Genomic DNA, 204112 nt, shown 5'->3' on the forward strand with positions numbered 1-204112 from the left:
GATGCATATGCAGAGTGGGGTAAGCTCGAGCCAGGGATTCTTAATAGCAGCATCCTAACTAGGAGTGCTTCATAGTCTAGAGGGGCCTTGGGAGCTGAGGGTGTTCGCGGAGGTAGTTACCTCACTACAATGCTGCCCAAACGTGCTAAGCAATCGGTGTGGCAAAAGCTGCTTTTCTGTCAGGGCGTGGCAACCATGGACAGCCACCGCAAGCTTAAGAGGGAAATTCGGGAGAATGCTAAGAGGCAGGAGAGGATTGATCACAAGTTGGATTATGTGCTGAGGAGGCAAGAGGGGTCTACCAGTGAGCCGTATTTGCCACCACCCGTTGAGGAAGCCGAGGATAGTGATGACTTTGTTGGCGAGGAGCCAGAGTCAGGCGATGAGGAGTAGTCGTTTGGGCGAGTCTCGGGGTAATCATTCCCAAGGGCTTAGGTGTTTATTCGGTTCTCGAACTTTTGGGCTTAAAAGCATGATTTTCGGAATAGGGCTTAACTTGCACTTTTGGTCTAAACAAGGGGTGTTAACTCCTTGGTAAGTCACTTAGTCAAGTGGTCTTGGCAAGCGGCTTACCAAGGGCTCGTGGTCTCCTATGTGTTCAAATAATTTGTCAAACAAGTTGGTTCGCCTCTGATAAATCACATCTTTTTATAAACGTAGTCTTTAAAGTTAAATCTTCCGAGCGTAAGCACGCGGTCGTGACTCTCGCTTGAGTTACAATTGAGAACCTGTAACGACCGTCATCAAGGGACAGAAGATCCCTAGACTTGCCTCTTTTAGTTTATAAAACTCATTTCTAGTCTTTTCTATTATTACTTCCACCATTAAAAGAAAAATCAAGTTGGCTGACATAAACGCCAAAAATCCATCACTTTCAAACCTTCAAACTGATTAAGCTATCTTCGAATCCCTGTGGTACAATCCCGGTCTTACCGGTTTATTATGCTACCGACAATCTAGCCATACGCTTGGGGTTTTCTCAACCTTATATTCGAAGGCAAGGTTCCGGAGTTGAGCAATCGTCGGAGCCACTAAATGCATAGAAGTGGTCCGACGCTCCCACCAAATGCAACTGGAAAAGCCGAATGCAGAGAAGAAGCTCTGTCCATATAACTAGACCTATCACAACTCATGTTCTCCTTTTGACTTTCAAAAAACAAACTCGCATCTCCCTCTTTTTATTCTATTTGTTGCCGACTAAGGTCTCAATTTGTTGTGGTGGCACTGATCCAAGTCACTAAAAGAATTATTTTTGTGATTGCATTTCACCAACTTTTAGTACTTTCAAAATCCTCACTATCAATATACAATAGGTCTTTGTCCAATTAAAAATGAGGGAGAAGCGAGTTTTTTATCGAAATAATTTACTTTTCAACTCTTTGAGGGTAAATTGGTCATATTTTTTAATGTACAAATAGTTTAAGATTTAAACTAATTGGGTTAGAAATTACACTCAACAAGCTTTAGAATGGTTCCAACCGTGCGAAAACAAGAGTTCAAGAGTATGCGGAATAAACCGGCGAACTTTGAAAAATTTCCGAGTTTCAATGCTCCTAAGGCGCAAATGCATGCGCCCCAGGTGCATCCTATTGCGCCCAGGCGCGACCTTAAAATATTTAAAACCAACCCAACTTTGCAGTCTTGTCTCGGGCGCTCCCGTACTCCAATTTCCACGCGGTTTGAACCGTCGGAAAGATTGTCTATCCTACTTTCTAATTAACCAAATTCGCTTGACTCCAAATTGCTTATACGTCAAAAGATATGATTATTTTACCCTCAACTAGTCGAAAAAAAACCGATATTGGGAAAATCCTTAAATCACACCAACAATAAACCGGAATGAAGCCTTCTTTATATTGATATAAAGGGTATACGAAAAGCTAAAAGATTACGGGCTTGAATCGCATAAATAATATATTTAGATTTCTTAAAAATTGGTCGATATCATACCAACTCAAAGATCGTCGAAGCCACTAAATGCATAGAAGTGGTCCGACCCTCCCACCAAATGCAATTGGAAAAGCCGAATGCAGAGAAGAAGCTCTATCCATATAACTAGACCTATCACAACTCATCTTCTCCTTTTGACTTTCCAAAAAAAAACTCGCATGAACTTCATTTTAATCGATTTGTTGCCGACTAAGGTCTCAATTTGTTGTGGTGGGACTGATCCAAGTCACAAAAAGAATTATTATTTTTGATTGGATTTCACCAACATTTAGTACTTTCAAAATCCTCGCTATCGATATACAATAGGTCTTTGTCCAATTAAGAATGAGGGAGATGCGAGTTTTTTACCGAAATAATTTACATTTCAGCTCTATGAGGGTAAATTGGTCATATTTTTTAATGCACAAATAGTTTATGTTTTAAACCACTTGGGTTAGAAATTACACTCAACAAGCTTTACAACAATTCCAACCTTACGAAAATAAGAGTTCGTGACCATGTAGAATAAACCGGCAAAGTTTGAACGATTTCCGAGTTTCAATGCGCCCCAGGCGCATTCAATTGCGCCCAGGCGTGAAGTTGAAATTTTGAGAACTAACCCAAATTTGTGGTCTTGTCTCGAGCGCTCCCGAACTCTGATTTGCACGTGGTTTGAACCGTTGAAAAGCTTGTCTATCCTACTTTCTAGTTAACCAAATTTGCTTGACTCCAAAATTGCTTACACGTCAAAAGATATGATTATTTTACCCTCAACTAGTCGAAAAATAACCGATATTGGGAAAATACTTGAATCATTCCAACATTAAACTGGAATAAAGCCTACTTCATATGGATATAAAGGGTACAACAAAAGCCAAAAGATTGTGGGATTGAATCACATAAATAATATATTTAGATTTCAAAGCAATTGGCCGATATTATACCAACACAAAGATTGTCGTAGCCACTAAATGCATAGAAGTAGTCCGACGCTCCCACCAAATGCAACTGGAAAAGCCAAATGTAGAGAATAAGCTCTATCCATATAATATCCCTATCACTACTCATGTTCTCCTTTTGACTTTCCTGTAAAAAAACTCGCATCTCCCTCATTTTATTCGATTTGTTGGCGACTCAGGTCTCAATTTGTTGTGGTGGCATTGATCAAAGTCACAAAAAGAATTATTTTTTTGATTGGATTTCAACAACTTTTAGTAATTTCAAATCCTCGCTATCAATATACAATAGGTATTTGTCCAATTAAAAATGTGGGAGATGCAAGTTTTTTACCGAAATAATTTACTTTTCAACTCTCTAAGGGTAAATTCGTCATATTTATTAATGTACAAATAGTTTAAGATTTAAACTACATGGGTTAGGAATTACGCTCAACAAACTTTACAATGGTTCCAACCCTGCTAAAATCAGAGTTCAAGAGTATCCTAAATAAACCAGCGAAGTTTGAACAATTTTTGAGTTTCAATGCGCCTAAGGCGCAAATGCATGCGCCCAAGCGCGACCTTGAAATTTTTAAAACTAACCCAACTTCGTGGCCTCGTCTCATGGGCGCTCCCGAACTCCAATTTGCATGTAGTTTGAACCATTGGAAAGCTTGTCTATCCTACTTTCTGATTAACCAAATTCGCTTGACTCAAAAATTGCTTATACGTCAAAAGATATGATTATTTTAACCTCAACTAGTCGAAAAATAACCGATATTCGAAAAATCATTAAATCACACCAACATTAATCCGGAATGAACCTTTCTTTATATAGATATTAAGGGTATAAAAAATGCTAAAAGATTACGGGATTGAATGGCATAAATAATATATTTAAATTTCTGAAAAATTGGTTGATATCATACCAGCTCAAAGATCGTCAGAGCCATTAAATGCATAGATGTGATCCGACGGTCCCCCCAATTGCAACTGGAAAAGCCGAATGCAGAGAAGAAGCTATATCCATATAATTAACCCTATCATTACTCTTGTTCTCCTTTTGACTTTCCTGTAAAAAAAACTCGCATCTACCTCTTTTTATTCGATTTGTTGCCGACTAAGGTCTCAATTTATTGTGGTGGCACTGATAAAAGTCACAAAAACAATTATTTTTATGATTGGATTTTACCAACTTTTGGTACTTTCAAAAACCTCGCTATCGATATACAATAGGTCTTTGTCCAATTAAAAATGAGGGAGATGCGAGTTTTTTACAGAAATAATTTACTTTTCGACTCTATGAGCATAAATTGGTCGAATTTTTTAATGTACAAATAGTTTATGATTTAAACTACTTGGGTTAGAAATTACACTCAACAAGCTTTACAGTGGTTCCAACCTTGCGAAAAGAAGAGTTTAAGAGTACGCAGAATACTCCGGCGAAGTTTGAACAATTTCCGAGTTTCAAAGCGCCCCAGGCGCATTCTATTGCGCCCAGGTGAGACCTTGAAATTGTTAAAACTAACCCAACTTTGTAGCCTTGTCTCAGGCGCTTCCGAACTCCGATTTGCACGTGATTTGAACCGTTGGAAAGCTTGTCTATCCTACTTTCTAATTTACCAAATTCGCTTGACTCCAAATTGCTTATACGTCAAAAGATATGATTATTTTACTCTCAACTAGTCGAAAAATAACCGATATTGGGAAAATCATTGAATCACACCAACATTAAACCACAATAAAGCCTTCTTTATATTGATATAAACGGTACACGAAATGCTAAAAGATTACGGAATTGAATCGCATAAATAATATATTAAGATTTCTGAAAAATTGGTCGATATCATACCAACTCAAAGATCGTCGGAGCCACTAAATGCATAGAAGTGGTTCGACGCTCCCACCAAATGCAACTGGAAAAGCCGAATGCAGAGAAGAAGCTCTATCCCTATAACTAACTCTGTCACAACTCTTGTTCTCCTTATGACTTTCCTGTAAAAAAACTCGCATCTCCCTCATTTTATTCGATTTTTTGCCGGCTAACGTCTCAATTTGTTGTAGTGGCACTGATCAAAGTCACAAAAATAATTATTTTTATGATTGGATTTCACCAACTTTTAGTACTTTCAAAATCCTCGCTATCGATATACAAAAGGTCTTTGTCCAATAAAAAATGAGGGAGAAGCGAGTTTTTTACTGAAATAATTTACTTTTCAACTCTATGAGGGTAAATTGGTCATATTTTTTAATGTACAAATAGTTTAAGACTTCAACTACTTGGGTTAGAAATTACACTCAACAAGCTTTACAACAGTTCCAACAGGCAGCGAAGTTTGAACAATTTCCGAGTTTCAATGCGCCTAAGGCGCAAATGCGTGCCCCCCAGGCGCAACCTTGAAATTTTTAAAACTAACCCAACTTTGCATCCTTCTCTCAAGCGCTTCCAAACTCCAATTTGCATGTGATTTGAACCGTTCGAATTGAAAGCTTGTCTATCCTACTTTCTAATTAATCAAATTCGCTTGGCTAGAAAATTGCTCATACGTCAAAAGATATGATTATTTTACCCTCAACTAATAAAAAAAAAACCGATATTGGGAAAATCCTTTAATCACACCAACATTAAACCAGAATGAAGCCTACTTCATATTGATACAAAGGGTACACGAAATGCGAAAATATTGTGGGATTGAATCACATAAATAATATATCTAGATTTCTAAAAAATTGGTCGATATTATACCAACACAAAGATCGTCGGGGCCGTAGAAGTGGTCCGACGCTCCCACCAAATGCAACCGGAAAAGCCGAATCCAGAGAAGAAGCTCTATCCATATAACTAAACCTATCACTACTCATGTTCTCCTTTTTACTTTCCTGTAAAAAAACTAGCATCTCCCTCATTTTATTAGATTTGTTGCCAACTAAGGTCTCAATTTGTCGTGGTGGCACTGATCAAAGTCGCAAAAAGAATTATTTTTATGATTAGATTTCACCAACTTTTAGTACTTTCAAAATCCTCGCTATCGATATACAATAGGTCTTTGTCCAATTAAAAATGAGGGAGATGCAAGTTTTTTACCGAAATAATTTACTTTTCAACTCTATGAGGGTAAATTGGTCCTATTTTTTTATGTTAAATTAGTTTAAGATTTAAACTACTTGGGTTAGAAATTACACTCAACAAACTTTACAACGATTCAAACCTGGCAAAAATAAGAGTTCGGGAGTATCCGGAATAAACCCGCGAAGTTTGAACATTTTTCAAGTTTCAATGCATCTCAGGCGCAAATGCATGCGCCCAGGCGCGGCCTTGAAAATTTTAAAACTAACCCAACATTGCGGCCTTATCTCGGGCGCTCCCAAACTCTGATTTTGACGTGGTTTGAACCGTTGGAAAGCTTGTCTATCCTGCTTTCTAATTAACCAAATTTGCTTGACTCCAAAATTGCTTAGACGTCAAATGATATGATTATTTTACCCTCAACTCATCTAAAAATAACCTATATTGGAAAAATGCTTGAATCACACCAACATTAAGCCGGAATGAAGCCTTCTTTATATTGATATAAAGGGTATACGGAATGCTAAAAGATTATGGGATTGAATCGCATAAATACTATATTTAGATTTCTTAAAAATTGGTCGATATCATACCAACTCAAAGATCGTCAGAGCCACTAAATGCATAGAAGTGGTCCGACGCTCCCACAAAATGCAACTTGAAAAGCCGAATGCCGAGAAGAAGCTCCATCCGTATAACTAAACCTATCACTACTCATGTTCTCCTTTTGACTTTCCTGTCCCATCTCCCTCATTTTATTCAATTTCTTGCCGACTAAGGTCTCAATTTGTCGGGGTTGCACTGATCAAAGTCGCAAAAAAAATTATTTTTATGATTAGATTTCACAAACTTTTAGTACTTTCAAAATCCTCGCTATCGATATACAATAGGTCTTTGTCAAATTAAAAATGAGGGGGATGCGAGTTTTTTACCAAAATAATTTACTTTTCAACTCTATGATGGTAAATTGGTTGTATTTTTTAATGTTCAAATCGTTTAATATTTAAACTACTTGGGTTAGAAATTACACTAAACAAGTTTTACAACGGTTCAAACCTTGCAAAAATCAGAGTTTGGGAGTATCCAGAATAAATTCGCGAAGTTCGAACATTTTTCGAGTTTCAATGCGCCTCAGGCGCGAATGCATGCGCCCAGGCGCGGCCTTGAAATTTTTAAAACTAACCCAACATTGCGGCCTTGTCTCAGGCGCTCTTGAACTCCGATTTGCACGTGGTTTGAACCGTTGGAAAGCTTGTGTATCCTACTTTCTAATTAACCAAATTTGCTTGACTCCAAAATTGCTTAGACGTCAAATGAAATGATTATTTTACCCCCAACTCGTCAAAAAATAACCTATATTGGGAAAATGCTTGAATCACACCAACATTAAGCCGGAATGAAGCCTTCTTTATATTGATATAAAGGGTATACGAAATGCTAAAAGATTATGGGATTGAATCGCATAAATACTATATTTAGATTTCTAAAAAATTGGTCGATATCATACCAACTCAAAGATCGTCAGAGCCACTAAATGCATAGAAGTGGTCCGACGCTCCCACCAAATGCAACTGGAAAAGCCGGATGAAAAGATGAAGCTCTATCCATATAACTAACCCTATCACTACTCTTGTTCTCCTTTTGACTTTCCTATAAAAAAAACTCACATCTCCCTCATTTCATTCGATTTGTTTCCGACTAAGGTCTCAATTTGTTGTGGTGGCCTTGGTCATAGTCACAACAAGAATTATTTTTATGATTGGATTTCACCAAACTTTAGTGTTTTTAAAATCCTCGTTATCGATATGCAATAGGTCTTTATCTAATTAAAAATGTGGGAGATGTGAGTTTTTTACCAAAATAATTTACTTTTCAACTCTCTGAGGGTCAGTTGGTCATATTTTTTAATGTACGAATAGTTTAAGAGTTAAACTACTTGGGTTAGAAATTACACTCAATAATCTTTACAACGGTTTCAACCTTGCAAAAATCAGAGTTTGGGAGTATCCGGAATAAACCCGCGAAGTTTGAACAATATTCGAGTTTCAAAGCGCCTCTGGCGCGACCTTGAAATTTCAAAACTAACCAAACTTTGCGGCCTTGGCACGGGCACTCCCGAACTTCAATTTGCACGTGGTTTGAACCGTTGGAAAGCTTTTCTATTCTACTTTCTAATTAACCGAATTCACTTGACTCCAAAATTGCTTATACGTCAAAAGGTATGATTATTTTACCCTCAACTAGTCGAAAAATAGCCGATATTGGGAAAATCCTTGAATCACACCAACATTAAACCGGAATGAAGCCTACTTCATATTGATATAAAGGTTGTACGAAATGCTAAAAGATTGCGGGATTGAACCAAATAAATAATATATTTAGATTTCTAAAAAATTGGTCGATATTATACCTACTCAAAGATCGTCGGAGCCACTAAATGCATTGAAGTGATCCGACGCTCCCACCAAATGCAACTGGAAAAGCTGAATGCAGAGAAGAAGCTCTGTCCATATAACTAACGCTATCACTACTCTTGTTTTCCTTTTGACTTTCCTATAAAAACATTCGCATCTCCCTCATTATATTCGATTTGTTTCCGACTAAGGTCTCAATTTGTTGTGGTGGCACCGATCAAAGTTACACGTTAAACGTGGTGGCTATAGTTTGAAAACATCTAAAATATTCTCAATCGATATTCTCAATTTTCATTGAATTGGTAATGTCGGTAAAATAATTAATGCCAATTGCAGTGATGATGTAAATAACGGTTCCGATGGTGGAGTGGAGGCCTGTGGTTTTGTATTCCTAAAATGATGATGATGTGGAAGTTTCGTAGTCGTGGTGCTGTTGCATGGGGTGGTGTGATCGTCATAGTAGTGAAGTCGTGGCCGCACGTGTTTGTGATAGTGGTTAATTAAATGAAAACGGTGGTGGTAGGATTGAGATGCAACACCAATGGTGGTAGCAGAGTGGAAGTGCGGTGGTAGTTATGGTGAAGTGATCATTTGTTAATCATAATCTACTCTATCCTAGGGACTTGGAGAGGAGAATGGATACTTACAAGAATCGAACTCTGCCAATGTGCATGGGAGTATAATGGAGGCAACAACTGGATGCACTCCCCTCCACTTGCTCATTCCGGGAATCTATCAGCCCGAGCAAGCACATTTTTTTTGGAATGGCGGCCCAAGCAAGCACAATGCAAACAATATCATTAATATGAAGTCCTCGGTTTTACCATTGGCCAAATGGCTACACTCCCGGTTGCCATCATATCTCAAATTCGTCTAACTCAACATTTTGAATGGTCTAGTTTAAATAGATCTATTGCAATAGCCCCTACAAAACCAATCTCCCTTGTTAAAATGTTCAGGTGTGGTAGTTCTAATAATACATGTGGTTTGTGGTTTGTACTTGTATCAAAGCTAAAAATCAACTGCATGGCTTTAAAATTGGCATGATTGAATTCTACTCTATAAATTAAATTCTTACCCGTATAGAAATGGTAGCCTTTGATATTGATATTGTTGTTTTCATAGTAGATTCCCACTAAAATCAAATCGGTTCTGAATAACATAATTGGAGAAGTCTTGCCTACAAGAAAACAAAAACAGAATCAATTAGATGAAAAGGGGTTTTTGAAGTAAGTGCGTCATTGCAAGCAAGAAAAAGGATTGTGTGCACTTATATGCATCAAATATAACATATAACACAAATAGAATAACGTAACAAAAATAAACACGTTCTACTGCCAATATTTCACGAATCTAGCCAAATAAGTCTAGGTTAACATGCAAACACTACAAATGACTCATGCCAACTGATCAAATTAAAAAAACTGAAAAAGAATGATCTTAACATCCTAGTGTGGCGTTAATGTATTCAAAAAGTGCCTCAAATGTAACTTAGAGCATCCACAATGTATCCGGCTTAATAAATAAAACACAAAAATCGGACACATATTTAGGTGTGTCTCACAAGTGTGCCAAAGAGTGCCCCATGTTGCGTGTCCGACACATGTCATATTTCAATACTTCAGACCGTTGGACGTTTCTGCGGTTCTTAAACAGCCCCTAAAGCTAACTTTCATTCATCATATTCTTATGCAAAAAGTTGTTGATATGAGCATTAATCGCCATTTTTGCCAAAAATTCGGTGGCGCTAGATTTTGGTTATTTCTATGTGGTTTTTAAACAGCCACTAAAGCTAACTTTCGTTCATCACATTGTTATGCAAAAAGTTGTTGATATGAGCATTAATCACTATTTTCGCCAAAAATTCGGTGGCACTAGATTTTGGTTATTTCCATTTGTTATCTCTTAGAGAACCTAATTTCGGCAATCATTTGGATAGTTAAATTCACTGTCTGTGAACAAATGTATACCATGTTTTGGAACATTTGTTCCAGTTCATATATCCACTAGGATTAAATTTAGTAAATCAATATTCAAGGTACAAAAATCAACAGATGCATAGAAAATTCTGTTTGAAAGGAAACAAGACAAGCCCCTGTGTCTCGTTTCCTTTCAAAAAAAAGATACAGGGGCATTTAGAAAGGAGAAATACATACTCCAGCGTCCTTGTCTTTTCACGTCACTCATACTAAAATGCATCTTCAAACCTTTTACATGCATTGATATGAGTTTTTTTTACACACATATGCTTTTCACGTCCCTAATATAGACCTGTCCATGATTGAAGCCAATGCCCAATTCATTTCTACCAATGCAAAGATCCAATCTTAACTTCAAAGACTGGGGTACGCCGCCTTTTTGTTCACATGCAAGCTCATAAACTCATGTTCATAAGGTGGCAGGTAAACACGCTTGGTGCAAAAGAAACCCATGTTGCACAAGGAAGAAGTAGAAGGTGGCCCAATGGACATAACTACTAAATCTAAAAGTCTTCACTCTAGTATCCATTTACTTACTTCTTAGCTACTATCCAAATATAAGCTTTCTCTCTCTAGTGACCTTGCATCCTTAAGGGCTACTATACCTGTTTTTTGAATGCAAGAACCTAATTCACCAACCTTATCGACGTGCAGGGCCCACCCACAATTCATAAAGGATTAAAAAAATTGAAATGTAAGGACTCTATTGGGGGGAGACTCTACTCAGTACTGGTGGATAGCACAAAATACTATTGCTTAAAGGAAAATAATTTCTTTTTTAATTTCCTCCCTTTTCTGTTGGAAGTGGGAGTTAGGAAGAAGATCTACATTTGGCCATAAGTTGTCAAAATTGCCACTCATTGGATATGTAGGACGTGCGTAAATAATTGTCAACACCAACAAAAGGATATGTAACAATAATTAAGGAAATAGATCTCCAAAGAGAAAATTTGAATAGAGAAACAAAAGGGAGCAATTGAAAACACCAAAAAGCATTAGGGAGAAGAAACGGCAAATCAACATGGTCAATGTTAAAGTCAACTATAACATGGCAAAGATGAACAATTACCTTTTGTTGTCGGAAGAAACTTCTATGAGCCGGAAGGTACTTAGGCGCTGAGAGAGAGAGAGAGAGAGAGAGAGAGGGAGGGTTGCCCACTTAATATCCCATGAAAGGGAGTATCCAATATCCGGACTGGGATATTTCCCTCTTCATCTAAGTAATTTTAGAGTCAAACTAATTTGGTTAATTACAAAGTAGGATAGCAAGCTTTCCAATGGTTCAAACAACATGCAAATCGGAGTTTGGGGGTTCCCGTGACGAGGCCGCAAATTTTGGTTGGTTATGAAAATTCAAGGTCACGCCTGGGCGCAATAGAATGCGCCTGAGGCGCATGCATTTGCACCTGAGGTGTATTGAAACTCGAAAATTATTCAAACTTCACGGGATTTTTTCGGATACTCTCGAACTCCGATTTTCGCAAGGTTGGAACCATTCTAAAGCTTGTTGAGTGTAATTTCTAACCCAAGTAGTTTAAATCTTAAACTATTTGTACATTACAAAATATGACCAACTAACCCTCAGAGAGTTGAAAAGTAAATTATTTCGGTAAAAAATTCGCATCTCCCTCCTTTTTAATTGGACAAATACCTATTGTATATCGATAATGAGGATTTTGAAAGTATTAAAAGCTGGTGAAATCCAATCACAAAGATAATTCTTTTAGTTTTACGAAAACTGGGTAGTAAGAAGACTACAAACCTCATCGAAATACTACTACGACTCCACCACCAACATTGTCACCATAATAATGCGGAGAAGAAGCTCGGTCCATATTACCAAACCTATCACTACTCTTGTTCTCCTTTTGACTTTCCTGTTAAAAAACTCATATCTCTCTAATTTTACTTGATTTGTTTCCTACTAAGGTCTTAATATGTTGGGGTGGCACTGATCAAAGTCACACCTAAAATGTGGTGTCTATAGATGGAAAACATCAACAATATTCTCAATTTTCGTGGAATTGGTAATGTCGGTAAAATAATTAATGCCAATTGCAGTGGTGGTGAAGTAAGTAAGGGTTCCGATGGTGGAGTAGAGGCCTGTGGTTTTGTACTCCTGAAATGATGATCATATGGAAGTGTAGTAGTCGTGGTGGTGTTACATGGGGTGGTTTGATCGTCGTAGCAATGAAGTCGTGGCCGCACGGGTTTGTGATAGTGGTTAAATGAAAACGGAGGTGGTAGGATTGAGATGCAGTGCAAATGCTGGTAGCAGAGTGGAAGTGTGGTGGTAGTGATGGTGAAGTTATTTCTATGTAGGTGGAGAAGGGATGGAGGTGGAGGAGTCTTATTATGGTGACAACGTTGGTGGTGAGTAGTGGTAGTACTTCGATGAGGTTTCTAGTCTTCTTACTATCCAATTTTCATCAAACAAAAAGAATTATTTTCATGATTGGATTTCACCAACTTTTCGTACGTTCAAAGTCATCGATATCGATATACAATAGGTCTTTATCCAATTAAAAATGAGGGAGATGCGAGTTTTTTTCCTAAATAATTTACTTGGGTTAGAAATTACACTCAACAAGCTTTACAACGATTCCAACCTTGCGAAAATCGGAGTTCGGGAGTATACGGAATAAACACACAAAGTTTGAAAAAATTTCAAGTTTTAATGCGCCTCAGGAGCAAATGCTTGCGCCCCAGGAGCATTGTATTGCGCCCAAGCGCGAACTTGAAATTTCAAAAACTAAACAAAATTTGCAGCCTTGTCACGTGCACTCCCGAACTCCGATTTGCACGTGGTTCGAGCCGTTGAAAAGCTTGTCTATCCTACTTACTAATTAACCAAATTAGTTTGTCTCCAAAATTGCTTATACATCAAAAGACATGATAGATTTACCCACAACTTGTCGAAAAAAATAACCTATATTAGAAAAATCATTGAATCACCCCAACATTTAACCTGAACGAAACCTATTATACATTGATAGAAAGGGTATTCAAAGTAGTAAAACATGGTGTGATCGTATCAAAAAAATAATTATTTTTTGTTTTTGAAAAGTTTGTCGAAATTAGACAAACTCACAAATCGTCGGAGCCACTAAATGCATAGAAAGGGTTGGATGCTCCCACAAAATGCAAGATGCAAATGGGAAAATCGAAAGTAGAGAAGAAGCTTTGTCGATATATCTAACCCTATGACTACTCTTGTTATCCTTTTGAATTTCTGGGAAAAACTCGCATCTCCGTCATTATAATTATTCGATTCGTTTTCTACTAAGGTCACAATTTGTTGTGGTGGCACTGATCAAAGTCACACTTGAAATGTGGTTGCCATAGATTGAAAATATCAAGAATATTCTCAATTGTTATTCTCAACTTTTGTTGAATTGGTAAAGCCGGTAAAATAATTATTGTCAATAGTAGTGGCCGGTGAAGTAAATAAGCGTTCCGATGGTGGAGTGATGGCCTGTGGTTATGTAGTCCTAAAATGACGATGATGTGGAAGTGTCCTAGTCCGGGTGGTGTTGAATGGGATGGTGTGATCATAGTAATAGTGAAGTCCTGGCTGCGCGTGTTTGTGACAGTGGTTAAATGATAACAGAGGGGGTAGGGTTGAGATACAGCGCCAATGGTAGTAGCGGAGTGGAAGTGTGGTTGTAGTGATGGTGAAGTTATTTTTGTATAGGTGGTGAAGCAATGGAGGTGGAGGGGTGGTATTATGGTGACAACGTTGCTAGTGGAGTAGTGGTAGTACTTCGATGAGGGTTGTAGACTTCTTACTACAGAATTTTCGTAAAACAAAAAGAATTATTTTGGTGATTGGATTTAACCAACTTTTAGTAATTTCCAAATCCACATTATCGATATACAATAGGTCTTTATCCAATTAAAAAGGAAGGAGATGGGAATTTTTTACCAAAATAATTTACTTTTCAACTATCTGAGGGTTAACTGGTCATAATTTTTAAATGTACGAATAGTTTAAGATTTAAACTACTAGGGTTAGAAATTACACACAACAAGCTTTACAACAGTTCCAACCTTGCAAAAATTGCAGTTCGGGAGTTTACGGAATAAACCCACAAATTTGAACAATTTTCGAGTTCCAATGCACCCCAGGCGCAAATGCATGCGCCCAGGCGCGACTTTCAAAAGTAACCAAAATTTGCGGCCTTGTCACGGGCACACCCGAAATCCGATTTTCACGTGATTTGAACAGTTGAAAAGCTTGTCTATCCTACTTTCTAATTAAACAAATTAGTTTGACTCCAAAATTGCTCATACCTCAAAGGATATGACAGATTTACCGTCAACTTGTCGAAAAACAACCTGTAATGGAAAAATCATTGAATCAGCCCAACATTTAACCCGAACGGAACCTATTATACATTGATAGAAAAGATATTCAAAGTAGTAAAACATGGTGTGATCGTATCAAAAAAATAATTTTTTTTTTTTTTGAAAAATTAGTTGAGATTATACAAACTCAAAAATCGTCGAAGCGACTAAATGCATAGAATTGGTCGAATGCTCCCACAAAATGCATGATGAAAATGGGAAAATCGAAAGTAGAGAACAAGCTTTGTCCATATAACGAACCCTATCACTACTCTTGTTATCCTTTTGAATTTCCTGTAAAAAACTCGCATCTCCCTCATTATAATTTTTCGATTTGTTTTCTACTAAGGTCTCAATTTGTTGTGGTGGCACTGATCAAAGTCACACTTGAAATGTGGTTGCTAAAGATTGAAAACCGCAAGAATATTCTCAATTTTTGTTGAATTGGTAATGCTGGTAAAATAATTATTGTCAATAGTAGTGTCCGATGAAGTAAATAAGGGTTCCGATGGTAAAGTGGAGGCCTGTGGTTATGTAGTCCTAAAATGATGATGATGTGGAAGTATCTTAGTCGTGGTGGTGTTGAATGGGATGGTGTGATCATAGTAATAGTGAAGTCTTGGCGGCGCTTGTTTGTGACAGTGGTTAAATGATAACAGAGGTGGTAGGGTTGAGATACAGCGCCAATGGTAGTAGTGGACTGAAAGTGCAGTGGTAGTGATAGTGAAGTTATTTTTGTGTAGGTGGTGAAGCGATGGAGGTGGAGGGGTTGTATTTTGGTGACAATGTTGCAGGTGGAGTAGTGGTATTACTTCGATGAGGGTTGTAGTCTTCTTACTACACAATTTTCGTAAAACAAAAATAATTATTTTTGTGATTGGATTTCACCAACTTTTAGTAATTTCAAAATTGTCATTATCGATATACAGTAGGTCTTTATCCAATTAAAAAGGAGGAAGATGCTAATTTTTTACCGAAATAATTTACTTTTCAACTATCTGAGGGTTAATTGGTTATATTTTTTAATGCACGAATAGTTTAAGATTTAAACTACTAGGGTTTGAAATTACACTCAACAAGCTTTACAACAGTTCCAACCATGCAAAAATTGGAGTTCGGGAGTTTACGGAATAAACCGCAAATTGGAACAATTTTCGAGTTCCAATGTGCCTCAAGGGCAAATGCATGCGCCCAGTCGCATTATATTGAGCCCTGGCGCGACTTTCAAAAGTAACCAAAATTTGCGGCCTTGTCACGGGCACTCCCGAAATCCGATTTTCACGTGATTTGAACAGTTAAAAAGCTTGTCAATCCTACTTTCTAATTAACCAAATTAGTTTGACTCCAAAATTGCTTATACGTCAAAGGATGTGACAGATTTACCCTCAACTTGTCGAAAAACAGCCTGTAATGGAAAAATCATTGAATCACCCCAACATTTAACCCGAACGGAACCTATTATACATTGATAGAAATTGTATTCAGAGTAGTAAAACATGGTGTGATCGTATCAAAAAAATAACTATTTTTTGTTTATGAAAAATTAGTTGAGATTAGACAAACTCAAAAATCGTCGAAGCGACTAAATGCATAGAATTGGTCGGATGCTCCCACAAAATGCACGATAAAATTGGGAAAATTGAAAGTACAGAACAAGCTTTGTCCATATAACGAACCCTATCACTACTCTTGTTATACTTTTGAATTTCCTGTAAAAAACTCGCATCTCCCTCATTATAATTTTTCGATTTGTTCTGTACTAAGGTCTGAATTTGTTGTGGTGGCACTGATCGAAGTCACACTTGAAATGTGGTTGCTAAAGATTGAAAACCGCAAGAATATTCTCAATTTTTGTTGAATTGGTAATGCTGGTAAAATAATTATTGTCAATAGTAGTGGCTGGTGAAGTAAATAAGGGTTCCGATGGTCAAGTGGAGGCTTGTGGTTATGTAGTCCTAAAATGATGATGATGTGGTGATAAGTGCCAAAATATACATATTTTGGCCCTTCAATCTACATTTATTAGTCCTTTATTTTTGTTAACTGTTTTTTATTATGTGTTTTTATGTTTATAGGTTGCTCGAGTCCGTTATCTAAGACTTTGGCTAAAAAGAAGATTTTAAAGAAGTTTGGGGTTCAAATGCGAAGTGATTCAAAACTGAATGGTTCATATGTTATTTTATGAAATCCAAAGGACCTTTGTGTGATTTAAATCCTCAATCCCTATATAAGCAATTGACCTACTGCTTCAGTAGGTAGCAGCCCGTGGAGAAAAAAAGGAAAAAAAGCGGTCTTCTGGCAGAAAAGAAAAGCTGCGCATGAAGCAGTAGCGGTACGACAGCAGTTTCGGTTTTTACTTGACAGCTTTAGATTTCTGTTCTTCTTTTCAGAGCTTTTTTTTTACCTTAAGTCTTGAAGCTTTATTCAAATTACTCGCACTTTGGTAATTAATTTTAATTTTCGTTCTTCATTAAAGTTATTCGATTGTTTTTGTTTGGTTTGGATCTCCTGTTTATTTTTCATTTCGAGTAATTGAAGCATGTCTCAAATTAGGGTTTCTTTTGTTTCTTTTTTTAATAATGAGTGAGTAGACGTATGGGTAGGGTTGCGGGGTGATTAGCACACCATAGCCAGTTCGGACACTGCTTCTATTTTCAAACAATGTAAAAATGATTTAACATAGGAGAAATACTTCCCGCGGACGAATTCGGGCATTGTCGGAGCCTATGTGAACGGGAGAATGGGGGTCCAAAACTCATTCTCCGTTGCGCATGGATAAACGGCGACCATAGGGTTTCGCATCTTGCGGGGTATCTTTTCTAATCTTAAATTGAACATTTTTAAGAACATCGAATGGAGCAGGTTATTCTGGACTGGTTGCGAGTGCTATGAACCCTACAACCGTACCTTTCTTTTAATTATTTGAAAAGTACAATCAATTTTTAGATTTTTGTAATCTCAATCAAATCAACAAGGGGTGGCTACCTGAGAGCCTATTTAAATTATAACAACCCGAATTTTTAGTCAGCACACATCACCGTCTTTGTGGATTCGACTCCGGACTTACCGGATATTATGCTGCATCGGTCTCCGCCCTACGCTTGGGGCAACCCATTATTTTAGGACTAGGAAATCGGTCAAGCATGTGGAAATATCTTAGTCGTGGTTGTGTTGAATGGGATGGTGTGATCATAGTAATAGTGAAGTCCTGGCTGCGCGTGTTTGTGATAGTGGTTAAATGATAACAGAGGTGGTAGGGTTGACATACAGCGCCAATGGTAGTAGCGGAGTGGAAGTGCGGTGGTAGTGATAGTGAAGTTATTTTTGTGTAGGTGGTGAAGCGATGGAGGTGGAGGGGTTGTATTATGGTGACAATGTTGCTGGTGGAGTAGTGGTAGTACTTCGATGAGGATTGTAGTCTTCTTACTACACAATTTTCGTAAAACAAAAAGAATTATTTTTGTGATTTGATTTCACCAACTTTTTGCAATTTCAAAATTTTCATTATCAATATACAATAGGTCTTTATCCAATTACAAAGGAGGGATATGCCAATTTTTTTACCGAAATAATTTACTTTTCAACTATCTGAGGGTTAATTGGTCATATTTTTTAATGTACGAATAGTTTAAGATTTAAACTACTAGGGTTAGAAATTACACTCAACAAGATTTACAACCGTTCCAACCATGCAAAAATTGGAGTTCGGGAGTTTACAGAATAAACCCGCAAATTGGAACAATTTTCGAGTTCCAATGCTCCTCAGGCGCAAATGCATGCGCCCAGTCGCATATTATTGAGCCCAGGCGCGACTTTCAAAAGTAACCAAAATTTGCGGCCTTGCCACGGGCACTCCCGAAATCCGACTTTCACTTGATTTGAACAGTTGAAAACCTTGTCTATCCTACTTTCTAAATAACCAAATTAGTTTGACTCAAAAATTGCTTATACGTCAAAAGATATGACAAATTTACCCTCAACTTGTCGAAAAATAACCTGTAATGGAAAAATCGTTGAATCACCGCAACATTTAACCCGATCGAAACCTATTATATATTGATTGAAAGGGTATTAAAAGTAGTAAAACATGGTGTGATCGTATCAAAAAAATTATTATTTTTTGTTTATGAAAAATTAGTTGAGATTAGACCAACTCAAAAATCGTCGAAGCGACTAAATGCATAGAAATGGTCGGATGCTCCTACAAAATGCACGATGCAAATGGGAAAATCAAAAGTAGAAAACAAGCTTTCTCCATATAACGAACCCTATCACTACTCTTGCTATCCTTTTGAATTTCCTGTAAAAAACTCGCATCTCCAATCCCTCATTATAATTTTTCGATTTGTTTTCTACTAAGGTCTCAATTTGTTGTGGTGGCACTGATCAAAGTCACACTCGAAATGTGGTTGCTAAAGATTGAAAACCGCAAGAATATTCACAATTTTTGTTGAATTGGTAATGCTGGTAAAATAATTATTGTCAATAGTAGTGGCCGGTGAAGTAAATAATGGTTCCGATGGTCGAGTGGAGGCCGGTGGTTATGTAGTCCTAAAGTGATGATGATGTGGAAGTTTAGTCGTAGTGGTGTTGAATGCGATGGAGTGATCATAGTAATAGTGTAGTCCTGGCTGCGCGTGTTTGTGACAGTGGTTAAATGATAACAGACGTGGTAGGATTGAGATATAGCGCCAATGGTAATAGCGGAGTGGAAGTGCGGTGGTAGTGATGGTGAGGCTATTTTTGTGTAGGTGGTGAAGCGATGGAGGTGGAGGGGTTGTATTATGGTGACAATGTTGCTGGTGGAGTAGTTGTAGTACTTCAATGAGGGTTGTAGTCTTCTTACTACACAATTTTCGAAAAACAAAAAGAATTATTTCTGTGATTGGATTTCACCAACTTTTAGTAATGTCAAAATCCTCATTATCGATATACAATAGGTCTTTATCCAAATAAAAAGGAGGGAGATGCGAATTTTTTACCGAAATAATTTACTTTTCAAATAGCTGAGGGTTAATTGGTCATATTTTTTAATGTACGAATAGTTTAAAATTTAAACTACTAGGGTTACAAATTACACTCGACAAGCTTGGCAACGGTTCCAACCTTGCAAAAATTGGAGTTCGGGAGTTTACGGAATAAACCCGCAAATTTGAACAATTTTCGAGTTCCCATGCACCTCAGGCGCAAATGCATGCGCCCAGGCGCGACTTTCAAAAGTAACCAAAATTTGCGGCCTTGTCACGGGCGCACCCGAAATCCGATTTTCACGTGATTTGAACAGTTGAAAAGCTTGTCTATCCTACTTTCTAATTAACCAAATTAGTTTGACTCCAAAATTGCTCATACCTCAAAGGATATGACAGATTTACCGTCAACTTGTCGAAAAACAGCCTGTAATGGAAAAATCATTGAATCACCCCAACATTTAAGCCGAACGCAACCTATTATACATTGATAGAAAGGATATTCAAAGTAGTAAAACATGGTGTGATCGTATCAAAAAATAATTTTTTTTTTCTGAAAAATTAGTTGAGATTAGACAAACTCAAAAATCGTCGAAGCGACTAAATGCATAGAAATGGTCGAATGCTCCCACAAAATGCACGATGAAAATGGGAAAATCGAAAGTAGAGAACAAGCTTTGTCCATATAACGAACCCTATCACTACTCTTGTTATCCTTTTGAATTTCCTGTAAAAAACTCGCATCTCCCTCATTATAATTTTTCGATTTGTTCTCTACTAAGGTCTCAATTTGTTGTGGTAGCACTGATCAAAGTCACACTTGAAATGTGGTTGCTAAAGATTGAAAACCGCAAGAATTATCTCAATTTTTGTTGAATTGGTAATGCTGGTAAAATAATTATTGTCAATAGTAGTGTCCGATGAAGTAAATAAGGGTTCCGATGGTCAAGTGGAGGCCTGTGGTTATGTAGTCCTAAAATGATGATGATGTGGAAGTATCTTAGTCGTGGTGGTGTTGAATGGGATGGTGTGATCATAGTAATAGTGAAGTCCTGGCGGCGCGTTTTTGTGACAGTGGTTAAATGATAACAGAGGTGGTAGGGTTGAGATACAACGCCAATGGTATTAGCGGAGTGGAAGTGCGGTGGTAGTGACAGTGAAGTTATTTTTGTGTAGGTGGTGAAGCGATGGAGGTGGAGTGGTTGTATTATGGTGACAACGTTGCAGGTGGAGTAGTAGTATTGCTTCGATGAGGGTTGTAGTCTTCTTACTACACAATTTTCGTAAAAAATAATTATTTTTGTGATTGGATTTCACCAACTTTTAGTAATTTCAAAATTGTCATTATTGATATACAGTAGATCTTTATCCAATTAAAAAGGAGGGAGATGCTAATTTTTTACCGAAATAATTTACTTTTCAACTATCTGAGGGTTAATTGGTCATATTTTTTAATGCACGAATAGTTAAATATTTAAACTACTAGGGTTAGAAATTACACTCAACAAGCTTTACAACGGTTTCAACATTGCGAAAATCGGAGTTCGGGAGTATACGGAATAAACCTGCAAATTTGAAATATTTTTGAATTCCCATGCGCCTCAGGCGCAAATGCATGCGCCTAGTCGCATCATATTGCGCCCAGGCGCGACTTTCAAAAGTAACCAAAATTTGTGGCTTGTCACGGGCACTCCCAAAATCCGATTTTCACGTGATTTGAACAGTTGAAAAGCTTGTCTATCCTACTTTCTAATTAACCAAATTGGTTTGACTCCAAAATTGCTTATACGTCAAAAGATATGACAGATTTACCCTCAACTTGTCGAAAAATAACCTGTAATGCAAAAATCATTGAATCACCCCAACATTTTACCCGAACGAAACCTATTATACATTAATAGAAAGGGTATTCAAAGTAGTAAAACATGGTGTGATCGTATCAAAAAAATAATTATTTTTCGTTTATGAAAAATTAGTTAAGATTAGACCAACTCAAAAAGCGTCGAAGCGACTAAATGCATAGAAATGGTCGGATGCTCCCACAAAATGCACGTTGCAAATGGGAAAATCGAAAGTAGATAACAAGCTTTGTCCATATAGCTAAACCTATCACTACTCTTTTTATCCTTTTGAATTTCCTGTAAAAAAGTAGCGTCTCCCTCATTCTAATTTTTCGATTTGTTTTCTACTAAGGTCTCAATTTGTTTTTTTATTTTTTTGCTCGGCAAACGGAACTTTTTGTTAAATTCGACGGGGTACATCGATCAAAAACAGTAACTATTACATGAAACTACAGAGCTATATCCAACCAAGATTGGATAGGAACACCTCATTGACTACCCTCCTTGTCTACCTCACCCTACATTTTCACTTTTCGGATCCCATCCAAATATCCTTTGAAGTCCTCTACCGTGTAGAGCTTGATGTCAAATTTGGCCTTCATCCACATGGCTACCTTAGTTTTAATTAGGTCCGCCACCTCCAGAGCCTCAGTTGTTATCCCGTTAAAGATATACCCATTCCTCGTTAACCAAATTGACCATAACGTTGCAAAAAAACACACTTCCCAAATATTTTTCTCCAAGTTTCGGAATCTATTCCCAAACCACCAACTTGCTAACTCTTCCAATGAGGCTGGACAAACCCACTGGATGTGCCACCAATTTAGAATTTCAGACCATACCACCCACGAAAATCGACAATGTAATAGCAAGTGTTGAGGAGTTTCCACATGAAGGGCACACAAGGGGCATGTAGCCAAGTGAACCTCGGGGATTAGATTCCTATCAAGAAGAATCGACCGTGTTGCAATTCTATTCTGAATGGCCATCCATGAGAAGATTTCCACTTTAGGAGGGCTCAAATTTCTCCACACCGATCCCAGAGTAGTATGGCGTGATTGCAACTGCATTTCCCACCTCTGATAGACCGACTTAACAGAGAAAATTTTGTTTGCCGTCCAGTTCCACTGCATCAAGTCAGATTTTGAAGGATCTAAGGTCACCCCATTCAATCTTTGTTTCAACTCCTCAAATTGGTGATGCTCCCGTACACGCAAAGATCCCCTAAACAACAGATTCCAGTCACCCTGACTCCCTCCTCCACAAATATTACTTAGTACCTCATTCTGTTGGGTAGAACGTCCATATAGTCTTGGGAATTCATCCTTAATCGCAGTATTGCCCAACCACATATGCTCCCAGAATAATGTATCGCAGCCAGAGTTTACTTGCACTTTGAACCCCTCCCGAATAGAAAACCCAAGAACCGAGTCATTTTCCCCAACTGAGCATATGTCCTTCCATATATTAGAAATTGATCCAGAGAGTGGAGTATATGGGAGCCAACTCCTCCGATCCAGATTATATTTCCCACGAACAACCTTTACCTACAAGGAATTTTTATCGTTACTAAATCGCCACCACCACTTAGCAAGTAGAGCCAAGTTCTGTTGAAGCAATCTCTTAATGCCTAATCCCCCATTTTCCTTCTTCACAGTAATCCTCTCCCAATGGACCAGGTGCATTTTCTTTTTATCCGGTGTATCTCCCCAAAAAAATTGCCTTTGTAACTTCTCCAGCATTTTTGCAACTGCCACTGGCATTTTGAAGAGGGACATGAAATAAATAGGCAGAGTGCTAGAGTTGTGGTTGATAAGCGTAAGCCTGCCCCCGGTAGAGATGGTTCTCGTTCTCCAAATACTTAGCCGCTTTTGAGTTCGTTCTAGGACAGGTTCCCACGTTTTGATTCTCCTCGGATTAGCACCCAACGGAAGCCCAAGGTATTTAATTGGCAAAGATTCCACCCTACACCCCATCACTTGTGCAAGTGCTTGAACATCCTCCCGCTGAATCTTTACACCACAAACGGAGCTTTTAGAATAGTTGATCTTCAAACCGGACATTAACTGAAAGCACCTGAGAATTCTCTTAATGTTCCCCATCTCCTCCAAATCATTGTTGCAAAAAAGGATTGTGTCATCGGCAAACAGAAGGTGAGAAATAGTCACTCCATTACTCCCTAGCTTGACGCTTTTAATTATGTTTTTCTCTTGAGCTCTTTCCAACAAAATATTGAGTGCTTCAGCTACTACGTTAAACAAAAAAGGAGATAAGGGGTCCCCCTGCCTCAATCCTTTCTGAGTTTGGAACTCCTGTGTAGCTGACCCATTAATCAAAACAGACATAGAAACTGTGGAACAACACTCTCTGATCCACCCACACCACTTATCCCCAAAACCTGCCTTCTTAAGCATATAAAGTAGAAAACCCCAATTTACACAGTCATACGCTTTTTCAAAATCCAATTTAAGAATGAGACCTCCTTGAACAGAGTGTTTCCAACTATGAATAGCTTCATTGGCAATCAGGAACCCATCCAATATTTGTTTACCCCCAACAAACGCAGCTTGAGCCTCACCAATGATAGTAGATAGCGATTCTTTAAGCATATTAGCTAACACTTTGGATAGGATCTTGTAAATGCTTCCCACCTTACTTATAGGCCTAAAATCCTTAAAGGTAGTGGGACAATCAATCTTAGGAATCAAAGCTACAAAAGTAGAGTTAATACCTTTCGTGAGCTTTCCATTCCGATGGAATTTTGAGAAGAATTGAGTTATGATGTCCTTCATGAATTCCCACCCTTTCTTGATAAACGAGAAGTTGAAACTATCCGGACCTGGAGCCTTTAGACTGTTACACCCTTTTAGAGCCGCCACAATTTCCCCTTCCTCAAACGGTCTTTCCAATTGTAATGATACATCACCGGGCAAATGTCTCTGAAACTGTCCCCCTAGCGTTGGTCTCACCTTCCTTGCTTCTCCGAAGTTATTTTGGAAATGGACTACAGCAGCTTTCTGAATCATTATGGAGGCAGAAATCACGAGTTAGGTGGCTCAAATTGGGAGATAAGGTCTCAATTTGTTGTGGTGGCACTGATCAAAGTCACACTTGAAATGTGGTTTCTAAAGATTGAAAACCGCAAGAATATTCTCAAGTTTTGTTGAATTGGTAATGCTGGTAAAATAATTATTGTCAATAGTAGTGGCCGGTGAAGTAAATAAGGGTTCCGATGGTCGAGTGGAGGCCTGTGGTTATGTAGTCCTAAAATGATGATGATGTGGAAATGTCATAGTCGTGGTGGTGTTGAATGGGATGGTGTGATCATACTAATAGTGAAGTCCTAGCTGCGCGTGTTTGTGACAGTGGTTAAATGATAACAGAGGTGGTAGGATTGAGATGCAGCGCCAATGCTAGTAGTGGAGTGGAAATGCGGTGGTAGTGATGGTGAAGTTATTTTTGTGTAGGTGGTGAAGCAATGGAGGTGGAGGGGTTGTATTATGGTGACAATGTTGCCAGTGGAGTAGTGGTTGTACATCGATGAGGGTTGTAGTCTTCTTACTACACAATTTTCATAAAACGAAAAAAATTATTTTTGTGATTGGATTTCACCAACTTTAAGTAATTTCAAAATCCTCATTATCGATATACAATAGGTCTTTATCCAATTAAAAAGGAGGGATATGCGAATTTTTTACCGAAATAATTTACTTTTCAACTATCTGAGAGTTAATTGGTCATATTTTTTAATGTACAAATAGTTTAAGATTTAAACTACTAGGTTTAGAAATTACACTCAAGAAGCTTTACAACGGTTCCAACCTTGCAAAAATTGGAGTTCGGGAGTTTACGGAATAAACCCGCAAATTTGAACAATTTTCGAGTACCAATGCGCCTCAGGCGCAAATGCATGCGCCCAGTCGCATTATATTGCTCCCAGGCGCGACTTTCAAAAGTAACCAAAATTTGCGGCCTTGTCACGGGCACTTCCGAAATCCGATTTTCACGTGATTTGAACAGTTGAAAAGCTTGTCTATCCTACTTTCTAATTAACCAAATTAGTTTGACTCCAAAATTGCTTATACGTCAAAAGATATGACAGATTTACCCTCAACATGTCGAAAAATAACCTGTAATGCAAAAATCATTGAATCACCCCAACATTTAACCCGAACGAAACCTATTATACATTGATAGAAAGGGTATTCAAAGTAGTAAAACATGGTGTGATCGTATCAAAAAAATAATTATTTTTCGTTTATGAAAAATTAGTTAAGATTAGACCAACTCAAAAAGGGTCGAAGCGACTAAATGCATAGAAATGGTCGGATGCTCCCCCAAAATGCACGTTGCAAATGGGAAAATCGAAAGTAGATAACAAGCTTTGTCCATATAGCTAAACCTATCACTACTCTTGTTATCCTTTTGAATTTCCTGTAAAAAAGTCGCATCTCCCTCATTATAATTTTTCGATTTGTTTTCTACTAAGGTCTCAATTTGTTGTGGTGGCACTGATCAAAGTCACACTTGAAATGTGGTTGCTAAAGATTGAAAACCGCAAGAATACTCAATTTTTGTTGAATTGGTAATGCTGGTAAAATAATTATTGTCAATAGTAGTGGCCGGTGAAGTAAATAACGGTTCCGATGGTCGAGTGGAGGCCTGTGGTTATGTAGTCCTAAAATGATGATGATGTGAAAGTGTCTTAGTCGTGGTGGTGTTGAATGGGATGGTGTGATCATAGTAATAGTGAAGTCCTGGCTGCGCGTGTTTGTGACAGTGGTTAAATGATAACAGAGGTGATAGGGTTGAGATACAGCGCCAATGGTAGTAGCAGAGTGGAAGTGCGGTGGCAGTGATGGTGAAGTTATTTTTGTGTAGGTGGTGAAGCGATGGAGGTGGAGGGGTTGTATTATGGTGACAATGTTGCCGGTGGAGTACTGGTAGTACTTCGATGAGGGTTGTAGTCTTCTTACTACACAATTTTCGTAAAACAAAAAGAATAATTTTTCTAATTGGATTTAACCGACTTTTAGTAATTTCAAAATCCTCATTATCGATATACAATTGGTCTTTATCCAATTAAAAAGGAGGGAGATGCGAATTTTTTACCAAAATAATTTACTTTCAACTATCTGAGGGTTAATTGGTCATATTTTTTAATGTACGAATAGTTAAAGATTTAAACTACTAGGGTTAGAAATTACACTCAACAAGCTTTACAACGGTTTCAACCTTGCGAAATCGGAGTTCGGGAGTATACGGAATAAACCTGCAAATTTGAAATATTTTTGAGTTCCAATGGGCCTCAGGCGCAAATGCGTGCGCCCAGTCGCATTATATTGCGTCCAGGCGCGACTTTCAAAAGTAACCAAAATTTGCGGCTTGTCACGGGCACTCCCAAAATCCGATTTTCACGTGATTCGAACAGTTGAAAAGCTTGTCAATCGTACTTTCTAATTATCCAAATTGGTTTTACTCCAAAATTGCTTATACGTCAAAAGATATGACAGATTTACCCTCAACTTGTCGAAAAATAACCTATAATGCAAAAACCATTGAATCACCCCAACATTTAACCCGAACGAAACCTATTATACATTGATAGAAAGGATATTCAAAGTAGTAAAACATGGTGTGATCATATCAAAAAAAATAATTATTTTTTGTTTATGAAAAATTAGTTGAGATTAGACCAACTCAAAAATCGTCGAAGCGACTAAATGCATAGAAATGGTCGGATGCTCCCACAAAATGCACGATACAAATGGGAAAATCGAAAGTAGAGATCAAGCTTTGTCCATATAACTAACCCTTATCACTACTCTTGTTATCCTTTTGAATTTCCTGTAAAAAACTCGCATCTCCCTCATTATAACTTTTCGATTTGTTTTCTACTAAGTTCTCAATTTGTTGTGGTGGCTATATATTGAAAGCATCAATAATATTCTCCATCGGTATTCTCAATTTTTGTTGTATTGGTAATACCGGTAAAATAATTAATGTGAATAGTAGTGGTGAAGTAAATACGTGTTCTGATGGTGGAGTGGAGGCCTGTGGTTATGTAGTCCAAAAATGATGATGATGTGGAAGTGTCGTAGTCGTGGTGGTGTTGCATGAGGTGGTGTGATCGTCGTAGCAGTGAAGTCGTGGCTGCGTGTGTTTGTGATAGTGTTTGTAACAATGTTGGTGGTGGAGCAGTTGTAGTACTTCGATGAGGTTTGTAGTCTTCTTACTACCCAAATTTCATAAAACAAAAAGAATTATTTTTAAGATTGGATTTCACCAACTTTTAGTACTTTCAAAATCCTTGTTATCGATATACAATAGGTCTTTATCCAATTAAAAATGAGGGAGATGCGAGTTTTTTACCGAAATAATTTATTTTTCAACTCTCTGAGAGTAAATTGGTCATACTTTTTGATGTACAAATATTTTAAGATTTAAACTACTTGAGTTAGAAATTACACTCAACAAGCTTTACAACGGTTCCAACCTTGCGAAAATCAAAGTTCGGGAGTATCCGGGATTAACCCGCAAAGTTTCAAATCTTACCAAACTTTGCGGCCTTGTCTCGGGCACTCCTAGACTCCGATTTGCACGTGGTTTGAACCGTTGGAAAACTTGTCAATCCTACTTTTTAATTAACCAAATTAGCTTGACTCCAAAATTGCTTATACTTCAAAAGATATGATAATTTTATCCTCCATTTGTCAAAAAATAACCTATATTGGGAAAATCTTTGAATCACACCAACATTAATCCGGAACGAAGTCTACTTTATATTGATTTAAAGGATATACAAAATGCTACTCCCTCCGTCCCTTTTTAAATGTCCTGCTTCGTAACTTCAACTTATTAAAAAGATATCATCATTATACCTTTCACATCAATTTTTTCCTCTATTTTCCCTACTTACCCATCATCATTACACTTTTACTCACTAACTTTTCAAAATGGAATCTACTTTTAGGGGCAAAATGGAAAATTCACCAACTTTTACCCACTAACTTTACAAAATGGACACTTATTAATGGACAGCCCAAAATGGAATAGTGGACTATAAAATAGGGACGGAGGGAGTAAAAGATTGTGGAATTGAATCACATAAATAATACGTTTAGATTTTCAAAGAAATTGTCGATATTATACCAACTCAAAGATTGTCGAAGCCACTAAATGCATAGAAGTGGTCTAATGCCCCCACCATATGCAACTGGAAAAGCTGAATGTAGAGAAGAAGCTATATCCATATAACTAACCCCATCACTACTCTTGTTCTCCTTTCGACTTTCCTGTAAAAAAAACTTGCATCTCTCTCGTTTTATTCAATTTATTTCCAACCAAGGTCTCAATTTGTTGTGGTGGCACTGATCAAAGTCACACCTTAAATGTCGTGGCTATAGATTGAAAACGTCAAGATTATTCTCAATCGATAATCTCAATTTTCGTTGAATTGGTAATGTTGGAAAGATAATTAATGCCAATTGCAGTGGTTGAGTAAATAAGGGTTCCGATGGTGGAGTGGAGGCCTGTAGTTATGTAATCCTAAAATAATGATGATGTGGAAGTGTCGTAGTTGTGGCGGTGTTGCATGGGGTGGTATGATCATCGTAGCAGTGAAGTCGTGGCCGTGCGTGTTTGTGATAGTGGTTAAATGAAAACGGAGGTGGTAAGGTTGAGATGTAGCGCCAACGGCAGTAGCAGAGTGGAAGTGCGATGGTAGAGATGGTGAAGTTATTTTGGTGTAGGTGGTGAAGGAATGGAGTTGAAGTGGTTGTATTATGGTGACAATGTCGGTGATGGAGTAGCTGTAGTACTTCGATGAGGTTTGTAGTCTTCTTACTACTCAATTTTCATAAAACAAAAAGAATTATTTTTATGATTAGATTTCACCAACTTTTAGTACTTTCAAAATCTTCCTTAGCAATATACAATAGGTCTTTGCTTTTCAACTCTCCGACGGTAAATTGGTCATATTTTTCAATGTACAAATACTTCAAGATTTAAACTACTTTGGTTAGAAATTATACTCTACAAGCTTTGCAAAGGTTCCAACTTTGCAAAAATCGGAGTTCGGGAGTATCCAGAATAAATCCGCAAAGTTTGAACAATTTTTGAGTTTCAATGCGCCTCAGGTGCAAATGCATGCGCCCCAGGCGCATTCTATTTCGCCCAGCCGCAAACTTGAAATTTCAAAACTAAACAAACTTTGCAGCTTTGTCACGGGCACTCACAAACTCCGATTTGCAAGTGGTTGGAAAGCTTGTCTATCCTACTATCTAATTAACCAAATTAGTTGGACCCCAAAATTGCTTATCCGTCAAAAGATATGATAATTTTACCCTCAACTTGTCAAAAAATAACTTATATCTGGAAAATCCTTGAATCAAACCAACATTAAACCCGAACCAAGCCAACTTTATATTGATATAAAGGGTATTCAAAATTCTAATAGATTGTGGGATTGAATCGCATAAATAATGTATTTTGATATCTAAAAAATTGGTCGATATTATACCAAGTCAAAGATCGTCAGAGCCACTAAATGCATAGAAGTGGTCCGACGCTCCCACCAAATGCAACTGGAAAAGCCGAATGCGGAGAAGTAGCTCTGTCCATATAACCAACCCTAACCCTACATACATTTCATAAAATAAAGGCATTTGTATGCATGGATAACGAATGACATTTTGGCTTTGGAAAACCACTCTGTATGTTAACAAAAAAAACACTCATCTGGTCAAAAACAACTTTTGTTGGAAAAATCATTGAATCACACTAGCATTAATACAGAACGAAACCAACTTTACAATGACATGCAGGAAGGGTATTCAAAGTAGTAACACATGGTGTGATTGTGTCATAAAAAAAATTTTTTTGTTTTTGAAAAATTAGCCGAGATTAGACCAACTCAAAAATCGTCGAAGCCACTAAATGCTTAGAAATGGTCTGATGCTCCGACTAAATGCACAAAGCAACTGGAAAAATTGAATGCAAAGAAGAAGCTTTGTCCGTATAACTAACCCTCACACCACACTTGTTCTCCTTTTGACTTTTCGGTAAAAAACTCGCATCTATCTCATTTTATTCAATTTGTTTCCTACTAAGGTCTCAATTCGTTGCGGCGGCACTGATCAAAGTCACTTGAAATGTGGTGTCTATAGATTGAAAACATCAAGGATATTCTCTATCGTTATTCTCAATTTTGTTGAATTGGTAATGCCGGTAGAATAATTAATGTCAATAGTAGTGGTGAAGTAAATACGTGTCCCGATGGTGGAGTGGAGGCCAGTGGTTATGGAGTCCTAAAATGATGATGATGTGGAAGTGTGATAGTCGTGGTGGTGTTGAATGGGGTGGTGTGATCGTCGTAACAGTGAAGTCCTGACCGCGCGTATTTGTGACGGTGGTTAAATGAAAACGGAGGTGGTAGGATTGAGATGCAAATGGTGGTAGTAGAGTGGAAGTGCGCTGGTAGTGATGGTGAAGTTATTTTGGTGAAGTTGCTGAAGGGATGGGGGTGGAGGGGTTGTATTATGGTGACAATGTTGGTGGTGGAGAAGTGGTACTGCTTCGATGAGGTTTGCAGTCTTCTTACTACCCAATTTTCATAAAACAAAAAGAATTATTTTTATGATTGGATTTCACCAACTTTTAGTACTTTCAAAATGTTTCTTATCGATATAAAATAGGTCTTTATCCAATTAAAAATGAGGGAGAGGCGAGTTTTTTACCGAAATAATTTACTTTTCAACTCTATGAAGGTAAATTGGTCATATTTTTAATGTACAAATAGCTTAAGATTTAAACTACTTGGGTTAGAAAGTACACTCAACAAGCTTTACAATGGTCCCAACCTTGCGAAAATCGGAGTTCAGAAGTATCCGAAATAAACCCACAAAGTTTTTTACAATTTTCGAGTTTCTATGCGCCTCAGGCGCAAATGCATGCGCCCCAGGCGCATTCTATTGCGCCCAGGCGCGACCTTGAAATTTCAAAACTAACCAAATTTTGCGGCCTTGTCACGGACACTCCCGAACTCCGATGTGCACATGATTTGAACCGTTGGAAAGCTTGTCTATCCTACTTTCTAATTAACCAAATTAGTTTGACTTTCCAAATTGCTTATACGTCAAAAGACAAGATAATCTTACCCTCAACTTGTCAAAAAATAACCTCTATTGGGAAAATTCTTGAACACACCAACATTAAACCAGAACGAAACCTACTTTTTATTAATATAAATGGTATTCAAAATGCTAAAAGATTGTGGGATTGAATCATAAAAATAATATATTTTGTTTAATGAAAAATTAGTCAAGATTAGACCAACTCAAAGATCGTTGGAGCTACTAAATGCATAGAAGTGGTCCGACGCTCCCACCAAATGCACGACGGAATTCGGAAAACCGAATGCCTCCCCTGTAATGTATCCCTCAACTGATGTTTATATTTCAAAATTTTTTTCCTCGCTAAGAATGAAAGAACTAATTGCAGGGGGATTGTGGGGAAGATCGGTGACGTAATTTACGAAATCTTCTGGGGGGCATTATTCTCAAGGGGGGCTTGGCCGGGTCTGGAGGAATGAATCAGCCAATATCATATCGAGTTGAACCTCTGCTCGAGTGGTTAGGTGCAGGTTGTCCGGTTCCAGCTCCAATCCCTGGGCATCAACACATTTCACATTTTCAAGGTCTAATCCCAACTGGGCTCCTCTCACTTGCTTAAGAAAAGGGCCTTGTGCCAATGCAACCAACCAACAAAGATCATAAGATTGTTATGGATCATATACATTTTCAACTGGGCTCCTCTCACTTGCTCTTTGCTCCTAGTTTTAATTTTTTTAATGGCATGACGTCTCTTGAGTTCCTTGACTTTTGAAGGTTTTTTAGGCCGCTATTTTAGTGGTGAACTTTTAAGAGAACGGCCATTTTGTGCATTTGTTACAAGGGTCAAATTTGTCTCCAGTCATGTCCCGCCCAGAGCCCCGTCAAGATTCTTGTAGCTATGCTTGATCCCGGTTTGGTCCAGGTCCTTTTATTTAATACTTCCTTAATACCGAATGACCAACACCTACAACTGGTAATCTTGTATGCTCTTTCTTGTGGTGAGTTGGTAAACCATATTACAAAAGCTTCAACAACAAGCTGGACTTAGCTCCATCTACTCGAATCTGAAACCTCTCCATGCCGCTGAGCCAAAGGCCCATTTGCACGGAGGGGGCCTAAGTGAGAACATCCATGTTGGTATTTATGAAGCTCAGCAATTTCTTACCAAAAGTCTATTGTCAATTCTGTTATGTACCGAGATTTATTTGAGTTTGTAGGATCGACTAACCAAACCAAACCGAGTCTTGTGTCTCAATCAATTGGGGTCGGCTACATGGGTGTGTAGGATTGGCTAATCCAAATGAATCAATACTAAGATGTGAATTCTGGAAAGTAGCCCAATCAGTGTACCTGTATTATTAGTAGTGAAGGAAACTAGAGATTGCATCTTAGATCATGAAAGAAATTTGCGGCCTTGTCATGAGCACTCCCAAACTCCGATTTGCACGTGGTTTGAACCGTTGGAAAGCTTGTCGATTCTACTTTCTAATTAACCAAATTAGTTTGATTCCCAAATAGCTTATACATCAAAAGACAAGATAATTTTACCCTCAACTTGTCGAAAAATAACCTATATTGGGAAAATTCTTGAATCACACCAACATTAAACCGGAACGAAGCCTACTTTATATTGATATAAAGGGTATTCAAAATGCTAAAACCAGGAACCTGTAGTGCAAAGACCTTTGCCATGAAATCAATGGCTCATAAGGTTGAACATCTGTTTTTTTTTTTTTTCGTTTCAAGAAAGATGTTTTCTGATTATGAAACTATCAATATCTGAGCAATCTAATATTTTGCTTGGATGATTTGCTCAGCTAGTAGAAAAAGAGAGGTGGTCCGACGCTACCACCAAATGCACAACGCAACTAAGAAAACCGAATGCAAAGAAAAGGCTCTATCTATATATATACCTAACCCTATTATTGGATTTCACTAACTTTCGGTACTTTGAAAAATTTTACCCTCAACTTGTCGAAAAATAACCTATATTGGGAAAATTCTTGAATCACACCAACATTAAACCGGAACGAAGCCTACTTTATATTGATATAAAGGGTATTCAAAATGCTAAAACCAGGAACCTGTAGTGCAAAGACCTTTGCCATGAAATCAATGGCTCATAAGGTTGAACATCTGTTTTTTTTTTTTTTCGTTTCAAGAAAGATGTTTTCTGATTATGAAACTATCAATATCTGAGCAATCTAATATTTTGCTTGGATGATTTGCTCAGCTAGTAGAAAAAGAGAGGTGGTCCGACGCTACCACCAAATGCACAACGCAACTAAGAAAACCGAATGCAAAGAAAAGGCTCTATCTATATATATTCCTAACCCTATTATTGGATTTCACTAACTTTCGGTACTTTGAAAAATTTTACCCTCAACTTGTCGAAAAATAACCTATATTGGGAAAATTCTTGAATCACACCAACATTAAACCGGAACGAAGCCTACTTTATATTGATATAAAGGGTATTCAAAATGCTAAAACCAGGAACCTGTAGTGCAAAGACCTTTGCCATGAAATCAATGGCTCATAAGGTTGAACATCTGTTTTTTTTTTTTTTCGTTTCAAGAAAGATGTTTTCTGATTATGAAACTATCAATATCTGAGCAATCTAATATTTTGCTTGGATGATTTGCTCAGCTAGTAGAAAAAGAGAGGTGGTCCGACGCTACCACCAAATGCACAACGCAACTAAGAAAACCGAATGCAAAGAAAAGGCTCTATCTATATATATACCTAACCCTATTATTGGATTTCACTAACTTTCGGTACTTTGAAAAAATTTTCTTTATCGATATATAATAGGTTTTTATCCGATTTAAAATGAGGGAGATGCGAGTTTTTTACTGAAATATTTTCTTTTCAACTCTCTGAGTGTAAATTGATCATATCTTTCAATGTACAAATAATTTTAGATTTAGACTACTAGGGTTAGAAATTAGACTAAACAAGCTTTTTAACGGTTTCAACCTTGCGAAAATCGAAATTCAGAAATGTCTGGGATAAACACACAAAGTTTGAACAATTTTTGAGTTTCAATGCGCCTCAGGCGCAAATCCATGAGCCCCAGGCGCATTCTATTGCGCCCAGACGCAACCTTGAAATTTCAAAACTAACCAAATTTGCGGCCTTGTCACAGGCTCTCCCAAACTCCAATTTGCACGTGGTTTGAACCATAGGAAAGCTTGTCTAGTCTACTTTCTAACCAAATTAGTTTGACTCCCAAATTGATTATGCATCAGAAGATTTGATAATATTACACCCAAACAGGTCAAAAAAATAACTTATATTTGGAAAATCATAGAATCACACCCACATTAAACTAGAGCGAAACCTAATTTATATTGATAAACAGGGTATTCATAGTACAAAAACATGGTGTGATCAAATCATAAAAATATATATTTTTGGTTTATGAAAAAATTATCGAGATTAGACCCACTCAAAAATCGTTGGAGCCACAAAATGTATAGAAATAGTCCAATGCTCCCACCAAATGCACGACGCAATTGGGAAAACCAAATGCGTCCCTGTAAGATATCTCTCAACTGATGTTTATATTTCAATTTTTTTTGTTTACTATAACAATCAAAGAACTAATTACAGGCGGATATTGGGGAAGGTCACCGACGTAATTACGACCCAGTTTATGTTCCATTCAAAACTTAATTAACTTTTCCTCAAAACTTTTTGACAACTAGCTCAAGAAGGGTGAAACTGCAAGTAATATAAACAACTGCTAGTATTAGCCCGCGCCTAAAGACACAGCGCAATGCTTTCTAAAAGTAGTCTAAAAATGAAGTATCAAACCTCACTTTTCCAAAATTTTGTGTGTGGATACAACGGTTCTTTTTAATGGTATCTCACAAGCGATGAGTTTCAGATATGCGTATGGTCCCACCTTATGTGAGAGGAGCATTATAAATTACTCTTAGCCGCATCGAATTGCACTTGGCCGCCTCGAATTGCACTTGGCTGTATCGAATTACTATTGGCCGCGTAGAATTGCTCTTGGCCGCGAGGAATTGCACTAGGCCGTAAGGAATTTCACTTGGCCGCTTGTAATTGCACTTGGCCGCGAAGAATTTTGAGACCATGAAGTAATTAGTGGCGGCCAAGAGTAATTCGATACGGTCAGGTGCAATTTGATGCGGCCAAGAGTAATTAGTGGTGGCCAAGTGCAGTTTCATGCGGCCAAGTGCAATTCGAAGCGGCCAAAATTATGAAACATTAATTTTAGTTTTTCATTCATCCTTCTTCCAAATATTCACTATTTCCAAGTATATTTCTAGTCTTATACCCATAAATCTCAGCAATAGAATAAATATGTACAAATTTGATGGTCCAAAATATAGAGAATTAAAAAAATGTTGCTCCATATTATATAGATTGCACTTTAGAATTAAGGAGAAAGACCATATTGTCTGCCCTGACTTCATCGAAGAAATATTCTCTGGTGACGCCCTCTATCAACTGTGTTTGGTCCAATCCGCGATCGATAAATTCTACTGCTTAACGAATTAGGTGGATGGAGATTTGCAGGTGGACCACCGAAAGGAATCCAGGAACAATTGTAGTGCAAAGACCTTTGCCAAGAAATTATCAATGGCTCATAAGGTTAAACATCTTCTCTTTTTTTTTCCTTTGAAGAAAGATGTTTTCTGATTGTGAAACTATCAATATCTAAGCAATCTAATATTTTGCACGGATGATTTGCACAACTAGTAGAAAAATAGAGGTGGTCCGACGCTACCACCAAATGCACAACACAACTGAGAAAACCGAATGCAGAGAAAAAGCTCTATCCATATACCTAACCCTATGATCGGATTTCACTAACTTTTGGTACTTTGAAAATCTATTTTCTCGATATATAATAGGGTTTTATCCGATTTAAAATGAGAGAGATGCGAGTTTTTTACTGAAATATTTTCTTTTCAACTCTCTGAGTGTAAATTGATCATATCTTTCATTGTACACATAATTTTAGATTTAGACTACTTGGGTTAAAAATTATCTAGCAAAAGTAAATAAATACCCCCTCAACTATCGTTTTTTTCCAAGAAAACCCCCTCACATTTAAAAGCACCCATACAAACCCCTTCAACTAATCTCTGTTACCCAAGTAACACTCTTCCGTCTCAAAATCGTTTGTGATGAACCCCCTCATCCATAAATCGGACAAAAATACCCTTGTTTCATTACATACATACACCCCCTCTAACCCTTCTCTTTCTCCCATCTACAAATAGCCTCCAATCAAAACCCAAAACCAGCAAACAGATCTGAAACTTTGGTTCATATATATATATATATATATATATACACAAACAGATCTGAAACTTTGGTTCATATATATATATATATATATATATATATACACAAACAGATCTGAAACTTTGGTTCATATATATATATATATATATATATATATATATATATATATATATATATATATATAAATTTTGACACTCCATCTCAACCATTAAAATCAATGGTTGGATTAAACTTAAAAGGACTATACTCTCCTCCCCCCCTCTTAATCATAGGTAATCTCTCCCTCTCCATCTAAGCTATTCTCTCTATATACCCTCACCGACTAAGCACTGGTTTCACCCCACTTTAGTGACCTTCTTTTCTTGATCCTCCAATACATACTCTCTCTCTCTCTCTCTCTCTCTCTCTCTCTCTCTCTCTCTCTCTCTCTCTCTAAAGAACCTAAACAAGTTACAAAAAAAAAGGAGATGGGTAAAGCAACACAGCAGTCGCCATGGCCGCTGCCGGCTGCCACCACCATTCTCCTCCACTCCTCTTCTCCCATGCATGCCTCTCTCCTAATATTTTGCACGGATGATTTGCTCAGCTAGTTGAAAAATAGAGGTGGTTCGACGTTACCACTAAATGCACGACGCAACTGGGAAAACCGAATGCAGAGAAGAAGCTCTATCCATAAACCTAAACCTATGATTGGATTTAACTAACTGTTGGTACTTTGAAAATATTCTTTTTCGATATATAATAGGTTGTTACCCGATTTAAAATGAGGGAGATGCGAGCTGTTTACTAAAATATTTTCTTTTAAACTCTCTGAGTGTAAATTGATCATATCTTTCAATGTACAAATAATTTTAGATTTAAACTTGGGTTAAAAATTAGACTCAACAAGCTTTTTAATGGTTCCAACCTTGTGAAAATCAGTGTTCTAAAATGTATGGGACAAACCTACAAACTTTGAGCAATTTTAAAGTTTTCAAATGCCCAGGTGCAACCTTGAAATTTCAAACTATCCAAATTTTAGGCCTTGTCACGGGCTCTCCCGAACTCTGATTTGCACGTGGTTTGAACCGTTGGAAAGCTTGTCTAGTCTACTTTCTAACCAAATTAGTTTGACTCACAAATTGCTCATACATCAGAAGATATGGTAATCTTACACCCAAAAAGGTTAAAAAAATAACTTATATTTGGAAAATCATTAAATCACACCAACATTAAATTGGAGCAAAACCTAATTTATATTGATAAAAAGGGTATTCATAGTACTAAAACATGGTGTGATCAAATCATAAAAATATTTTTTTTTTGTTTATGAAAAAATTGTCAAGATTAGAACAACTCGAAAATCATCGGAGGCATTAAATGTATAGAAGTAGTCCGATGCCCCCACCAAATGCACGACGTAATTGGGAAAACCGAATGCCTCCCTGTAAGATATCCCTCAACTGATATTTATATTTCAATTTTTTTGTTTACTGTAACAATCTAAGAACTAATTACAGGGGGATTGTGAGGAAGGTCACCGACGTAATTACGAACCCAATTTATGTTCCATTCAAAACTCAATTAGCTTTTCCTCAATCAAAACTTTTTGACAACTAGCTCAAAGAAGGGTAAAACTGCAAGTAATATAAAACACCTATTAGTAATTGTCCGCGCCTAAAGGCATGGTGCAATGCTTTTTAAAAATTGTCTAAATGAAGTATGAAACCCTATTTTCCCAAAAAAAAATTGTGTGGATACAACGGTTCTTTTTAATGCCATCTCACATTATGTGAGTCCCAGATATGCGTATGGTCTCACCTCATGCGAGAGGAGCATTACAAATTACTCTTGGCCGCATCTAATTGCACGTAGATGCATTGAATTGCACTTGGCCGCGTCGACATTTGGCCGCGTCGAGTTACTCTTGTCCACATCGCCTTGCTCTTTGCCGCAAGGAATTGCACTTGGCCGCTTTTAATTGCCCTTGGCCGCTAAGAATTGTGAGACCATAAAGAAATTAGTGGCGGCCAAGTGCAGTTTCATGCGGGAAAGTGCAATTCAATGCGGCCAAATGTAATTCAATGCGGCCAAGAGTAATTTGATGCGGCCAAGTGCAATTCGATGCGTCCAAGAGCCATTTGATGCGTCCAAGAGTAATACAAAGCGGCCAAGTGCAATTCAAAGTGGCCAAAATTATGAAACATTAATTTTAGTTTTTTTTTTCATCCTTGTTCCAAATATTCATTATTTCCAAGTATATTTCTAGTCTTATACCCGTAAATCTCAGCTATAGAATAAATATGTACAAATTCGATGGTCCAAAATATAGAGAATTAAAAAACAGCTACTCCATATTATATAGATTGCTCTTTGGAAATCAGGAGAAAGACCACATAGTCTGCCCTGACTTCATCGGAGAAATATTCTCGATTGACGCCCTCTATCAACTGTGTTCGTTCCAATCCGCGATCAATAATTCCGCTGTTTAACAAATTAGGTGGATATAGATTTGCAGACGGATCACCAAAAGGAATCCAAGAACCCTGTAGTGCAGAGACCTTTACCATGAAAGAATCAATGGCACATAAGGTTGAACATCTGTTTTTTTTTCTTTGAAGAAAGAAGTTTTCTTATTATGAAACTATCAATATCCAAGCAATCTAATATTTTGCACGGATGATTTTGCTCAGCTAACAGAAAAATAGAGGTTGTCCGATGCTACCACCAAATGAATGATGCAACTGGAAAAATCGAATGCAGAGAAGAAGCTCTATCCATATACCTAACCCTATGATTGGATTTCACTAACTTTTTGTGGTTTGAAAATCTTCTTTATCGATATATAATAGTTTCTTATCCGATTTAAAATGAGGGAGATGCGAGTTTTTTACTGAAATATTTTCTTTTCAACTCTCTGAGTGTAAATTGATCATATCTTTCAATGTACAAATTATTTTAGATTTGAACTACTTCGGTTAGAAATTAGACTCAACAAGCTTTTTAACGGTTCCGACCTTGCGAAAATCGGAGTTCAAGAATGTCCGAGATAAACCCGCAAAGTTTGAGCAATTTTAAAGTTTCCATGCGCCTCAGGCGCAATTCCATGCGCCCCGGCACATCCTTGAAATTTTAAAACCGACCAAATTTTACGATCTTGTCACAGGCACTCCTGAACTTCGTTTTGCACATGATTTGAACTGTTGAAAATCCTTTTAGCCTACTTTCTAACCATATTAGTTTGACTCCCAAATTGCTTATACAATAAGAGATAAGATAATTTTACTCTCAACAAGATGATTTATTTTGGGAAAATCCTTGAGTCACACCAACATTAAACCGGAACAAAACCTACTTTACATTAATAAAAAGGGTATTCAAAGTAGTAAAACATAGTGTGATCGAATCATAAGAATAATATATTTTGGTTTATAAAACTTTGGTCAAGATTAGATCAACTCAAAGATCGTCGTAGCCACTAAATGCATAGAACTACAGCCCAACGCTCCCACCAAATGCACGATGCAATTAGAAAAACCGAATGTGTCCCTGTAAGATATCCCTCAACTGATGTTTATATTTAATTTTTTTGTTTAATGTAACAACCAAAGAACTAATTACAGGGGATAGTGGGGAAGGTCACCAACATAATTGCGAAATCTTCTGAGGGTATTATTCTTAAGGGGGGCTCGACTGGGTCTGGAGGAATGAACCTGCCAGCATCAATCTTCCCGAGTTGAACCTCTGCTCGGGTGGTTAGGTGCAAGTTTTCCGGTTCCAGCTCCAATCCCTGGGCATACTAACATTTCACATTTTCAAGGTCCAATCCCAATTGAGCTTCTCTCACTTGGTCAAGAATTAGAAGGGCCTTGTGATAAGCCCTCAATAGTGTAAATAAATGGGCTTATCTATCTCAATTTTGTCACACTCACGCGCACAATTTGTGTTAGTTGAATGATATTGCGCGGAGTTGGTGTTTTTAACCTTTACAAATTGAACATGGAAATAAGGCGTGTTTTGATGCCATGGATAGCTTCCAAGAGTGTCCAAGGTCCCCAGGCCTCATGGTACCCGATAGCCATGCTTGAAAAGTCAAGGAACGAAGCCTCGAAACATGCTCGGGGAACCCAAGGGTCAACACAAGGAAGGGCAAAGAATAGAAGAAAATTGCCCTGGTGCTACTAGTAGCATTAAAACATGGCTACCAGTAGCAAAAGAGGATCCAATTGAATTCCAAAAACTTGGCTACTAGTAGCAGCAAAACAGGGCTACCAGTAGCAGTCGGCCTTCAGTCAGCAAACAGAAACTTTGCTACTGGTACCAATAAAATGGTGCTACCAGTAGCCGCCTGGAAAATCTGCAGATTTTTGTGGCGTAATTGGTTTTGACTTAGGGGCATTTAAGACTTTTTGTATCACGTTTTTAGGGGCTATAAAAGCCAGAGACCTCATTTCATTAGGATATCTTTCATTTTCAGCCCTAGCACCTTCTCTCTCTATCTCCCTCTCTTCTTATATCTTTCATATTCTTATGTCTCTTCCTCTCTCTTCAAAGTCCCTCCTCTGTTTTTTTCTAGTTTGTTTTCTTTTTACCATTTGGTCTCTTGCGCCATATGTTGGGGCGGGACATAAGTGGCCTCCCTTCTCGATGTACCCTTGTCGAGTTCAATAAAATTTCCCTTTTGCCGAGAGAAAAAAAAAAGGAGATTGAAGAGTTGGATTTTGGGGCTGTTCATCTTCATTAATGTTGTAGGTACGGTTAAGATCTTTCATATTCTAAAGTTTATTTTCATTTTTATTTAGGAATCGTATTTCTCTCTTTATGCTTGTTCTTTGTTCTTGTTCTCTGGTTGAGTAATGATCAAGGCTTGGTTATGGGGTGATTTCTACCCCGTGACTTAGGTAGTTTAATGCTTCTCTCATTTATTGTGCTTAATGTGGTTTGTGAATAGATTAAGTTCATTTTTATGTAACAAAACCTGGGGTTGTTAACCTCTTTGATTATGTGTAGGCAATGACTTGATCTCTTGCAAAATATAATGCTTGGAGCTATGTCACTCTAAGTGTTTGCCTGCCTTAAAGAACTCGTTAAACTCTAATATTTGGTCCAAACCTAGAGATGTTAACTTCTTTAATTGGGTGTAGACAAGTCTCTTGGCACACCCAATACTTGGAACCATAGCTCTCTTTGTGTTCAATAAAATGCCTAAATGAGTTTTCATCCATTTTCAGACCCCTTTGTATGAGTTAAACTTGATTCTCATAGTTAAATCTTCCGAGTGAGATCAACTGACTTTGAATCTCACTTGAGTAATTAAAGAGAAATATTGAACGGCCTAAGTTATGGGCGGAATGAACCCCTAGACCTTGCCGCTTTAATTTCTAGTCAAATTTCATTTTCAATCTAGTTAGGAGGTAGAGAGAAATTCAATCACTCAAAAGTTGGCCGTCTCAACGCCAAATCCAAAGGTTGGCGGTCCTAATGCTAAAAACCCTTCGTAAATCAAACCACCAGTCTAGCTCCATTGGCTCCCTGTGGATTCGACCTCTGACTTTCGAGTTTATTATGCTACAATCGATCTAACCCTACGCTTGAGGCAAACTCTTATTTAGGAACACAATTAGGTAGCAAGCACTTTGTGCTGATGCTAATGCAACCTACCAACAAAAATTACTATAAAATTGCACTACCAAAAAAATTGCATTTATGGGCGCTTTTTTAAAATGCTTGCTAAAAAAAGCGTCGGCGAAACCAATTTTTCTTGTAGTGTTATCATATTTTTTAGTAATTTTATTAAGAGAAAAGGGAGTTGTGGCTTTGAAATTATATTGATTTTGGAATGCTTGCATCAATTAATTTTGGAGTGTCAATATCATTTTTCAAAGTTAATTATGGCAAACAACATACCAGGCCCCACCAAGACTGTTACATTCACATTGATATCCTTGTGGAGCGGCTCGGACACGGAAACAAACATGGGGTATGCGGCTAGGCGGGATATCGACGGGTTGGGTCCACATTCGGGTGGGATGACGCCAACCCCAGGTCCCGTTGATTATGCCTACCAGCCGGACATGTTGCTTTGCCCGGCGAATAGGAATATGCTCTTGTCTTGTGATGTGGCAGGAGATACGGCGTGTGCCAGAAGAATAGCCACAGTATAGAGAACATTTGCATCGGTCTGTGGCTTAGTGGCACTAATGCGACAGGGACGGATCCAGAAATATAGTTTAGTGGGGGCATCTATATGTGTAAGTGTGTATGCTTATATATTAGCACACTTTCATAATTATTAAGCTAAGTTTATACAAAAAATATTTTAATTTGGAACGGGGGCACACGTTCGAGTGGGGGCACGTACCCCCGCTTTGGTCCGTCCCTGAATGCAAGGATAGTGGAATGAGAGAAGTTTATCTACGCTAGTAGTAAACAGCATACGTTAAGTGCAATGCAAGAATAATCGATTATATATGTTTATTCGATTTGTTTTCTACTAAGGTCTCAATTCGTTATGGTGGCACTAATCAAAGTCAATTAAAATGTGGTGGCTATAGATTGAAAACATGAAGAATATTCTCAATCATTATTCTGAATTTTCGTTGAATTGGTAATGGTGGTAAAATAATTAATGTCAATAGTAGTGGTAAAGTAAATAAGGGTTCCGATGGTGGAGAGGAGGCCTGTGGTTATGTGGTCCTAAAATGATGATGATGTGGAAGTGTAGTAGTTGTGGTGGTGTTGCATGGGGTGGTGTGATCGTTGTAGCAGTGAAGTCGTGGCCACGCATGTTTGTGACAGTGGTTAAATGAAAACGAAGGTGGTAGGGTTGAGATGTAGTGCCAATGGCGGTATGGAAGAGTGGAAGTGTGGTGGTAGTGATGGTGAAGTGATGTTGGTGTAGGTGGTGAAGGGATGGAAGTGGAAGGGTTGTATTATGGTGACAATGTTGGTGGTGGAGTAGTGATAGTACTCCGATGAGGTTTCTAGTCTTCGTACTACCAAATTTTCATAAAACAAAAAGAATTATTTTTACAATTGGATTTCACCAACTTTTAGTACTTTCAAAATCCTCGTTATCGATATACAATAGGTCTTTATCCAATTAAAAATGAGGGAGGTGCAAGTTTTTCACCGAAATAATTTACTTTTCAACTCTTTGTAGGTAAATTGGTCATATTTTTTAATATACAAATAATTTAAGATTTAAACTACTTGGGTTAGAAATAACACTCAACGAGCTTTACAACGGTTCCAACCTTGCGAAAATCGAAGTTCGGGAGTATCCGGAATAAACCCGCAAAGTTTGAACAATTTTCAAGTTTTGATGCGCCTTACACGCAAATGCATGCGCCCCAAGCGCATTCTATTGCGCCCAGGCGCGACCTTCAAATTTCAAAACTAACCAAACTTTGCAGCCTTCTCACGGGCACTCCCGAACTCCGATTTGCACGTGGTTTGAACCATTGGAAAGCTTTTCTATCCTACTTTCTAATTAACCAAATTAGTTTGAATCCCAAATTGCTTATACGTCAAAAGATATGATAATTTTATCCTCAACTTGTCGAAAAATAACCTATATTGGGAAAATCCTTGAATCACACCAACATTAAACCAGAACGAAGCCTACTTTATATTGATATAAAGGGTACTCAAAATGCTAAAAGATTGTGGGATTGAATCATAAAAATAATGTATTTTGGTTTATGAAAAATTAGTCGAGATTAGAGTAACTCAAAGATCGTTGGAGCCACTAAATGCGTAGAAGTGGTCCGACACTCCCACCAAATGCACGACGCAATTCGGAAAACCGAATGCCTTCCCTGTAATGTATCCCTCGACTGATGTTTATATTTCAAAAAAAATTTCCTCGCTAAGAATCAAAGAACTAATTACAGGGGGATTGTGGGAAAGGTCGCCAACGTAATTTACGAAATCTTCTGGGGGCATTATTCTCAAGGGGGGCTTGACCGGGTATGGAGGAATGAATCGGCCAACATCATACCGAGTTGAACCTTTGCTCGAGAGGTTAGGTGCAAGTCGTCGGGTTCCAGCTCCAATCCCTGGGTATTAACACACTTCACATTTTCAAGGTCTAATCTCAACTGGGCTCCTCTCACTTGCTCAAGAAAAGGGCCTTGTGCTGATGCCAATGCAACCAACCAACAAAAATCATAAGATTGTTATGGATCATGTACATTTTCAACTGGGCTCCTCTCACTTGCTCTTTGCTCGTAGTTTTCATTTTTTTCATGCCATGACGTCTCTTGAGTTCCTTGACTTTTGAAGGTGTTTTGAACCGCTATTTTAGTGATAAACTTTTTAGAGAATGGCCACTTCGTGCATATGTTACAAGGGTCAAATTTGTCTCCAGTCATGTCCCGCCCAGAGACCCGTCAGGATTCTTGTAGCTATGCTTGATCCCAGCTTGGTCCAGGTCCTTTTGTTTTAATACTTCCTTAATACCGAATGACCAACTCCTCCAACTGGTAATCTTGTATGCTCTTTCTTGTGGCCAAGGTAGCGTTGGTGAGTTGGTAAACCATATTACAAAAGCTTCAACAGCTAGCAAACCATATTACTTAGCTCCATCTACTCGAATCTAAGACCTCCCTATGCCGCTGAGCCAAAGGCCCATTGGCACGGAGGGGGCCTAAGTGAGAACATCCTTGTTGGTATTTACGAAGCTAGGCAATTTTTTACCAGAAAGTCTGTTGTCAATTATGTTGTGTACCGAGATTTATTTGAGTTTGTAGGATTGACTAACCAAACCAAACCGAGTCTTGTGTCTCAATCAATTGGGGTCGGCTACATGGGTGTGTAGGGTCGACTCGTCCAAATGAATCAATACTAAGATGTGAATTCTGGAAAGTAGCCCAATCAGTGTACCTGTATTATTAGTAGTGAAGGAGACTCGAGATCGCAGCTTAGATCCTGAAAGAACTTCACTAGTTGCCCCATGTACAACTCCGCGTCGTCTTGTAATTCCGTATCACTCTCCCCCTGATACCATAGCATCGCCTGGATCTTCCCTCCGCCTTGCATGGCAGCTCTAGCCCTGCTCACTAACCGATCATATAAAGAACTCCCCTGACCCCAACTACTTATTTTGGACCCGCCTAATGCACAGGGCACCAATCCCACCATGCCGACGCTCGGGTCTTTGGCCAGTACCGAATTGGCAAACAACATCCCGGGGCCCACCCCGAACGTGATGTTCACGTTGATGTCCCCAAAGACGGAATCAGGATTTTACCCTAGCAGTGGCGAAATGTATACTAAAAAAATCTAGTAGTGGCGAGACTATATAAGCTGGGCATAATTTTGTTTTTTACATATAATAATTGCATTTTCTAAAATTCTTGTCGTGGCGGTTGCCACCACTAAACCCCCCCTGATCCCATCCTTGGATGTCCCTGTGGAGTGGCTCGACCGCGGGAACCCACGTGAGGTTTGGGGCCAGGCTGAGGATCGACGGGTTGGGGGCGCATTTGGGTGGGACGACGCCGTCCCAGGTGCCATTGGTTGTGCCGCCGTGGCCAGACATGTTGCTTTGTATGGCCAACAGGAATACGTTCATGTTTTGTGATGAGGAAGGGAACACTGCGTTTGCCCGAAGAATTAACCGAAGGATAGGGAGCATTGCTTTGGTTTGTGACACTGTAGTCAATGTTAGTAAGGAAGAGTGATTGCACAACGTTATAAATACATCCACGTCTCATAGTGACTATATTTATTTGGTCGTGAACACGTCCAAAATAATTATTTTAAAGTTAATGAACTACTCAAATCATTTGTGTGGGATCGATCCTGTTGGAACCACTGATCCGCTAATAGATATTGGATGGGGTTGGAGGAAAATGTATCTGCATCTTGGAGCTAAACATCCCTTTGTCCAACTGCAGTTGTCGCAGCTATGCGTCACCACCACTGCTGCTAGAGGACTCAAAGATCCGTTGCCAAGGATGGTCAAATCCAAGAACCAAAAATCCAAAACGGCCAGGGCCCCCAAGTCCAAATATGATGGGGAGATCATCTTCCCTCCCTAAGTGGAAGGCTCAATATTCTCACAACTAAGAAGATAGGAGAGCAAATGAGAGGAAAGACAACATCTAGAGCATAAGGGAGGAACAAGACAACATCTAGAGCATAAGGGAGGAACAAGAGAAAGGGATGCAGAGGAAAAGGACAGGAGGGAAAGGACAGGAGGGGGCAATAGGGAAAGAAGGAAAGTGGAAAAGTGAAAAAACTCTAAGGCTCTGTTAGTAGTCAGGAATGTTATACAGGAAAGATATTTTCTGATTATGAAACTATTAATATCCAAGCAATCTAATGTTTTGCACGGATGATTTGCTTTGCTTGTCGAAAAACAGAGGTGGTCCGATGCCACCACCAAATGCACAATGCAACTGGGAAAATCGAAAGAAGAGAAGCAACTCTGTCCATATATCTAACCCTATCCATAAACTTGACTTTATTATTTTTATGATTGGATTTCACTAACTTTTAGTGCTTTGAACATCTTCTTTATCGATATATAATAGGTCTTTATCCGATTTAAAACGATGGAGATGCGAGATTTTACCGAAATAATTTACTTTTTGACTCTCTAAGGGTAAATTGGTCATATCATTTAATGTACAAATACTTTTAGATTTAAACTACATGGGTTACAAATTAGACTCAAGAAGCTTTTAAATGGTTCCAGTCTTATGAAAATTGGAGTTGGGAGTGTTCGGGATAAACCCGCTAAGTTTTAGCAATTTTCGAGTTTCAATGCGCAGTTCTATGCACCCCAGGCGACCTTAAAATTTCAAAACCAACCAAAATTTGTGGTCATGTCATTGATACATGATGCAGTGGCCATAGAAGAGTGCTACTTTAGGCATTTTTAAGCCTAGAATGGCAAAACCAATGAATATTCACTAATTTCCTTCCCTATTGGCAAAATTAGTGAATATTCACTGATTTCTCTCTCAAAAGGAAACTAGTGAATATTTACTGATACTTGGTCTTTTTTTGTTATTATTCGGAGTTTTTCTGTTTTTGGTAATTTTTACCTTTAATTGATTTGGCTTCCATTTTGGACGAATCAATTAGGTATTTTTTTCCGGTTTTGGTATTTTTACTTTTGATTGATTCGGCTTCTGTTTTGGACGAATCAACTAGGATTAGGGTTTTTTCCGCACTATTTAATAAGTTGTAACCCTTCAGGGCAGGGCAGTTGTTGATTATTATCGAATAAAATCAGAGTCAGAGAATGTTTTCTCTAACTTATATGTTTGTGTAAATCTTTGTTGCACGTTCTTTTCTGTGGTTCATACACGCGCTGCATCAGTTGGTATCAGAGCCCAAGTTTCGATCTCGACTATGGCTACGAGACGTGCTGGAAGTCGAGGGGGACAGAGCAATCGTACGGCTTTTGTGGAGGACGTTTATGAAAGAGGTGACGTTGCATAGGAAGCACGAACAGAGGCACGATTTCAACAGCTTGAGCAGCGGATGGCGGACGAGATTGGCGCCCTAGCCGACCAAATCACTGCCTTGTCTGTTGGGGGAAATCCACCTCGCCATCACCCGTATGATTGGCGGCCTCAGGAAGAGGACGAGAATTCGGATGGTGAAGAGGCTGACAACCCTTTTGCGGTAGGGGCAACCAGTGTCGGGAAAACTGGCGGTAGGGGCTACTATCAACCAAGGGGAAGAAGCCTGGGTTACAGGGAGTTCATGGTTGACTGCTTCGTTTGCTCCGATGTAATGGAATAACGCCCCAAGCGTAGGGCCTAAAACGTCTGTTGAAGCATAATAAACCGGAAATCCGGGATCGTACCCAAGGGAATAATTATATGGCTTGCTCGGATTTGTAGATGCAAGTAGGGGCTTTCGGCTTTAAGACAGCCAACTTTGTTTTACTTTAACGGTGGAAATAAAAGACTAAATTAAAAACGAATTAACTAAAAAAAAGATAGGCTAGGTCTAGGAATTATTAACACCCAAGACCCGAGCTAAATCACACTTTTCACCCAACTACACAATTTAAGATACTTGGTTAAAGTTCTCAAATTGGTAAATAAAATGTTTTGAGAATCAAGCTAGCTCTAGAATTCATTTGGCAAATACCTCGTGCGAAAGAGCTCTAAGCATCATGTGTGGTGAGTAGGCGAAGCTCCCACCTACACATGATCAAAGAGGTTAACACCTCGGTGATTTGACAAACAAACCCGAACCCCACATCAATTTTCAAATCAAAGTTTAAAGCTTTATTGGGTGCAAAATGGAATTTTCGCCCGAGCCATGAGGTGCTAATCACCCCATGACCTAACCCTTGAAACTACTCACCCATATCTAGAGAGATAGGAGCAAGAGAAAGTCTACTTAACATAATGAAATAACAAGACTAGAAGAAAATTAGAGATTAAGATAGATCGGGAGAAGATAAACAACTTTAATAAAGACAATAACAACAAAAAGTAACAACTAAAAGCAGAAAATTAAAAGATAAGTGCTGAAAAAATGAAGAACAACAAGAACACTCAAGAACAATTTGAATCTAGATCTAGATCTAAAATTAGGTAAGCAAATCTAAGTCTACACACTTGTACAAAACAATGAAATAAGCTTTTATACTTCCAAGCTCCGCGCCTGGAATTTTCTCCAAATGCTCTGAAAATTCAACTTTTAGTCCTTCGGTATCGATCGCGAATTTCTCAACTTGCTGTGCTAATGACCTCGGTATTGATAGATGCCTAAAGGTGGTATCAATACCGAAATGGTTAAGGGCTGCCACTGTGCCACTCGGTATTGATAGACTATTTCACTTGGTATCAATACCGAAGCTATTAGGGGCTGCTGCATGATGATCTCGGTATTGATAGGAGAAATCTCAGGGTACCAATACCGAACCAGTTAGGGCTGTTTTGAAGCTCGGTACCGATTGATGCTATTCCTCCCAATCAATGCCGATCGATCTAAGCCCAGCCCTTAGTCTCTTGCTTTGTCTTGCCAACCTGCCTCTTGCTCGGGCAAATATGGTGCTACTCGGGCAATGATAACTTCTGCTCGGGCAATGACAGGCTCTGCTCGGGCGATGAACCTCTGCCTTGGCCATGACAGGTTCTGCTCGGGCAAAGACGTGACTTATGCAACGAACACTCCCTTTTGTGGCAATTTACCTACAAAATAGAACTAGGACACTATACGAGCAAACACGTTAATAATAACTAATAAGTAATTAAATTCGCCTAAAACTAGATACTAGCGCACCCTATATTACATTCTCGGGTGCTTATCATTGACCACCGTGATAACTGACAATGAGAAGCCGGCTTGAAGATCGATCTACTTGAGTTTCAAAGGGGTTCGACGCCGGAGGAATTCCTTGATTGGGTCACTGCCATTGAAGAGATTTTGGAGTTCAAACAGGTTCCGGATGACAGGCGGGTGTTGCTAGTCGCTACCAGATTCAGGGGTAGGGCGGCGGCGTGGTGGCAACAACTCAAACTATCTCGGATGAGGCAAGGTAAAGACAAGATTAGTTCGTGGGAAAAATTGAAGAAGAAGATGCGGGTGGCATTTCTTCCTCACAACTATTCCCGTCTAATGTATCAAAGGTTGCAAAACCTCCGTCAGAATATGCGTTCTGTGGATGACTATACCACAGAGTTCCATCAATTGGTTGCTCGGAATGACCTGGCTGAAATAGAGGGGCAGTTGGTTACGAGGTATGTGGGAGGATTGCGTGAGCAATTTCAGTTTACTTTGAATATGTTCGACTTGTGCTCTGTTTTAGATGCCCATCAAAGGGCATTACAGTTGGAGCGGCAGGCTAACCGCAGGCCCACGGCGGTTCCTTGGGGTGTTGTTACACGGCCCACGGCCAGCCCTACCCTACGACCACCAGTCCCACCGGCAAATAAGGTGAGCGTTTCAAGGACAAAATGCTTTAAGTGTGGAGAGTCTGGTCATCGAGCCTTTGAGTGTAAGAAGGGCAATCGACCAAGCAAAGCTTTGTTTGTGGACACTGACGAAGTTGTCAGTGACCACTGTGAATCATATGAGCAAGAGGCAGTGTTTGACGAACCACATCACTCAGTCCACCCGGACGTCGATGTGGAGGAGGTTGTGGGGGATACTGGGCCTTTACTAGTGGTTCAGAGGTTATGTTATGCACCTCGTGACGCTAGGGGTGATTCATGGCTCCGCAGCAATGTGTTCCAATCCACTTGCACCATCGGGGGCAAGGTGTGTCGATTCGTGATCGACTTAGGGAGCTGTGAGAATGTGGTGGCAGAGGAGGCAGTCCAGAAGTTAGGATTAAAGACAGAGGCTCATCCTAACCCCTACAAGCTGTCATGGTTGAAGAAAGGTAGCGAAGTTAAAGTTTCTAAGAGATGTTTAGTAGCCTTTTTAGTTGGTACAAAATATAGGGATGAGATTTGGTGTGATGTGGTGGCAATGGATGCATGTCACCTTCTGTTGGGGCGACCCTGGCAGTTTGACCGCTAGGTTACACATGATGGTGGTGCCAACATGTACTCTCCGTCATTTAATGGTATGAAGATTGTATTATTGCCTTCCAAGGAGGTTGTACCCAAACCACACAAAAGGGAGGGTACCACTCCTCTAACGAAAGCAAAATTCGAAGAGGAGTTTACAACTAGCAAAGTGATGTTTGTGTTGATTGTCAAGGAGGGTTCACAAGTCCAGACAGATCAGGAAGTTTCAGCAGTCATTGAGCCCCTTCTGGAGAAATTCCGAGATGTGTTCCCGGCTGAGCTACTTGATGATCTGCCACCGTTGCAGGACATTCAGGACGAGATTGACTTGGTGCCCAGTTGCAGCTTACCAAATCGACCTCATTATTGGATGAGTCCGAAAGAGCATGAAGAGTTGAGGCATCAAGTGGAGGAATTACTCGCTAAGGGCTTTATTCAAGAAAGCCTTAGTCCTTGTGTTGTCCCTGCGCTGTTAACCCCAAAAAAATATGGCACTTGGAGGATGTGCGTTGACAGTAAAGCCATCAACAAGATTACAGTGAAGTACTGCTTTCCGATACCAAGGCTAGATGACCTACTGGATCAGCTGGGGGGAGCATAGATTTTTACTAAGCTGGATCTGAAGAGCGCTAACCATCAGCTTAGGATCAGGCTAGGAGATAAGTGGAAGACAGCCTTCAAAACTACAGAGGGGTTGTACGAATGGTTGGTGACGCCATTCGGCCTGTCCAATGCACCAAGCACTTTCATGCGAGTCATGAACCAAGCCCTTCGTCCATTCATTGGTAAATTTGTCGAAGTTTATTTTGATGATATCTTGGTATATAGTGCCACTCCTGACTTGCACTTGCAGCATCTACGGGAAGTTCTCACTGTATTAAGAGCGGAGAAGTTATTTAGGGCTATCAAGAAGTGTGTTTTCATGACAAATTCCGTACTTTTCCTTGGATATGTTGTATCCAGGGATGGAATTTCTATGGACGAGTCCAAGGTTGAGGCAATTCAGTTGTGGCCCCATCCGCGGACCTTGTTTGATATTCGGAGTTTCCATGGCCTAGCAGCTTTCTATCGCCGTTTCATACCTAATTTCAGTACTATCATGGCTCATATAACAGATTGTATGAAAGGTGGCAGGTTTACATGGAGTGATGAAGCCTCTCGGTCATTCCAACTAATCAAGCAGAAGTTGACTACCGCTCCGGTTCTAGTCTTACCGGACTTTTCGCAGCCCTTCGAGTTATATTGTAATGCGTCAAAGATAGGGATTGGGGCTGTCCTTAGTCAGAATTCCAAGCCCATGGCCTATTTTAGTGAGAAGTTGAATGGGGCAAAACTAAATTATAGCACCTATGACGTGGAGTTCTGCTTCGTTTGCTCCGATAAATGGAATAACGCCCCAAGCGTAGGGCTTAATACGTCAGTTGAAGCATGATAATCCGGAAATCTGGGATCGTACCCAAGGGAATAATTAATACGGCTTTGCTGGATTTGTAGATGCAAGCAAGGGCTTTCGGCTTTTAGACAGCCAACTTGGTTTTACGTGTGTAGTGGAAATTAAAAGGAGCTAAATTGAAAAGCGAATAAACTAGATAAAAGGCAGGTTAGGTCTAGGAATTACTAACACTCACGACTCAAGTTAAACAGCATTTCTCACCCAATTACGCGGTTCAAGATACACAATTAAGGTTCCCAAATCGGAAAATAGAATGGTTCGATTGCCAAGCTGGCTCTAGAATTTATTTAGCAAATGCCTCGTGCGTTAGAGCTCCAAGCATCATGTGTGGTAAGTAGGCGATGCTCCTACCTACACATGATCAAGGAGATTAACACCTTAGCGATTTGACAAATAAGCCCGAACCCCACACCGATGATCGAACCAAAGGTTTAAACTTTATGGTGAAAAACGCAATTCTTCTTGAGCCATGAGGTGCTAATCACTCCATGACCTAACCTTGGAAAACTACTCACACATATCTATTGAGATAGGAGCAAGTGAAAATCTACTTAACATAATTGAATTAACAACAATAGAAGAAAATTGGATTAAACGATAAATCAAAAGATTTACTACAACTTTAATGAAGATGACAATATCAAAAACTAATTAATAAAGACAGAAAAGTAAAGATTCAAAGCTGGAAATTGAAGAACATTCAAGAACAATTCAAATCTAGATCTAGATCTAAAAAAATGCCATCAAAATCTATCCTACTTGATTGTACAATGACATCACGAGCTTTTATACTCCAAGGTACGCACACGGAATATTCTTCAGGAGATCCAAAAATCCATCTCTGAGGCCTTCGGTATCAATAGCAATCAGCTTAAGCTACGGTCGCTAAGCCATTCGGTACCGATAGGAGAATAGAAATGCTACTGATACCGAGATGCTTAACTACTGTAGCTAAAGTCCTGCTAATGCCCTCGGTACCGATAGGAAATTTCAAGCTCTACCGATACCGAGCTTCTTATCTTCAACATTCCAGCTTCCACAGCACCCAACAGCTTCCACAGCACCCAACAGCTTTCACAGCATCTTATTTTCATTCTCTAAACTTAAGTAAAGATTACATTTTAAATATTTCTTTTACCTTTTCTTTACTTTAATTTATTTAATGAAAAAAAAGAAGTACCCCCCATTTGGAAACAATGGCATTACCAGAATTTTGAGATTTCAATCCAATCAAAATGTTGACCCCCAGCTTTTAGTGTAAAACAGAAAACAGCACAATTTTCTACAGAAGAAATGGCTCAAAACATGACATTGCTCTTCGAATAAAATCTTGCAAATTTGAAGTTACTCTTAGAAAAATTCAAAGATCAATTACCGCCATTTTTTATCTCGAAAATCGATAATTTTTCGAAAAGTCATTTTTTCATACTTAGACACATTTTCAGGGGCAGACAGGATCTTCATTGGTTCCTCGGGTACTTGGACACACTCGTGCCATCCATGACGTCAAAACACGCCTTATTCACACGATTTACCTGAAAACACTAAAAATAAACTTTACGTGCAATATCAAAGAAAACACTAATTTTATAAACATAAATACGATAAAACTAAGGGCTTAGCACACCCATAATGGTATTTTTGGGTGCTTATCAAGTTCTATCCATTGGTCCAAGCGCTGAAGCACTGGTATCACTATCTCATTCATAGTGATTTTGTCTTGTACTTTGATCACGAGGCATTGAAGCACCTTAATTCACAAGATAAGCTATCCAGTAAGCATGCCAAGTGGGCCGCGTACGTCCAGCAGTTCTCATTCTCCATCAAGTATAAGTTGGGGGCTTTGAATAGGGTCGCTGACGCCCTCAGTCACCATGCCAACTTCCTTACTCTTATGCGGGCCAAGGTAATCAGTTTTGATGCGTTTCGAGAATTGTTAGCAGTTGATCCGTATTTCTCTATTGTGCTTAAGGAGATCACAGGTGGCGATCAATCTGAGTTTCATGTGCAGAAGGGGTTTCTGTTCAAAGGAAACTTGCTGTGTGTTTCGGACTCTAGCCTCCGTTTGAAAATTATTCAGGAATTGCACAATGAGGGGCATGTGGGCCGTGATAAGACACTTACACTGGTGTCTGGGTCTATTTCTGGCCGACTCTGCGGCGGGATGTTTACAGATTTGTAGAGAGGTGTCACATTTGTCAAGTGTCCAAGGGATCAGCCACTAATACGGGTTTGTACATGCCATTGCCCATTCCTTCTCAGACTGGGGCCAATGTTAGTATGGATTTTGTGGTGGGGTTACCACGTACGCAACATGGTCATGATGCTATTTTCGACATAGTCGACTGGTTCTCCAAGATGGCCCATTTTATTGCTTGCAAGACGACCACAGATGCTGTCAAAGTAGCCCAATTATACTTCACAAAGGTTTATCGCTAACACGGGCTGCCTTCTTCCATCGTTTCTGATCATGACACTCGGTTCCTAAGTCACTTTTGGAGGACTTTGTGGAGGTTGGCCTGCACAGCTCTGAATTTCAGTACGGCTTACCACCCTCAAACCGATGGCCACACTGAGGTGGTGAACCATTCCTTGGGCAATCTACTTCGCAGCTTAGTGGAAGACCAACTCAAGAGTTGGGACCAGAAGTTGTGTCAAGCTGAGTTTGCTTTTAACCACTCCGTTAACTGTAGCACTGGACTTTCCCCTTTCCAGGTTGTCTATGGCTTTAACCCGCTTGACCTAGCTCCTATTCCTGACCCAAAGTTAGTGCATGGGAAGGCTGAAGAGTTCATGACAAGTTTGCAGCAGGTTCATAAGGATACTGAGCAGCGCCTGCAACGGGTCACCGCAAAGTATAAGGAGGCCGGGGATAAGACGCGGCGCCTGGTGGAGTTCGAGGTTGGGGACTTTGTGTATGCCATCCTCACTAAAGATCGGTATACTGCCCATGAGTACAACAAGCTTGCTGCCCAAATGCGTACCGTCTGAAGCTTCCTAGTTGTGTTCGCACTGTTGATGTGTTTAATGTCAAGCACTTGATCCCATTCCGAGGGGATAGTTCTGATGATGAAGCAAATTCGAGGGCGAATTTCTTTTTTTCCGTTTTTGGTATTTTTACTTTTGATTGATTTGGCTTCTGTTTTGGACAAATCAACTAGGATTAGGGTTTTTCGCACTATTTAATAAATTGTAACCCTTCAGGGCACGGCAGTTGTTGATTATTATCGAATAAAATCAGAGTCAGAGAACGTTTTCTCTAACTTATATGTTTGTGTAAATCTTTGTTGCACGTTCTTTTCTGTGGTTCATACATGCGCTGCATCAATACACCTGTATTCTGATTTGCACGTGATTTGAACCATTGGGAAGTCGTGAAAAAAAAAAAAAAAAAGGGAACCATTGGGAAGTTTGTGTAGCCTACTTTCTAACCAAATTATACGTTACAAGAAATGATAATTTTACACTCAACAAGACAAAAAACAACTTGTACTGGGAAAATCATTTTTTATCTTTATTTTTAATTATTATTACTCTCATTTCTCTCTCTCTCTCTCTCTCTCTCTCTCTCTCTCTCTCTCTCTCTCTCTCTCTCTCTCTCTCTCTCTCCAATCATTACTCATGTTTCCAATTATTATTCTTTTCTCTCTACACTCATTACCTACAAATCCAAATCCAAAATCCCAAAACGAACAGGCCGTGAATCACACCAACATTAAACCAGAATGAAACCCAATTTATATTGATATAAAGGGTATTCAAATTACTAAAACATGATGTGATCAAATCAAAAAAATAATTTTTTTTGGTTTATGAAAAATTAGTCGAGATTACACCAACTCAAAGATCGTCGGAGCCACTAAATGCATTGAAGTGGTCGACGCTACCACCAAACACATGACACAACTGGGAAAACCGAGTGCAGAGAAGAAGCTGTCCACTTATGAAATCTCTATCGTGGACCTATCACCAAATCTCCCTTTTGATCCCTGTCCCTATCCCTACATTTGATATAATGGAGGCATATGTATGCAACAATATCTAACGGCATTGATCAATTGGCTGTGGAAAACAACTCTGTATGTTGACCAAAAAAAAACCAAACGGAACTAACTCCCTGTGACCTGGTCGGACAAAATCTTCTCATGGTTCCCTTCATCAATTTTGTTCCTTCCCATCAATAACTCATCCCTCAACTGAAGATATATTTCAATTTTTTTTTAACTATAACAATCAAAGAACTAATTACAGGGGAATCGTGGAATTTTCCCGAAATAATTTACTTCTCAACTCTCTGACGATAAGTTGGCCATATCTATTGATGTACAAATAATTTTAGATTCAAACTACTTGAGTTAGAAAGTAGACTCGAAAAGAATTTTAACGGTTCCAACCTTGCGAAAATCAGAGTTCTGGAGTGTCCGGGATAAATTGGCAAATTTTGAGCAACTATGGAGTTTTAATGCGCTCAGGCGCAAATTCCAGGCGCCCCAGGCACCTTCCATTGCTCCCCTGGCGGATTCTAGAAATTTCAAAATCAACCAAACTTTGTGGTCTTGCCACAGGCAGTCTGGATTCTGAATTGAACCGTTGGAAAGCTTGTCTAGCCTACTTTCTTACCAAAATTAGTTTGAGCCAAAATTACTTATACATCAGAAGATAATGACAATTTTCCCCTCAACAAGTCGAAAAATATATTATTCTTGAAAAAAATCTTTGAATCACACTAATTTTAAACCGAATCGAAACATATGTTATATAGATAATATGAAGAGCGTATTTAAAGTCCTAAAACGTATGTGGTGGGATGACACCAAAAACATAATAGATTTTAATTAATAAAAATTTGGTCAAATTTAGACCAACTCAAAGATCGTCAAAAAAGTAAGAGTTGTGATGGTGGAGTGGAGGGCTAGTGGTTATGTGGTGCAAAAATGATGGTGACGAGGAAGTGTAGTAATCATGGTGGAGTTGCATGTGGAGTTGTGATCTTCATGCTAGTGAAGTCGTGGCCATGTTTGTGGCAGTGGTAAAATGAATACGAATGTGGTAGGGTTGAGATGCAGTTCCTATGGTGGTAGCATAGTGGAAGTGCGGTGGTAGTAGTTGTGAAGCGATGTTTGTGTAGGTGGTGACTGGATGGTGGTGGAGGGGTTGTATTATGGTGACAATGTTGGTGGTAGAGTGGTGGTAGTACTCCAACGAGTTTTGTAGTCAGCTTAATATCCAATTCTCATGAATAAATTTTAATATTTTAATGATTGGATTTCGCCATCTTTTAGTACTTTGAAAATCCTTTTTATTCTTATATAGTAGGTCTTTATTCAATTTAAAATGAGGGAGATGTGAGTTTTTTACCTAAATAATTTACTACTTTCCAACTTTCTAAAGGTATATTGGTCATCCTTTAATGTACAAATAATTTTAGATTTTAAACTACTTGAGTTAGAAATTAGACTCAACAAGCTTTTAAATGATTCCATCCTTACGAAAATCGGAATTCGGGAGTGTCCAGGATAAACCCATAAGTTTGAACAATTTTCGAGTTTCGATGCGCCCCAGGCACAATAGGGGCGCATTCTATTGCGCCTAGGCGCAACCTTGAATTTCAAAACTAACCAAACTTTGAGGCACTGTCAAAAGCACTCCCGAGCTCCGATTTGTACGTGGTTTGGACTGTTGGAAAGTTTGTCTAGCCTACTTTTTAACCAAATTAGTTTGACTTATGGAGAAATCAAAGAATTCAAGAAACAGAGAGAGAAATTTGTTTTTCTATTTCATTCTTGCTTTTTAATCAATACAAAGAGAAGACCCGTGCTTATATCTTGCACCTCTGGCTTACATCACTAGCTCCAACTGGCACCATTACAAACTAATCACACTAACTAACCCAGTTTAACTAACAAAAAACTAATGAGCCTTCTTGACAGCCCCCTGCAAACTCATGGGAGTATCCACAACCATGAGTTTGGCCTTTAAGAGAAGAAACGTATCCACTGATAGACTTTTAGTAAAGATATCCACAACCTGTGCCAATGTACCAATGTGTTGAACAACAATCTGTTTACTGAGGACTTTCTCGCGAATAAAATGGTAGTCAATCTCCACATGTTTGGTCCTGGCATGGAATGTTGGATTTGAAGCCAAAGCTATTGCAGATTGATTATCACACCAGATTAAATGAGGCAAAGAGGGCAAAATATGAACATCAAGAAGTAACTGTTGAACCCAGGAAACATCAGCGGTAGTCTGTGCTAAGGCACGATATTCGGCCTCTGTTGATGAGCGAGCAACGGTATGTTGTTTCTTGGCACACCACGAAATCAAGTTAGAGCCTAAAAACAAGCAGAAACTTGTTGTGGAGCGTCAGTCCACCTTATCACCAGCCCAATCAGCATCACTAAAACCAATTAAAATTAACGGACCAGGCACAAATGAAAGACCTTGATTTAAACTACCCTTGAGGTATCTTAAAATGCGTTTGACTGCAGTATAATGGCTTTGCCTTGGAGCATACATATTCTGACAAACGAGAGTAACAGCAAAAGAAATCTCTGGCTTTGTGAGAGTAAGATGCTGGAGTGAACAAACAACAGTCCTATACCAATGAGAATCCACAAAGTAGGGATCTGGGTCCAATAATGCAGATTTAGAGGAAGAGGGAGATAGACTAGATTTGCATTCATACATACCAGATTTAATAAGAAGATCTGTAGCATATTTTCTCTGAGATAAAATGATATTTGGGCCATCTTTGACAACTTCTATACCCAAGAAAAAGCTCAGATTACCCAGATCTTTCATCACAAACCTGCTACTTAGAGTCTTGATCAACTTAGTAATATAGGTTGCATTGCTTCCAGTTAGTATGATATCATCAACATAGACAAGAATCAATGTGGTATCCTGATCAATCTTGAGAGAAAAGAGGGAGGGATCAGCTTTGCTATTGACAAACCCTTGTTGAACCAAAAAACTAGAGAATAAAGAGAACCACGCTCTTGGAGCTTGTCTTAAGCCATACAAGGCTTTGTTTAGTTTGCACACATAATGAGGATGTGTCACACTTTTATAACCCAATGGTTGCTTCATATAAACTTCTTCTTCAACAACTCCATGTAGAAAAGCATTAGATACATCTAGTTGTCTTAGAGACCATCCAAAATGCACAGCTAAACTTAGCACAACTCTAATGGTTGGTTGCTTGATGACTGGACTGAATGTTTCTATAAAGTCTAAACCCTCTGCTTGTTGGTTACCATTAGCCACCAATCAAGCTTTACACCTGGCTATACTTCCATCAGAGTGTATTTTTATCTTGTATATCCACTGACATCCTATAACATTGGCTCTAGGTGGTAGTGATACAAGAGACCAAGTGCCTTGATTTACCAGTGCTTGATATTCCTCTGCCATGGCAGATTGCCAAACATAATGTTTTCCAGTCTCACTAAAGTGAGTGGGTTCAGTGTTAGGAGGTGCAGGAACAACAGCTACAGCAGTCAAACTAACAATGGTTTTAAGTTTCACTATCCCATGTTTAGACCTAGTAGTCATTGTATGTGTATTGACAGGCAGAGTAGAAGAAGATTGGGGTAAAGGTTCAAATTCAGAAGAAGAGATGGGAGAAGAAGAAGCAGTAGGTGAAAGTATAAGAGAAATAGGAGGATCAGACACAGAATAAGGTGTAAAAGAGGGAAGGTCAGGAGCATTAAGAGAAGATGAAGGTGCTAAAAAAGGAAGAGATGCAGTGATAGGAACAGACTCAACATTAACCCCATTGATTGATGGAGAAATAGATGATGGAGACTCAGAAAGAGAAGGAGAAACAGAAAATACAAGATCATCAAAAAAAGTTAAGGAAACAGAAAAAGATGAAGAAATGGAAGTAGAATCAGAAGAAGGAGTGAGAAAAGTAGGATAAGGAAAAACGTGTTCAAGAAATCTAACATGTCTAGATGTGTACACTTTGGTAGTTTGTGGATCATAGCATCTAAAACCTTTGGTATTTTCGCAATAACCTAAGAACACACAAGGTGTAGATTTAGGAAGCAATTTATGCTTCATGTATGGTTTTAGCCAAGGATAACAACAACAACCAAAAGGTTTGAGATTTAAGTAATTTGGTGTGGTTTTGAACAAAAGAACATAAGAAACTTGAAACTGTAAGGAAGTATGAGGTAAACCATTAGCCAAAAACACTGCAGTTGTTAGAGCTTCTAGCCAAAAGAGACAGGTAAACTGGCTTGTAATAAAAGTGTGATTGTTGTTTCAATTAAACGTCTATGTTTTCTTTCAACAACACCATTCTGCTCTGGTGTATGAGGACAAATAGTTTGATGAACAATACCACTGGAAAGAAACAAATGAAGAAGAAAATGATTGAGAAATTCTCCTCCATTATCACTCCTAACTGTTTGAATAGGAACACCAAACTGAGTTTGAACATAGGCTTTAAAGTTAGAAATCTTGTACTTAACTTCTGATTTATAATGCATAGGAAACAACCAAGAATACCTAGAGTAATCACCTATAACCAAAAGATAATACTTGTACCCTTTATTAGAGGGAAAATGACGGCCCCGGACATATTTTGATAATTAATACCCGCCAAGGACAAGCTACGAACATTTTTTTTATGCTGAAAAAGTCCTTGGCGGGTATTAATTATCAAAACACGTCCTTAGCCGTCATTTTTCCTTTATTAGAAGCAACTGGGGAGGGTCCCCAAACATCCATATGAACTAATTGAAAAGGAGCAGTAGCATGAGTTTCAGATATAGAAAAGGGAAGTTTGTGACTCTTGGCCATATGACAACAAGTACAATCAACCAAAACAGATTTATCTACAGGCAAGCTGAACTGTTTTATTAAAAAGACAAACAAAGGAGTGCTAGGGTGTCCCAGTTTTTTGTGCCAAAGTTCAGCAAAAGACAGATTACTAATAAGAGCAGTGGTGGAAGTAGCACCTGAAACAGATGACACAGAGCTAGAATGGCTCAGAATGGGATATAATCCCTTCTGGCATGGGCCTTTGTAGAGGGCCTGAAGAGTGTACTTGTCCTGAATGACAAGACCAGTAGAATCAAATGTAAGTGAACAATGATTGTCTTTCGAAAATTGATGACCAGAAATAAGATTGTGAGTAATTTGAGGTGTATGAAGAATATGAGAAAGCTGAAAATTAGCATGAGGAGTGGGAAGTAATCCATTACCACTGTGTGTGACCTGTAGAGTGTTCCCATTTCCAACTAAAACACCTTCATTCATAGCTGTAGGCTGAGGATGTTCCAAGTTAAGGTTCTGCATATTGTTGGTGATGTGGTTTGTTGCTCCACTATCAAAGTACCACGGTTGTGTGGCTGAACTATTGTAGCTATCACCATTATATGCACAATGAAATGCAGATCCTGTTCCATTGAATCCAGAAGATGACTGTGGCAAAGCATAGCTACTAGAACAACCAAAAGAGTTGAGAGGCATCCCATAACTGTTAGCAAAGCTCGCAAAGGCAGAAGAAGGTTGAGAATTCAGCATGGAAGGAACAGATGATCTAAATCCTCCAGCATGCCTAGGTTGTCCAGAAAAGAGAGAAGGAAACCTTGGTGCTTATGAAGAAAAGGTAGGATAAACTGGTACATTTTGAGGATAGGAACCAGAACGCATTGGACCCATCCAAGGTGTAGACTGAGGGAAGTCTGGATACCCTCTCCATTGAGAACTTGAAGCACCAGAAAACATATTGGGTGGTCTATAATAACAGTAGTTAGTAGAATGATTATATCTCCCACAGATATCACAGGGTCCCCTTGGATAACCTCTACTCCCTCTGCCTGTATTAAAAGGTCTAAACTGTTGTGGAAAATACTGAGGTTGTTGTGGAGGTGGATTAAAGTAAGCCGACTGATTAAAACCAACTCCTTGTGGTTGAGTAAATCTAACGCCTTGTGATTGAGATGTTCCAATATGAGACTGAGAGGCAGGGTTAACAGAAGAACTAGAGCCAGAAAAATCATTATTATGAGACTGATTTCCATGGGTAGCCACTAGAACAGTGTTAGAAACATCTAAGTCAGGAGTATCTCTACTTAGCTGCTTGTCTTCACTCTTCATCATGGTAACAAGTTCATCAAAACTTACACTATGGCCTCTAGCATGCTCAGCAGTTCGTAGGCAATCCATGTAAAGCACGAAAAACAAGTTCATCATCCTCAATTGGACTACCAGCCGCAGCAAGTTTTTGTGCTATGTCCTTAATTGTGTCAATATAGACATCAATAGTTGATGTTTTGGACAGATTATACAACTGGTCTTGAAGTTCTTGTGCATGAGTTTCTGACAAAGAATTATATCTATTTGATAATGATTCCCAGACTTGATATGACGTTCGTAACCCTAGAACGTAGGGCAGTGTGGTTTGAGAAAGAGAGGCAGTCAAACACGATCGAATGTGAATCTATCAATCGCCACAAAGAAAATGTAGGATTCAGAGTAAGATCACCTTGAGCATCTTGAATCTGTGTAGGTGGAGACGTAATAGATCCGTCAAGGTATCCATAAAAGCCATTAGCGTCAACAACATTTTCGACTTGAATTCGCCAAAGCAAGTAATTTGTGCCGTCGAGCTTGATGTTGACAAGAGAGTGGAAATTCGACACGAGAAATGCCAGAGAATGAGGCAACGTAACCACCGTTGATGTTGATGTTGATGTTGATGTTGATGTAGATGTAGATGAACTGGTTGAATTTGTCGCCATGAAAGTAACCTAATTTCTGAAAGAGGAAAGAGATTGAATTTGACCTAATGTATGACGCAACTAAATGCAAAGAATTGGCCCGATGCTCCCACCAAATGTATGACGAAACCAGGAAAATCGAATGCAGAGAAGAAGCTCTGTCCATGTAACTAACCCTATCACTACTCTTGTTCTCCTTTTGACTTTTCGATAAAAAACTCGCATCTGCCTCATTTTATTCAATTTGTTTCCTACTAAAGTCTCAATTCTTTGTGGTGGCACTATTCAAAGTCACACTTGAAATGTGGTGGCTATAGATTGAAAACATCAAGAATATTCTCAATCGTTATTCTCAATTTTCGTTGAATTGTTAATGCCAGTAAAATAATTAATGTCAATAGTAGTGGTGAAGTAAGTAAGGATTCCGATGGTGGAGTGGAGGCCTGTCATTATGTAGTCCTAAAATGATGATGATGTGGAAGTGTAGTAGTCGTGGTGGAGTTGCATGGGGTGGTGTGATCGTCATAGCAGTGAAGTCGTGGCCGCGCGGGTTTGTGACAGTGGTTAAATGAAAACGGATGTGGTAGGGTTGAGATGCAGCGCCAGTGGTGGTAGCAGAGTGGAAGTGAGGTGGTAATGATGGTGAAGTGATGTTGGTGTAGGTGGTGAAGGGATGGAGGTGGAGGGGTTGTATTATGGTGACAATGTTGGTGCTGGAGTATTGGTAGTACTCCGATGAGGTTTGTAGTCTTCTTATATACTACCAAATTTTCATAAAACAAAAGGAATTGTTTTTATGATTGGATTTCACCAAATTTTAGTACTTTCAAAATTCTCGTTATCGATATACAATAGGTTTTTATCCAATTAAAAATGAGGGAGATGCGAGTTTCTTACTGAAATAATTTACTTTTCAACTCTCTGAGGGTAAATTGGTCATATTTTTTAATGTACAAATAGTTTAAGATTCAAAGTACTTGGTTTAGAAATTACACTCAACAATCTTTACAATGGTTCCATCCTTGCGAAAATCGGAGTTCAGGGGTATCCGGAATAAACCCGCAAAGTTTGAACAATTTTCGAGTTTCAATGCGCCTCAGGCGCAAATGCATGCGCCCCAGGCGCATTCTATTATGCCCAGGCGCGACGTTGAAATTTCAATACTAACCAAACTTTGCGGCCTTGTCATGGGCACTCCCGAACTCCGATTTGCACGTGGTTTGAACTGTTGGAAAGCTTGTCTAACCTACTTTCTAATTAACCAAATTAGTTTGACTCCCAAATTGCTTATACGTCAAAAGATATGATAATTTTACACTCAACTTGTCAAAAAATAACCTATATTGGAAAAATCCTTGATAAATTATCATCAATATCGAATTAACTGGTGATTTTGATAAACTATCATCAATTTCGAAACTGGTGGTTGAAGTCCATAATTGTTTCCATCTTGTCGATGAGACAGTAGTTGATACTGCGTATTTTGTGGGAAGACGGGAGAGGATTTGAGCAATAAGACTGTTGGGTGAGTTGCTGATCCTATCTTTATACTGCTCCTCTGAAAGCTTCTGCCTTTTTAAGATTGAAGCCATGATTTCTCTCAGGGTGTCTGCCTACAAATTTTGAATAGCAAAAGAGGTTTTTTCTCTCAGAGATTGGAGGAAATCAGGAAGAAAAAGGAAACCCAAAAAAACGTTTGGGAAAAGCCAAAAAAAGAAAATGGAGCAACAATGAAAATGACGAGCAGAAGAGAGGGGAAGAAAAGAAAAGGAGAGGAGTTTATTACCCTTAAATGTGTGGGCACACGCCCCTGAAACTTTATCTATGTATAAAATCGGGTGCGCCCTTTTTTGGAAAAGTGCGGCAAAACGCTACAATTCAAAGTCGCCACTCAGGTTTTAGCAGTAAAATACCCAAGGAACCGAACCTGAAACGTTTGCTACGTTGTTTGATTTGAAAAAGGCTTGTAGACTGGACCGTGGTCACCTTCGATATCTGAGGTTCGGGAGCCAGGTTACGAGAAGAGAAGGGTTTTATGGCACCCCTCTCACCCAATCCAGAGACCGGTCTCTACTCGGACATTTTCTTAAACATTTGCATTTTTCTCTCTTAATTATTTTTAGCCAATTAGGTCGAAGGAAAAGTTAAAGGGGATTGAAACTGTAACAAGTTGCATTTATGTGGCAAAATGTGATGAATGATTTATCTACATATTAGATTGAGAACAAGCACCTATGAGCATTTTAAACAAACTGGAACACGTTGATCTGGGATGATGCACGCAGGAATGTACTCGTATGCACTGGCCATGCCACTGCATACAGAGATGACCTACGTACACCAAACCCGGATTGGCGTGCACCGGTGAGCCTAAACCCACAGCTTCTACTCTCAACCCCTCTGGGCTCTGGAAAGGACCAGTGCACACCCAGGACAAACCACGCAGTTTATAAAGCAAATATTAAACAGTTACAGACAGCAGAAATAGATTTAGAGACATAAAATGAATGGAACACCCCATAAACAATGTGAGGAAGTAAACAGAGGCCAAAGCCTAGTTGCCATGCAAGAGCCAACCACTGGGCTAGATCCTACTGTCGTACTGTAACGACCCTGAATTTTGGTCTATAAAAATTTCGGTAAATATTTGAATTTTATTTAATTTACTTGTTTTCTTTTGAGTGGCTATATGTTTTCTTGTAAATTTCGTTGTAGTTAGATTTTGGTCTCGACTAGAAACCCTACGTGACCAATTTAGTTAGATTCCAACCGACTACTTGGAGGAACCAAGCAACCGACTTACCTAGTTACTAGTTGGACCTTTTGAACCCTTTGGACCTTTTGAACCTTTTGCTTTTACCCATTGGTCCATAATGGTTAGGGTAATTTTTATCCATTGGACAACAGGCTTTCCTTTAAAATATTTTGATAAGTACAAAGATATAATATTTTAATGGTTTATAAAAACATGTGCTAGTACTTATATGCATTGTTTATTGGGGATTCTCCCACCCCTCCATTATCCATTGGATAATAACCACAAGGGTAATTTTTGTCCATTGGATAATAAACTTTTTATAAAAGTACATGTAGTCTTTCAAAATCTTATTTTAAAATAAATGGTACTTGTACTCTTTTGTCCAATGGTTATTAACCGCAAGGGAAATTATTATCCATTGGGTAATAACCGTTAGGGAAGTTAGTGACCATTGGATAATAGAGACTTTTGACCAAATAAAGTACCGATGTGACTAGGGAATCTTCCAATAAAGTTGATGTGACTAGTCAACCTTTTTCAAACCTAGAAATTATTTATTTATTTCTTTTCATTAATTTGGTTTTACTCTTGGTCCATTGGACAATAAAAGTTAGGGGAACTATTATCCATTGGATAATAGAAACCCAATTCTTTATATTAAAGGGGTTTTGAGCAAAGTACTTGAATAGACTTTTATAATTATTTTGAAAAGTACTTTTGATTATTTTTTCTAATAAAAATACCCTAGTAACTATTGTCCATTGGACAATGATTGTTAGGGTAATCTTTACCCATTGGACAAAAGCTTTTCCTTTATTATATTTGGCTAAGTACATATATATAAACACATGGGTAAATTTCAAAAAGGACATGTAGTCTTTTAAAAGACTTAAATTATAATTTAAAGTACTCGTACCTTATTATCCATTGGACGATAACCGTTAGGGTATTTATTATCCATTGGGTAATAGAGTTATTCTTTCACCAAGTACATGGGTTTATTAAATTAGTCTTTTCTTCTTAAAACCCCATGTGATGAAGTACCAAAATTTTATTTTGAAAGTACTTAGTAGCCTTGTAGCCTTTAAGGCCTAAGTCTTCCTTAGTACCCTTTTATTATTTTGTATTGGGGTTTTGTACCCAATTGGATTTATTTATTGGGGACTTGATCTTTCTAGATTACAAAGTACCCTAGTTTATTTTATTTAAAGGGGCATGTGCCTAAATTGGATTTCTTTATTGGGTATTTGATTTTGTGAATCTTGTACCTTTCTTATTCTTTCTTATGTGTATATATATATATATATATATGTATGTGTGTGTATGTGTACTAGAGAGAGAGAGAGAGAGAGAGAGAGAAACCCGAGAGAGAGAGAGAGAGAGACCCGAGGGAGAGAGAGAGAGAGAGGAAGAAAGAAGGAGATGGGATTGTACTACCTTGATCTTCCATATCCTTTCAAATCCTTGGGTAATATTCTTCCTAACCAAACATAACTCCCATTTGTACTTCTAGGATTTGTTCAAGACAAATCTTGTACCTTTGTCTCCAAATCTTCCAACCAAATCTCCCATAATCCCATCCAAGGACAATCTTAGCCATGCAAGCCTAGGTTTAGACTTTAACCTTCCATAAGTGCATGCCATGTGTCAAAATTTGAGGTAAAGAGAGAGAGAGGGGGGGCCGGCCATGAGAGGGAGGAGAGGGCCAAGGTTTTGCCTATAAATAGCAAGCCATCCCATGCCATTGAACTCACACCTTCACCTAGCAACTTCTCTCTCTAGAAAAATTGTATTCTTTCTTTGTTCTTTCTTTTGTTCTTCATGTTCTTGAGTTCTTCTTGAGTTCTTCAAGAAACTCATCCTAAGCCGCCACTAGACCGCCACTCGACCACCCTCTCGATCCAAAAGTAGTAGTAGTGTTAGTCAAGTAGAAGTTTCGAGAGAAACCTTTCTCTTTCGAAGCTACCGGAAACCACCGTAGGAAGTTACTCCGCCCGACCACCGACGTACTTTCCGTAACCGACTACCGCCAAGAAGTAATGTAGAACCCCTTGACCCTAACTCAACGTATAACGTAGAACTGTATGTTGGAAAGTATAATGTAGAATCCCTTGTCCACCATCTCAACGTATATGTAAGGAAATCCTTACTTACTTCCCATTTACTTATTTACTTACTCAAGTATAAAGTAGGTTATCTTTATTTCCGTACTTATCGTTTGATTAGAAGTATTCGTATTTTGATCTTTAAGATAGTCATGAGTATGCGTATATGAATTGCTTGTATTACTTGTGGTATGTGATAAAGCATAAGTGATTTCACTCCAAAGACGTCCGTACATGTGGCGTTGTGCTTTGAATAAAGCATAAGTGATACACTCCAAAGGCGTCCGTATATGTGGCGTTATGCTATAAGTAGTGATTGAGCGCGTTAAAGTAATATAGAATTGGACGATCTTGTTAGAAAGATACGTGTCCTACCGCGGAGTCTTGAATGTAAACGAGACACGAGAACCGAGAATGTAGAAACATGACACCTAGGGTGTGATTAATGAAAGGAAACGTTTTCCGAGGAAGGAAATATTTTTGAAACAATATAATGACCGGTTTTGGGTGGCATTATGTGAGTTGTGTGCGTGTGTAACAGAAACATTTGAAAAGGTTGAAATGTTTTGGAAACCGCGATGTGGCCGGACGTGGTAGCCCATCGTGTGGATTTTAAAAACCGCAACGTGGTCGGACTTGGTAGCCCGTTGTGTGTATGAAAACTCGTAATGTGGCCGGACTTGGTAGCCCATTGCGTGGATTGTGAAAACCACAATGTGGCCGGACGTGGTAGCCCATTGTGTGGTGTGTGTTTTGTGTGCGTTCCAATGGGAATCCGGGAAAAGCGGAACCATTGTGAGGTTGTGTGTGTTCCAATGGAGATCCGGAATAGCGGAACCATTGTGAGGTTGTGTGCATTCCAATGGGAATCCGGGAAAAGCGGAACCATTGTGAGGTTGTGTGTGTTCCAATGGAGATCCGGAATAGCGGAACCATTGTGAGGTTGTGTGCGTTCCAATGGGAATCCGGGAAAAGTGGAACCATTGTGAGGTTGTGTGTGTTCCAATGGAGATCCGGAATAGCGGAACCATTGTGAGGTTGTGTGTGTTCCAATGGGATCCGGGAAAAGCGGAACCATTGTGAGGTTGTGTGTGTTCCAATGGAGATCCGGAATAGCGGAACCATTGTGAGGTTGTGTGTGTTCCAATGGAGATCCGGAATAGCGGAACCATTGTGAGGTTGTGTGCGTTCCCATGGGAACCCGGACCGGCGGAACCATGGTGAGGTATGGCTTGGTTATCCGCGGAGAGGAGCCAATGCAATTGTGTGCCAATGGGAACCCGGCGCGGCGGAACCATTGTGAGGATACTCGGGAGACCGGCGCGGCGGAACCGAGGTTGGGTGTGTTAAAAACTAATTTTTGGTTTGAAAGGAAATGTTTTGGAAACCGCAATGTGGCCGGACGTGGTAGCCCATTGTGTGGAGTGTGTTTTGTGTGTGTTCCAATGGGATCCGGGAAAAACGGAACCATTGTGAGGTTAGGTGTGTAGCTTGGTTATCCGCGGTACGGAGCCAATGCAAATATTTTTGTGTGCCAATGGGAACCCGGCGCGGCGGAACCATTGTGAGGATACTTGGGAACCCGGCGCGGCGGAACCAAGGTTGGGTGTGTAGCTTGGTTATCCGCGGTACGGAGCCAATGCAAATGATTTTAAAAGATTGGGTGTGTAAACAAATGTTTTTTGAAAAGGTGAATTGATATGTGAAATTGTTGACACAGTCTACGATGAGTCACGTAGGAGAAATACGAACGATAGTTGATTAATGAATGTGGATATGTCATTGATTAAACTGTGTTTATACTTATCATGTGGAAATTGATGTTGTATTATAGCCTTGTTTATAAGTTATGGGTTAGCGGGTATGGGTTTGTCCTGCTGAGCTTTGTAGCTCACGGTGTTGCCTTTTGGTGACCCTGACATATTATATCGGTGGCGACGCTGGTATAATGTGTCAGATTTTGTAGATGATCAGGGTAAGCAAATCACCATGGAGGCTTTGGAGCTGAGGAGCTGGCAAGAATGGAGGAGCTGAGGAGTTGTAGTTAGGAACCGTAGGACCCCCCTTCATTGTGTAAATATTGAACTCTTGAGAGAGTTTTGTTGTAATAACGAGCCAGACTCCATTTGATGTTATCAATAAAATGTCCTTTTAACGTACCCAAAATTCAGGGCGTTATAGATTTTATCAATAAATTGTCTTCTTAACGTACCCAAAATTCGGGGCGTTACACGTACGCCAATCATTGGTAACCGTACGCCAGTTAGATGCTCATGTCCATTGCTTGGCTTTGCATCTTCTGGGTTCTGGAACATGACCAGAAGAATCCCAAAGGCATTCCAAAGCAAAAGAAATAAATAGACGACCACATAATTCTAGATACAAAAAATAGTAAATTGATTTTAACATGCAATAAGGTGATAAAATGGAAAGAAAAGCATAAAATAGCTCATCAGTGATCCCCACGCCAGTGCTGCACGTACAGCCATGACTGGCGTACTGCTTAACTCTACTGGCATGGCCACTGATTGCTGTGCACGATCTTTGAAACCTTACCAGCTTTAGGGCCAGGACTGGTATTGATTACCAGTCTTGACCCTGCCAGCCCCCCTCTGGAGTTAGAACAGAAAGGTCACAAAAGGTGATATACCTTTGTTTTTTAGGTTGATGGAATGTTGGAGCTTTGAACTTGAGGTGTGAGAGATGGATGATGAATGTAAGGAGAGTGAAGAGTGAATGGAAAGGTTTTTTGCTTACTCTTTCAATGAATGAGAGAAGAGGAAGCAAAGAACCAAAGAAAACAAAGATAGAGAGAGAGAAAGAGACTTGAAGCTTTTTATGGTGGTTAACCCCTTGCATATAAATGCAAAGGGGTATTTATAGGCCATGAATGGCTGAAGGGGGAGTGTAACTAGCTGGGTTAAGGGCTGGTTGGGTTAGGGAGATAAGTCTCCAAGCATTAAATGTATGGGACTTGCATGAAAGGGTTTGTAGGAGAAGGGGGAACATCCCTGCACGTTCACAATCATCAGAAGACTATTCATCGTACTAGGGTGGCCACAAAAGTCTTGTGCACATGGTTTAATAGTGACATTTGACTGGTTTTGACTGGCGTACACTAGCCTTATCCCTGCGTGCGCCAGTGGCAACTGAGTCAACAGTCGATGACTGACGTGGTAATTTACCAGCGCACACCAGAACAGTACCATCGTATGCAAGTAGGGTTTTGTTGATGCCATTCGGTTCTGGCTTGAAGGATTTGAAAAGGGGTTTGAATGAGGTTCGGAATGCTCAAAGCTCAAACACAATAACAATCTCGGGATGTTCTTGACCTTAATCATCATTGGGAAATCAAAGACCGTACGTAAACTAATCTAGACAGTCCAGAATAGGGTGTCTACAAAATGAAATAAAGAAACCATTAGCCACTTAAATCAATCCCCAAATGCCCTTCGCCTCGCCTAATGCAGGACATAATTAAACAACCGGAGTGCTGGGAAAGTAAAGACTAGGGGGCTGTTTTGGAGCCGTGAACAGTGCTCGTGAATACTAATAGGGAAGAAGAAGAGTCCAGATGTCAAACCAAGGAGGCCCTAAATCCAAGAAGCGTAAAGCAATCAGAGTTTTTATATTCTCGTTCGTCATTCATAATACGGAAGTTTCATCTGTTTATATGCTTCACAACACTTGTTGAACACATAAGACTACTCCCATTCCATAAAGTCAAGGAAGAATGAATATACCGTATGATAAATGAACTTCATAAATAACTACTGGGGTGTATACGTGGTTTGTGTATGTAAATGTATGTTCAGGTGGCCCATGGGCTACCCCTAGAGCTCATGACTAGAGAGTAGCGAAACTACCAAAGTACCCTCGGCCTATCATGGTGGTTTGCATCATCGCCTAAGTGGATTTGAAGTGCAGGAGGAGCCTCAATGCACCCCAGGCGCTTAAGCTTGGTTTTTGACAACTAATTTGGACAAGAGCAATGTGAAGGGGAAAATTTTATTTGAGAGGTAACATCTTCAATATGGTTCATGACCTTCAAATACATAATTTTGCAATTTTTATCGGCGAAAAATAACACGCGAATACAATTCCAGGGACGGCATCATAATTTTTGTTCACAAATTTTCCAAAGCATAACTCAAATTCATGGTCCACCTCAACCAAATACCAATTAATCCGTCGCATATTTAGGCAATGAGCTCTAAAAAAACTTATCGCGCATCATCAGCATGTAAACATCTCCACATGCTCTCTGTTAAAGATGCAGTCCACAAGGAAAACTAAAGTCATGTAAGCAGCTAGAATCGGAAGTCCACATCCTTGAGATTACTTTTACTGCTCTTGTCAACTACATCACTTCAATTTTTCTGCGAATTGGCAAGTACAATAAATTTGTTGAAGGCTAGCAAATGATTCAAATTCAACCTGTTAAAGCTTTTACTATAAATAAATACCTTTTCAACAAAATCTATAGCTATATATCTGGATGAGTATGGTGTGGTACACGATCTTTCGTTCGGTTTTGGGGGAAGGTAAGCAAGCATGTATGCAAAAGAAAGAAGCCAGAAGGGACACAACCTTTACAAAAACAGTGCCTACCAAAAGAGCACAATAAGAAGGAAAGATGTTTACCTAATCTATTGTCTCCGTTAGCCAGCAAAAATAAAAAATAGAAAGCAAAAGTAGAAAAAGAGAGTGAAAAAGAAAATGTGAATGCAAGAGAGATCAGTTGAGTTGAGCATTTGGCTATAGAAAACAAAGCAACAATGAAAAAGAAAGAGGAGTAGAAGTTGATGAGCCTGCACCTTGATTAAAATAAACAAGAAATCAGATACTTAAATCAAGCCCCAAAAGCCCAGCGCCTCGCCTCGTATCCGCTTCATTGAAGGTGTCTCACCTTGGTGGGTTTGAAGTGCAGAAGTTGAACCTCGGTGCGCCTTGTTTCTCAGGGGCACTTTTTGATAACCACGATTGCTACGTTTGTGAAACTCACAGTGCATATTGTGATAAGAGCAATGTCCAATGCGCAAATTTTATTTGAGGCATTACATCTTCAACATGGTTCATGAACTTAATACTTCATATAAAGATTCTTACAATTTTCACCAAAGGAAAATAAAAGCCAAATACTATTTGAGGGACAGCATCATAATTACTCATAAAATTTCCAAATTCACAAATGAGACACTCATACCCATACGGGTTCGAAGACGTACATCAAATTTCCAGTCCACAGCAACCAACCCGAACAATTAAGTACGCAATGAGCTCTAAATTTTTTTTTGTTGTGCACCATATCATGTAAACGTCTCCGTGTTTCTTTACAGAAATTCTATACATCTTAGTAATGAAAAGTCCACAGAAGACCAAAGGAAAACTAGAGTAAAGTAAGAAGCTAGAGTCCGAAGTCCACATACTTAATGGCTCTGCCATGGGTGTCTTGGCCACCCCAGCCCCTTAATGGCTCTGCCGTTGGTGTCTTGGTAGTGGATAGCGTGATCGATCTCTCCAATTCTCTCATTGGACTGCATACCAAGTTATAAACCAAAAGACATTGACACCCAAATGTGAGGTTAACCTGAGGAAAGTTTTCTGACACTCAAAAAATAAACAAAAATTACTACTAGCACTGAGTGTCAGAAAATTTGAACCCCTGCTTCCATTGATCTCTTATACCCTGGCCGACCATCCATGGAAGTTGGGGTTCAAATTTTCAATTCTTCTATTTCTATTCTGAGGGTGCCACTTAGGGCTTCACTAGCATGCCACCACATCTTGTGATTCAGAATAGAAAGGAAATCTAGATGGAGAAATCACAATCTTCCAACAATAAATCCCCAAAATAAAACCAAAAACCTTTGGTCTGGTGGGCATAATCAGAAAGCAACTAAAGGGCTTTCATCCAAGAAGTCGGAAATTTGAATATCATGAACGCTAGACATTCCAAACCTTGGATTACTGGAGGTTTGTTTGACCGTTAAACTTTAGGGCTCTAGAATTAGTCGAGGTGCGTGCATGTTATCATGTACATCCGATTTTTAAGAAAACGATGAATCTCTACAATAGAAGAAATAGGTGGTCTTGATAGGAATTAACGTACACGTTTCCAAATTATTGGGTTTCCTGTGTTCCAGGGTCTTCCACAATCATATAGTACCATTCCATTTTAGCTTTGGAAACTCGTATACACCAGATACCACATGCATCACAAAAGATGGAATTTTCAAACTTATGTTTGGACCTTTGAACTTATGGGGAAGACTGAAAAGTGGAGGAGAAATGTAATAGGAAAAAAGGGTAAACGTGAAGTTGTATCCCATCTCAGTTGGTAGAGCAGATAATGGATACTTAATTTGGTGAGAGTTCAAACCCCACCCTAACATTCCTTTCTCCTAGTAGGATTTTCTTAAATTGAAAATAGATGTATTCACTTCGAACAAAGAAGGATTGTTTTTTTTTTCCATAATAAATACATGTACGTGAAGTTAACTACTTGAAATTTTTCGCTCAATATTTGAGTTTCAAGTCTCCATAGTCTGTTGGGGAGAGTTAAACATTTGTTTTAATGCTCATATCAAGTGGTAATATCTTAGCTTCAGACTTGAATAGATGCATTGCAATTTTCTACAAATAGCTATGCAACGTTGAGAAGTCTGCAAATTTAGTTTATAAAGAAAACTGCTTGTGATGTAATAGGGGTGGGTTTTTTTTTTGTCGTTCATTATTCCTAATCTACTATATTCTAGGGAACTTGAGGAGAGGGATGGGTGCTTATCATAGGAACCGCAGGAATTGAATCCTACCCATGTGCGTCAAAGTATAAGGGAGACATCAATTGCACTTCACTCCACTTGCAATGGGTGTCATCTTATTTTTCTTCTCCTTAATTAACAACCAATCTTTTAACATATTACAAGCCAAGGTTTGAATATGTTTTGAAACTCATTTCGAGTCATGTTTGAGTTAATTAAATTCAACTTCCATTCGATTCAATTGTAAGTACCTTAAGACTAGCCCCGTTTGCTAAGTTTTCTTTAAAAAAATAAGTAATTATTTATAATTTTCAAACTTAAAAATAATGTATTTGCTGAAACAATTTGTCAAAAAGAAAAAGAAAAAAGAAAAGGAGCAGTGTACCAAGGATGGAATTAAATATGCATTATTTACAAACAAAAGTATTCGGTTATTCGAGAAAAGTCATTATACTCTTGGCCGCATCGAATTTTCTTTGACTGCTACGAATTACTCTTGGACGCGTTAAATTGCACTTGCCCGCATCGAATTGCTCTTGGCCGAATCGAATTGCACTTGGCCGCATCGAATCGCACTTTGCTGCTACGAATTACTCATGTCCACCTCGAATTGCACTTGGCCGCATTAAATTGCACGTGGCCGCATCGAATTGTACTAGATCGCTTTGAATTGCACTTGGCCACATCGAATTGCACTTAGCCATGTCAAATTGCACTTGACTGCTTGGAATTGCACTTGGCTGCGTTTAATTGCACTTGGCCGTATCAAATTGCACGGCTAAGTGCAATTCGAGGCGGCCAAGTGCAATTCAAAGTGGTCAAGAGTAATTCAACGCGGCCAAGTGCAATTCGACGCAGCCAAGAGTAATTCATAGCGGTCAAGTGCAATTCGATGAGGCCAAGTGCAATTCGATGCGGCCAAAAGTAATTCGTAGCGGCCAAGTGTAATTCAATGCGGCCAAAACTAATTTATCTATACCTTATCTCATTTGTTGTAATGACTTGGATGCCCTCAACCATAAATCTCCCTCTAATTTAGTGTTTGGATTAGGTTATTCTAGTTGTTTGTTGGCAAAAGGTCAAGTAGTGGTGCCCATACCTATATAGAAGTGCAATTCGATATAGCCAAGTGCAATTCGATACGGCCAAGAGTAATTCGTAGCGGGGAAGTGCAATTCGATGCAGCCAAGAGCAATTCGAAGCGGCCAGTGCAATTCAATGTGGCCAAGAATTATTCTTCGCGGCCAAAAGTAATTCTTCCCAGCCAAGATTTACTTTGCGGTCAAGAATAATTCTTTGTGGCCAAAAGTAATTCTTCGTGACCATGAGGCATGTAAAACACATGAGCATTGTGCATAGTATTCACAGTTTCAAAACTTTGCGGAGAAGGCTTATTGGAACAGGACCTAAAAAAAAAGGATAAAAGTGATAATCATGTTCCTCAAACTTGGATTGTGCGATTAACTTGTCAAAAGTTGAAGCAAGGTGTGTAAGTTGGGGGTGAGATTAGGCCCTCTGTCAAATCCATTTATCTATCACTATTTACATATTGTAGTAAGAAAATACGTTGTTGAGATATCTTTCATTTCATTTTTTTTTTCCTTTCAATTCCCATGCATATATAGCACGCGTTCATGCTAGTTTAGTGTTTTTAGAAATCATTCTTCTCTAGCAATTGTTTTCTTTGGTAATATCTGCTTCAATGACCGAAGCCAAGACCATATGTAGTTGCAGAACCACTACAGGATTATTGGACAGCAACCAATGCATGTGGTGGTTGGTCGACCAATTGAAGTTACGAAAAATCCACAACGCTCCATGGCAGAGGTATTCAAGCCAATTACACCCTCCTATATGTATGTATTGCATTACGTATTGATTATCTGTCCGAGTTGACGCCTTCAAACCGACCCATTTCTATGGGTGATTCCAATGTGGGAGAGGTGTTTAGCTCCCTATTTGAAGGGAAATGTCAAAACGGACCCCCCCCCCCCCCCCCCCCCCCCCCCCCCCCTCTCCAAGTAGGAATGTCAATGTGATGTGTGCCTTACTTTGCCCACAGAAATATATACAGTAAATCATCCACCAAAATGTTACTTTGCTAGCTAAAACCAATTCTCTTTACTCGAAGTTCTGAATCTGCCTCTATTTTTTTTGGTAATTCCTTTTTTTTTATTCATTATGGGACTAATGGTGGTGAAGGAATATATTACATGGGTTGTTTATTTGCCTCATGATCTTCTTTGGAAGGTGAATGAAGTGCACAGCCAGTTTGTCGAAGTGCTTGTATCATACCTTGACTGAATTTGGTCCACCCGTTTACATGGGTTGTTTATACTGCAGTTTGTGTCATACCTCAACAGAATTTGGTCCACCCGTTTTACTTTCGAGTAAAATTCTCAGTACTTTGAATATGTAGCAAACCCGAGGACATTATTAGAGAAAGTGGGTTTGTCCCACATCGTCTATCTTATATATGTGTAACTCTCCAGAGTAATATAAATAAAAGTATATGTGTAAGGGTTCATTAACACCCTATACACTTTTCCTCATCTCTAATAACATGGTATCAGAGCCTAACCTTAACCCTAATCCTAAACCACCACAATCCTAATACACCACCATCTTAACCTTAATCCTAAACCATACCCTAGCCTCTGCCTTAACCCTAACCCTAATCCTAGTTCACGATTAACCCTAACCCTAATCCTAGTTCACGATTACTGTTCATCGCGTACTGTTCACGATTACTGTTCATCGCATACTGTTCACCGGCGTTACTGTTCATCGCCTTTACAGTTACTGTTCATCGCATTTACAGTTACTGTTCATCCCTGTTTCGGCGACCGTCTTCATGCACTGGCATGCATCACCAGGCCCTGTTTTCTCATCTTTGCAATTTCCGTTGATGTTTCTCTCATTCTGGTAACTATTTTCTATACTGTTCTTGTCAAGTATCTCTGTCATGTGGTGGACTAGTGGTTGTGAAGAATATGTTATGTTGGGGTTGTTGATATTGGGTATCTATCCAGCCTGGTGACTGGTTCGATGTTAGTATATTAGTTGATTTTGTTGATCAATAGTTATTGGTATTTTACTTTGGTTGCGTACTAGTTATTTGCTAGTTATTAGTTGTTACCCCTCCATTGTTCGGTAGAATGTCTGAGAAGAAGGATTCTGATTCTGGTACTATTTCTAGCCCTAATTCTACTCTTGTTGGTAGCGTATCAAATGGTTCTTGGTCTCGCGAGAGGCGCCCTATTACCTCCACACCATTAAATGGGGGCAATTATGTTCTTTGGGCTAAAGTTGTTGAGGTGTATTATATGGGTCAGTCTGAGGACTCTTTTTTGACTGATGAGCCTCCTGCTACTGCTGAACCTACATATAGGGCATGGAAAGCTGTTGATGCCCGTGTTCGTTTAGAATTATGGAATAGTATGACGGAACTGGTTGCTAGTACGCTGATGTTTTGTGATATAGCTAGAGAGGTGTGGACACAGGCACAGGAGTTGTATTCAGGTGTCGACAATCTCCGTCGCACATATGATCTTCATCAGTCTTTCTTTAATATATCTCAGGGTGATGATTCTTTTGAGGATTATTATGGTAAGTTTCGGCGCATTTTAATGAATTGGATATATGTGAACCACTTACTGCTGATATTCAGGTTATACGGCGCCAACGTGAACGTATGAGGGTTACTCGTTTTTTATCCAGTGCATCATCCACTTTTGGCCTTGTGGGTAATCAAATTTTGGAAAATCGTAACTTACCTCCACTCAGCGAGGTATTCAGTCGTCTCCGACAGTCATCGTCTATTTCTACACCGACTTCTGGTCGTTCTGCTTTGTCTTCCGCTATTTCTGACAGCTCTGCTTTGTCTGTCAGCCATGGTCGCGGTCGCAGTCGTGATTCTGGATTTAGTAGTCGTGGCCGCGATTATGGGGTGAGTGGTCGTGGCTTTGGCGGCCGTGATTCTGAGTTTGGAGGTCGTGGTCGTGATTCTGGAGGCCGTAGTTTTGGTCGTGGTCGTGGCTTTGGTGGCCGTGACTCTGGTTTTGATAATCGTGGGGGTCGTATATCAGGGGGAGGTGGCCGCAGTCGCGGCCGTGATTCAAGATTTTGCACTCATTGTTGGGGAACAAGTCATACGGTGGAATTCTGTTATAATCTTCATGGTTTTCCCCAGGCTTATCAGGCTACTATCTCTCAGGATACTGAACAGTTTACTCAATCCTCTGCCGATATGGCTATTTCAGCCGAGGAGTACCAACGTTTTTTGTCATTTCAGGCTGCGACAGGATCCTCTACTGCTACGCTCGCTCAGACCGGTTCATCAGTTGCTTGTGTTGCCTCCTCTTCTTCCTCTCCTTGGGTTATTGACTCAGGAGCCACAGATCATATGACTGGTACATCTGTTTTCTTTGATCACCAACCGGTTGGTAAAACATCTCATGTCACCTTAGCCGATGGCTCTACCACTGTTGTTATTGGCTTCGGTTCAGTTCCTGTCACTTCCTCTTTTACTTTATCATCTGTATTACATGTTCCTCGTTTCCCGTTTAATCTTATGTCTGTGAGCCGTCTTACAAAATCTTTAAATTGTTCCATCACATTTCTTCCTCATGGCTGTGTTTTTCAGGATCTCAAGACGGGGAGGAAGATTGGTGGGGGCATTGAGCGAGGTGGCTTATATTACTTGACTGTTTCTCAGCCTATAGCTCTTCAGACATCAGAGTCTCCATACCAACAGCACTGTCGTCTTGGTCATCCATCTCTTCAGAGTTTGAAGCACCTTGTGCCCTCCTGTCGTTCCTTTAATAAGTTGGTTTGTGAGGTCTGTGAGTTTAGTAAACACCGTAGAGTCACTTTTTTGCCTAGGGTTGAGCGTCGTGCGTCGCGTCCTTTACAGTTAGTTCATTCAAACATTTGGGGGCCTATTCATGTGCTTAGTGTTTCTGATTTTCAGTATTATGTTATTTTTGTGGATGACTTTTCTCGTCTTACATATCTTTATCTAATGAAAGGGCGGTCTGAATTGAAATCTGTTTTTAAAACTTTTTACATGGAAGTCAAAAATCAGTTTGATACTTGTGTTAAGATATTTCATTCCGACAATGCCCGTGAATATTTTCACCATCTTCTTTCTCATTTTTTCGATGATCATGTCATTATTCACCAATCGTCGTGGTCTCGGACTCCACAACAAAATGGAGTTGCTGAGCGCAAGATTCGGCACTTGTCCGAGGTTATGCGTGCCTTATTATTTCAAATGCAGGTTCCTAAGTCGTATTGGAGTGACGCCGTTCTCACTGCATGTTATCTAATCAACCGTATGCCCTCTACGGTCTTAGGTGGTCAGGTTCCTCATATGGTCTTGTTTCCCGGTCGGCCTCTCCACTCTTTACCCCCTCGAGTTTTTGGGTACACCAGTTATGTTCATGCTCTTGATCCTGATAGGAGTAAACTTGATCCTCGGTCTTTTAGGTGTATCTTTCTGGGATACTCACACACCCAGAAAGGCTATCGATGTTACTCTCCTACTTTACGTCGTCACTTTGTTTGTGCTGATGTCATGTTCAATGAGTCCTTGCCATATTATTCGGACCCTGTTGCTATCAATGATCTTCTTACACTCGAGTCTGTGTTACCTATGGCTGTTCCTACTGGCACTGTTTCACCCCAACCTTTGCAGGTATATGTTCGTCGTTTCCCAGCATCAGCACCGCCACCGCCTCAGGCACCACCTCCGCCTATAGAACCATTCCAATCTGGCGAACTCTTAGTGCCCACATCTCTGTCTTCTCCCCCGTCGCCGGATCCACCTGCTCCTCGATATCCGACTCGTGAGAATCGTCGTCCCCCGGCAAAATATTATTTTTCTAATCTCTCTAGCACTTCTCATCCTATTTCTCGGTTTCTCTCTTATACTCATCTCTGTCCATCCCTTCGTGCTTTCACTACTACTGTTTCCTCCGTTTTTGTTCCTAAAACTGTTCAGGAGGCATTATCTCGGTCTGAGTGACGGACAGCTATGGCGGATGAAATGTCTGCTCTTCATACTAATGGCACATGGGAGTTGGTTACTCTTCCTGCTGGGAAATTTACTGTTGGCTGTCGTTGGGTCTATACTGTCAAGTATCTACCTGATGGCACTATTGAGCGTCACAAAGCTCGCCTGGTTGCTAAAGGCTACACCCAAACTTATGGTGTTGATTATTCCGAAATGTTCTCTCCTGTTGCCAAGCTTGGCTTTGTGCGAATTCTTATTTCTCTTGCCGCCACTCTTGGCTGGCCGTTGTATTAGCTTGATGTCAAAAATGCCTTTCTGCATGGCGATCTCCAGGAGGAAGTCTATATGGAGCGACCACCTGGGTTTGTTGCTCAGGAGGAGCATCATAAAGTATGTCGTCTTCGCAAGGCACTTTATGGACTTAAGCAATCTCCTCGAGCGTGGTTTGGCAAGTTTAGTGAGGCTATTTTGAGATTTGGCATGCATTGAAGTCAATCAGATCATTTTGTGTTTTCCCTTATGTCGGCTCGAGGGAAAGTATTGCTCATTGTCTATGTAGATGACATTATTATTACTGGAGATGATCAGAAAATGATTGGTGAGTTGAAACAGTTCTTACATAGTCAGTTTCATACTAAAGACTTGGGTAAGCTACGATATTTCTTGGGTATTGAGGTAGCAAGGTCAAAGGATGGGATAGTTTGTCCCAGAGGAAATACGTGTTGGATATTCTAGAGGAGACAAGTTTGCTAGGAGCCAAACCCGTGGAGACTCCAATGGATCCTAATGTCAAACTTTGCGTTGATCAGGGGGAGGAATTTCCTCATCCAGACCAATATCGTCGCTTGGTTGGTAAGTTAAATTATCTTACCAATACACATCCTGATATCTCATTTGCTGTTAGTATGGTGAGTCAGTTTATGTTTGCTCCTCGTCTTCCACATTGGGAAGCTTGTATTCGTATTGTGAAGTATCTTAAGGCTCATCCTGGACGTGGTTTATTTTACCGTTCCAATGGTCATTTGCGTGTTGAGGCATTTACTGATGCAGATTGGGCAGGGTCACCTTCTGATAGACGTTCAACAACTGGTTACTGTACATTTGTTGGTGGCAACTTAGTTACCTGGAAAAGTAAGAAACAGACTGTTGTTGTAAGGTCTAGTACAGAAGCAAAGTATCGTGCCATGGCTCATACTACATGTGAAGTTGTTTGGTTGAGATCATTTCTTGAGGAGCTGAAATTTCGGGTGCAGTTACCCATTCTTATGTATTGTGACAATCAGACGGCAATACATATCGCTTCGAACCCTGTGTTTCATGAGAGAACCAAACATATTGAGGTAGATTGTCATATCGTTCGAGAGAAGGTTGATGCTGGTGTGTTGGCTATGCCTTTTGTGTCCACAGGTGCTCAGATAGCAGATGTTTTTACCAAATCACTGTTTAAACCTCGTTTAGAATTTTTATGTAACAAGCTGGGAATTTGTGATATCTATTCTCCAGCTTGAGGGGGAGTGTTAGAAGTGTTTATTAGAGAAAGTGAGTTTGTCCCACATCGTCTATCTTATGTATGTGTAACTCTCCAGAGTAATATAAATAAAGGTATATGTGTAATGGTTCATTAACACCCTATACACTTTTCCTCATCTCTAATAACAAGGAAAACCAAATTAATGCGACTTGTATTCGCATTCAATTAATTAGAGAGAAGAGCGGACGTATTGGAGGAAGAAAATAAAATAGTAGAAACCAGTGTGTCACCCAAAGCACCTGTCGCAAAACACGTGTCAAAACATACAAACGAGGTTTCACAAATAATGTGGACAAAACTCCACAAAGAGTATACAGCAATTCACCTGCTTCACCAGAGGCTAGCCTATTAACAAAGTCCATTACCAGAGATACGAAACTGAAGTACCAAAACAAAGAGGATCAGGACCACTAATACAGAACTTTATCTCCACTGTCACGACTCAAAAACCCGCTTCCAGCATCATGATGGCAAATTGATTTTCGCAAGCTAATTTGACAAAGTGAGACTACCACGAAAATATCCAAAACAAGTCTGGTATTGTGTTGCGACATGAAGAAGTCCTAGAGACCTTTGATCACAAGTTTCGTTACAAACTTCAAGCTCGTGCTTAATGTCGCTGTGTGATCTGGATTGTGCAGTCTCTTTCATCGCTGTAATGCATGTGCACCTTCTCCAAAACCTTAGCATTGCACAGAAAATACTGGACCATCTCCCACTCTTCTCTCTCCCCCTCAAAGAATCTAATTTCAATTACCTTGAGGTGAGAGAGCAAACAAGAAGGCACATTCTGTGGTGGATTCCAATCCAATGGATAATACCAATTTTCATCTCGAAGTCCCTGATTACAGAAGAAATTGAAATGGTCAAGCTCAACCCTTGATTCAATACGACATTGGTAATGGAAATGACACATGCTTATGGCTGGATAATTGACACCACTTAGGGCCTTATTCCTGAAGTTCGGGGAAAGAGCTGCTAGAATTGTAGGTAAATCTTTGTTGACCAAAGTATTTTCCATTATTTTAAATGTAGGATGGAGATGGCCTAGACAAAGAAGCTCTACTATTACATACATGATACATCATTGAGCATACTCATAGTACTCTTTTGCCTCATATTGATATTGAAGATTCTGTTTTTTTGGTTGCCTTCTTCAGATGGGAATTTTTGTTAATTCCGCCTGGAATGCAATTAGGTATGGGGAATGCAGGTACCATGGTTCTATTTGGTTTGGTATAGCCATTGTGTGCCTAGACAGGCATTTAATCTTTGGCTTTGCTGCCTTAACAGATTGAGTAATGTTGAGTTGGGGATCCGTTTGGATTCTACATGTGTACTATGCAATCAGTTGGAAGAGTCGCACAACCATTTGTTTTTTCAGTGCTCCTTTTCTCCTCAAGTCTGGGGAGCAGTTCTCAACAAGCTTAATATTAGAAGGAATCCAACTAACTGGGACATTGAGGTGAATTGGGCCTTGCAGCATGTTAAGGGAAAGAGTTTTCCTTCTGTGGCTTTTAAGTTGGCAATAGCAGGAGCCCTGTATCACTTGTGGATTGAAAGAAACTCTAGGGATTTCAAGCTCGGCTACTGGCCGTGATGCTATCATTCAGCTGCTTGAGAATGATTTGAGAGATAAAGCTTAGCTCTTGGAGGAAAGTGATTCAAACTCAGAGGAACTATACAGTCTGCAGTACTTGGAATATTACTACTGGAATTTCCAGCTGAGATTTTTTGTTTCCTTTCCTTAGTTGGGTTAGGATGGTGGTGTTTCTTTGGAGTTCTTCACAATTTTGTTTTGCTTCTTGGGATACTCTGTATCATTTGAAGCCTTTGGGCTGTGTTTCTTGAATGAAATTTCATTTACCAAAAAAAGGCTACTTAGCTCGTGTTTTTTTCTTTTATTTTCTTGATGATCTACTTTGCTTGTGTTTGGCGCTCCTTTCTTTTCCCTCCACAAACCAGGCACTAGACAATTCCAGAATCCAAATATAGTCTAAACTCTAAACCAAATAAGAAATGACTACCTGTTGACTCACCTTTTCAAAAACAAGTGTCCCCAGATATGGGGAGTTCTCCAGCAACTCTGGCAGCAATTTCCATCCATCATTAGGCATTGCACCAAGCTCCAAGTAAGTCATATTATGAAACTTTGGCAGCAGAGAGTTACTAGAGGAAATAACCTTTATACAAGAACACTTTAATGAGTCAAGTGCTAGAGAATGACATGCAAATTAACTAGCAAACCATGCATACAACCATGGGTGGTCAGTCAATGGGGATTGGGTAAGCAGTTAACTACATAAAGAGATCAGATATAAGCAGCCATACCTCCATAGAGTAATTAGATAAGTGTAGAGACTGAACACCAGATATCCCTCGGAGAAGATTAGTTATGCCTTCAGAGACAGTTGAATCATTACACCCTTCAACAAAATCAATATCAGCTCCGATGAGGTGACACAAGTTCTCTACAAAATAACCTCCCGCAGGAGATCACTGATCATGAGGTATAGAAGTGCCGGGGTGTCTAGCACAATCTTGGACTCCAAACTGTGGGTATACTCTGCCAAACATTCGGATATAATCAAGCTTGTAAGAACAGGTGCAACAACATTAATCACACCCACATCTTCCCTTACACATCTAGTCATACTCAGCTCTTCAAGCACAGGGCAGCCAAAGAGGAACCTATTGATTGAGTCATCATCTACAAAGCCGATACCAACAAGATGCAGAATTTTAAGGTTAGGGAGGGAAACCGAAGTAGGTACATCCATGACCGTAACATCGTAAATATCATTCAGTTTTAACACCACCAGAGTTCTGCAAGTAAAGAGCTTCCGAGGAAGCAAAATAGAGTGTTCCACATGGACGGACAGATCAAGTTCTCGAACATCACGCAGTACCATATCAGCAATCCACCCATTAACATGTGAAACATCACAAGTGTGAGTGCATTTGAGACGGAACTTTTGCACACATTTTCCCCTATGCAGTGACAACACTCGGCATACAAAACTTGTGAAAATCCTGTGCAGCATTGGATTACTAGTTTGATTATGAGGAAGTAACAGCAACTCATCATCAAAATCCAAACTGGTGATTGATGTCCATAATTGCTTCCACCTAGTCGATAAGACACTAGTTGCCACCGCGTATTTTGTGGGAAGACAGGAGAGGATTTGGGCAATAAGGCTGTCTGGTAAGTTGCTGATCCTATCTTCATACTGCTTCTCCTCACAAAGCATCTGCCTTCGTGAGTTTGAACCCATGACTTCTCTCATGGTATTTGCCTACAAATTTTGAATCGCAAAAGCGGTTTGTTCAAGAACTGAGAAAATGGAACTGAGCCAATAATATACAAAAGGTAGTTACCAAAAAAAACATACTCCCTCCATCCCAAATTGGATGACAATTTTTGATATCTGTGCCAATTTCAATTCTTTATATCTTTCAATATGAATCTCAAAAAATATACAATATAGATCTTGTTTGATAGTTCTCGATTAGTTCTATTATACAAAGTTTTCAAAACTTATGAAAAACATTATATATTGAAAGATATAAGCAATGAAAAATGACACAAATTTTAAAAATTGTCATCCAATTTGGGACGGAGGGAGTACAAAAGGTTATATTAAACATAAGTCTATGGAGTTCCACAACAGAATGGTGTGGAAGGCACAACAGATTGGTGTGGAAGGCAATGGATTCTGGTTTACTTGACTTCTGGATTTAATTTGAAGCTTTGAGTCAAAGAAGTGGAATCCCATCAGAGTCAGTTTCCATCTTCCATCAAAGTAGTTTTCAAAACTCAATCCCCAATAGCATCCATATATTTTTGTGTTTGCCAACTTTTGTAGAAAGGAGTAATGAAATTTTGGGTAACTATGAAGTAGGAACACATATACAAAGACATATTGTACATCTGCACACAAACATATGTATGAGCTAGGTACATTCATGTCATGATTGCAACATTTGTGAGACGGCAAGACTCACTACTAGCAAATGTTACACCCACTAATAGGCAAATGTCAAGCCCTTTCACGGGTAATGTTACGACCTTAGTAGAAAATGTTAGATCGGAGTGGAACCCACGAGGGATACCATAAGTGAAGTTTCGAAATGTTACGCCCTTTATTGGGTGCTGTTATGCCTATGGTGCTCCAGACACTTCGGAATCCCCCACTAAGCAAACACTAAGGCAATGCGCTTTGGTAAACTCTTAGTGCTGCTGGTGGATATGCTACTAGTGATGCTGCTGGATATCTATATATGTAGCTATCTTTATCTGTAACTGGACGGCAGCCACCATTTTCACATACACATCTCCACTCAAAATCAGCCATCACGGCTCGAAAGTCACATTAAATTCCAAAATCAACTTTGCCGAAAGTACAGATAGAGAACTAAGGGAAGCAGTCCACAGGAAGACCCAGGGGATCTAAAGTTCACCACATCTCGACTTGCGTTTACTTGAGAGAGGAAGCCATAAATATAAAAATCGGAAAACCACAAGAAGAGCAAGGGAAAACATAATGTAAGCAGCTGGAATCGGAAAGTCCAATATAATTTCCCTTGATCTTGCACGCCATCACTTAAATTCTTCCAATAAACTTGTTCACCGAGCTTAGAGTCTTTTATCTTTCTAAAGCCGGTCTCAAGCCCAGATAAAGCCCAGATAAAGGAGGAAGGTCGTGTGATAGGTAGCTGACAGCTGGCACGTAAAAGCACCGTTAGATCTTTACGACATAAATCCTAATATCCCCAATAGAAAAAAGGACACAAGGCTCGGTTTGATTTGGGTTGGTTTGATTTGGGTTGGTCTGCAAGCTTGTTCGCCGAGCAAACGATCGGAATACGAAGCAACAATGGCTTAGCTATCGAGGATTCATCCAATAAAAGAGGCACAGCTAGCTATTGGGATTCAGTTGAGCACTAATAAATCGAAAGCACAGAGATAATAAGAGAGCATGAGACGGATGAGGGAACTAACCAGAAGAGAAGATTGTGAAACCCTAGTGGCCTTTACGACTGCAGCGGCAACAAAGATCGCCGGCCGGTGGACTGACCGTTGGTAACCGGAGAGAGAAGGGCGGGGACGCCTGTCGCGGCTGATGTTGGTGACTAGAGATACTTGACCGGTGGCTGTAGTAAGTGTTCGTGAGGGACACGTGTGTGCTGTAGTAAGTGTTCGGGAGGGACACGTGTGTTCTGTACTTTGAGTTGACAGAGATGAGAAAACATTAATATAGGTCTAGGTACCCTTTTATTACTTACGATTTTCCGATCACTCCTCTTTCATCTATGTGTGAGGTTCATTTTATAATTAAACTAGCGAATATTCGTGTCTGAAGACACGGCGCAACACATTTTGAAGATAAAAGCTACAGGTCGAACATTGAGCAAATGGTGGACAAAAAATGGATAAGAATAAAGTAAAATATATGCTGTATATGTGCATGTCAAATTGAGGTGCAAAAAATATTCAAGCAAATTAAAAATATCCCAAATCCATAAATCACCCAACACGCGTAATAGAATTGAATATATATATTTGTCAAACTCAACCTAACAAATAAAAATTCCTCATGAAATTCCCAATCTATTAACAAAGCTCTTATCATGACGATCCCATTGTTCGTTTGCCAGTCCTCGATATTCTTACATAAATAAGATTAAGAATTATTAAATTCATCACAGAATATGGACTGGTTTATGTATAATCTAAGTATGACAATGAAGAAAAAAGGACAACTTATCCCCATACAATCTTTGTAATCATTTATTACCTTTGGAAAGGTGCCAACACTCTTATGACCAATCAACTTTTAAAACAAAAATCACCACAGAGGCACCATGGTCAAGACTCCCAGTTGTTGGAGCTGGAATAATTAACACATATGAGCTCTCATAATATTTAGAAATATAGTCTTTGAGCATTGGCACTCCCATTATCCTGACAAAACAATAAGCAAATAAAGGTACTGCAATATTATTTTAATTTTATACAGTGTAATTTATACAATAAGCAAATAAAGGTAGTGCATATTCGTGCCTGAAGGCACGGCTCGAACGATCAACATACGTAAATAAGTTTTGGACTCCCGATTTTATTTTTTCCTCAAATTCAGATCGTCGCACAAATCATAGAGTGAAAACTTTCAATGAATCATCACAATTTCCTTAATGTAGTTTCTCAATACAGTATTGAAAATTCAAATGAGATTTGGAAGGTTTTGATATTGCCTGTGCCTGAAGGCGCGCGAAACATGTGTTGAAACAAAAACTGAATTGCTCTTTTTACCAATGAACACAAAATCTCCCATAAGACATGTTTCGTCGCGCCTTCAGGCTGTGTCTCAAATAAACTTCAAACAGGGTCCATTTATTTGAATTATGTACATAAAGGACTACTCTTGCCTTTCCCAAAAAAAAAAAAAGGACTACTATTCTCTACTAATAACCACGTTCTTCATTTAACCTGACTTCTCATAAAAAAAACACAACTTGAATCGCAGCCAAATAAGCAGCAATGCTATAGCTGGAGTAGAGTGAATCTAATATTCAAAGCTGACAAATATCCAGACATGTAAATGTAGAAAACAACAAATAATGCTACCTGAAGTTTATTTTTGAATGGTTCTTCGAAACTGGCCATTCTGGGGCAACAAAAATATCAATGTCGGCTAAAAAGTCTTTTGTTAAAAAAAACCCCTTTATATTACCAAGTCTTACTGCCTGCCAATCACCACCACGAACACCAACATGTCTCTTTACCAAGTCTCAAATACTATAAGAATTGGAAAGAAAAAAGAAGTTTGGTATCAATCAACACTTATCAATGTCAAAATATAGGATTAAGTAGCTTAAAAACTTAATCTAGTGAAGCCATCTAAAAAAAGAAACTGATAACACACATTAGTACATTCTCGATACCGAGATTATCTCTATAATTATGTTAGAATCCATTATCTTCTTCGGTTTACCCTTCCAAAAAAATGGAAAAAGGATGATTATATTCAAAAAATGACAGTGGGATATTGTCTTGTTTCTTAGGTCAAGCTTTCCTTAAACAAATAAACCTCCATGATAAAAGAACGCCACCTTTTTCTCTCATTGCCATTAACTACTGGAAAAGAAATAGTGCTTTATGTAATTCTCCACGGTTTTCCCATAGCAAAGTGAATGAACATGCTTACAACAAAGAAAATAAAGCTCTCATCCTGCATTCAACTATCTGATCCAACTATCTCCACGGTTTTCCTCTTTCGTTATAAAGTTTTACTATTTCAACAATTTTTGTTCCTAGGATCATGATAGACACTGTGAACATGGTAATAGCACCGTAAAAGCTAATACACATAAGTTGTTCTTTGAACTACTCAGTTGTCTTTTGGCAAGAATTTATGATTTGTATGCTAATCAGTGATCACCTAAGCTGGTTTACTTAATGACAAATAAAAAAGAGGCTTAGTTTCACAAACATCGTTTGTGGTCCTTTGTTCCAAACAAAGGCACTGGATTAAAAAGTATCATGCTATTTTAGGCCAAGTTGTCCCGTATCTTATTATCAACTTCCAAATCAAACCTAAGATTCATCATCCCCTTGTTCTTAACTTCCAAATCAAACCTAGGATTCATTCGTCTTTGGTTTATTTGACTGACACCTGGGAGTGGAGACTGGGTGAGGTTGGAGGCTCCCAATGTTATTGGGTCCCAACATCATTGGGTGTAGTTGGCTCGTTAGAGCTTCTAGCCCGTAGAAGCTTAATCTCCAAATATACCATCTGCAAAAGAGAACACCCACACACTGAGCTTCAATCAAATAGTCTAATGGATTCGATCCCCTAACTGTCTTTCACTATAATGTAGTTGCGAGACCTGCCAAAAAATATGAAAGAGCAATCTTGATAAGCACGGATAAGAAGCAGTTAGGGTCCAGTCCGGATTAGGAACTTCTAATCCACTAAAAAAATTCCTATGAAATACAAAAAATAAATAACTTCATTCTCTTTCTCACGAATATGTCAAATACCCCAAATGGGACATGATTACACATCTAGTCATCTAATATTTAAAACTATTCACGATGCAACTCTGGCTTGCCACGGTGTACCAAACAGTTCATTGGCAGAACTCTTACAAACAAAACAAAAAAAAGCTCAAACACGTATATGTACCTAATTTTTCCGGTAAACCCATATGCTAATTTGGAAATTGATGTAGAAAAACTCCCACACATGAAAAACAGTTTCTAAATTTCACCTTTGACGCTTGTTTCATGATCGACAACCACAATCCATTATTCGATCAGTGAGAGAATGGCAATTGCTCTTTAATTCTTCAGTTTGGCCAATACCCAAACATAAAATCAAGTTCTTTATCGGTCTTTGTGAAATAGCTAGGATTGAGATGGCTTACATGAAGAAAGAAGTGGTGACGATGCGGCCGATCGCGAGCATGAAGATGGCTAGGGTTGGGTACCACTCGTCGGGGACCGAGCTGGATATGGGTTTCACTGATTGACCCTGTTTTCCGTTCCAAAAGGAAAACACAGAATGCAAAAATTAGAAAACAGAAACAAAAAAGAAACGAAATAAAAGAGAGGGGGGAGAAATTTGATACTGCCATATTCAGATTTGCGATCGGCTTTTCTGTTTGTCTGAAAGACTCTAAACACTCAATGATTATACTCCCGGAGGAGTTGATGAGACTTGTAGAGAAGATGCGGGGAGAGAGAGAGAGAGAGGTTTTTGTAATCAGAAAACATAAACAAAAAAGAAACGAAATAGAAGAGAGAGGGCAGAGCGGCGGCGGCGCCGTCTGTCTTTGGTTGTTGAGGGAGGGGCGGTGGCTAAGCTGCGTGAGGGCCGACCGTATTCGTAGAGAGAGAGAGAGAGAGAGAGAGAGAGAGGAGGGTTTGAAATCTTTGGATTTTGGAAATCGGATTTCCATATTGAACGGGAAATGTGTGATTAGAAAATAATCAAAAAATGTGAAGTATTTACGAGCCTGCCATTGTATAATGGAGGGTGGAGATTTATGTAGGCATGAGGATAAATCTGGAGCGTTGGTTGTCTTTTAGATTCAAACACAGCTCTGTTTTATTATATAACTCCTAGAGGAGTTGATGAGGCTTGTAGAGAAGATGCGGGGAGAGAGAGAGAGAGAGGTTTTTGTAATCAGAAAACAGAAACAAAAAAGAAACGAAATAGAAGAGAGAGGGCAGAGCGGCGGCGGCGCCGTCTGTCTTTGGTTGTTGAGGGAGGGGCGGTGGCTAAGCTGCGTGAGGGCCGACCGTATTCGTAGAGAGAGAGAGAGAGAGAGAGAGAGAGAGAGAGAAGAGGGTTTGAAATCTTTGGATTTTGGAAATCGGATTTCCATATTGAACGGGGAATGTGTGATTAGAAAATAATCAAAAAATGTGAAGTATTTACGGGCTTGTCATTGTATAATGGAGGGTGGAGATTTATGTAAGCATGAGGATAAATCTGGAGCGTTGGTTGTCTTTTAGATTCAAACACAGCTCTGTTTTATTATATAGATGTGTGAGGTTAACACATATACGAGAGAAGTGGTCAGTAGAATTGCACGTTCATGTTCAATCAAACTAACTTTTTCATGTATGATTACTCTACAAGAATTACAATATGAATAGTTCTGATTATAGTTGAAACACCCGAGGCAGGTTTACCTTAAACCAAACTTATGACTATAAGGCTCCGTTCCGGAATTGTAAAATAAGTATTTATTTTTTAAGAAGGTAATTTCAAACTCAAAAATAATATATTTATGCAAATAATTTTCCTACCAATATAGATCTTGTTTGATAGATCTCATCAAGATCTTTAATACAGTGCAAAAAAAATTAAAAATATATTTTTCATTTACATTATTTTTGAGTTTGAAAATATGAAATAAGCTGCTTATTTTTTAAGAAGACTTCTGGAACGGAGCCTAAGGATTACAAGATGAATAGTTTTGATTACAGTTGTTGTTAGACCGAGGTAGGGTTACCCCAAGCCAAACTTATGACTAGAAGTAACTACTTCGTCCGTTCTAATTTGTTTGTTTAATTTCAAAATTTTACTCCCTTCGTCCCTTTTTAAGTGTCCTGCTTCGTAACTCCAACTTATTAAAAAGACATCATCATTACACCTTTCACATCAACTTTTTCCTCCATTTTCCCTACTTACCCATCATCATTACACTTTTACTCACTAACTTTTTAAAATAAAATCTACTTTTAGGGACAAAATAGACAATACACCAACTTTTACCCCCATAACTTTACAAAATAGACACTTATTAAGGGACAGCCCAAAATGAAATACTGGACACAAAAAAAAGGACGGAGGGAGTAACTTTTTTAGAGAATACAATGATTACATCTAAAAAGATGCAACTTCCACATCTACCTTCGAACTTCTTTACAAAAGTTACTTTATTCCACTAAAGAAACGGCAAAAAGGGAAAATTAATTCTATTAGAAGTTAAATGGACAAATATTTTGGAACATTCAAACGTTAAAAAGTAGACAAAAAAATCGGGACGAAGGGGGTAGGATATAGTCAAAACATTGTTCTCGCAACACAAACTCAATAACGGAAAAAATACTTATAGCACATCAATCAATGAGCAACATATGCACAGGTAAACAAGGGGCATAGTTAAAACGTTATGAGACATTTTGAAAACCCGAAAACATGAGAGAGAGAGAGAGAGAGAGAGAGAAGAGTAAAGAGGTACAAGGGGATCTGATCTCCTTTATTCTGAAAACCCCTATGCCTTTGTACCGAGGAATTTTCCGACCGCCGGATTGTGTGATTTGTTTTTGTAGGATCAAGCGCTTACCATCTTACCAAAACCCACCGCAGGTAGTGGTAAAAGCGTAACTCGACCTTGACTCTAATACCACCTAAAAAATCAGGTTTCCTAACAATCCGTTAAAACTCTAACAATATGAAAGCGAATCACTAATTAATACTATCAATAAAAAACTACGCAAGCAATCAATCACATAACGCAGAGATAGACGTGGAAACCCCTAGAATGGGTAAAAACCACAGAAATGAATCAAATTACTATAATTATTGTGCAGTTACAGATATACTACACCCAATGATCTTGATCTCCAACAACCTTGAATCTACAAGCCTTCCAAAACCTAAAAGAAAATCTCCTATCCGTTAAAACCCTAACAGTATGAAAGCGAATCACTAATTAATACTATCAATAAAAAACTATGCAAGCAATCAATAACATAATCCAGAGATATACGTGAAAACCTCCAAGATGGATAAAAACCACAAGAATGAATCAAATTACTATAATTATTGTGCAGTTACAGATATACCACATCCAATGATCTTGATCTCCAATAGCATTGAATCTACTAGCCTTCCAAAATCTAAAAGAATCTCGTTTAAGGATAGCTCCCACATGCCTTTTCAAAAAAGAAAAAGGATAGCTCCCACAGAAACCTGTTGTTTTGATTACCTCACGTACTGCCGCACACCTTTCTTTCTCTTATTACAGTATATTATGAGAAATGATTTTGCCATTCATTTTTTTTGTTAACGTCGCTCCCTTGACAAGTATATTTTTGTACAAAAAATATACTTGCAGAAGAGTGACATTAACAAAAATGGAGTAGCAAAATCAACGGCCTATATTATATGTGCCTTTCCCCAATTTCTTTGGCTGCACCCTTTTCTTTTTATATAGGTGTAGTCAAACACTAGGAGGAAAATAACAAGTCTAAATAACACTTTTCCTTTTCCACGTTGCTTTCTCATTTAAATGACAGAAGGTACCGATTGAGAAACCCAATTGATCTGTCTTCGCCAAAATTCGTCTCATTGTAGTCGACTTCCTTCTTTAACCAAAACACTCACTCTTGAATATAAATATAAATAATAATGATTTCTTCCACTCTAATTCTATACAGACTCACTAGCATATAAAAAATAATAAAATTACAACTCGATCTAAAATATGTGTTTTGTGGTACGGAATTGTCAGTACAATTAAGACTACGGAATTTGGTCCTTACAATCTCTCCCTTTGGCACTTTCATGACAAAACATACTACAATGAAAATCTAACGAACTGAGATCGAGTTGTAGAGAAGCTGCAAACAAAACTCCACATTCAAACACATTAGAATAATAAGCAACCTACGCCTCCTTTCATCATTCTCCCCCTTCTTGACATGAAAAGACCAAGGGTTAATAGGATAAAGCAATAAATGCGAATAGAAGAGAATTAAGCAATTAGTGATCAATAGAAGCAGCCAAATAAGAAATTTAAGCGAAGCGCAAATAATAGCATAAATAGCTTGATAGTTAAATTCAATAGCAGCAAAGAACTATAGAAAAACATAAACGCAATGCCTCATCGTACCAATCACAGGTTTGAAGCCAATTAGACAAACCCTGGCTATCAAAACTTCATACAGAACAAATGCCAAGTCACCTACTTCACCAGAGGCCGGGGTAACATGAAATATACAAAATATGTGCTGTTTCTGATTGTAATAATTTGACAAAATGATACTCATTTCACAAGCCAATTTGACGAATTTGACAATGTGAGAATAATGCACAGCGACCAAAAGAAATCTGCTATTAGAGAGCTGCAACATCTTAAGTCCTTGAGGCATGTATTGTCCATTTTGAACCCCCACAACCATAATCAATGTTCAACTTCTCCAAAACCTTTGCATTCTGTAGAAAATAGTCCACAATCTCCCACTCTTCTTTCGACCCATTGAAGTCGGTAATTTCCATTACCTTGAGGTGAAAGAGCAAACAAGAAGGCACAACATTCTGAGCTAGATTCCAACTTGATTGTGGAAACATTCCATATTCATATCCAAGACCCTGGATAGAAAAAAATTGGATAAGGTGACAAGTGCATGCTACTTAGATATAAGAAAGACAATACCTCTCAACTCACCTCTTTGAAAACAAGGGTTTCTAGACGTGGGGAGTTCTCCAGCAACTCCGGCAGAAATTTCCATCGAACACCGCGAACATCACCAAGCTCCAAGTAAGTCATATTAGGGAACTTTGGTAGTTGACAATCACACATATAAATATCCTTTACACAAGAACACTTAAGTGAGTCAAATGTTAGAGATTGATAGGCAAATTTTACTAGCAAGCAATAAATACAACCATGGATTGTCACTGAAGATTAGATCAGCAGTTAACTAGCAAGCAATAAATACAACCATGGATTGTCACTGAAGATTAGATCAGCAGTTAACTATACCAAGGGATAAGCTATCAACAATTATACCTCCATCATGACATTTAAGTGTAGAAATTGTACGTTGGCCATCCCCTTGAAAAGATCAGTAAGAGCTTTAGAGATAGCTGAAGCGTCAGTCTCAATAGACCCCATTTCCATATCCCAAGCATATAAACAAATATCAGCTCTAATGAGATGATGTAAGTTTTCAATTGAATAACTACCATCTGCTGCAGAATCACTGATCGTGAGGTATAAAAGTGCTGGGGTGTCAAGCACAATCTTGCGCTCAAAACCATGAGGTGGCCTTACATAACCAAACAAACAATCATGCATAAACAAGCTCGTGAGCATAGGCGCAACAATGTTAATCAGACTAACATTTTCCCCCACACATTGATACATACGCAGCTCTTCAAGCAAGGGGCAGCCGAATAGGAACCTGTTGATTGAGTCACCATCTACAAATTCTATACCAAAAAGATGTAGAATCCGGAGACTTGGTAGAGAAACCGAAGTAGGTACAGTATTCATATCACCATAAGTTTTCAGTTTTAATACCACCAGAGTGCTACAAGTAAAGAGGTCCTGAGGCAGCATAGTAGAATGTTCCATCCGGAAGGACAAATCAAGATCAAGTTCTCGAACATTTCGCAATAATGTATCAGCAATCCATCCATTAACAAGTGAAGCATCATAACTTTGACTGCACTTGAGACGGAACCTCTGTACACATGAAACATGATGCAACAATACTCGACACACAAAACTCGTAAAACTCCTCTGCAGCAATGGATCGGTACTTTTGTTTTGAGGACATAACAATAACTGATCATCAATATCGAAACTGGTGATTGAAGTCCATAATTGTTTCCATCTTGTCGATAGGACACTAGTTGACACTGCGTATTTTGTGGGAAGACGGGAAAGGATTTGAGCAATAAGACTGTTTGGTAAGTTGCTGATCCTATCTTCATACTGCTCCTCTGAAAGCTTCTGCCTTTTTAAGATTGAACCCATGATATCTCTTAGGGTATCTGCCTACAAATTGTGAACAGCAAAAGAGGTTTTTCTCTCAGAGATTAAAAGAAATCAGGAAGAAACAGGAAACCCAAAAAAACGTTTGGGAAAAGCCAAGAAAAGAAAATGGAGCAACAATGAAAATAACAAGAGCAGAAGAGAAGAGAAGAAAAGAAAAGAAAAGGAGAGGAGTTATTACCCTTAATTGAAATAAATAAACCATTAGCCACTTAAATCAAGCCCCAAAAGCCCTTCGCCTCGCCTAATGTAGGAAAGAATTGAACAGCTGGAGTGCTGGGAAAGTAAAAGACTAGGGGGGTGTTTTGGAGCTGTGAACAGTGCTAGTGAATACTAATAGGGAAAGAAGACCCTAGACGTCAAACCAAGAATTTTTATATTCTCAGTCGTCATTCATAATACGGAAGTTTCATCAGTTTATATGCTTCACAACACTGTTGAACACATAAGACTATTCCCAGGGAAGAACTAATATGCCATATGATGAATGAACCTCATAAATAACTACTAGGGTGTATATGTGGTTCGTGTATGTTCATGTGGCCCATGGGCTACCCCTAGAGCTCATGACAACTGCAAAACTACCAAAATACTCTTGGCCTATCATGGTGGACTCATCATCGCCTAAGTGGGTTTGAAGTGCACAAGGAGCCTCACTGCACCCCAGGCGCTTAAGCTTGCTTTTCGACAACTAATTTGTGACAACTGCAATGTGAAGGGGAAAATTTTATTTGAGGTGTAACATCTTCAATATGGTTCATGACCTTCATATACATACGTTTACAATTTTCATCGATGAAAGATAACACGGGAATACAATTCAACGGACAACATCGTAATTTTTATTCACAAATTTTCCAAATTTCAAGACAACAAAAATATACACCCATATCCAGAGCAATTCAAATGCATACCTCCAACTCATGGTCCACCTCAACCAAATACCATTTAATCCATCACATATTTAGGCAATGCGCTCTAAAAAAATTTGTCGTGCATCATCATCATGTAAAAGTTATTTGAAAAAGCGCTAGTGCCACAGCATACAGCTGTGTGGCACAGGGGCTTGCGCCACTTAGCGTGTAGAGCCAATCTAAGTGGCGCTACTTGGGTAGAGCCATTTGAAGTGGCTCTACTAAGTAGGTTTAAAAATAGTTTGAAAACTAGAGTATTCTAGCCAATTGTTTTAAAAAAGAGATTACTTTGATAAAAAAAACTCTCTCTATGTTTGTGATGCAGTCCACAAGAAGACCAAGGAATCAAATAAGAAGCTAGAATCAGAAGTCCACATCCTTGAGATTACTTTTACTGCGCTTGTCAACTACATCACTTCAATTTTTTTGCGAATTGGCAAGTACAATACATTTGTTGAGGGCTAGCAAATGATGCAAATTCAACCTGTTAAAGCTTTTACTAAAAAAAATACCTTTTCTACAAAATCTATATCTATATATCTGGATGAGTATGGTGTGGTACCCGATCTTTTATTTTGTTTTGGGGAAGGTAAGCAAGCATGTTTGCAAAAGAAAAGAGCCAGAAGGGGCACAACCTTTACAAAAACAGTGCCTACCAAAAGAGCTCAATAAGAAGGAAAGATGTTTACCTGATCTGTCTCCGGCAGTCAGCGAAAATAAAAAATAGAAAGCAAATGTGGAGAGAGAGAGAGAGAATGCGAACGCAAGAAAGACCAATTGAGCAGAACATTTGACTATAGGGTTAAATACCTAAACACCCTTCGAAGTATACCTCTTTATCTCGCTCACCCCTTCTAAGAATTTCGCATACGGACAGATCCCTTCATTAAAGTTTTCGCTGAGAGGACCCAACTCCGTTGGACAGAATGAATAAAAAGACCATTATGTCCTTACCTATTTATACTCACAAGAGACCCACACCAGTTTCCACACTTCTCTCTCTCCCACCCTCTCTCCGTCCAATCTCCACTCTCCCAACAGACCCACACCTGTTCCGGCGAAGTCCCAACCACTCCACAACTTCTCCTTACCTCTATTGAAATGGCCCAAGACCCACACCAACAACCACTACCACCACCGCCTCGCGGGCTTCTTCCCAACGCCCGACTTCTCCTCCTTGCACCGCCACTCCCCGGCGTGGCGCCAGTCCTTGTTCCTCAATTCGGCGTTGTGGAGGCGATCTCACATACGCGGCGACTCCGCTTCGGAGTCGGAATCCAGCCACACCGCATGAACAAATCACGTAGAACAGTTTTAGAACAACCAATCCATTCAAAAACTGCACAAGGAGTATGGATTCTGGAAAGATCATCAACGAGGCTATCTAAATGGACGAATGTGGCCAATAAAAAGAATAGATGCTGCTACAGTCGAATCACCATTCCTGAAACCCCAGAAAACGAGAAAGAATAGAGAAAGATGCTGCTACAGTAGTATCATCATTTCTGAAACCCTAAGAAAGAGAGAGAGAGAGAGAGAGAGAGAGAGAGAGAGAGAAGAGAGCCAGAAATTCTGACCTTAACGACGGCAGCAGCAGCAGCGATCGTCAGCAACCGGGAGAGAGAATGTGGGGGAAGCAGAAGCAGATGTATAACAGTTACACACCTCTCGAGCACACCATCAAATCGGATTAAAAAAAACACACAAGTTTTTTTTTTTTTTTAAATGGGGAGGGGCATCAACTATCAGACAAAACATTTTTACTTCCGGCGAGAATTGAACGCTCACTTTAAATTTAACCACGCAAACTCTTTCATTTTGTGGCGAGAATCGAACTCTCACCTTAAATTGAACAACACAAAAAAAATTCATTTTGTGGCAGGAACATTATCCGTGCTAAAAATTCGAACTAGTGCAGTTGGTTCTTACTCTTCTTCCAAGAGAGATGTCTTGAGTTTGAGTCTTTGTGGAAGAGGTGTTCAACTTTTTTTTAATTACTAATAACTAATCTCTAAGGCCTGCTTGGATGGAGTCAAAAGAGGAGTGAAAATAAAGGAGGGGGTAAAAGGGGTGGGCCCAATGGTTTTGCCGCTGTTTGGATTCTCCATTCGTTCCCCTTATTTGTTTTCCTCTGTTCTTCGTTTTCACTCGTTCGAGGGATTCACCCGTGAAACTTTTAGGCTGGTCTAGGGTTCCCCAAAATTTATCCGGGTGTAGAGGGGTGAAATTTGGACGAAATCACCCCTGGTTATCCCCCTTTCCCCAACCCCAGGCCTCCACTGCTTCCTCATTTCTGTCACCGACCCATTGTTGTCTGTGGAGCAGAGAAAAAAGGGTTTTGGTGGCGATTTGGAGTGCAGTGCATATTTGCTTTGTGAACTCAGGTATGGCCTCCATTTTAGCAGATCTCTGTGTGCATGTGTGTGTAATGGCTCCTCGTCTGTTGATTTATTATTTTGTATGGCTCAAAAATGGAACAGCCATGTGTGTGTGCGCAAAAAAATGTGTATTCTTCTGTCTCTTCCATTTTTAGATCCATGTGTGTGTGTGTGTGCGCGCGCGTATGGGTCCTGTTCTGTTGATTTTGTGTTTGGTATGCCTGAAAAATAAAAAACGCCTCTGTACGTGGATGAACTGTGTTTAGGGTTTCGAAATGTGCAAGGGTTTAGGGTTTCTGACTGGGTTTCGAGTACAAGAAGGGTTTGAACTGTGTTTTGTGTGTGTTTTTGTGTATTTTGGATCTAGGGTTTTGATTAGTGCAACGGTTTCTGTCTAGGTTTCAAGTAAAACAAGGGTTTGAACAATGAAGCACGAATTTTTATTTTTATTTTGCAATACTGCTGCAGTTTAAATTGGGTTTTGATTATTGGAAGTGGTTTGTATTCTTATTATAGCATCATATATGTGGCTGCAATATGTTGTTTTTAAGTTATTGTTTCATGCCTGCAAGAGTTTGAATGATTAAGATGAAACCCCAAAAGAAAAACCTAAAAAAACAGCCCGACCTTTATGTATTGTGTGTGTATGAATAGGGTTAGAAGACAATAGTTTGGTTTAAGAAAATGAAATTGTAATTTAGTGTTTGTAGTTTGTAATTAAGAAAATGACTTGTGTTTTATTCATGAAGCCCTTTTTTAGGTTTTTTTACAATGCCGAGATTAAACAGAACAGAATTAAGGAGAAGAGAAGAGGAAGAGGCATTCATCGCAATAAACATGTACATTCGGGTTGCAATGAGTGTGTTTCGGCTTTATTGCTTCATTGTGTCCACGGCACAATATCCTCGTCCTGAGTTGTCCCCATATCCAAACTACTACCAAACCCAAGTAGATGCTGTGAATAGGCTTGTCAATGGTAATGAAGTAGATTGCCACGAGCAATTGAGGGTAAATAGGCGTACCTTTTTTAGATTGTGTTGTCTACTTCGAGGTGTTGGGTTAGGAGACTCAGGAAATGTTTGTCTCGAGGAGAGGGTAGCCATTTTCTTGTGGATCTTAGCTCACCATACAAAACAGAGGCGTACGAAATTGCACTTTTGGAGATCAACTGAAACTGTAAGTAGACATTTCAATGTCGTACTCCTAGGTGTGTTGCGCCTTTTTGACATGCTCCTAGTAAGGCCCGAGCCTGTGCCTCCTAACTACGATGACAGTAGATGGAGTTGGTTTCAGGTAAACTTCATTTCAATTATTGTAAAATCTTCCATTTCGTTTCCTCAACTCCACCATATTGACTTAGTTACACTAATGTACTGATTATGTCGTAGAATTGTCTCAGGGCATTGGATGGGACGTACGTGCCAGTGTATCCCCCGGCAGTTGACAGGCCACGCTATAGATCAAGGAAGGGTGAGATTGCCACAAACGTTTTAGGTGTATGTAGTTGAGACCTAAAGTTTGTCTTTGTATTGTCTGGTTGGGAAGGGTCGGCCACTGACTCTAGGATCCTGAGGGACGCCATTTCAAGACCTAATGGTTTGATAGTCCCCCATGGTATGTTCTAAATCCTAAAATTCACCTTCACCTTCTTTTCACTCCATTCCTATTATCAACCCTTCCTTTAAACCATTTGTAGTGAATGTCGTAACTTCCATTTGGTACAGGACATTACTACCTTGTGGATGCCGGATACCAAAATGCCGAGGGTTTTCTAGCACCGTACCGCGGGCAACGTAACATTTGGAGGCAAGGTCACATGCCGACTAGCAGAGAGGAGTACTTCAACATGAAGCACTCAGCTGCTAGGAATGTAATTGAGAGAAGCTTTGATGTGTTAAAGATGCGCTTTGCAATATTGAGGTCTCCTTCGTATTACCCCATTAGGACTCAAACACGTATCGTCACAGCATGTTGCCTCCTCCATAACCTCATCAAAAGAGAGATGCCCAACGATCCCATTGAGAACGAGTACACGGCATGGGAACGTGATCACATACACGATGCGGAGGTAGATGATCACATCACTACCATTGAGACTTCCAATCAATGGAGCGGGGAAAGGGATGCGTTGGCTACAGCCATGTACAATCATTGGCTAGGAAATGGTGGGGGACAAGAGGTTTTTCCACCATGAGGAACTTTGTTTAGTGTATTTGTATTAATAAGTGTTTGAATAACTTTTATGATGTAGACATTCTATTTCAAGAAGTTTGTATGAACTTTTTATGATTGTAATTGAACTCCGGTTTGTAGTTTTTATTAGACTTCTTAAATAATCATTGTTGTCGAACTTAAAATGCTTTTGCAGTAATGGATACCCAACAAGGTAATGTCCCTAACAAAAAGGCTTCAAGGAGCCATAGGGTGTGGAGGAAATCCGAAGAGGATGCCCTCATGAAATGCATGGTAGCCGAAATAAGTGACAAATGGAGCGCGGATAATGGGTTTAAACCCGGGTTCTTCACGTTACTTGAGAAAGAGATGGCGAAGATCATGCCGGAGAGCAATATTAAGGCCTACCCCCACATTAACTCCAAAGTCAAGTATTGGAGACGAACATATGCCAAAATATGTGACATTGTGGGACTTAGTGGGTTTGGGTGGGACCATGTCAACAAAAGGATTGACGTGGATGATGATGTCTGGAAAATCTACGAAGAGGTAACTTCCAATGCTTTAATTGATATGTTATGGCATGGGATCATGTACTTAAACTTGAAATGTTTATGTAGGCCAACCCTAAGAAGGCCAAAGAGGTGGGTGGGAAGCGTTTCCCTTATTTTGATGATTGGGAAATCATCTTTGGAAAGGATAGAGCTAATGGGTGTGGAGCGGAGGCTCCTGCACAAATGGGGCGACTACATCAAAATGTGGTGCATAATGAAGATATAGAGGAGGAGAATGACGGTCTCTACCATCCATTCTTCGGTGAAGAATTTCATCCCACCGACACAAGTGGACCCTCAGGGGTTGCCAATGAAATTCCTTTGGACTCGTCACCTCTGGACTCGACACCTCCAGTCTCCACACCTCCGGTCTCCACACCTCCGGTCTCCACAAGTTTGAACTCCGCACGTCATGCGTCACTCCCGACATCCACTCCCCGGACCTCCACACCTCCGGCCAATGCCGGAACTCAAAAGGGGAAGAAGAGGACACGGATGGGTGATGTGGAATCCCTTGCTGTAAGCATGGAGGCATGGCTAGAAAAGAGTGATGTCCATATGGAAAAAATGACCAATGCAATGGGGTATTCCAAAGACGTATCCACTCGCCGCACACAAGTGCCAAAAGAGCTTGAAAAGCTTGACCTTACTGATACCCAACGATTTAGGTTAGGTGCCGTCATTTGTTCGGCTGAAGATAGGCTAGACCTATTCTATGGCACTCGCGAGGATTTGAAACAAGCTTGGGCTGAGGCCGTAATCTTTGGTCCCGTTTAGCTATGAGGGAGAAGTAGTAGAAGTTTTTTGAAGTGGCCGACCTTTCACTCTTACACATATGGCCCATTTTTTGAAGCGGCCGATCGATCACGCGTAGATATGTGGTCCCTAGTTGTTAATATTTTGATACATTGAGGCTGTTTGAACAATCTTTTGCAGCCTAGTGTATTGTAATATTGTGTTTATGTTCTCTTTCATCGTCAAACAATATTCTACTTATGCTATGTTATGGTAAAACAATGGTGTATTCATGGCCTACGTTTGATTATGTTTATGGGTTACAAATGCAGGTCTTGGATGGGTTACTTATGCATTGTACTTATGTTTATGGGCAATGATGATAGAATTGGATTATTCATTAAGATAGATACCTTGGCGGGGTAACATTAGTTGCAGCCATGAGTACCCTATTGATCTGTATGTATTGTTTGAGCCCATTCCACTATTGAACTGTGGTAAAAAATATAGCAGGTGTGTGTGTGTGTGTGGCAATGGCTGCAGGTTTTGGTTTAGGTTTTGTGCCTCTATGTGTGGGTTAAAATTGCAGGTTTTGACCACTATTGGTGGGTTAAAACTGCTGGTTTTGGCCACTGTTGGCTCTGCTTATCTACTGCAGGTTTTGCTTGTGTGTTTAAACTGTTGGGTTGGTTCTGTTATAGTGCTGCAGGTTATTGGTGGCTATGATGAAAGCTTTCTGAGCCAAATCGATACATTAGATAAAACTGTGTCAGTATTTGTGGCCTATGATTATGTGTTAAAACTGGAGCAAATTGGTTCATCTTTTGTGCATGGTTTGGTTTAGTTTTCTGCCTACAATTTGGTTCAGTTTTGTGGGATAAGAATTGCATGATTTGGTTTAAACATGAGGTTATGGTTATGATTTGGTTCAGTTTTGTGAGTGAGTGTGTGAAACTGCAGGGGTTGGTTATGTTTTGTGGCTGCATTTTTGGGCTGTTTCCTGCACACAGATTTTGGTTCACTAAAACCTGCAAGTTTTGGTTCAGTTTGTGCTTTAAAACTGCAGTGCTTGGTTCAGTTTGCTTGCATTTTTGAGTTAAAGCTGGAGGTTTTTGCCACTATTGGTGGGCTAAAGCTGCAGGTTTTGGTCACCGTTAGTGGGTTAAAGCTGCTGGTTTATGGCCTACATTTATATGTCAAAACTGCAGGTTTGTGACCTCTGTTAATGTGTTAAAACTGCAGGGGTTTGGTCCTATTTTATGCTTCCATTTGTGAGTTTATATTGTAGATTTTGGTTCATGTGTTGGCTATGATGAAAGCTTTCTGAGCCACAAACTGAGTCAAAATCTCCTTCATAACCTCACCAAAATGCAGCCACAAACTGGTGCTAAAACCTGCAGTTTTAACCCATAACCAGAGGCCAAAACCTGGGTTTTTTTTGGCTGTGATAAAAATTGAACACGAAATGAGGACTTAGGCGGGGTAATATGAGAGGGTCGTTTGGCAACTCATGTTGCAGCCTAGTTCTCTCAAAAAGTGGTCAACTGTACTCTGAGCCAAATGCCTTAATTATGTTCATGTGTTATAACTGCAGCATTTTGGTTCTATTTTTGTAAAGGTTTTGGTGTGGTTTTGTGCCTGCAAGTGTTGGTTTCTGTATCATTTGGTTTCTGTGCTCTGGTTTTGGCCTGTGTTTCATTTGGTTTAAAACTGCAAGTGTTGGTTTTTGTTTATTCCATTCAAAACTGCAGGTTTTGTACTGTATTTGTGGGTTACAGCTGCAGGTTTTGGCCACTGTTGGTGGGTTAGAACTGCTGCTTTTGGCTTAAAGCTGTGTTGGTTCAGCTTTTCTGCATGATTTTGTTCAGTTTGTGATTTAAAACTGTAGTACTTGGTTCAGTTTTCTGGTTCAATTTGTGGTTTAAAACTGCAGTGATTGGTTCAGTTTTGTGGTTCAGTTTATGAGTAAAACCTGCAGGTTTGTGGCCTCTGTTTTATGAGTCAATGAGTGTGTGTATGGTGGTACAGTTTTTGGCTACCATTTGGTTCTGTTCTGGGGATGAAACTGCAGGGTTTGCTTATGTTTTGTGGCTGTATTTTTTAGCTGTTTTAACCTACACAGATTCTGATTTAGTAACACCTACAGGTTTTGGTTTAGTTTTGTGGTTTAAAACTGCAGTACTTGGATCAGTTTTGTGGTTCAGTTTATGGGTAAAACCTGCACGTTTATGGCCTCTGTGTATGTGTGAAAACTGTTGGGGTTTGGTTATGTTTGGTGCTTGCATTTCTGAGGTAAAATTGGGGGGTTTTGTTTTAGATGTTTTGTTGGCTATGATGAAAGTTTTGTGAGTCACGAACTGAAGCAAAACTGAACTGTATGTATTAAACGAAAATGCAACCACAAACTGAGCCAAAACCTACAGTTTTAACCCACAAAAAGAGGCCAAAACCTTTGTGTGTGTGGCTATGATGAAAAATTAACAAGACACGTTAGGGACTTAGGCTGGGCAACGTTTGAGAGGGTCATTTGGCAACTCATGTTGCAGCCTGGTGCCTTGCAAAAGTTGTCTACAAATCTGAGCCACATGTTTCCAGCTATTTGACTGCAAAAGTCCTCCTATTTATGGTACCATTGTTACTTGTGTCATAGTCTGTGTCCTAAATGTGTCAATTGGCGATGATGAAATTTGAGCCAAATGCGTTAATTTTGGTTTTCAACTATTTATTTGCGATTAAGAGGCATTTTGATTCATGCGTTTGTCATGACTTATAATGTTGTTTTCGAATAGATTACTCAATGACAGGTGAAGAAAAAGACTATTATTGGGTGGTTTTCGTTGGGCATAAGCCGGGCATCTATACAACTTGGAGAGAAGCTCAACTCCAAGTTAATGGATACTCAGGAAGCATGGCGAAAAGGTACAGGACATTCGATGCAGCCGAAGAAGCATTGCTCAAATTTCACGAGGAGAGATACAACTTGAAAAAGTTGCAAAACAAAAATTCCACATCCGCAAGTGTGTTGGGAGTTGAACATCAATTCAATGGGTGCAAGACATTTGTTGTATTTTTTTTGTTAGGTTTCGTAGGTTGTATTTTCTTGGCACTTGTTCTCGATTCCGAATGAACTTGAACGTTCTAAGTTTCTGTAGAATATCACGTTATGAACAGAGACAAGTTCTAAGATTATTTTAAATTGAAGACGTTCAAACATTACGTTTCAACATCATGAACATAGCCACCAAATGACACATCCATGGGTAATACAATTTATTCTTCCGCGATCTACACCTATTCCTCCGGCTCTTCGGGAGGGGGAATGAAGCAAACACGCCAGTCATCAAACAATGAAAATTGAACATCTCTTGCCACCAGAGCTTGTCGATTAACCTAAGCCAAAATGAATTAATTAAGAACAAGAAATATTTGATCTTAACAAATTTATAACACTATATTAAAACTTACTTGGAGGATTGCAGTCCAAACATCGTCTTCAGCTACCACCATGGTTTGACTTGCGTCCCATTCAAATCCGGGACGATCAATTAGGTCCACAATGATGAAGCAAGTACGACGCCACTGCTTTACCTTCGCTTCAATATGCCATTCCTCAATGCCAGCGTCAGGAAAATCACTGTCCATGATACGTTTCAAATAGCTCAAGTAACTTGGACGAAAGTGTCCACTCCCGGTGGTCCACAATCGAGACTCCACCATTGATTTCAGAACCGAAATCAACAGAATCTCCTCAACTTGAACCCAATTGTGACGAGGAGGCGGACGACCAGCTATACAACCAAAAAAAATCTGAGACTTGTTTTGTAATTGAGATTTTTGAATGAGTTTGACAATGCATTTACTTGCTATTTATAAGCAAATTTTACCAACTATTCTACCACATATCCACCATTCAATAATATATCCACAATTCAACATTCAAGTAACTTCTACTCTCCATTCTACCAAAAAAATCATACTTTTCATTCAAACCTACCCTAATTTGTCTTTTCTTTGTAAAAAAAAATCACTTTCCAAAATAATTGAAAAATAAATACTTACCATTCATTAAAAAAAACGTTTTTTAATATAAATTTTTTAGAATATACATTTTTAAATTCATTTAGCTTTTTATACTTTCAATTTTCCAAAATTTATTTAATATATTGATTTTTGAATTTATATACTTATTTTCATACATAATCAAATTTAACACTGCACATGGGCAAAATAGTCATTTGACAGCTTTTCCCATCATCCACCCCTTCTTATCTCCCCCATTCTATAAACCATCCAAACAAAGTCAAATTTTATCCCTCTATTTAATAACCCATCCAAACCACATTCTATTTTTTTTCCCCTCCATAAACATCAAATCGATGTGGGCCAACCCATCAAAATTAATACCCCCTACTATCTTATTCCCCCTTCTTATTTTTTACCCCTGATTTTTTTCCCGCATCCAAGCGGGCCCTAACATACTATTGTTTGGCAAAAAAAAAACCTCCGTAGCAATGTTAAATCTTTACATTTTCCTTGCGATAAATGGATCTTAAATTTCTTTCTGTTATTCAATTGATTTGAATAAAACATTTCTCGATGTTTGATCAATTTAATTTTTTTCGTTAGTGATTTAAACGTCTAAAATTACAACATAAATGACTCGGTGATCTAAACATCTAAAATTACAAAATAAACCACTCAGATTGTAAAATAATATTGTAGAACCTCACATTTATTGAGTGGTCTGTTTAAAAGATGTGTTCGAAAAGGATATCCAAAGAGACTTCCGTGAGATTTACAATTTGCAAGAACCTCTCTATTGTTTTGAAATTCACAAAGCACTCCCCTACTTTTCCAACAGTTGACGTAATTAGAATGATAAGCGAGTGGAACAAATTGAGCCGTGATTTGATCGATCCTTATTTATAAACTTAACTATCTTTCAAAAAAAAAAAAAATTTATAAACTTAACTAGCATTCATTTAGAATGATAAGCGAGTGAAACGAACCTCAAAATATTTTCAATGCACTTATTGCTTGTCTGATCATGTTTCTAAAAAAAGTTGAATTTTTCGAAATGAACAATTAAAAAGGGACAAATAAAGTATTAAATAAATGCTTGTTGGATAATTAAAAAACAAAAACTCGTAATTTGTTTTCTGTGAGGAAGCTCATAAAACTTTCAAAACTAAAGAGTTTTTTTCGAGTAAAAATCGCTTCCTACGAAAAGTCGTGCAATTTTTGGATCGGAAAATAAAGTACTCCCGAGCATCATTTTTCTAAGTACATCATGAGTTCTTTAATGCAGTGCAAAAATTTAAAAATTTATGTTCGAAAAAATTTGATTTTTTAATCTCAAAATTCAAAATTGTACGTCTTTTTGTAAAAGTCCAGTAATTTGGGACACTTGGTATTTTTGACATCTAAAACTTTCGAGCCTTGTCTAATTTCGTGTTTTTGCATTTCCCTTCTCAAAAGCTAACAATCATTTCCCATAAAGAACCCGGCTAACCACACATACATTTGTGCACAGATTGTGCACAAATTTTGTTGTGGGGCTTATCATGGGTTCCATACAAATGATTCGAGCCGTTCATTAGATGTAAAATATTTTTTCAAGGGTCCCGTAAAAAATAAGCTCAATCTAATACCTATAGGTACTCAATCCAATCATCTAAATTTTCATTCAGATTTTTGGGTAATAAAAAATTAGATAGTTAGATCAAGCACTTAAAGGTATTGGATTGAGCTGATTTTTTGCGAAAACCCTTGAAAAAATGTTTTACATTTAATGAACTACTCGAATCGTTTGTATAAAACCCGTAATGGGCCCCACAATAAAATCTGTGCACAGATTATCTGTGTGGACAAATTTACCGTCCCAGAAATGATAGGATCCATGAAACTATTCATGATGGATTGTACCTAGCCTCTTCATTTCCACTTCTTCCTGGCACCAAAGCATTCGCATACATTTCCCGCCATAGCATTTTGCACTGATTTCCCGCCATAAGATGGCCTGGTTCCCTCTCTATAATTCTGACCACCAAAAATCTGAGTATTTTGCCACCTCTCTTTTCATGATTCTACTTGGAGCCTCCTATTGGGGACTAACTGGCTTTTTTTAAAGTTTGGTCCAACTGCAATCCGGTAACTCTCTCTCTCTCTCTCTCTCTCTCTCTCTCTCTCTCTCTCTCTCTCTCTCTCTCTCTCTCTCTCTCTCCATACATGCTTATTCATATACAAGCAGTGAACCGGTGCTATGCATGGGCAGTTAATGATTAAGAAAGTGTTGATGTGTTATAAATTTTTGAAGAAATCTACAAATTCCGCTGTGCTGCATATCTTACTTTGCTAACATGGTTAAAAAGAAAGAAAATGAAGCTTTAACGGTAAGAAAAATTTTAGGATTTTGCATATGCCTCATGATTCTCTATGCACTGTATTTTATGTGTCTGCTGAGTTCGATATATCTATTAGAACTAAATTTCAGTAATAGTGTACAGCAGTTGGCTAAGACTCTCTAGAAAGAGGCTGCTCATATGCAGATGTGTATGTAAGCCTTGGCGTAGCCTAATCTCGGACCCAGAATTTGCAAGGCTGCACTTTGAGCAAGCAGAGGCGTTTCCTTTGATTCGGTCCTCATCTCGAACCCACATTTCAAGAAACCTTTACTTGGTTGAGCCACCTGAAGACAACCCTGGTTTTGAGAGCCATTTTCAAATGAAGCTTGAAACCAAGTTGAAGGTCCCACTTCGCAATGCAGAATTGGTGATGAATGGTGAAGGTGATGCCAATGTGGGTTGTAGTTCTAAAGGTGGTGTTAAACGAAAGTGGTGCATCAAGTTGTTGCCCAAAGAACACAAGCTCAATGTAGTGAATTCTTGCAACGGATTGCTTTGTTTGTCTGAGCCATCACTTAACGATCCCTTTATGGTGTGTAATCCGATCACAGGGGAGTTTATAAACCTTCCGATTCCTACACAAGCTGATGAGAGTTCCAAAAAGTTTATTGATTCTGGTTTGGGTTTCAGTCCAAAGACAAATGAGTATAAAGTGATCAGGAGGTTTGATCAACAGGAACGAATCCGTGAACCCATTACGAGCAGAGAATTGTTTAGCGGAAGGGGGGCTGAGATACATACTCTTGGCACAAGGTCATGGAAAAGGATTGGTTGTGCACCTTGCTCATTCCTTGGCTATAACCTAGGATTCCCAACGTATCTAAGTGGTTCTCTTCATTGGCTTCTTATCGACATCAACATCTCGGATTACATAATTTCATTCAATTTTGATATGGAGAGGTTCAAATCAGTTCCACAACCTCCACTTAACTATGGGAAGATGAGCTTGGATGTGTCGCGGAGTATGTCCTTGGGGACGTTGAGAGGCAGGCTTTGCCTGTGTGATTGTTCGAATTATGGACATATAGACTTATGGATGATGGAAGAATACGGTGTTCAAGAATCTTAGAAGAAAGCATTCTGTATTGGTACAAAAACTGATCATGAGAGGTGGCTTCGTGGTTTATATGAACCAATGAGTTACTTGAGAAGCGGAGCCATAATGTTTTTCCATCGTTTGAGCAAAGCTGTGTTCTTTTTTAACGCCAAAGAACAGTTCAGCTCTCTGAAGTTTCTAAAGGTTCGTGGGATTAAGTCAAAATTCGAAGCCATTGCTCACATTCCAAGCTTCACTTCACTCAAAGATAGGGTGACGGATGATGATCTGGAAGTGTTGAACACATCAAGGTAATGGTATACTAGTTCATTGTTGGATTGTTCTTACCAGATTTGTAATTGCATGCTTGTGTTCGATGCGCTTTAAGTTTTCCCAGTAGTTCAGCTGCTACATTCTGCAGTTACTACAAACATAAATGCCCTTCTAATGGCGACTTTTGCAAAAACTGCTATGGAGATTGAGAAATTCTTTGTGGATAAATGTGCAGCTTTATATCTTCTTTCAGACAGAAATAGACTTAATTTCTGCAGAGTAATACTCTCAGGATAACGTTCTCATTTTATTCTTTAGATGTCTGTGCACGAAAACTTCATATTTTAGTCTGTTTAGTGTGCTTTTGTTACAATACTTTCTTTTGGTATCTAGGTGATATGTCTTCCTAGAGTGGAAGTAAAATTGATATAGGGCTTATTAATGGTTGTAGATTAACTTTGGCTATTACCAGATAATGTCACATGCTCTATTTTTTTAAGGAGATGAGATGTGCCCCATATTTGCTTAGCAAGCATGTACCTTTATTCTGCTCCTGTGCCTTTGCATTGGACGATGAGTACTTAAATGGCAGGAATGGAATGTGTCAAACGAGCCTAATTAGATATCCCTAGCAAAGCATGTCGTAACTCCTCTTTTTCGTTACTTCAATACGCTCAATGTTGCTTGAGAAGAATATTTTTACCTTAGGAAACAAAACATTGCTAAACAAGAATTTTTAGTTGTATCCTGGTGTTCTTGATGTTGAGAATCAGATGAATCCAACACACTACATAAAGCATAAAAGCCATACAATCCTATAAAGCCTTGTAAGTGCGCAAAACTGTGATATTTTCTTTTTGTTGAGGCAGGCTTATTTGAGTAAGACATTGTCAGGATCAAGAGCATCTTATAGAACTGCAAGACAATGTTATGATGAAGAGATTCACCACGTAGAACTGTTGTGATGAAGAGATTCATCACATAGGTTGCGTTCGACGACTACAAGAAGTGAACTTGTCGATAAAGTGTCCGACACTATGCACTAATTTTTGCTTTATACAAGTTGAATAAGTGTCGAACATGCTTTTAGAAGTGTCCAAAAAAAGCATGTCCAAGGAGCTTCAGTGTCCGAGATTATTATTTTTAATTACTTGTTTGAAATTACACACTTGACATTATGACTGTTGATATAGGTGTGCAGGGTTCAAATTACCGGGGGAGACTAGGGCTCTTTTCTTGAAGGAGGAAAATGAATATTTCGATTCAGATTTTGGTTTGTTATCCTATCTCGAATACAGGGATATGCATTGCGAAAGCGACTACGCCAACTAGCAAGTGCTGGTGGCAAACTTGACGAAAGGAGCGAGTGATGGAGGCAAATTTTATGCAGCCAAAAAGAGGGTTGACGAGTTTTGGCAATTCAAGCTTATGTCCAGAATCATTTCCGTTTGTCCTCTCTAAACTTCCTGTTTTGATTACATGTACTGTAAGCTTTTGTGGGTTTGAACTTGTTTAATATCTTAGTTCAACTCTGTTAAGAAGCTAGAGTCGCAAGTACCTAATCTTGCATGACTTCTAAGAAACTCTTTCGATATTTTTGTTGTGTTGATCTTGAAGTTCTGTCTCAAGCATATGGTCTTGCCCTTGGGCACTAGTTCCTCTTCTAGCCAAGAGTGGTCGGTATTCGAAGAATGCATTCTGAAGAAGATTTGCCAGATGTCGCCATGCTGACTCTAGCGGTGTCACTGCTTTCCTTTTACTAAAAAGGGGGGGGATAGAATAAGCTCTTTGTGGAGTACCAAAAGTTCCAATAGAAAGAGAAAGAAGAGCGGCATCTCAACCAGCCACAGCCGCATTAGCAGTTCGCGTGGAATCAGACTAAACCAAGGTCAAGGAAGGCGACCGAACGGCCGCCCCCTAATTACTAGACCGACCTGCTATAATAATTCCATAAACACCTAGCGAATATATGGCAAACAAATAAAGTGGCTTCTAGGCAGGGGAGTCAAATAGCACGAACTGCGTTTGGCAACTATACAGGGACAAATTTGTCATTTTAGTGAGGTCTTTAGTATATAAATTTCAATGTCTGATATTTTGAAAAGGAAAATTCTAAAATCAGTTCAATAGGCTGACAATACTAAGTGTGTGAATATGTATTAAATGATGTAAAAGGTATACAAAAATATGTGTTTTCCTTGTCTTTTTTTTTATAACCAAATGTTCAGGCCAACTTATGTGCAATCATGTTAGTATATTGTATATTGTTGTTGCATATTCACTTTTTGAAGTCTAATTCTGTTGCTCGCGTGCAAGGCTCTTACTTACGGTAAATTACCAAGAGAAAACAACAAACACAGTGAAAAATAAAACAATAAACGAGATTGATGAACATAATACATCGGCAACAACAACTAATCCCCTTCTAACTAGTTCATTCCACACAAATACTGAAACCAGCACACCAAGGAGATTGAAAAGCCAAGATAGTCAAAATGAAAAATAAACGCAATGCCTATCTAACCGATCACAGGTTTGAAGCCAATTAAACAAACCATGGCCATCAAAACTTCATACAGAACAAATGCCAAGTCACGGTAGTCACCTACTTCACCAGAGGGGTAACACCAAATACACAGAATAGATGCTGTTTCTGATTGTAATAATTTGACAAAATGATACTCATTTCACAAGCCAATTTGATGAAGTGAGAATAACGCACAGCGCCCAAAAGAAATCTCCTATTACAAAGCTGCAACATCTTAAGTCCTTGAGGCATGTATTGTCCATTTTGAACCCCCACAACCATAATCAATGTTCACCGTCTCCAAAACCTCTGCATTCTGTAGAAAATAGTCCACTATCTCCCACTCTTCTTTCTCCCCTCTGAAGTTACTAATTCCAATTACCTTGAGGTGAGAAAGCAAACAAGAAGGCACATTCCGAGCTGGATTCTGAAGCAATTGTGTAAACACTTCATTATCATCTCCAATCCCCTGCATAGAGCAAATTGGATAGGGTGACGAGTGCATGCTACGTAGATACTTTCATAAGAAAAGATTTCTTCTCAACTCACCTCTTTGAAAACAAGGGTTCCCAGATGCGGGGAGTTCTCCAGCAACTCCAGCAGAAATTCCCATTGAGCATCACAATTTTCACCAAGCTCCAAGCAAGTCATATTAGGGAACTTCATTCCCATTGCGCATCACAATTTTCACCAAGCTCCAAGCAAGTCATATTAGGGAACTTCTTGTTGACAATCACGCACCTATATACAAGAACACCTAAGTGAGTCAAATGCTAGGCAAATTTAACTTGCAAACAATACATACAAGTTATACAACCATGGGTGGTCACTGAAGATTAGGTCAGCAGTTAACTATACCAAGAGATCAGATATAAGCAATTATACCTCCCTCGACAAACCTAAGTGTATAAATTGTACGTTGGATATCCCCTTGAGAAGACCGGTTAGAGCTTTAGAGAGAGCTGAACCATCAGCATCATAAAAATAAGTATTATATAAATAAACTTCAGCTCTAATGAGATGATGTAAGTTTACAACTAAATAGCAACCGTCCTCTGTAGAATCGTTTATCTCAAGGTATAAAAGTGTCGGGGTGTCAAGCACAATCTTGCGCTCAAAACCATGAGGTGGCCTTCTGTAAGGAAACAAACAATCATGCATAAACAAGCTCTTGAGCATAGGCGCAACAATGTTAATCACACTAACATTTTTACCCACACATTCAATCATACTCGGCTCTTCAAGCACGGGGCAACCAAAGAGGAACCTGTTGATTGAGTCATCATCTAATCTGATACAATTAAGATGTTGAATTCTGAGACTTGGTAGAGAAACCAAAGTAGGTACAGAATTCATATCACCATAAGCTTTCAGTTTTAATACCACCAGAGTTCTACAAGTATAGAGGTCCTGAGGCAGCATAGTACAATGTTCCATCCGGATGGAAAAATCAAGATCAAGTTCTCGAACGTTTCGCAATAATGTATCAGCAATCCATCCATTAACAAGTAAAGGATCATAACTTTGACAGCATTTGAGACTAAACCTCTGTACGCATGAAACATGATGCAACAATACTCGACCCACAAAACTCGTAAAACTCCTCTGCAGCGACGGATCGGAGCTTTTGTTATGAGGACATAACAATAACCTATCATCAATATCGAAACTGGTGATTGAAGTCCATAATTGTTTCCATCTTGTCGATAGGACACTAGTTGCAACTGCGTATTTTGTGGGAAGACGGGATAGGATTTGAGCAATAAGACTGTTGGGTAATTTGCTGATCCTATCATCATACTGCCCCTCTGAAAGCTTCTGCCTTTTCAAGATTGAACCCATGATTTCTCTCTGGTTATCTGCCTACAAATTTTGAATAGCAAAAGGGGTTTTTTCACTCAGAGAATGGAGGAAATGAGGAAGAAACTGGAAACCCAAAAATCGTTTGGGAAAAGCCATTGATAATACGGAAGTTTCATCTCTCCAGTTTATATGCTTCACAACCCATAAGAGTCTAAGACTATTCCCATTCCCTAGAAGTCAAGGAAGAATGAATATGCCATATGGATAAATGGACCTCATAAATAACTACTAGGGTGTAAATGTGGTTCGTGTATGTAGATGTATGTTCATGTGGCCCATGGGCTACACCTAGAGCTCATGACCAGAGAGTTGCGAAACTACCAAAATACTCCTTGGCCTATCATGGTGGACTGCATCATCACCTAAGTGAGATAAATGGAGGTTAAAATTCTCTCTGTTATTCAATTGATTTGAATAAAACACTTCCCGATGTTTGATCAATTTGATTTTCGCCATTAGTGATCTAAACGTCTAAAACTACAAAATAAACGACTCGGATTGTAAAAATATATTGTAGGACCTCACATTATTGAATGGTATGTTTATAAAAATGTGTTCGAGAAGGAAACTCAGCAAAAGTTAAATAATCAAGAATGGCATACGTAGATCCAGTAATGCGGAACTTGAATGACTTGGTAATTAATTGAAGCAACCATTATTTTCTAAGAGCATTAAGCCCTTGGTGGAAGACGAGTTTCTCTCCCTTAGTCGTTTAGTATATCGTGTACGTGTATTAATAGAACCTAGACGCTCTTTTATAGGCATAGAGAACCAGTTTCCTTAGTGAAACAATTATACTTACTTCCCCATTAAAGTCAAGCCTATTTAGTGTAAACACCAAACTTTGCCCCCCTACGTGAGATTTACAATTTCGAAGAACCTATCTATTGTTTTGAAATTCACAAAGCACTCCCTAGTTTTCCAACAGTAGCACGTAGTTAGAAAGATAAGCACGAACCGAGCCGTGATTTGATCAATCATTACTTGAAAACTTAACAAGCATTTATTTAGAATGACAAGTGAGTGAAACTAACCTGAAATTTTGATTTCCAATACACTTATTGCATATCCCATAATGTTTCCTAAAAAGAATTGAATTTTCCGGAACAAAAAGTCTACGGTTCCCGACCCCAAAATCCCGATCGGATCCCGACACCCTTCCGGGCACACTCTGGCCACCAGAAGGCCGATCATAGCCGTCCAAAAATTCTATAAAAAAAAACGTGTGAGATTTCGCGGGAATCAATGGCATCCGATGTGTGTAGGTGCTCGATCCAAACACTCCATGTTTTGTAACAAATATATACAAAAACATGGAGTGTTTGGATCGAGCACTTACACCATTGGATGCCGTTGATTCTTGCATAGGCCCACTCGGTTTTTGTTTAGAATTTTTGGACGGCTCGGATCGGCCGTCTGGTGGCCAGAATGTGCCCGGCGGGGCATCGGGGTCCGATCAGGATCCCATTTGGTTGGGACTGTAGCACCACTGTTTCCGGAATGGACAATTAAAAAGGAATGAAGTATTAAATAAATGCTTGTTAGATAATTAGAAAACAGAAACGGAAAATTATTCAATACTCCCGGAGTACCACGTGGGCCGTTGCATGTCGTCCTATGTGGTACTCCCGGCCAATAATTTATCGCTACCCACGCTAAGTGGGTCAACCCCTGTCCCCCAATCACCCAACAAGAGAGGATAACTGTGTACCCCCTTAAAATTTTTCGCTAAATGATTGATTGAGAGCACCACGTGGACAAGCCACATGGTAGTCCGGGACTATTGAATAATTACTCAATAGAAACTCGTAAATTGTTTTTTTGTGAGGAAGCTCGTAAGACTTTCAAATTAGAAAACTTTTTGGAGTACAAATAACAAACGTACTACTATTTTGAATATTTGAAACTTACGGGCCTTAGGCTCCGTTCCATTAACTAAAATAAGTATTTAATTTTTAAATAAATATTTAATTTTTGAATTACGGACCTTAAGCCCCGCATCGGTTTGATTTGATTTGGTTTGCAAGCTTGTTTGCCGAGCAAATGATCGGACTAACTTTTTAAAATGTCCGACTGAGTTTGCAATCAAGCATGTATGTTGTGCAAGGCTTTTATTTCCAGTAAATAAATTACCAAGAGAAAACAACAAACACATAGTTAAAGAAGAAATTAAATTGACATCTTATTTGGAGGACTTATTTAGGTGTCCATCCTAGTGGTTTTGAATATTTAATTATATTCTCATCCTCAAAATGCTTTATTGCCCTATTATACCCCTAGTTATATATTAATATAAATATTGTATTTATAATATTTTGATTATCCCTAATTAGTTAAGCAACAATACTATTCACACAACGATCTAAACACAACAACTTACACAACCTCTCACATACATGTGGGGCCCACACATAGCAGTGTATGTGGAGCTCATATATATGTGAGAGGTTGTATTTTGTGTTGTGTTTGAATTATTGTGTGAGTATCATTTTTGTTATTTAAGTTCCCCTTTTGAAAGAGTCAAATGGACTCCAAAAAATTCTCACCATGCTTCCCACCCAGCCTTCCCTCCCCGCCGTCAAAAACCTCGACCAAAACCATTGCCCCTTGATTTATTACCATGAAAATTGATGACAACTATTCCATAATATTTCGGAACATGGTGTGGTATCAACCATGTTTTTCATGATTATTTCCGCAAAATCACCATGAAAAACATATCAATACAAAGAGCATGTTAAAACCTACCACACTTTTAATATTTATTTCACCAAATTCACCATAAAAGTATAAAAAAAAAAAAAATCTTTCAACTATATTTTTATGCCAGTTTACAATAGATATATGCCCGTTCTAGATAACCATGATTTTCATAATTTTTGTAAATCGAAGAGTGATTGCAAGTAGGTGTGATGTCAGATGGATAATTTTTCGGGAATTCGTCATGAACACAGATGGTTAATTCGCCCGAACGAAATCACTGTAAACCGATATCATGATAAAGTTGAGAAATCCAAACAAGCATACCAGAATCATGACAATTGAGAATCAAAGTACGACAATTGTTTCATGACAATTTTCTGCAAATTCACCATGTTTTTATCCTGACACATTTCGCCACAAAATTACTAAATGCACGCATTAAAATCAAATCGACAATACTTATCATGAAAATGTTTACATGTTACCATGAAATTGAAGCTAATATTATTATACACAAGATAAATAATTTGCAACAAACATGGCAAAATAAGTTTAAAATGTGATAAAATGGGTCACAAATTTGCACAACACGATAGTACAAATGCAAAGAGCGCAGAAGATGAGTGAAAGGAACAACGTGGACATGAGAACATGCACCAAATACTAGTAAAGTGAAACATTTTTCAAGAAAAAAAAACATGATAAATTGCCAAATGGGTTCAGATCTGGAAAAACCCATTGAGGACAAGATCCAATAGAGTCAAACTTCACCGTTCATCAACTCAACGTTCGACACCCATTTACCAGGAGGAAAAAAATGTACGCCACGCACGGTTCAGATCTAGAAAAAACCCCCAAGTGCCAACCACCTCTTGAATCTTGTCCACCACCTCAACCCGCCGTCTGCTGCCTTTGAAGCTGATCACTTGGATTTGGAGGTCAGCGTTGGTTTCCTTCTGGATTTTTTCGTCGCGGAAACAGAACTTGCCGTTTCGATTGCCTTCTTTATTTTTTCGTTTCAAACGGTTAAGGATGGGAAAAGTGGACCAACTAGGCTCGCCGAACTGGAGTGCCGACTGCCGTCCTTTTTTCCGTTTTCCTTTCTTCCGGTTTTTTTTTTTTCCCCTTCGTTTTCCCCTGTTTTGAAGGATGAGGCTGGGGAAAGTGAGAGTAAATGGGGATGGTGGGACTATGCAAACAAAATAAACGTGTATAAAGGGATAATAATTACCTACAACCAATCCTAATGAAAATAGGACCTCTACCAAACAATTTTTTTCTGGTAGTTATGGGATATTATCCATTCAATTTTGTTTAAAGGAAAATCGGTGGTAAACCAAATATTTAGGGTAAGAGGGGTATTATTTAAATTCCAGGATGACAACATAAGTTTTCAAACTCCTAAGGATTAGGGCATAAGTATCTATATAGGAAAGGACTCCTATTTAAGTTCCCCAAAAAGGAAACAATAAAAGAGATTTATCAACATAATATATAGGCAACAACAACTAATCCCCTTCAAACCAGAACATTCCACAAAAATACTGAAACCAACACCAAGGAGGTTGAGAAGACAATATGGTAAAAAAAAATAATAATAATAATAATAATAACGCAATGCCATCTCGTTCTGACCGCAGGTTTGAAGCCAACTAGCAAAACCATGGCTATCAAAACTTCATACAGAACAAATACCAAATCACCTACTTCACCATAGGGGTAACATGAAATATAGAATATATGTTGTTTCTGATAGTAATAATTTGTCAAAATGACACTCATTTCACAACCCAATTCGACGAAGTGAGAATAACGCAAAACACCCAAAAAAAATCTGCTGTTATAGAGCGGCAACATCACAAGTCCTAGAGGCATGTATCGTCCATTTTGAACCCCCATAACCATAATCAATGTTCACCTTCTCCAAAACCTTTGCATTCTGTAGAAAATAGTCCACCATCTGCCACTCTTCTTTCCCCGATCCGAAGTCACTAATTCCAATTACCTTGAGGTGAGAGAGCAAACAAGAAGGCACATTCCGAGCTGGATTCCAAAGCAATTGTGTAAACACTTCACAATCATATCCAAGACCCTATAATAGAGAAAATTGGATAAGGTGACAAGTGCATGCTACTTAGATACTTTCATAACAAAAGAATACTTCTCAACTCACCTCTTTGAAAACAAGGGTTTCCAGACGCGGGGAGTTCTCCAGCAACTCCAGCAGAAATTCCCATTTAACATTAAAAATTTCACCAAGCTCCAAGCAAGTCATATTAGGGAACTTTGGCAGTTGAAAATCACACATACAAGTCACCTTTACCCAAGAACAAGTGAGTCACATGCTAGAGGGTAGAGAATGATAGGCAAATTTAGCTAGCAAACACTAGATACAACCGTGAGTGGTCACTGAAGATTAGGTCAGCAGTTAACTATACCAAAAGATCAGATATAAACAATTATACCTCGGTCGAGAAATCTAATTTTAGAAATTGTGCGTTGGACATCCCCTTGAGAAGTTCACATAGAGCTTTAGAGATAGCTGAACCATCGTCAGCATATAAAGAAATATCAGCTCTAATGAGATGATGTAAGTTTTCAACTAAATAACAACCGTCCTCTGCATGATCCCTTATCTCAAGGTATAAAAGTGCCGGGGTGTCGAGCACAATCTTGTGCTCAAAACCAGGCCTTATGTCACCAAACGAACAATCATGTATAAACAAGCTAGTGAGCATAGGCGCAACAATGTTAATCACACTAACATTTCCCCCCACACGTCCGCTCATACTCAGCTCTTCAAGCACGGGGCAGCCAAAGAGGAACCTGTTGATTGAGTCATCATCTACAAATCTGTAACAACCAAGATGTAGAATTCTGAGACTTGGTAGAGAAACCGAAGTAGGTACAATATTCATATCACCATCCGCATTCAGTTTTAATACCACCAGAGTTCTACAAGTAAAGAGGTCCTGAGGCAGCATAGTAGAATGATCCAAGATGGAAAAAGCAAGATCAAGTTCTCGAACATTTCGCAATAATGTATCAGCAATCCATCCATTCACAAGTGAAGCATCATAACTTTGACTGCACTTGAGCCGGAACCTCTGTACACATGAAACATGATGCAACAATACTCGACGCACAAAACTCGTAAAACTCCTCTGCAGCGATGGATCGGTACTTTTGTTTTGAGGACATAACAACAACTTATCATCAATATCAAAACTGGTGATTGAAGTCCATAATTGTTTCCATCTTGTCGATAGGACACTAGTTGCCACTGCATGCTTTGTGGGAAGACAGGAAAGGATTTGAGCAATAAGACTGTTCGGTAAGTTGCTGATCCTATCTTCATACGGCTGCTCTGAAAGCTTCTGCCCTTTTAAGATTGAACCCATGATTTCTCTCTAGGTATCTGCCTACAAATTTTGAATAGCAAGAGAGGTTTTTCTCTCAGAGATTGGAGGAAATCAGGAAGAAATGGGAAACACCAAAAAAAAGTTTGGGAAAAGCCAAGAAAAGAAAATGGAGCAACAATGAAAATAACAAGAGCAGAAGAGAAGATAAGAAGAAAAAAGTGGAGAGGAGTTATTACCCTTAATTGAAATAAATAAACCATTAGCCACTTAAATCAAGCCCCAAAAGCCCTTTGCCTCGTCTAATGTAGGACATAAATGAACAACTGGAGTGCTGGGAAAGTAAAGACTAGGGGGCTGTTTTGGAGCCGTGAACAGTGCTCGTGAATCTAATAGGGAAGAAGAAGAGTCTAGACGTCAAACCAATGAGGCCCTAAATCCAGTAAGCGTAAAGCAATCAAAATTTTAATATTCTCATTCGTCATTCATAATACGGAAGTTTCATCAGTTTAGATCCTTCACAACATGTGTTGAACACATAAGACTATTCCCATTCCATAGAAGTCAAGGAAGAATGAATATGCCATATGACAAATGAACTTCGTAAATAACTACTAGGGTGTATATGTGGTTCGTTTATGTAAATGTACGTTCCCATGGCAGAGGGGGCTCCACTAAGGTTTCAGGGGGGTCAAGCAAACCCCTTGGATTCGGAAAAATGTACTAAAATTTTGTATTTTTTTTTGCATATAATTTGATATTTCTTCCATACTGTCGGCACTAAATGGTTGGGAACAACATGGGTTCTATTGTTGTACTGTCAGCACTAAATTAGTCGTGCAAAGCCAGAAAAACAAAAATTTACCGAAATTTGTGAGTAAATAAATCATATAGCTCAACAAATCAGAGAAAATGAAAATTTACTCAAATTTGTGAGTAGATACATCATATAGCTCAACATAATTAAATAAATTAGGCCTAATTAGTTTTCGAGCTAAGTAAATATCATTATCTTGTATAGTGTTTGGTATGTAAAAAATTTAGTACACAGTTTTGTCACCGCTGAGATAAAATCCTATAGCGGCCCTTGGCCCATGGGTTACCCCTAGAGGTCATGACCAGAGTAACGAAACTACCAAAATACCCTTGGCCTATCATGGTGGACTGCATCATTGCCTAAGTGGGTTTGAAGTGCAGAAGGTTCACTGCACCCCAGGCGCTTAAGCTTGCTTTTTGACAACTAATTTGTGACAAGAGCAATGTGAAGGGGAAAATTTTATTTGAGGCGTAACATCTTCAATATAATTCATGACCTTCACATACATACTTTTACAATTTTCGTCAATGGAAAATAACATGGGAATACAATTCGAGGGATGGCATGGTAATTTTTATTCACAAATTTTCCAAATCTCAAGATAGCAAAAATATACACCCATATCCAAAGCGATTCAAAATCATACCTCAAATTCATGATCGACCTCAACCAAATACCAATATATCCGTAGCAGTTTCGCCCCTACGAATCTAGTAATAATACTTACCGATATTCACTGGACCTGATTTTTTACAGAGCCCTATAAAATAATATTTTAAAATTTATAGGTATTTTTTTGGATTTTTGTGGGACCCAGAGTGGGCTCCACACAAAATGTAGTGTAACTATGTAGTGTAAAAGGGTAGTGTACCAAGCATTTTGGTATTTGAGAAGTGCTAGTCGCATAGGCAATGAGCTCTTAAAATTTTGTCGCACGTCATCATCATGTAAACATCTCTACATTCTCTATGTTAATGATGCATTCCACAAGAAGACCAAGGAAAACTAAAGCCAAGTAAGCAGCTAGAATCGGAAGTCCACATCCTTGAGATTACTTTTACTGCTCTTGTCAACTAATCACTTCCCTTTTTTCGCGAATTGGCAAGTACAATACATTTCTTGACGGCTAGCAAATGATGCAAATTCAACCTGCTAAAGCTTTTACTAAAAATAAATACCTTTTCAACAAAATCTATATCTATATATCTGGATGAGTATGGTGTGGTACCTGATCTTTCTTTTTGTTTTGGGGGAAGGTAAGAAAGCATGTATGCAAAAGAAAAGAGCCAGAAGGGGCACAACCTATACGAAAACAGTGCCTACCAAAAGAGCTCAATAAGAAAGAAAGATGTTTACCTGATCCATTGTCTCTGGTAGTCAGTGAAAATCAAAAATAGAAAGCAAAGTAGAGAGAGAGAGAGAGAGAATGTGAATGCAAGAAAGACCAATTGAGCAAAGCATTTGGCTATAACAAGAAAAGAAAACAAAGCAACAATGAAAAAGAAAGAGAAGAGTAGAAAAGAAGAAGAGTCTGTATTTTAACCAACAAAATACACTAGTAAAATAGGTATAGTGAAGAACATATACAGATTAAAAGAATAAAAAAGAGAAAGAAAAAAACTTTTCGGTACAACATGGAAGATAGGTTGTCCGAGTTGGCGGGTTTTGTTTTGCTGATTAATTTGTTAAAGCAATAGAAAATTTGAAATAAAGATTAAAGAAGTTTGAGTCAAATAAGTGGAAAGCGGTTAATTTCATAAGAATCATAACCACTAAGGTTGGTTCAAAATCACATCCCCTAGACCAACATCCAGAAATAAAGATTAAAGAAGTTTGAGTCAAATAAGTGGAAAGCGGTTAATTTCATAAGAATCATAACCACTAAGGTTGGTTCAAAATCACATCCCCTAGACCAACATCCAGACCTGCAAAAATACCCAGTGTTCTTATTTCTTGGTGTTGGAGTTAGCCAACATCCTTCTACAATGTGATCCTGTATCAAATCCCTATTCTTTAATGCTAAGAAGCACGATATATGTCAACTAGCCTCACGTATCCCCATCCAACACATCTGCGACACAGAGGTGGTCTATCACTACCAAATATGTGTCCGCTTAGTTTATTACAATATTTTAGTCGGGACAAGTTTAGGGCACGTTGGAAACACGTTAGGTTGTCATATTTATATGTTAGACATAGTTAACATTGCAGTGGCTGCCTAAATCTTGAATATCGTAAACTTCATTGTTTCTATATCTTCAGAAAAGTTAAAGTCTTTGTTTTTTGTATAAACTTATTGTATGTAAGTTGCAACTATGATACCTATTTTTCTTTCAACGTGACTCCAACATATATGTGTCCCAACTATAGGAAAATTGTTGTTTCCTTCTCATGTTCCATTTCCTATGTCTATAACCATACTTCTTAGCTCTAGGTGTAGTTGAGAGAAGACATGAGACAAGGGAGAGTTTGGGTAAAAGGGATCCTATGCCCTTCTAAGTAATGGAGCAATTTGAAACGTTGGGTAACTAAGTAGAATAACTGCCCAAACTGATAACCATACATTCACGTGTATACTTATGCATTTCTAGTCATATCTTCAGGGAGCGTTTCCGCAAAACTAAATGGACTAAGACACATATTTTCACGGATTTCTAGGCATATCATTCTTCTCACATACATCAAATAAAATAACATTTAGCGGAAACAACTTGACTATTGTCATTAGCCTGTAGTTCAATAACATAGCGGAATTGCACCCTCATTCATGTCATGTTTGTGACACATGTGAGACTCTTCATATGTATCCTCTCGAGTGATGGGCATACATACATTTTTAGGCATTTGACTGTCAATGACTCAATATTGTGCTTTCACAGCAAAATAAAAATCCAAATGATTCATCCACACAGAGAGTCAAAGATGCACCTCAAAGGTCCAGTCAAGGACCACCTTAACGCCCCCCCACCCCCCCCCCCCCCCCCCCCCCCCCCCGCTCTCTCTCTCGTCAAAAAAAGGATGGTGGTTGATTCGTCATAACCTTTCACTAGTAGGTTTGTTTCTGTAATATCTATCTCTCTCTCTCTCTCTCTCTCTCTCTCTCTCTCGATGTGATATGGTCTGCCAAAAAAAGGATGGTGGTTGATTCGTCATTACCTTCCACTAGTAGGTTTGTTTCTGTAAATTTTACTTTCACAATTTTGGAAGAGTCTATAAAAGGTCGACCCAAGTGTGTGAATCGAAGGAGGTCAGAACCAAGTGGACCTGTTGAGGGCCGCGGCCGAGTCTCTTGTCCCGTTCTCTCCTATATTTATCCAATCTCCTTCCAGTTCTGGAGTCGAGGCGCGATAGAAGTTCCAGGGTTTTCCTTCCCCCTCTTCTTCCTCCCTCAATTTGCATTGTGGTTGCCAAGGCCCCTACTAGACTCTAGGGTTTCTCTCCCTATATGTATATCCGTATCCCTGAGTCTTCTACCCGATGTACTCCATAAAAATTAGTATCGGGCAGTAAAACTAAAGATAATTGTGATTATGTCAATTTCGTGTTCATAGATTACAGCTACAAACCAATTCAATCCAATAAAGATGAGAGCAAGAGTAATAATCAATTCTATCTTCCGGGGCACACACGCTGCACGGCCTCTAGTTAATTAACCTAAAAGAAGAGGGAGGAAGAACTAACCAGAAGATTGCTTGGTCAAGAAAACCCTAAACTGGGCTTAACCAGAAGAACGTCGGTAAGAGGAGCAATTGTTTTGTTGGAGACTAGAGAGAGAGAGAGTAGAGAGAGAAATTATTTATACGCCCTCCTCAAACGGACGTAACTTCTCTCCTCATTGGATACTTCGCCAAGCCACTTCGCTGCAGATTAAAAAAGAAGAAAAATTCTAAAATCAGTCCAGTGGGCTGACAATAGGGAGATTGTGAATGTGTATTAAAGAGTATAAAAAGTACACAGAAATGCGTGTTTTCCTTAATTTATAGTGTGTTTTTATCGTCAGCCCATTGGGCTGACAATAGCAAGACCGAAAAAAAAAAAGGCCACTTGCCTTATTTTTGTCGTTTTTATTTAAAAAATCATATTTTTTAGGTTCAAAAAATAAATTATTGGTTTTTCTCAATAATGGGAATCAAAAAAAAATTCATGGTCCAATTTCAAATTTCTTTTGAATAAATACAAAAATCAGTCAAAAAGCCATACTTTTTAGTTTTTTTAAAAAAAATTAGTTTGTATATTAATTTTTTTATTTTTTCAATTCTTCTCATCGGGACGACCAATAATACACACAACAATTGACGCGAAACTAACAAATGCGAAAACTTTTTGAATAAATACAAAAACCTGCTGTAACAACCCTAATTTTTATCAATAAAATTTCTTTTACTCAATTATCTTTTTATTTATTTATTTGAGTATTGATATTATTAAACAAATCCTAAATTATTAAATTTAGATTTGGGAGGCCATAATAAATGTACATACACATACATGGAGAGAGCGGAATGGCATTTCCATCCCCAAAGAACCTACCTCGCATAGGAAACCCAAGATATCTTGGATTCTCGTTCCATTATCAGTTCATTACCTTAGTCCTTTTAGAACTTTTTTTCATAATTGGCCTAACATTCCAGTCCCGTTGGGTATCTTTCCTGGATCCTATATTCTCGGGATCTCATTCCTTTACGGAACACCACTGTTCTGGAACTTCCCAGAGTGTCTCCTCTACTCCAGCACTTGATTGGAGTTCTTTCTTTATTCGGCTATCTTTTCGCCGAACAAATTATCTGGACCAGTCACTTTACATGTAACTGGTCCTTTATCAACTACTTGGACCAATGTCTTCTCAGGAGCTCCTCCTATTCGGCCTTTTTGCCGAACAAACTACCTAGACCAGTGACTTCACATGTTACCGTTCCTTTATTAGTCTCTTGGTCCAATAACGTCTCATGTTCACTGGACCAAGACCCCGTACAATCTTTCTGGACCAATGACTTCTCATGTCACCAATCCACATCGCCGACTATCGTCCTGCTCGGCGACTGTCCCCATTATATTTATACCATGATCTCACGTACCACGTGTTCAGGCCTTATTTCTGCTTGTTCAAGAATACCTCTCTAGAGAGAGAGAGAGAGATTGTCAAGAGAAGAGAGGGAGGAAGAGATAAGACTGCCATCAGATTTTCTTCCCACTTGTATCATCATGTCAACCTATAATAGCTTTGTAGGCTAGAAAATTAAAATTTAGAAAGTAAGTGTGTGTGTGTGAGAGAGAGAAAGAGAGAGATTGTCGAATAGGGAGAGAGGGAGAAGTTGGGATTTTTATCCTAACTTCCATCAGTAAGGACTAAAGACAAGGCTATGACAATCCTATAATATATATATATATATATATATATATATATAAAAGAGAAGGAGAGGGAGAGAGAGAGAGGGAGAGAGAAGGAAAAAGATTTGGATAGCCTGGAAAAATCTTATCATAGAAGGCCTACTTCATCCTAGTGCATAGGCTCATAAGTACTCTAAGAGAGAGTGTGTGTGAGACCGGAAGATAAATGAGAGAGAGAAAGAGTACTGCCTATAAATACTCTCAATTCCAACCCACCAAACCACCCATCTTTCTTTCCTCTTTTGGAAAATCTGTGAGGAACAGAAAGAGAGAAAGAGTTGAGATCCACTTTCCAGTTAGTTTAATTTTTTTTTATTTGCCTTTCATTCTCCTAAAAGGAAAAGGCGGTGTTCGGTCAAACCAAGACTTAACAGAGACGTACCGTTTACGATCCGATTTGATGCTATCGTAGTGTGGGCACGCGCCCCCGGGAGATTTCATTTTATAAAATTGGGTGCGGCCCTTTTTCTTAAATGCGCGGCGAAACGCCTCGATTCGGAGTCGTCACTCGGGTTTTAGCGGTGAAACACCCAAGGAATCGAACTCAAAAACGTTTGCCACGTTTGTTTGATTTTGAAAAAGGCATAGACCGATCCGTCGTCACCTTCGATATCTGAGGTTCGGGAGCCAGGTTACGAGAGGGGAAGGGTTTTATGGCACCCCTCTCGCCCAATCCGGAGATCGGTCTCTACTTAGGCATTTTTATAAAACTTTTTGCATTTTTCTCTTATTTAGTCATTTTTAGCCAGTTAGGGCGGGGGAAACAGTTAATGGGGATTAAAACTATAACAAGTTGCATTTATGTGATAAAATGTTTATGGATGACTTGCTTGCAATGATAAATATAGATTGAGAATAAGCACTGAGCAACCTGAATAAGTTGAAGTACGCTGCCCTGAAGGGACGTGAGCAGGCTCCGCACCAGCATACACTAGCCGAACCATTGCATGCTGGTACAACCTGCGCTCGCCACCATCAAACGGGCGTACTCCACTGATCTGATCTCACAGTCTTTGTTTGCAACCCTCTGGGCTCTGGAAAGGGACCAGCACACACCCAGGACAGACCACGCAATTAACAGAGCAGGATATATATAGTTACAGACAGATGAGATGGCTTCAAGCCACGAAAAACAACAGAATACCCCAAAACAGTGTGGGGACATAAAAGAGGCCAAAACTAAGCTAAGATGCAAGGGCCAGCCATTGGATCCTGACAAAACTGTCATACGCCAGTCGTAGACAACCGTACGCCAGTTTCACTTTAATCCAGTGGTTGGCTTTGCATCATCTGGGCTCTAGAACATGACCAGAAGTATCCCAAAGGCCTTCTAAATAGATAAGGAGTAAACATTAACCACTACAGCTAAACGGCTCTAAATACACAGAAAGCAGTAAACTGGTTATTAGCATGCTAAGGTGATTGACAGAAATGTAAGTTAGCAGAAACGATGATCAATAATCCCAACGCCAGTAGTGCACGTACTGCCAGGGCTGGCGTACGGCTTACTGTTACTGGCGTGCGCCACTAATCATCTTGCACTATTGTTATATTTTACCAGTTTAAGGCCAGGACTAGTATTGACTACTAGCCTGGACTTTACTGGTTCCCCTCAGGAGTTGAAAACAGAAAGAAATACAAAGGTGGTATACCTTTGGTTGGGATGAATGGATGGCTTGAGCTTTGATTTGGAGAGATAAAGAGTGACAATGTGAGGGATGTATCAATGGAGTGTGTGACTGAAAGGCCTCTTTGCTTCCTCTTTCAATGGAGGAGAAGAGAGAGAGAGAGAGAAGAAAAAGGGCTTTGGGCTCTTTATGTGGTTAACCCCTTGCAAATGAATGTAAGGGGGGTATTTATAGAGGAGAGAGGGACTGAGATCAGTTGGGTTAAGGCCTGGTTTGGCTGGATGGGTTAAGAGTGAGAGCCTCCCATGCATTAAATGCATGGGACTTGGCTTGATGGAGGGTGTAGGAGAGAGGGGGAACGTCCCTGCCGAATGTAATTATCAGGGAGACTGTAGCCGACGTTAGGGTGGCACAAAAGTCTCGTCCATGTGGCTAAATAAAGTTGATTTGACTGGGCTTGACTGGCGTGCGCCATTCTTTGACCTGCGTGCGCCAGATATAACTGAGTCAACGGTCGATGACCGACACGTGGCAGTTAACTGGCGTACGTCATCAAAGTACTGGTGTAAGCCAGTTTGGGTTTTGCTGGGGCCGTTTGGCTCTGGCTTGAAAGGTTTGAAATGGGTTTGAATGAGGTTCTGGACGCTCAAAGCTCAAACACACCATCGTCCGTAGACTGTTCTTAACCATAATCGTCATTGGGAAAATAAAAGACCAAAAATAGCGTTAACTGGATGGTCCAGAATGGGGTGTCTACACGTAGTCAACCCGCTACCGTCAAAAAAAGAAGAAGGTAGAAACCTCCTATCTACTTACCTAAGTATATTACCGTTAAATTTTTCGCTAAAATAACAAGAATAGGCTTGTATAATTATTGCATGCTAAAAAAAAAAATTGATAATACTATTTGGACAGTAGCAAGTAATATCTATGTTTTCTTGAGAAATTGTACTCGGACTAGATTTAAAAGTAATTATAGACTTGAAAGATAAAGTTTACAAATGAGAAACTATAGAAAGTGACCACTGGAAATTCTAGTTGAAATGTTTATTTCTTTAGTAAGAGTATGATTTAGGACTGGGTTACTGGAGTTGACTACTAAATATCCGTGCATAATAAAATTGTATGTTTAATGTTAAAAGTGAATATTTACAGAATGTTAGTCTTGATTGCTTCTGTTTTATGTATCGTCAGAAAAATGCCTGAAGTAAAGCAAAAAAGCATGAAAGTAGGGATACCGCGTGATGTTAACAAGCTTTGAAAGAATAATGTGTTCGCGAGAAGATGATGCATGTGTATGAGACACGAGAACTGAGAAAACGATATACGAAAACGAAAAGAGTAAAAGAGAAATTTTGACATGTATAAACCTAGGAGACCGGAACGGCGGAATCAGAGTTTGGGTGTGTGTGAGAAAACTTGGAAGACCGAAACGATGGAACCAGTGTTTGGGAATGTGTGAGTTGTAAAATCCTGACTTTAAAAATTCTAGTCACGTGATCCGAATAGGAACTTGACACTCTAATTTAATTCTAATAGTAAGTTAGGCTACGCGAAGCGTATCGTAATCCGAATGAATGTGTGAATTCTGATTTAATTTTGTAAATACTAAGGGACAATTGAGTTACATCTGATACACTGTACGAGTTATTTTAAGTTAGGATTTTTCCTTGAAAATCGAACACCGCTACGATGATCCTCATATTTTTATTTGTTTATGTTGAAATTATAAGAATTTTTGGAGACCAAAATTTGTACGCGAACAGACTAGAATACCAACGATCGGACGCGAAGCGCCACGTGGTGCAACGTGGTGCAAAGTGGTGACATGTGGCATGCATGGGTGAAATGGGCGTTGATTCACCTTTTGAATCCGGCCAACCGAAGTATATAAATTCATGTATAAGAAGGATATTATATTTGTTAATTACATTTAGTAATTAGGATATCAACCTTTCCCCTGTCTTCTTCCACCGATTACAGAGAGAGAGAGAGAGAGCAAAGGAAAAAAAAAAAGAAAAGAAGAGCAGCGAACTCCTGTAATCGACTACTATCCCGTCGAACACGCCGCTCGTCGGAAGACTCCACTGCTGAACTCCCTTTTTCTCTCTTCTGGTAATCTGACTTTCTTACTCTCTAATTTACATTAAAATGTGTATTTCATGTATCTACATTAGGAAATAGAGTGATTCGTACAGGACACACAACTCACGCACAATATTGCAAACCATCGCTCCTCTACCTCAGTCCTCACTTTCTCTCGGGTTCTCTCCGCCATCTGCTCAAAACAGAAAACCCCTCTTTTCGGCAAATTCCGAAATTACGACTCAACATGATTAACACGAAATTTTCAATAACTAAGTCTCTAACTGAAGCATTAGAAATCTAGGTGCCTGTAATACCAAATCGTTGTTGGCAGTCGAAGCCGGAAATAAAAATATACTGATTGAGTTAACTGAAGTGAATTTGAGATTTCTCCAGGAATCCTTTTGAAACCCCTTCGCTATTAAAGAAGACAAAATTTAACCCTAGCCTTCTAGTTATGACGGAACAACCCCGAGCTTGGAACATCGAAAAATAGCCTGAACTTGGGAATTTTGTCCGAAGATGGTTGAAACTAAGTTATAAAATGATACTATTCTAGTTTTAGCTAAGTTGGTAGTAAAGGTGATTTTGTGAGTAATTGTCACGATAATTATGTGTTTAGGTGCAAGTGATCGCGTGTTAAAGCTAAAGGCTACTTCTTTTTGGTGAGTTGCGCATACTTTAGTTACATGTATTTTCTGAAATTTTGGAATGAGATGCCATTGCTTGATTTTGCTAGAAAATATAGAATTTGAACTTCCTCGTTGGTTTAATTGATGTTAATGCATGCGATGGCTGGTTTGTAAATCTTTTGAGTTGCAATTAAATTAGACCATGGCAATATGTTTTGGAAGCTTGAATTTTACTGGTTGCGAGTACATGCTCGTGATAATATGATTCATTCGAACGGTGTCCCGAGCGCTAGGGGACGGGTAAAGATACTAGTGGTGTGAAGTAATAAGGTAGGAGATGCAACCAAGCATCACTGGGTAATGATATCTTACCACTCTTCAATGGGGTCGCTCCCCAACCGACTGGCAAAAATACCGTTGAATGCTATTATCGCTCAAAAGTGCAAAAGTTGAAAGAGAAATGAAATGAAAAGGGTCCATCTTTTGGACCAAAGAAATGAGCTTATGGACTAAAATGCGTGTACTGGAGAATTTGATGAGAATATTTGAAATGTGCTTTGCTCTTGAATTATTTTACTAAGTGAGGTATTTCCATGGTCAAACTTGTAACTTTGGTATACGTTTCTCACCCGAGCTTCGGCTTATGAAAATCTTTTCTAATTTTTCAGGTTAAGGTAGATAGCAAGTTGTGGGCTGAATGGGGTGCTAGAATAACCGTTGAGAATTGTGTGTAGTCTAATGGTTTGTAATTTTATACTTGTACACTTAGAAGCTCTGGGATTATGTTATTTATTCTACGCTTCCGCATACCTTGCTTATATGGTTTAAAATGACATTGATGTGAGAAATCCCTAAACTAGACTATGAGCAGGCCTTCGGCGGCTTAACACCCGCTTGGCCGGTCACGACTTCCAGGGTTGGTTTTGGGTCGTGACATGAGTAAACCTAGGAGACCGAAACGGCGGAACTAGAGTTTGTAAATGCATGGTCGACCTTCATTTTGAAAGAGAGAGTAAACGGAACCAGTGCTGAAGGAAAAAGATTTAATAATAAGTGCAATTGACGTTTTGACACGGAGTACGATACACTATTCTGAAACCAACACTTGACACTTTTATTTGTATGACATTTATAATGTTTGATTGTTAAAATTTTGTTTGAGGTTTTGTAAATATTATATTTGCTAAAGTATGGGACATAGGAGTAAGAGTTAACTGAGTAAGAGTTAACTGCTGATCTTAGAAGTTCATAGTGTTACTTTTGTGGCCTTGGCATTTTATGCCTGACTTAGAAGGCGAACATGAGACGTATTACAATCTGGAGCAATATGGAGCTGAGCAAAATATTGCCGAAGAAGACAACCACCCTGAATAGTGAAGAGTAGAAATTTCCCATAATACCCCTCCCTATCCTTAATTTGAGAATAATTTGGGATGTAATGACTTATTATTCTACTTTGATTTATTAAATGTTGAGTTTGAATAAAATAATACATCACTTTTAATTTAGAAATAAGTATTTATTCTTAAATAAATAATTATTTTAAGAATCCAGTACATGACTTTTCTTATCTTTTTTATAATCCTTTTTATTGTTTTTGGGAGATTTTTATAAAAAAATTGTTCCTTCTTTTAAAATTTTGAAATCTTTTCGAATTCCCAAATATATTTTTCATTTTTCCTTTTTCTAATAAGTTTAACTTTAAACACACAAAATGGTTCATTTTGGAGAACCAACATTATCCATGTGAGTGTGTGGTTGGTCCTTACTCCTCTTCTAAGAGATCTGTCTTTAGTTTGAGTCATCGTGGAGTGCTCAACTTCTTTTGTAATCACTAATAGCTTGTTTGGTAGGCGAGAATTCGCGAGAGAAGAAAAGAAACGGGAGAGAGAGCTCAATCTCTCACTCGTTTGGAAGGGAAAGAAGGCGAGAGAGGGTGAGAGACGGAGGGAGACCAGAACCCCTCCCAAGCCCAGTTCCATTTCTTGCCAAAAGTGGCGAGATTTCGTGAGAAAAGGGAGCATGTGGTCCACCCCCTCGTTGGATCGTCGTCGGATGAGTGACTGTGCGTCGCCGGAGAAGAGAGAAAGAGAGTACCAGGTTTGCTAGAGATGAGAATGTGAGAATTTTAGCTCATCGAAGAGTCACGGGAACTCTACCAGTCTAAGAATTTGATTTCTCACTGTTATTTAGATGGGAGGGTGAAAAATTACACCCATTTCCTTTATTTTCTCACTAATAAAGGAGAACACACCTCTTTCTTTTCTTTTCTCACCCCTCCATCCAAAGGGACTGTAATCGTTACTTTGGATAGAGGGATTTTACGAGAAAAGAACGAGAATGGTTATAGTTTCTTGTGAAACCTCATTTGGATTGAATATTTTGACGAGAAATATAGAGAAAAGTAAAAAAAAAAAAAAACCCTTCTCTTTTCTCACCCAATCTCACAAAAAATGGTGAGATTTGGTGAGAAATGGCTTCTTTTTCGTAGGCTCCATTTGTTTCAACGTAAAAAATATTTTACTCATTTTTCGATGTTTGGTTGGATGAAGTGGGTGTAAAATGTTTTACTTGTAAAAAAATTTCTTGAAATGGAGGTAAAACAACTTTTGCTCAAAACACCCGTAAGTTATTTTCCGATTCAATTCACCTTGCGCAAAGGACTACGTTATCCCTTGGTCTGCAACCAATCAGCCTAAAATCTCATTCGTTTCCCACTTTTTCCCCAATTCTCTCTCTCTCTCTCTCTCTCTCTCTCTCTCTTCTTTGATTGAAATCTGACACACAGAAAGAAAAGAGACAAAAGAGAAAGTTTAAAGTGTAATTTACTCTATTATTTTTTTATGTGCCAAACAAATATCTGAAAATATAAGTTTAAAATTTATTTTTTATAAAATATTTTTACATCGAAACAAATGGAGCCTTAATTCTCCCTTTCTCACCATCCAAACGACTGTAACAACTAACCACTACCATACTGTTGTTTTGGGGAAAAAATAAAATCGGTAGCAATGTTAAATTTTTACATTTGTTAAGATAAATGGATGTTTAAATTCTTTATGTTTTTCAATTGATTTCAATAAAACATTTCTTGATGTTTGATCAATTTGATTTTTGCCATTAGTGATCTAGACGTCTAAAACTGCAAAAATAAATAACTAGGATTGTAGAAATATATTGTAGGACCTCATATTATTGAATGGCGTGTTTACAAAATTTGTTCCAACTTCGAAAAGGAAACCCAAAAGAGACTTCCGTGAGATTTACAATGTGCAAGAACCTCTCTATTGTTTTGAAATTAACAAAACACTCCCTTGCTTTTCCAACAGTCGCACGTAATTAGATTGGCAATTAGATTGATAAGCGAGTGGAACGAATCGAGCCGTTGATTAGTGAGTCGAACGACCCTGAAATTTTGATTTCCATTACAAAAAAATTTGCATATCCCATCATGTCTCTAAAAAGAGTTGAATTTTCCGAAATGGGCAATTAAAAAAGGACGAATGAAGTATTAAATAAATGCTTGTTAAATAATCAGAAACTCGTAAATTTGTTTTTTTATGAGGAAGGTCATGAAACTTTCTAAACTAAAGATTTTTTTGGAGTAAAAATAACAAAGTACTACTACTATTTTGGACATCTGAAACTAAAGGTGTTTAAGGTAGTGAAAAATTGGAGATTTTTATTTATGATTGTGAAGTTGTTAGGTATTTTCGATAGTGAATAATTAAGTTATTAATAGATTTCTGAGTAGAGTTATTATTGCAAAAATAGTTTTTGTTGATAACTTTTTTGTTAGTGGAAACGAGATGGTAAAATGCTGAAACTTTTTTGTTAATAAAAACGAGATGGTAAAATATATTAAATTTTTAGTGTTTTTTTTTAGTGGAAACACCCTGGGGCTGGATCCTGTCCATTTTTCCCGGACCAGTTCAGTCCATTTGGTGCATCCAAGCCGTCCAAAAGTGTTTTGGACGGCTCAAATTTAAAGGAATCTCTTAAAAAAATTAAAATAAAAAACACTCATTTTAAATCCAAACTGTCCAAAATACTTTTGGACGACTCGGATACACCCAAATGAACTAAACTGGTCCAGGGAAAATGGACAGGATCCGAGTCCAAACACCCTTAAGAGCATTTCCAACCCATATTCCATTTCTTTATTTTGGAGGAAAAACATTCTCTAACCCATCCTCTAAAACTCTCATCCATTTGGGAGAATGAACTTTGATTCTCTAAATATAGAGGATGAAGGAAAAAATAGAGAATCTGTAGAGACCCGTATTTTAGGCCTATATTTTTTTTTTATATAACTGTACGGCTTGTCGAGATAAACGGTATGGATATATGGATTGACGCATTTGTGGAAGGATATAAAGGTAAATAGATGAGAGGTGCATGTGTGAGTGTGTGGTGTGAGGGCATGGGATTATTTCCCCCACCTCTATTATTCCCAGAGGAATGCTTTCCTCTTTCTCATTTCTATCTCTCGGCTCTCTCTCTAACTCTCACATATCTCTCTCTCGGCTCTCCTCCACTCCCACTCAAAATCAACTCCAATCAACCTCCACTCTCAAAACTCATGAAGATTGACCTCCATTCCACCCTCCGTACGTGGTCTTGAGCGTGTATTCAGTTGGGTCTAGCTCGGAGAGGAGTATTCAACTGATTTTGAGGTTCCGGAAGCTAGGGCTTACTCAAATTGCGTGGGTTTCGCTTCCCGACTTGAGGTAGGGAATTCTACCTCTCTTTATATGTTTTATGAGTGATTTGGTGCATGAATCGTGCTTGTAATGTCGTGTTTAAGTTTGGATTGAAAATTCGTAGTCGCTGTCAGAATTGTCTATTTTTCCTGGATTCCTACCGGTAGGCCCGTCCTTTCTACCGGTAGAACGTTGTTAATTTACCAGAAAATCGATTCCCTACCGGTAGGAACTCTTCACCTACCGGTAGAACGATTGAGAAATTCCTTCGTAACCAGCTCAAACGTACAGCAGCAGCTCAAAAGCTGCTCAACGAATTCGATTCCTACCGGTAGGAATTCATTACCTACCAGTAGGTCAAGTACAAAAATTATTTCGTTCAACTGTTGACCTTTCTGTTCCCAATTTCTACCGGTAGGAACTTCTCACCTACCGGTAGGTCAAGTGCTTCTACCGGTAGGAACTTTTTACCTACCGGTAGGTCAAGCGGCTTTGTTCAGATGTTGGCCCTTTTGTTTTCAAGTTCTACCGGTAGGACTTGCCTGCCTACCGGTAGGAGATTAGGAGTTTGAGCTGCTTTCAGCTGCTTTCTTGAGCTGCTGCAGTATCTTTCAGCTGCTTCCATATATCTTTCAACTCGCATGTCGAAGCTTTTCATTGACTTTAATGGGATTGTTTACGCATCCTTCCAAGTGTTTTGGCGAGTATTACTCGTTTCTGACTTAGAGTGGCATTCAATGGACTAGAGCGAACATGTCTAGGGATTCGACGAGTAGTAGTGCAATCCGTTCTCTCTCTCGACTCATAAAATTCTTAGATTCCTTTAGTACGTTCTTTTACGGACTCCGAGTATAGAAACTAGATAATCGGGCATCGTAGAGTCTAGTCGTGGGTTGATATGTGGTGTGCGAAGGTACGGGAAATGTACATAGGGGTACGGTGAGGACGTGTGTATTTGAGTATATGCGATATGGTAGATTGTTGGTCTTATATTACCATGTGATTGATTAAATGGTCTTTGGATTCAATTGAATGAATGGATGTTTGTGAAAATGGGAAGCAGAATGAAAGTGAATAACTAATGGACAGAGTATTGTAGGATTTTATGTATGGGCCTAGTACGTCATGTAAGATGCGGGTATGTAAACAAAGAGGAGGCATAAATGTGTCCAATTGTGGAATCACGTAATGATTAATTAAATTTCAGTGGTATAACCGTCAAAGGGATGATGAAATTGATTATGAAATGATGTCGATTGTGAAAAGTGTGAAAGGTGACCCAAGTGGTCGTTATTGAGGGAAAAGACTCGGGGTGACCCTGCGCTCGAGGGAACTAGACCCGAGGTGACCCAACTGATTCATATTATTGGAGGAAAAGACTTGGGGTGACCCTGCGCTCGAGGGAACTAGACCCAAGGTGACCCCACCTGATTATTGTTATTGAGGGAAAAGACTCGGGGTGACCCTGCGCTCGAGGGAACTAGACCCGAGGTGACCCTAGTGATTATTTGATGGGAAATACCGGATTAAAGGAAAAGAAAGGTTTTGCAATTAAGGGATTTAATGAAGATCAATGTGGACACGAGAAAGATTGTACTATCATACGGAGAATAATAAGATGTTTTGATTTGATTATAGACAAGTGTGAGATGACGTGAGTTTAATAATGTAACTAGTTAAAGAAGTAAACGGCTAGTGACATTGATGTGAAGTCTAGGACTCTTAGGCGATAATTCGCAGCTTGTTGGTAGTCATTTGTGGTATAGGCGTATCTGTCAGTACTCATTCATTCTCGGTGCATGGTTCATTCAAATTGCATATAGCTTGAGTTTAGAATTTTCTACTGGGCTAGTGTAGCTCAACCAAATCTTTCTTTTCAGGTTCTGATGCCGGGCAATAGATTGCATGCATTATGTGCTTGACAGTAAAAGACTTTTGGAAGCTGACATCACTGGTTATTTCGTCATCTTTGTGAAGATCTCATTTTGTTAAAGGTGGTTTTGTAACTAATTATTACTGAATTTTCTTTTGACTAAAGTTGTAATTATCTAAACTTAAGGACTTGTTTGTAAATTAAACAGGTGGGAAACTCATTTGGGTAACGTATATGATATGCGAGGTTTCTCTTTTATTGAAATGTATTACTTAATTATGTTGAAAATCGAGGGCGTGACAACTTGGTATCAGAGCATAAGTTTAGAACACCTCGAGACCGTGGGGAGACTTTTGGTCTCATGGGTTCAAAAAAAAATCGATGCATCTTTTTACAAAAATCACATGTGTGCTTGCATGAAGAGTCAGTATGTCGATGTGACATTGCATATATATATCACATAGAGTGGCACAAAGTTGTTGACTTCGGTTGGAAAGGTTGGAGACCTGTAGCACATAATTAGGTGGCTAATGTTGATGATTTCATTTCTTATGCTTCCATAGTAGGATGTCTTCGAGACGTGGAGATAGGTGTGGTGAGACTGGGGATCGTGAGCACCAGGGCTGTAGTGCAAACGGGGAGAATGAAGTGAGTCAATGTACCAGGGATGAAGCGATGTTTCCTGAGATTGCTGAGTGCGGAAAAGGTGTCGAGACACTGGAAGGTGCGCAAGGTGGTGTGAATGTGGGAGAAATTAGGCATCGAGTCGTTAGCACAAAATCATCTTCTAAGAGTGTTGAGAGTTCAGGAAGGCAGAAACCTAGAGTATTAAATCACTTTACTCAGGACCAGCAGGGCTTTAAGCCACCTCTTTATATCGGGACTCCAAGAGCTCTTCTCAAGTGTCAGACTATGTGTTATCGATGTCGTCAGTTTGGCCATATTCGTTCTCAATGTCCACGGCGTGGGGGATCTTGTTATACTTGCGGTGAACGTGGCCACATGGCAAGGAATTGTCCTCGGGGATTGGGAGTACATGGTGAGTCGAGCTCGATGCAGCAGGAAACACATACGTCGAAACAGCAACAGATGCAGTTCCGCCGCTAAACTACCACCCCCCCTTATTCTCTAGCTCTTAGAAGCGTCACTTGTTTGAGGTATCATTTATTCCTAGTTGTGCTACTCATTCTCTACAATACCTTTGATCTGGAAGCATTTCACTCATTGAGAATCCTATTCTTGTCCATGTTTGGAATAGAAAATAAGAAATCTTAGTCCACGCGTGTTGAGAAATATCGATAGATCATATTTGCCGAGATTAGAGGTTAATCATTCCGTATTGAAGTGTTGTCTTTGACCTCTTTAAATTGCTTATATCGAGATTTGGTCTGATTTGGACAGGGATTGTTTGTATCCATGATGATTGGTGACATCTCAAATGTGAGTTTAGAAGAGTTGTTTCTTTTATTACCATCTTTCATTGGCCGAGCTGAATATTGCCAGAATTGTATCGTAATTTATTCTTCCATGAAATCCAGTGGGTGGATGACCCGTTATAATTCTCAGTATTTGAGTCAATTGTCATGCGATCCCTTCCTAACTTTTCTTGGGCATATTTAAATTCTTATAGCGAAGTATCTTATGACACTGTTGCTATCAAATTTGACAAGTGTTTCTCGTTCCCTATTCGAGGTCTTATTTGACATCATCCTGCTTGAGATAAGTTTTCATTGGTCAGTTTAGATTTCCTTGATGCGATTATCATTTTCGTCGTTTGCTTATAACCGTTATTCCATATGAGTATTTAATTTGCAACATCAATCTGTTGAACCCAACCTTTAGCTATGTACCGTATGAAATACAAATTCGTTAACACTATCAAAATTTAGACCTTGTACCCATCATTGCCTGCTTGGGCCATCATTCATTGTGGTCCCATGACTAAGAAGTCATATGATTTGAACTCATATCCTCTTTGTATCTATTTGTTTGCCCTTGCCTATTTGGTTGGTTCGAATTTCCATTGTTGGAGTCAAATCTTGTGGTGACATATCTATTGATGTCTATTCATTGACACCGTTCAATACAAATTCAATTGTGGAAATTACTTTCAATGGTATTTTACTCTGTCGTGGTTCCTCGATTCTGGAGGCACATGATTCATCTTGTGATGCTTAGCCTCAAATTGTTGAAAGTTCTACTCATTTCTAGTATGGAAAATTTCCTATTTTGGATCAATTGGTTTGCGCGAGATCAGTCTCATTACCTGGAACTTATTCATAATATCGAAATCTTTCGTTTGAAAAATGTTATCCGTTGACTCCTCTGACTTGTAAAGCAATAAGAGAGTTATGACCTGTCACTTCAAATTTCGTGAGTTGGCATAAATAGGTACTTCGAGTTTGTTGCCGAACCGCCGTAAAGATTCCAAGTGCTCTCTAAATTTCAGATGCCCTATTGCTGTTCTTCAAATTCTTGATTAATGCTGCTTGAGTTTTGTAGCTTATTCGTTTCATTTGAGATGACGAATCGAATCCTTCTCGTAATATAGAATGACCCAACCTAGAGTGAAAATTTGGTGCGGCCTTTAGAAGGATTGGCTTGTGTTATGGACCCGCTAAAACAATTAATTCGATTCGCCAACGATAGTTGGAAGCTCGAGGGAGAATGACCGAAAAGAGAAAGGTAAAGATCGTCAAAGATTGCTAACTGCGGAGGGCTGACCAAAGGATTATGTTGACCGTCGACGTCACCCAATGTTATTTGAAGAAGGGAAGTCATGAATTTCGTAAAGCATAGTTGCGTTGGGGTTTGTCTCGTTCTGGGCAGAAAAGAAGCGTTCACCGTAAGAAAGATAGTTTAAGTGTCGGACACTATGTGCGTGTTTTGGGATACCCAGGCGACAACCGGTGAAATCCACTTGGAAGAGGCGCTTGATCACCGCCCATTCTAGATGGAAGTCTCGGGAAGTCAATTGGATTATCTGGTTATACTTAGGAGGTAAGATCTCAATGGTGAGATAGATGATTGTGTATGGGATTTGTATAATAAAGAAAAGTTTAGAAACTGTGAACCGTTTGACGTTGCCGCCTAACTTTTTCAAAATATATGACGCATTATGTATACGGAGATTGAGGAGGTATGAAATAAATCCTTTGCATGTGTTAGAAAGGTCCGAAATTGAATTAGGAGCTTAAGTGTCCTATGATGAGAAACCGATGCGTACCGTAGACTCGTGTAATCCATTGTTGAAAGGTAAGCCGATGTTGTTAGTGCATGGTTACGTGGAAATGGGGGTACGAAGTTCGAAAGATATACGCGTGTTTGTTGTGGTTTGCTTGATGTGAATCTAGACATAGACTTTGATGGTAATTGAATTGTTGTATAATGGATAGTGTTACAGTTGGAGTATGTTGATGTGATGCTTGGCATGATTAGGCTTGCCTTATCTAATTTCGAGGACGAAATTTTTTTTAAGGAGGGTAGGGTGTAGAGACCCGTATTTTAGGCCTATATTTTTTTTTTATATAACTGTACGGCTTGTCGAGATAAACGGTATGGATATATGGATTGACGCATTTGTGGAAGGATATAAAGGTAAATAGATGAGAGGTGCATGTGTGAGTGTGTGGTGTGAGGGCATGGGATTATTTCCCCCACCTCTATTATTCCCAGAGGAATGCTTTCCTCTTTCTCATTTCTATCTCTCGGCTCTCTCTCTAACTCTCACATATCTCTCTCTCGGCTCTCCTCCACTCCCACTCAAAATCAACTCCAATCAACCTCCACTCTCAAAACTCATGAAGATTGACCTCCATTCCACCCTCCGTACGTGGTCTTGAGCGTGTATTCAGTTGGGTCTAGCTCGGAGAGGAGTATTCAACTGATTTTGAGGTTCCGGAAGCTAGGGCTTACTCAAATTGCGTGGGTTTCGCTTCCCGACTTGAGGTAGGGAATTCTACCTCTCTTTATATGTTTTATGAGTGATTTGGTGCATGAATCGTGCTTGTAATGTCGTGTTTAAGTTTGGATTGAAAATTCGTAGTCGCTGTCAGAATTGTCTATTTTTCCTGGATTCCTACCGGTAGGCCCGTCCTTTCTACCGGTAGAACGTTGTTAATTTACCAGAAAATCGATTCCCTACCGGTAGGAACTCTTCACCTACCGGTAGAACGATTGAGAAATTCCTTCGTAACCAGCTCAAACGTACAGCAGCAGCTCAAAAGCTGCTCAACGAATTCGATTCCTACCGGTAGGAATTCATTACCTACCAGTAGGTCAAGTACAAAAATTATTTCGTTCAACTGTTGACCTTTCTGTTCCCAATTTCTACCGGTAGGAACTTCTCACCTACCGGTAGGTCAAGTGCTTCTACCGGTAGGAACTTTTTACCTACCGGTAGGTCAAGCGGCTTTGTTCAGATGTTGGCCCTTTTGTTTTCAAGTTCTACCGGTAGGACTTGCCTGCCTACCGGTAGGAGATTAGGAGTTTGAGCTGCTTTCAGCTGCTTTCTTGAGCTGCTGCAGTATCTTTCAGCTGCTTCCATATATCTTTCAACTCGCATGTCGAAGCTTTTCATTGACTTTAATGGGATTGTTTACGCATCCTTCCAAGTGTTTTGGCGAGTATTACTCGTTTCTGACTTAGAGTGGCATTCAATGGACTAGAGCGAACATGTCTAGGGATTCGACGAGTAGTAGTGCAATCCGTTCTCTCTCTCGACTCATAAAATTCTTAGATTCCTTTAGTACGTTCTTTTACGGACTCCGAGTATAGAAACTAGATAATCGGGCATCGTAGAGTCTAGTCGTGGGTTGATATGTGGTGTGCGAAGGTACGGGAAATGTACATAGGGGTACGGTGAGGACGTGTGTATTTGAGTATATGCGATATGGTAGATTGTTGGTCTTATATTACCATGTGATTGATTAAATGGTCTTTGGATTCAATTGAATGAATGGATGTTTGTGAAAATGGGAAGCAGAATGAAAGTGAATAACTAATGGACAGAGTATTGTAGGATTTTATGTATGGGCCTAGTACGTCATGTAAGATGCGGGTATGTAAACAAAGAGGAGGCATAAATGTGTCCAATTGTGGAATCACGTAATGATTAATTAAATTTCAGTGGTATAACCGTCAAAGGGATGATGAAATTGATTATGAAATGATGTCGATTGTGAAAAGTGTGAAAGGTGACCCAAGTGGTCGTTATTGAGGGAAAAGACTCGGGGTGACCCTGCGCTCGAGGGAACTAGACCCGAGGTGACCCAACTGATTCATATTATTGGAGGAAAAGACTTGGGGTGACCCTGCGCTCGAGGGAACTAGACCCAAGGTGACCCCACCTGATTATTGTTATTGAGGGAAAAGACTCGGGGTGACCCTGCGCTCGAGGGAACTAGACCCGAGGTGACCCTAGTGATTATTTGATGGGAAATACCGGATTAAAGGAAAAGAAAGGTTTTGCAATTAAGGGATTTAATGAAGATCAATGTGGACACGAGAAAGATTGTACTATCATACGGAGAATAATAAGATGTTTTGATTTGATTATAGACAAGTGTGAGATGACGTGAGTTTAATAATGTAACTAGTTAAAGAAGTAAACGGCTAGTGACATTGATGTGAAGTCTAGGACTCTTAGGCGATAATTCGCAGCTTGTTGGTAGTCATTTGTGGTATAGGCGTATCTGTCAGTACTCATTCATTCTCGGTGCATGGTTCATTCAAATTGCATATAGCTTGAGTTTAGAATTTTCTACTGGGCTAGTGTAGCTCAACCAAATCTTTCTTTTCAGGTTCTGATGCCGGGCAATAGATTGCATGCATTATGTGCTTGACAGTAAAAGACTTTTGGAAGCTGACATCACTGGTTATTTCGTCATCTTTGTGAAGATCTCATTTTGTTAAAGGTGGTTTTGTAACTAATTATTACTGAATTTTCTTTTGACTAAAGTTGTAATTATCTAAACTTAAGGACTTGTTTGTAAATTAAACAGGTGGGAAACTCATTTGGGTAACGTATATGATATGCGAGGTTTCTCTTTTATTGAAATGTATTACTTAATTATGTTGAAAATCGAGGGCGTGACAGAATCTCCTCCATATATGTGTTGGAGTTGAGATAAGAGCATCTCCTACCCATGCTCTATATCTCTATTTGAGAGTATCAAAGCATTCCAACCCATCCTCTCAACCCTCCTCCATTTGAGAGTATTAGATTTTGATCATTTATATTTAGAGGGTAAGAGAAAATATAGAGGATCATCTCCATAACACTGTTCACCTTTTTAAAAGACGTTTTTGTCCTTGTAAGATTTTCTTACTAAATTTTTATACCAACCATATCCTTAAGAGAGTATAAAAAAAGGTTTTTTTTTCGTAAAGTGATTTTAGAGGGAAAAATAGAGGATTTGTGGTTGGAGTAAATAGAAATAGTGATTTCCTCTAAATCACTTTATGAACAAAATATAGTATTTTGATACTCTTAAATAGAGTATTGGATTGAAGATGCTCTAAATAGTATAATCCTCTCTTTTTAAATAAAATAGATTAATTTGATCCTCTCAAATAGGAATTTGGCGGGTGTTGGATTGGAGATGCTCTAACAATCATTCCCACTTCTTCCTGGCGCCAAAGCATTCGCATCCATTTCCCGCCAGATCATTCTGCATTGATTTCCCGCCATAAGATGGGTTCCCTCTGTTTAATACTGACCTCCCAACAAAGGCTTTGTCACCTCTCCTTTCAAGATTCTACTTGGAGCTTCCTATTGGGTTTTTCGGTGCTTTTTTTTTTAAAGTTTGGTCGAAAAGCAGTGCTAAGGACAAATAAAATTAGCAAAGAAAATATCTTTAAAGTGTACATAAATGGTTCAAATTCACTGTATAATGCATCTGAGCCATTTATGTACACTTTAAGAATATTTTTTTGCTCATTTTCTTTGCACCTAGAATTTCTCTTGGTCGAATTGCATTCCCGTAAAACTCTCTCTCTCTCTCCACACTTGCTTGTTCAAAATTAAAAGTAAAAAGAGTGATCAATATTTGTAGATTTTTATTTATAGTTGAAAAGTTCTTAGGTATTTTCAACAGTGAATAAATTATTAATGAATTTGTAAATAAAATCATTGTAGAAGTTTTTGTTGACAAGTTTTTTGTTAGTGAAAACGAAATGTTAAAATGTTGAAACATTTTTATTAGTAAAAACAAGATGGTAAAATACATTAAATTTTGATTATAAAAAAATATGCATTAAGTTTTTAGTTTTTTTTTAATGGAAACACAAACACCCCTTAATGGCCTTGTCTAATTTCGTGTTCCTTTTTGTATTCCCCTCTCAAAAGCTAACAAACAATCATTCCCAATAGTTCTTCCTGGCGCCAAAGCATTCGAATCCATTTCCCGCCATAAGATGATGGGTTTTCTCTTTACTCTATAATTCTGACCACCAAAAATCGAAGTATATTGTCACCTCTCTTCTCATGATTCTACCTGGAGCTTCCTATTGAGGACTCGGTGGTCTTTTGTAAAGTTTGGTCGAATTGCATTCCGGTAACTCTCTCTCTCTCTGTCTCTCTCTCCACACATGCTTATCATGTACTAGCAGTGAACCCGTGCTATACATGGACAGTTAATAAGCGGATTAAGAAAGTGTTGATGTGTTATGAATTTTTGAAGAAATGTACAAATTCCTCTATACTGCATAATCTTACTTTGCTCTCAAGCAAGCAAGGTTAAAAAGGAAGGAAAAAAAAGGTTCGAGGGTTATAAAAATTTTAAAATTTTGCAGATGTCACATAGTTCTCTATGCACTGTATTTATGTGTCTACTGAATTTGATTTATCTCTGTTATATCTAAATTTCAGTGCCCTACTATGCTGCTCGGATTTATTAAATCAATTAGAACTTCTAAACCATTTTTGTAATGACATGCATCAGTCCTGCTAACTCTTAGCCTAAGCGCCTGGGTCAAAAGGTTAACTTCTGAGTTATACAAATAGTTGCTCGCGATTTGTTATATACGACCTCCATTTCCTATTTTCCACATGTGGGATTTCACAATTTTTATTGAGGTTCTAAACTTATAGGAAAGCCATGAAAAGAGGAAGAAAGCCCAAGGGTTTCAACACCCTTAAAGTCGCCAAAGGAGAAGACCAACTTGAGAAACAGCAAAATCAGTACTTGGGTCCTTCCTTAGAAGACCTCCCAAAGCCTATCTCATTTGACATTCTGCTAAGACTCTCTACAAAGAGGCTGCTCGTATGCAGATGTGTATGTAAGCTGGCGTAATCTAATCTCGGACCCAGAATTTGCAAGGCTGCACTTTGAGCGAGCAGAGGCTTTTCCTCTGATTTGGTCCTCGTCCCGTACCCACATATCAAGAAACCTTTACTTGGTTGAGCCACCTGAAGACAACCCTGGTTTTGAGAGCCATTTTCAAATGGAGCTTGAAACCAAGTTAAAGATCCCACTTCGCAATACAGAGTTGGTGATGAATGGTGAAGGTGATGCCAATGAGGGTTGTAGTTCTAAAGGTGGTGTTAAACGAAAGCGGTGCCTCAATTTGAGGCCCGAAGAACACAAGCTCAATGTAGTGAATTCTTGCAATGGATTGCTTTGTTTGTCTGAGCCATCACTTAACCATCCCTTTATGGTGTGTAATCCGATCACAGGGGAGTTTATAAACCTTCCGATTCCTACGCAAGCTGATGAGAGTTCCAAAAGGTTTATTGATTCTGGTTTGGGTTTCAGTCCAAAGACAAACGAGTATAAAGTGATCAGGATGTTTGATCAACAGGACCGAACTAATGAACGAATCCGTGAACCCATTACGGGCAGAGAATTTCATAGCGGAACGGTGGCTGAGATACATACACTTGGCACAAGGTCATGAAAAAGGATTGGTTGTGCACCTTGCTCATCCCTTGGCTATAACCTAGGTTTCCCAACGTATCTAAGTGGTTCTCTTCATTGGCTTCTTATTGACATCAACATTTCGGATTACATAATTTCATTCAATTTTGACATGGGGAGGTTCGAATCAGTTCCACAACCTGCCCGTGACTTTTTTGTTTTTGATCGGCAACCTCCACTTCACTTTGGGGAGATGAGCTTGGATGTGTTGCGGAATATGTCCTTGGGGACGTTGAGAGGCACGCTTTGCCTGTGTGATTGTTCGTGTTATGGATACATCGACTTATGGGTGATGGAAAAATACGGTGTTCAAGAATCTTGGAAGAGAGCTTTTTCTATTGGTACACACACTGATGATGCAAGGTGGCTTCGTGGTTTATATGAACCAATGAGTTACTTGAGAAGCGGAGCCATACTGTTTTTTCATCGTTTGAGCAAAACTGTGTTCCATTTTGACGTCAAAGAACAGTTCAGCTCTCCGAAGTTTCTAAAGGTTCGTGGGATTAAATCAAAATTTGAAGCCATTGCTCACATTCCAAGCTTCATTTCACTCAAGGATACGGTGACGGATGATGATCGGGAAGTGTTGAACATCACATCAAGGTAATGGTGTACTAGTTCATTGTTGAATTGTTCTTACCTGATTTGTAATTGCATGCTTGTGCTCGATGCGCTTTAAGTTTCCCCAGTAGTTGAGCTGCAACATTCTGATCACGTTCCTATTTTATTCTGTACACGAAAACTCCATATTTTAGTCTGTTTAGTTTGCTTTCGTTACAATACTTTCTCTTGGTATCGGCACATGCTCCATTTTTTTAAGGAGATGATACTTTCTCTTGGTGTCCCATATTTGCTTAGCAAGCATCTATCTTTGTTCTGTTCATGTGTCTAGAATTTGCATTGGACGATGAGTAGTACTTAAATGGCAGGAATGGAATGTGTCAAACGAGCCTAATTGGACATCCCTGGCAATGTTGCTTGAGAACAATATTTACCTTAGGAAACAAAATATTGCAAAACAAGAATTTTTAGTTGTATCCTGGTGTTCTTGTTGTTGAGAATCAGATGAATCCAAGACTTGTGCATAGCAAGTTCAAAACATGCACCGGGAACCATGTGATACAACATAAAGCATAAAAGCCATACAATCCTATAAAGCCATGTTAGTGCGTAAAACTGTGATATTTTCTTTTTGTTGAGCCAGGCTTATTTGAGTAAAGACATTGTCAGGATCAAGAGATTCATCGTATAGAACTACAAGATAATGATATGATCAACAGATTCACCATGTAGAACTGTTGTGATGAAGACATTCATCACATGGGTTGCGTTCGAAGACTACAAGAAGTGAACCTGTCGATAAATTGTCTGACACTATGCACTAATTTTTGCTTTAGACACGTTGAATAAGTGTCGGACACGCTTTTAGACGTGTCCAAAAAAAGCACGTCAAAGGAGTTTGGTTTCTGAGACTAAGATTTTTATTTGTTTGAAATTACACTCTTGACGTTTGACTGTTGATATAGGTGTGCAGGGTTCAAATTACAGGGGGAGACTAGGGCTCTTTTCTTGGAAATTGAAGATTTCGATCCAGATTTTGATTCAGATTTCGAAATATTTTACGATCTCCAGTACAGTGATTCTACCGGAAGCGACTAGCAAGTGCTGGTGGCAAACTTGATGAAAGGAGCGAGTGATGGAGGTAAAATTTATGCAGCCAAAACGAGGTTGAGGAGTTTTGGCAATTCAAGCTTATGTCCAGAATCATTTCCGTTCTCTCAGTGAACTTCTTGTTTTGGTTACATGTATTACCTTTTGTGGGTTTGAGCTTGTTTATTATGTTATTTTTGTTGTGTTGATCTTGAAGTTTTGTTGCTTTCCTACATGCTATGAATCTACACTAGATGCCGTTCAAAAAAAATGAATCTACACTAGACCTTGATTTGCAAATCAATTGTGCATACGCCCTGCAAGTTTGATTTTGCTATGGTTTCCTCTATATATTATGTGGGGTGTTGGCTTGGTGGTGCTCTGGTGCAAATCTGGTTTGGGCTCGTCCGTGCAGTCTTGCTTGCACAAGTAACCCCCATGTTAGTGCCTAACCAGTCGGAATTGACTGGGAAGGAACTCAGATGGTTAAGTAAGTTGCTGGAGGTGGAAGAAAGGTAAGGAAGATCTAGGATTAGTAGGAGCGGCGTACCTCTTATGGTTCGGCCCACTACATATTCCTTCTGAATAAAAGATCTTCAAGCCTGGGACCAATGTTGAGGATAAATTTCCAAATAAAGTGTTTCGCAAAAGGCTCTTGTAGTACCTAAAATACCCGTCCGTAATTTTAAAGCACACTTACATGTCTTAATTGTGGTCATTGGCAGAAGGATAGTGGCGGCCAACAATCGGGTTAGGTTGTTTCTGGGTTTGCTGCGGAGTTTTGGACGAGTTGAGACCGGGGGCTGTTGTGTACGAAGTAATGACGGGACGAATTGCGAAGGGAAGCGCAAACGGTGATGGAAGATTCCTCCCGTATGTCTAATGCACTAAACTCGGGAGGATGTTGGTGTAAATGCCAGTTTGATTTAGAATTTCTTAATGATCTGGATCTGCTAAAATGTTGTAAGCTTATAAAGAGAGGGTGTTATTGGGTTACGAGGACCTCTTCTTAAGTAACATGCTGGAGGACTCATCAATAAAGATACTCGTCAGTTACGACCCCTAATTAAGCAACGCAAGAAAAAAGTAAGATACTGAAAATCATTGAGACATGGAAAACCCCTTGTTGCAGACCACAATTAATTAAGACACAAGGTTCGATTCGGTTTGGTTACGCAATACACCCGTTGAAATATGAACCATGGGGCCATCACACTATGCCAAGAACAAGATTGAACATAATAAATCTGTTTTACGAGCTTCAATCGTACCATTAATCGACGATATATATCAAAAACATACAACTGGAAGCAAACAACAAATCCTTTCTCAAAGGAGCTTTCAAATACAATATCCAAAGCAAATCCGATAAATGCAGTGTTGCGCCATGAAAAAGTGCTTGAGAAGATTGGAATCATCCAAAGTTGCCTACAAACCCTGAAGCCCATGCTTTGTGTCACTATCTGATCTGTATTGTCCACTTTCTTTCTGAACTGGCATAATGCATGTTCACCTTCTCCAAAACTTCTGCATTGTCCAGGAAATACTCCACCACTTCCCACTCTTCTTTCTCCCCTCCAAAATATCTAATTTCAATTTCCTTGAGGTGAGAGAGCAAACAAGAAGGCACATTCCGAGCTGACTTCCAAAGCAATTGGGTAAACACTTCACAATCATCTCCAAGAACCTGTATAGAGAAAATTGGATAAGGTGACAAGTGCATGCTACTTAGATACTTTCATAACAAAAGAATACTTCTCAACTCACCTCTTTGAAAAACAGGGGTTTCCAGATGCGGGGAGTTCTCCAGCAACACTAGCAGAAATTCCCATCGACCATAATGAAGGTCACCAAGCTCCACGCAAGTCATATGAGGGAGCTTTGGTAGTTGACAATCACGGATAAAAGTATCCTTTACCCATGAACAAGTAAGTCAAATGCTAGAGGGTAGAGAATGATAGGTAAATTTAACTAGCAAACAATGGATTCAACAATGGGTGGTCACTGAAGATTAGGTCAGCAGTTAACTATACCAACAGATCAGATATAAGCAATTATACCTCAATAAAGCAACTTAATTGTAGAAATCATACGTTGGACATCCCCTTTGGAAGATCAGTTAGAGCTTTAGATATAGCTGAAGCATCATCAGCATATAAAGAAATATCAGCTCTAATGAGATGATGTAAGTTTTCAACTAAATAACAACCGCTCTCTGGAGAATTGCTTATCGTGAGGTATAAAAGTGTCCGGGTGTCAAGCACAATCTTGCGCCCAAAACCATGATGCGGCCTTCTGTCACCACACAAACAACCCTGCATAAACAAGCTCGTGAGCATAGGCGCAACAATTAATGTTAATCATACCCACACATCGAATCATTCTCAGCTCTTCAAGCACGGGGCAGCCAAAGAGGAACCTGTTGATTGAGTCATCATCTACAAATCTGATACAACCAAGATGCAGATTTCTGAGACTTGGTAGAGAAACCGAAGTAGGTACAGTAATCATAACACCATAAGTATTCAGTTTTAATACCACCAGAGTTCTACAAGTAAAGAGGTCCTGAGGCAGCATAGTAGAATGTTCCATCCCGAAGGAAAAATCAAGATCAAGTTCTCGAACATTTCGCAATAATGTATCAGCAATCCATCCATTAACAAGTGAAGCATGATAACTTTGACTGCACTTGAGACGGAACCTCTGTACGCATGAAACATGATGCAACAATACTCGACCCACAAAACTCGTGAAACTCCTCTGCAGCAATGGATCAGTACTTTTGTTTTGAGGACATAACAATAACTTATCATCAATATCGAAACTGGTGATTGAAGTCCATAATTGTCTCCATCTTGTCGATAGGACACTAGTTGACACTGCGCATTTGTGGGAAGACGGGAGAGGATTTGAGCAACAAGACTGTTGGTTAAGTTGCTGATCCTATCTTCATACTGCTCATCTGAAAGCTTCTGCCTTTTTAAGATTGAACCCATGATTTCTCTCAGGGTATCTGCATCTACCTACAAATTTCGAATAGCAAAAGGGGTTTTTTCACTCAGAGATGGAGGAAATGAGGAAGAAACGGGAAACCCAAAAATGTTTGGGAAACCATTCATAAAATGGAAGTTTCATCAGTTTATATGCTGCACAACACATAATACTATTCCCATTCCCTAGAAGTCAAGGGAGAATGGATATGCCATATGATAAATAACTAATAGGTTGTATATGCAGTTCGTGTATGCAAATGTATGTTCATGTGGCCCATGGGCTACCCCTAGAGCTCATGACCATAGAGTAGGGGAACTACCAAAATACCCTTCCTAAGTGAGATCAATGGATGTTAAAATTCTTTCAGTTATTCAACTGATTTTTATTTATGTTTGAGAAATTGTTAGGTGTTTCTGGTAGTGAATAAATTATTGAGAAATGTCAAGTTGTTTCCGGTAGTGAATAAGTTGTTGATAGATCCGTAGAGTTACTGTTGCAAAACAATTTTTGTTGACAATTTTTTTTGTTAGTAGAAACGAGATGGTAAAATGCCGAATTTTTTTTGTTAGCGGAATCAAAATAATAAAATACGTTAAGTTTTTAGTATTTTTTGTTAGTGGAAACACCCCGAACAATCATTCCCACTTCTTCCTTGCGCCAAAGCATTCGCATCCATTTCCCGCCAAATCATTTTTTGCATTGATTTCCCGCCATAAGATGGCTTCCCTCTGTTTAATTCTGACCTCCGAACCAAGGCTTTGTCACCTCTCTTTTCATGATTCTACTTGGAGCTTCCTATTGGGCTTCTCGGTGGTTTTCTTTTTAAAGTTTGGTCGAATTGCATTCCGGTAAAACTCTCTCTCTCTCTCTCTCTCTCTCTCTCTCTCTCTCTCTCTCTCTCTATACACATGCTTGTTCATATACTAGCAGTGAACTCATGCGTTGAGTGTTACGAATTTTTGAAGAAATCTACAAATTCCTCTATACTGCATTATCTTACCTATCAAGCAAGGTTCCAAAAAGGAAAAAAAGAAGAAGAAGAAGAAGAAAAGGGTTTCACGGTTAGAAATTTTTTAAAAGATTGCATCCATTGTACACATCTAGGGGTTGTCCTAGTGGTAAGTGACGCAGCGGAATTAACAAAGAGATTAGTTGCACAATAATCAAATGAATAATAAACTCGAATTTACGAGAGAAAAAGACAAAGTCTGAAAAGTATTGATCAAAAAACTGCATAAACATTAGGTTGCAAACCCTTATACACGTTTGAAACGTAGAAACCCTAGGAAAATTAAAAAGTCCAGAAAATTGGGGAAAATAATTAAATTGAAAACTAGATAGAAAAATAAGACTTTCCAAAAAGAACCAACTGAAAGCAAGGTTAAAAAGAAAAAAAAAAGAAGGTTTAACGGTTGGAAAAATTTTAGAATTTTGCATATGCCACATAATTCTCTATTTTTTTTTTGGTAAAAGAAGATTCATTAATTCTCTATGCATTTGTGTTTTAGGTGTCTACTGAGTTTGATATATCTATCTATTAGAACTAAATTTCAGCAATAGTCTACAGGAGTTGTTAATGTTAGAAAGGAAAGGAGGATTGAGATCATCATCTGTAAATCTCATATTCAGCTGTTATACCCTTTTAGAACTAAACGCATTAGATAATCTCACAGGAAATTCATGAAAAGAGGAAGAAAACTCAAGGGTCTCGACACCCTTAAAGTCGCCAAAGAAGCAGACCAACTTGAAAAACAGCAAAATCAGTACTTGGGTCCTTCCTTAGAAGACCTCCCAAAGCCTATCTCATTTGACATTCTGCTAAGACTCTCTACAAAGAGGCTGCTCATATGCAGATGTGTATGTAAGCCTTGGCGTAATCTAATCTCGGACCCAGAATTTGCGAGGCTGCACTTTGAGCGAGCAGAGGCGTTTCCTCTGATTCGGTCCTCGTCCCGTACCCACATATCAAGAAACCTTTACTTGGTTGAGCCACCTGAAGACAACCCTGGTTTTGAGAGCCATTTTCAAATGAAGCTTGAAACCAAGTTTAAGATCCCGCTTCGCAATGCAGAATTGGTGATGAATGGTGAAGGTGATGCTAATGTGGGTTGTAGTTCTAAAGGTGGTGTTAAACGAAAGCGGTGCATCAAATTGAGGCCCAAAGAACACAAGTTCAATGTAGTGAATTCTTGCAACGGATTGCTTTGTTTGTCTGCGCCATCACTTAACGAAACCTTTATGGTGTGTAATCCTATCACGGGGGAGTTTATAAACCTTCCAGTTCCTACGCAAGCTGACGAGAGTTCCAAAAAGTTAATTGATTCTGGTTTGGGTTTCAGTCCAAAGACAAATGAGTATAAAGTGATCAGGATGTTTGATCGACAGGAACGACCTTATGAACGAATCCGTGAACCCATTACAGGCAGAGAATTTTATAGCGGAAGGGTGGCTGAGATACATACTCTTGGCACAGGGTCATGGAAAAGGATCGGTTATGCACCTTGCTCATACCTAGAATTCCCAACGTATCTAAGTGGTTCTCTTCATTGGCTTTTTATCGACATCAACATCTCGGATTACATAATTTCATTCAATTTCGACATGGAGAGGTTCGAATCAGTTCCACAACCTCCATTTGACAATGAGGAGATGAGCTTGGATATGTTGCGGAATATGTCCTTGGGGACGTTGAGAGGCAGACTTTGCCTGTGTGATTGTTCGGATTCTGGATATATCGACTTATGGATGATGGAAAAATACGGTGTTCAAGAATCTTGGAAGAAAGCATTTTGCATTGGTACAAAAACTGGTCATGCGAGGTGTCTTCGTGGTTTATATGAACCAATTAGTTACTTGAGAAGCGGAGCCATACTGTTTTTTCATCGTTTGAGCAACACTGTGTTCCATTTGAACGTCAAAGAACAGTGCAGCTCTCCGAAGTTTCTAAAGGTTCGTGGGATTAAATCAAAATACGAAGCCATTGCTCACATTCCAAGCTTCATCTCACTCAAGGATACGGTGACGTATGATGATCTGGAAGTGTTGATCATCAGGACATCGAGGTAATGGTGTACTAGTTCATTGTTGAATTGTTCTTACCTGATTTGTAATTGTATGCTTGTGCTCAATGCGCTTTAAGTTTTCCCTGTAGTTCAGCTGCTGTATTCTGCTGTTACTGCAAACAATTTTGCTATGGAGACTGAGAAATTCTTTATGGATAAATGTGCTGCTTTATATCTTCTCTCGGACAGAAATAGACTTGCAGAGTACTACTCTCAGCCTCAGGATCATGTTAACATTTTATTCTGTTCGCGATAACTTCATATTATAGTCTGTTTAGTTTGCTTTCGTTACAATACTCTCTCTTGGTATCTAGTTGATGTCTAGTGGAAGTAAAATTGATATAATGGTTATTAATGGTTGTAGATTTACTTTGGCTATTACCAGATAACGCCACATGCTCCATTTTTTGAAGGAGATGAGATGTGTCCCATATTTGCTTAGCAAGCATGTATGTTTATCCTGCTCCTGTGTCTAGAATTTGCATTGGATGATGAGTACTTAAATGGCAGGAATGGAATGTGTCGAAGAGCCGAATTGGACATCCAACTAGCAAAGCATGCCGCAACTCCTCTTTTTCATTACTTGAGCAATACAGTTTGTTCAAATTAAATAAGTACGCATGATAGTGCTCAATGTTGCTTGAGAACAATATTTTACCTTAGGAAACAAAACACTGCTAAACAAGAATTTTTAGTTGTATCCTGGTGTTCTTGATGTTGAAATCAGAAAAATCCAAGACTTGTGCATAACAAGTTCAAAACATGTACCGGGAACCATGTGACACAACTTAAAGCATAAAAGCCATGCAATCCTATAAAGCTTTGTAAGTGCGTAAAACTGTGATATTTTCTTTTCGTTGAGCCAGGCTTATTTGAGTAACGCATTGTCAGGATCAAGAGATTCATCCTATAGAACTGCAAGGCAATGATATGATGAAGAGATTCACCATGTAGAACTGTTGTGATGAAGAGATTCATCACCTAGGTTGCATTTGAAGACTACAAGAAGTGAAGCTGTCGATAAAGTGTCTGACACTATGCACTAATTTCTGCTTTAGACACATTGAATAAGTGTCGGACATGCTTTTAGAAGCCTCCAAAGAAAGCATGTCCAAGGAGTTTGGTTTCCGAGGTTAAGATCTTTATTTGTTCGAAATAACACTCTTGACATTATGACTGTTGATATAGGTGTGCAGGGTTCAAATTACAGGGGGAGACTAAGGCTCTTTTCTTGGAAATTGAAGATTTGGATTCAGATTTTGGTTTATTATCCGATCTAGAAGATGGAGATATTTATTACGGAAGCGACTAGCAAGTGCTGGTGGCGAACTTGACGAAAGGAGCAAGTGATGCAGGTAAAATTTATGCTGCCAAAAAGAGGGTTGAGGAGTTTTGGCAATTCAAGCATATGTCCCAGAATCATTTCCGTTCTCTCAGTAAACTTCCTGTTTTGGTTACATGTATTACCTTTTGTGGGTTTGACTTGGGCTCTCAAAGAAACTCTTTCGATGTTTTTGTTGTGTTGATCTTGAAGTTCTGTTGCTTTCCTACATGCTATATATGAATCTACATTATACCTTGACCTGCAAATGAATTGTGCATACGTCCTGCATATTTGGTTTTGCTATGGTTTCCTCCATAGATTCCTTCTAAATAAAAGATCTTTCAAGCATGGGACCAATGTGGAGGATTAATTTCCAAATAAAGTGTTTGCAAACGCTCTTCTTTATATTTATAACTCAGGTTTCCGGGCTAGCTTACGCGCACATCGACTAATTCTGGGGGACTAATCACACTGCCTACTTGCGGGGGTCTCAATTAAAATTAAAATCAAAATCAGAGTGAGGCTCAGTACGGACTGGCCCCAAAGTAGTTTTTACCACCTATTTTCGTAGTCTAATACTGTTGCTTGTGTGCGAGGCTCGTATTTATCGAAAGCGAGGTTTTTCTTTTCTTTTCTTTTCTTTTTTTTTCAATTGTCTTTGGCGCAGAAGCCGAAAGCAAAAACTGTAACAATAAAAGAGATTTATCAACATAATATATTGGTAGCACTAACTAATCCTCTTCTAACCAGTTCATTCCATAAAAATACTGAAACCCCAAGGAGGTTGAAAAGACAAATATTGTCAAAACAAAAAATAAACGCGATGCCTTTATCGATCGATCACAGGTTTGAAGCCAAATCATAGCTATCAAAACTTCAACAGAGCAGATGCCAATTCACCAACTTCACCGGAAGGGTAACTTGTAATATGTTGTTTTTGATTGTGTTTATAGCTATAAGGATTATTCTAACCTCTGCCCAAAGGGTGTAGGACGGAGGTTAGCAAGACCATACCGATAATAATAAACACAACCAGAAGCATATCACAAGTTACTAATTTCGATTCCCTTGAGGCATGTATTGTCCATTTTGAACCCCGATAACCATGATCAATGTTCACCTTCTCCAAAACCTTTGCATTTTGTAGAAAATGGTCCCCCATCTCCCACTCTTCTTTCTCCCCACTGAAGTCAAAAATTTCAATTTCCTTGAGGTGAAAGAGCAAGCAAGAAGGAATATCCCGAGCTGGACTCCAACGCAATCTTGCAAACACATCACAATCATCTCCAAGACAGTACCCTAGATAGAGAAAAATTGGATAAGGTGACGAGTGCATGCTGCTTTGATACTTTCATAAGAAAAGATTACTTCTCAACTCACCTCTTTGAAAACAAGGGTTTCTAGACGCGGGGAGTTCTTCAGAAGCTCCAGCAGAAATTTCCATTCAACATCATGAATGTCACCAAGCTCCAAGCAAGTCATGTTAGGGAACTTTGGTAGTTGACAATCACGCACCTTTATACAAAAACACGTAAGTGAGTCAGATGCTAGAGAGTAGAGGATGATAGGCAAATTTAACTTGCAAATTAACATTAGATACAAGTCATACAACCAACTTGCAATTAACTATACCAAAAGATCAGATATAAGCAATTATACCTCCATCGAGAAACCTAAGTGTAGAAATTGTACGTTGGATATCCCCTCGAGAAGATCAGTTAGAGCTTTGGAGATAGCTGAACCATCAGTGACAATTGATACCATACCAGAAGTATCATATAAAAAAATATCAGCCCTAATGAGATGATGTAAGCTTTCAACTAAATAAAAACCGTTCGTTTCAGAACTGCTGATCGTGAGGTATAAAAGTGCCGGGGTGTTAAGCACAATCTTGCACTCAAAACCATGGGGTGGACTTATGTAACCAAACAAATTATCATTCATAAACAAGCTCGTGAGCATAGGCGCAACAATTTTAATCACACTAACATTTCCCCCAACACATCGCCTCATGCTAAGCTCTTCAAGCACGGGGCAGCCAAAGAGGAACCTGTTGATTGAGTCATCATCTACAAATCTGATACCTTTAAGATGTAGAATCCTGAGACTTGGTAGAGAAACCAAAGTAGGTACATTATTCATATCACAATAATAAGTATCCAGTTTTAATACCACCAGAGTTCTGCAAGTAAAGAGGTCCTGAGGCAGCTTAGTAGAATGTCCCATCCAGATGGACAGATCAAGTTCTCGAACATTTCGCAATAATGCATCAGCAATCCATCCGTTAACAAGTGAAGCCTTATAACTTCGACTGCATTTGAGACGGAACCTCTGCACGCATGAAACATGATGCAACAATACTCTACCCACAAAACTCGTAAAACTCCTCTGCAGCGATGGATCGGTACTTTTGTTTTGAGGACATGACGTTAACATATCATCAAAGTCCAAACTGGTGATTGAAGTCCATAGTTGTTTCCATCTTGTCGATAGGACACTAGTTGCCACTGCGTATTTTGTGGGAAGATAGGAGAGGATTTGAGCAATAAGACTGTTGGGTAAGTTGCTGATCCTATCTTCGTACGTCTCCTCTGAAACTTCTAAGATTGAACCCATGATTTCTCTAAGGGTATCTGCCTACAAATTTTGAATAGCAAGAGAGGTTTTTTCTCTCTGGAGGAGATCAGGAAGAAACGGGAAACCCAAAAACATGCGGGGGCAGAGCAGGCGAATAATTAGAAGGATAAAAAAAAGAACGAGAAAAAGAAAAGAAAAGAAAAGAAGATCCTAAGGAGACAGAAAGACTGATTGAGCAGAAAAGCCAAAGAAAATAAAACGGAGCAACAACAAGAGCAGAAGAAAAGAACAAAGAAGAAAAGAAAAGGAGAGGATTTATTACCCTTAATTAAAAAAAAACAAACCATTGGCCACTTAAATCAAGCCGTTGGTTAAATCCAGTGAAACGATCCATGCCGTGCCGTGTTGTGTTAGCCTATTCTGTACTGTACGGAGTGGGAGTCGTGTTAATATTTTTGGTAATTATCGATAGGAATTGCTACCCTAACGGTGGCCGGTTAGGTTACAAGTTGAATGAAATCCTAGACTTGCTACAATTCTATTATTACAAGGGGAGGTTGAATTGAAAACCCTAGTCCCTTCTTTCAAAACCTTTAATCGCTTTCTAATTTACTTTTAGTTTAATCAAATCAAAAATTCAAACTTTCGATCCTTTTCATAATTAAATTAGAAACCAACTGAAACTGCAGCAACTTAGCATTTTACTCTTCGTAGATGATCCTGAACTTAACCACTATTCTTCGGACTTAACCACTATTCTTTGGGATATTAATTAATTCATTGTTTTGTAAATTTATTGTTGGTACGAAAACGACATACCCATATGCCACATAATTCTACATCCACATGGTCCACCCATGTGGAAAATGTGGGCCCGTCAATTTGGAAGCCTTATTTACATTGGAGATGATCATTGATACAGAATTCCTAATAAAGGAGAATTCATTATGGAAAAAAAAAAAAATTTGTGAGCTAGGATAAGGAGTCTTTTCCTAAATGAAGTCCTCGCGGAAAAGGAATACAAGGCAGCCATGGACGTCAAGGCTTGGGTTTTCTCCGGCCAAACAAAGGCGCAAACCTACTCTATCGATACCGAGGTGTGTTCGGTATTTAAGTGGGTGTGTGAGATAAACACAATTTCTCTTTTGTCCGTCAGGTAGGTATTGAAACCGAACCACGGAAATTCTGTGTTCTTTGTATTTTTTTTCTTTGGCTCCTCCATTTGTTTCAAAGTAAAATGTTTTCTGATATAAAAGATTTCCCGTGTAAAATAATTTTGCAAGAAACAAAAGTTTCGTTTCTATTTTTCATTGTTTGGTTGATAGTTGTAAAATGATGTATGTCGGTATGAATGTATGTACATATATATTGTCCTTGTGATTTTGCAAAAAACAAAAGTTTCGTTTCTATTTTCAGGTGTTTGGTTGATAGTTATAAAATGATGTATGTGGGTATACAAAATTTGTCAGTCTTTGATGAGAAAGCACATGATTAGGTCATAGGTTGATAAGATTGGTGCTATGGGAGTGCTCAGTAAAGTAACGTAATTGTTTGTCGAGCAGCGAAGCGAAGTTCGGAAAATGACTTGCCACCTTTCAAGAAGAAAACATTTTCAGCCATTATTGCACAACCAAACATCAAAAAATAAGTCAAATATTTTTCAGAAAAATATTTTACGTCCAAACAAACGGAACCTTTGTTCATGTTTAATTTTGTGGCGTGCTTCCGTTGTGGTGTGACACTTGAAAATCACAACATAAATTTCAGTTAATAGTGTAAATGAGTTGTTAATGTTAGAAAGGAGGATTAAGAACATCATCTGATAATCTCATATTCAGCTGTAGTGTCATACCCTTTTTAGAACTAAACGCATTAGATAATCTTACAGGACATCCATGAAAAGAGGAAGAAAACCCAAGGGTCTCAACAACCTTAAAGTCCACAAAGAAGCAGACCAACTTGGAAAACAGCAAAATCACTACTTGGGTCCTTCCTTTGTAGACCTCCCAGAGCCTATCTCGTTTGATAATCTGCTAAGACTCTCTACAAAGAGCCTACTTAAATGCAGATGTGTGTGTAAGCCTTGGCGTTAACTAATCTCGGACCCTGAGTTTGCAAGGCTGCACTTCGAGCGAGCAGAGGCGTTTCCTCTTATTCGATTCTCGTCCAGTACCTATGTATCAAGAAACCTTTACTTGGTTGAGCCACAGGAAGACAGCTCCGGTTTTGAAAGGGAGTACTGCGATCGTCATATGAAGCTTGAAACCAAGTTAAAGATCCCACTGCGCAATGCAGAATTGGTTATGCCAATGTGGATTGTAATTCTAAAGGTGGGGTTAAAAGAAAGCGGTGCATCAAGTTGAGGCCCAAAGATCACATGCTCAATGTAGTGAATTCTTGCAACAGATTGCTTTGTTTGTCCGAGCCATCACTTAACGATCCCTTTATGGTGTGTAATCCGATCACAGGGGAGTTTATAAACCTTCTGATTCCTACGCAAACTGATGAGAGTTCCGAAAGTTTATTGATTCTGGTTTGGGTTTCAGTCCAAAGACAAATGTTTCAAATGTTCACAAAGGTGTGTAAATGTTCGTGGGGTCAAAGCCATTGCTCACATTCCAAGCTTCATTTCGCTCAAGGATATGGTGACAGATGATGATCTGGAAGTGTTGAACATCACATCAAGGTAATTGTGTACTAGTTCATTGTTGAATTCTCCTTGCGTGGTATGTAAATTGCATGCTTGTGCTCGATGTGCCTTAAGTTTTCCCTGTAGTTCAGCTGCTACATTCTATGGTTCCTGAAAACATAAATACCCTTCTAACGGCAACTTTTGCAAAAATTGCTATGGAGACGTAGAAATTCTTAGTGGATAAATGTGTTCCATTTTGTCTTCTCTTGGACAGAAATAGACTTAATTCATGCCGAGTACTAGTCTCAAGATAATGTTCACAATTCGTTCTTCAGATGTCTGAATGAAAACTTCATATTTCAGTCTGTTTAGCAAGCATGTATGTTTATTCTGCTCCTGTGTCCAGAATTTGCACTGGACGATGAAGTATTTAAACGGCAGGAATGGAATGTGTCCAACGAGCCTAATTGGGCATCCAACTAGCATTTCTTCACCAATATGGTTTGTTCGAACTAAATAAGTATGCATCGCAGTGCTCAATGTTGCTTGAGAACAATATTTTACCTCCGGGAGCAAAACATTGCCAAACAAGAATATTTAGTTGTATTGTGGTGTTCTTGATCTTGAGAATCATATGAATCCAAGACTTGTGCATGACAAGTTCAAAACAAACATGTACCAGGAACCATGTGACTCCACATAAACTTTTGACACGTTGAAGAAGTGTAGGACACACTTTTAGATGTATCCAAAAATAAGCATGTCCAAGTAGTTTTGGCACCCGACACAACATGTACAGCCATGATAATCTACAACGCCATGCAACTTCGTAGAGACATGTCAAGCCATGATTCATCAAAGAAGACATTCTTTTTCTTATTGGTGTTCAAGTTGAAAGGTCTATGATCGTGTGGAATGTTAGATGGAAATATTCAAGTTAATTTTCCTGTGAAGCTCGTTAAATTGCATGAATAATTTGCTTATAGTAGGTGAAACCAGTCATATCTTTTGGTATTGTATAATTCTACTGGTATTGAAAGATGAGATGTATTAGAATATGGTCAAGTACTTAATTATTTACTTAAGCACGTCGAACAGAAAAAATGCAGTGGAACTATCAATCAACAAGATGAAAAAGGATTTCTTCTTTGATTACCAATCTCTCTCAACCGTTTCAGTTTCTTATTCTTCAATTTGTATTAACTGCCTGTTTTGATTCTCTCGTCCCTTCTACCTATCTCAACTGCTTCGACTCAGTTTCCTAAAGTTGATTCATTGCTTATTTCTACTTACTGCTTCGACTTGGTTATCTGAGGTTCTGATAGAACACCACGGCTGCACAGCTTCTTGTTTCATACTCAAATTTCTCATACAGAAACTTTTTGGATTGCATCAATAAATGTACCGTGCATAATTGTCCAGGAGATTAGGATTTTTATTTCTCTGAAATTACACTCTTGACATTATGACTGTTGAAGGAGGAGACTAGGGCTCTTTTCTTGAAGGAGGAAAATGAAGATTCGGATCTAGATTTATTATCCGACCCCGATTACAATGGTCTTTGTAAGGACCCGTATTTTTTCGGATATTATTTGAACATTTTAAAAAAAAAAAAAATAATAATAAAATAAAATGTGAAATTGATTGAGTTTATTTTAATTGTGGGTCAATGTGCAAGAGTTTAAAATATGTGGGTGTTAGTGTGATAAGGTGCATGTGTGTATAAGTGTGTGTGTGCCAGGGGAAAATAATTCCCAAAACCCCATCCCATTCTCTCTCCCGTTCTCTCTCTCGGCTCTCTCTACCTCTCTCACTCCCTCACCCAAAAACTCACCTCTAAATTCAAAACCCACAACAAATAACCTCCATTCCATCTTCTACTCGTGTATTGTGGTCCGTATCGCTCCGGTTCGAGCTCGGAGAAGTTGTATTCCGGTTGGAACAAGGTTTTCGGAAAGCTAGGGCTTGTAACTTCTTGGGTTTCGTGCTCCGACTTCGAGGTAGGGAATTCTACCTCACTTTATATGCTATTTGAGTGTTTTTATGCCTTATTCGAGCTGGTATTGGTTGTCGTTGAGATTGGATCGAAACTTAAAATTTTCTGTCGAAATCTGTTGAAATCGTCTGTAAGTAACTCCTCCTACCGGTAGGAGCTTTTACCCTACCGGTAGAACGATTGAGAAATTTTGTCAACCAGCTCAAACGTACAGCAGCAGCTCAAAAGCTGCTCAATGTATCGAACTTCTACCGGTAGGAATTCCTTACCTACCGGTAGGTCAAGCATGTATCGAACTTCTACCGGTAGGAATTTCTTGCCTACCGGTAGGTTGCGTGAATTGGAGTTTCTACCGGTAGGACTTGTTCACCTACCGGTAGGTCTAGGTTTTATCGGAATGTTAGCCTTTCTGTTTTCAAGTTCTACCGGTAGGACTTGCTTGCCTACCGGTAGGAGACTAGAAGTTTCACCTGCTTTCACCTGCTTATTTGAGCTGCTGCAGTATCTTTCAGCTGCTTTCCTATATCTTTCAACTTGCATGTCAAAGCCTCTCATCGACTCTAATGAGCTTGTTTGTGTATTCTTCCAAGTGTTTTGATGAGTATTACTCATTTCTCACTTAGAGTGGCATCCAATGGACTAGAGTGAACATGTCTAGGGATTCGATGAGTAGTGTTGCAATCCGTTCCCTCTCTCGATTCGTAAATTTCTTAGATTCGTTTAGTACATGCTTTTACGGACTCCAAGTATAGAAACTAGATGATCAGGCATCGTAAAGTCTAGTCATGGGTTACTATGTGGCGTGTGAAGGTACGGGAAATGTACTTAGAGGTACGGTGAGGACGCGTGAGGTTATGGTGTACTTAAAGGAATAGGCGTGTAATAATTAATTAGTCCGAGTCTTGATATGGATGACAGTTAGGAACGGTTTGAGACGTAGTCAACGTGGTAGATTGGTAGATTGTTTGGAATGCTTGAAGTGAAAATTGATGTGAGAAAGAATTGTTTGAAATGAGGAAATAACTCGTGTCCTCTCGACTCGTCAAGCCTTTTAATCCTTTTGACACTCTCTCTATGAGGCTCAAGTGTAGAAACTAACGGATAAAGTATGGTAGGATTATATGTACGGGCTTAGTATGCTATGTCAAATGTGAATGGCTAAATTAATGAAAAGGCATGAACATGTATATTTGTGGAGTCACGTAATGATTAATTAAAATTCAGTGGTATAACCGTTAAAGGGATGATGAAATTGATTATGAAATGATGTCGATTGTGAAAAGTGTGAAAGGTGACCCAAGTGGTCGTTATTGAGGGAAAAGACTCGGGGTGACCCTGCGCTCGAGGGAACTAGACCCGAGGTGACCCAACTGATTCATATTATTGGAGGAAAAGACTTGGGGTGACCCTGCGCTCGAGGGAACTAGACCCAAGGTGACCCCACCTGATTATTGTTATTGAGGGAAAAGACTCGGGGTGACCCTGCGCTCGAGGGAACTAGACCCGAGGTGACCCTAGTGATTATTTGATGGGAAATACCGGATTAAAGGAAAAGAAAGGTTTTGCAATTAAGGGATTTAATGAAGATCAATGTGGACACGAGAAAGATTGTACTATCATACGGAGAATAATAAGATGTTTTGATTTGATTATAGACAAGTGTGAGATGACGTGAGTTTAATAATGTAACTAGTTAAAGAAGTAAACGGCTAGTGACATTGATGTGAAGTCTAGGACTCTTAGGCGATAATTCGCAGCTTGTTGGTAGTCATTTGTGGTATAGGCGTATCTGTCAGTACTCATTCATTCTCGGTGCATGGTTCATTCAAATTGCATATAGCTTGAGTTTAGAATTTTCTACTGGGCTAGTGTAGCTCAACCAAATCTTTCTTTTCAGGTTCTGATGCCGGGCAATAGACTGCATGCATTATGTGCTTGACAGTAAAAGACTTTTGGAAGCTGACATCACTGGTTATTTTGTCATCTTTGTGAAGATCTCATTTTGTTAAAGGTGGTTTTGTAACTAATTATTACTGAATTTTCTTTTGACTAAAGTTGTAATTATCTAAACTTAAGGACTTGTTTGTAAATTAAACAGGTGGGAAACTCATTTGGGTAACGTATATGATATGCGAGGTTTCTCTTTTATTGAAATGTACTACTTAATTATGTTGAAAATCGAGGGCGTGACAGTCTTGATGATCTGTGTTCCAGTAGTGACTAGCAAGTGCTGGTGGCAAACTTGGCGAAAGGAGTGAAGGATGGAGGTAAAATTTATGCAGCCAAAAAGAGGGTTGACGAGTTTTGGCAATTCAATCTTATCTCCAGAATCATTTCCGTTCTCGTCTTTAAACTTCCTGTTTTGGTTAAATGTGTAAGCTTTTGTGGGTTAGTTCAACTCTTTTAAGAAGCTAGAGTCGCAAGTAACCTTATCATGCATGACTTGGGCTCTCAAAGAAACTCTTTCGATGTTTTTGTTGTGTTGATCTTGAAGTTTTGTTGCTTTCCTACACGCTATATATGAATCTACATTAGACCTTGATTTGCAAATGAATTGTGCATACGCCCTGCATGTTTGATTTTGCTATGGTTTCCTCCAATATATTATGTGGGGTGTTGGTTAATCGACAAAGGGCTTGGTGGTGCTCTGGTTCAGATATGGTCTGGGCTCTTCCACGCGATCTCGCCTGCACAATTAACCCCACTGTTAGTGCCAATCCGATCGGACTTGACCGGGAAGGCACTCCCATGGTTAAGTAAGTTGCTAGAGGTGGAAGAAAGCTCTAGGGTTAGTAGGAGCTGCATACCTCCTAGGGTCTTTTCCTTTTCCTTTTACTCCATAGCTTAGGCTCCAAGAAAGCTCGTGCTAGACACATGCCTTAGCCACTTCTTAGAATGATGTCATGCATGATGTTTCGGATGACATGTGATGGCCGCGTGACCGAACTGAATCTTTGGTTCGTACGAGGATTCTGTTGAGTTGGGCCGGATTTGACCTGCTTCAGCCCGGTGCAGTTGTCAGGATATCGAGCCCTTGGTTCGTACACGGATTCTGTTGAGTTGGGTCGGATTTGACCCGCTTCAGCTTGGTCCAGCTGTCCAGATATTGAGCGCTTTGGCGGACACGTGGCAGGCCGCTCCCTTGAGTTGGCCAAATGAGTTAGGCCCAAGCGCATAGCCTTTTACGCTAATGGTCTGTTGAACTTTGTCGGGCTAATTGTTCGGCCAACTACTTATCGTTCGGCCCGATTGGCGTGAAGATTTGGCCTAATTGGTGTTTCGGCTTGGCCCAATAGGTGTCTTGGCTCAGTCCGATAGGAGTTCCAGTTCTGCCCATATGTGTTTTGGTTCAGCCAATATGTGTTCTGGTTCGGCTAACTACATATTCCTTCTAAATAAAAGATCTTTAAGTATAGGACCAATATCGAGGATAAATTTCCAAATAAGTGTTACGCACAGGCTCTTCTAGTACATAAAATACCCGTTCGTAATTTTAAAGGGTACACTTTTGTGTCTTTGCTGTGGTCGTTGACAGAAGGATAGCGGCGGCCACCAATTGCGCTAGCGCAATTGTTTCCAAGTTTTCGGTGGAGTTGCCTATGAGTTGAGACCCGGGGACTGTTGTGTACGAAGTAACAACTGGACAAAGTGCGAAGGGAAGCGCGAACGGTAATGGAAGATTCCTCCCGGATGTCTCATGCACTAAACTCGTGAGGATGATGGTGTAGCTGCCAGTCTGGTTTAGAATTTCTTAATGATCTGGTTCTGGTAAAATGTTGCAAGTGTATAAAGCGGGTGGTGTTGGATTACGAGGAACTCTTCTTAAGTAACATGCCGGTGGAACTCATCAATAAAGATACTCGTCAGCTACGACCCCTGATTAAGCAGCGCAAGAAAAAAAGAATAAGAAACTAAAAATCGTTGAGACATGAAAAACACCCGTTGCATACACCAATTGATTGGGACACAGGCCTCGGTTTGGTTTGGTTACGCAAAAACACCCGTTGAAATATGAACCATGGGGCCATCACACTATGCCAAGAAGAAGATTGAACATAATACATCTGTTTTACAAGCTTCAATCAATCGTACCATCAGTCAACGAGATTTATCAAAATCATACTACTGGAAGCAACAACAAATACTTTCTCAAAGGAGGTTTAAAATACAATAACCAAAGCAAATCCGATAAATGCAGTGTTGCAACATGAAAAAGTCCTTGAGATCATTGGAATCATCCAAATTTTCCTACAAACCCTGAAGCTCTTGCTTAATGTCACTATCTATTATCTAATCTGTATTGTCCACTCTCTTTCTGAACCGGCATAATGCATGTTCACCTTCTCCAAAACTTTTGCGTTGTTTAGGAAATACTCCACCATTTCCCACTCTTCTTTCTCCCCTCCGAAAAATCTAATTTCAATTTCCTTGAGGTGGGATAGTAAACAAGAAGGCACATTCTGAGGTGGATTCCAATGCAATGGGCTTCCGTAATCTCGATCTCGAATTCCCTGGTTAGAGAAGAAATTGAAAAAGGTAAGCAATGCCTACTTAGGCTGTGCGTAGTTGAAGGAATTGGTAGAGAAGGATTGCATAGGGAAAAAAGGGCAAAGGGACGAGAGAGTAAAACATATGCATCATATACCCCTTGCCTTTTTCTTTGCCCTCAACAAACCCCTCCACGAATACAGCATCTAAAGTACAAACTTTAGAAACCTTTAATAAGAAAAGGGTACCTCTCAACTCACCTCCTTGAAAACAAGGCTTTCCAGAAGTGGGGAGTTCTCCAGCAACTTCGGCAGCGATTTCCATCCAATACCAAAAGGTCTTTCACCAAGAGCCAAGTCAGTCAAATATGGAAACTTTGGCACTTGAGAATTACACCTGTCAATAGACTTTATCCTAGAACACTTAACCACGTCAAATGATAGAGCATGACACACAACTTAACTAGCAAACATACAAACCAGTAACCACCATGGGTGAACACTGGTGACTAGGTTAGCAGTTTACTATACAAACGGTTATATACAATCACATAAGCAATTATACCTCCAAAGAGAAATCAGCCAAGTGCAGAAATCTAACGTTGGATACCCCCTTGAGAAGATCTGTTATAGCTTCAGAGATAATTGGATCGGAATAGTCATCAGCAATTATCGTAATATCGGCTTTGATGAGATGAGGTAAGCTCCCCAATTCAAAACCGTCAGCGCAAGAATCAAAGATTGTGAGGTAAAGGAGTGCCGGGGTGTCGAGCACAATCCTACCCTCAAAAAAATGATTAGGTTTCATATAATGACGAGATACAACATTAAGCATATTCAAGCTTGTGAGCATAGGTGCAACAATGTTAATCACTTTGACCCCTTCACCCACACAGGCAGTCATATTCAGCTCTTCAAGCACAGGGCAGCCAAAGAGGAATCTGTTGATTGAGTCATCATCCACAAATGTGATACAAACAAAGTGGAGAATTTTCAGATTCGGTAGAGAAACTGAAGTAGGCACGTTCATGTCGCAATCGATAGCAAGTTTTAATACCGCCAGAGTCCTACAAGTGAAGAGGTCCAGAGGCAGCAAAGTAGAATCTTCCTTGCGGATGGACAGATCAATTTCTTGAACATTGCGCAGTAACATATCACCAATCCATCCATTAACACGGGAAATGTCATAAATGTGGTTCAATTTGAGACGGAACCTTTGCACGGCTGAATCCCTATGCAGCATAAACACTTGACAGACAAAACTTGTAAAACTCCTCTGGACAGCTGGATTACCACTTTGATTTTGAGGATGTACCAGTAACTCATCATCAAAGTCCAGGCTTGTGATGGATGTCCATAATTTCTTCCATCTGGTCGATAAGGCACTAGTTGCCACAGCGTATTTTGTGGGAAGACAGGAGAGGATTTGAGTAACAAGGCTATTTGGTAAGTTGCTGATCCTATCTATATATTGCTCCTCTGAAAGCTTCTGCATTTTTGAGAGTGAGCCCATTATTTCTCTCAGGGTATTTGCCTACAATTTTTCATTTGCAAAAGAGGTTTGTTCAAGAACTTATGAAACTGAGCAAAAAACATAACGTAAAACAAATAATAAAAGGTCTATGGAGCACCTCTATGGAATATTGTGGAGAGTCCGGTGGACTTCCCGAATTGAAATGAAGCTTTTAAGACAATCAAAGTGGAAAGCCGCCGAAGTCACTTCCCATCAACCATTACAGTGGTTTTCAAAACTCAACCCAAAGAAAGCATTCGTATTTATCCCTTTCCATGTTCTCCAACTCCTGAAGAGTAGTGGGAATTTTGGTTAACTAGGAAAAATATGCAAAAAGACACAAGTCCCACACATCCCTGCAGAAACGAATGTACTTGCTTTCCTGAATACATTCATGTCATGATTGCAACCATAGTTATTACAGGCGATACACGCACCCAGACACCAAAGATCTCTAGAGTCTAGGGGACTAGGTGAGAGGTGCAGCCTTCATTGGATCAAGGCACACATCGTCGAAAAAACATACAGGAAAAACGACGACAAAAAAATAAGATACCACAAAGGCGGAAGGAAATCCACAAGTTATAAACACTACAAAACCTATAAAAGTATCTCCCAAATGTTATACAATAATTCAACACTATTCCTAGCCATTACGGAGTAGTATTTAGTAGTCAAATTGATTAAAAAAAAAAAAACCATCCAGCAGAACTAAAAAAAAATTAAAGGAATCTATCATCCAGTTTCCCCTTCCATTCATCCTAAGGAGGACCTAACAATCAAAACCAACATCTCCCTCCCTCTCTCTCTCTCTCTCTCTCTGCACAAACTTTCTCCTCTAGGGTTTTCTCCTTGGCTGGGCCGCCTCCTACTCCTCTGACAGGATAGTTCTCACAACTGAACAGGGCCTAAATAAAAACACTGTACAAACAATGAGAACGCTGAACAATTTCTTTTTGTTGATAGGAAAAGTGAGGAAACTCAAGATGAGCCAACCGAGGGTTGTCTCCACTGGCTAGGGGGTTTGCTCCCACCCGGGAGGTGTGAGTTCGATTCTTGGTGGTAGGTCAAGCAGCTGCTTCTAACCGCTCTCTGCAGGTGTTGCTTCCTACAGCTGGCCATAGGTGGATTAGTCTCATACCACCATCCCGTTCGGGTGTAGGGATTGTCGTCCAAAAATAATAATTAGGGGAAGAAAGAAAGTGGGGGCTGCTGTAAGCTATTAAGGATCAGTGCAACAAATCAAAAAGAAAAGATGCAGCAAAAACAGTTAGTAGCATCATTTTTGAAAACCTAAAAAATGCAAGAGAGATAAGTCAGATGAGAGTAGGATTAACCTGAAGATTGTGAGGCCTGATAGGATTAACGGCGACTCTATAACGGCAACCACGAGCGGCAGTGGAGTGGCCGTCGGAAACTGGAAAGACAATGGGGAGGGATGCAGTTGCAGATGTGAGGGAGGATGAGTGGAACAAAGAAATTTCTTTTCCCTCCCTAAAAATTTACCTTCCCTAAAAATTTACCTTTAATAAACTCACTTTCTTATTACCTCTAATCTACTACTATAGAACAGAGCGAAAAAATTCTAGGCATACAAACAAAGTAACATCCACGATAGTCCGATTAAATTGTCATGTTAAGATTGTAACCGTCAAATCATTTCTTTTTTAATTGATCCAGACAATATTCTCATAATAAATCTATCCATCTCTCTCCTTTACTCTCCTCTTTACTTTTTAGGCAATGCATCCTTATTTAATTATTGCATTTTATGATCAAATAGGAAAACGTTTCAAAATGGTAACCAATTCTATATTTATAGATAGCATTTGTCAGGAAGAGTAGTCGGTTAGAGCAGGTTGCCTTTAGGCATGGGCATCTGCTAGTACAGCATAAGAAGAAACATTGACAAAAGATGGCATATAACCTATGATGCACCGACACGGACACGGACACGGATACGGACACCGAAACCGACACCGGGACACGGGAATTCTAAAAAAACGGGGACACGGACACGGCGGGGGACACACCACGTGTATATTTATTTATTTATTTATATATAAATAATTAATTAATTATAGTTTAGCACCCAAAAATTTAAAAATAATAATAATTTGGCCCCAAATTTTTTTTAAAAAATTACAGTTTGGCCCCCATTTTTTTTTTTAAATTGCAGTTTGGCCCCTGCCGTGTCCCCATCGGTGTCCCCGCCGTGTCCCCAGCGGTGTCCCGCCGTGTCCCCCTCAAAATTTAATATTAAAATATGGGACACGCCACGTGGCGTGTCCCGTACGTATCTCCAAGGTGTCCCACGGTGTCCCCGTGTCCCCGTGTCCTGATACTGCGATTCTTCGACTTCTAGAGGTGTCGGTGCTTCATAGCATATAACAATACTGAAGACCTTACAAAAATAGTTTGAATCCTTTTAAAACAACAAAAATGCAAAAAAGAGAGTCAAAATGAATTCACGAAATTTATAGTGTTACAATTCGCGATCCAGGCAGCCTAGTTTGTATCAATTAGCCACAGAATCTTACGGTATGAATCTTGATCGTACGATTCTAACCACTTTTGCCTACTTTAGATCTCCATGTTTTGAGTACTAAAAAATTGTTGCTACAAGTTAACCATGCATTACATGGGACAGTGATATTTCTTAGTTGTTTGATGTGAGTTGTGTAATGCATACTATATATACAAAAGAGAATGTATCCAGAGATTGAAGGAACAAATTCTGAATTCACAGAAGTAAAATGTGGTATTGTGAACCTGTTTAAGATAATTCTTTATCTATGCAAATTCAAAACTGGCAGAACACCAACGATTCCTTTTTCCATTTTCATATTTCTGTTCTTTGAATCTGTGGGAACCATGTTGTATATGGTTAGTGTTGGATCTTCGCTGCAACAAGTTCTCGGCTTTTTAGAGCATCCGCATTGGTTCGACTAGTTTTGCCAGTGCAAAAGCTATTTTTTGCCTATGAACAGTGGCAAAATGCAAAAAACAATAGCATTGTTATTTGTTGCTCATATTGCATTTTGTCAAATTTTTCAATGTGTCAAATTTGCATTGGTGGTATGTTGATGTGGCAGATTTGCCAATGCCAAACTTGGCGCTGAAAATGTTTTTGCGAAAAATGGCAAGAGGTTTGCCCAACCAATGTGGATGCTCTTAGTGCAATTATTGAGTTCTCTTTAGGGCTGCTATACGAATTTCAAGTTTTCAACACACTGCCATTAGGTGTTTCCCTTGTTTGGAGCCGTGTAACAGTTTTTATTCCAGGGCTTCCCTTAAAGACAGTTTTATTTTCTGATTCTCAACCTCTCCCAACTGCTTTAGCGCCTTAAATTCATAAAGTTTTATTAACTGCTTTATTTTTTAATCTTGTCTTCCTTCTTCATCCTCTTTCAGCTGGTTCAAGTTAGTTTCTGAGGTTTACAAAGAACACACATGTGTTGAGACGCCTGCTTCTTTCATAGTGAAGTTAGAAAAGAGAGAATCCGGATTTCATCTATGAAAGTACTATGTAGTCCTACTGCATTGTGACCAGCTGATTGTGAAGGCGATTCAGATTGGTTTTCATTCCGAATGATGCTCTTGACGATATAACTGTTGATATAGGCGTGCAAGGTTCCAAATTAAGGGAGATACTAAAGCTGTATTCTTAAAGGAGGATAATAAAGATTTGGATTGTAATTAAACATCAAGCGGATGAGAAGGAGTGACGGAGGCAACATTTATCCAGCCAAGAAGAGGACAGAGGACTTTTGGCAATTTAAGCCGATATCTGGAATGACTTCTGCTCTCCTTTCTAAACTTGTTTTGGTCACTCTTTGTACTTATTAGGAGCAGAAAACCGAAGTTCGTGGGAATAGAAAGACACCAATTTCCTCTCTATACCTACCCCAAAAATCATCATTATACGAGGAAAAATCACTCCTTTTCCCTGCCATTTTTTAGTCTGGAACTTTCACTCAAATTGATATTTTTCACCGTAATATCCTGCCTAATCAGGCTTCAAAAGCCCAGCAATTTTCCCAGAAAAAGAATGGAGAGAGAGAGAGAGAGAGAGAGAGAGAGAGAGGGGGACCTGATTGACGCGGCCTGTGTACTTGAGCTGGCAAGAGTCGAAGCCGGGACGGCGGCGGAAGAGGTTGTGAATCTCGCGGGCATCGACGTCGTCAGCGAGGCCGGAGACGAAGAGGCCAACGCCGTCTGCGGTGGTGAGGGATGGAGGAGCGCCGTCGGTAAAAAGCGATGACGAAAAAGGCCCAAAAGATTTTGGTGGGGAACTGCTATTGCCAGGACAGTAGTAATAAGGTTTGGCCTTTGGGATTTTACTTACTTTATTAAATCGCGTTCCCAGGATGCGAGTTTGGTTCGTTTGGCGGAATGGCAATAACCTGCGGCCAGGCGCAATAGCATACGGCCAAGATAAATAATTAGCGTCCATGAGCGATACCTTGCGTCCAGGATCAAACTTGTTTCAAATGTGCCACACTCAAAAGTAACCGTGTTTGCGATTCACGCATCTTCTTCTCACTCAAAAACACAGAGCTCCAGCTAAACTTACGAAGAACACGGAGCACCGAACTCGATTCTCGATCATCTGATAAGGAGGTAGCGTAATTCCTCTTCCAAAGTACTATGAAAGTAGACCTTGACTGGCATAGGAAACTCTTTCATGCATGACTTGGGCTCTCGAAGAAACTCTTTCGATGTTTTTATTGTGTTGATCTTGAAGTTTTGTTGCTTTCCTACATGCTATGAATCCACATTAGACCTTGATTTGCAAATGAAGTGTGCATACGCCCTGCATGTTTGATTTTGCTATGGTTTTCTCCATATATTATTTGAGGTGTTGGTTAATCGATGAAGGGCTTGGTGGTGCTCTGGGTTCGGATCTGGTCTAGGCTCTTCCACGTGATATCGCCTACACAAGTAACCCCACTGTTAGTGCCAACCGGTCGGAGTTGACCGGGACGACACTCCGATGGTTTAGTAAGTTGCTAGAGGTGGAAGAAAGTTAAAGAAGCTCTAGGGTTAGTTGGAGCGGCATACCTCTTAGGGTTTTTCCCTTTACCTTTTATAGAGACCGCCTAGCCTAGGCTCCAAGAAAGCCCATGCTAGACACATGCCCTAGCTGCTTCTTAGAGTGATGTCATGAATGACATTTCGAATGCCACATGATGGTCGCGTGACCGAACTGAATCTCCTGTTCGTACGCGGATTTTGTTGGGTTGGGTCAAATTTGACCCGCTTCGAATTACCGGTCCAGCTATGCGGATATGGAGCGCTTGGGCGGACGCATGGCGGGCCACTCCCTTGAGTTGGCTCAATGAGTACGGTTAGGCCCTCGCGTATAGCTTTTTCGGCTGTTGATCTGCTGAACTTTGTCGGGCTAATTGTTCGGCCAACTACTGAGCCGAAGTGAAGATTCGGCCTAATTCGTGTTTCGGCTTAGCCCAATAGGTGTCTTGGCTCGGTACAATAGGAGTTCTGGTTCTGCCAATGTGTTTTGGTTCGGCCAATATGTGTTATGGTTCGGCCCACTACTTATTCCTTCTAAATAAAAGATCTCTAAGCATGGGACCAATGTTGAAGATAAATTTCCAGATAAAGTGTTTCGCAAACGCTCTTCTAGTACCTAAAATACCCGTCCACAATTTTAAAGCTCACTTACCTGTCTTCGCTGTGGTCATTGGCAGAAGGATAGCGGCTGCCAACAACCGGGTTAGGGGTTGTTTCCAGGTTTGCAGTGGAGTTGCCGACGAGTTGAAAAGGGGGGCTGTTGTTTACGAAGTAACAACGGGACGAACTGCGAAGGGAAGCACTGACGGTGATGGAAGATTCGTACCGGATGTCTAATGCACTAAACTCGGGAGGATGTTGTTATAACAAGCGTATAAAGAAGGAGTTTTCGGGTTACGAGGATCTATTCTTAAGTAACATGCTGGAGGACTCATCAATAAAGATATTCGTCCATTACGACCCCTAATTAAGCAGCGCAAGGAAAAAAAAAAAGAGGGTAAGAAACTGAAAATCATTGAGACATGAAAAACACGACCTAAATGATTGGAACAAAAAGCTCGGTTTGGGTTGGTTATGCAAAACACCCGTTGAAATATGAACCATGGGGCCATCACACTATGCCAAGAACAAGATTGAACAGAATAAATCTGTTTTACAAGCTTCAATCAATTGTACCAGTAATCAACGAGTTTTATCAAAATCGTACAACTGGAAGCAATAACTAATCCTTCCTCAAATGAGCTTTCAAATACAACATCCAGAGCAAATCCGATAAATGCAGTGTTGCAACATGAAAAAGTCCTTGAGATCCTTGGAATCATCCAAAAAGTTTCCGACAAACCCTGAAGCTCTTGCTTAATATCACTCACTATCTAATCTGTATTGTCCACTCTCTTTCTGAACCGGCATAATGCATGTTCACCTTCTCCAAAACTTTTGCGTTGTTCAGGAAATACTCCACCATTTCCCACTCTTCTTTCTCCCCTCCGAAAAATCTAATTTCAATTTCCTTGAGGTGATAGAGTAAACAAGAAGGCACATTCTGAGGTGGATTCCAATGCAATGGCCTTCTGGAACCTCGATCTCGAATTCCCTGGTTAGAGAAGAAATTGAAAAGGTAACTAATGCCTACTTGGGGTTTGCGTGGTCGAAGGAATCGGTAGAGAAGGTTCGCAGAGGAAAAAAAGAGCAAAGGGACAAGGGAGTAAAACATAAGCATCATATACCCCTTCCCTTTTCTTTGCCCTCAACAAACCCCTCCATGAATACAGCATCCAAAGTCAAACTTTAGATACCCATAATAAGAAAAGGGTACCTCTCAACTCACCTCCTTGAAAACAAGGCTTTCCAGAAGCGGGGAGTTCTCCAGCAGCTTCGGCAGCAATTTCCATCCAATACAAGAAGGCCTTTCACCAAGATCCAAGTCAGTCAAATATGGGAACTCTGGCACTTGAGAGTTACACCTGTCAATAGACTTTATACAAGAACACTTAACTACGTCAAATGCTAGAGCATGACACACAATTTAACTAGCAAACATACAAACATACAAACAACCAAGGGTGAACACTGGCGACTAGGTTAGCAGTTAACTATACAAACAGGTGAGATACAATCACATAAGCAATTATACCTCCAAAGAGAAATCAGCCAAGTGCAGAAATCTAACGTTGGATATCCCCTTGAGAAGGTCAGTTATAGCTTCAGAGATATGTGGATCGGTATGGTCCTCAGCAATTATCGTAATATCGGCTTTGATGAGATGAGGTAAGCTCCCTACTACAAAACCGTCAGCGCAAGAATCAAAGATTGTGAGGTATAGGAGTGCCGGGGTGTCGAGCACAATCCTACCCTCAAAACCATGATGAGGTTTCATATAATGACGAGATATAACATTAAGCATATTCAAGCTTGTGAGCATAGGTGCAACAACGTTAATCACACTGACCCCTTCACCCACACAGGCAGTCATATTCAGCTCTTCAAGCACAGGGCAGCCAAAGAGGAATCTGTTGATTGAGTCATCATCCACAAATGTGATACAAACAAAGTGGAGAATTTTCAGATTCGGTAGAGAAACTGAAGTAGGCACATTCATGTTGCAATCGATATCCAGTTTTAATACCACCAGAGTCACACAAGTGAAGAGATCCTGAGGCAGCAAAGTAGAATCTTTCCTGCGGATGGACAGATCAATTTCTCGAACATTGTGCAGTAACATATCACCAATCCATCCATTAACACGGGAAACATCGTACGTGCGGTTCAATTTGAGACGGAACCTATGCATGGCTGAATCCCTACGCTGCATAAACACTTGACACACAAAACTTGTAAAACTCCTTTGGACCGCTGGATTACCATTTTGATTTTGAGGATGTACCAGTAACTCATCATCAAAGTCCAGGCTTGTGATGGATGTCCATAATTGCTTCCATCTAGTCGATAAGGCACTAGTTGCCACTGCGTATTTTGTGGGAAGACAGGAGAGGATTTGAGTAACAAGGCTATTTGGTAAGTTGCTGATCCTATCTATATATTGCTCCTCTGAAAGCTTCTGCCTTTTTGAGAGTGAGCCCATTATTTCTCTCAGGGTATTTGCCTACAATTTTTCATTTGCAAAAGAGGTTGTTCAAGAACTTATGGAACTGAGCAAAAAAACAGAATGTAAAACACATAATAAAAAAGGTCCATGGAGAACCTCTACGGAATGTTGTGGAAGGTCCAGTGGACATTGAAGCTTTAAGACAATCAAAGTGGAAAGCTACCGAAGTCACTTCCCATCACCATTACGGTTGTTTCCAAAACTCAACCCAAAGAAAGCATTCATATTTATCCATTTCCGCGTTCTCCAACTTCTGAAGAGCAGTGGTTGTTATGGTTAACTAGGAAAAATAATGCAAAAAGACCCACACATCCCTGCATTGCAACCATAGTCATTACAGGCACCAAAGACCTCTAGGGGACTAGGTGCGAGCCTTCATTGGAGCAAGGCGCACATTGTTGAGAAAACATTGAGGAAAAATGACGACAAATAAATTAAGATACCACAAAGGCGAAAGGAAATTCACAAGTCATAAACACTACAAAACCTATAAAAGCATCTCCCAAATGTTATATAGTCAACACTATTCCTAGCCATTAGTATTTAGCAGTCAAATTGATCAAAAAAACAATCATAGCAGAACTAAAGAAACATTAAATCAACCTACCATCCAGTTTCCGCTTCTATTCATCCTAAGGAGGACCTAACAATCAAAACCAGCATGCAAAGGGTGATATGTTGGTGGAAAAGATCTTACAAAGGGTGCAGTCTTGGTCTATTAAATTATTGTCGTATGGTGGTAGAGCACAGATCATTAATGCTGTGTTATTCAGCATGCAAGTGTACTGGAGCTCTACTTTTATTCTTCCATTTAAGATTCTGGCTAAAATTGAGAGTACCCTTAAAGTTTCTTTCTGGACAGGATCTGACTTGAGAACTATACTTGCTAAAAAGCCAAATGGCAAACAGTTTGTAAGCCCAGGAATGAGATGAGGGAGGTCTTGGGTTTAAAATGCTTGATGAATGGAATAAGGCAGACATGGGTTAAATGGGTGCACACTTATCTTATTAATTTGCTTGTTTCTGGACTATGAAGGTACCCCAGAACGTTTCTTGGACTGTCAGGAAAATCCTCAACCTCAGGAGTCTAGCTCAACCTTGGATTAAGCATGTGGTGGGTAACCGCCAAGACACATTCCTTCGCTGGGATAGCTGGCACCCTCTTGGTCCTCTCTACTAAAGGTATAGGGACAGTCTTGAGCGTAATTCTGGCTGGGCTAGGAATGTTAAAGTGAGCTCTATTACAGTGAATGGATGTTGGCAATGGCCTTGCATGGGAAGCTTAGTTATTCAGGATAGTTGTCAACATACTCCTGTATCCTTCCAACCTAATGAGGAACTTCCTGACTTTGTTTGTTGGACCCTACACCCTGTGGTACATTTTCAACATGGACTGCTTGGGAAGCTCTGCAAATGAAAGCTCATCTTGTTCTCCTTAGTATAAAATCATTTGATGTCCTAAGTACGTACCCAGGTGGTCTATAATTGAGTGGCTTGCCTTGTTAGGGCGTTTGGCTACCAAAGACAGGCTATATGCTTGGGGTGTTATAACTGAGGATGGTTGTGTGTTGTGTAGTACAGAGAATGAAACACATGAATACTTGTTTTTTCACTGTCCATATGCAGAACAGATTTGGGGTAATTTCTTGCATACAAATGGGATCAACAGAACTGGACTTGGGTTGATTGGTGAGGTGAATTGGATGACTCAGCATTGTGGGAGTGCTAGTTTCAAGAATTCAGTTCTGAAACTCTAATTGGCTGCTGTGGTGTATGGCATTTGGTGTGAAAGGAATTGTAGGGTCTTTAATCGCCAACGAAGTAAGTAAGTAACCCAGGTGACCTCATTGCTCAGATCCGGAAGGACCTTAGAGCATGCTTAACCTCTTGGAGACACGTTAAAAAGACTGATGATAATCATTTAGTTTACCTTACATGGCAAATTTTCCCCTGATGTCTTTGTTTAGCTTGTGTTTCCTTTTCATGCTGGTATTGATACTAGCTAGTTAGTAACTTGCTTTGTATTGGACTGCAAGGGCATACCTACCCCCCCGCTGGGTTTTCTTCTGGTTAATTGAACAACTGAAGGAGCCAAACCAATCCGGATCCAGGGCTGTAGTTTTAGGTGGGGATAGATTCATATATATTTGACCACTATCACAGACCAAAATGGAATGTTATAAATTTCTTGAGACAGAGAAAAACCTCATAGATAATCAAGTATCTGATTGTGTCCAGACTGGAGCATATCTGAACTCCAATTTTTACTACGAGGATGTAAAGCCTCTCTCTCCACAGTCCTCTGATTGAGCTAGGCCAGTCAGGGTTCAGTCCCCACAGCCCTCTAGCTGTGAGCTCAGACACTTTGGGACAAGACATGATAGATGTAAGTAAAACAAACAACAGCAAAAGAAAAGCGGTAAACCGCCTGCACTAATCCAAACCCTCCAACAAATAAAAGAGCACTGCAACAGCATTGGTTCCAGAGCTTAGTAACCCTTCAAGTCACAAACCTTAAGGCCCCATCAAATTGCAGGGAAAAGAAAGAAAAGCGCGGGAATATCTAACTTTCATGCATTTTTAATGTGGTGGGACCCACGTCCCTAACTTTTCCTCTGGGATTAGCTTTCTCTCAAATCTTGTTTCCACGGTGGTTTCTACATAGTTAAAGTGTTAAACTACTACTTTTTCAAATTTCTCTTAAATTTCTGATCAAATGAACGCATGAAAGAAAAATATTTACCATTTTCTTTTACTTGAGTATAATTTTCTCAGGAAGAGTTTTCATGCATTAATTTTTTGACAAGTGAACAAAGCCTAAGGTTCTTCAATGCACAAGGCAAAAGAATGTAACAACATTTGTTCTGGCATCCCCGGAAGATACATATGGTTTGTTAGGATCGTCACACACACGCACACGATTTATGAGTAGAAAACAGTAAAGAATCAATACAGAGATATACGTGGTTCCCCAAAACCGGGTACGTCCACGAGAGCGAGAGCGGTTGCTGTTCTATTATTATCACAGTATGGAATAGAGTTTACAACATAGAATATTTATAACTACTCTATTCTAACCCTAATCTGGTATTTGGTCTATATCCCAAAAATACCTCTGTACGAATGCCGTCGCTCCACTCCGCTCCGGTATTTGGCCTTCTTTCTAGAACTTCTTAGTATCTCTTCGTACTTAACATATGAGCCACAGTTCTAACAGTTCTAACATGGTTCTTCACAACACCGACATTTTGATTTTTATCAGCCACCACTAATTTCCTCTTAAGTAGTACCTATCCCCAAAAATCATCATAATACAAGGAAAAATCACTCCTTTTTACCATTTTTTAGTCTGGAACTTTCACTCAAAATGATACTTTTGTCACGTAAAACAATCAAGAACAGAACTAGACTGTAAGACACATAGATTTCTACGGGGTTCCCCAAATGTTGTTGTTAAAGAACATACCCAGCTCACACTAACTTCCGCTACATATGGAACGAAGAATGGAGTACAAGTTACCTCCTCGGCTGCGTATAGCATGTATTTTGAACCTATTGTTTACATCATCAATTACCGCAATACCCTGTCTAATCAGGCTTCAAAAGCCCAGCAATTTTCCCAGAAAAAGAATGGAGAGAGAGAGAGAGAGAGAGAGAGAGAGAGAGAGAGAGAGAGAGGACCTGATTGCCGCGGTCTGTGTACTTGAGCTGTCGAAGCCGGGACGGCGGCAGAAGAGGTTTGTTAATCTCGCAGGCCTCGACGTCGTAGGGGAGGCCGGAGACGAATAGGCCAACGCCTTCTGTGGTGCTGAGAGATGGAGGAGCGCCGTCGACAAAAAGCCGATGACGAAAAGGCCAATAGATTTTGGTGGGGAACTGCTAATGCCAGGCCAGTAATAAGCTTTCGGATTTTATTATTATTAAATCTCATTCCCGAGATGCGAGCTTGGTGCCTGGCATTTCGCCAAACTCGTGCTTCAGAAATGCGAGTTCTCCGTAATCCAAACGATGCCGTTGCAATATCTTGCGGCCATAAGCGATAATTTGCGTCCAGGATCAAAAGTCTGCGGTCAGTAATTTAAAAAATAAGCGTGTCTGTTTCACGCTTTCCAAATGATAAGGCCAGAAGGGAAAAAACCAGGGCCACCCACAAAAGTAACCGTGTTTATGATTCACGCATCTTCTTCTCACACGTAAACACACACAGGGCTCCAACGAAACTTACGAAGAACACCGAAATCGATTCTCGATCATCTGATCAGGTTGCGTAGTTCCTCTTCCAAAGTATGTATTTCCCTCATTCAGGTTCTTCAGTTGATAAAGATGATTTGGCATTTTACCTAAGAATTTTTTTTGTGTTTGAGATTGGAATTGTTCAGTGACTACTTGTATAGGATTGCATGTCTTCAATCCCTTGCAGCTTAGGGGTGTTAACGAGCCGAGCCTGAGCTTCGTAGTGTTTGAGCTCGGCTCGTTTACTTAAAGGAGCCTAACACTCAAGCTTGAGCTCCTCCGCTTGTTTATAAACGAGCTAAGCCCCTAACCGCCGAGCCTGCCTAATTTACTAAACAAGCCTCTTTAAACAAGCCAAGCCTATACAAACGAGCCAAGCTTTTGCGAGACGAGACGAGCTTTTGAGTGTCGAGCTCAACTCGTTTAGTAAACGAGCCCAAAACTCGAGCTCGAGCTGAGCTCGATTACTAAAAACCAAGCATTAACGAGCTGAGCCACGGGCAGGTTGGTTCGTTTGCATGTTGCTATAAATGGTGGAACTTCATTTACCTTTTAGGCTTTGTTTGCATACATGTGGATTTCAAATGAATGGATTTGCCATTATTATACGGTTAATGGATAGCTCAGATATGGATTGCTATGTGAGTTTAGGAGGTTAATCATGATTGAAGTAGAATCGAATGGTCCTTCGACCTTCGTTTGATTCCGACGGCCGGCGTGGCTAGTCTGCGCTCTTTGGACTTTTCAAACTTAGCGCAACTTGACTCTTATTTCTCCCTTCGCGGCGAAGTAGTACCGTAAGGGAAGAGTGAAAAGAATTCCCATCGGGGAGTGAAATAGAACATGAATCTTGACGATTGTAACAATACAGGAATCAATTAAATGTTTTAGCTTTGCTCTACTCTAGTTTCATATGCTCGTTGAAAGTTGAGCTTTGCACATTGCTTAATAGTGAGTGAGCCTGATTTGGAAGTGATGTAGGACAAAAGAATTTAGAAGTTCTCAATTATGAAAACATTATTTTAGTAGCAATTTGTTTTTGGGAATTTCTCTTTTTAATTCCGCTTGTTTTGACATGATTCTATTACTTTTTATGAACGCTGGAAATCCTATATGCGCTCAAGGAACTTCAATTTTCCAGCTTTTTAAGTTGTGCTTTTCAAATTTGCGTTGTTCTCCTTTACATGAGTTAACCCACCTCTGGATTCAGGCAGGACTCACTCTGCACCACTCCATCTTTTCATATCTAGGTGGTGATCGTGGGAGATTCAAACTTTTTTTCTCTTCCTGCCCTTTTCTCCGCACTCACCAAACGTCGAAAACATACATTTTTCCTTCCCCATTCCCTCCTCCATTCCTTCCTTCCGCCAAACGCAACGTAGGGTTAAACCGCATGACAGTTCATGTGCTATCTCGGCTTGTCTGGTCAAATTGTTGTGTGGTTGGGTGAAAGAAGGTAGGAATCCCTTGAACTAAGCCTGCAGACATGCCACTCAAGAACATTGACATAAAACATGAGGCAAGTGCAGAAGGCAGCAACTTCACCAATAACACAATAGTTATGGCGCCCATTTCTTCTCCAGGGCACCTAAAAGAATTACTATCTTTTTTCACTTGTAAATCATAATCTTAGGTAGAAAATTATAAGTTGATATCTCAATAGAAATTAACCTGGTACCTCAAAACACGGAAAAATTGTTGAGTGCATCAAAGACATGGTCACATGTTCTCCTACTTTCACCATGCATTCATGTAAGGCTCAAGACTTAATGTATGAATCTCACCTAAATATGTAATAGAGAGGGTTTTGGGCCGGGCACAATGTGATAGTGCAAGTCAAGCAAGGCTCCATTTCATGTTGTCCCTTCTTTCTCTCTTCTTAAATATATCAACAACTACTCCCTAGATCTTTATGGAGAAGATAATTCGTTTAGAACTAAAAATTTAACTGCTACTCCAAGATAATGTGATAGTTGAACACTATTTTTAATATAGATCTTGAAGAAATAGTTCAAAAGAAAATCAAATTAGGTGTATCGTCAAAATCTTAGAAAGGAAATCGATTTTTTTTTTTCAACACCAAGTTGCATGTGTTGGATTGTGCCCCCAGTGATACCAAATTCTGACTATGCCACTGCCCACGCTTGATTATGAGGTAGAGATAATCACCTTTTCCAACCCTTATGGCTCCTTCGGATGGTGAGAAATGGTAAGATAAAAAAGGGGAAGAGCCAACCAAAAAAATTAATTTTTGTACTTTTCTTTCCACTTTTCACCAAAATACTCCATCCAAAATGAGTGATTTGGCTAGAAACCATAACCCTCTCTTTTCATTTCTTATGATTATGAAATCCCTCCTTTCAAAGGGCCTATTAATGTTGAGAAGTGCTACAATACACACCCCTTATTTGGGTGTGTATCATATGCACCCTCTTTAATTACCATTAGATGCATGAAAAATGATCTGAACCCTTTAAAATGTTACGATAGGTTACTAACAAAAAATCTATTACCAGTGCTACAGGTAAACCCTGTGAATTAACCAAAATGGAAAGAAAATTCCACCCCTCACTTTCTTCCCAACCAGCGTATATCTTTCTTTTCCTTCGACGAAACCAGCCCAATTTTATTTTTGATAATTAATTTATGTTAAAAATAATAATTTTATTTTTTAAAAACTTTGAAGCTAAAATTATTTCAAGTGGAAATAATTTACTTCATTAAAATAGGTTCTCGATAATTACTAAAGGAAAAAGATACTACTCCCTCCGTCCCTTTTTAAGTGTCCTGCTTCGTAACTCCAACTTATTAAAAAGACATCATCATTATACCTTTCACATCAACTTTTTCCTCCACTTTCCCTACTTATCCATCATCATTACACTTTTACTCACTAACTTTTCAAAATAAAATCTACTTTTAGGGACAAAATAGACAATACACCAACTTTTACCCCACTAACTTTACAAAATGGACACTTATTAAGGGACAGCCCAAAATGGAATACTGGACACAAAAAAAGGGACGGAAGGAGTATCATTATCATAATGTAATAAAAAGTCAAGGCATTTTTTACAGAATTTTTAAAGTGTTTCATATTTGTAGTCTTTTTTTTTTTGAATTTTTTTGAAATATTATGATGTTTAATATTTTTCACAATATCTTTAATTGCATAGTGAATTTTCACATAAATAGTCCAACTAAAAAGAATAGCGAAGTCGATCATTTGTATTAATAAGTAGGAAACACTAACAAAAAAGTTAATGGGTGATCAAGAGAGTGATAGAGACGAGATAAATTTACCAATACATTTTAGGTTACGTGTAAAAGACAACAATATTTAGGACGTGCTATTTATTTTTTGGTCAATAGACGTACAACTAGTATTTTGTGAATTAGTGCAAGCATCCGAATTATAAATAACTAAAACTCATATTTGATAATGTAATCGATTACAAGTGTTATCAATACCAATCAATTACGTAATTGAAACCGCATAGAAATATAATCTATCATGTAATCAATTATTTGTGTTATTCAGAACAATTGATTTTAAATCTATTGCAATATTGTTTTTAACTTATTTCGCAATTGATTAGAGGATTTACGCCCATCAATTAGCAAATCGATTGAGTAATTGACTTCACATTGTTTCCCAATCATACTCAATTCAATTACAAAATTGATTATATTGTCTAATCGATTACATAATTGAACATAATAGAATTGATTACATATTCGATTATGATGTCTAATCGAATATGTAATCAATTGCAAAATCAATTACTACATATTTATTATAATATCTAATCAATTGAAAAATTAAATATAAAGTCTAATCGATTATGGAATTGAACATTCACGTAATAGATTACATATTTGATTAACTACCGTTCAAAAAAAATTGATTAAATAATCGATTGCACAATTGATTATAGAAAAGTTATGAAATGGACTAAAATGTTACGATTCCGTAGTGAAAATGTTACGAACTAAAAATGTTACGATTTTTTTTATAAAGTTATGAAACACACCAAAATGTTATGATTCTAAAAATGTTATGAATCTGTTGCTAAAAAGTTACGATTCATTCGTAAAAGTTACGATATGCACTAAAAGGTTATGATTTGTAAGAAAAATGTTATGAATCAAAAGTTACGAATTTTTGGTATAAAATTTATGATAGACCTAAAATGTTATGAATGACTGGTTCAGCAGGTAATTTTTTATGAGGTGGCACAATATGGACCACTCAATAGGTGCATATGATATGCACCTTAAAGGGTGTGTATTGTAGAGTTCTCCATTATTGTTTAAAGTAATGCTTGCCCACAACTTTAAAACACACACTCCATACACGAACGACAAGCACATGTCGGTTGTATTTCTGGCCATTTATCTATGCTTTTCAGTTATATTTTCACCATTTGCACATAAGATGTGTTAGCACGAGGCTTTTAAGCCAAACGACCAAGCAAAATTCGTGTCATGCCTTGATGTGTCCCACCATGCCTTGTCTAGTCCGGTGGCAAGCACGTATTGCGTCATGCCTTACTTAGCCTGGTGACAAGCACATGTCGCGTCATGCCTTACTTAGCCCGGTGACAATCACGTACATGTCCATTTTATACTTTGGGGGGCACAATTATGGGTAGAGAAAAACGCTTTTTCAATATCTATCTTCTTGGAGGACCACTGCTGACAACCTCCATTTTATGCTTTGGGGGCACAATTATGGGTAGAGAAAAACGCTTCTTCAATATCTATCTTCTTGGAGGACCACTGCTGACAGCCACAATTCATGTTGGTGGACCACAAAAATATAGCTTTGCAATAGCAACACATTTGATCAAACTGTTAGTGCAAAATCTGGAAGCTTCACCTATAACACAATAGTTATGGTGCCTATTTCTTCTCCAGGCTAGGGCACCTAAAAGAACTTGGGCCAATAGGAAAGTCCCTATACAATGGCAGTGCCAACGCTTATGAGGTAGAGATAATCACCTTTCTCAACCCTTACGGCTCCTTTGGACAGCCAACCATGCACGCGGAGCTTGCTTCAGACCATAGATAGCTTTGTGAAGACGACAAAGATGATTGGTACAAGTAGGGTCCACAAATCTTGGAGGTTAAATAATGTCTCGGGAAGGAAGCCATGCAAGAAGGCATTTTCGACGTCCAATTGTTGCAGCCTAGTGAACTGACAATAAGCACACAAGAAGACAAGGAAAACATATATTCTTGTATATTTTTTGCACCTTTTAATACACATTCACACACTTGATATGTTCAGCCCATTGGGCTAAATTTAGAATTTTCCTTGTCTTAAAACCAACCAAAAGAGATTGCTAAGCTAATAACAGTACGAATGGTAGTAGGCTTAACTATCGGACTAAAAGTCTCATCATGACCAAGCAGTGTTCTAAAATAACAAATTAATCGTTGGCGGGGTTTATCCGATTAGGTCCGACTAACGATTAATCGCCGATTACTAATTAATATGCACTGATTAATCCAATTAGACGCTCAAAGGTGGCCAACCGCCAGACTCACGCCTAGCGACTTTTTGAACATTGTAATCAAGGCCATGTTGCTGGTGAAATCCCCTAGCTACTAATCGAGCTTTGTGGAATTTAATAGACCCATCGGCAAACCGTTTAAAGTTTAAAAACCCACTTGCATGGCTTAAATATATGCAAATAATACAATCAGAATATTGACCAAATCTGCATAATAAATGGGCATATCATTGGGATGGTTTAACAAAGTATTTTTGAAATAAACAATTAAGATTGGATTGCATATGAGATTCATTTGTCAAACTGAAATTAAATTGAAAAGGAAAAACAAGATATTACCCCTTTGAAGATAACTATCAACTTGTGGACACAAGAATGCCTGAACAATTTGCAGATGAACAGGATGACATCCTTTGAAGTCTTACTTTATTCACTTGAATGGTGCCTTCGTTTATGGACTTCGATTGCTTTCTAGCCTCTAGTCTTTCTTTCCAACTATCTTTTCACTTCCATTGGTACTAACCAAACTTTTTAGTGGAAACTGCTTTGTGTACAATCTAATTCCGGGATTTGTTCTTTAGCAGGTTCTTTCTGCGGTGCATAGAAACTAGACCCTAGAAACCTTTTTCATCCTTAATGATAATCTTCTTTGCTAATTAATTCAAAATCCTTAAAAACGGGAACATCTCCAAGACATGTAACCATGCGTTGACAATTCTTGTTCTCAATCATACCAACTAGCTCAACTATCAATTGAATTTTTTCAGTGGGAAATATAAGTGTTACATCATTAAGTAGACACTCATAATTTCCGTCAAAAATCTACAATTCTTCCACAAATTGTTTCATCAATCCTCCATCCCCTCAAATTCCATCATTTATGTTATCAATGAGATTGATTAATTCACCAAATTAGATTTTCATTTGAACAACTCAATCTAAAATCTAGTTTGAGTTGAATTCCAATAGTTCCTATAGTAGTCATTGAAGTTGACTGGGACGAATGCCGAAGGCTAGTTCCAGTAGAGTGGAGGTGAGTGATGAACTTGTTGTGCCTTAAGTTTCTCGATTTAGTGAGCGAGTCAAGTTCACCAAATCGCTTTCATTCTTATTTGATTCTACAATCACTACAAGAAAAATTCAATTGGGTGACGAATGAAAATCGTCACAAATTGCATGTTTTTCGTCACAAATAATATAGGTGACGAAAAAAAATTTGTCGACTAAACGTTGTCGAGGATTCCTACCTGGTGACGAAATCTATTTTTCGTCACCTATAGTGCCTTTTGATGACGAAATATTTTGTCACCAAAAAGTGAATAATTGGTGACGAAATTTTTTTCCTAAAAATTCATCACCGATGGGTCACATTGGTGACGAAATTTTTTGTCACTAATATAAGAAATCGGCGACGAAATTTTTCGTTGCGAAAGATGTTTTCATATGGGAAAAGAAATCCATCTTTCTTGCTCCTGCTGGGTTTCGAACCCGAGTCTCTTGAGTTTTTCGCGCAAGCTCCAACCAACTGCACTACACACACTTTTCAGTAAATATTTGAAATATCTAATATATAACACATATGTTTAACATGAAAATATATTTCGAATGTAATTTTGGACCTTTAAACATTAAAATTAGCAATTTTGATAAACATGAAAGTTGTAGGCAATTGAGTTATTGTTCAAACCCAATTTGAATTATCTCAATCGGAGATTTTAGTAAAGAGTTATGTCCGAAATACATTTAGTGACAAAGCGCAATTCATAAATTTTGTCACGAAAGGTACCCATTTGAAAACGAAATATATTTTTTGTCGCTGAAAGCGTTAAAATGGTGACGAAATTATTTTTCGTCACCAAAGTTAAGCATTTGGTGATGAAAAAAATATTTCGTTACTAAATTGCTCACATTTGGCGACGAAATATATTTTTTGTCACCAAATGATTATCTTTGGGGACAAAAAATAATTTTGTCACCTTTTTAAGCTTTCGGCGACGAAAAATGTATTTTATCGCCAAATGGGTACCTTTAGTGACGAAAATATTTTTTTCGTCGCTAAACAGGCATAATTGGTGACAAAATTATTTCGTCACAAAAGTTATCAAAATAGTGACAAATTTATTTTTTCGTCGCCAAATATACTCATTTAGTGACAAAATTAAATTTCGTCGCCACTTTTTCGTCACTAATTTTTATTTTTCTTGTAGTGAATACAAGTCATTGATTGTGTCCTATTAGACGAGAGCTTTATCGATCGATTTCTTTATCAAAATAATCTGATGTCGCGCGGGAAAGGAGAGGGCAGTGGCAATGGGAGAAAGAATTGGTCTAGTGGCAGGAAGCAATCGACACCTGAGTTTCACTCAAACTCTTCTGAACAAGACTTGGGACGCATGAACTGGCTTTTGCGCTTCCTCGATTTCGGAGTCAAGCAAAAGAGAATGTTTCTGGATCTTTCTCTTCCTTCAACCGCCCGCCGGATAAATGGAACGTGGAATCACTAGAAATTGATTAGTGACGAGCAACTAACGGATAATGCATTCATTTGGCACCTTCAGGCATCAAACCCGAATCAGCTATAGGAACAAATATGTTGAGTGCGTCACCGGTCCGAGAACTGATGCGAGCACCCTAATTGATCGAGCAGTAACTCCACCTATGAGAAGAAGTCCAAACTAGGAGAAAGCGTTGTAGTGGAACAACTCTGGAAAGAGCGAAAAAAATAAGTATCTATTCTCAGTTTGAGTTGGAGCGAACCGCAAACATCCTGGCTTTCGGGAGGATGGGAATAGTCACATTCCTTGTTGGGTGGGAATAATAGCCAGAGAACAAAAAATGGGTGAGAGTGGTCCACTGACTCCTCATATCAATCACTAAACTGAGGTCGGCTAGATCACGAAGCCGCCCAGAATCGTCATATGAAATATATGTGATTGCTTCAACGGCTGCTTCCTCCTATGAATCGCTTGACTTCATGGTCGAGAAGAGCTTAGCTTTCCAGAATGTTATGATATGGCTTGGCGAGAATTGGCTGAAGCATCTAAAAAGGGAAGCATCCTAGGACTTTGAGAAGTAATCTCTTTCACAGCGTTGTGAAGTCCATCTAGAGGGAGAGGTGCCTCACAAGAGATCCTATCGCCGTCAGAGAGCTGGTTAGGGGTAACCTCAGTGCATTTACGAATTTCATTAGCAGCTTTAGCCTTCGCGTGGTAATGCCCTCTTTCTCGACCTCTTTAAAACCTCTTTCTCCAATCAAAATCAGACTTGCATACTCTGAGACCTGCTTACCTTTCTCCCCTCTCGGCAAACACTCCGGAATGAATGCCTTTTATACGACTAGCCGGGCGGGTGGAAGTCGAGTGAGGAAGAGGTTTTCCTTTCTTGTTCATTAAGAAGGATGCATTTTGAAAAAAGATTTATGGTAACCCCTTATCTTGCAAAGCTTGGAGTATACCTAATACAGCCTTGAGGGTTTTGATGTAGAATGTAGATGGCTCTTATTCTCAACCATTGTGTTTTCGTGGAGCATGGGGATGGCAGGGGTAGAGGTGACCAGAAGACGTTCGGTGTGTGACGAGGGGGCTGCGGGATTTGGGAATCGTACGTCGGGTGGTTGTCGGAGATGTTGGTTGTAGGATGTTTAAGACTTGTTAGGAGAAAGTGGTTTTGAAATAGGAGAGGTAAATGGAACACTAAAACTTTCATTAAGCACTCAAGATTTTTCTTGCACAAAATGGCTAGACATCATCCCTATTTATACTACTCAATGGATGTGACTAATATATATTTATTTTCTTACGACGATATTTTTGTAGTAATTCAACATGTGACTATCTAGACTCTTCCAAACTAATATCTATTTAGATAGTTTTAGAGTCTTCTACACAATCTTCTAGAGATTATTCTAGAGCACCGGGTTGCAACGAATCTGTTTTGAGGATAAAACGAAGCCCGGTTGATGATCTTCTGCCTGCTTATGCACAAATGAAGGACAGAATAATGGTATGTTGAATGGCCTGAATTCGGGTCTGTTTATGGACCTTGAAAGCACCCAATCGAATGGGTTATGTCCCTAGCTTGCACCCTTTAATCCGTGACAGATCGCGCCTATTAGAACCAGTGATGTAACCGCCCACACCCAATCGGTTCACCCAAATAGGTACATGGCTTGGCACACACGTGCACCGTCCGCTAACGTGTGTGGACAAAGTGCCACACAGTCCACTGGCATGCTCATGCACGTAGGCGTCTGAGGGGTGTTAGTATGTTAGTCCGCAGAAGATTTCAGAGGTTATTTATAGCCCTAGATTCCAAACGTCCATAACGGGGTTTGAACCCTAGCCTCCCCCATGGGGAGGACAGGAACCCATTGGTGCTAAGCCACTAAGCTACTAAAGTGAACTGTAGATGTGCTCCCATATATATGCCCCAAACTCTATATAGAAGCTTTCTAAGATACTAAGAAGGTTGTGATAATACACCCAAACGCAAACCCATTTTATTTTGACAAATCCCAACAATTCCCCATCATTTTCAGTGGAGGTGTCTCACGACTTGAACCATTCACCTGGTAAAAACACATCAAAGTTAGTGAGAAAGCATAGTAGACTTGGCTTTGAACTAGTGATCCTTAAATGACCAACCGGACACGTCTCACGCACGCAATCGAAATCACACCACAGATTCAAATTAACACAAATATCAGAAATGGAAAGGACTTTAGCCCTTTGTTACTCGTGGTGGATGTGAAACCTTCTGTCTTTGTCACAAGTATCTTGCAGTACCAATATGGTGCCAAAATTGGGTGAAAAATCCATTGGCCTCAATGAATCAGTGGACCTACCGATGTTCCTGATCGCTGGTTAAGAATAGCCGTATCAACAAATTCATTTAAAACCCAAAAATGGCTGGTGCTTTTCTAAAATCATAATGACATGGTAGTTTCTATACCTTCTGCTTCGGATTTCTTCTTTTCATAATCCGAAACTGATCCCACCAACCGCAACCTTATGCCGCGTGGTCGCACCATGAACCAGAGCCCCCTCTCAGCTACTTCTCACAAGCTTTTGCTTGCAGTAAGGGTAACCCAAAGGATTTTGCTCATAGTGGAGTCGGTTTGGATTCTGATGATAAGTTGCGGCCATATGAAGTGAAATGGAGATAACGATTTCTCCATTTTCCGCGAGAAACAAAAGAACCAAATCCTTTTTGAAGGAATTAAAGAAGTGTGTTTGACATTCATAACTATGTTTCAGAAGCATTTGTGAAGATTTTGTTAACAAAGCACAAAATTCAACCAATTAGTAGTGAAGAAACAAGAAAAGAGTTAAAAGCCACTCTATTGATACAAACAGAACCAAAACCCACAAGCCAGTTCTAACTGCACATATTCCCGACAAAAGAGAACACAATGGCTTGAAAAACCCAATTGATCAACTACTCCTAGCACTTCTCCTCGGCACAAATCCCATTGACTTTCTCCATTTCTATACGAGGTTTAGTTTTCCCAGGCTTGTACCACATTGCACAAGCAAGATATATCACAAAGTTCATGAAGCTAAGAATGGCCAAAAGCCAATAGAAACAATCGAGCCTCCCGTAGTTTATATTATCCGCTAGCCACCCCTGCCTACCATGGATTCTGGTCACCCTTTTCACCACGGAGACCAAGAAGCTACTGACGAAGAAACCAAGCGATAGAGTGGTGAGGAACAGGCCGGTGCTCATAGTTTTCATGCCTTTGGGTGATTGAGTTATGAAGAAATCGAGCTGCCCCGTGTATATGAAAGCTTCCCCAGACCCCACAAGGAAAAATTGTGGAATCAATAGGAACGCGCTTATAGGCAGGTTGGTTGTGTTGCGGGGGCCCAGGGCTTTGGCAACCGATAGTCGCTTCGTTTCAGCTAGTGCTGCTGCCGCCATTCCCACCGTGGAGAGGGTGAGGCCTATGGCAATCCTTTGTAAATTGGTAAAACCTGTTGCAAAGAGATACCCAAACATGGAAAACTACCTCAGTTTTGATTTTTTAAAATCGCTCAAGCCCATTTTATGACGATCACCTTCATTTCTCACCCCTTGTGTGTGGAGCATTCATGCGAAAAATCATTTTGGTTCAGTCATCGTACCCTCATGATTTAATCATGTCTGTATGAAAGGAATGAGTGGTCTATTTTCAAAAATCATATTTTTCTTCCACTCCTCAAAACCACATTGTCAGACTGGCAATAATGCGTTTCTTTCTTATGCAGTACAAGCTTAGGTTGGGCCATGCTGAAAATTAACGAGCTCCAAAATGTGTTGTGGACGATTCGGATGCATACCTGGGTTTCCGCTAGATTTTTTCCAGAGAGGCATGACCAGACGGTCGTAGACAGCCAGAGTGATCAAAATGGCTGCCACAAAGAAGACAGTGAAGGAGCCCGCCGGGATTTGGAAACCCCCAATTGATCTTTCCATGGTGGATGCTTGTTCCACTGAGAAAGTGATCATCTGCGCGTATGTTGTCCAAAATATGATGGTTGTAGCCCACACTGGCATTAGCCTGGCCACCATTTTCACTTCCTCCACCCTTGTAACTGAGCATAGCCTCCATGGATTTGGACTTGAAGCATTTCTTTCAAAATCCCCTTCTGCAACAATGGCAGCCTTGTCCAAGAAACTACAAGAAGAATCATGAAATCAAAGAGCTATGGGTTGAAATTGTTTGGAAAAACTTTCTAGAAACTTATTTGGTTGACCAAAAAACTCACCGGAACTGATCGGTGTGATGGATTCTCAAATCCTCTGGAGAATTCTCATACAGCATGCCAAAATCATATGGAGTTTCCATCTTCCTCTTCCTGTTAGCCGCAACAACAACTTGCAAAATATGAATAATAGGGCTGCCCAAGCTTTTCTTATACCTGTACCTTTTCGTTCCCGATAAGAATATCAATACGGCTATGAACATCGAGACAGAACATATCCCATATGCCCAACTTCTTCCAACTTCATCTTGTATATATACAAGGAATGTGACTGCCATTAGAGTTCCCATGCTTATGAAGAAGAAGAACCTGTTGAAGAAATACGCCTTCTGCGTCTTCTCCTTCTCGTCCTGGTCATCGAACTGATCTGTTCCGAATCCTGATACGCTCGATTTCAGCCCCCCTGTACCCAGTGCAATTGTGTATAGAGATAGATATAGGATTCCCGTTTGGAATCCATTTGCCCGTTCGCAGTTGGTTGTGGTTTGGCCGTGACATGGAGGGGGACGTAGCTGCGGTAGCTTTGTTGTAATTGCCAATGATCCGGTGCCCTGAATTATAATCCATCTTCAATCATCATCAAAAGAACTGATTAAAGAATAGTTCAAAATGTACTCAACTGTGTTACTGTTAGGATGCTATCCAGGGAACAACTGGATTTTCTGAATTCGGTAACATGGACTCTTCAAAATGGATCAATTACGCGTGGCTGACACTTGACACTAGCCACTAGGACAAGGGTTGGGGTCCTTGGGGATATGCGTCCTATACTTTCCATCTTCAAAATAAATCAATTACACGTGTCTGACCCTCGACACTAGCCACTGGGACAAGAGTTAGGGATATGCATGTGTCTTATACTTACCATCAAGCGCTCGTTGAGTAAATGTATTCAGCATTGGCATTATAAGGAAACATATTCATAGCACTCTTTAACTATTTCAATAAAATGAGTGAAGGGCTTAGTTTAGACTCAACATTATATAAACGCCTTTATTCACCAGAAATTAAAGATTACATATAAAATGTATAATCGATCCTTTTTTCACGAGTCTGTGTACCCTTCAAGGTTTGACGAATGTGACCCCTAGCTACTCTTCCGTGCATAGATACCCGTATCCAAGTCCATATAACTTACTTGGTGATCGAGCATTTGAATGTCAATTCAAACTCAACGTACAGATAAACACGGATTGCTATTTAATAGAATATAGCCTGAGTTTGGAAATTCTTGCGTTCTTTTTGCGTGTATTATGTTATATTGATTTTTTAATTACTGATTCTGTCATAAAAAGAACACTTACAAGGGTTTGGATTAGGGCAAAAATTGCAATAGTCTTGTATCTGCCCAGGAAAGTGTCTGCTAGAAAGCCTCCTAGCAAACACAGGATGAAAGAAGTGCCCATGAAATCCGTTACTATATTTGCTGAAGTAGCACTGGGCAGATGCATCGTTCCAGTCAAATATGTCACCAGGTTTACTGCTATGCCCATTGTTGAAAGCCTCTCACAGAGTTCAATCCCTGCCATGATATTCCTGATTAATTAGTTTATTGAAATTCCAAAGCAACATTGTAGTTGGTTTTTTTGTTATTATTACAATGTGCCCAGGCTAGCTTACGCACCCCTTGACTAACCTTGAGGGACCATAAACCCACCATCCACTTGCGGGGCCCCACTTGAAGCCGGTGCAAATGCTCCGTATGGACTGACCCCCAAAGGAGTTGATAGCACTTGATAAATTTCGAATATGAGACCTTAGAAGGGAGCAAACTCATAAGTCCCTGATCTTGTCAACCCCTTGGGATTAAAGCAACAATCTTGTTGATGAAGTAAGGTTTTAACTCTTATTAGTTCCTCAATTTTCAGTTTAGTATTCCTGCTTATATCTGTTGGTAATTTCAGATGGATTTGCTTTTGATTTTGAGCTCTTCTGATGGATATAATTGATACAGCTAGACTACGCTCACCGCTTAATATCTCTCCGTTTGTTTCGGCAATCAATGGTTTGGATTTTTAAAAAAAAAAAAAAAACACTTCCAGGGAAGAGATTTTTAAAATCCAAACCGTCCAAAATACCTTTGGATGGTGAGATTGAGAGCAGTGAGAGGAGCGGTGACTGTTGAGCGGTGCGCGTAGATTTTTCTTGTATTTGGCAAGAAAGTCGCTTCTTTTAAAAAATCGGGTGATGTAACATGTGGAACATGGAAATAGTTTGATGATGTATTCTATCTAAGAGAGCCGTGACTTATTCACAGCTCCTCCGTGAATAAGAATTTCTCATCCTATTTTATTTGTCCACTTTTTAATGTCCCAAATTATTTGTCCATCTTGAAAAATCAAATTCCTTCTTTGTCTATAGTTGAAGTGTAAGTACCATCTAAATTCGAGTGCATTTCTAAAATCTCTAGTATCATAATTTAGAATATAATGATTGTGCTGCCCTAATGAGTTAGAGATTGAAGAATGGCAGGTAAATAGGAACAAGTGAGTTGTGTTTTTACATGGCTCAAATGGGTGGCCCTGAGAGTATATTTGGATTTTCCCAATGAACTGTCAAATGGGAGAAATTTTTCAGTGCTGGGTGGGTATATCTCACATGATATCCGTTCGGCACATCTTGACCGTCTAATACACTTTTGGACGGTTGGAATTGAAAAACTCTCTCCTCTCACCCCAACACTCTCTCGCTCTCTTCATTTTCTTTCTCCAACTATGAGCCGTCCAAAAACACAATGAACGGCTCGAATGTACCGAGCGGGCACCATGTGGCACTCGCTCTGCACTGAAAATTTTTCCGTCCAATGAAGAATGACTGAACATTATCAAGATTAGGAGCACAAGGACCACACTTTGGTGGTCCCACTCCTCAATCATTAACGAAACAAACAGAAGAGCTTGAATTGACAAGATTATTGAGAACATGATAAAAAACAAGAAGAAGATTATTGAGAAGTAATTATTTCCATCGTCTCAAAAGTAGGTTCACGACAAATAAAAAAGACGAATAATTTTGAAATGATTTTGCCACTCTTTTTTTTTTAACGTCACTATTCTGCAAGTGTATTTTTGCACCGAAAATACACTTGCAGGGGAGTGACGTTAACAAAAAATCAAAATCAAAATCACCAGCCTTTTTTAAAAACACTTACATATATAGTTTTTGAAATTTCTAAGCACTAGATTGAAAAACTCGTTGAGCTCTTTAATTTGGTATCAGGCCATTTTAAAAATGATGAACGAGTAACATTTTTCCATCCGAAGAGTACAACATGTCTTTTCGTAGTGCTCTACTTTTTGCTACTGAGGAAGTAATAAAAATATTTGTTTGGCTTCTGTACAAAACCTTTTGTTTGACAAAGAGGGCCGAGTGCTTGGTGCTGAATCTATTACTGCATAGGAATCCTGAAACCGATTCCCATCTGGATCAAGTGCCTATTTGTTTATCATGTCCAGCTCCAGCATAAAGTTGCAGAGAAAATCAAACATGCAGAATTTAGTGTTCAAGTCCCTTTTTTTTTTCCTACTTGAAAAAGGTGAGCTGGAGCGACCGGTATAGTTGACCCTATTTGAGTGTGACCATTGGAAAACCTGCCTGCCCTGAAATATCCAGATTTGAGCCACAGGTGACCCGATTGGAAAGGAAATGTTTGTCCATCACCACGTCGCGAGTGGACATCATGAGGCTCCTACAACCCAGCTATCTGGTCCTAAGACAATCCGAACTCAAGACTGATGGGAGGGGGAGGATTTTAACCCGGCTGCCTCAGCCACACAAACTACCGCCCCCCGATGGTAATGTTCAAGTCCTTTTGTAAAACAAGTAACCTGCTTTTTACGAGAAAGAACCAATCTTTTTGAGCATTTCAGAGTTTCCGCCATTCCAAGCTGAAGCTTGCAATGTTGTATGGCTTATAATGGATGGTGACAACTTAATTTCTTGTTTACGTGTTAAATGCTATTTCTGGATAAACATAGGTTACTTATGATTGGCAACGATAGCAGAGGAAAATGGAACAGAGACAAACCTAGGATCAGTGCCGCCGGAACCCACCCACCGGTTGTAGTCCTATCTGCTGGGAACCCTTTGAAATCCACAGCATCGGTGACTGTCCGGCTCAGCTTACCCTCCTGATAAACAGACAGAAAACACAACATTGACGTCTGACATTCGCTTCTTTTCGTCTATCTATATTTGTTTACTTTGCGTCTTGATTCAGGCGCAAAATAAGCAAAATACTATAAATAGGAAGCTCAATACTTACCATTTTGTCCAGAGTCTTTGTGACGAATATATCGATCCTCCTCTCTTTTATGTTTCAGCTCGACACTCATAAGTGCTCTAGTGAGCTTCAAGCCCTTTTATAGCCAAACAGCTGAGACCTTGTCCAGATAAAATTTATCCCTACAGTACAAGTAATTATTTGGAAAAATGACGGCCAATGACGTATTTTGATAATTAATACTCTATCTGTCCACTTTTTAAAGTCCAGTATTTCATTTTGGGTTGTCCCTTAATAAGTTTCCATTTTGGAAAGTTAGTAAAAGTTAGTACATTTTCCATTTTGCCACTAAAAGTATATTCTATTTTGAAAAGTTAGTAAGTAAAAGTGTAATAATGATGTCTCCATAGAGTGTAAATAGGGAAAGTGGACGTAAAAGTTGGTACATTTTCCATTTTGCCCCTAAAAGTAGATTGATATGAAAGGTGTAATGATGATGTTTTTTTAATAAGTTTGAGTTACGAAGCGGGACATTTAAAAAAGGACGGAGAGAGTACCCACTAAGGACATTTTCAGCATTAACAAATGTTCTTAGCTTGTCCTTGGCGGGTATTAATTATTGAAATACATCCTGGGCCGTTATTTTCCCTAATTATTCAACGTTCCCGGATTAACCAGGTTGCATGGCAACTCCCAATCATCTATGTAGCAACAAATAGGACTGCAAATGAACCGAGCAGCTCGCGAGCTCGAGTTTTCGACTCTTTCAGTAAACGAGCTGAGTGGAGATTGGCTCGTTCGACAAAAGCTCAGCTCGATTAAAGATGCTTGTTTAGTAAATGATTAAGCTCAGCTCGTTAAGGCTTGAGCTGAGCTTGAGCTCAGGTTTTTTACTAAACGAGCCGATCGAGCTCGAGCTTGACAAATCTCGACTCGTTTACAGCCCTAGCAACAAATTATGTGATTGGAACATTATCATTCATTTTTATTAGATGATTGGAGACAAAAGAGTACTGACCCACATCATGGGTGGGGATCTTTTATTTATAGAGAATACCACGTGACAATGCCACATGTACGGGGCCCATAGGGACAAGATTTTGATAACGGTATGGAATACCCGGCCCCTAAACAGTACTGAACCCAAATTTCTAGTGAGATTAATAGTTAAAGGTGATCGATGACGATTTGTTGACTTGGATAGAAGGTACAAAATGAAAGAAATTGAATCTGGGATAGAATCTGTCTTCTTGGACCAACGTTGGATTGCAGAGGGCCATTCGTGCTAGCTGTTCAAAAGTGTTTCAATAGTCCGGTTTAAAAAGAAAAAAAAAACCCCTTCTCGGAAATAGTTTTTTTAAATTGATCGAGAAGGAAATTGTTGTTGAAATTAATTACTGCTCAATCGCAGATGCATGATTTTTAGGAATCTAAGAGAGCGTCGCATTTCATTTCGATACATGATTGAGATAACGCATTGAAAAACTTTTAATTTTCACGTTTTAATTGTTTTTGATTTGGTAAGAGTACCTAGATATTGTGTTTTAATTGTGTTAAGTTATTTACTTAAATGTTTTTCAACTCTTGAACATTTGAACTTTTAAAATCTTGTTGCTCATGTTGTGGTCCCATTGTGTATGAAATTTTAGTTCCATCCCTGTATTTATAGGCAAAGAGTTGAGACCTTGTCCACATAAAATTTATCCCTACACTAAGAGTAATTATTCAGCGTTCCAGGATTAACCACGTTACCTGGCAACTCCCAACCATCTATATGCAGCAACAAATTATGCGATTGGAACATTATCATTTATTACTTTTGTTAGGTGGTTGAGAGACAAATGAGTAACCCATATTATGTGGTAATGATCTTTTATTTATAGAGAGTATCACAGAACAATACCGTATGGTACTCTGGAAGTATTCAATAAATGGCCCATCACTACCCCACAAGGGATAAGATTTTGATAACATTATCGTGTTCCAAGTAGTGAACCGAAGTTTCTAGGCCTAATTTTGAGTTATTGCTGCTACTTTATTAGTTTTTTTTTTTTTTTTTCCATGTATAGTGAGATTATTAAGTTCAAGGTGATGCTGATTTGTCGACCATAGAAGGTAAAATGAAAGAAATGGAATATGGGATAGAACCTGTCTTCTCAGCCGACTAACGTTGAATTGCAGAGAGCCGTTCGTGAGATTCTAGCTATTTAAAAGTGTTTTAATAGTTTGGTTTTTTTACATTAAAAAAAACCTTCCCGAGAAGAGTTTTTTAAAATTTTGGAGCATTAAACGAAAGATGAACAGTTGAGATGTAACTGCATATATAGGCCTCTCGGCTGTTGGACTATAGAGGAGCCGCGTCCTTCAGAATAGGATTGACAATACCATCCTCAATCTAACCTCTCTTTTTATGGTAGGATATTTTTCTGGACCTGTCTTCTCAACCGACTAATGTTGGATTGCAGAGAGCCGTTCATGAGATCCTAGCTGTTCAAAAATGTCTTAATAGTCCCGTTTTTTTTATTAAAAAAAAAACCTCTTCACGAGAAGAGTTTTTTTAAATTTTAAACTATTAAACGCAAAGATGAACAATTGAGATGTAAACTGCGTATATAGGCCTTTCTGCTGTTGGACTGGAGAGGAGCCGCGCCCTTCAGAATAGGATTGACAATACCATCCTCAATCTAACCTCTTTTTTTATGGTAGGATATTTTTCTGGACCTGTCTTCTCAGCCGACTAATGCTGGATTGCAGAGAGTCGTTCATGAGATCCTAGCTGTTCAAAAATGTCTTAATAGTCCCCTTTTTTTTATAAAAAAAAAAACCCTTCACGAGAAGAGTTTTTAAAAATTTTAAACTATTAAACGCAAAGATGAACAATTGAGATGTAAACTGCGTATATAGGCCTTTCTGCTATTGGACTGGAGAGGAGCCGAGCCCTTCAGAATAGGATTGACAATACCATCCTCAATCTAACCTCTTATTTTATGGTAGGATATTTTTCTGGACCTGTCTTCTCAGCCGACTAATGTTGGATTGCAGAGAGCCGTTCATGAGATCCTAGCTGTTCAAAAATGTCTTAATAGTCCGGGTTTTTTTTTTTTTACCCCTTCCCAAGAAGAGCTTTTTAAAATTTTGAACCGTTAAACACAAAGATGAACAATTGAGATGTAACTGCGTGTATAGGCCTCTCGGCTGTTGGACTAGAGACCCGGGGACCCTGCCGAGCGGCACCCCTGCCGAGCGGCCAATCCGGTCGTTCATCTCGGAATCAACGGCCCGGATCGAAACATCTTTTTCCTTTTCCTTTCTTTTTTTGTTTAAATCCGTTCGGTACCTTTACATCTGGGCCGTCCAAAACACTTTTGGACGGCCGAGATGTGCTCGGTACCCCTGCCAAACACCCCTGCTTGGCAGGGTCTCCAGGTCCTCAGAATAGGATTGACAATATTACCATCCTCAATCTAACCTCATTTTTTATGGTAGGATATTTTTCTGGACCTATATTCTCAGCCGACTAATGTTAGATTGCAGAGAGCCATTCATGAGATCCTAACTGTTAAAAAATGTCTGAATAGTCCTTTTTTTTTTTTTAAAAAAAAATCCTTCCCGAGAAGAGTTTTTTAAAATTTTGAATTGTTAAACGCAAAGATGAACAATTGAGATGTAACTGCATATATAGGCCTCTCGGTTGTTGGACTGCAGAGGAGCCGCGTCCTTCAAAATAGGATCGACAATATCATCCTCAATCAAACCTCTTCTTTTGTGGTAGGATGGTTTTCTTGGATGATGTGGTTTGTGACCCACCCTGAGCTCTCGAGTGGTTTTCCTACACCCACAAGGCTTTCCACTTTGTTCTGCTTGGTTTTCCCTGCGCGTACCGTCCGTGTATGGGCAGATCGGATCAAAACCAGAAAGTAAAGGAAGGGATTTTTTGATGTGACTTCAAATATAGGGGGCCCTATTTTGACATGAAAACCATGTTATTGGCATCACTAAAATAGAAACTGTTGTCATGGTATGTTACGCAGACGGATACCGGGTGTGGTTCAGATTCATCTAATTTTTCGTTTTAAGGACATAACGGAATATTTAGAAGTTTTGTACGTAGTTTTCATTTTCTAGCGTAAAATGGTGTTGAATAGTTATTTTATGTCCTTTCGTGCATATCGTAAGAGTCCTGTGCATAGCTACTGAGAAATAGTATACTTGCTAAGTGGTCAACTAAGATCCCGTTCTGCTGAAATTCTTATTTTTTAAGTATTTATTTCTTGTTTCACGAGATAGGTCATTCTCTCACAATACATCACTTCTGATTTAAAAATAAATAAGTACTTTAGTTTAGTAGAAATTTGTCCGACGTGGATCTCATACTTGTATCTACGTGTCAAGTAGTATCTTATATGAGTATTTTATAGATTTTGAAGGATCCGTGTAATATAACTTGGAATTTGCCTTGTCTGTGGTCCAAACGATCGCAACCGTCAGATAGTGTTTTTAATGGTTCAGATTTGTTTTTTTAATCTTTTACCGTTAATAAAAGATTTTTATCGGTAATAGATTCAACAAATTTGAACCACTAATTTTTTAGATGAACGGTTCAGATTGAACCACATAACCTTTTCTATAGTTGACCGCAGAGAAACCAGGTTCTATTAACTTGCCCGGATTTATAGGACAACCGATTCGGTGGATACAGCCTGCGGGGATCAGAATGTGGTAGGAATAATACATGGAGCCAGCGCTATTCAAACCCAAATTTGGCATAAAAAAAGGACTCACTTAATTGGCTAGACAAGGAGTCTCTGCTTTCAAAATGGCTGAAATGGGCCCCATTTGGTATACTAGTGCTAATCCGTGCCTACGGCACTACACATCCCAGTTGGAAGGGAATGACAGTTGAGTGATTTAGGTGAAAAACATGGGCACTTAACCGGGAAGTGGAAGTAGAAGGATGCACTACAGCCTTTGGATCAAATGAACTAAAACTAAAACTGGAGATGGCACTTGCTCCTCTCTCTCATTCTTTCTTTTTGG

General features: G+C 39.2%; 16 protein-coding genes, 1 long non-coding RNA gene and 1 pseudogene across 34 annotated transcripts; 6 read left to right on the top strand and 12 right to left on the bottom strand.

Moving 5' to 3' along the window:
• Window positions 1-22000: 22000 nt before the first annotated feature.
• On the bottom strand, window positions 22001-24508 carry LOC131327580 (uncharacterized). The gene is made up of 2 exons (XM_058360732.1): window positions 23138-24508; window positions 22001-23029 (listed from the first exon to the last, which is right to left on the bottom strand). The coding sequence occupies exons 1-2, from the start codon at window positions 24506-24508 to the stop codon at window positions 22001-22003; spliced, it is 2400 nt and encodes a 799-aa protein (XP_058216715.1).
• A 20303-nt stretch (window positions 24509-44811) lies between these two features.
• Window positions 44812-46436, bottom strand: LOC131327587 (probable carbohydrate esterase At4g34215). The gene is made up of 3 exons (XM_058360739.1): window positions 46269-46436; window positions 45747-46084; window positions 44812-45016 (listed from the first exon to the last, which is right to left on the bottom strand). The coding sequence occupies exons 1-3, from the start codon at window positions 46434-46436 to the stop codon at window positions 44812-44814; spliced, it is 711 nt and encodes a 236-aa protein (XP_058216722.1).
• A 32425-nt stretch (window positions 46437-78861) lies between these two features.
• LOC131327619 (uncharacterized) lies at window positions 78862-79391 on the top strand. Its single transcript, XM_058360768.1, has 2 exons — window positions 78862-79279; window positions 79369-79391. The coding sequence occupies exons 1-2, from the start codon at window positions 78862-78864 to the stop codon at window positions 79389-79391; spliced, it is 441 nt and encodes a 146-aa protein (XP_058216751.1).
• A 3513-nt stretch (window positions 79392-82904) lies between these two features.
• LOC131298232 (F-box/FBD/LRR-repeat protein At3g26920-like) lies at window positions 82905-85179 on the bottom strand. Its single transcript, XM_058323591.1, has 3 exons — window positions 85046-85179; window positions 84754-84897; window positions 82905-83555 (listed from the first exon to the last, which is right to left on the bottom strand). Exons 1-3 carry the CDS (start codon window positions 85049-85051, stop codon window positions 83325-83327), a joined length of 381 nt encoding a protein of 126 aa, XP_058179574.1. The 5' UTR covers window positions 85052-85179; the 3' UTR covers window positions 82905-83324.
• A 6-nt stretch (window positions 85180-85185) lies between these two features.
• LOC131298193 (F-box/FBD/LRR-repeat protein At5g56420-like) lies at window positions 85186-87939 on the bottom strand. Of its 3 annotated transcripts, XM_058323542.1 has the most exons (3): window positions 87717-87939; window positions 86440-86574; window positions 85186-86010 (listed from the first exon to the last, which is right to left on the bottom strand). In XM_058323542.1, exons 2-3 carry the CDS (start codon window positions 86488-86490, stop codon window positions 85186-85188), a joined length of 876 nt encoding a protein of 291 aa, XP_058179525.1. In that variant the 5' UTR covers window positions 86491-86574; window positions 87717-87939. The 3 variants fall into 3 exon arrangements, with proteins under 3 accessions (XP_058179525.1, XP_058179533.1, XP_058179541.1); XM_058323550.1 differs by lacking the exon at window positions 86440-86574; XM_058323558.1 differs by lacking the exons at window positions 86440-86574; window positions 87717-87939 and adding an exon at window positions 86344-86402.
• Window positions 87940-89246: 1307 nt separating this feature from the next.
• On the bottom strand, window positions 89247-91035 carry LOC131298258 (uncharacterized). Its single transcript, XR_009190477.1, has 3 exons — window positions 90989-91035; window positions 90391-90510; window positions 89247-89513 (listed from the first exon to the last, which is right to left on the bottom strand). It is a non-coding gene; the product is annotated as an uncharacterized LOC131298258 (long non-coding RNA).
• Window positions 91036-95030: 3995 nt separating this feature from the next.
• On the bottom strand, window positions 95031-99581 carry LOC131298127 (F-box/LRR-repeat protein At4g14103-like). Of its 3 annotated transcripts, XM_058323447.1 has the most exons (5): window positions 98622-98638; window positions 97200-97294; window positions 96029-97021; window positions 95684-95827; window positions 95031-95607 (listed from the first exon to the last, which is right to left on the bottom strand). In XM_058323447.1, exons 2-5 carry the CDS (start codon window positions 97221-97223, stop codon window positions 95371-95373), a joined length of 1398 nt encoding a protein of 465 aa, XP_058179430.1. In that variant the 5' UTR covers window positions 97224-97294; window positions 98622-98638; the 3' UTR covers window positions 95031-95370. The 3 variants fall into 3 exon arrangements, with proteins under 3 accessions (XP_058179430.1, XP_058179438.1, XP_058179421.1); XM_058323455.1 differs by lacking the exons at window positions 97200-97294; window positions 98622-98638 and adding an exon at window positions 99510-99581; XM_058323438.1 differs by lacking the exon at window positions 98622-98638 and having other exon boundaries at window positions 97200-98229.
• LOC131298145 (F-box protein At4g09920-like) lies at window positions 95031-159659 on the bottom strand. Of its 5 annotated transcripts, none has more exons than XM_058323466.1 (4): window positions 158670-159641; window positions 120751-120894; window positions 114090-114480; window positions 95031-95200 (listed from the first exon to the last, which is right to left on the bottom strand). In XM_058323466.1, the coding sequence occupies exons 1-3, from the start codon at window positions 159624-159626 to the stop codon at window positions 114247-114249; spliced, it is 1335 nt and encodes a 444-aa protein (XP_058179449.1). In that variant the 5' UTR covers window positions 159627-159641; the 3' UTR covers window positions 95031-95200; window positions 114090-114246. The 5 variants fall into 5 exon arrangements, with proteins under 5 accessions (XP_058179449.1, XP_058179463.1, XP_058179456.1 ...); XM_058323480.1 differs by lacking the exons at window positions 95031-95200; window positions 114090-114480; window positions 158670-159641 and adding exons at window positions 120147-120669; window positions 121043-121999; window positions 126435-126576; XM_058323473.1 differs by lacking the exons at window positions 95031-95200; window positions 114090-114480; window positions 158670-159641 and adding exons at window positions 120147-120669; window positions 121043-122181.
• LOC131327622 (protein ALP1-like) lies at window positions 101082-102504 on the top strand. The gene is made up of 4 exons (XM_058360772.1): window positions 101082-101603; window positions 101699-101810; window positions 101856-101924; window positions 102035-102504. Exons 1-4 carry the CDS (start codon window positions 101082-101084, stop codon window positions 102502-102504), a joined length of 1173 nt encoding a protein of 390 aa, XP_058216755.1.
• Window positions 107018-107585, bottom strand: LOC131298239 (uncharacterized). The gene is made up of 2 exons (XM_058323604.1): window positions 107237-107585; window positions 107018-107161 (listed from the first exon to the last, which is right to left on the bottom strand). Exons 1-2 carry the CDS (start codon window positions 107486-107488, stop codon window positions 107063-107065), a joined length of 351 nt encoding a protein of 116 aa, XP_058179587.1. The 5' UTR covers window positions 107489-107585; the 3' UTR covers window positions 107018-107062.
• LOC131327631 (F-box/kelch-repeat protein At3g06240-like) lies at window positions 110131-113069 on the top strand. The gene is made up of 3 exons (XM_058360780.1): window positions 110131-110213; window positions 110281-111522; window positions 112678-113069. Exons 1-2 carry the CDS (start codon window positions 110131-110133, stop codon window positions 111242-111244), a joined length of 1047 nt encoding a protein of 348 aa, XP_058216763.1. The 3' UTR covers window positions 111245-111522; window positions 112678-113069.
• On the bottom strand, window positions 114836-123153 carry LOC131298185 (F-box/LRR-repeat protein At3g59200-like). Its single transcript, XM_058323530.1, has 2 exons — window positions 122176-123153; window positions 114836-115874 (listed from the first exon to the last, which is right to left on the bottom strand). Exons 1-2 carry the CDS (start codon window positions 122197-122199, stop codon window positions 114891-114893), a joined length of 1008 nt encoding a protein of 335 aa, XP_058179513.1. The 5' UTR covers window positions 122200-123153; the 3' UTR covers window positions 114836-114890.
• LOC131298214 (putative F-box protein At3g16210) lies at window positions 147110-147960 on the top strand (annotated as a pseudogene).
• Window positions 148093-149885, top strand: LOC131298224 (F-box protein At3g07870-like). The gene is made up of 2 exons (XM_058323580.1): window positions 148093-148583; window positions 149507-149885. Exons 1-2 carry the CDS (start codon window positions 148093-148095, stop codon window positions 149637-149639), a joined length of 624 nt encoding a protein of 207 aa, XP_058179563.1. The 3' UTR covers window positions 149640-149885.
• Window positions 159660-160534: 875 nt separating the features above from the next.
• On the top strand, window positions 160535-161887 carry LOC131298249 (uncharacterized). Its single transcript, XM_058323615.1, has 2 exons — window positions 160535-160743; window positions 161476-161887. The coding sequence occupies exons 1-2, from the start codon at window positions 160619-160621 to the stop codon at window positions 161678-161680; spliced, it is 330 nt and encodes a 109-aa protein (XP_058179598.1). The 5' UTR covers window positions 160535-160618; the 3' UTR covers window positions 161681-161887.
• Window positions 161888-168248: 6361 nt separating this feature from the next.
• On the bottom strand, window positions 168249-174643 carry LOC131298075 (F-box/LRR-repeat protein At4g14103-like). Of its 9 annotated transcripts, none has more exons than XM_058323403.1 (6): window positions 174309-174449; window positions 171553-171632; window positions 170334-170504; window positions 169268-170236; window positions 168964-169110; window positions 168249-168726 (listed from the first exon to the last, which is right to left on the bottom strand). In XM_058323403.1, the coding sequence occupies exons 4-6, from the start codon at window positions 170213-170215 to the stop codon at window positions 168502-168504; spliced, it is 1320 nt and encodes a 439-aa protein (XP_058179386.1). In that variant the 5' UTR covers window positions 170216-170236; window positions 170334-170504; window positions 171553-171632; window positions 174309-174449; the 3' UTR covers window positions 168249-168501. The 9 variants fall into 9 exon arrangements, with proteins under 9 accessions (XP_058179386.1, XP_058179356.1, XP_058179348.1 ...); XM_058323373.1 differs by having other exon boundaries at window positions 170334-171434; XM_058323365.1 differs by lacking the exon at window positions 170334-170504 and having other exon boundaries at window positions 171553-171709; window positions 174309-174532.
• Window positions 174644-176369: 1726 nt separating this feature from the next.
• LOC131298173 (F-box/LRR-repeat protein At4g14103-like) lies at window positions 176370-182254 on the bottom strand. 2 transcript variants are annotated; one of them, XM_058323509.1, is made up of 4 exons: window positions 182037-182254; window positions 177384-178352; window positions 177078-177224; window positions 176370-176843 (listed from the first exon to the last, which is right to left on the bottom strand). In XM_058323509.1, exons 2-4 carry the CDS (start codon window positions 178329-178331, stop codon window positions 176619-176621), a joined length of 1320 nt encoding a protein of 439 aa, XP_058179492.1. In that variant the 5' UTR covers window positions 178332-178352; window positions 182037-182254; the 3' UTR covers window positions 176370-176618. The 2 variants fall into 2 exon arrangements, with proteins under 2 accessions (XP_058179492.1, XP_058179501.1); XM_058323518.1 differs by lacking the exon at window positions 182037-182254 and adding an exon at window positions 178452-178651.
• Window positions 182255-193377: 11123 nt separating this feature from the next.
• LOC131332926 (protein NRT1/ PTR FAMILY 6.2) lies at window positions 193378-199271 on the bottom strand. Its single transcript, XM_058367238.1, has 6 exons — window positions 199118-199271; window positions 198881-198983; window positions 196158-196375; window positions 194857-195404; window positions 194428-194765; window positions 193378-194082 (listed from the first exon to the last, which is right to left on the bottom strand). Exons 1-6 carry the CDS (start codon window positions 199118-199120, stop codon window positions 193550-193552), a joined length of 1743 nt encoding a protein of 580 aa, XP_058223221.1. The 5' UTR covers window positions 199121-199271; the 3' UTR covers window positions 193378-193549.
• Between the last annotated feature and the right edge of the window lie 4841 nt (window positions 199272-204112).

Source organism: Rhododendron vialii, chromosome 1a (assembly GCF_030253575.1).
Source record: "Rhododendron vialii isolate Sample 1 chromosome 1a, ASM3025357v1".
Lineage (NCBI taxonomy): Eukaryota > Viridiplantae > Streptophyta > Magnoliopsida > Ericales > Ericaceae > Rhododendron > Rhododendron vialii.

Excerpts from the sequence above, each read along its gene's own strand:
- LOC131327580 (XM_058360732.1), bottom strand. The coding sequence starts at position 24,508 with ATGATTCAGAAAGCTGCTGTAGTCCATTTCCAAAATAACTTCGGAGAA. Across the intron at positions 23,030-23,137 it reads TCCATTGGGAGAGGATTACT|GTAAAGGTTGTTCGTGGGAA; the intron begins GTGAAGAAGGAA and ends AATTCCTTGTAG.
- LOC131327587 (XM_058360739.1), bottom strand. The coding sequence starts at position 46,436 with ATGAACGTATTCCTGTTGGCCATACAAAGCAACATGTCTGGCCACGGC. Across the intron at positions 46,085-46,268 it reads TCGAGCCACTCCACAGGGAC|ATCAACGTGAACATCACGTT; the intron begins ATCCAAGGATGG and ends GTCTTTGGGGAC. Across the intron at positions 45,017-45,746 it reads CCTTCACTACTAATAATACA|GGTTGCATTGGCATCAGCAC; the intron begins GGTACACTGATT and ends TTTTTGTTGGTT.
- LOC131327619 (XM_058360768.1), top strand. The coding sequence starts at position 78,862 with ATGAGGGTTACTCGTTTTTTATCCAGTGCATCATCCACTTTTGGCCTT. Across the intron at positions 79,280-79,368 it reads AGGTGGCCGCAGTCGCGGCC|GCTACTATCTCTCAGGATAC; the intron begins GTGATTCAAGAT and ends CAGGCTTATCAG.
- LOC131298232 (XM_058323591.1), bottom strand. Across the intron at positions 83,556-84,753 it reads GGACACTTGTTTTTGAAAAG|GGACTTCGAGATGAAAATTG; the intron begins GTGAGTCAACAG and ends TTCTGTAATCAG.
- LOC131298193 (XM_058323542.1), bottom strand. The coding sequence starts at position 86,490 with ATGGGATTCCACTTCTTTGACTCAAAGCTTCAAATTAAATCCAGAAGT. Across the intron at positions 86,011-86,439 it reads AAATTAAATCCAGAAGTCAA|GCAAATACCATGAGAGAAGT; the intron begins GTAAACCAGAAT and ends CAAAATTTGTAG.
- LOC131298127 (XM_058323447.1), bottom strand. The coding sequence starts at position 97,223 with ATGGTTTATTTATTTCAATTAAGG. Across the intron at positions 97,022-97,199 it reads TTTATTTATTTCAATTAAGG|GCAGATACCCTAAGAGATAT; the intron begins GTAATAACTCCT and ends CACAATTTGTAG. Across the intron at positions 95,608-95,683 it reads AAACCCTTGTTTTCAAAGAG|GGTCTTGGATATGAATATGG; the intron begins GTGAGTTGAGAG and ends TTTTCTATCCAG.
- LOC131327622 (XM_058360772.1), top strand. The coding sequence starts at position 101,082 with ATGCCGAGATTAAACAGAACAGAATTAAGGAGAAGAGAAGAGGAAGAG. Across the intron at positions 101,811-101,855 it reads CACAAACGTTTTAGGTGTAT|GGTCGGCCACTGACTCTAGG; the intron begins GTAGTTGAGACC and ends CTGGTTGGGAAG. Across the intron at positions 101,925-102,034 it reads TGGTTTGATAGTCCCCCATG|GACATTACTACCTTGTGGAT; the intron begins GTATGTTCTAAA and ends CATTTGGTACAG.
- LOC131298239 (XM_058323604.1), bottom strand. The coding sequence starts at position 107,488 with ATGGTGGAGTCTCGATTGTGGACCACCGGGAGTGGACACTTTCGTCCA. Across the intron at positions 107,162-107,236 it reads TTTGGACTGCAATCCTCCAA|GTTAATCGACAAGCTCTGGT; the intron begins GTAAGTTTTAAT and ends ATTTTGGCTTAG.
- LOC131327631 (XM_058360780.1), top strand. The coding sequence starts at position 110,131 with ATGGTTAAAAAGAAAGAAAATGAAGCTTTAACGGTAAGAAAAATTTTA. Across the intron at positions 110,214-110,280 it reads CTCATGATTCTCTATGCACT|TTGGCTAAGACTCTCTAGAA; the intron begins GTATTTTATGTG and ends AGTGTACAGCAG.
- LOC131298185 (XM_058323530.1), bottom strand. The coding sequence starts at position 122,199 with ATGGTTTATTTATTTCAATTAAGG. Across the intron at positions 115,875-122,175 it reads TTTATTTATTTCAATTAAGG|GCAGATAACCAGAGAGAAAT; the intron begins GTAATAACTCCT and ends CAAAATTTGTAG.
- LOC131298224 (XM_058323580.1), top strand. The coding sequence starts at position 148,093 with ATGGGGAGGTTCGAATCAGTTCCACAACCTGCCCGTGACTTTTTTGTT. Across the intron at positions 148,584-149,506 it reads GTGTTGAACATCACATCAAG|GTGTGCAGGGTTCAAATTAC; the intron begins GTAATGGTGTAC and ends CTGTTGATATAG.
- LOC131298145 (XM_058323466.1), bottom strand. The coding sequence starts at position 159,626 with ATGGGTTCAATCTTAGAAGTTTCAGAGGAGACGTACGAAGATAGGATC. Across the intron at positions 120,895-158,669 it reads ACTTAGGTTTCTCGATGGAG|GTGACTTGTATGTGTGATTT; the intron begins GTATAATTGCTT and ends TCTTGGGTAAAG. Across the intron at positions 114,481-120,750 it reads AAACCCTTGTTTTCAAAGAG|GGGATTGGAGATGATAATGA; the intron begins GTGAGTTGAGAA and ends TGCTCTATGCAG.
- LOC131298249 (XM_058323615.1), top strand. The coding sequence starts at position 160,619 with ATGGACGTCAAGGCTTGGGTTTTCTCCGGCCAAACAAAGGCGCAAACC. Across the intron at positions 160,744-161,475 it reads ATTTCTCTTTTGTCCGTCAG|GACATCCATGAAAAGAGGAA; the intron begins GTAGGTATTGAA and ends ATAATCTTACAG.
- LOC131298075 (XM_058323365.1), bottom strand. The coding sequence starts at position 174,391 with ATGCCCGCGAGATTCACAACCTCTTCCGCCGCCGTCCCGGCTTCGACT. Across the intron at positions 171,710-174,308 it reads ACACAGGCCGCGTCAATCAG|GGAGGGAAAAGAAATTTCTT; the intron begins GTCCCCCTCTCT and ends GTAAATTTTTAG. Across the intron at positions 170,237-171,552 it reads TCAGGCCTCACAATCTTCAG|GCAAATACCCTGAGAGAAAT; the intron begins GTTAATCCTACT and ends GAAAAATTGTAG.
- LOC131298173 (XM_058323509.1), bottom strand. The coding sequence starts at position 178,331 with ATGGGCTCACTCTCAAAAAGGCAGAAGCTTTCAGAGGAGCAATATATA. Across the intron at positions 177,225-177,383 it reads TGGCTGATTTCTCTTTGGAG|TCTATTGACAGGTGTAACTC; the intron begins GTATAATTGCTT and ends TCTTGTATAAAG. Across the intron at positions 176,844-177,077 it reads AAAGCCTTGTTTTCAAGGAG|GGAATTCGAGATCGAGGTTC; the intron begins GTGAGTTGAGAG and ends TTCTCTAACCAG.
- LOC131332926 (XM_058367238.1), bottom strand. Across the intron at positions 196,376-198,880 it reads TCCGGCGGCACTGATCCTAG|GGATTGAACTCTGTGAGAGG; the intron begins GTTTGTCTCTGT and ends ATATCATGGCAG. Across the intron at positions 195,405-196,157 it reads TTGCCCTAATCCAAACCCTT|GGCACCGGATCATTGGCAAT; the intron begins GTAAGTGTTCTT and ends ATTATAATTCAG.